A 288,358-nucleotide genomic window follows, 5' to 3' on the forward strand; every position below is an offset into this window, starting at 1 on the left:
TTTGGGATTGGTTTGGTTGGTTTGGATTGGTTTGGTTGGTTTGGATTGGTTTGGATTGGTTTGGGTTGGTTTGGTTTGATATGGTTGGATTTGGATTGGTTTGGATTGGTTTGGATTGGATTTGGATTGGTTTGGTTGGTTTGGTTTGGATTGGTTTGGATTGGTTTGGATTGGTTGGATTGGTTTGGATTGGTTTGGATTGGTTTGGATTGGTTTGGATTGGTTTGGATTGGTTTGGTTGGTTTGGTTGGTTTGGTTGGTTTGGATTGGTTTGGTTGGTTTGGATTGGTTTGGTTGGTTTGGATTGGTTTGGTTGGTTTGGATTGGTTTGGATTGGTTTGGTTGGTTTGGTTGGTTTGGATTGGTTTGGATTGGTTTGGATTGGTTTGGATTGGTTTGGATTGGTTTGGTTGGTTTGGATTGGTTTGGATTGGTTTGGATTGGTTTGGTTGGTTTGGATTGGTTTGGATTGGTTTGGATTGGTTAGGTTGGTTTGGATTGGTTTGGATTGGTTTGGATTGGTTTGGTTGGTTTGGATTGGTTTGGATTGGTTTGGATTGGTTTGGATTGGTTTGGATTGGTTTGGATTGGTTTGGATTGGTTTGGATTGGTTTGGATTGGTTTGGATTGGTTTGGATTGGTTTGGATTGGTTTGGATTGGTTTGGTTGGTTTGGATTGGTTTGGTTGGTTTGGATTGGTTTGGATTGGTTTGGATTGGTTTGGTTGGTTTAGTTGGTTTGGTTGGTTTGGTTGGTTGGATTGGTTTGGATTGGATTGGGATTGGTTTGGTTGGTTGGATTGGTTTGGATTGGTTTGGATTGGTTTGGATTGGTTTGGATTGGTTTGGATTGGTTTGGTTGGTTTGGTTGGTTTGGATTGGTTTGGTTTGATGTGGATTGGATATGGATTGGTTTGGATTGGTTTGGATTAGGTTTGGATTGGTTTGGATTGGTTTGGTTGGATTGGTTTGGTTGTATGTGGATTGGTTGGATTGGTTTGGATTGGTTTGGATTGGTTTGGATTGGTTTGGATTGGTTTGGATTGGTTTGGATTGGTTTGGATTGGTTTGGATTGGTTTGGTTGGTTTGGATTGGTTTGGATTGGTTTGGATTGGTTTGGATTGGTTTGGTTGGTTTGGATTGGTTTGGATTGGTTTGGTTGGTTTGGATTGGTTTGGATTGGTTTGGTTGGATTGGGATTGGTTTGGATTGGTTTGGATTGGTTTGGATTGGTTTGGATTGGTTTTGGATTGGTTTGGATTGGTTTGGATTGGTTTGGATTGGTTTGGATTGGACTTGGATTGGTTTGGATTGGTTTGGATTGGTTTGGATTGGTTTGGATTGGTTTGGATTGGTTTGGTTGGTTTGGTTGGTTTGGATTGGTTTGGATTGGTTTGGATTGGTTTGGATTGGTTTGGATTGGTTTGGATTGGTTTGGATTGGTTTGGGTTGGTTTGGATTGGTTTGGTTGGTTTGGATTGGTTTGGTTGGTTTGGATTGGTTTGGTTGGTTTGGATTGGTTTGGATTGGTTTGGATTGGTTTGGATTGGTTTGGATTGGTTTGGATTGGTTTGGTTGGTTTGGATTGGTTTGGATTGGTTTGGATTGGTTTGGATTGGTTTGGTTGGTTTGGATTGGTTTGGTTGGTTTGGATTGGTTTGGATTGGTTTGGATTGGTTTGGATTGGTTTGGATTGGTTTGGTTGGTTTGGATTGGTTTGGATTGGTTTGGATTGGTTTGGATTGGTTTGGATTGGTTTGGATTGGTTTGGATTGGTTTGGATTGGTTTGGATTGGTTTGGATTGGTTTGGATTGGTTTGGATTGGTTTGGATTGGTTTGGATTGGTTTGGTTGGTTTGGATTGGTTTGGATTGGTTTGGATTGGTTTGGATTGGTTTGGATTGGTTTGGATTGGTTTGGATTGGTTTGGTTGGTTTGGTTGGTTTGGATTGGTTTGGGTTGGTTTGGATTGGTTTGGTTGGTTTGGATTGGTTTGGATTGGTTTGGATTGGTTTGGATTGGTTTGGATTGGTTTGGATTGGTTTGGATTGGTTTGGATTGGTTTGGATTGGTTTGGATTGGTTTGGTTTGATGTGGATTGGATATAGATTGGTTTGGATTGGTTTGGATTGGTTTGGATTGGTTTGGATTGGTTTGGATTGTATATGGTTGGTTTGGATTGGTTTGGATTGGTTTGGATTGGTTTGGATTGGTTTTGGATTGCGTTTGGATTGGTTTGGATTGGTTTGGATTGGTTTGGATTGGTTTGGATTGGTTTGGATTGGTTTGGATTGGTTTGGATTGGTTTGGATTGGTTTGGTTGGTTTGGGATTGGATTGGTTTGGATTGGTTTGGATTGGTTTGGATTGGTTTGGATTGGTTTGGATTGGATTGGATTGGTTTGGATTGGTTTGGTTGGTTTGGATTGGTTTGGATTGGTTTGGATTGGTTTGGATTGGATTTGGATTGGTTTGGATTGGATTGGTTTGGTTTGGGATTGGTTTGGATTGGTTTGGATTGGTTTGGTTTGGTTTGGATTGGTTTGGATTGGTTTGGATTGGTTTGGTTGGTTTGGATTGGTTTGGATTGGTTTGGATTGGTTTGGATTGGTTTGGATTGGTTTGGTTGGTTTGGATTGGTTTGGATTGGTTTGGATTGGTTTGGTTGGTTTGGATTGGTTTGGATTGGTTTGGTTGGTTGGATTGGTTTGGTTGGATTTGGATTGGTTTGGGATTGGTTGGGTTGGTTTGGTTGGTTTGGATTGGTTTGGATTGGTTTGGATTGGTTTGGTTGGATTTGGATTGGATTTGGATTGGATTTGGATTGGATTTGGATTGGATTTGGATTGGATATGGATTGGATATGGATTGGATATGGATTGGATATGGATTGGATATGGATTGGATATGGATTGGATATGGATTGGATATGGATTGGATATGGATTGGATATGGATTGGATATGGATTGGATATGGATTGGATATGGATTGGATTTGGATTGGATTTGGATTGGATTTGGATTGGATTTGGATTGGATTTGGATTGAATTTGGATTGGATTTGAATTGGATTTGGATTGGATTAGATTTGGAATAAATGTGGATTGGTTTTAGATTCGATTTGGATTGGATTTTAATTAGATTTGGATTGAATTTGTTTTGGACATGGATTGGATTTGGATTGGGCTTGGATTGGATTTAGATTGGTTTTGGATTGGATTCTGATTGGATTTTGATTGGATTTGGATTGGATTTGAATTAAAATTGGATTGGATTTGGATTGGCTTTTGATTGGATTTTGATTTGGGTTTGGATTTGATTTGGATTGAAATTGGATTAGATTTGGATAGAATTTAGACTGGATACGAATATCAATATTGAAAAGTTACCTAAATAAACATTTCGTTATGTACTCAATTGGATCTGAAAATTGTCTCATCTCTAACAGGAGTCAAGCTTCTACAGATTTGGAAAATGCCATTTATAGACAATTTCAGCATAATATGTTTTAGTTAAAGTTTAGTTTTAGTATAAACTTCAAATCGAATACGCCAGCTTATGCAGCAACCAATTCGATGGCGATAAAATACGTTCACCAATTGGCGAATAAAAGTCGGCTTCCCAGCAAATACTAAAAGCCTAGAAAAAAATTCTTAAATTTATCTACCGTTACTTCTTGTTTCCTATGTACGACGTCAATGAAAGTATTGAATGTGAGCCACATGTTGCTTCTGTATCACTTCCTGCAACAGGCAACAGGTGTATAATTTCGACAAGCTAGACAAGTAGCAATTAAACTCCAATTGTTAATCGATTCTCCTGGGCGATGACTATGACTTCTCGAAAGAAAGCAAGAAATGAATTTGCAATGCTCATCATATATCCATGTTGCTACTATAACTAGAATAGGTCAGAAACAAAATTATGTTCAATTATTCTCAAGCAACATATCCCACTTGTGAACACAGAAAGTCTCTTTAACCCCAATTTAGCTGCAGTTTAGAACTTGAAATAGCCGCAAAAAGCAGGCACTCCAAAATTAGCTCAACCACTCGTGCCAGGTCTAATGCTAGCTGAAGTACAAACCCACCACCCCAAACATCCTGCTGGTGGTTGTACCCAGAAAGTGAATCATCACAGCAGCACATGCAGTTGGCCTCTGTTCCGCCCCAAGGCGATCGAAACTTCCGAAATGGGCACAAAATTTTCGTTTACCCCCGGTGTTGCTGAACATCGGTCCCTGCCGAGGAGCTCCGTGCATGGAAACACTTGCGTCCAGTGCGCTTCAACAACACGAAAGACGAGATGGGGTGTGGTTTACGAACCGGAAAAATCACTCGAGTGGATGGATATTCTGCTAGAGCTGACTACTGTGCGTTGAAGGGGGAGCTAGGTGTTCCGGCTAGCTCCTCCGACCGGGACCGGAGGAGAAGACCGAAAGTGGTATGCTTGCTCTCTTCCCAGCCCGAAATGTGATTATGGCCATTTGGCGACAACTGATGCGAAAGCGCTAGAGGTGAAGCTTTTGTTCGCCGCATTTGGCCCGTGCTGGCTGAATTCAACTGCACATGGCGCAGTCTGTCTACAGTTATACACTTTCCTCTGGTTTTTGCATGCTATTTCTATTCCAACCACGTGACGTCCAAGTGCCTCAAATGTCAATTTAATGCAAGAATAATTGTAATTAAATTAAACACTTATCTCTTCGTGCTCCCTGTTGAGGACATCATATTGTTTAAATACTTATTTTTTCCGGAATTTAAGATCGAGTTGTAGTACAAATTTGCTGAATGTTACCGTTTCCAATATATGGTGATACGGTCCGTATTTGGATCCAAAACATGCTTCCGAATATAAGGATTCAAACTCCTACGAATCGGTTTGTTCACTGTTCGGGTGTGTCACAGTGACCTGATCTATTTTGTAGCATCATCCGAATCTTTAGTGTAAAAGTGCATGTCGATTTCTGGAACAGATAAATTACAACTATCATCACAACTGGAGGAAAGAGAATTCCTATCTCACTTTAAAGGAAATAATCATGAAAAACAAATTTATTCAATACAAGCTGTCCCGTCATACTCCGTCTCGCCAAAAATTGATCTTTTTTTCAACATTTGTGTTTCATTTGTATAGGGACCCCCTTCTTTAGTGCGGGTATGGGTCTACAAACCATCATAGATATATTTCTAACTTTTCAAACCAACTACATGCCAAATTTGGTTCCATTTGCTTGATTAATTCTCGAGTTATGCAGAAATTTGTGTTTCATTTGTATGGAAGCTCCCTCTTCCAGAGAGGGGAGAGGTCTCGAAACATCTTAAGAGCATTCCTTGGTACTCTGTATACAAATTTTCACGCCGACCGGTTCAGCAGTTTCCGAGTTTATAAGGGTCAGACAGACAGAAATTCATTTTATGTATATAGATAAGGAGCTCCAGATAGACACCTTTACGTGGTGTGTTACGGGGTAAGATCTATCACGGTCACATTGCCAGCTACAGGCAAATCCTGACCCAACAAATACCTTCCCAATATCCAACTCCGTGATGGATGATCTACGATGAATTACATCCCCGCAACTTCGACGTCGTGGCGCTGCAGGAGATTTGCTGGACAGGACAGAAAGTGTGGAAAAGCGGGCATCGAGCGGCTACCTTCTACCAAAGCTGTGGCACCACCAATGAGCTGGGAACCGGCTTCATAGTGCTGGGTAAGATGCGCCAACGCGTGATTGGGTGGCAGCCAATCAACGCAAGGATGTGCAAGCTGAGGATTAAAGGCCGTTTCTTCAACTATAGCATCATCAACGTGCACTACCCAAACGAAGGGAGACCCGACGACGAGGAAGAAGCGTTCTACGCACAGCTGGAGCATACATACGATGGATTCCCACTGCGGGACGTCAAAATCGTCATCGGTGACATGAACGCACAGGTAGGAAAGGAGGAAATGTATAGACCGGTCATCGGACCGGATAGTCTACACACCGTATCGAATGACAACGGCCAACGATGCATAAACTTCGCAGCCTCCCGCGGAATGGTAGTCCGAAGCACCTTCTTTCCCCGCAAAAATATCCACAAGGCCACATGGAGATCACCTAACCAAGAAACGGAAAACCAAATCGACCACGTTCTAATCGACGGTAAATTCTTCTCCGACATCACGAACGTCCGCACTTACCGCAGTGCGAATATTGAATCCGACCACTACCTCGTTGCAGTATGCCTGCGCTCAAAACTCTCGACGGTGTACAACACGCGTCGAAGTCGGACGCCGCGGCTTAACATTGGGCGGCTACAAGATGGTAGACTAGCCCAAGAATACGCGCAGCAGCTGGAAGTGGCACTTCCAACGGAAGAGCAGCTAGGCGCAGCGTCTCTTGAAGATGGCTGGAGAGATATTCGATCCACCATTGGTAGCACCGCAACCGCTGCACTTGGCACGGTGCCCCCGGATCAGAGAAACGACTGGTATGACGGCGAATGTGAGCAGTTAGTGGAAGAGAAGAATGCAGCATGGGCGAGATTGCTGCAACACCGTACGAGGGCGAACGAGGCACGATATAAACAGGCGCGGAACAGACAAAACTCGATTTTCCGGAGGAAAAAGCGCCAGCAGGAAGATCGAGACCGTGAAGAAACGGAGCAACTGTACCGCGCTAATAACACACGAAAGTTCTATGAGAAGTTAAACCGTTCACGTAAGGGCCACGTGCCACAGCCTGATATGTGTAAGGACATAAACGGGAACCTTCTTACGAACGAGCGTGAGGTGATCCAAAGGTGGCGGCAGCACTACGAAGAACACCTGAATGGCGATGTGGCAGACGAAGATGGCGGTATGGTGATGGACCTGGGAGAACGCGCGCAGGACATAATTCTACCGGCTCCGGATCTCCAGGAAATCCAGGAGGAGATTGGCCGGCTGAAGAACAACAAACCCCTGGGGTTGACCAACTACCAGGAGAGCTATTTAAACACGGTGGTGAGGCACTGGCTAGAGCGCTGCACTGGGTCATTACCAATATTTGGGAGGAGGAAGTTTTGTCGCAGAAGTGGATGGAAGGTGTCGTGTGTCCCAACTACAAAAGGACGATAAGCTGGATTGTAGCAACTACCGCGCAATCACATTGCTGAACGCCGCCTACAAGGTACTCTCCCAAATTTTATGCCGTCGACTAGCACCAACTGCAAGGGAGTTCGTGGGGCAGTACCAGGCGGGTTTTATGGGCGAACGCTCCACCACGGACCAGGTGTTCGCCATTCGCCAAGTACTGCAGAAATGCCGCGAATACAACGTGCCCACACATCATCTATTCATCGACTTCAAAGCCGCATATGATACAATCGATCGGGACCAGCTATGGCAGCTAATGCACGAACACGGTTTTCCGGATAAACTGACACGGTTGATCAAAGCGACGATGGATCGGGTGATGTGCGTAGTTCGAGTTTCAGGGGCATTCTCGAGTCCCTTCGAAACCCGCAGAGGGTTACGGCAAGGTGATGGTCTTTCGTGTTTGCTATTCAACATCGCTTTGGAAGGTACGAAGAGCAGGGATTAACACGAGTGGTACAATTTTCAATAAGTCCGTCCAGCTATTTGGTTTCGCCGACGACATAGATATTATGGCACGTAACTTTGAGAAGATGGAGGAAGCCTACATCAGACTGAAGAGGGAAGCTAAGCGGATCGGACTAGTCATCAACACGTCGAAGACGAAGTACATGATAGGAAGAGGTTCAAGAGAAGACAATGTGAGCCACCCACCGCGAGTTTGCATCGGTGGTGACGAAATCGAGGTGGTAGAAGGGGGCAAGGTGGATCGATCAGGTGGAAGATGACTTGCGGACCCTCCGTAGACTGCGTGGTTGGCGACGTGTAGCCATGGACCGAGCCGAATGGAGAAGACTCTTATATACCGCACAGGCCACTTCGGCCTTAGTCTGATTAAATAATAATAATATCCAACTCCGTTGTACTTATGAGGGTGTCGCTGAGTCGAGAGCCTCTCTTCAAGTGTCACACCAACATTTCCTTCCCATCCCCTGGTTGCGGTACAGATAGGCGTAGTCAGGAATAGTAATCCTCGGGCTTTTGTAATTTTCGTCTTAGATTGAAATCAAGGACTTCACATACCTTGATTTCTGAGCAATATGGACAGAGATATCAAAATTAACATGAGTATTACTAGTCAAGGGCTGCAAAATGGTGGGTTGACATCAAGGAAGGAGCGCCCAACAGAGCTCTGGTCCACACAAGTCCCTATCTCACGCTTCCACGGGTCGTCCGATGACAAAAGACCGCCAGCTAAAGGTTGTGTACTTGGCTGGTAGTGCAGCCTGGGCACTGTTGTCCTTCTGACATCAGCTAAGGTACGAAGGTACGCCTCGAGCGTCTGTTCACCAGGAGGTGCGGCTCAAACAGCGTCTGCCTGGTACCCAGCGGCTGATTAAAGAAATGCTTTATCGCGTCAGCTATAGCTAAGGTGGCAGCCCCATCATCGCGATGTAGGTAACGCGACCCCGGTAAGGTAGCTTACTGAAGCCTCTCAAATACCACGAAAAATGGAGATAGAAGAAAAAGAGAACATTATATGACTATGATTGGAAACCAGATCCGGAGAACGTGAATTCCGAGCCGTGGACCCCACGACCAACACTGCATTCAAGTATAACATCTATCACAGCGGCGGCGGAAAAGCAGAGCATGGAGTTGGTTTCGTAGTGATGGGCAAGCAGATGAAGCGAGTGATGCGGTGGAAACCCATTAGCGAACGAATCTGTGTGTTGAGGATACGGGGCAAATTCTTCAATTACAGCCTAATCAACGTTTACACACCGACAAACGATAAATCCGACGACGCAAAGGACACGTTTTATGAATGTCTTGATAAAGCCTATGGAGAGTGCCCAAAGCAGGACGTGAAAATTGTTATCGGAGACGCTAACGCTCAGGTCGGTAGAGAGGACTTTTTAATCGGTATGGAGAGCCTTCACTCCGCTACCAATGACAACGGCCTACGGCTAGTAAATTTTGCTGCTGCCAGAGGGATGGCCATCAGTAGCACCTACTTTGCACGAAAGAACATCCGAAAGCACACTTGGAGACACCCAAATGGTGAAACTTGCAACCAGATAGATCATGTTCTGGTGGATGGGCGCCATTTCTCGGATGTTATCGATGTGCGGACATTCAGAGGTCCGAACATTGACTCTGATCACTACCTCGTTGTCAGTAAAATTCGATCACGGTTGTCAACTGTATCGAACGAAAGATCACAGCGAACGATGCGTTACAATATCCAGCTATTGTCGGCGGAAGGAGTATCGCAGGAAGAAAAAAGAGTACGAAGAACAAGTTATTAGTGAGGCGCAGGAAAAAATGGAGCAGAACGATATGCGGAGGTTTTATGAGTCTGTCAATGGCGTGCGTAGAAAGGTAAAACTGAAGTGGCTGCCAGGTGGAAGCAACACTTCGAGACTTTGTTGAATGGAGGAAGTGACGGTGAACAGAATAAATATTAGCGACGATGGACAAGCTGTGGAGTCACCTACACTAGATGAGGTTAAAAAAGCTGTTAAAGAGCTGAAAAACAATAACGCAGCTGGGAAGGATCAGCTCCCGGCTGAACTTCTCAAACATGGTAGTGAGCAGCTTTATGAAGTTCTGCACCATAGTATGTCGAAAATATGGGTAGACGAGGAAATGCCTGCTAGCTGCTTGGACGGTCTCATTTGCCCTCTCTTTAAGAAAGGGCACATACTGGAGTGCGCCAATTACCGAGCAATAACCCTCCTTAATTCGGCGTACAAAATTATGTCCCATATTCTGTTCAACAGATTGAGACCGCTTGAGCAGTCCTTCGTCGGCGAATACCAAGCAGGTTTTCGTGAGGGCCGATCAACGACGGATCAAATGTTTACTCTGAGACAAATTCTTGATAAATTCCGGGAGTACAACTTGCAGACACATCATCTGCAGTGAAACGGAATGAATTATGGCAAATTATGCTTGAACATGGTTTTCCGGCGAAACTGATACGGCTGATTCGTATAACGTTGGACGGATCGAAATCAAGTGTAAGGGTTGCGGATGAAATATCGACGTCAATTGTTACCTTAGATGGAATAAAGCAGGGTGATGCACTCTCGAATCTACTGTTCAATATAGCGCTCGAGGGAGCGATTAAGAGAGCTGGTGTGCAAAGAAGCGGTACCATTATCACAAAATCGCATATGCTCCTGGGATTTGCGGACGATATTGATATTATCGGAATTGATCGCCGTGCCGTGGAAGAGGCTTTTGTGCCTTTTAAGAGGGAGACAGCGAGGATTGGACTCACGATCAATACCAGCAAAACGAAGTATATGGTCGCTGGCAGTCAACGTGGGTTCATTAGTGGTGGTGGTAGCGAAATTGTGCTGGATGGTGAAAAATTTGAAGTGGTAGAAGAATTTGTGTATTTTGGAACATTAGTGACGTGCGATAATGCTGTTACCCGCGAGGTGAAAAGGCGTATTGCAGCTGCAAATAGGGCTTATTTCGGACTTCGTAACCAGCTTAAGTTCCGTAGTCTGCAAACGAAAACAAAACTCGCGCTGTATACTACCATACTATATGCCATGAGACATGGACGTTAAAGGAGGCTGATCGGAGAGCTCTCGGAGTGTTTGAGCGTAAGGTGCTACGGACAATACTCGGCGGAAAACAGGAGAACGGTATCTGGCGGCGTCGCATGAATCACGAATTGTACCAGGTGTATAAAGGGCTGGATATTATTAAGCTTATACAACACGGCAGACTACGGTGGGCTGGTCACGTTGTTTGTATGCCGGAAGAACGTCAAGCGAAGATAATATTTAGTAGAGAACCCGGAAGAGGCCGCAGGCTTCGTGGAAGGCCGCGTGCACGATGGCTTTTTGCAGTTGAAGAGAAATTGAGGGCGCTCAATGTTCAGGGCGACTGGAAGCGATTTTTCCCAGGATCGAGTCCAGTGGAGAAGGATACTCCATTCGGCGTAGGTTCATCGAAAAGCTGTAGCCCATCAAGTATCAAGTAAGTATTACTAGTCAAATCAACGATGTCTAACGTACAATGCTTCATCATTTATTTTCATATTTTTGTATATTTGTTTCCTCACCTTTTCATATTTATATATTTTATATTAATTTAATTTCATAATTTCATTATTTCATATTTTCATGTACTCATATTGTCAAATTTTCATATTTAATATCTTCATTTTTTTATGATTTTATAATTTCATAATGTTGTATTCTTATAGGGGAGGCTTGGTAGACTTGATCCCCTTTTCTGGTTTCCGATGTATCACAGCCAAAAATAAATAAACATACGCGATTTCCACACAGACTCTCTAAAAAATATAGTATTTAACTTTACTGATGTATGACAGTCCTTAAATTATTGTTGTTATTGATACACAATCGATTTTTTGGAGTGCTGTCAAAAATCAACTTTTTAAATTCTTCGGAGACGAGCCAGCCTCGGGCTGCAAGTCTCCTAAATAAAGACAAAAAAAAAACTTTTTAAATTTTCGGGGAAATTGATCCCTCTTCAAGAACTTGCTTTGATAAAATTAGAAATACGCAGAATTTTCGAATTGCTGTGCGTATACATGAACGATTTTTGTTATTGATTTCGACAGCACATGCAATTTTAAAATTTGGGGAGGCTTGATCCCCTTTTTATGATATCTACGCAATAAATAATTTTTCCTGCCAACCCTTCATCAAATCTGTCAAATCTACACAAAATTAGAAGCCAGAGAACAGATTTATATTTTTTTCAATTTTTTCGCCAAATTTTTGTATGGGTGACTAATGTCCCCATATTGAGGCAATAACTTCAAATTCGAATATCCTAAAACTTTGATGGAATGTTGACATTTTCATCAGTACAAATCATTAAGCACATCTATGGCTTTGTGTTGTGAAAAAACGAAAGCATTTGGTCATTGTTATGAAAAGTTATTCAAATTTTGCGTGCCAAATAAAAAAATCTTTAGGAAGGTCAAAACATACAAACCGCCCTGCAGAATAAATAAGGTTGTCAATCCAAAAAATAACTCACCACATAAAGGTCATTAGTCTAGAGGATCTATACTAAAAAATACGCTAGAAAAAAACTACTTTAGTTCCCGATAAAACAGGGGGTGATCAAGTCTCCCCGGGGATCAAGTCTACCCACCTTCCCCTAAACGTTACATAGAATGACAAGCAGTGGAAAAAATGCATCTTGAACATACCTTCGGAAAACCCGGAACATCTACGATGGCCAAGGAACAATCTTAGGTTTTGCAAGGGGGCAGTATATTAGAAAAGCGTTTGGTTCTGATGGTCCTGATTTTATCAAAATCAGATTATTGTACGCAAAGTTATGATGATTTGAATTTCGACATAATTTTACCTATCTCAACCTTTTTGTCTAACCCCTGTAAAAGTGTTGTGGGCAGCAGGGTCTATATCCAAGGGCTTGATGATCCCTCCCCAGGCCATCTGCGAGTTGTGGGGCTTGCCTAGGATGTGGTGGGGTTTGACAGTGGGCCCTGTTAAATTCCTATAAAAAGCTGCATGTATCTGCAAGTAGGCCCCACCAAAGCGAACATGTGTCGCTCAAAGCGCACAAGCCCAAGTCCTGGTGTCAGGTGGGACACAAAACAGACCTGACACGACGGCCCTCCGATGAGACAGGAGGTTGGCGCAGGCCTGGAAAACCAATAATTACGAACAATATAAGAGATAAGATAATACGACTCGATATAATCGGCAAAGACCTACGCGACGAATAAAGTATCGCGATTGGAAGCTTGGAATATTGAACTGCAAGTCACGAGGTTTCGCAGGTTGCGACAGGAAAACTTCGACGTCGTGGCGCTGCAGAAGATTTGCTGGACAGGACAGAAAGTGTGGAAAAGCGGGCATCGAGCGGCTACCTTCAACCAAAGCTGTGGCACCACCGGCTTCATAGTGCTGGATAAGATGCGCCAACGTGTGATTGGGTGGCAGCCAATCAACGCAAGGATGTGCAAGCTGAGGATAAAAGACCATTTCTTCAACTATTTATCAACATCATCAACATGCACTGCCCACACGAAGGGAGACCCGACGACGAGAACGAAGCGTTCTACGCACAGCTGGAGCAGACATACGATCATCGGCGACATGAACGCTCAGGCAGGAAGGGAGGAAATGTATAGGCTGGTCATCGGACCGGATAGTCTGCACACCGTATCAAATGATAACGGCCAACGATGCATAAACTTCGCAGCCTCCCGCGGAATGGTTGTCACGAACATACGCACTTACCGCAGTGCGAATATTGAATCCGACCACTACCTCGTTGCAGTATGCCTGCGCTCAAAACTCTCGACGGTATACAACACGCGTCGACGTCTAGCCCAAGGATACGCGCAGCAGCTGGAAGTGGCACTCCCAACGGAAGATCAGCTAGGCGCAGCGTCTCTTGAAGATGGCTGGTAGCAGCCATTGGTAGCACCGCAACCGCTGCACTTGCACTTGACACGGTGCCCCCGGATCAGAGAAACGACTGGTATGACGGCGAATGTGAACAGTTAGTGGAAGAGAAGAATGCAGCATGGGCGAGATTGCTGCAACACCGCACGAGGGCGAACGAGGCACGATATAAAGAAGCGCGGAACAGACAAAACTCGATTTTCCGGAGGAAAGAGCGCCAGCAGGAAGATCGAGACCGTGAAGATACGGAGCAACTGTATCGCGCTAATAACTCACGAAAGTTCTATGAGAAGTTGAACCGTTCACGTAAGGGTCTCGTGCCACAGACCGATATGAGTAAGGACATAAACGGGAAAGAGCGTGAGGTGATCCAATGGTGGCGGCAGCACTACGAAGAACACCTGAATGGCGATGTGGCAGATGAAGATGGCGGTATGGTGATGAACCTGGGAGAACGCGTGCACGACGTAATTTTACCGGCTCCGGATCTCCAGGAGATCCAGGAGGAGATTGGCCGGCTGAATAACAACAAAACCCCCTGGGGTTGACCAACTACCAGGAGAACTATTTAAACACGGTGGTGAGGCACTGGCTAGAGCGCTGCACTGGGTCATTATCAAGATTTGGGAGGAGGAAGTTTTGACGCAGGAGTGGATGAAAGGTGTCGTGTTTATCGTTTTACCGTTTGTGTCGTTTTACTGTAAAACGTTGTAGTCAGATAGACTTATTGAAAATATACATGGCACTAAAAACGTGAAAAAATTAATGAAATATTTGTATAAATGCTCAAAACCATTCCATGAAACATAAAATTACTCAAACTGAGTTTTTATTATTGTGCGCAGAAATAGGAACCATATGGCAATTTACAAATCAATTACAGTATCCCCCCGCTTATCCGGACCTCGCTAGTCCGACGACTCGTTAGTCCGGATCTCGCTAATTCGGAATTTCCAGGATTAAAAAGTATCAACACCCATTTAAACACATTATGCTGTCAGTTTTCAAATTTGTGCTGTGATTTTGTTTTGATTCATTTGTATGGATTTGACAGTCGGATTAACGAGAGAAACCCCGATAGTCCGGCCATACATTTGTCGGATCAGCGGGGGTATACTGTAATAGGATATGTTCTTGGTAAATTTAATTCAAATTTTCATGATTCATAGATTTCCGCAGATTATAGTTACACATTTACATTACATTATAGTTACACATTATACATACAGATATTTATAAATTTTCAGGATTTTCGGCTTTCAGTCACATGAAAATGTTGATAATTTCAAATCATTGCCAACGTTTCGATCCGGGGGTTGGCAATGATTTGAAATTATCAACATTTTCATGTGATTGAAAACCGAAAATCCTGAAAATTAACAACTAATCCCGTCGAAATCCCCCAAAAAAAGATATTTATCTTGTATCTTGTAATCTTGTAATATCAACGCACCCTCTGACCATAGCCTATCTGCGTTGTATTTAAATACCGCTGAGCGATACGTCTACTGGGCAACACGTCCGGTGTGCAGTGCACTAAGATCTCCTTAGATGCAACCGGACCGAGATCTTACTTAAGGCTCCGAATTGTCCGTTTCGTTGTGATATGTTGCCATAAAATAGAAATATATGCACTTGCTTTTCTAATCTACGGGAATATTTAAATTTACTAATGATATTGATTAGTGACAAGTAAATTCATTCATCGATCAGATTAGAACGAGCTCAGTGCAATTAAAATATAAACGCAATACTTATCTGCAATTCACAGAAGATGTTGGGATTGTCCTTGAAGTAATCACGTTGTGAACACAGACTTCCTGTATTGACGGTGGTTGTTATGAATACGGAACTATAAGATTTTCTTCATCACTGGTCGTCTGGAAAGAGGTAGATAAAAGAATTGGGCCGCTTTCACTCGCCGGCCCGCAAAACATTAGTAAGTAATTAATCTTAATACAAAGACAAAAATACAGTTCTAATAATTCTGTCTTATTAATGGATATCACACATGCCCATCTGATACTCAACTTAACCAAAAACATATCCTCAATACTTAATAAAACGATAACTGTATATAGTTTCTATTATTGTCCATATATACCTGCTATTCAATCAAGGATTCCAAATCGGATAAATTAATTCAGTTCCTAACTAAAAGCTTATCCTCAACGCTTTGGCTGTCAATAGTCTCCACAATATGAACCTTGAAGGTTATAACTTTGTTCAATCCTACATCTGTTTATATTAAAACTCAATCCTAACTGCCCCGAAACCGCTTTCAACACTTAACTGCCCCGAGCACAGCCACTACATGCGACCCACAGGACCCCAATCGAGGACGGCCTACACTATATCGTTGTGAGCTTACACCCTCTCCTGGGCTGAGCAACGCTGAAAAACATGCTCTAACGTTTGATGCCTAAAAATAAAAATAATTAAACTAATTACATTAAATCTTACACTTTTGATCGAACCCGGCTGACATTCGCGTTAAACAATGTGTTCCATGAGTGCTGATCACTCATGATAACGCCTGAATCGGCGAATAAAATTCAGTTTAACGCAGAGTTTAAACCCTCTCTTGCGCTAAGTAATGCTGAAAACCTAACTTCTAGGAATTTGATCCGTAGAAACAAATTATACTGAAATTGGTGCGTGGCAAAATAAGTTATACTATTAGCTAATTTAGTTAAACCCTGACTACCCCACATTATACTGGCCCGTTTGGAGTCATCCAGTGGCACTTGGTCTTAGCATTCGTTTTCTTTTTAAATTCTAAAACAATTCTCCACGCTTACCCCCATATTAGTAATATGTAGAACGAATGCTTGACTATTACTATACTAAGTATAGTAAAAGACCGGAAGTAATAATTGGGCCAGCCACCACCATGACTCAAAAGTTGTACGAAGTGTACAAAACGCAGTCATCAGGGGCTGTCCATATACCACGTGAACAGTTTAGGGAACGTCCACGGTTCATACAAATTTTTGAAAATTTGTATGATCAATTGTCCACGCTGGGGGAGGGGGGTATCTAAAACTGATCAAAACATGTCCACGTGGTATATGGACAGCCTCTCCGTAGGCTGATAAAATACGGCAGATTACAGTGGGCCGGACAAGTAGTGCGTATGCCGGAAGAGAGGCAAGCAAAAGTGATGTCTAGCAGAGAACCTGGAAGATGATATACGGAATAGACCCCGCACTTGCTGGCTGTGTACAATCAAGGCGGCTGGCTCAAGTATGACTGTTACACGGTTTAGCCCCGAACAATATGAAATGTACGATCATCATAGGTTAGGTAGTTAATTAATGATTCTGCATATTGATAGTTTACTTTAGGAGACTAATTCAACCCTGCACCGAAATGGGACGCACAAGAAAGCAAAGTGAAATAATGAAGTGGGTAATTCTTTCTTCGCATGCAGCGTTAGTGCAACTGCAACACAAGCTACAAATACAACGAGGGATTGATTATAAATTTCAACACATGTATCATAGCGTTTATTCGAATTCAATGCATTTCTTTACAAGCTACAGCTACTAAGCGCGATAAAGCTTTGTGCTATGGAGCATACAGTGCTCCCCTGACAGCAATTGCTGTTTAGTTTACTTATTGCATACGCATAAACAGTTCAACGTTTAAGAAAGGATTTCAGTTCAAAATTACGATGAAAAAATTCGGCGGCTTTACTTGCTCTCCGAGAGTTCATTGGCAAGGTGCACGAAGTTGTTGATGCGTTTGTCTGCGTCCTGTCTTGCCGCCATGTTCGTAAGTGTGCGAGCGTCACGCTCCATCGTATCAATGATACTTTGCAGCTCATCCACGAAATTAAACTGCGAGCAGAGCGTTTTTAACTCTTCGCAGCATTTCTTAATATCTCCTTCCTTTGAGTCGAGGGCGCGTTTCAGCGATCCGATGTCAGAATTCAGGTTACTGATCTTTCTCCGAAGAACGATTTTCTTGTTCGAGTGCTGGTCGTACAGGGCCTTCACATCATGGAGGATATCGTCGACGGTTTTTGACTTTTTTACCGGCTTCTTCCTATCGTGATAATGTGTTGAATGTGGACATTCACACTGTCCACATCGAGACCCACTCATGCACGAACAACCCTTGAAGATTTCTGCCCCTTGTGTTTGCGTGTAATTCAGACCGCATTTTTCATGACAAACTTTTGAGTGCGTCATGCAAATTGTGCTGTGATAATCAGCGTCCTCAAGCTCCGTGTAATCCACCTGCTTCGTTTGTTTGAAGTTCGAATACTTTTGTATGTCGCTGGCGACATCTTTCTCAGCGCTCTGAGCGCAGTTTAGCTCATCTTGCATTTTCTGGAGTTTCTTCACTTCCAGCAAGATTCCATGCAGTTCTGCCTTGATTTTATTTCTTTTCAGCCGCATGTCCTTGAATGCATGGGTTACTTTGTAGCCCAGCTGTCTGATCTTTTTCGTCAAGGCTTCCATCGCCCTCATGGATTTCTTCCAGTGAGCTTCCACATCCTCTCTCAATTCATCGTCATCCTTCCACTGCTCCACCGGCATACACAGAGCGGAATTGTTCATATAGAATACGTTATCCTTCGGTACTACCCACGGTTCCAACTGCTTCAATTCGAAGTTTGCTGTGGCTTTTGTGCAGTTAGTTAGCACAACAAGCAGGTTTTTCAGCAGTACATCCGGTACAGATCCCTTCAACAAAGTCAACGTATTACGCAAGTTTACGGTGGCTCTTGCCACCGTTCCATTGATAACAATCACGATAGCAGACAGCGTTCCCCTATTCTCAGCAGCCGTCATTATTTTCATGATGTGCTCATCATCCTTTGTGGTCCCTTCAGTGTCGCTCAGCCCAGGGGTGTCAATGAAGTTGAAACAATCATTTGATTTGGTAAACTCGTAGTCGATACAATCGCGAGTTTTGCTGGTAGTTGTATCCTGGAGATCCTGCTCAGAATATTTACAACCCTCTGTTGCTTCGTGATACTTGGTGGGAATAGCGATTTTAAGCTTCTTCAGCGATCCACCACGGAAGTAATTGGTCAAGTAATTCACCAGGGTCGATTTCCCTGAACCAGTCTCTCCGAATAGCAAAATGTTGTACTGCTGTTGATTAGATTTCCGTTTCTTTTTCATCTTCAATTGCCATAGCTTCTGTAGTAGATGCTCCTCTTCTTCTTTTATTTTCGTATCATCGTCATCTTCTTGTTCGTTCTCCAGCGTTTGTTTGGCTTCCTTCTCTTGCTTCGTGTCTTCATTTTCCTGCTTTATGTCTTGTTCCTCCTGCTCCGTGTCTTCTTCCTGCTCTTCGGCTTCAACCCCCTTCTCGGGCTCATCTTCATATATTGGTCGCGCTTTGAACATCTTGCGGAGGTTTACGATTTATCTGTACAGGAAAAAATAAATAAGGGGATGTTTTCAGAAAACTTAGACCGATTGAAAAAAATTGCAATTTGTTTTTATTTTTTCTTAACAAGGATATTCTGTTGGAGCTACTGGAGCTGTTATTGGTTGCCACTTGAGGTGCTAATGACGTAGCGCAGGAGAGGGGATTCTTTTGAAGAAGAAGAAGCAGAAAGATGATAATCGAATGAATCTCCACGGGAGAAGTTTTTAAAACTCTTCTCAAAAATTCTAAAAGCAATTTAATTAGTGGCGTTTCCCTAACCTCAATCTACCTGTGCACTGGACTTAAATTTAAGGAATTTTCGTGCGAAAATGCATAGAATAACTAGATTTCGTCTTGTTTAAACGACTCTGATCATTTTATTTTCCATTCGGGCTTTAGAAATATCAAAATTTTTATTTTTTTGTATCAGTGCACAGGAAAAAGTGAGGTTACGCGACGCCACTGAATTTAACCCGTTAAATCCCAAGGTGTCTCACAATCAGGGTTGCCACATTTAAATCTGTATTTTTTCTTCAGGAAATCTTTATATCTGTATTTCAAGTCAAAAAATCTGTATTGTGAATCTGTATCCAGTAAAGCTTAACCAAAATATTTTTTAAGCAATATTAGCTTTGAAAAAAAAGATGTAGCTGATCATTTCAACAAAAATGGAAGTTCGTCAAGTCAATATTCTGCATTTTTTAAAAATATTTCGACATATCGGTAATAAAGAAATACAATCAACAATGTTTGCTTTTTCTAGGATTGGGATTCGACATTTTTTTTAATGAAAGCTGGCAAGAGTCCGTTTTTAACTATTGTAGCCATATATACAAATAATAAATAATTATTTCTCGAAATAACTAGATTTGATTCTTCTGCTAGAGCTTTCTCTGAGACATGTGTTCAAATACAGTCTGAATTTGGTCATGTTACAGAATCGTTGATCTGCATAAACAGTTATTGAAGAATAAAACCTGCCATTGTCAACCTGTTAGTTAACATGAGAATAATGAGATCAGATTGGAGTAGAATATAATTAACAAGCCTCAAATCTCATTGAAAATATGTATTTACTAATAGCAAAAAGACATTTATAATTATTTTCAGTACTGAACTCTTAAAAAAATCTGTAAAATCTGTAATATTGCTAAAAATCTGTATATCTGTATATACAGATTCTTGGTCACCGCTCTATCTAAAAAATTTGTAAAATACAGAATAATCTGTATATGTGGCAACCCTGCTCACAATCGGATTTTTGTCTTTTTTATGTTTTTAATAGTAATATTCCACTAAAATAGAACGTAATAAACCTAAAAATTGAAATTCTATGGTGCCGTTCCAAAAAAATTCTTCAATTTGTGTCATCAATATCCAAATGCCATGACAAGCAGTGTTTTGTCAAAACCTTAAAAATATTCATGCTATTAGATCCGTAAGATTATGAGAATTACCGAATGCATGTTAAAAGTCACAATGAAATGATATATCAGGACCAACTTTTGAAAAGACGTAACAGCCAAAATGTAATAATTCTTGTTGTTCATCTGTATATATATAGTTAGAAATACATAAGAGAAGAACTGGAATTTTCACATTTTGTCTGTTACGCTATTCTGGACTAACATTTGAAAAGGGCGTAACAACCAAAATTTATTCTTCCAGATTTATTCTCTACATGTATGCTATATACACAGACAAAGAATTGGAAAGAAATTATTTTGACTGTTACGTCCTTTTCAAATATTGGTCGAGTATTTTCAAGTATTGGTCTAAACATTAGGGGTCATGCGAAAACTACGATATGCTATAGGGTAAAACGACCTATTATGGAGGGGTTAAGCACCGTGTCGAAACAAAATTGATTACAAAAATTCTTCGAAAATTACCTGTTGGTCGACTTCCACATTGCAGTAGTTGAATAGGGTGCTCGTTAACTCTAGTTTCGTAAATATTACGTCAATTGTGCTAGATTTATGTTGTTTTGTCACAATAAAAACAAACTACCGCAATAATAGGACGCAGTTGCCTATCGTTGCGATATTTTTTGAAGGTCAGTCCTATTGTTGCGGTATTGCATGTAATTCTTATGGAGAGCGATACCGCAACAATAGGACCTTAGCATTACCGCAATAATAGGCTCAAAGGATTCAAATTTTTAACGAAAAATGATGATTTTTCATCGTTTTGAACGGAATTTTGTCAAACAAAAGCTGTTCTAGTCGTTAATCCGGAGAGTTTCAGCGTACCCACAATTATTTGCAATGGTATTATATCCAAAATGGACTTCTTTAACACTACCGCAACATTAGAGCATACCACAACGATAGGACGTTTTACCCTATTTAGTTATACAAATATTGTAATTCCTTTACAATCTTATATGTTTTCTATAGGAATGCAATGAGTCTGCCAAGCTTAGGAAATATGAAACCAGAAACCAATAATTGAATCATAATTTTTGGAAGGGCTTATTCATAAATCACGTATAAACATATCAAGTTTTCGAGTAACCAATCTGTTTTTGCGTCGTAGTTTTTTAGCGATGGTATTCAATTTTTTTCTGAAACTCCTTTAGCTTCATATTATTACGTATGTTATGGAATGGATCGGATAAATTCAAAAATAATATTTATTTCTTATGTAGTATTTGCAGTGTTTTCTAAAATGTCACTATGGTTTGATAGAAAAAAATATTACATTAGGAGACACACGCATACATACATGAGGAAAGGGTTGATCCTTAGGTCTGTTTTCTCACTCTTTTTTTTTTTCTTCGTTGACATTACATCCCCACTAATAAATTTGCCGCCTTACAACTTAGTTTTTTTTTTGAGCACTTACAAACTAAATTAGCGACCTCTGAGAGGTTTATAACTAAGTTACTATTTCTGCATTTGCATATCACGACGATACTGATACACGATGATACTCCCTGGGCAGGGAAATCGAGAAAATTTTGCTAACTGTGAATACGTTACGTTCATTGATCCGAAGGGTATACCATGGAGTTCTTAGATGACCTACTAATTTGGAAATGATGATAACAATTCAGCGTGTTTTCATAGGCCAGAATGGGACTTTCCCGCTCGAAGTTACAACTGCGACGATTACTATTGCGCTCGTTGATCCGTAGATCTGTACTCCAAGAAGTTCTATCATACATCCTGAAATTGATGACAAACATCCTAGCGTGTTTCCATTGACCAGAATGTAGCTATTTTATAGGAAGCTGCCCATGAGACCATCGTCATTACACTGGTTGATCCGTAAGTCTTCACCCCAAGGAATTTTTGGACGACCTGCAAGTCCCGAAAGTTACGATAAACCATCCAGAGTGTTTTCATTGACCAGAATCAGACTATTTCACTCGTCATTACGCTGGTTGATCCGTATGTCTGTACAGCAAAGAGTTCTTGCACGCCCCTAATTTTTGATGATTATGATAAACACTTCAGCGTGTTTCCCTAGACCAGAAAGTGTCAGGCCATTAGGCCGAAAACCATTTGACCGAAGGTCATTAGGCCGAATGGCCTTTAGGCCGAATAAGTAAAAAGAAACAAAAGTGAAAAATGAGAAGTTCTTTCTTCACCTTACCACTTCTTTCTTCTCCCTTCTTGCATCTTGCATTATTTCTTCATTCTTCTTCTTTCCTTGTTCTTCCTTTTTCCTCTTCCTTCGTTCTTTTTTCTTCTTTTCCACACTCTTCTTCTTTCTACTTTCTTCATATTTTTTCCTTCTTTCTTTTTCTTTCTTTGTTGTTTCTTCTTTCCTTTGTCTTGTTTCTTCCTTTCGCCATCTTCCTTCTCAATTATTCCTTATTTCTTCCTCCTTCTTTCTTCTTCATTTTTCATTCTTCGCTTTTTTCTCCCTTCTGCCTTCTTCCTTATTCAGCCTTCTACCTTCTTCCTTACTTCAATCTTCCTTCTTCTTTCTTCCTCCTTCATTCAGCCTTCTTCCTTCCACCTTCTTCCTTTTTCATTCTGCCTTCTCCCTTCTTCTTTATTTCTTCTTCCTTTCTTCTTATTCATTCGTTTTTCCTTCCTTCCTTCTTTTTTGATCCTTCCCTCAGCCTTCTTCCTTCTTCATTCTTCCTTCTTCCTCGTTCCCTTATACTTCTTCCTTCTTCCATCTTTCTTTTTCCTTCTTCCTTCTTCTTTGTTTATTTTTCCATCTTCCTTATTTCTTCTTCCTTCTTCTTTCTTCTTTCTTTGTTCTTCCCTTTTCCTTCTACCTTCATTCTTCTTCCCTTTTCCTTCTACCTTCTTTCTTCCGTTTTCTTCTTTCTTTCTTCCGTTTCTTCCTTCTTTATCCCGTCTTCATTCTTTCTTTCTTCTTTATTCTTCCTTCTTCTTTCTTCCTTCCTTCTTTCTTCTTTCGTCTTCCTTCTTCTTTCTTCCTTCTTCCTTCTTCCTTTTACATTTTTCTTCTTCCTTCTTTCTTTCTTCTTTCTTCTTCCCTCTTCATCTACTTTCTTTATTCTTCCTTCTTCTTTCTTCCGTTTTTTTCCTTCTTTCTCCCGTCTTCCTTCTTCCCTTTCTTTCTACCTTCTTCCATCTTCCTTCTTTCTTCCTCCTTTCTCCTTTTTTCTTCTTCCGTTCTACTTCTTTCTCATTTCGCACTACTCACTTCTTACTCACCATTTCTCATTCGACCCAAAGACCATTCGGCCTAATGGCATTTGGCCTAACGACTTTCGGCCTAATGACCCAGCATCGACCAGAATAAGGCTATTCCGCTTATAGTTACATATGCGACGTTTATCGTTACGCTGGTTGATCCGTAGGTCTGTACTCAAGGAGTCTCGAACCACCACGGAAACGTTTCTTGTCTTCGAAATCCTCCACATGCCAATTGATTAGCTCTCGAGTTATGCTGAAATTTCTGGGAGCCCCTTCTTCTAGAGAGGAAGGGATCTCGAACCCTCACAGAGACGTTTCATAGCTTCAAAAACCTTCACATGTCAAATTTGGTCCATTTGCTTCATTAGTTCTCGGGTGTTACAAGAATATCTGTTTTATTTGTATAGGTGCCCTCCTCTCTTCCAGAGGGGGAGGGATCTCAAACTACCAAAGAAACATTTATTGTCTTCAAAAACTTCTCCAAACCAAATTTGATCCCATTTACTTGATTCATTCTCGAGTTATGCTAAAATTTATGTTTCTTTTGTATAGAAACCCCTCCTTCCCGAGGGGGCAGAGATCCCAAATTGCCATAGATTCATTCTCGAATTATGAAAAAATCCGATCCTTTTGTATGGGGCCCTTGCTTTCAGAGGGGGGGGTCTCGAACTATCACAGAAACGTTCATTGTCTTCAGACAACTCCACAAAGTAAATTTGATTCTATTTGTCTGATTCATTCTCGAGTTATGAACTAAAATTCTGATTACTTTGTATGAGAGCCCCCAGAGTGAGGAGGGGTTTCAAACTACCACAGAAACGTTTCTTGTCTTCAAAAACTTTTACATGCCGTATTTGATTCCATTTGCCTGATTAGTTCTCGAGTTATACAGAAATTTCCATTTCATTTGTATGGCACATCCCCCTTCCAGAGAGAACTACCATAGAAACGTTTCCTGTCTTCGAAAACCTCCACATGCCAAATTTGGTACCCTTTGCTTGATTAGCTCTCGAGTTATGCAGAGATTTCTATGGTAGCCCCTCCTTCCAGAGAGGGGAGGGGTCTCAAACCACCACAGAAACTTTTTTTTGTCTTAGAAAACCTCTACTTGCGAATTTGGTCCTATTTTCTTGGTTAGTTCTCGAGTTATGCAGAAATTCGTGTTTCATTTGTATAGGAACCCCTCCTTCCTGAGGGGGAGGGGCCTCAGAATATGATAAGAACCTTCCCTGCCCTCAAACACCCCTGCCTTCAAATTTTCATGCCGTTCGGTTATGTATTTTCGAGTCTATAAGAGTCAGAGACAAACAAGTTTTTTTTTAGTCATTGGATGTGCGCCACCTGGTGAGAAAATTCCGAAGTGAAATGCCCATCAGGTCAACCGTATGGATCTAGTAATCCACTTACTGAAGACCGTATCTCGAAATATGGTGTTAAACCCGAGAAATATGCAGTGCAAGTACTGTCCTATATACAGGACGCTGGGACTTTAACGCATCTGTCCTATTTTTAGGACGCTGGGATAATATGAGTTAAATATATACCTTCTTAACGTGTTCGGATCAATATGACCCGAATCGCACTTTCAAATTGTAATAACTTTTTAACGCAACAATGTGAAGGTCTGAAACTTTTTGACTTTTCTTATTTCGTGAAAAACTATATGTTCCGGAACGTTGACCTACTTTGTACGACGTTCCTAAAGGGCTAAAAAAACTCACACTTACGGTGTTTGGGTCATATTGACCCGGATTTGACTTAGCAATATCTCAGGCATTTTTCAGTCAGATTCACATGTTACATGCAGGGTTGTTACGACTACGCGGATTTCGCGATTTTCGCGGATTTCGCGGATTTACATAACGATTTTAGGGTTTCGCGCGGATTTGGCGCGAATTTAGTTCTAGGTGGAAATTTAATAAATAAAATGCTAAATTTAAGGAAGTTTATTTGAAAATTAGTTTGTTGCCTATCTATAGATGGGCTTTATTTTCATTAGCAAATGTTGTTGAGAACAAATTTACGTTTCAAGGTTAATATTAACATTATTTTTCGGATATGTCCAAGTCCTTATTTAATGGCATGCATTACACTCTCAAGCATTATTTAAACAAATGTTATGAGGAGAGATACGCCACTTGTTGTCATTTTTAATCTATTCTAAAACACGATGCACACAAATCATGTCTATTGAAGGACATGAACACCCATTTTCATCTTGTCTGTTTCTTTGTAATTCCAAGATGTTTGTCAGTTTCGGATTGGTTGTTTCTTTTACGATAAACCACTCAGCATGATATATTATATCATTCTTCAAAAGTCGTCAGGAATTTTTTCATAATATTGGAACATTTTATATATCCTTTATAACATTCATATAGAACAAATAAGGGTTTGTACAACAATTGAAAACATAAAATTTGTCTGTGATTTAATGCAGCTGCCTCATTTTAATAAATTCTTCCGCAGAAAATCGATCAAAATTAGAAAATGGTTCTCAAAAGTTATTTCTGGCGGGTATTTTATGATATTTTCAGTTAACTCCGATTTTACAGGATTACCAACAGAAAACGAAGAAACCTAAAGAAGTTTCCACAAGGACCCTATGACAGCGGTTCTCAACCTGGGGTACATGTACCCCTGGGGGTACCTTCGATGGCCCTAGGGGGTACCTCGAGTGAAAATGCATAATGGCGTACGTATTACAATTCCAATCGGATCTTATTGATAAAGTTTTGATTATAAGTAGTGATTATTTTATCGATCGGTAAATCGAAGGTAACGAATTGTTGGCAGTGGCTAATTTTCTAACCGCCGCTTCCACATCCAGGCGCTACCGTATATGCGTAAATAGCCAGCATGAGTTAACCGCCAAAAATTTGTATGGCGAAGGACATCTAACGCGGGTTTTCTCAAAATTAGGAACTTTTTATAAAAAACTATTTGATACCGGTTATGAAGGATGGTGTTCGCTACTACGCCTACCAAATATTTTTTCGATTAAGGTACTTAATTTTGAGAAATCGAACTATAGATGCCTTTAGCCATACTGATTTCAGAAAGTTAACTCATAGTGTGCCACTGCACAATGGGGAAATCCGATTTCAAAGGTGGAAAAAATTGATAACTTTCTTCACGAACAACTTACAGAAGAGATCAAGAGCTTATTCAAAAGGGAATTTTGCAAAGAATTCAGTGAGTGCTGTTTCATGGACGTGGAACGCTTCTGTATGTAGTTATCGAGCTCGTTTTGCCCTAATGCCCCATATATCGCGAGTTTCCAAACTATTTGTCATTTTATCTTAACGACATTGTTCTAAAATTGTGTTTATCTCTTCACTGTGGATCCACAGAAGCGCACTAAATATATTTTGTTGGTAAAAGTTGGAAATTTAAGGGATTTTGGGGTCAAATAAGCATCAAAGTGCATTTTATGTGCAATTTTCATGTATTCTGTAAAAAATAGTAATATTTACAGATAAGTGTTGATTTTATTGTCTCAAAATGTTGAACAGATATTGACAAACGTTTGCCGAACAAAAATTAATGAAATAAATCGTTTCACAGATGTTTTATTTGGTTATTTATTGAGTAAAAAACGATTTTTAAAAACTTTTGAATAGCACCGATGCCAAACATTTCCAAACCATACCCGATCGCACAACTAGAAAAGAATAGTCATATGTTATGAGTCTTGATGTGATCATAGATAGGAGGTGATGGGAGATACACTTTTTTTTTACCTTTTTGACCAAATTCCCCTATGAAGCTATATAACTCAATGATTTTGAGCAAGGAAATGATGTTGTATTGTTAATTTAATTGATATTTTCCAATGATATAATTAAAATAACAAATAATCATATAATTCATTAAAAATATTGAATTATAGGGGATTTAGGGGTCATACAGCTCATTTAATGTAATTTTTTATTCAAAATAGCATAACATTTTTCACAGACGACGCACATAGAAGATAAAGGGCTTATTCAAGAGGGAGTTTTCCAAGATATTCAGTGAGACATCTTTTATAGACGTGAGACACTTCTGTATGTAGTTATTAAGCTAGTTTTGCCCCAGTGTCCCATACATCACAGTTTATCAAATTTTTCGTGCTTTTATCTTCCAAGTATTGTACTAAAGATGTGTTCTCCTCTTCATTATAGATCAATAGAAAAGCACTATACATGCTTTGTTGGTAAAAGTTGAAAATTTAAAGGATTTTGGGGTCAAATAAGTATTAAATTGCACTTTACGTGAATTTTTCATTTTTCAATTACTAATGAAGTAAATCATTTCGCAAGTGTTTTGTTTTGTGATTTATTGGGTAAACCCCGATTTTTTAAATGCCATACCAAACCATACCCGTTTGCACAACTAGATAACAACTAGATTTTTAAATACATAATTAATGATTTTTTTCACTTATTTGTCCCAAAATGTCTTAAAAATCCATTTTTAATGTAATATATGGATATTTGTTTTTTTTATGGTATCAATTTCTGTTAAAAAAAATTATGACAATAATATAAAATATTATCTGTAAATATCTGAATAATCAATAGGTTGTAGATTTCGCCAAAATTGACCATATGTAGAGCTACATCAATGCTTACAAGTTTTTAAATCACCGAAAATTAACCCTAAATGATCATTCAACGTAATATAGTGCAAATGACTTTTTGGGTATTATTATTTTTTACAGAGTACATGAAAAATTCACATAGATGCAGTTTGATGATTATTTGACCCCAAAATCCCTTAAATTTCCAACTTTTTCCAACAAAATATGTATAGTGCTTTTCTATTGATCTATAATGAAGAGGAGAACACATCTTTAGTACAATACTTGGAAGATAAAAGCACGAAAAATTTGATAAACTGTGATGTATGGGACATTGGGGCAAAACAAGCTTAATAACTACACACAGAAGTGTCTCACGTCTATAAAAGATCTCACTGAATTTCTTGGAAAGCTCCCTCTTGAATAAGCCCTTTATCTTCTATGTGCGTCGTCTGTGAAAAATGTTATGCTATTTTGAATAAAAAATTACATTAAATGAGCTGTATGACCCCTAAATCCCCTATAATTCAATATTTTTAATGAATTATATGATTATTTGTTATTTTAATTATATCATTGGAAAAAATCAATTAAATTAACAATACTTCATCATTTCCTTGCTCAAAATCATTGAGTTATATTGCTTCATAGGGGAATTTGGGCAAAAAGGTAAAAAAAAGTGTATCTCCCATCACCTCCTATCTATGATCACATCAAGACTCTTAACATATGACTATTCTTGTTTAGTTGTGCGATCGGGTATGGTTTGGAAATGTTTGGCATCGGCGCTATTCAAAAGTTTTTAAAAATCGTTTTTTACTCAATAAATAACCAAATAAAACATCTGTGAAACGATTTATTTCATTAATTTTTGTTCGGCAACACTGTTCTGTTCAACACTTTGAGACAATAATATCAACACTTATCTGTAAATATTACTATTTTTTTACAGAATACATTAAAATTGCACATAAAATACACTTTGATGCTTATTTGACCCCAAAATCCCTTAAATTTCAAATTTTTGCAAACAAAATATATTTAGTTCTCTTCTGTGGATCCACAGTGAAGAGATAAACACAATTTTAGAACAATGTCTTAAAGATAAAATGACAAATAGTTTGGAAACTCGCGATATATGGGGCATTAGGGCAAAACGAGCTCGATAACTACATACAGAAGCGTTCCACGTCCATGAAACAGCACTCACTGAATTCTTTGCAAAATTCCCTTTCGAATAAGCTCTTGATCTCTTCTGTAAGTTATTCGTGAAGAAAGTTATCAATTTTTTCCACCTTTGCAATCGAATTTCCCCATTGTGCACTGTAAGCATGCTCAAAGCAGGCAATTCATTGAACCCTGCTTTCCTCAACTAGAACAGCAATGAAATCTACCTGATCTATACAAAATGTTGAATAATATATTAGAAACATGCTTTTGAACTAAAATCTAGAATCTAAAGGTTTGGAAACCTTCGTTTGAGAGGCACGGCCTTTTTTTAGAATGAGAGGCCTTTTTGCCTTTCTCGTATACAAAGTATACGTAAAGGCTATAGGATCACTCCAAAACCGAACTTTTGATAGAAGGCTCGGAGACCCATAGTGTTATATACCAATCGACTCAGTTCGACGAATTGAGGTGATGTCTGTATGTGTGTATGTATGTGTGTGTGTGTGTGTGTGTACAAAAATGTGAGACACACTTTTTGGTACTTAGCATTATTCGATTTGCTCGCAACAAGTTGCAGTCGACGCGGATTGTGGTCTAGTTGTTTCCTATTGAAAATTGGCCCGATCGGTCATTGCGTTCCAAAGTTATTGAAAAAACATTGTTTTTCTGCCAAGGGTCCCCCCTTGGGAAAAAAAATTCAAAAACGATTTTTTTTTTTCAAATATTGCAGCAATGCATTCAAATGACCGCAAATGCATATGAATTGATGGAAAAAGTAAAATCTATCCCCCTAAAGTGCTATTTTGACCTCTCTTATGACGAATTTCGCGCCAACCCTTCTATGGGCTGGCAGCACCATCTCAGAATCGAATGAAACTTGGTGGGCATAAAGATATGGTATTTCTAAGCCACTCTGCATACTTAGTTTTTCAAAAATTGTCAAGAGTAACATTTGATGAGGGCCTAATTTTTTTCATGGATTTTTATAAATCGATGTAACTCTAAAATGACAAGACCTACAAAAAGTGTTGTATGGCGGACTGTCGTGAAATTCCCAAGTTTTTGGAAGAATATCCAAAAATAAAATACCGATTTCCACACTGATAAAAATTAGTTTTAAAAATTAAAATCGATATTACAAAAAAATCTCATTTCAGAAATTGATGAAATTTTTTCTGCAGATTGGTATTTTAATTATCTAACTTTTCTGGGAATAATGTTCCTGTGACATATTTAAGGAAAAAAAGTTTTTCTAACAAAAACTTTTTTCATGTCCATATTGAGTGAAAATTTATCAGCGTGTTTTATGCCTACTGCGCCAATTATAGGTTCAGCAGCCTATCATCAACCAACGACACATTTTGGACGTATAAAAATTTGTTTGGGAAGCAATTTAGCATAATCTAACATAATTGTGGACCAACATTTGAAAATGGTTTATGTTTAATTTGACTTTTTGTATCGAAGTAACTTAAAAACAATTACAAAAAAATAATTACTTTGAAAACGGGCAATGTTGCCGAAATGAAACTGAAGTGAAATTTAATTGTAATAGTGGAAAAGAAGATGTTGTTTTTCAGCAAAGGCTAACCACTGAACGGTGTAATTTAGAAACCGTTATAAAGCTTGTAGATGATTTTGTATCGTATTTTATTCCAAAAATTGATAAACTTATAACTTATGACATTATTTGCAAACAGCAATACACTTGTACTGTTAGATCTCTCTGAAAATTATTCATTCATTATCCACAATGCTGCTCAAGATTGGAATAATTCCCAGGCAACAATACATCCATTCGAAGTTTACTTTAAAAGAAACGGTTAATCAGAAAACGTTAGCTTTATTAATCAGAAGTAATGACCCATGACACAAAAGCTGTTCACTTATTCATTTTAAAATTAATTGACTTTTTGAAACAGTCGATCGATTTTACAAAAATTACTTTTGTGTCTTGGTGAGCTGCAGCACATTATAAAAATAAAAGGAACTTTGCAAGTCTGTATAATTTAAATTAAAAACATGGCTTAGAAGCAGAATGGCACTTTTTACAACATCGCACGGAAAAGGCCCTTGCGAAGCTATTGGTGGCACTCTCAAACGAATGGCAAAACGAGAAACTCTTGCCAAAGATTATGGAAATACTATCAAGACTCCTCGGGAGTTGTACGAATGGGCGAATGGACACGTTTTCAATCAAACAAAAATATCACTATATTACATTTCTTTTATATCACGAATGAGAAATACCGCCATCGGGGGTGGCAATGGGTCTGGGGGTGAGAATGGGTCATCGCTCTCACCGCGAGCATGGAGGGCGTAAAGCAAAATCGTTCTAAAAGGTCTCTTATATTTTTGTCTTCTTGTCCTCAGATACATCCATTCTACAAGCATTCTAAGTAGTTGAAACAGTGACCCATTGTCGTCCCCATTTGACCCATTGTCACCCCCGACGACGGTACTCAACAAGAGTTTGATGAACTTTTCAAAAAAGCAAAAACTATAATTGGCACACAAAAGCTTCATTCTTTTATACCAATCGCTCATAATAAAATCCTGGCTAAAAAATACTCCAACTCAGATGAAGACCCAAAAGTCTTTGAATTGTTCGACTAAGTTTATAAATTAATGAGTATTCAAGTAGAAATAAGAATTAAATGTAGTAATTGCTTCCTAAACAATTTTTTACACTTCCAAAATGTGTCGTTGGTTGATGATAGGCTGCTGAACCTATAATTGGCGCTGTAGGCATAAAACACGCTGATAAATTTTCACTCAATATGGACATGAAAAAAGTTTTTGTTAGAAAAACTTTTTTTCCTTAAATATGTCACAGGAACATTATTCCTAGAAAAGTTAGATAATTAAAATACCTACCTGCAAAAAAATTTCATCGATTTCTGATATGAGGTTTTTTTGTAATATCGATTTTAATTTTTAAAACTAATTTTTTTCAGTGTAGAAATCGGTATTTCATTTTTGGATATTTTCCAAAAACGTCTGGGAATTTCACGACAGTCCGCCATACAACACTTTTTGTAGGTCTTTTCATTTTAGAGTTACATCGATTTCTAAAAAATCCATGAAAAAAATTAGGCCCTCATCAAATGTTACTCTTGACAATTTTTGAAAAACTAAGTATGCAGAGTAGCTTAGAAATACCATATCTTTATGCCCACCAAGTTTCATTCAATTCTGAGATGGTGCTGCCAACCGCTGGTCGAGTTGGCGCGAAATTCGTCTTATGTGTTTTTATTATTTTTTTAATGCGCGAGAAAGGCACCACCAACGCTAGGTGGATTGATCTGGGTTTTTTAGAAAAACTTTATTGCTTCGTTGCAAGAGATTTAGAAGCAACTTTCTACGCTTCTCGGAAGTCTTCTTCAGAACAGCACGAATGCCTCCTTTCAAGATGTTCAGAAGTCTTCTTTCGAAAGGCCTGTGCTGTGTCTGTGTCTATCTTGTTTCAAAAAGCTCGGAAGGATCCTTTCAAGAGGTTCGGAAGCCTTCTTTTTAAAAAGCTCGGAAGCTTCCTTTCAAGAGGCTCGGAAGCCTCCTTTCAAGAGGCTCGGAAGCCTCCTTTCAGGAGGCTCGGAAGCCTCCTTTCAAGAGGCTCGGAAGCCTCCTTTCAGGAGGCTCGGAAGCCTCCTTTCAAGAGGCTCGGAAGCCTCCTTTCAAGAGGCTCGGAAGCCTCCTTTCAAGAGGCTCGGAAGCCTCCTTTCAAGAGTCTCGGAAGCCTCCTTTCAGGAGGCTCAGAGCCTCCTTTCAAGAGGCTCGAAGCCTCCTTTCAAGAGTCTCGAAGCCTCCTTTCAGGAGGCTCAGGCCTCCTTTCAAGAGTCTCAGAAGCCTCCTTTCAAGAGGTCAGGCCTCCTTTCAAGAGGCTCAGGAAGCCAACTTTCAAGAGGCTCAGAGCCTCCTTTCAAGAGGCTCAGAGCCTCCTTTCAAGAGGCCTCAGAAGCCCCCTTCAAGAGGCTCAAGCCTCCTCAAGAGGCTCAAGCCTCCTTTCAAGAGGCTCAGAGCCTCCTTTCAAGAGGCCCAAGCCTCCTTCAAGAGGCCTCAGAGCCTCCTTCAAGAGGCCTGGAAGCCTCCTTTCAAGAGGCTCGGAAGCCTCCTTTCAAGAGGCCTGGAAGCCTCCTTTCAAGAGGCCTGGAAGCCTCCTTTCAAGAGGCTCAGAAGCCTCCTTTCAAGAGGCCTCCAGCCTCCTTTCAAGAGCTCAGAAGCCTCCTTCAAGAGGCTCAGAGCCAACTTTCAAGAGGCCTCAGGCCTCCTTCAAGAGGCCTCAGAGCCTCCTTTCAAGAGGCTCAGGAAGCCTCCTTTCAAGAGGCTCAGGCCTCCTTTCAAGAGGCTCAAGCCTCCTTTCAAGAGGCCTCAGCCCCCCTTCAAGAGGCTCAAGCCTCCCTTCAAGAGGCCTGGAAGCCTCCTTTCAAGAGGCCTCAGAAGCCTCCTTTCAAGAGGCTCCAAGCCTCCTTTCAAGAGGCTTGGAAGCCTCCTTTCAAGAGGCTCAGCCTCCTTTCAAGAGGCTCGAAGCCTCCTTTCAAGAGGCTCCAGCCTCCTTTCAAGAGGCCTGGAAGCCTCCTTTCAAGAGGCCTCGAAGCCCCTTCAAGAGGCTCAGAAGCCTCCTTTCAAGAGGCTCAGGCCTCCTTCAAGAGGCTCAGGCCTCCTTTCAAGAGGCTCAGGAAGCCTCCTTTCAAGAGGGTCAAGCCTCCTTTCAAGAGGCTCAGAAGCCTCCTTTCAAGAGGCTCAGAAGCCTCCTTTCAAGAGGCTCAGAAGCCTCCTTTCAAGAGGCCTCAGAACCTCCTTTCAAGAGGCCTCAGAAGCCCCTTCAAGAGGCTCAGAAGCCTCCTTTCAAGAGGCTCAAGCCTCCTTTCAAGAGGCCTCAAGCCTCCTTTCAAGAGGCTCAAGCCTCCTTTCAAGAGGCTCAGAAGCCAACTTTCAAGAGGCTCAGGAAGCCTCCTTTCAAGAGGCTCAGGAGCCTCCTTTCAAGAGGCTCAGAAGCCTCCTTTCAAGAGGCCTCAAGCCCCTTCAAGAGGCCTCAGGAAGCCTCCTTTCAAGAGGCTCAGAGCCTCCTTTCAAGAGGCTCAAGCCTCCTTTCAAGAGGCCTGGAAGCCTCCTTTCAAGAGGCCTGGAAGCCTCCTTTCAAGAGGCTCAGCCTCTTTCAAGAGGCTCAGAAGCCTCCTTTCAAGAGGCCTCGAGCCTCCTTTCAAGAGGCCTGGAAGCCTCCTTTCAAGAGGCCTGGAAGCCCCCCTTCAAGAGGCTCAGGCCTCCTTCAAGAGGCTCAGGAAGCCTCCTTTCAAGAGGCTCAGAAGCCTCCTTTCAAGAGGCTCAGAGCCTCCTTTCAAGAGGCTCAAGCCTCCTTCAAGAGGCCTGGAAGCCTCCTTTCAAGAGGCCTGGAAGCCTCCTTTCAAGAGGCCTCAGCCTCCCTTCAAGAGGCCTCAGCCTCCTTTCAAGAGGCTCAAACCTCCTTCCAAGAGGCTCCAGCCTCCTCTCAAGAGGCTCAGCCTCCTTTCAAGAGGCTCAGGAAGCCTCCTTCAAGAGGCCTCAGAGCCAACTTTCAAGAGGCTCAGAAGCCTCCTTTCAAGAGGCTCAGGAGCCTCCTTTCAAGAGGCCTGGAAGCCTCCTTTCAAGAGGCTCAGAAGCCCCCTTCAAGAGGCTCGGAAGCCTCCTTTCAAGAGGCTCAGAGCCTCCTTTCAAGAGGCTCCAGGCCTCCTTTCAAGAGGCTCAGAAGCCTCCTTTCAAGAGGCTCAGAGGCCTCCTTTCAAGAGGCTCAGGAAGCCTCCTTTCAAGAGGCTCAGAAGCCTCCTTTCAAGAGCTCAAGCCTCTTTTCAAGAGGCCTCAGAAGCCTCCTTTCAAGAGGCTCAGAAGCCTCCTTTCAAGAGGCTCAGGAAGCCTCCTTTCAAGAGGCTCAGAAGCCTCCTTTCAAGAGGTCAGCCTCCTTTCAAGAGGGCTCAAGCCTCCTTTCAAGAGGCCTCAGCCTCCTTTCAAGAGGCTCAGAAGCCTCCTTTCAAGAGGCTCAAGCCTCCTTTCAAGAGGCTCAGAGCCTCCTTTCAAGAGGCCTGGAAGCCTCCTTTCAAGAGGCCTCCTTTCAAGAGGCTCAGCCAACTTTCAAGAGGCCTGAAGCCTCCCTTTCAAGAGGCTCCAGGCCTCCTTTCAAGAGGCTCTGAAGCCTCCTTTCAAGAGGCTCTGAAGCCTCCTTTCAAGAGGCCTCAAGCCCCCCTTCAAGAGGCTCTGGAAGCCTCCTTTCAAGAGGCTTCGAAGCCTCCTTTCAAGAGGCTCGGAAGCCTCCTTTCAAGCGGCTCGGAAGCCTCCTTGCAAGCGGCTCGGAAGCCGCCTTTGAAGAGGCTGGGAAGCCTTCTTTGGAGAGGCTTGGAAGCCTCCTTTCAAGAGGCTCGGAAGCCTCCCTTCAAGAGGCTCGGAAGCCTCCTTTCAAGAGGCTCGGAAGCCTCCTTTCAAGCGGCTCGGAAACCTCCTTGCAAGCGGCTCGGAAGCCGCCTTTGAAGAGGCTGGGAAGCCTTCTTTGGAGAGGCTTGGAAGCCTCCTTTCAAGAGGCTCGGAAGCCTCCTTTCAAGAGGCTCGGAAGTCTCCTTTCAAGAGGCTCGGAAGCCTCATTTCAAGAGGCTCGGAAACCTCCTTTCAAGAGGCTAAGAAGCCTTTCATCAAGAGCTGCGGAAGCCTACTTTCGAGAGATTCAGAAGCTCCCTTCAAGAGGTTCGGAAGCCTCGCTTCAAAGGGCTCGGAATTATTTTTACAAAAGGCTTGAAAGCCTACTTTCAAGAGGGGGTACCTCAATTAATGTAAAAGTTTGAAGGGGTACCTCTCAAGAAAAAGGTTGAGAACCGCTGCCCTATGATGATCCTTGTATAAATTCCTTGCAAATAATTTTCCACAGCGTAAAGGCTACTCTACACCTCAGGAAAATTTTCCGCCGGATTTTGGTCCCCGTGCATTTTAAATGGGACCGGGATTTTTATTTTCCGTGCTCAAATCCCGAAAACATCGCATGTGCAAAAACACATGGCGAAAAAATCCGCGGATCAAATTCCCGAGCTGTAAGGTGGGCTTAAAAAGGATTTCTGCAGCATTAAAAACCCGAAAAATTATAAGAATATTTTTGGAGGAATTCCCTGGAGGGGTGACCGCAGGAATGACTATAGGGGAAATGTGGGTAAGCCCGGCACTGTGGGTAAGCCCGTCACCCCCAGATTTTTACCTGTAAACACTATTTAATTTTGTAATAACCACACGTCGTGTTAGTTTTTAACAGATTTGCCATTTCGAAATATATGGCAACACAGTAGTAACTGTAAATGTCAAGAAAATAAACAAAATAAGTTGAAGCATCGCCAAAGCGGTAATGGATATAATTTTTCCCTTATAAATGTTAAGCTTTGAATCACTAAATACGTTAAAAATATTAAGTTATTCGTACACATATTCTCGTCTGTACTATTGACTACTGGCTGAGTGGATTTAAAGGTAAGTTTGTTTGAAAATTAAATAATTATGGTGCTTGTGACACAAAATGAGCTGTTGGGGCATGCCCGTCATTCATTGCGTGGGGTAAGCCCGGCAGCCGAATTTCAAAACCGGATGTTTTTTAACGAAAGGAACATTTTTAGATGGTTCGGAACTACAAAAGGAAAACCAACCGTGGAAAGTGGAACCAGGAACACCTTAGCCAGGCAAAGGATGCAGTAGCCAGTGGTATGTCTGTGAAGCGTGCGGCCAAGACGTTCGGCATTCCGAGGAGTACGCTGCAGGATCATGTTCACGGTAAGGTGTCGAAGTCCCGACTGGGACCGCGAGAAGCAGTTTTCTCTCCGGCACAAGAAGAGGAACTGGTGCAGCACTTGTTTGACCTGGAAAGCCGGTTCTATGGTATTAACCAGGATGATGTACGCAAGCTGGCTTTCGAGCTTGCCGAAATGAACAAAATTGATCATCCGTTCAACAAAGCCAAGAAAATGGCAGGGCGCGAATGGCTTACTGGATTTTTGAAGCGAAATCCGAAACTTACATTCCGGAAAGGAGAACCAACGTCAGCTGCTAGAGCCAGGGGCTTCAACAAAGTTTCTGTTCATGCTTTCTTCGATATATATGAAGCTGCCCTTGGAACGAAGAAGTTTCGTCCAGAGCGCATCTACAATGCTGATGAAACCGGAATTTCTACGGTTTGTAAAGCTCATAAATCTATCCTAAAGGTAAAGCAATCACTGCTTATTCTTACTAATAGTTGTTTAACATTTCAGGTGCCCCCAAATAAGAAGAAAATTGCTGCTTTAAAGGGAAAGAAGCAGGTGGGCATAATCTCTTCGGCGGAACGGGGAGAAACAACTACCGTTGCAATGACAATGTCAGCGAGCGGCCATCATCTTCCACCATTTGTCATATTCCCTCGAACTCGGATGCATGATGGTCTTAAGCACGGAGCACCAACAGGAACAAAATTTGCATGTAATCCGTCGGGATACATGAACGCCGAAACATTTGATATTTTTTTTGATCACTTCCTCGCTAACGCCCATCCTTCGTCGTCTGATCCTATTCTGCTTCTGGTGGATGGCCACTCATCGCATACCAAGAACTTGGTACTGACCGAGAAAGCTCGTAAGAATAATGTGACTATTCTTTCTCTCCCGCCTCATTGCAGTAACAAACTGCAGCCGCTTGATGTTTCGTTTATGGCTCCGTTCAAAGCTTTTTATTCTAATGCCGCCGAAGTGTTCCTACGATCTAATCCTGGACACGTTATTAGTCAGTATGACACCATGAAGCTTATGGGATCCGCTTTTGAAAAAGCTGCTACCATGTCGAATGCAGTCAACGGCTTCAAAAAATGTGGATTGTGGCCATGTGACCGATCCGTGTTTGATGATAGTTCTTTTGCACCGTCGCTGGTTACGGACCAAGAGTTGTCAACTGCACAAACGCAACCGGTTCCAGATACGCAGAATGCTGGAACAAAATCAGTTCTAGATGCGGAGATTGTTAAGGATTCCCTGACGATATCTGGAACTGTTGACGAAAGAATGGATAATGGTCAACAGTCGGCTGAGTCATCCTTCACGATTTCACCACGTAATATTATGCCTCTTCCTAAAATGACTAGTGCACGTGTCACAAAAAGGAAACGCCGAACAGAAAAAGCTGAAGATTTAACTTCAGATAATTATCGCCAAAGCCTTATTGAGGCCAAAGCATCGAAAGATATTTCGTCAATCAAGAAAGGCAAGCGAGCAGTCTCCAAGCGAACTCTGAAACGGCAGAAGCTCAACAGTGAATTGGACGATTCCTTATGTGACCGATGTGGAGATTGCTTCTCGGACTCTGCAAACGGTGAGGGATGGACCAACTGTATTTCGTGTAAAAACTGGATCCACAAGCAATGCTCCGAAAATGAAGATTTGAATTGCATTAACTGTACTCAATAAGGGTTTATTTTTTGTATCCCTGTCTCAAGTGCTTATAATTTGCTTGTGATGAGTTACTCTGTCGCCACTGCATACGCGCAGCATCTCGAGGCAGCGTTGCCGGAAGAGGGTGAGCTCGATGGGGCCCCTCTTGAGGACTGCTGGAGTACAGTTAAAGCAGCCATTAACGACGCAGCGGAGAACAACGTCGGGTATATGGGTCGAAGTCGACGGAACGATTGGTTCGACGAAGAGTGCAGACAGATTCTGGAGGAGAAGGACGCAGCGCGGGCGGTCGCGCTGCAGCAAGGTACCCGGCAGAACGTGGAACGTTATAGACGGAAGCGGAGACAGCAGACCCGCCTTTTTCAGGAGAAGAAACGCCGCCTGGAAGAAGCGGAGTGCGAGGAGATGGAACAGCTGTGCCATTCTCAAGATACACGCAAGTTCTATCAGAAGCTCAACGCATCCCGCAAAGGCTTCGTGCCGCGAGCCGAAATGTGCCGGGATAAGGATGGGAGCATCTTGACGGACGAACGTGTGGTGATCGAAAGGTGGAAGCAGCACTACGAGGAACATCTGAATGGCGCTGAGAGTACAGGCAGTGAAAGTCAAGGCAGCGGAGGAGATGACTACGTCAGTTCAGCGGACGATGGAAGCCAACCAGCCCCCACCTTGAGGGAAGTTAAGGATGCCATTCAACAGCTAAAGACCAATAAAGCAGCTGGTAAGGATGGTATAGGAGCTGAGCTCATCAAGATGGGCCCGGAAAAGCTGGCCACTTGCCTGCACATACTGATAGTCAGAATCTGGGAAACCGAACAGCTACCGGAGGAGTGGAAGGAAGGGGTTTTATGCCCCATCTACAAGAAAGGCGACAAACTGGAGTGTGAGAACTTTCGAGCGATCACCATCCTTAATGCCGCCTACAAAGTGATATCTCAGATCATCTTCCGTCGTCTGTCACCATTAGTGAACGAGTTCGTGGGAAGTTATCAAGCCGGCTTCGTTGACGGCCGCTCGACAACGGACCAGATCTTTACTGTACGGCAAATCCTGCAAAAATGCCGTGAATACCAGGTCCCAACGCACCATCTGTTCGTTGATTTCAAGGCGGCATACGACAGTATAGACCGCGTAGAGCTATGGAAAATTATGTACGAGAACAGCTTCCCTGCGAAGCTTACCAGACTGATCAAAGCAACGGTGGATGGTGTGCAAAACTGTGTGAAGATTTCGGGCGAACACTCCAGTTCGTTCGAATCGCGCCGGGGACTAAGACAAGGTGATGGACTTTCGTGCCTGTTGTTCAACATTGCGCTAGAAGGTGTCATGCGGAGAGCCGGGTGTAACAGCCGGGTACGATTTTCAACAGATCCAGTCAATTTATTTGCTTCGCGGATGACATGGACATTGTCGGCCGAACATTTGCAAAGGTGGCAGAACTGTACACCCGCCTGAAACGTGAAGCAACAAAAGTTGGACTGGTGGTGAATGCGTCAAAGACAAAGTACATGCTTGTGGGCGGAACCGAGCGCGACAGGGCCCGCCTGGGAAGCAGTGTTACGATAGACGGGGATACCTTTGAGGTGGTCGAGGAATTCGTTTACCTCGGATCCTTGCTAACGGCTGACAACAACGTTAGTCGTGAAATACGAAGGCGCATCATCTGTGGAAGTCGGGCCTATTACGGGCTCCAGAAGAAACTGCGGCCAAAAAAGATTCACCACCGCACCAAATGTGTCATGTACAAGACGTTAATAAGACCGGTAGCCTTCTACGGACATGAAACATGGACAATGCTTGGACAAGGAGGAATCGCAAGCACTCGGAGTTTTTGAGAGACGTTTGCTTAGGACCATTTTTGGCGATGTGCAAGAAAACGGTGTGTGGCGGCGAAGGATGAACCAAGAGCTCGCCCAACTCTACGGCGAACCCAGTATCCAGAAGGTAGCTAAAGCCGGAAGGGTACGATGGGCAGGACATGTTGCAAGAATGCCGGACAGCAACCCTGCAAAGATGGTGTTCGCTTCCGATCCGGCAGGTACGAGACGGCGTGGAGCGCAGCGAGCGAGATGGGCAGACCAGGTGAAGAACGACTTGGCGAGCGTGGGGCGTATCCGAGGATGGAGAGATGCGGCCTCGAACCGTGCATTGTGGCGTCAAATTGTTGATTCAGTGTTATCTGTTTAGATGTTAACTAAATAAATGAAATGAGTTACTCTCTAACCACGTGGCAAACCATCTTCATGAATTAAACTCTTTTTTTTTGACGTAGGACTTACGTCTCTCTTTACTATACCGGGTGTCATTTCAAAATATTCAAATCGACCGCGTTACGCTGTGTTGAAAGATTTTAAACGTTAATAGCGTTCGTCTCAGTGGACGAATTTCTGCGGTAAGCCCCTCAATCGACAGATTTCAAGTATGTCTTCCATGTCCATGCTTGATAAGACCCGAAAAACTTGTTTCAATAGGCATGAAACTGTTTTCAATGAATTGAGATCAAGGGAACCTATAAATATGGGTACCGCATAATTCTTGCATCATTCCATTACCACGTTCTGATTGGTGCAGACACCAGCGAATAAGCAGCCGCTGGGTCTGCCGAGAAGCCATAAAATAGCGCAACGCGATTTTTTCCTTTCATTCTGACCGGGACAAGCGAAGCAACCGCATCATCGATTGAACAGCACTCACACCTTTTAGCAGGGAATGAAGTCTGCACCGACCGCTTTTTCGGCTCGACACCATCGAAGCGACCATCATCAGCCGAAACCTAGCCAGTACATCAGCAGTCCACCCTACAGACCCGACAAAGCAGCAAAGTTGAGCAGATACCGGCAGCAGCAGCAGAGTCGAGCCGAGACCGGCCGGCAACGGTGCTGAGCCGAGACAGGCTAAGAAAAGCCACATGATGCAGCATGTATGAGCTTGAGCTTGAGCTTGAGCTTGAGCTTGATTGACTGCTCGTAGTTGCTACTCCATTATGACCAGATCAGCTGTTCTTGCACAGGGAACCAACAGATGTTTGCTTGGGACTAGCACACATCTTCAATGTACAAGTACTGGTGATCTCATTTGTTAGGTCATACTGGCGCCTGCCACGTCAGAATGCAAGTCAATGTAGGGAAGGGGAGGAAATGATGATGCAATCACTCGCCCGCTGCAAGCCGAATATACCTCTGCACTTGCCACGAGTTCATGCGGAATTTGTAGGAATTTCTGGGTTAGGTTGGAGGCAGAGGTCCCTCTTGGTTAACGAGCTGCCAATGTGATAGATAGGAGAAGGTAGCTGCTGGAATTTCTAATAGGATGTAGGAAACGAGCTCTATAGTTCATTTCCAATTCTAGCAGATTATTGCGCTAGAATACTTAAGTTGAAGGTTTAGGAATATAAATGGAAACAAGTCTATTTCCAGTTCTAGCGATTGCTAGAACATGAGAAATATAGAGAAAGATACAAAGTAGGAGAATGGAACGGACCTGGGATTGAACCCACGACCTCCTGCGTATATGGCAGAAGCAGTAGCCATATGACTACCAAGCCCGCTACCACATGATGCAGCATGTATGTCCAAAAAACAAACGGTTCTTCAGAGAGCCAATAATAGAGATCAATATCAATGCTTTCAATACCCTTCGGGATAGAAATTGTACTTGGGTGCCAAATCCAATATTCTAGAGATAAAATTTTATGCGTGATTTTCATGAATAGCGTCAAAACTAACAGTGGATAATTTTTCTGATTTCCGCGAAGTGGACGAAGGACTTCGCTTGACCATGCCTTTAAAGATTCATAAGATGTCCAAATCTCTCACATAATCTTATAAAAAAACACCGATAACAGCTCAAACATTAATAAACTATCAATCGATTTTTCATTAAATGTTGGATTTTTTGGCATTGATAAAAAAAATATGTAGATAAACATTGTTTGATACTGACCGCACCAGGGTTGTAAATATTCCGCAGCACTGGATGGAGGTGATGTTTTTTATATCATTTTTTTATTTTCTTCCTGCTTTGAAATCAACCTCACATTCCCGGAGAGGCAGAAAAGTAAACAACAGAACTCACATCACCCACAGCGCCGCGAAGATGAAATTTACCACAGCAAAATGTTGAATGTGTACCAGCAAATTGAAAAAATTCACCACGCGTTTAAATGGGCCACTCACAGTCATACGGTAAGGCGCGAACTGAGCAGCATGTCAGAGCGACTTGTGAGTGGCTGAATGCGAAATTGAATAGTCGGTGTTGGAAATGATTTTTCGGCTGCACCCAGTCGCACTCACCACGGCGGCGATGAAGGCGACAGTAGATTTTACTGAGATCCATGTTTTTCACTGCATTGACTGTGAAATATTTCTACCCTGGACCGCACACAAAGCGAACGTGACTGAATGATCGTCCCATGTTTATTTATTTATCATCAGACTAAGGCCGGAGTGGCCTGTGCTGCACATAAAAGACTTCTCCATTCAGCTCGGTTCATGGCTGCACTTCGCCAACCACGCAGTCTGCGGAGGGTCCGCAAGTCGTCCTCCACCTGATCGATCCACCTTGCCCGCTGTGCACCTCGCCTTCTTGTTCCCGTCGGATCGTTGTCGAGAACCATTTTCACCGGATTACTGTCCGACATTCTGGCTACGTGCCCGGCCCACCGCAGTCTTCCGATTTTCGCGGTGTGAACGATGGATGGTTCTCCCAACAGCTGATGCAACTCGTGGTTCATTCGCCTCCTCCACGTACCGTCCGCCATCTGCAACCCACCATAGATGGTACGCAACACTTTCCTTTCGAAAACTCCCAGTGCGCGTTGGTCCTCCACGAGCATCGTCCAGGTCTCGTGTCCGTAGAGAACTACCGGTCTTATAAGCGTTTTGTAGATAGTCAGTTTGGTACGGCGGCGAACGTCTTACGGAGTCCAAAGTACGTACGGTTTCCAGCCACTATGCGTCTCCGAATTTCTCTGCTGGTATCGTTATCGGCGGTCACCAGTGAGCCCAAGTACACGAATTCTTCAACCACCTCGATTTCGTTACCACCGATAGAAACTCGTGGTGGGTGACTTACATTGACCTCTCTTGAGCCTCTTCCTATCATGTACTTCGTCTTCGACGTGTTGATGACTAGTCCAATCCGTTTAGCTTCGCTTTTCAGTCTGATGTAGGCTTCCTCCATCCTCTCAAAATTACGTGCCATGATATCAATGTCGTCGGCGAAACCAAATAACTGGACGGACTTCATGAAAATCGTACCACTCGTGTCAATCTCTGCCCTTTCGTACTACTCCCTCCAAAGCGATGTTGAATAGCAGACACGAAAGACCATCACCTTGCCGTAACCCTCTACGGGTTTCGAAGGGACTCGAGAATGCCCCTGAAACTCGAACTACGCACATTACCCGATCCATCGTCGCCTTGATCAACCGTATCAGTTTATCCGGAAATCCGTTTTCGTGCATTAGCTGCCATAGCTGGTCCCGATCGATTGTATCATATGCGGCTTTGAAGTCGATAAATAGATGATGTGTGGGCACGTTGTATTCGCGGCATTTCTGCAATACCTGACGTATGGCGAACACCTGGTCTGTGGTAGAGCGTTCACCCATAAATCCCGCCTGGTACTGCCCCACGAACTCTCTTGCAATTGGTGTTAGTCGACGGCATACAATTTGAGAGAGTACCTTGTAGGCGGCGTTCAGCAATGTGATTGCGCGGTAGTTGCTACAATCCAGCTTACCGCCCTTTTTGTAGATGGGACACACGACACCTTCCATCCACTCCTGCGGCAGAACCTCATCCTCCCAAACCTTGGTAATCACCCAATGCAGCGCTCTAGTCAGTGCTTCACCACCGTGTTTAAACAGCTCTCCTGGTAGCTGGTCAACTCCAGGGGCTTTGTTGTTTTTCAGCCGGCCGATCTCCTCCTGGATTTCCTGGAGATTCGGAGCCGGAAGTCGCATGTCCTGCGCGCGTGCTCCTAGGTTCATTACCATACCGCCACCGTTGTCTGCCATATCGCCATTCAGGTGCTCTTCGTAGTGCTGCCGCCACCTTTGGATCACCTCACGCTCGTTCGTAAGAAGGTTCCCGTTTATGTCCTTACACATATCGGGCTGTGGCACGTGGCCCTTACGTGAACATCCGGAAAATCGAGTTTTGTCTGTTCCGCGCCCGTTTGTATCGTGCCTCGTTCGCCCTCGTGCGGTGTTGCAGCAATCTCGCCCATGCTGCATTCTTCTCCTCAACTAACTGCTCACATTCGCCGTCATACCAGTCGTTTATCTGATCCGGAGCCACCGTGCCTAGTGCAGCGGTTGCGGTGCTTCCAATGGCGGATCGAATATCTCTCCAGCCATCTTCAAGAGATGCTGCGCCTAGCTGCTCTTCCGTTGGGAGTGCCACTTCCAGCTGCTGCGCGTAGTCTTGAGCTAGTCTACCGTCTTGTAGCCGCCCAATGTTAAGCCGCGGCGGACGACTCCGACGCGTGTTGATCACCGTCGAGAGTTTTGAGCGCAGACATACTGCGACGAGGTAGTGGTCGGATTCAATATTCGCACTGCGGTAAGTGCGTACGTTCGTGATATCGGAGAAGAATTTGCCGTCGATTAGAACGTGGTCGATTTGGTTTTCCGTTACTTGATTAGGTGATTTCCATGTGGCCTTGTGGATATTCTTGCGGGGAAGAAAGTGCTTCGGACTACCATTCCGCGGGAGGCTGCAAAGTTTATGCATCGTTGGCCGTTGTCGTTCGATACGGTATGCAGACTATCCGGTCCGATGACCGGTCTATACATTTCCTCCCTTCCTACCTGAGCGTTCATGTCACCGATGACGATTTTGACGTCCCGCAGTGGGCATCCATCGTATGTCTGCTCCAGCTGCGCATAGAACGCTTCTTTCTCGTCGTTGGATCTCCCTTCGTGTGGGCAGTGCACGTTGATGATGCTATAGTTGAAGAAACAGCCTTTTATCCTCAGCTTGCACATCCTTGCGTTGATTGGCTGCCAAACACGCGTTGGCGCATCTTGCTCAGCACTATGAAGCCGGTTTCCAGCTCGTTAGTGGAGCCACAGCTTCGGTTAAAGATAGCCTATCGATGCCCGTTTTTCTACACTTTCTGTCCTGTCCAGCAGATTTCCTGCAGCGCTACGACGTCAAAGTTGCGGTGATGTAATTCATCGTAGATTATCCTATCGCAACCTGCGAAGCCTAGCGACTTGCAGTTCCATGTTCCAAGCTTCCAATCGTGATCCTTTATTCGTCGCCTAGGTCGTTGCCGATTGTATCGAGTCGTATTATCTTCTATGTCGTTCGTAATAGTTGTTTTAAAGGCGGCTTATTGGGCCTGCGCAAACCTCCTGTCTCGTCGGAGGGCCGTCGTGTCAGGGCTGTTTAGCGTCCCACCTAACACCAGGACTTGGGCTTGTGCGCTTTGAGCGGCACACGGTCGCTTTGGCGGAGCCTACTTGCGGATACATGCAGCTTTTTATAGAGGTTTAACAGGGCCCACTGTCAAACCCCACCACATCCTAGGCAGGCGCCACAACTCGCAGATGGCAGATCGTCCCATGTTACCAATTCTAAATCTTATCACCCGAAATTCCATGTCCGGGTGTTTCCTTCTTTCTGCTACTAACAATGTTGTCTCAGAAAAGAACACGTATTTCCCACCTGAACTGCAATTCTAAGCTCGCTTGCCCGGCTTATTGGCCTGTATCCAGCGAAAAGTCCCGTTAGGAAATAGATGCCAGCAGCGAGCAACAAGCGTAAAAAAGAAGAAGCCTTTCTCGAACGCGTTGATGATGATGACGCTTTGGCTGACAAAGAAGCGGGATACAAGACACTAGCTGATTGGCCCACCCAGTGGCGTAGCCACGGGGGTGGTTTTGGGTATAACCCGCCAACCCGCACGTTTCCCGGGGAAATAAGATAGGTGGTTTTAGCGCCACTCCTTTCGGAGACCACCTTCCAGATATAGGGCTGCCCGGCCGCTGAGACCCCCAGGGAATGGGTCTAGTTACTCCCGTTTTCAGAGAGGGAACGAATCGGGTGACGTAAGACTGGGGGTGAAGACAATGTAGGGGAAAAGGGGAAGGGAAATCGATTTACAAGCGTAGGAATTAGGCGATTACGAAACAATACTTACGCCCGTTTATCATCACTGGATGACCTGAACAACCCTGCGAATCCTGCTAGAAACGAATAGGGAGAAATCGTGGTTGTTTCGGGGAACCGCCCCAGAAAAATATAATGAATAATAAAATAAATTAACGACCGATTAACATGCTAAACTTTAACCAACTTTATTCTCGCATTGCATTCGGGATAGACTTTTACGAACAACGGTTCGCCTGCATTTATGCTACCAGCATTAACAAAACAACATATCACTACAAATGTTCAGAACAGATTCATTTCCACATACATATATTTCTCTTCATGTTTCCATTCTCCTCTCTGCCTAGGCCTACTGTTTGCTTTCCCTTACTCTCTCTTTCTCTATCTAACCTCTGTCTTCATTCGGAGCGTGTGTTGAGTTCTATGCGTGCAGTGTGTTCATTCCGGGTCGGTTTAGGTGTGTAGCTCCAGAAGCGTGGCTGTCAGCGCAAGCGCGGGGACTAAGGACAGCCACGTAAAAGTTTCGATTGGCACGCTACTTACTGTTAGTTCTTCGGTAGCGGCGGGAACTGAGCCATGCGCATGGACTTATCTAATCATGCATGATTACTTACGGTTTTCTTTGCGTACGCTTGGGGTGGAGGGAAATCGAAAATCAATCGGTCGTTCATTCGATGAGCACCGTTGATTGAAGCTCGCGTCGCTGACGTTGACGCAGATGATATTCCCTCCGGTCTGTGGGCTTCACGCGGCGGCGATGAACGGGTACGGTCGTCGCAGTGATGAATAATATGTGGTTGGCGCAATTCGATGATGAACGCGGATGACTGCAACCTCTGCCTAGGGCGCGATGAAACGTACGCAAGCCCTCTTCCGGTCGACGTACTTCCGGGAAAACCCTCGTAGCTGACGGTGGGGTCAGAAGCGATCGTTGACTTTGGGGTGCGATGTGTGGGGTTTCGCAGTATGCCACAAACCTAATTAAACACGTGGTGTCGTTCGACGACATGATTAGCACACACACATAATGCACACAATATTAACCGACAAATTACCTGCACAATTTATACACACGCACAAAACTAGTAGCTACACGGAACAACTTAGCACTCGTATTTAGCTAACTCAACTAATTTTGGGAAAGACTTTATTAAAAATCGATTAAATTAAAGCATGCTAATATGTTAATCACCTTTAAACACACATCACGGCGCGACACTTAAAAATCCGATCACTCCTGCCTCTTCCACTAGCCAGAACGAAGTGATCGATCGTCAATTTTCCTCAGATCAAGGTGCGCATTATTAATTAGTCTCGTTATCATAACCTTCGGAAATCCGGAGCGGAAATCCGAAGGTTGAATAATTCCCACGCTCATGAAACGATCAAGGTTAAAAGGAGGGGGATTTGTCTTCGCCGAAAGGCTTACATCAAACGGCTCGCTAGATCTGAGAGAGCGGACCCATTCGGGATAAGTTCAATATCCCCTGAATGCATTCCTCCGGGGGTCAATGCACAGCAGCAAGCGCGCAAATTTCATATCTGCTGCTATCACTTTTCCCTTTTTGGGCGGTTACAGCATGTGCGAGTTGGCTAGGGTAGGAACTCATTTAAATGATTGCTTGTGGGACGCTACTCGTGAATATGAAACAAGATTCATGCAGTGGGTGAACTTTCCAGTACTAGACTGGTTCAAACTAATCTAATAATACGGATAATTTATACTGAAGATAATAATACGAATACATTTAACGAACGGACATGCTCGTTACAACCCCCCAAAGACAAAATTTTAGGAAGAAAATTTTTTTTTCGAAAAAAAAAATGTTCAGAAAACCCCCCCCCAGAACAATTTTTTGGCTACGCCACTGGGCCCACCAATTGGGAAGCAGAGAAGATTCAATATAAGGTATAAAAGAAAAGTGCATTCGCTCGCAGAGCATTCAGTCTTTTTTATACCATCACTAGAAATTCGCGGTTATTTGAAAAGATCGTTTTCTTACTTTTTGCACTTAGCCGAAGCAAACAGCCTTTTTCAAGGCTCTAAGAGTTAAAAATAATGTTCTCCTTCAGTCGCTATCGCACGGATTAGAAGGCTCTTCAGTAGAAGGGCTGAGATACAGTCTACATCCCCTGCTGAGCCAACTTGTGGTTTATTTCAGGCAGTCCTTCAGTGGGAAGTGGGAAGATTTTTCGCAGGTTATTTGTGGAAAATTTACTTGAACTCACGACAAAATACCCAAATGAATTACAAAATAATTTCCCAGGGGAATTTTTATAAGAAATATTCGGAGGAATTCTCACAGATACATTGGAGCGACTTCTGCACTTCAGCAGATTCAAGGGCAGTTGGGTTTCTGCAAACATTTCCATGAAAATTTCCGGGAGAATTTCCAGATGATGACCCGCAGAAATTTCTGGGATGAATCTGCGCACGAAAGATGAATTTCTACAGGAGTTCTCGGAGTTTTTAAATGAAATTCCAGTAAGAATGGTCAAAACAATCTCTGCATGAACTGTTAGAAAAGCTTGTTACAAGAATTGAAGAAGAAATAACGGACTAATTTCTGTTGGAGTTTACGCAAATTATTCTGCCGTACTTCCAAAGAAATTTCTAAAAATTGATGCTGACTTAAAAATCAACGGAGAGCAACTAGGTTAGATTTTGTATTATTTGTTTCTTGATATGAATTCAAATATTTGTTTTACAGAAGTTTTATTCAAATAACGGAGCTTTATTGTCTAATTCCTTGATATCTACGCAAGTTTGTCTTGTGATTAATAACTACAACAAAGCTGCATAATTAATTACTTCAAAAGAAATTGCGGTTCTGGTAGATTTTTTAATATTTGCTACGTTTATTTTTAATCAATTATGATCAAATCTGGCCTTAACATTCATTTGTATATCAACGTACCTTGTGCCGAATTTTATAAAGTTCTATCAACATAAAAAACGAACAGTGGGTAATGTCTGTGACATAACCGCTAAGTGGACGTAGGACTTGACTTGACCATGCTTTTAAGATACATAATATGTCCAAATTTCTCATATCAACTATTTTGGATAAATAATCGGCGTTGCATACCATTCCTTGGCAAAATCTTCTCATCAAACCGACACAGAAATCAAATCTACCTCGAACAAAAATCATCAAAAAAAAATCAGGAAGTATCTGTCCGGTCACAAAATATTAGCCTCGACAGTGGCAACCTTCCCACTGAAGGACTGCCTGAAATAAACCACAAGTTGGCTCAGCAGGGGATGTAGACTGTATCTCAGCCCTTCCACTAAAGGGCCTTCTAATCCGTGCGATAGCGACTGAAGGAGAACATTATTTTTAACTCTTAGAGCCTTGAAAAAGGCTGTTTGCTTCGGCTGCAAAAAGTAAGAAAACGATCTTTTCAAATAACCGCGAATTTCTAGTGACGGTATAAAAAAGACTGAATGCTCTGCGAGCGAATGCACTTTTCTTTTATACTACTTAATTTTGAATCTTCTCTGCTTCCCAATTGGTGGGCCAATCAGCTAGTGTCTTGTATCCCGCTTCTTTGTCAGCCAAAGCGTCATCATCATCAACGCGTTCGAGAAGGGCTTCTTCTTTTTTACGCTTGTTGCTCGCTGCTGGCGTCTATTTCCTAACGGGACTTTTCGCTAGATAGCGAGCGAGAATTGCAGTTCAGGTGGGAAGTACGTGTTCTTTTCTGAGACAACATTGTTAGTAGTAGAAGGAAGGAAACACCCGGACATGGGATTTCGGGTGATAAGATTCAGAATTCATAACATGGGACGATCATTCAGTCACGTTTGCTTTGTGTGCGGTCAGTATCAAACAATGTTTTTCTACATATTTTTTTATCAATGCCAGTATTGCATTGATCAATGCATAGATATTTAACGTGTATTTGCTTAGAATTTAGTTTTGGGTCGCGCGGATTTGGCGCAGAATGGATTTTCATATCGCGCGGAAATGGCGTGGATTTGATTTTAGTCGGCACAGATTTGGCGCGGAAAATATTTCAGGATCTTCGTAACAACCCTGCAATTTATATCCCGAAGGGAATTGAAAGCTTTGATATTTATCTCTATCATTGGCTCTCTGAAGAACCGTTTGTTTTTTGGACATACATGCTGCATCATGTGGCTTTTCTTCAGCCTGTCTCGGCTCATCACCGATGCCGGGCGGTCTCGGCTCGACTCTGCTGCTGCTGCCGGTATCTGCTCAGCATTGCTGCTTTGTCGGGTCTGTAGGGTGGACTGCTGCTGTACTGGCTAGGTTTCGGCTGATGATGGTGGCTTCGATGACTTCATTCCCTGCTAAAAGGTGTGAGTGCTGTTCAATCGATGATGCGGTTGCTTCGATTGTCCCGGTCAGAATGAAAGGAAAAAAAATCACGTTGCGCTATTTTATGCCTTCTCGTCATACCCAGCAGCAGCTCATTCGCAGCTTCTGAATGAGGAAATTATTTAACTCTTATAGCCTTGAAAAAGGCTGTTTGTTTCGGCTTGGTCCAACTACATAATAAGAAGGACTGAATGCTCTGTAAGCGAATGCACTTTTCTTTTATACTTAATTTTGAATCGTCTCGATGCTTCCCGATTGGTCGGCCAATCAGTGAGCGTCTTGTATCCCGTTCCTTTGTCAGCCAAAGCGTCATCATCATCAACGCGTTCGAGAAGGGCTTCTTCTTTTTTACGCTTGTTGCTCGCTGCTGGCGTCTATTTCTTAACGGGACTTTTCGCACGGTACAGGCCACAAGCCAGGCAATCGAGCTAAGAATTGCTGTTCAGGTGGGAAGTGCGGAAAATTTAGGATTGGTAGCTTGGGAGAACATTCAGTCACGTTCGCTTTGTGCGCCAACACTATCCAACAATGTTTTTCTATATAAATCGATTGATAGCTTTTCATTTTGAGATATCTTTTTTAAATTGCTCACGAAAACTGTTATATAATAATGTTTGAGCTGTTATCATCGATTTATTTATCTAAATTAGATTATGTGAGAAATTTGGACATATTTAGTGTCTTTAAGGGCATGATCAAGTCTAGTTTTTCGTCCACTTCGCGGTCATAGTTCTTGTTATGTCACGGTTATAAAAAATCTTGAAAATCTGCTATTCGCGTATAACATTTTATCTCTAGAATATTGGATTTGACACCCAAGTACATTTTCTAAGGCGGAGGGTATTTAAAACTTTGATATTGATATATATCAGTGGCTCTCAGAAGAACCGTTTGCTTCAAAGAAATACATTTTCTCTCTCCATCTGTTGCGCCACGTTACAGCGGACTGTAAGGCTGATACTGGGTGCTCCTGGGTGGAGCGCAAAACCAAAGCTGTCTTCATGCAGCGTATCCACTTGACGTGTGCTGTTTCTTCAATGGAATGGAACCAGCGGGATGCGAATTGCCTTAATGCAGCATGCGGACGAACCAGTGACGAATGCCACACAATTGCGAACATTATTATTAACTCTCTTGGCCCTGATAAGGGCCGAAAATTAACTCCTTTCGGGGAACTGGTTGACCGAGGGGGTTTCTTTACTCAAAACAAAAACACACACACACGCGATTTCTTCAATGTCGGCCGGTCTCGGCTCAACACTGATGCCGGTTGGCCTCAGCTCTTCATTGATGCCGGCTAGTTTCGGCTCGACTCTGCTGCTGCTGCCGGTTCTCCTCGGCATTACTGCGGTGTCGGGTCTGTAGAATGGGCTGCTTCTGGAACATTTTCTGCGGCTGTACTGGCATGCTTTGGCTGATGGTGGCCTCGGCGCTGCCGGGCCGAAAAGCGGATGATGCGGACGATGCTGTTTTGCAAAAAGTTGCGAGTGCTGTCGAATCGATGCTGCTGTGGCTTTGCTTGTCCCGGTTAGAATGAAAGAAAAAAAATCGTTTTGCGCTATTTTATGTCTTCTCAGCAGACCCAGCGGCAGCTCATTCGCTGGTGTCTGCACCCATCAGAATCAAGCGAACAAATGACGCGAGGAACAAGCGGCACCCATATTTATAGGTTTCAGTGCAGTCAATGTTTTGCTTCGAAAACAGTTTTAGGCATATTGAAACAAGTTTTTCGGGTCATATCAAGTATGAATATGAAAGGCATACTTAAGATCTGTCGATTAAGGGGTTTTCCGAAGAGATCCGTTCACTGGGACAAACGCTATTATCATTCAAAATCTTTCAACACAGTGTAACGCGGTCGATTTAGAAATATTGAAATGACACCCGGTATAGTGAAGAGAGACGTAAGTCCTACGTCAAAAAAAACCCTGACAATAACGGAACAAAACATGCCAAAGCCATCATCTAATCCAAAAAGCGGTGCTGATGCAAATAGTTTTGATTGTTTAGTTCTTGATCCATTAGATTCAGTACTTCTAGTGGTGAATAAGGCCATTTAGAAGGGTTGTAATACTTACTACGGTTTTATTAGTCCTATTAGGTGCTTGATACAAACATATATTGCAGTTTAAAATCATATTTGAAATCAGTAATATTGTAAAAAAAGAACTTGAAGAGAAGACGTTCAATAAATTGTTAGCATTAGCATTAGCATTGAGCATTTCGCACAAATTCGTAGGTGGTACAAGCCAAGACTATTGTATGAGAGTAGTATCACTTTCATCCGTTACCACACACTCAGGCAAATGAACAGACGAAATACAAAACCGTCTAAGACGAATTAAGTACTGTCCATTTAATTCCACCAGTTAATTTTCATTATCTTTGCAGATACGTATTTCGACCACAACTGTGTGGTCGTCTTCAGTGTCTTGTACTTGACTCGACTTGAAGAAAACAATCGCAACTTACACTATTTATACTACGCTAGGTACCTAATCTAATCTTATTTGCCTACTTTATTTACCTATACAGTAAATTACTTTATTGTTTAGGTAGAAACTTGAAGAGCCAAGAGCTGCCATTTCCCTGATCCTTATTCAACAGCGCTGTTTGTACCTGTCGGTGGATTTCCAAACTCTCAGCTACATCGAGTTTCCAAGAGACATTTCTTAAGATTTTAATATTTGATGCCGTAATTGGGTGATTTTCCTTATACACATGCTCTGCTACCTTAGATCTAAATTCGTAATGTAATCCCTTATCGTTTTCTCTTTTCGCCTTACTCACTTCCGCCATATGTTCCTTGAACCTTATATCTAATGATCTTTTGTTTGGCCTACATAGATTTTTTCACATTGGGAACAACTTATCTTATAAACGCCTGCCTTATTCAACATTTCTACTTTATCCTTCGTTGAACCCAATAGAGACTTGAGTTGGTTGCTTCTACTGGAGAATACTAGATCGATGCCGAATTTCCTTAGTCGAGGGCGTAGCTGGTTGGTGATGTGTTTATCATATGGGACCGAAACTCTTTTCAGCGGCTCCTCTATCGGTGTCAGCGTTGTATGTCCATTTCGTCGTAGGGTCCTTTCCTTCTTGTTGATGATCGCTCGTATAGTCCTCTCCTGGTATCCGTTGATCTTCGCTGTTTCCAAGATGTATTGTAGTTCCTATTGTAGTTCATCAACACCCAGGAGTTCGCCCAGAAGCTGTTGGAATCAGGACACATCGAAGAAGAGGACATAATGGTATCATTCGACGTAGCGGCATTGTTCCCTAGCGTTCCAGTGAAAGATGCTCTGAATCTTCTAGAGGATTGGCTGCTAACACAAAGGACGGAAACAACATGGCGAGGAAAGGTGAAGATGTACCTAAATCTGGCAAGGCTATGCATGACGGAGAACTACTTCACATTTCGTGGCAACTACTACAAACAGACGAAAGGAGCACCGATGGGAAATCCGCTATCACCGTTTGTGTGCGAACTGTTCATGGCGAATCTGGAGAACAACCTACAAGAACAAGGAATACTACCCGACACGTCGACGACATCTTCAGCATCATCAACCGAAAGGATCTACCCAGGATTTTGGAAGCGATAAACAACGTGCATAAGGACATCAAATTTACCTTCGAAGAGGAAAAAGAAGGTACACTACCTTTCTTGGATCTACTAGTCATCAGGGAAGCAAATACAACATTGAGCCTCGAAATCTACAGGAAGCCCACGAACACCATGAGAGTCATCCCATATACATCGAACCATTCGTACCAACATAAAATGGCAGCATTTCATCACATGATCCACAGGATGCAGACGATACCCCTGAGCGAAGAAGGAAAAACGGAGGAACTACAATACATCTTGGAAACAGCGAAGATCAACGGATACCAGGAGAGGACTATACGAGCGATCATCAACAAGAAGGAAAGGACCCTACGACGAAATGGACATTAGACTGGCCCAGGAAACAAAAAGTTGTCTAATTCCACGGGGCACCCCCCAGGATTGTGTCTTTGGGTGAGTAAATCAATCTCTGAAAATTTCAGCTTAATCGCTTGTTGCATAAGGTGGCGCATTTGATTTGAAGTTTGTATGGGGAGTTCAGCCAAAATGTATAGAAAAATACACCTCCGTCACTCATTCGATCTGGAAATTGGTTCTGATTGCTCGATTGACCTCAGAATTGCAAAAACGGCAGTTGGTATGCTACAGAAAAATTTCACAGAATATTGTATGATGATTAAATGAACTTTTATATAGGTTTCGGCTGATGCGATTCGATCAAAAAACCCAAAAATACACAAATCAGCTCCTAATACATCAGCCGAAAATTATATAAAAGTTCATTTAATCATCACGCAATGTTCTGTGAAATTGTTCTGTAGCATACCAACTGCCGTTTTTGCAATTCTGAGGTCAATCGAGCAATCAGAACCAATTTTCAGATCGAATTAGTGACGGAGGTGTATTTTCCTATACATTTTCGCTGAAATCCCCATACAAACTTCAAATCAAATGCGCCAGCTTATGCAACAAGCGATTGAGCTGAAATTTTCAGAGATTGATTTTCTCACCCAAAGACACAATTCTGGGGGGTGCCCCGTGGAATTCGACAACTTTTTTTTCTCCCCATAGTAATCTGGGCCAGTCTAATGGACATACAACGCTGACACCGATAGAGGAGCCGCTGAAAAGAGTTTCGGTCCCATATGATAAACACATCACCAACCAGCTACGCCCTCGACTAAGGAAATTCGGCATCGATCTAGTATTCTCCAGTAGAAGCAACCAACTCAAGTCTCTATTGGGTTCAACGAAGGATAAAGTAGAAATGTTGAATAAGGCAGGCGTTTATAAGATAAGTTGTTCCCAATGTGAAAAAATCTATGTAGGCCAAACAAAAAGATCATTAGATATAAAGTTCAAGGAACATATAGCGGAAGTGAGTAAGGCGAAAAGAGACAACGATAAGGGATTACATTACAAATTTAGATCTAAGGTAGCAGAGCATGTGTATAAGGAAAATCACCCAATTACGGCATCAAATATTAAAATCTTAAGAAATGTCTCTCCCCCATGGAAACTCGATGTAGCTGAGAGTTTGGAAATCCACCGACAGGTACAAACAGCGCTGTTGAATAAAGATCAGAGAAATGGCAGCTCTTGGCTCTTCAAGTTTCTACCTAAACAATAAAGTAATTTACTGTATAGGTAAATAAAGTAGGCAAATAAGATTAGATTAGGTACCTAGCGTAGTATTTCATTCGTAGTATTCCACTAAACGAGCTTCATATATTTTTCTCCACACGAAATACATAAGGCAGAAATTATGAACCTACAAGATTGTTGAAAATCGTTGAAACATAAGTCTCTCATGCTTTTCATCCTGAGCTCTTCAAATTTCATTATTGGGACGTACGTCGTTCATTAGTTGCATGTAAAGAATTTCATAAGACACCTTTTGGTATTTTGTTCAAAGTTGATTTGAAGGAAATCATATGGCACTTTATGAACGCCATCATGCTCATTTTAAAGTTCGGAATTTGAAAAATCGGAAGGGAAAAGTTTCAGTCAAGAGAATCATGGTCTCACACATTGTAATTTTTTTCAAGTCTAGCGGTTGTGTTTTACATCGAGGGTGTTGAAGTGTTTTCAAGTGTCAATGGTGAATAATAAGTGTTCAACAGCAAATTAATAATTGCACTATTAACATGTGCGGGGGAATAGTTTTAATTCGAATAAGATTAGTAACTTTTTCTAGATTCGAAGACAGTTAAAAACGCGTTCTACACCTCTTGTTTATTCATTCATACTCCCTCGATGTCCTCGACACAACCGAAAGACGAATTGAAAATCACATATGCATAATCATGAATGAACCAATCAGTTTAATTATTTTCTGACATTTAGCACATGGTCATAATTCGAGAAAATTTTCATTATGCTCGAATTAGGAATTCATAATGCAACATTATGAGTCGATTAATATGTAGGAAAATGCATTATGAATTACCGTCAAACGGGATGACTTGCAACAGCGGGGTGACTTGCAACACTTGGGTTTGCCACAAGTTTTTGTTTTTTTTACAATAAAATATGCCCAAACATCGAACTTTTCTTCACGCATCCCTAGGTTACATTATATTTGTTGTGCCTAGTTGGTATTTAGGTGAAAATATCAGAGGGGGGACAACGGATTTTTTTTCATATGGAGTTTGGCAAGTATGACAGTACCCTCTTATTTGGCGCATAAATTTATACTCCAATGTCAAAATGCTCATATACTATCATAAATTGTGGTGGTATTTGTAAAAATTTGTATTGTTTACCGTTTTTACAAGAGAGAGTGGTGTCGAAAGCACATATTAAATTAAAGATTGAAACGAACAAAAATACACCAAATCCGTAAAAATGTAGTGTTTTCACTTTATTCCTTACGCGAAATATGCAGATAAATAATTATGTTGGTAGAAGAAACTCTGTGTTGAGCAGAAACAGTTGTTTCTTGCATTATTCAAACTTTGTGCGTTTCAGAACATTCTCACTCACTACAGTGTTTATTTTTCATAGACTACGGCGTAGTATTAGTGCCGTCGGCATTCGCTCGATTGGAGGCAACAAATATTTGACAGCTTAGCACCCGCCTGGAAAATATTACTCACTGTTGTTTTTTTGTATTATTTTGTGAAACATTTTCGTTAATTGAAAGTCGAACGTCGTAAATCGTAAGTTCGTGTAGCAAATTGAAAATAATTTCACCAAAATCGATCCCCTCTCCCGTTACAGTACCTAATAAGGTATGTAATTCCGCAAAAACTATAAAATAATAAAATTGTTTGATTTTGAAATATCAACTTTTTTGAAATTTGTCCCTCTGCGGGGTGATTTGCAACAGCTGATACACGATAGTTTTATTTATCAAAAACTGCTGATTCAGTTTTTAAACATTTTTTTTCAAACTAGCATTGATTTTATGTTACATAATTTCTTTACTAGCCGCCAAACTACAAAAAACCTGTAGGAAGTCGCATGATTTCTAATTTTTCAAAGAAAACTTTGATGAAGACAGCGGTAGAAGTTAAAAAACAAATTGTTTATCTGGGAAGCCGCTTGGCGGTATGATTTGTCCCCAACAACAATTTTACATTATCTTAATACAGAAAACAGTAAAACTAAGACTTACGGTGGTCAAACAGTGTTGAATCCCCAAGAAGATCCAACACTTGTGGATGGTTTGCTGCTTGCTGCGGAAATGCCTTTTCAAAATAATGATCTTAACATAATTGTGGTAAATTGGATGATGGGGAATGAAAGGAAAACCGTTTTAAAAACAACTATCCAGGGAATGACTGGTGGTGCACACCATTCTTAAGCCGACATAGAGCACTTTCAAACCGATGACTTAAAAATATCAATCGATGCGTTGAAATCGTAAAAAAAGGCGGAATGAGGGGAGAGGGGATCCCTCAAGTAAGGCCCCTGCATTGACAGTGATGAAGAATGACCCAGGATGAAAAATCACTATGATTAAGTTGTTCTAAAACATGTTATGATTGAATTCGATGATGTGTTGCAAGTCACCCCGCAGTAGGGGTGGCTTGCAACACCCATTATTTTGATATTATTTTCATATTTTTATTATTGTTGCATATCTGATTATATGTCTAATCACTAATATTAGGACCCATTAAAAGTATCATGTACTAGTAGAATGAATAAATCATTTTAATTCAGAATTATTGAGCGAGAAACTTGAAAAGTGTTGCAAGTCACCCCGTTTGACGGTAATTAAGATGTTTCATAGGAATTACGAAATTCATAAGGCGTGATTATGGCCTCTACACACTTCTTTTGCAATTCATAAGGAAGGGTTATGGATTGATTAATGTCCACCGTACAGCGTACATAATGCTTCATTGGAATTTCATAAAAATGCCTTAAGAAAATGTTATGTTTTGTATTGACCATGAAAATTTAATTCATAATGAATCCTTTTGAATTTTAAACTCATAACTTGTGGCAAATTTTCAAAAGGCATAATTATGATATTCGATAGGCAATTGCCCTGAGTGCAGATATTGATTTGGGACTAATGGAAGCAATACACTCTCCAATAGTCAAGATCTGTCCTGGCCACGTTCTTGCGAATGCGGAGGAAGGGGAAGGATGGTTTGTTGGACAACTACTTAAGAAAGATGCAGAGAACTCTACGACCTCGCATAGGTGCCACGGGAGGTTTTGGGATTGTGTGGAGGAAGGTTATTACAGTTGGAATCGTTTTGGTAGAACGTGAAACACGGAAATAAGATAGAAATTCAAAGTAGCAGAAGCGGTAGCCACTAGATCACCGAGCTCGTCGAGAAGACGCGCAATAAATTGTTATACAAAAATTGACATTTAACGTGTATTTGCTTAGAATTTCGATCTGGATCGCGCGGATTTGGCGCGGAAAATATTTCAGGATCTCCGTAACAACCCGGCATGTTTATATACCAAAATAATCGTCAGCATTTTCCGAAACTGACTAATTGTTGATCGGCCACACCTACGTCCTGTAATCATCGGAGGAAGGATCGTCAGTTGGCCATTTTTATATGGACGAAAACTGCACACGAATAACGCGAATACGATTATTTATTTATTTAAAATCAGACTAAGGCCGGAGTGGCCTGTGCTGCACATAAAAGACTTCTCCATTCAGCTCGATTCATGGCTGCACTTCGCCAACCACGCAGTCTGCGGAGGGTCCGCAAGTCGTCCTCCACCTGATCGATCCACCTTGCCCGCTGTGCACCTCGCCTTCTTGTTCCCGTCGGATCGTTGTCGAGAACCATTTTCACCGGATTACTGTCCGACATTCTGGCTACGTGCCCGGTCCACCGCAGTCTTCCGATTTTCGCGGTGTGAACGATGGATGGTTCTCCCAACAGCTGATGCAACTCGTGGTTCATTCGCCTCCTCCACGTACCGTCCGCCATCTGCAACCCACCATAGATGGTACGCAACACTTTCCTTTCGAAAACTCCCAGTGCGCGTTGGTCCTCCACGAGCATCGTCCAGGTCTCGTGTCCGTAGAGAACTACCGGTCTTATAAGCGTTTTGTAGATAGTCAGTTTGGTACGGCGGCGAACTCCATTCGATCGAAGCGTCTTGCGGAGTCCAAAGTACGTACGATTTCCAGCCACTATGCGTCTCCGAATTTCTCTGCTGGTATCGTTATCGGCGGTCACCAGTGAGCCCAAGTACACGAATTCTTCAACCACTTCGATTTCGTCAGCACCGATAGAAACTCGTGGTGGGTGGCTCACATTGACCTCTCTTGAGCCTCTTCCTATCATGTACTTCGTCTTCGACGTGTTGATGACTAGTCCAATCCGTTTAGCTTCGCTTTTCAATCTGATGTAGGCTTCCTCCATCCTCTCAAAGTTACGTGCCATGATATCAATGTCGTCGGCGAAACCAAATAACTGGACGGACTTCGTGAAAATCGTACCACTCGTGTCAATCCCTGCCCTTCGTATTACTCCCTCCAAAGCGATGTTGAATAGCAGACACGAAAGACCATCACCTTGCCGTAACCCTCAACGGGTTTCGAAGGGACTCGAGAATGTCCCTGAAACTCGAACTACGCACATCACCCGATCCATCGTCGCCTTGATCAACCGTATCAGTTTATCCGGAAAACCGTTTTCGTGCATTAGCTGCCATAGCTGGTCCCGATCGATTGTATCATATGCGGCTTTGAAGTCGATAAATAGATGATGTGTGGGCACGTTGTATTCGCGGCATTTCTGCAATGCCTGACGTATGGCGAACACCTGGTCTGTGGTAGAGCGTTCACCCATAAATCCCGCCTGGTACTGCCCCACGAACTCTCTTGCAATTGGTGTTAGTCGACGGCATAAAATTTGGGAGAGTACCTTGTAGGCGGCGTTCAGCAATGTGATTGCGCGGTAGTTGCTACAATCCAGCTTATCGCCCTTTTTTAGATGGGACACACGACACTTTCCATCCACTCCTGCGGCAGAACCTCATCCTCCCAAACCTTGGTAATCACCCAGTGCAGCGCTCTAGCCAGTGCTTCACCACCGTGTTTAAACAGCTCTCCTGGTAGTTGGTCAACTCCAGGGGCTTTGTTGTTTTTCAGCCGGCCGATCTCCTCCTGGATTTCCTGGAGATTCGGAGCCGGAAGTCGCATGTCCTGCGCGCGTGCTCCTAGGTTCATTACCATACCGCCACCGTTGTCTGCCATATCGCCATTCAGGTGCTCTTCGTAGTGCTGCCGCCACCTTTGGATCACCTCACGCTCGTTCGTAAGAAGGTTCCCGTTTATGTCCTTACACATATCGGGCTGTGGCACGTGGCCCTTACGTGAACATCCGGAAAATCGAGTTTTGTCTGTTCCGCGCCCGTTTGTATCGTGCCTCGTTCGCCCTCGTGCGGTGTTGCAGCAATCTCGCCCATGCTGCATTCTTCTCCTCAACTAACTGCTCACATTCGCCGTCATACCAGTCGTTTCTCTGATCCGGAGCCACCGTGCCTAGTGCAGCGGTTGCGGTGCTTCCAAAGGCGGATCGAATATCTCTCCAGCCATCTTCAAGAGACGCTGCGCCTAGCTGCTTTTCCGTTAGGACTGCCACTTTCAGCTGCTGCGCGTAGTCTTGAGCTACACTACCGTCTTGTAGCCGCCCAATGTTAAGCCGCGGCGGACGACTCCGACGCGTGTTGATCACCGTCGAGAGTTTTGAGCGCAGACATACTGCGACGAGGTAGTGGTCGGATTCAATATTCGCACTGCGGTAAGTGCGTACGTTCGTAATGTCGGAGAAGAATTTACCGTCGATTAGAACGTGGTCGATTTGGTTTTCCGTTACTTGATTAGGTGATTTCCATGTGGCCTTGTGGATATTCTTACGGGGGAAGAAAGTGCTTCGGACTACCATTCCGCGGGAGGCTGCAAAGTTTATGCATCGTTGGCCGTTGTCGTTCGATACGGTATGCAGACTATCCGGTCCGATGACCGGTCTATACATTTCCTCCCTTCCTACCTGAGCGTTCATGTCACCGATGACGATTTTGACGTCCCGCAGTGGGCATCCATCGTATGTCTGCTCCAGCTGCGCATAGAACGCTTCTTTCTCGTCGTCGGATCTCCCTTCGTGTGGGCAGTGCACGTTGATGATGCTATAGTTGAAGAAACGGCCGTTATCCTCAGCTTGCACATCCTTGCGTTGATTGGCTGCCACCCAATCACGCGTTGGCGCATCTTTCCCAGCACTATGAAGCCGGTTCCCAGCTCGTTGGTGGTGCCACAGCTTTGGTAGAAGGTAGCCGCTCGATGCCCGCTTTTCCACACTTTCTGTCCTGTCCAGCAGATTTCCTGCAGCGCTACGACATCGAAGTTGCGGGGATGTAATTCATCGAAGATTATCCTATCGCAACCTGCGAAGCCTAGCGACTTGCAGTTCCATGTTCCAAGCTTCCAATCGTGATCCTTTATTCGTCGCCTAGGTCGTTGCCGATTGTATCGAGTCGTATTATCTTCTATGTCGTTCGTAATAGTTGTTTTTAAAGGCGGCTTATTGGGCCTGCGCAAACCTCCTGTCTCGTCGGAGGGCCGTCGTGTCAGGGCTGTTTAGCGTCCCACCTAACACCAGGACTTGGGCTTGTGCGCTTTGAGCGGCACACGGTCGCTTTGGCGGAGCCTACTTGCGGATACATGCAGCTTTTTTATAGAGGTTTAACAGGGCCCACTGTCAAACCCCACCACATCCTAGGCAGGCGCCACAACTCGCAGATGGCCTGGGGAGGGATCGTCAAGCCCTTGGACATAGTCCCTGCTGCCCGAAACGCGAATACGAAAACCGTGTAAAAAAAAACCTAGGTGTATGTGCAAACCGGATGTTCTATAAGCTCTCCAAAACATTCTGGAGTTCAGAACGAATTGGTCCACCAAGACAACTGGGCTCGATGCAAAGCCAATAAAGGTCGGACTCGATTATCCGGAGTATCGATTTTTTTTCACTCCGGATAATCGAATCACCAGAAAAAAAATTAAATCTGCAATTAAATAACGAAAAACTTATGTTTTATTCTACTCGCAGTGGTGTAGTAAGAAATTATTTAGGAAAAACCCTAAATAATCCAACTAGCGGTATTGGTGACTTTCTGGTGTATTATGGAAAAATAATGTTGTCATAATTTTTGAGTCCATAGTCCGATACAGGCAATTTTCTATATAAACTTATAAGACAGGATTTCCATTTGAATGCAACTTTGTTGGTTGAGAATATGTGCAAAAAAATGGCTAGACTTTTTTTATGATGGTTTACTGGCGGGACTCTGAATAGAGTAGAAACCTCTGCACCAGGCCTTTGATGATACCGTTGCATAATTCCTTTCGAAGCAGTTTGCCAGCCGTACACGGAACATGTCGTCCAAGAAGACGCTGTTGCAACCAGTGATGGTTTCACTCGGACCACTCATGAGTGGACCTGAATCATTTTCTCTGCTGAGAGCAAATGTGACTGCAGTCGTTCCGAATGAATCCTGCCTATACTCTAGGAGAAGAATGAATTCTGTCATCAAAAGAAAAAGTAGAATCATTAAAAAAAAATCACAGCGAGGTATGGAATGCAGCTTTTAAAATATTTTTTAAAATTTCAAAATGATATTTATTTACAAATAATTTATAGCATGAGGTTAGAATTTTGATTATCTATGTTATGCATATATTAATTCGATTGTTAATGACAATGAAGTTTTTTCTTGAAATGATTCCGGAGATGGTACTTTTTTAATGTTTATTCAATTTCTAATCCCGCCTAATAAATCATTTTCAAAAAAATCTCTGTTTGTAATTTTTAAAATTATTTTCAATTCCATTGGCTATACCTTGCCGTGTTAAATTTCAGTGATTCTACTTTTCCTCTGATGACAGCGTTCATCCACATCTCCTCGCGTATGAGTAAACATGCTACGATCGCGGGTATGTGGTAATTGCTGGCAGTTGGCAGCAAACATTGGATGTTCATTATCGTTTCTTGATTCGACCTACACGCCCGTTTCAAATCACTCAGAGACTGAGTGAAATTGTACTGCCGTCTCTTTTTTTCCCACGGAAATGTTACTCAATTTTACTTTTTACGAAAATTGAGTAACATTTCCGTGGAAAAAAAGAGACCGCAATACAATTTCACCCAGTCTCTGAGTGATTTGAAACGGGCGTGGAGCGTTCAGTCTCGGTACATTCGATAGGATCATATTATGAAAATGTGATTCGACGCTCACTCATATTGTTTGACAAAGGAAGAGAGGTACCTAACGCAACAAGATTTTTGCTTCCATCGGCTTTGAAGCGTACATTGCTTGAATTGGATACGAAATGGATGTATGAAAATTGGCTTACTTAGCAATCGTATGACTTCAAAATGATCAAATCCAAACATTGGCGCATGTTTTAACTTGTTTCCTCGCAATTTTGGAGATGCACATTTCGTTTTAGTGCATTAGCATGCATATTGTGAGTAAGCATGTGGCGTGATACTTTTTCAATGACATTTTTGGTTTCAGTCGCATATAGAATATTGAATAAATATTTATATGAACGCTTTTCAAATTGGCAATTCTCATTTAAAATTTCCTAACTACACCCAGGTTTTTTTTTACACGGTTTGGTTTTAGTCGTTTAAGACCTTCAGCTTCAATGAAACAATGAGTCAACCCCACGAAAAAATTCACAAAAAATCAAAGAAAATTCAGGGGGTATTTAAAAAGCTGTGAAAGTTGAGGTTAACCGAGAAATTAATGAATTCCAACCGTGTAAAAAAAACCTGGGTGTATGTCCATGGCACAATTTGCTTTTTACTAAATTCTCGATGATATATCGGCAGACCGACAGACAATAAATCGAAGCGTGCTTATGGGGACTCTAGATGCGACGTGTGTCATACGGGGAATTGTGACTCTTATCGATGGGCAACATTTTTTCGCGATACAAATGGCAAGTGCTTCCAAAGCATTCACGATCTCCTTCTACCAAATGACAGGTAATTAAAAAAAAAGGTTGATTTCACAAAGTCAATGATTTTATAAAAGAATAGTTATTTAAAAAATAATTGCCAAATGGAGGATAACTTTATATACATTTTATCAATAAAGATTACAATGGGATCGCTTTTTAGGGTCGATTATATTTTTTCATTTATATTTTTTCACGGATTTTTGGATTTACGAGGATTTAGGAATGTTTGATTGATTCTTTCCTCAAGTTTTTGATGCGGTTTCCCAAAAATATCGGGTAACACGCAAAAACGTATCCCCGCGTAACAATCAACTGCAATGTATAGCAGAATATTATTTTCTAAATCTCCACATATGGGAAATCAGTTAAAAATACGCCTATTGGGAAGATGATCCACCACATTTCCTAAGTTAATATTGTACATATTGTGCAAATTCCCAAACAGTTAAGAAAAGTTTGTACACCCAAAAAAACAAATCTGACAATTATTGTATAAGTTCGTGGCATACAGTGACCCGCAACGAAAAAAATCCACCTGCATTAGAACCAAAGCATCTGGCCGGAGCTAATAATTATTTTCAGATGGGTAAATTTTTTAATGTAGAACAATAAATAATGTATTTATGCAATACATAAAGCTTGTTTGAGTTGATTTATTCAAAAATTCATAGTTTTACAGTATTTTGAAAGAAAAATAACAAAAAAATAGATGACACGAAAAAAAATCCACTTTGGAAATTCATATTATTAAAAATGATTCAAACGAGAAATGATGTTCGTCAGTACCCAGTATGACCACCATGAGCTTCGATCACCTTTTGAAGACGTCTTGGCATGCTTTCCACCAAATTCTTTAGGTGTTGTGGGTCAATGTTGCTCCAGGCTCTCGATAAAGCTGAGTAGTACGTGTCTTTGTTTGTAACACCAGTTTTATCCACCTTGTTATCTAGAATTGCCCAGAGATTTTCAATGGGGTTCAAGTCTGGACTTTGAGCAGGCCATTCCAACAGCTTCATCCGCTTAGATTTGAAGAAAACCTTAGTTTTCTTGGCTGTATGCTTCGGATCGTTATCCTGCTGGAAAATGTAGTCCTTACCAACTTTGGTTTTTACCACTGATTCCCGCAGGTTTTCACTAATGATGTCAATGTAGGCATCGGCATTCATTATGCCGTGGATTCGGACCAAATTCCCCACTCCAGCCCATGCGAAGCAGCCCCATACCATGATGTTACCACCACCATGTTTAACAGTGGGCTGAAGATGTCGATCCTGTAGGGCTTCATCCGGTTTTCTCCACACTCTCACACGTCGCTTTTGGTTGAAGATCTCAAACTTCGATTCATCAGTCCACAAAACATGCTTCCAGAACTCAATCGACTTGTTGATGTGCTTTTTAGCGAATTCGAGTCGTGCTTTTTTGTTCTTGGGACTGATGAATGGTAGTTTTTTTGCGAATTTGCTCTTCAACCCGTGTTCACTGATTCTGCGGCTGATGGTACGATCCGACACCGAAAGCTGAAGGTTTTCCTTGATCGATCGGATAGTTGTTCTGGGGTTTTTCTTTATTTCCCGAATGATCCTTGCATCGGTGCGTTCATCCGTTTTTCTCACACCTCCTCTGCCTGTTCTGTCGGCCACGGATCCGAGTTCCTGATACTTTGCCCAAATTTCCTGAACTGCACCACGGCTTATGTTAAACTTTGCAGCAGTTTTCCGTTGCGATACGTTGTTCTGGCAGTCTTTTACTACCAATTTTCGGACAGAAATCGAAATTTGTTTCCCTGCCATGGTCAATTTGTAGTGATACAGTATTCCAGCACTGTTACAGTGTGATGCTTTACTTGAAATGTAAACAAACAGCAGGTGGTTGATGTTGACACATGACAAAACAAATATCGAGGGGTGTGTCAATGTTTCGAGATGTTCATGCGCATAAGTACAGAGTGGATTTTTTTCAATGTCATGCTTATTTTGTCACATTTTATTTCAAATGCAAAGGAATTGGAATATACCACGAAAATTTGGATTCAATACATGAGATTAGAATAATACTAAGTTAATCTTTTGAATAAGGGGTTTTATCCATTTATTATATGCGCATTTCCATAAAACTGCACAATACATAGGTTAAAGGAAGAGGTGGATTTTTTTCGATGCGGGTCACTGTATACAATTCTGTAAGCTTTTTATACAGAATATAATACAAATCTGTAAGATTTCAATACAACAATTGTATAAAAATCTTCCAAAAATTGTATATGCCACATTATTATACAGTTTCTGTAAGGTTCTTATGCAGAACTGTATTGAAATCTGCCATCCGCTGGTTGGGTGATATTCGATTCGTACGCTGTGGAAATTGATGGTAGTTATTATGCCATATCTTGGGCCATGTACAAAGTTTTGAAAGTGGTGATGTTTGACAGGGATTTTCCGAATAAGTAGTTGAATAGGATCCCGGCATTCGACACCAGGGCTGGTTGCGACCGATGCAGCTAAAAAAAGTGACTTTAGTGACCAAAACTGACGAAAAAAGGGACCAAATAGTGACTTTCAGTTGCAGAAAAAGTGACCAAATAGTGACTATCAGTTTCAGTTGCAAGTTCGACGAAATTAAGCGTTTTTGGGTCGAATGAGGATCATCTTTCACTCACCACTCTTTTGCCTTAGAACGAACTCAGAAGAGAATTGAAAATCGTACACGCTAACTTTTATCTACTCAGAAAAACTGTATTGGCCTTCCTTTTAATCCAACGGAAATTTTATTAAATATCAGTCAAAAATAGTACTCAAAACTATGAGTAGGGTAACGGTACCAATAGTGGAGGTATTAGTAGATCCACAAAAGAAAATATTTTTAAAAAATTGATAATTATGGGAAATTTACAGCTTTGATATCTTAGTCAACAGATAAACTAATAAATTTGCTAACAAAAATGAGATAGATGTCATTTAACATCAATAATTACCAAATTTTGCTTGCACCACTATGGGTACACTGTTCCTTTAGTGGCGGTAAAAATTAATTTTAGTTCCTATAGTGGTGCTATCCATTGGTTTCTTATGAGACTCGCCGCTATTGGTACAGTTGCACCACTATAGGTGCAAGGGAGTCAATTTTGTTAAGAAAAATCATTGTTTTCAATAGTTTTTCAAGCGAAATCTTAAGGTAAGTTGCATTTAACAAGATATTCAAAGCACGATGCATCAACTGAAACCATCGTAAAGTCTATAAATATGATAAATCTCATTAAAACCCCACTACCTCCACTATTGGTGCTACCTCCACTAAGGGTACGGTTACCCTAGTCCTCCGAGAAAACCAAATTTTTACGCCATTGGAAGTGAGCGAAACATGGTTATCACTCATAAGACCTGTTTTCTTTTCTGAAAAATGATTTCTGCGTGAAGGAGCATTCCCTTCACGTGAGAATTAAGTTCACTGGATTAGCTGAATACCTATTTAAGAAAGATGCACGATTTATCATAGGTGCCACGGAAGTTATTGGAATTTTCAGTGCAAAAAAAACAACAGTACGGATCGTTTGGGTAGAAAACGGAACAAAAATTATGAAGATCCAGTACAACGAGCCTGGGATTGAACGCTCAACCTTCTGCTTATACTGCAGGACTATGCTCTCTGAACTATTTGAATATTTTTTTCTCCAAAATACGCAGATTTCCCTACTTGCTGTACGTATTCATGAACGATTTTTGCTATGGGTTTCGATAGTGCATGCAATCTTCAAAATTGGGGAGACTTGATTCTCTCTCTATAACATCTACTCAATAAATATTTTTTTTAGAGCAAACCCTTCATCACATCAAAAATATAGCCGCTTGAGAACAAATTTATATTTTCTTGAATTTGTTTGCCAATTTTCTCAAGTCTCAGAATCAAGTCTCCTCATATTGTGACAACAACTCAAAATCCAATTATCCTGAAATTGTGGTGAAATGTTGGCATTTTTATCAGTGAAGATCATTTAGCATATTGACGGCTTGTGCTGTAAAAAAATGATAGCATTTTGTCAATATTAGGGGAAGTTGTTCAAATTTTGCTTAAAAAAACATCTTTAGGAGGGACAAACACAGTAAATAATAGAGTAAGACTAGAATAAGACTGTCAATCAAAAAATAATTCGCCACATAACGATCATTTGTCTAGAGGATCTATAATAAAAGTATACTCTAACAATACTGCTATAGTTCTGGTAAAACAGCGGAGAATCAAGTATCCCAAGGGGTCAAGTCTCCCAAGGAATCAAATCTTCCCACCTTCTCCTACTGTATAAAGTTTGAGCTTTAAAACAAAATCGGAATTGGCAGATCTCCTGCTTGCATGACTGTATACCGATTTATAAATTGTGACGTAAAACACCTTCATTTAGCTACTGGTGAAATGCCAGTAAAAGCTGCGAGTTAAACGGCTGACGAAGTTTCAGCGCGATCATGTTTTAAGATCCGTAATTTTATTTCCGCCATGATCAAAGCATCATCCGATGGGTACATAAAGTTTTATAGAAAAAAAATCTTAGTCAATAGTTTCAAAATAGTTGAAAATAGTGACTTTTTGCGAGAAAAAGTGACTTTAGTGACTTGAGGTCGAAAAAAGGGACTTTTTAGTGACTTGCCCGAAAAAAGAGTCACTAAAAAGTGACCCGCTACCAGGCCTGTACTTTATAAATAGGATCGTATCTTTCCCTTCCTGCAATTTCGAACCAGTTTTGATGATGAAATAATGACGTGGGCGCTTCACCTAAAATTCAAATGAACAATCGCTCACTTTGAGCGATTGATTGTGTATCCTCGCGATGGATGAACAACTAAAGAACCATAAAAAGTTTTACTCACAGCCAGGGTTTGCAGAAATCGCTCTCAACAGATAAAGAACAACGATAAAAGAAAGGCAAAAACTGTTCCAAATAATAACAAGCCATGATAACAAATTTATCAAACTTGTATACAAGTGTAAAAAAAATCGGATGGGCAACTCCCACAGAAATGTGATGATTCTAGCTTTGTTTTCGCTCATTTTGTGTTGTTAACTGCACAGCTGTGTAGAACAAGTTGAAATGCATAATCAAAACCAATGCTCCCCGCGTCTGGAGCTTTTTAAAATAAATTTATCATGAGATATACACCTTTATTCTTGTTTACGGACGAACGATACTTTCGAACGAATGCGATTCGTTCGAACCGTTTCCCCATTTGAGTTTGCTGGCGTAAACGAGAATGCGCTTCAACTTTCGATCGAAAGCGCGTTCGTACGTAAACAAGAATATGGGTGATAGCCTTCCGAATCAGTTCTTTATCATGGCAGCTTGCGAAAAAAGTCTCTCCCGGTATGCTACACATCGTATACAGAGATGATAAGTGAGAGACTCTCATTCTCTTTTAGATTCAATCCCTGCTCACATCACAACTAATCGTTCACCATAACGACCACCAACGACAAACCTGTCCCAATTCCAAACACCTGTTCATGTTCTAGTCCACTTTATCGTGCTATGAGTATATATTTATCTGTTTAAACAAAAAGTACATTTTTGGAAAATAACTGAGAATTTGAGAGGTAATGCTCAATATTCGGTATAAATACATACATACATACATTAAACAATTAATATTCTTTTCAAAGCAATGTTGTCAAACATAATTGGTTTTTGATTCACGGTCTTTTTTCGTTTCCTTCTCTATTATTCGATTGATAAATCCACACGAAAATAATAACCATTATATACACACTTTTTCACATGGTTTACGTAACAGTTTTTCGTTAAAAGGCTTATGTGCACTGGACCACCCCCTAATAGTAGCAACATCTAGCGCTCAGAACGATTACCAAAATGTTTTGTTCTGCGTTGTGCGAACGAGTAAATTAATTTACAAATACAGAACGATCACGCGAACTTCGAAATATTTTGTTCTGCTTTGTATAGGTGAATAAATTAATTAGCAAATGAAATATTCCAAGTCCAAGCCGAACACACTGGCCAATCCAGGTAAAGCTTTTTACAGTATATGTCTGTCCGAAGCAACTAGAGATACTGCACCTGTCCTCAAGCGAATGCAAATTTTCCAGAGCAATATCACCATTCTCGACATAACGACCTCTGGTGCTTATGCTGTGCAAACTGATATGATTCCCCCGCTCGTCGTCAGCCACGATAATAGAACGGATTCTGATGCATCCGTACTTCAATTAAAACTGTCCCAAACGCGACCTCTATCATCTGACGGTAGGGCACTTTCATTCGATTCATCATCTAAGGACTCAAGATACTAGCACATCAAACTGGCTGGTCCAGGTAAAGCTTATAGTATATGTCCTTCCGAAGTGAATAAAGATGCTGCGCCCTCCCTCAATCGAGTACAACTATTGCAGAACGACCTTGACGTTACAACCTCCGAAGCTTCTGTTGCGCAAACCGATTCGTTTTCTCCGCTTGTTGTCAGCCACGGTGACACAACGACTTTTGATGAATTCGTTGTACAAATCTATCAACCCTCTCAGCGACCCTCGTCATATGTGACCCGATCTGATTCATCATCTCAGCGACCCCAGGATTTAGGATACCAGCACATCGAACTGGCTGGTCCAGGTAAAGCTTTTAGTATATGTCCTTCCGAAGTAAATAGAGATGCTGCTCCCGCTCTCAATCGACTGCAATTATTTCAGAGCGATAACGTCAGCCCTGAATCTGCTACTTCTGGTGTACCTAGTACTCAAAACAACCAGTCTACCTCGCGGCCACTTTCATCTGGCTCATCGTGTATTAATGCTAATCAGCCGAGTTGCAACGAAAAACTACTCATTTACTATCAGAATGTTCGGGGATTGCGGTCAAAAATTGATGATTTTTATCTGGCTATTACTGAAACGTGTTACGATGTTATTATCCTAACAGAAACATGGCTCGATGACAAGATATTCTCTGCGCAACTTTTCGGGAACAGGTACACTGTGTTCAGGAATGATCGAAATGAGTTGAACAGCTGCAAGTCCCGAGGTGGTGGAGTACTCATTGCTATCTCTGCTGGTTTAAGGTTCAAATGTCATACATCAAATCGACTTCTTTGTCTTGCTGTTCGCTTCTTTTTTTTGCGGAGAGCCTACTCATTCGCTCAGATCTGATTTTGTACAAAGTACACAAACATTTCAAAAGGTATCAAACTCTATATATTTCCACAAAATAATAACATCCTTTTCGATACCTGTACAGCGCACAGATTATAGTGATACGCATAAACAACCTCAAACATGCATCTAAGATTGATTTGTTGTGCATCCTTCTCCTAATTACACAATTTCCTACATGCATTTTACATGAATGTAAAATAATGATGTAGTTGACTACCTTCTCAAATGTTCGTCTAGATTCAATGGATTGTTTACATGACCATATGATCGGTCTTCTCTCTGTGTACATGAAAAGTGATGCCGTTTTAGCATTACATTATTATTTTAGCATTACATTACATTATCAACACTTGAATTATGAAAAAATAAATAACCTGCGTTGCTTATGAATGCTTGCGGTTTTATAGTTCTAGCTCACATCTAATATTTAGTGTCAATATATAGCATGAAAAGCATCATTTTCATAGATTATTGCTTGATGTTTACGTACATATTCGAGAAAACAGGCATAACATATAGAACAAATCAACACGCAACACTGAACGATGATTTTCGAGTATCTGCAAAGTATAAGAGAGCGTGAGAGTAAATCGATGGTTTCCCCTCCTGGAAAAATATTTTTTCAACTTTGCAATATTTTCTGCAAAAGGCAGTTTTTTCAAATAATATTACGAAATTCATCCAAATGAAGCATCCCACGGATGTATTGATGTCACCACTATAAGTTGATGTAGTTTTAAAACAAGAGTGCTCCCCGATCCAGCTGAGGAATGCATTTTCTCCTCAGTGGGCGGATTTTTTCCTGGGGGTGGTACAAGCACGTGGCTGTTTTCTTGTCAATGACTGGATTACGGTAATTTGGGCCTTAAACTGTTGTCTTGACCATACTCCTGTTGACAGATCTCTGGAACAGCTTTGGGTATTACTCAGATTGTCAAAGCAAAAAATAAGCATTGGTGTCGTTTATCTGCCTCCTAACCGTAAGAATGATATGCCAAGTATTTCCAGACACATCGAGTGCATGCAATCCATTCAAAACAATCTTGGAACACAGGATCATGCTATTCTATTTGGCGATTACAATCAGTCTGCACTCGTTTGGGACCAAGACATGACACGAAATCGTCTGTATATTAACCGAACAGAATCACACATATCGAATCAATGCGCCGCACTTCTTGATGGTTTTAGTCTCAATGGTTTGAATCAAATCAACGGAATTGTGAATAGAAATGGAAGAATTCTCGATCTCACACTAATAAGTGATTCTTTATTGCAACAATGTGAACTACTCGAATGTATCGAACCGTTGATTCCTCTTGATCTTGATCATCCTGCTCTTACCGTTAAACTCACAATAGAAGAAATACCAGTTTTTGAAGATATGCCAAGTGGATCTGATCTAAATTTCCATAAAACAAATTTCAACGGATTGAACGAAGCACTTCGCCAAATTAATTGGGACGTTTTGGAAGCAATTCCCAACGTAGATGACGCTGTTAGTCTTTTCACACAACTGATTACTAGCACCTTGTCGGACTATGTTCCAGTCCATAGGCCCACTCCCAAGCCTCCCTGGTGTAATGCTCGCTTAAGGAAACTTAAACGCATTAGGTCGAATTATTTACGGAAGTTTTGCAGAACTCGATGTCCATATGCCAAGCAACAATTCACCCATGCGAGCAACAACTACCGGATTTACAATAAGTTGTTTTATCAAAGGTACACTTTAAGGACTCAAGAAAATCTTCAGCGAAATCCTAAACAATTCTGGACGTTTGTCAACTCCAAACGCAAAGAAAATGGCTTTCTCGGAAACGATAATGCTAGCACGTCTGCCGAAAAATGTGAGCTGTTTGCAGTACATTTTAACCTTTTGTCTGTGCTCTGGGGTCAATATGACCCCAGGCCACTTTGAGTGGCTGCCATTTTTTTAAATTTTCAACCGATTCTCCTAATTTTTGGTAGTTTGGTAAAACTCGCCGAGATCTGTTTCCTAGGTGCAAATTCACTTCAAAAATCTTGAAAATATGCGCTACAGTGTACTATTTTCAAAAAACTTACGTTGTCTGTGCTCTGGGGTCAAATTGACCCCAAATTGAAATTGCTATAACTTTTTTAATGCTTGGCCAATTTTGGATTTTTGGTGCTGTTTCGAAAGATAATTTAATCATCTTTCAGGTCGTTACCAAAGATTGACTATAGGTGGGCGGGTACATCGCGGGGAGGGGTTTTCGTTAAAAGGGTACAAAAATAGTGATTTTTCATACTTATTTTACTTATATCTGAAAATCCTACCCATTTTGAACTGCACCTTTTTTAAAAAGGTTATGCAGGAAGGCATGTGCTCTGGCATGAGGCGTTGATAAGTTTAGAACTCGGCCGCCAGGTGGTGGTATATTTGAATTCATTAATTTAGACTACTCAAGTAATTCCGATATATGGAATTTTCCTCATTGTAAATATTCTTATCGCACAAATTTGAAATTTGTAAAGATGACGTCTTTAATAAAGTTCGTCTGGTGGGGATGGACTGTCATGTGACGGAATGAATAATTAGGAAATTTACAAATAGACGGCGCTAGCGGACTTGCAATATTCTTGCATATATGAAATATTGCTTTAGCTTGAGATCAGTCATACCTACACTCAAGTTGTATTCGGCAACATTGTTCAGGATGTCTAGCACTACAAAGCGGTGCTCAATATAATGAGTACGTATTCCAATTTTTGAATTTGTGCGATAAGAATATTTACACTGAGGAGAATTATATATATCGGAATATCTTAAGTAGTCCAAAATAATGAATTCAAATATACCACCACCTGGCGGCCGAGTTCTAAACTTATCAACGCCTCATGCCAGAGCACATGCCTTCCTGCATAACCTTTTTAAAAAAGGTGCAGTTCAAAATGGGTAGGATTTTCGGATCTAAGTAAAATAATCATGAAAAATCACTGGTTTTATACCCTTGTTCACTAAAACCGCCCACCAATAGTCAATCTTTGGAAACGACCTGAAAGATGATTAAATTATCTTTCGAAACAGCCCCAAAAATCCAAAATTGGCTTAGTATTAAAAAAGTTATAGCAATTTTAATTTGGGGTCAATTTGACCCCAGAGCACAGACAACGTAAGTTTTTTTTAGCACAGACAGAAGGTTAAACGTGCTTTCAATGATTTCATCGCATCAAATGACGAAGTTGAAGAAGCTTGCATCGATGTACCTTATAACACATGCATGCTAAGGAATACACTAATCGATCATCAACAGATTGAGACGGCCATTGATAAATTGAAGTTTTCGACTGCCGCTGGCCCTGACGGAATTCCATCATGCATTCTGAAAAAATGTGCAAGTAACCTAGTCCGTCCTTTGTAGCAATTTTGTTCAATAATTCCCTACGCCAGCGCACATTCCCATCTGACTGGAAAATTTCTGTTATGTTTCCAGTATTCAAAAAGGGGGACAAACAGAATGTTGAAAACTATCGTGGAATAACATCGTTATGCGCTAGCTCTAAAGTCTTTGAGATCATTATCTACGAGCTACTGTTTGCATGCTGTAAAAACTATATCTCCTCAGATCTACATGGTTTCTTCCCCAAGAAATCAGTGTCCACAAACCTCATGCATTTTTCCTCTTTCTGTATAGGGTAAAGTGACCAATAGTGGACCCCCAACCAATAGTGGACCCTCCAGCCATTTTTGCATAAATACTGCACAATGTCAACATTTTACTATGAAATTCTACCGGGAGAACCTACCTTACAGTCCTATGATTTGATTACATGCGTTGGAAATGCTATGGAAAGTCAAATTAGATGATTTTTTACAATTTTATAAAAAATAAACACGAGAGTGTCCATTATAGGAATATTTTGGGGGGTCCATAATAGGGAAGAAGAACATCTCGAAACGGGACATGAAAATCAAATGAAGTGTCGACTATAGGGAAGCAATTTCCTATTATGGACCCCCAGGGGGTCTACTATAGGGCGAATTCAGTTAGACTTTAAAATGTTAATTTCAACGAATAACGTCGTGTAGTTGGGTGTTTTATGTATGTATCGTGAAGAGGGGATGCAGAGCTTGTTGTTAGATATCAAGCAGAGTTAATATTTTGAAAATTTCTAAGCCGTATGACAGGAAGAGCAAAATTTCGCTACTATGGGGTCCACTATTGGGCATTTTACCCTACAAAATATTGATGCAGGCAGAGGCGTCGCGTCCGCATGTGCAACCTGTGCACTGCACAGGTAGCAATTTTGTCCTCAACATTTAAACTCTCAATAGATTTCTTGTCATTCTTATATAAATACTTGGATCATGTGCATTTATCATATGTTTAGTACAAATTTAACGATTGAGTATAAATACATAATCGTAAAATAGGCACGGAATTTTTACAGGCGACATGTGATATGAGGCAAACGAAATGCTACGATGGGGGCGCGTTATATTTCACTCCACGATACCGAAACGACGACGCACCGCCACATGTTGTCCAACACGTGCACTTTCAGCAGAGAACGGTTTGCCATGCATCATACACGCCTTATTTTGTATGTGTAGGTCATCCGCTCTAACCGCAATCGGCGATGTATAGGTAGCCAAAGCGTCCATCGTTTGCAGTGCACGGTTTGGTGCCGATGCAGAAAAGCACATCGGTTTAGTGCCTACGCCTACCGAGTAGGTAACCCATACCGCTTCAAACAGCGCATGCGCGTTTGGTTGAAGAGCGCGCAATCGGAACAAAATAGAAAAAGAAAAGAGGCGGTGATTAAATGAATTTTCTGCTCTCTCAAAGCGTTCCATGGCGAAAGTTCGATTTTGAAAAAGCACATTGGATCACAAGCGTTTTAACATTTCATATTGATTGGGATTATGGCTTATGATGAATTTTTTCGTCAAATCCAATATCCTAAAGCTATTCGTATACCATGTGGACAACTTGGCGGGTAGAGGGGTAGAAAAAATGTCAATGGTCAACACAAATTAATGAAAAATTGCATGATCAGATGTGTACGTTGATGGAGGGAAGTACACATCTAAAAATGTTCGACAACTGTCCACGTGGTATGAAAACAGCCCCTCGGGGGAAAAAATCATCTAAGTAATAAACTAAAATAGAATAATTAATATTTGAGTAACGTTTAGATTACAGATATGTTCCGATTTTATCACGTTTCGATTTTATCACGCTCCGATTTCGTCAACAAAATTATTCAGTTTTTATCAACAAGAAAATTCAATCATTTTTTTAGGGATTTAGCCTTTAAAATAAAATAACTTGGGTTAGTTTCTGGTTAAATGTTGTATTTATAATATTTCAAGCACTAACGGTAATAAGACCGTAACTAACAAGAGAGGATTCTTTTCACCGACTTCCCCTCATCGAAATAAAAATGATAAGATGCGGGTTTGTTTGCCCTTTATTACTTCAGGACGAAGGATTACATTGTTATGTAGCGTTCTGATATAACTGAAAAATCGTTGAAATACTTTTTCGGATGCTCTAGGCCGTCCAAACTATTCTGGAGTACATATCCTCGAATGCATCAAGAAATATGTCTACAAAAAATTGTCCTAAGCTGAGATATATGCCCAAAAATATTTATGTGATCATAAGACATAAATAAATCGCCTCCTTTGAGCGTGTTTACAGCGGCACACTAGGAGTTAACTTTCTCAAATCAGTATGGCGAAAGGCTTATACCGATTTTGTCACTGTTCCGATTTTATCAACTGAAACTCACGGAGCGTGTTGATAAAAACGGAACATATCTGTATAAGCTTCATTGTAGAGAGCCCATTTTTCTGATATGTATGACATGCTAATAAAAATGTGTATAACATGTCTAATCATTCTTAATATATTTCAATTTTATGAACACATAATTATTAAGACTTGTCTCATTCTACGAAATAACTTGAATTAAAATTAAAAGATACCGTTTCATTGAATAGACGTCTTATATCATGTAATAATGAAAAGCATTATGATTCCCCAGATTAGTTTGTTTTCCAATTAAACGCACTTTCACTTTAAGTTTATTTTGAGCTGAATTCGATAAATTAAATGTAGCTTAGAAGCAGATAGACGAAACATATGAGAAACACGGTTGAAGATAGATCGTTCATATTGGATGTGTCATTTCAGGTCCCTTTTTCAGATCAGGTTTTTTTTTTCAAAATATTCAACTTTGATACGGGAAGCACGAACAATTATCAACTCGTCATAATTTACATTACTGAATGCTTAACTTTTTTCTACAACAAATATAATTTAAAAAAAAAGTATCACCGGCGCGTGCTTACTCATAATTTTAATGCTGATACATTGACAGCTACATAAAACAACTGAAAACCGAAATACACGGTGCACAGGTCGAAGAATTGACCACGCGACGCCTCTGGATGCAGGTTCTCAAATCGATGCTATATATTCTTCTTCTTCTTATTGGCATTACATCCCAACACTGGGACAGAGCCGCCTCGCAGCTTAGTGTTCATTAAGCACTTCCACAGTTATTAACTGCGAGGTTTCAAAGCCAAGTTACCATTTTTGCATTCGTATATCATGAGGCTAACACGATGATACTTTGATGCCCAGGGAAGTCGAGACAATTTCCAATCCGAAAATTGCCTAGACCGGCACCGGGAATCGAACCCAGCCACCCTCAGCATGGTCTGGCTTTGTAGCCGTGCGTCTTACCACACGGCTAAGGAGGGCCCCGATGCTATATATACTGATCTCAAATCAGCATTTGACCGAGTAGATCACAAGATATTACTTGCAAAACTGGACAAGCTGGGAATTTCTTCTAATCTTGTTGACTGGATGGAATCCTACCTTACTAACCGTAAACTGAGCATGAGCATGAGCATGAGCATGATTGACCGCCCACGGTTGCTCCTCCGTTATTGCCAGGTCAGCTGTAATTACACAGAGAACCAACAGATGAAGTTTGGGACTAACATCATCCTCAATGTGTAAGAACTGGTGACCCAAAAATAAGCAATACCAGCGCCGGCCGTGTCCGAATGCAGGTCAATTGAGGAATGGGTAGGAGAATGTTGACATGATTCTCGCTTTGATAGAAGCCGACGAGTCATCTGCACTTCCACGAGAAATCACTGGGATATTGGATATATGGGGTAGGGAGTGTGGCAGGGTTTGTTTTGGTAAACAGTATGCCGTGTATAGCGTGTAGTTTGATCGAAATTTAAGGCCGCACAAAGCAGAACAAAATTTCGGTGACCGGCTGATCGTTCTGCTTACCGCATAAAGCAGAACAAAGTTTCGATGACCGGCCGATCGTTCTGCTTCCTGAAGAAAACATGTCTGGACGCGATCTAAACTTTAACTTTCTAATTAATTTACACACCCGCACTACGCAGAACAAAATTTCGGTGACCGGCCGATCGTTCTGCTTACCGCACAAAGCAAAACACAATTTTGATGACCGGCTGATCGTTCTGCTTAATGAAGAAAACATGGACAAAACACAAACAAACCTGCACTGATTGTTTCACTTTCTTATTAATTTACCCACCCGCACAACAGAACCGGGCATGTAGATAATCGCGCGATCATTGTATATCCAATACAAAGCACAAAAAATCTGATTGTTTCATTTTTTAATATTTTTTCCTCACCAGCACTGCAGAATCGGACATTTCGATAACCACGCGGTTGTTCTGCGTACAATACAAAAAAGCTTGCATTCGCATGTTACATCGAAAAAGTTTCCGGAAAAAAAAATAAATGAATAAAAGAGTGGAGATCATGTGTGTCATGTTTCTCCTATTATATGATGTGAATAATTGTTTATTTTTGCTTATTTATTAAAATAATTCAACTGACAATAAGTGTTTATAATGTGAATAATAAAAATATAACAAAAAGACATGCACATGTTCTGAAAATATTATTCAATGATAAATACAACAAGTACAAATTTTGAAAACGAGTTATTAATATTGAACTTGAGAACATTTTTTTTTAAATAAAAAAAAACATTTTAATTTAAGCAAGATATAGTGATCAATTTCAAATAACTATGCTTCTGAACTGGTGACAGAAATATAAAGTTTAGCTTTTCATCAGAGGTTGCAGAAAAAAGTGTATTTAATTTCTCAATGAATAAGCCAAATGAACAAGACAGTTGATACAGAATCCAATTTCGGTGAAAATTGAAAATTCCTGGGGGTTCCGGGTCTCTTATTAATTTATATTTCATTGACAATCTGATAGAGGAACTATAAATTAAAAGGTGTTCCCGAATAAACAGGTCCAATAGAATTACAATATAAATTATTGCAACAATACGATAAATTTAATTGTAATTACAATAAACTCTATTGCTGCCCACAATAGAATAACAATCAAGAATATTGTTTTCCACCATAAATCCTATTGTAAATAGGAGTTGTTGGTTACCGTAACAATAAAAAAAAATCGTTTTTTTCTCGAATAAATTTTTGCCGCTACAATAGAATTTATTACAACTCTATTGTCAACATTTTTCTGTCAATAGAATTTATTGTACGTTTATTGGAACAACAATAAGAGTATTTACCAGGGCTGACAATAGTCATTCTCGTCGTATGAAGAAAGCGAAAAAAATTTAGTCTTCGTCATAACATTGCACGACGCAACACCTATTCGTTTTCTTCGCGCCGCATGCGTACCACGGCGATAGTCGCGCAGCCAAAAGTTATGACGATTTTCGTCGTCACTTCTTCACACAATTGATTGCACGTCATTATAGACGGACTGGTTAAAAACATAATAGCGTCTCAAAAAAACAAATAGTAGTAAATTCGGTAACATAAATGTATCGATAACATTCATAACGCTTTCATCGTTGCTTCAAATTCATTATTACAAAGAATTAGTAAAAATCTTCGCGTGGCCGCTCCCGCTTGAAGAATGACGGTATGAAGTCTTCGTTCTTCGATGTCGTCAGGACGATTTGGTTACACGACGAAAGCTAACGTCGTGCGCGTCATTGACGATGTGTAGAGTGGCAATGAAGACAATGCAACTCGTCGCTACTGTGCCATTTCGTGCAATGACGATGACGATTGTCAACCCTGGTATTTACAATGTACTATGTACAATGTATTTTCTATTCGGGTTGCCTTTCTTTCACGTTGACCATAAAATTATTCTCATTGGTTTTCAGATATCTGACGAAATTTACAGATTGTATAACATCATAACTATTTGTACAATATTTTACTGATCTTCTGTGAATTCGAATTATGTTTACTTTTTTATTTTTATTTTTTTTTTCGAGAGTTGACCGGTTGTAGTCTTAATAGACTGGTATCTCGGCTGGGCTATCCATGTGATACACAATACTAGCAGACGACTCAAGCTATGTGTTTCACTAGGTCACTGCGGTCTGGGTTCGTATTGTGATCATACCGATACATTTCCCTTCCCGCAGTCTGTCAGTTTAAAAAACAAATAATAATAATAATGAAAGCTCATCACGCGCATGAATGTTTTCCGAATAATTAACATGTAAAGTTGATTTAATGTTTTCTTGGGTGGTTTATTTAATGTTGACAACGGGTGGTACTGATGCCATCTCCAAGTAAAGGCCGTTCTACAGCGATTAACGCAACGGCACATCTTGACAGTAATTCTGTATTCTCTGTCAAAATGCGTCACCACCGCAGCCGAGCCATAACACTTTGATGTAATGTGATGGGATCATACTAGTGGACTTTGTTTCAACATGGAGTAATTCAAATGGTATCGTAAATATACAATAAATTAATTTAAGTACTATTGCAATAAATCGACATATTAATCTGAGAGCTTCCATTATTTTGGCGGTTGATCAAGATTATGGCGTCATATCCTTTACAGTACTGTCTGATATCATAAATTTCAGTAGTCAAATGGTCATGTTCTATTCCGCTCTTCATAATTCAAGTCTTTAAAGTCTGGTCCAAGATTCAGTTATCAATGGTATGGTAATGCTTCATTGCGTCTATTTCTTAGCTAAATGAATGAATTTTACGATTATGAAGCATTGATTTATATGAATAACATCATTAAAAATATGTACAACTCGTTGGATCTTTTGGTCACATAAAATACAATTATGTTGATGTGTATATGGTATAGGTATACACGATACACCTCGTTAAATTTGAATTGCTGACTATATTTCAAATAAACACCTTTCATGAAAACTTATTTTGAAACTAAAATATCGTATTACAATTTGATGAATATCAATAATCGTCCAAAGTTTTGAAAATTATCTAGTGAAAGCAGTCGAAACTGAATCGAAAAGCCAAAATTGGCCACAGTTTAGAACCGTTCACCAAACAATCTTAAAAAAATTGAGCCTGTTATTTTAACAACTAGATATTTTGAACCATGTTCCAAGAAAACGCCTAATACTATCTTTGTGGACTTATGACGGCCTTGCATAGCATCATCATCGTCTCGGAACTAGAATCAGTCAGTGAAGATTTCAAACCATTTCGTGAGCTTCCATTCGATGATGGGCTCAAAAAGACATTGATTGATCCTCCTCACTACCTTAGGTGGTCAAACTATTAGTCATGTAGAGAAAAGGATAGTGGATGAGAGCATCATATGGTCTATTCTCATGTACATAGGTGGCTAAGGTCTCAGTTAAACGTGACTCTATCTCTTGTTTTACCGTCTAGCGCTGATCATGAGTTCATTCCCTATCGGTCATTTACTGTGTTATAAGGTAGTCAACTAATTTTATTTGTCTTTCAGAATACACTTAGTCACGTCTCCTATGTCCTTCAATCTTTCTTTACATTGGAGTATGTATTATTTTTTCCTAACCCAAAAAAATGAAGAGCGAAACAGGTTTGTTTATATGTTGATGCGTTGACAAAGATTACTGAGAAGAAATAACGAATACAATCACCGTATATAATGCAAAATTAGTAAATCTACAGTATCTACTTTCACTACTTACTGTATACTGAACTATGAACTACAATTGGTGCAATGGATGATCGTTTGCTTCCCAGTCTTTTGTGTTAGTATTTTGTTAGTTAAGACTGGTACTAGACCCGGAACCTCCGCAGCATATACTCAAGAAGATGTTGTTAGATCATGCGACACCTTCTCTAAGTATTTGCATGGAGGTATGATATATCAAGTGTTTAATTATTTTCTATGGGTCTGTCTCATTTGGAGAATTAAACTGAAATTAAACTTAAAAGTGACATTTAAATAATTATCAAATAACCCTGCTCGCAGAGCAAGATTACTTTTGACAGATATCGAATCATTTTGCATCGATGTCTTATTGGAATTGCTGGGTAGCACCAGCCATTCTTATGACTGGGTTATTTGCTAATTGTCGAACTGTCACTTTTAAGTTTAATTCTCCAAATGAGACAGAGCCTATATATTGGCAAAAAATACTCGACGCGTTTCTGTTAAATTGAAATGTTACCGGGATTAAAATACGTACTTCAGTACTGCTTATACTGTAACCTTACTCGGATGCAATTAAATTCATCTCGTTTTCGTCTAACGGTAATGTGGTCAGTACTAATAATACTAGCAATGTGTACTATAAAAGAACAAATTATTTCACAATTTTAACAATATGCAGACACTTGACTTATCAACGTTGACCCCATCATCCGTGGACAGGGAAATTATGTTTACTTTTTTATCTATTGATATTATGAATATTTCCAACATTACTAATTTTTCATTCATTGTGGAATATCAGAATTTTTTGTTTCGTCGGAGAAGGTTAAATTTGTTCGATTCGATAGTTTACCAGCATATATTGTGGAAAAATACTAAACTACACATATTAAACAAATAAATTGTACAAAATAAATCGAGCAAAATCGTTAGTGTCGCAGAACAACTATATATTGCTCACTAATATAAAAAACAAATTTAAATTGCGAAATTATTTTAAAATTTTATCAGGCCGATACAAATATTTAGAAACTGTTTTGTCTCCCTCTCGGATTTTTTTGCCAAAAAATAATATTTTGAGGGGGCCACAAAATAAAATTCGGGTAATTTTGAGGATTTTCAAAACATTCTTTAACAAATCCGAATAGTTTTATATATTTTTTTTTGCATTTTAATGTTTATTTTTTATTAAGGTCAAGGGGGGGGGGGGGGCTTTCAAAGACCAGTAGGACAAAATGTTGAATAAATATTTGTAACGGCCTTATTAAAAAATTATAGACAGTAAGAGACGAGCCAGCCGAGGGCTATACTGTCACAATCCGAAAAAGCGACGCATGTGCCAAATTGCAACATACATACATGTTTTCCATTTTTCTGTTAAATAACTCGATGAGTACTACTGGATAACACCATTTTTTGCAAAATAGCACACACGTCACTTCATATAAAAAAAAACCCAAATTAATCCACCTAGCGTGACGATGCTTTTCTCGATTAAATCAAGATATACTGAAGGTGGTAACGTCGTTTTTTCCCATTCCTATCTACCAAAATGTTGGCAATTTTGTTTTTCTGTAAAATAAGCATAATACATTATGTTATAATAAAGTTTTGACGATCGACACCCCCACCCCCTTTCGCCAAGGCCCCGATGCCATTTTTGAACGATTCCTAAATATAAATAGAAGGCAAACAAAACCGCATACATAATATAATATGGAAATAAGGAGATGTATAAAACGAAAACTATATTCAAATTTGCCCTTGAAATCACCCAAACTTCACCATAACTCCACACCACACACCACCCAAACCAAACAGCATGTTGAAGCATCAATGAAACCCCTTTTTTTTCCCTTCCAATGTATGACACAAAACAAACGCAAACACCACCATGGCCACGAGCGTACGAACCAGCAGTTAATCGTGTCTTTATCGAGTGCAATTTATGTTGCCAACGATGAAGCTTACAACTGTGTTAGTGCGAATGCTCCGATAAAGTATAATGCCAATAAACATCATCGAGTCGGCTCTACACTTAAGGCTCTATAAACCGTAATCAATCCGATAATGACGATGATTTTATTCGTATCTAATACTAATACACTAATACTAATACAGTTTTGAACTAAATTCAATATTTTGGGGCTATTTGCCGACTTACCTCCATCATTGCATATTCATCACATTTTCATATTAATTTTCACTTATCCAAACTAACAATTGTTGAGGAATTGTTAGAAAAACGCTGAAAACTGCATTTTTCCTAGGCCGACATTCGTATTTTTATCGAACGCATACTAATTCCGAACGTTCGGAGCAAACACATACACACTCACTTGATTTTTCACTTGATCTTTTTTCCATTGTTTCCTTGATTTGATCACTCCCAATGAAAATAAATACTAAGGTATGGAAATCCATATATTGTGTGCGTGCCTTTCGTGTATGGCGAAAAATCTTTTACTACTACATTTGAACGAGCTCCCATAAGAAGCCGTGCAAATATGTACGTCACTATTTGCTGTTTACATTTTCCTTCATCTACTAATACACTGGCATTTGGTCTTCTTCCTCACCTTCTATCTATTCTCATTGGATCACTCCTAAAACATATTCACTAACCGACTTTCACATTTTTCTTCAACCTTGACTACCAATTAACTCACTTCACGTCCAAAATCTGTTGAAAACTGCTTTTCAAAAATCGAAGTGAGAGACAAATTTGATGACCGTATTGTGAATGCAATAAAATGCGGAAGACTTAAAATCAATAGCGCAATATGTGAAATAATGAGTTCAAAATCTACGCGGTGCAACTTCATTCAATCCGAACAATACAACGAATACGCCAGCCAACACGCAAACAAAGGTCTGCATACACAAGAAAATAATCATCTCTTCACCGTTGCCAGATTTATTTTTTGGAAAAAAATCATTACCGTTTGTCAGATTGAACAAATTAACCAGAAATAAATTTTTAAACATGTTATGTACGCTTCTGTAACATTCCAAGTGGTGTAGAAATTTTTTAAACCGATAAATAGCCATATATTTGATACACCGTGAACATGTGTTATGATAAGCTATCAGTACACTGTTTGTCATAATGACAAATATTTGTCAAGTCAGCCTGATATCCATGTCGATTTCTGGTCAGTCTGATAGATATCCGGATAAACTTGACACATATTTGTCATCATATTTCAAACAGTGTACTGAGGGCTATATAAAATGAACATTTCGTCGAGTCTGGCAACATTATGCATCAGCTGGCATATTTTTAACACCCCACCCCAGTTGTGAAGAACATTTATTTATTGCTGCTGCACTTTTCCGTACCAATTGTCTCACTATTACAAACAAGCGATACAGTCATTAGTTTTCAAAACATTGTGATGGAGTCTTGAGCCTTAAAAGCGCGTACGTTGTTCGTCGATTAGTTTTCGTGTTCAACACGTTCCACATTGCAAGCTTTGAAAAGCTTTGCTCGTTGCGTTAGCGTTATCGATATTGCCGTAGCGAGGATTCTAACCCATCGAGCGAACGTAATTTATATTAGCATGGTAGCTGCTCAACGCTCGTAGTCCCGATTATATGGGAAAACATGGAAAACTGCCTAAACCATTTTCCTTGTCCGCTGCGAACGCATTAATCAATCTTGATGAAATTAAATAGCATGTAATTAGAAGAGTGGCTCTGCGGAATGCAACTTGTTGCGATAAAATCAGTTGAGTCTAAGTACATGAAAATCGTGTGAGTTTTTGAGGTTGAAAAAGTGACCATACATAGGGGGGAAATGCTTATCTAATCTTCCGGTCAATGTCATCATATAGTGCATATACTCCTGTATATATACGATTGTGATGCATCACCAGTGCTACGATGTGCACGTATTACCTGGCAAACTGCATTGATTGTCTGCCTTTTCAGAATTCCCAATAACATTCCGTTGAAATATCACAAATGATGGTAATTGTTTGTGGAAAGGGCGGTGCTAAAATGATAAGCGGGAACAATGCCTAATTTCATTTAAATCTTTTAGTATCATCAGTGATTAGCACACGTTATTATTTTATGTGGGGGGCAAGCATGGAACATATTTTTCAACGTGGGTGTCAGGCGGCAGACCCATGCTCGACCAAAATAGTAAAATTCAGCTAGAATATTTTAATTTTGTTTGATTGTTTGCTATTGAATTTTATATCAGAAATCGCGAAAATACTTGAAATAAAACTTTGTAAAAAGTTTAGTATAATTATCTTTAAAAGGCATGGTTTGATTTTTGTATTCGATGAACCTAGAAGAATCGTTTTGCTCACTGAGCAGAAAGTACAAATTTGGTAAATTTAGATTTGTTCAACGGATATTTGTTGATAGATTGAGGTTAAGAAATCGTCTGTAAATTATTTAAAGAATAAACTGTAAATAAAATTGATATTAGCATACTCTTTCGACAGCCGGCTGGCAAGAGTTTAAATAAAACAGGTAAACAACATAGTCTGTGGGTCGAATTGCCAGCTTGAGGCAAACCTCCATGACCTACCTTACCCTACCAAACCACCAACCCGTAGAACTTATGAGGGCGTCGCCAAGTCGGTGGCCTCTCGTTAAGTAAATTCTACGTCAACATTTCCTTTCCTATCCCTAGTTACGGTAAAGATGGGCGTGGCCGGGAGTAGTAATCCTCATGTTTATGCCATTGTTATCTTAGATTGGAATCAAGGGTAACTCCCCACCTTGATTTCCGATAGCAATCTCGATAACAGGGCTGGTTGCGACCGATGCAGCTAAAAAAAGTGACTTTAGTGACCAAAACTGACGAAAAAAGGGACCAAATAGTGACTTTCAGTTGCAGAAAAAGTGACCAAATAGTGACTATCAGTTTCAGTTGCAAGTTCGACGAAATTAAGCGTTTTTGGGTCGAATGAGGATCATCTTTCACTCACCACTCTTTTGCCTTAGAACGAACTCAGAAGAGAATTGAAAATCGTACACGCTAACTTTTATCTACTCAGAAAAATTGTATTGGCCTTCCTTTTAATCCAACGGAAATTTTATTAAATATCAGTCAAAAATAGTACTCAAAACTATGAGTAGTCCTCCGAGAAAACCAAATTTTTACGCCATTGAAGTGAGCGAAACATGGTTATCACTCATAAGACCTGTTTTCTTTTCTGAAAATGATTTCTGCGTGAAGGAGCATTCCCTTCACGTGAGAATCAGTGAAAATTAAGTTCACTGGATTAGCTGAATACCTATTTAAGAAAGATGCACGATTTAGCATAGGTGCCACGGAAGTTATTGGAATTTTCAGTGCAAAAAAACAACAGTACGGATCTTTTGGGTTGAAAACGGAACCAAAATTATGAAGATCCAGTACTACGAGCCTGGGATTGAACGCTCAACCTCCTGCTTATACTGCAGGACTATGCTCTCTGAACTATTTAAATATTTTTCTTCCAAAATACGCAGATTCCCCAACTTGCTGTACGTATTCATGAACGATTTTTGCTATGGAATTCGATAGTGCATGCAATCTTCAAAATTGGGGAGACTTGATTCTCTCTCTATAACATCTACTCAATAAATATTTTTTTTAGAGCAAACCCTTCATCACATCAAAAATATAGCCGCTTGAGAACAAATTTATATTTTCTTGAATTTGTTTGCCAATTTTCTTAAGTCTCAGAATCAAGTCTCCTCATATTGTGACAACAACTCAAAATCCAATTATCCTGAAATTGTGGTGAAATGTTGGCATTTTATCAGTGAAGATCATTTAGCATATTGACGGCTTGTGCTGTAAAAAATGATAGCATTTTGTCAATATTAGGGAAGTTGTTCAAATTTTGCTTAAAAAAACATCTTTAGGAGGACAAACACAGTAAATAATAGAGTAAGACTAGAATAAGACTGTCAATCAAAAATAATTCGCCACATAACGATCATTTGTCTAGAGGATCTATAATAAAAGTATACTCTAACAATACTGCTATAGTTCTCGGTAAAACAGCGGAGAATCAAGTATCCCAAGGGGTCAAGTCTCCCAAGGAATCAAATCTTCCCACCTTCTCCTACTGTATAAAGTTTGAGCTTTAAAACAAAATCGGAATTGGCAGATCTCCTGCTTGCATGACTGTATACCGATTTATAAATTGTGACGTAAAACACCTTCATTTAGCTACTGGTGAAATGCCAGTAAAAGCTGCGAGTTAAACGGCTGACGAAGTTTCAGCGCGATCATGTTTTAAGATCCGTAATTTTATTTCCGCCATGATCAAAGCATCATCCGATGGGTACATAAAGTTTTATAGAAAAAAAAATCTTAGTCAATAGTTTCAAAATAGTTGAAAATAGTGACTTTTTGCGAGAAAAAGTGACTTTAGTGACTTGAGGTCGAAAAAAGGGACTTTTTAGTGACTTGCCCGAAAAAAGTGACCAAGTCACTAAAAAGTGACCCGCTACCAGGCCTGCGATAAGGATTCCATAAGAAACATGAGTATGACTAGTGTCCAATCTACGAAGTATTGTTGAATTATTAAATTGTTCATTTTTAGTTATTATCATTTACTCGGGTTATAAGCAGATATTCTTTCGTGTTCTTTATTTATTTAGATTCTCTTTTGTGGGCATCCAAGCCCAAACTTGGCAACGTAGCTTAACTTACAGGAAGCCGAGCACAATCCGATGTTTGATGAACAATCACTAATGTAACTTGTTCCCCGATAGTTAGTACGTAAATCATGACCAATCATTGTAACCTACTGCAGTACCGAATTCTGATGAATAAATAGTTTCTAAGAATTCCTGTGTACATGTTTTTGATCTCCGAGTGGTAAAGTTTACCTTCGGAGCTTTCTGAGAAAGGTTTTCGTTTTTCATTTGGTTGAAGGACGTCAGACTTCGTCTGACTTTTCCTTGTCCACTTTGGCGGCTGACATATACTTGGAGGAAGTATTTCCTAAAGTATAGTTTCGGCATTCCATCTCTACCAACCTGCCCTCAGGTGGTAAATCCTCCCACTGAGATTAAATTCTAATAGGTTATGGGCCCAGCAGGATCCAATAAGATTCCTAGAAGTAAAATCACAACGATTTTTATTTTATTGGATTTGTTTGCTTTTTATCGAGATGGATAAAGTAAGGCGTGTGGTGGTTCCGGTGTTTAAGGGAGATGAGAAATCATTTCCATTTTGGCTGAAGCGCATGGAACACCATCTTATTCAAGAAGAGTTGTTTTACACTCTTGAAAGAACTCCGCCTAATGAAAGTTACGCCGTGCCGGTGGCGGATGCCACGGCTGAGGCTTCCAGAAAAGCAAAAATGAAAAATCGTTTAAAAGATGATGGCGCAGCTATGAATGAGCTGTTTATGGCCATTGGGGATGAGGCTATGGCTCACGTGTTCGAGTGCAAATATGCTAAGGACATCATTGATCAACTCAAACACATATATCAACCGAAAGGAACCGTCGCGATGCTTGGGCTGCGCTCTCGCCTATATACATTGAAAAGCGAAGCTCACGCATCGCTTACGGAACTGTTTTGCCAACACAACGAATTAATCCGCCAGCTCGAGTCAATGGGTGAAGTCATTACGCATAGTGATAAAATAAGTACCTTACTAGTTGCCATGCCGAACAAGTACGACCAAGTTGTCACCGCCCTATCGGTTCTCCAAAAGGCGGAGCTGGACAAAATGTCGCTGGAAGCATTGAAAAGGATCTTCCTGGATGCGGAGGCGAAGCAAGCTGGACCAGCACCGAACAGCAAACAGGTGGCTATGATTGGAGGTCGGAACAATTACCATCAACAGCAGCAGCAGCACGGGCGAAACAAAATGAAGCAACTGACTTGCTTCGAGTGTGGCAAGGTGGGACACAAGAAAAAGTCATGCTTTGTCTTGCGTCGGAAGAAATCTCGAGAACAGCGGCAAGCGAATGGATCTGGATCCGAGGACAGGGTGGCGTTGTTGGCTCGCGGAGAGGGGTCGTTCATGGTACGGGTACCATTGACTCGCTCCACAGATGCCACCTCCAATCGCCAACAGGAAGGAAAACTGAAGAAAATGAATTCGAAGGCGAAAGAAGACTTCTCACGTGACCAGCGTGTAATGATGCTGCCCATGGAAGAATTCCCAGTGAAAGTGCCAACCAAATTTCCTTGCTGCCTGGATAGCGGAGCGTCAGAACATATGCTACGGGAAATGGCTGCGTTCTCAGAATAATGGGAGTGCGAAGAGGTCAAAATTGAAACGGCCCAGGCAGGGGCCAGTATTGTGGGAATGAAAAGGGGTAATGTTTCCTTGAAGAGCCAAGTTGGGCTGAATAAAATGATCTTGGATTTGTATAACATTCTTTTTATTCCTGAATTGCATTGCAATTTGTTATCTGTTTCCCGTATAGAGTCCTCCGGAAAATCGGTTAACTTTGCCAATGGTTATGTTGTAATTCGCAATGAAGTCGGGAAGGTGATCGCAAAAGGGGTGAGGGTTGGTGGACTCTACCAACTTGATGTGGACCTTATTGATTTGTGCGATAAAGCTTGTATAAGAAAAACAAACATCGGTTTGAATGTGTGGCAAAAACGGTTTGGACATCTAGGGGATGCAAATTTATTGAAGCTTGCTAAGAACAAAATGGTTGAAGGGTTGGATTTCCAACCGTCTTCATTGGCAAGTGGTTCTATAATTTGCAAACCATGCGTTGAAGCGAAACAATCCAGAGATCCTTTCAATGGAGGCAATAGGCCAAGGTCAAAACGACCTCTGGAACTTGTGCACTCTGATGTTTGCGGACAAATGCCAGAAATGACGTATGATGGTTACAGGTACTTTGTAAGTTTTATCGATGATTACACGCACTTCGTGATGGTGTATCTGATAAAAACCAAAAATGAAGTTCTGCAAAAATTTAAGGAATTTGAAGCCTATGCTACTTCTCATTTCTCTACCCGAATTTCAAAATTTCGATCGGACAATGGAGGAGAGTATTTTGGAAACGATTTCATGTCCTTTTGTCGCGATAAAGGTATTTTGATGATTCCAACTGTTCCGTATACGCCTCAACAAAACGGTGTGAGTGAGCGTATGAACCGTACTCTCATGGAAAAGGTAAGAAGTATGTTATACGACAGTGGTGCTCCTACTCAATTGTGGGGTGAAGCTCTTTATGTTTCAACATATCTAGCAAACAGAAGTCCAACCGTTTCTTTGACGGAAGCTAAAACGCCGTACGAAATGTGGTTTGGGTCTGTTCCAAAGGTGAGCAATCTTAGGATTTTTGGGTGTACTTCTTATGCACATGTCGTCAAAGAACGTCGTACAAAGTTGGATAAGAAGAGTGATACATTGGCGTTCGTTGGTTATGCTCCTAATGGATATCGTCTTTGGGATAATCTCAAAAAGAAAATTATCGTTTCGAGAGATGTTGTATTTGATGAATCTAAGTCATTTTTCATCAGTTGTGATCGAATGGGGACTCAAGATAACCTAATCGAAGACAACGTGGCAGATTTGCCGGTTGTGGAGGTTTTTGAGACGTGTGACCAAACTGACATGAACTCGATCTCAGATAACGATAATAATAGTGTTACATCATCAGAAGAGTTTGAGGAAGCCATATCCGATCATGTGGCACGGCAAATGCTGGGTAAAGCGTACCATTGGTACTTCGCGTACCTGAAGGAATAAAATAGACCCCATCTCGCGGTCCTTAGCCTCTTACCCAGCAACTCCTATCCCTACCTCCCGCGGTGCTGGCCGGGATACGAGCAACCTTAGGGAAGATAAGGTAACCAACCCCGGTGGGAACTATGGTCGTATTCTGACAGGGAAGGTGTGGGGTTTGCTCCTCTCCGGAGGTGCAAATCTTATTGAGCGTCTGTTCTCCATGTCAGGATCGGCTCACAACAGCGTCTGTTCTCCATGTTAGGGGCGGCTGATCATCGTCCGAGTGCCAGCGAGGGACTCTAAAGTGAAACTGTGCACCATGGTCCACCGGAAATAAGGAGGAATGGTCCTCCGGAAATTTAGGGGTTTGGTGTCAGGCCCTGCAAGCCAGCCTTTAAAAATCATAAGCAACGAACAATCAACAAGAGAGTACGGACCGGAACCATCGGCGAAGACCACTGCGACGAAAAGGGACTAGCGATTGGAAACTCGGTTCGTGGAACTGCAAATCTCTCAACTTCATCGGGAGCACACGCATACTCGCCGATGTGCTCAAGGACCGTGGATTCGGCATCGTAGCGCTGCAGGAGGTTTGTTGGAAGGGATCAATGGTGCGAACGTTTAGAGGTAATCATACCATCTACCAGAGCTGCGGCAGCACACACGAGCTGGGAACAGCTTTCATAGTGATGGGCGACATGCAAAGGCGCGTGATCGGGTGGTGGCCGATCAACGAGAGAATGTGCAGGTTGAGGATCAAAGGCCGGTTCTTCAACTTCAGCATAATCAACGTCCATAGCCCACACTCCGGAAGCACTGATGATGATAAGGACGCATTCTACGCGCAGCTGGAACGTGAGTACGACAGCTGCCCAAGCCACGACGTCAAAATCATCATAGGAGATTTGAACGCTCAGGTTGGCCAAGAGGAGGAGTTTAGACCGACTATTGGAAAGTTCAGCGCTCACCGGCTGACGAACGAAAACGGCCTACGACTAATTGATTTCGCCGCCTCCAAGAATATGGCCATTCGCAGCACCTACTTCCAACACAGCCTCCCGTATCGGTACACCTGGAGATCGCCACTGCAGACAGAATCACAAATCGACCACGTTCTGATTGATGGACGGCACTTCTCCGACATTATCGACGTCAGGACTTATCGTGGCGCTAACATCGACTCTGACCACTATCTGGTGATGGTTAAACTGCGCCCAAAACTATCCGTCATCAACAATGTTCGGTACCGACGACCGCCGCGGTACGACCTAGAGCGACTGAAGCAACCTGATGTCGCCACTGCATACGCGCAGCATCTCGAGGCAGCGTTGCCGGAAGAGGGTGAGCTCGATGGGGCCCCTCTTGAGGACTGCTGGAATACAGTCAAAGCAGCCATTAACGACGCAGCGGAGAACAACGTCGGGTATATGGGTCGAAGTCGACGGAACGATTGGTTCGACGAAGAGTGCAGACAGATTCTGGAGGAGAAGGACGCAGCGCGGGCGGTCGCGCTGCAGCAAGGTACCCGGCAGAACGTGGAACGTTATAGACGGAAGCGGAGACAGCAGACCCGCCTTTTCAGGAGAAGAAACGCCACCTGGAAGAAGCGGAGTGCGAGGAGATGGAACAGCTGTGCCGTTCTCAAGAAACACGCAAGTTCTACCAGAAGCTCAACGCATCCCGCAAAGGCTTCGTGCCGCGAGCCGAAATGTGCCGGGATAAGGATGGGAGCATCTTGACGGACGAACGTGTGGTGATCGAAAGGTGGAAGCAGCACTACGAGGAACATCTGAATGGCGCTGAGAGTACAGGCAATGAAAGTCAAGGCAGCGGAGGAGATGACTACGTCAGTTCAGCGGACGATGGAAGCCAACCAGCCCCCACCTTGAGGGAAGTTAAGGATGCCATTCAACAGCTAAAGACCAATAAAGCAGCTGGTAAGGATGGTATCGGAGCTGAGCTCATCAAGATGGGCCCGGAAAAGCTGGCCACTTGCCTGCACAAACTGATAGTCAGAATCTGGGAAAACGAACAGCTACCGGAGGAGTGGAAGGAAGGGGTTATATGCCCCATCTACAAGAAAGGTGACAAACTGGAGTGTGAGAACTTTCGAGCGATCACCATCCTTAATGCCGCCTACAAAGTGATATCCCAGATCATCTTCCGTCGTCTGTCACCATTAGTGAACGAGTTCGTGGGAAGTTATCAAGCCGGCTTCGTTGACGGCCGCTCGACAACGGACCAGATCTTTACTGTACGGCAAATCCTTCAAAATGCCGTGAATACCAGGTCCCAACGCACCATCTGTTCGTTGATTTCAAGGCGGCATACGACAGTATAGACCGCGTAGAGCTATGGAAAATTATGGACGAGAACAGCTTCCCTGGAAAGCTTACCAGACTGATCAAAGCAACGGTGGATGGTGTGCAAAACTGTGTGAAGATCTCGGTCGAACACGCCAGATCGTTCGAATCGCGCCGGGGACTAAGACAAGGTGATGGACTTTCGTGCCTGTTGTTCAACATTGCGCTAGAAGGTGTCATGCGGAGAGCCGGGTGTAACAGCCGGGGAACGATTTTCAACAGATCCAGTCAATTTATTTGCTTCGCGGATGACATGGACATTGTCGGCCGAACATTTGCAAAGGTGGCAGAACTGTACACCCGCCTGAAACGTGAAGCAACAAAAGTTGGACTGGTGGTGAATGCGTCAAAGACAAAGTACATGCTTGTGGGTGGAACCGAGCGCGACAGGGTCCGCCTGGGAAGCAGTGTTACGATAGACGGGGATACCTTCGAGGTGGTCGAGGAATTCGTCTACCTCGGATCCTTGCTAACGGCTGACAACAACGTTAGTCGTGAAATACGAAGGCGCATCATCTGTGGAAGTCGGGCCTACTACGGGCTCCAGAAGAAACTGCGGTCGAAAAAGATTCGCCACCGCACCAAATGTGTCATGTACAAGACGTTAATAAGACCGGTAGTCCTCTACGGACATGAAACATGGACAATGCTCGAGGAGGACTTGCAAGCACTCGGAGTATTCGAGAGACGGGTGCTTAGGACCATCTTTGGCGGTGTACAAGAAGACGGTGTGTGGCGGCGAAGAATGAACCATGAGCTCGCCCAGCTCTACGGCGAACCCAGTATCCAGAAGGTAGCTAAAGCCGGAAGGGTACGATGGGCAGGGCATGTTGCAAGAATGCCGGACAGCAACCCTGCAAAGATGGTGTTCGCTTCCGATCCGGCAGGTACGAGACGACGTGGAGCGCAGCGAGCGAGATGGGCAGACCAGGTGCAGAACGACTTGGCGAGCGTGGGGCGTATTCGAGGATGGAGAGATGCGGCCTCGAACCGTGTATTGTGGCGTCAAATTGTTGATTCAGTGTTATCTGTATAGATGTAGACTAAATAAATGAAAAAAATGAATGAATGAATATCCGATCATGAACCAGAGCAAGATGAAAATGTAGATGAAGTGGCGTTACGTCGGAGTCAAAGAATCTCAAGAGCTCCCGGCTGGTTGAATGAATATGAGACTAATTTTCTGGCGTCTGATTTTGTTGATAATGTTCCACAAAATGTTAATGAACTCAAGAAACGTGACGATTGGCTAAAATGGAAGGCAGCTATCGATGAGGAGTTGCAATCCTTATCTGAGAACAACACATGGACATTAGTTGGCGCTATTCCAAAAGGAAGAAAAGCCATTCATTCAATGTGGGTGTTCACGATAAAGGTTAATGACAATTCGCATCGATATAAAGCTCGACTTGTGGCAAAAGGTTGCTCGCAACGTCCCGGCATGGATTTTTGTGAAACCTTTTCGCCAGTTGCCAAAATGACTAGCGTTCGTACACTTTTGTCCATCGCTGTACAGAATAAATGGCTCATCCATCAAATGGATGTTAAAACCGCCTTTTTAAATGGTTCCCTTGATGAAAAAATTTACATGAGATTACCAAACTTGGGCAATGCAGGTTATAAAGTATGTAAACTGAACAAAACTATTTATGATTTTGAACAAGCAAGAAGAAGTTGGAATCTCAAGCATAATGAAGAAAAGGAAAACATGGGTTCCAAAAGGCTTGGAAGCGATTCTTGTGTTTATGTATGCAAAAACAGAAAAATCATAATAGTGTTGTATTTTGATGACATTTTAATTTTTGGGGAAGATATGGCAAATATTTGTTGGGTTAAAACGGAGCTTTCGAAGCGTTTCAAAATGAAGGATCTGAATGAGGTTAATAATTTCCTCGGATTGGATATTCATTATGACGCAGATGCTGGAGAAATGACATTATCTCAAGAGTCATATATTGGCAAAGTATTGCAAAGATTTAATATGAATGACTGTAACCCTGTTGCCATCCCTATGGATCCAAATGCAAAGTGGAGAAAAACACTTATTCCAACAAAAGCACCCTTTAAGGAATTGCTCGGATGTCTTCAATACCTGGCCTTAATTTCCAGGCCTGATATAACGATTTCAGTTGGTATTCTTAGTCAATTTCAGAGCGAACCTGGAGAAGAACATTGGGCGGGACTGAAACGGATTCTCCGATATCTTAAAGGAACAAAGAAGATGCAGATCGTGTACGAAAGGTCGATCGAATCAACGCCATTGATCGGGTACGCGGATGCGGATTTTGCCAACGATGAAGATGAACGAAAGTCGAATTCCGGATGCTTGTTCATGGTGTATGGAAACGTTGTGTCCTGGAGCAGCAAACGCCAGCAGATCGTGACACTTTCATCGACGGAAGCGGAACTTGTTTCCCTTTGCAACGCGTCAAAAGAAGGGATATGGTTGTCTCATTTATTGAGTGAGATTGGAGTTTCTTCAACTCCATTCACTATATTTGAAGATAACATACCCTGCATCAAGATCGCGGAGGAACCCAGAGAACATCAGAGGACGAAGCATATAGATGTGAAGTTTATGTACATTCGTGAGCTGATTAAGGAGAAGAGACTTGTTGTTAAATATGTACCAACTAACGATCAAATTGCTGATTATTTTACGAAGCCTCTTACAAGAGCTAAATTTGATAGATTTACAAAAATGATAAAAATGCAAAACTGAGGGGAAGTGTTGAATTATTAAATTGTTCATTTTTAGTTATTATCATTTACTCGGGTTATAAGCAGATATTCTTTCGTGTTCTTTATTTATTTAGATTCTCTTTTGTGGGCATCCAAGCCCAAACTTGGCAACGTAGCTTAACTTACAGGAAGCCGAGCACAATCCGATGTTTGATGAACAATCACTAATGTAACTTGTTCCCCGATAGTTAGTACGTAAATCATGACCAATCATTGTAACCTAATGCAGTACCGAATTCTGATGAATAAATAGTTTCTAAGAATTCCTGTGTACATGTTTTTGATCTCCGAGTGGTAAAGTTTACCTTCGGAGCTTTCTGAGAAAGGTTTTCGTTTTTCATTTGGTTGAAGGACGTCAGACTTCGTCTGACTTTTCCTTGTCCACTTTGGCGGCTGACATATACTTGGAGGAAGTATTTCCTAAAGTATAGTTTCGGCATTCCATCTCTACCAACCTGCCCTCAGGTGGTAAATCCTCCCACTGAGATTAAATTCTAATAAGTATACCGTAACAACGCTAACGCTAACGCTAACGCTATGAAAAAGTGACCATACAGACACACAAACATACACACACACATACATACACACACACAGACATCAGGGGCAGCAGGGACTTTGTCCAAGGGCTTGACGACCCCTCCCCATGGCCACTGCGAGTTAGACCAGGACCATCGTCCCTAACCCCTAATCCCAAGGCGTCAAGCGACCCGTGCCGAGGGGATGCATGGCCAGGGGGGTGAAATAATAAGCTAGGCCTTTAACGGAGCCTGTGGGGTACCTGGGCACCCTCCACAGTAATTGTCCCTTACCGCGTTATGCTGGGCTCTGGCGTGGTGGACCTCTTCTCCCGAGCAACTCGTGGGACCAAAATGGAAAACCAAGTCAATTCTTCAATTAGTGGAAGTAGTGTAGGCGGCAACCCCTTCGCAAGAGGTGGGTTGTTCAGGTCTCCGCCTAGGAGGCCAGAGACAATAGTCGGCAGCTCAGTGCGCAGCGCCAGCGTGGGTCACTCAACCTTCCTCTCGGCTATAAAAACGCCGGAAGAGGTTATTGCCGGCCCATGGCTTGTGAAGGCGATGAACCGCAAACGCGATGGGCTTTCGGCCTTCGAGGTGGCGACGGAACAGCTGGACGCCATCATCGACTTTGCGTCATCGAAGCATAATATCAGCAAAGACCTCAAGAGGAGCTTGCAGAAACTTCGAAAGTCGATGCTGGACGCCAAGCTGGAGAGGGCGGTCGGGACGGCCAAGTGTAAACCCGTGAAATCGGTGGAGTCGAGGTCTACCCAGACTGAGGCCCAAGGATTCGCGAACTCGGGCAAGGTCGAGTCGACCGAAGGCGTGCCAGCTAAGACGGTGGTGCCAAAGTCTACCCAGACTGAGGCTCAAGTATTTGCGGGTACGTCGGGGGTGACTGCTCCAACGGAGCAGACACAAAAACGGGGAGACAGTCTCCAGGGGATGAGCTCCTGGGGCCGCTCCAAAACGCGGAGGGTTACTACCCCGAACAAGGGTAGTGGGGCTGGGAAGCTGAACCCCGGTCAGGTACCTCCAAAACTGGGGGAGGAAGGACCTGGAAAGGTCCGTCCACTCAGGCAAGACGGTGGTAAGGGGTTACGGCAGGCTGAAAGTTCTCAGCCGCACCAGACCAGGGAAATAGAGGGAATGACGCCTCCTGGACCCTGGTCAAGAACAAGAGGAAACCGAAGACGTCAAGGGCCGAAAAGAAGGCCCAGGCGAATGAGGGTAGCAAGAAGTCTAGGGTAGGCGCCAATCGCTCCAGGGCGATGCCCTAGTCATCACGGCGGACGAGGCTAAGTACTCGGATGTTTTGAAGGCGATGAGGAGTGACGTCAAGCTCGGTGAACTCGGCGCCGACGTACGTCGAATAAGACGTACCCGGATGGGCGAGATGATACTCGAGCTGAAGCGGGGCGTCTCGCAAAAGGGCGCCGCCTACAAGAAGTTGGCGGAGGAGGTCCTAGGCGAGACGGTCAAGGTGAGGGCACTCACGACGGAGGTGAATCTAAGGGTTAAAGACCTGGACGAGATCACTGAAGTCGAAGAGCTCGTCACGGCACTGCGGCGACAGTGTGAAGTGGAGACGCCCACCGCAGCCGTTCGGCTACGGAAAGGTCCGGCAGGGACGCAGGTAGCATTGGTTCGGCTATCTGCAGCGGACAGCGGTAGTAAAGTTAGGGAGCGTCAAGGTGGGATAGTCGGTGTGCCCTGTGCGCATATACGAGCAACCCGAAGTTTGCTTCAAGTGCCTGGATCCGGGGCACAAGCAATGGGACTGCAAAGCCCCTGACAGAAGCAATCTCTGCCGACGCTGCGGATTGGATTGCTGCACGAACCCTCCCAATTGTTTGATTTGTTCCAGCAAAGCTGTGAACAGCAAGCACCCCATGGGGGGTTTGATGTGCCCGGCGTTTAAGCGTGCTGCAAAATCAAAGTGCAGGTAAAGCAACTGGCTTGCTCGGCTTCGCCCGAGTGTTTGGTGTGCGCAGGTTTAGAGGAAACGGCGGAACACGTGTTGTTCGTGTGCTCACGTTTTCGCGCAATGCGTGACCACATGCTTGCCACATGTGGTCTGGACACTACCCCGGACAACCTAGTTCGGAGGATGTGTAAAGACGAAGTTGGCTGGAACGCCGTTTTATCGGCTATCGCCCAAATCGTCTCGGAGCTACACAGAAGGTGGCGCGTGGACTCAAGGATGGCTAGTTCAGGCGCAAATAAGAGGTGGTCCAAGGGATCGGAGTCGGCTTCATGGGTCATACCGGTGGTCATGCTCTGTGGTCGAACTCGATGCTTTTATCGAACAAGTGGACGCGCGAAGAACAACATGGTATCGTCGCTTTCGCGGCGTCGGTCAACCGGGCGGGTTCCGAGCCCGAGGACGGAAAGGGGTCCTCGTCAAGGCTGGGGCAGGCGTAGGCCTCGCGTCGGCAAGTCCCTCTGTGTGCTGGCGAATAGGCCCTATCGCAGAAAGGTCAATTTAGGGTGCACGCGGCATCATCATTCTTGATACCAGTCGTGCAGAGGGAAGCAGGCGCGAAGTCGACCCTGCCCACCTTCCGAGGACATAGGGCGTGGTAAGGCCACCTGGAAAGCCGGCAATGCGCTGGCACGATACCATGGTGTTCTTCTGAAAAAGCGAGTCACGATGTTCGATGCTGCAAGGACACGCAGCTAACCTCGAGGGTGCGTCATGCACTGGCCCCCCTTTGAAGCATTACTTTCTGGTTGTACCGAAGGGACGATGGGCTTGGCGGCAATGGAAACGGTTTAGCTGGTCGGGGATGCAGCCCTGCCTCCCTCATTAGAGGTGGCCCCTAACCCAGCACTTCCTGGTCAACCCAGGATGTCTGTTGAGCAGATTCCCCCTCCATTGTTTAGGAAGAAAAAAAAACACACACACACAGACATCACCTCGATTCATCAAACTGAGTCGAATGGTATAAGAAATTTTACTATCAGATGTTCCTGTAAAAAGTTCGTTTTCAGAGTGAAATGATAGCCTTTCGGTACAACTTTGTTGTACGAGAAAGGCAAAAAGCGCATATGTTATCAGTAAAAACTAAAATGAAAGAGGCACGTATGACGGGAAGCCAAAAAACATATTTTTCGTTACTGTTATACTTGTTGTAATTTGACTTATTCGTTAGAAGAGGTACTTAGATTAAACTCTTAGAATTATTATCTGATCGCGATTCAAAGCTACTCATAGTTTAACGGGGATTACGTTCTCATTTTTCAGGATTATGTGTTTTTATACGGTTTAGTAGAAGTGGAACAAAAACGTTTAAAGTATATATTGCCGTAGTTGATTTATGGCTCACGTATAAAATCTGGAACCACTAAAATTGTCACACAATTCTACACAAGATTAGTTCTTTTCTTCAATAACATGCACATATTTTTTGAAAAATATCATTGAGGATAGGAGCACCAAAAATGCACCAAAAACAGACTGAAAACCCTCTACACTTCAAATAGTTATTAGAGATATTTTAACCATTTTTTATTCGGTGGTCAACAAATATTTACTGGCTTCAGGTGTCCAAGAAAATGAAGTGGCACAAGCGGTGCATTTCATAGAGATGAAAGGAAGTTTCAATATGAATAGAACTAGGAAAATGATTCGCGTCACGCTAGGATCTGGAGGGAATATTTTGTGGAACTAAACCACCGACGAAACTAAACTACACATCCATAAAATATCTGTAAAGTTACTTTTTGAAGCAGCGCCGTTTTTGAGTTGTTCATAGTGAAATCGCATTTTCCTCTCCAGTTCTCTCAAAGAAGTGCGTTGTAGTAGATGCTTTGGTGTTGTTAATGGAATGGCCTCCAAAGACCACCGTGTTGCACTATTTCCATTATGACAAAATTTAGCTTTTATTTACTCTTTTACATTTCTTTGTAAGTTATGGCACTTGAAACTAAGGATGAAAAATTTTCGCGTCCAATTCCAATCGCGACCTACTTCGACCTCCCTACCTTACTAACCGTAAGCTGAGCGTTAAAATCGGTAATCATTCATCGGAATTTTTCTCGAATAAGTCCGGCGTTCCTCGAGGAGGCAACCTAGTTCAACTGCTAATGTCAATCTATATCAACGAACTGTCCAGGGTATTGCCCCAGGCTATCGGTCATTCTATGCAGATGACGTGAAAATAATCTTCATTGTGGTCAACAGTATTCAAAACTGCCATCTGCTACAAGAACTGGTCAATGTTTTCGTTGAATGGTGCTCCAAAAACAAACTGACTCTTAGTATTTCAAAATTCAACGTCATAACATTTCACCGGAAACTACGGCCAATTCTACATAACTATACCATCTTGAATCAGCATCTTGAGCGCACTGATCATATTCGTGACCTGGGAGTCATCCTCGATCCAGCTTTTTCATACCGACTCCACTATGAAAGCATTATATCGAAGGCCAACAGGCAGCTGGGTTTTATTTTCAAACTCACTAGCGAATTTCGTGATCCTCTATGTCTCCGGTCATTATACTGTGCACTAGTGCACTCTATATTGGAATCGTGCTCCGTTATTTGGTGTCCATATCAGGCGTCGTGGATTTTGAGATTTGAGGCTATTCAAAGAAAGTTTGTCAGACAAGCACTTCGGAATCTTCCTTGGCGTGATCCGCAGAATCTACCGCCCTACGAAGATCGTTGCAGGCTACTGGCGCTGAGCCCGCAACATCCTGACGTACCCTGATGACTACAACAGTAAAACTACGAATCTTAGTTTTAAGTTTTATTGTATGTACCACAAATTGTAATGTTTTTAGAAAAGAAATGAGGTTTTTACGCCTGTTTGAGCATGACATGTGTTGATGGTCTACTCAAAATGGCTTTTCCTCATCTTAAGGCTTCATTAAGCATACGCAGATGAAGTTATTAGAAATAAAATGAAAATGAAAATAAAATTAAAATTAGTGCGCGTCCGATCGAGTTTCTTCTAATAAGCAGCACGATCACGCGATCATTGAGATATTTGGCTCTGCGTTGTGCGGGTAATTAAATTAATTAACAAATAAAAATTAAGTGCGTGCTCTATCGTGTTTGTATTAGTACGCAGAGCGATCGTGCGATCTTCGAAATATTTTGTTCTGCTCTGTGCGGTTGTTAAGTCGAATAATCAGTGCGCGTTCGATTGTATTATTATTTAAAGTGATTTAAACTTCATCAAACTACACGCTTCACACGGCAAACCGTTTACCAAAACGAACCCTGCTACAATACCTACCCCATGTATCCAACATTCCAGTGATTTCTCGTGGAAGTGCAGATGACTCGTCGGTTTCCATCAAAGCGAATATCACGACAACATTCTCTTACCCTTTCCTTAATTGACCTGCATTCGGACACGGCCGGCGCTGGTATTGCTTAATATTTGGGTCACCAGTTCTTACACATTGAGGATGTTGTTAGTCCCAAACATCATCTGTTGGTTCTCTGTGTAATTACAGCTGACCTGGCACTAACGGAGGAGCTCATATCTTGGGCCATGTACAATATCTGATAGGTTGAATTTTTGAATAAACATGTCAAAAATACGCATTTTGAATGCTATTTTAATTAAATTTAGAAGGGATTGTTTAGGGACGTACATATATTGGCCGTCATTCTTCTGTGTGGTTTTATTACATTAACAGATTTACCGTGATGGGCATGCAGCGCCTGCGGGGCGTAGGTAGTGCAAACGAAACACAGCACCTAATATTTTGCTGTCTATATATCCGATTCATATGGGGAGATAACATGCCTGATTGCAATCAAATGAGTGAAATAGGACTCGCCCGCCGAAAATTATCGAGCAGCGATTCAACTTGGACGAATTTCTGTGCTCCTCCTATCAGCAGTGAGAGAATCGGGAACCGGCTGAAGCCGCTATTAGGTTCTGCAGCGTCTGTACCTAACCTCAAACTGATGACAGATTAGTACACTCTAAATAATCATCACGTCATATTCACGTGAAAAATCACGTAACTGATCTGTCTTGAACAAACGACGATTGTTACGTGACGTTAGTAATGTTCACCTGAAATTCACGTAACTTTCACTAAAATTCTTGGTGAATATGTTTGTATGTACTCGTAGACAATTTAAATGAGATTGTGTTAGTGTTATTGCAGCTTCGACATTTGTGGAAAACCAGCATTGTAAACAATCTTCACGTCAGATTTACCTGAAAACAAATATGGTTCTCATCCACCATACTTTTCACGTGAGAGTGACTTGACACTCACGTAAGAAAGAATGACACATAACCTAAACATAATTAGGCTTCGCCGAGGTAAGAGATATTTCAGGTGCCACTAGGCGGGGATTTTCCGAACCTGCATGTTTCCCCTTTGGAAAAAAATATCAACGGATGTCGGGTGAAATTTATCCGATTCGGTGAAAAGTGATATGGAAAAAGATAAAGCGACATGAAGCCTAGAACTACAGTATAAAATTTCTATTCCAGATTTCAGTCTTCAAGGGTGAACTTTTTGATTGATTTAACAGTGGAATAAGTAGCAATTTTCGAGAAAGACACTAATTTCATTTCTTAACAAATCTGATAAATTTCATTCGACATTCGTCAGTAAGTTTGATTTGTTCTCCAGCAGTGTTTTTGCGGTAACTCCGAAGCGCAATGGCCAAATGAAAGTACTCCCTGTCTAAAAATAAAAACATCATTCTGCATCAAACGCATTTCAACGCATTAAGCACAAAGCGGAAAGGTCTCCTTTTTACGGCTGTTGGCAGTCACTATTGTATTTTGCATAGATTTGAAAAAAAAAAACAATTTTTCAAAACATTTCTAACCATGTAGTGGTTACCTGATGTCATGTAGCTTTCACTAAAAGTTCACGTAACTAGTACGTAGAAATCACGTAAGATTCACCTGATCAAACACGTAACTACTTTCAAACTTCACGTCATTAGTACTGGAAAATCCAGTCAAATTCACCTGATAAATCACGTAACTCAACGAAGCTAAATTTTGTTCAGGTTACATGCCATTCGGGTCACTCTTACGTGAAAAGTATGGTGGATGAGAACCAGGGGGGGAGTAAGCCTGTCATCCACGAACAAATCAAGCCTACCTAAGATGTATTATCCGGGCCTCGCCGCTTGGGAGAGGCGGGCCACCCTGGGCCACCCCGCTCGGCAAGTGTAACATTTTTCGAAATGGAATCTTGTAGGATATTGGTTAACCTACACTACTGCTGACTAACGAAAAAAATGTGGGATTGTTTATTTACATTTGCTTCATACTACATGCAGAGGAGGCGCGATGCACCGCATATTACCCCCCTGATGAGAACCGCATTTGTTTTCAGGTAAATATGACGTGAGGATTTTTCAGAGTGTAGTACTTCGCGTTGGACTCGGAGGCAGCCAACCAATCACGAACTCGAACCTTGTCGGAGTCCTCGTCGGAGTCAGTGGACAGTACTACTGAACTGTCAAAAAAGTTCATTTGACGAGGACCGAATTCATTCGTGACGTCATGCTGCAGAACCTAATTCAATAGAGTAAAGGAAGAAATGAACATGCTTGCAGTCGGGTTCACTCAAATTCATCAAATTGAGATCGCATGTGTTGATCCGAATACCACAACTACAGACGAGTGCGTGTCAAGTGGCGAGAGAATAAATGCTTTTTGCCGATTCTCTCGGGAATCAACCATCACTGGTTGCAACTGAATCAGAGGGAATTACGTTCATAAATAGTCAGAGAGGTCTCATGCTAACTAACATCGCACGCTATGTTTAAAGGCAACTATTATGCAAAGTTAATGCACCTCGGATGTTAAGCCGTTAGGTCATAGTTTTTGACCTCTAGTTTAAGGATCCATGTCGATTTAAATATTTCATCGGTGAAAATTTGACTTTTTTACCATTTAAGGGGATATTTTTAATCAAAAAATCTATACTGATTTTTTAAATTTTTTTGAAGCAAGTTATGTAAAATCCAGGAACCAAATTTTCATATAAAAACAATTTTCATAGGATGAAAGAAGCAGAAGTTATACTAAAAATATTGTTGATACCGAACATATATTTCATTTTTCGATAGCGAATTCTTGTGTAACTGCATATCTCATACGAGTTTATCAAAAAAAACAGCAACCCTGCACCACTTGTTACCATAGAAACAGAATTTAACGCTGGAAAAAAAATCCACACAAATCTGAAGTCTGGACATCAGAGGTCAACGGAACTCATGACGCTCAACTTGGTTTCACTGGGCGTTACTGCCGAAGTTTTTTAGTTAAACGGGGTGTTTTGAAAGGAACATATTGCAATGGTTATTACAAGGTATTAGAGCGTCTAACACAGGTAGTTCATTGCTGTTTTAGTGTAACATTGTTGGACTTCTATTCAAACGCCTTACGCACACTTATTCTCAACTCTCTTGTTCGGTAATTTTTTTTTACGGTTCTGCACCGCAAACCATAAAAATTACCGAGATAATCAACAATTCCATTAGAAATTACTGATTTCCAGTAATTATTTTCATAAATAACCGTCTACAATAATTTTGATTGCTGAGTTTTCGGTAATTCTTGATGTTTACTGTCTTTGCACCAAAAGTCGGTAAAATTAATTACTGACTTTTCGGCATACACAATGTTTTACTGAGTTTTCTTCAAAAAAAGAATGACAGCTTAAATCAAATCACTTTCAGCGCGATTTCAAGTTTTTGACGCAGCATCACGACGCATACTTTACCCAACGCTACTGGAACAAGCAAATTGACTCGATTTGAGATTTTTCATCTGCTTCTCATTGTTTGACCACGTTTGCCCACAAAGCTGAAAATGTTAGGTGCCTGGAAGAACTGGAAAATTGCCTCGAATTTGGAGAAGAGTTGTTCATTATCCCGGGGTTCCAGCTGGGGCCCAGAACTTAAGGTGAAGCGTTGTGACACTCAAATTGCAATGTGATTGTGTCATAAAAATCATCAACCACGGATTTGTAGTGGTGAACACTTCCAATACCATTTTAGTAAGCATACACGTGGGATTTATTTTTTGTTAACATCCGACAACAGTAAACATTGCACGCATTCGGAAGAATTCAGCCCAATTTAGAAGCAGTATTAATCAATACGGTCTAAGCATGGGATTAACCAGGCTATAGACATCCCTATCTAACTCCCTTAGCCTAAAAATAGCCACCATGTCCCGGGCACAGTGTGCAGATAGACCGCTGTCAGTTGCATGAGATGTCAACAATCGTCAACAACACAAATGATTGTAGCTTGATAATTAAAAATATCCACAACAATAAAAGAGCAGGATTTATTTTTAAATTCTGCTCAAGCTTTTCACGGTGAAATAAAAGACAAATTGTTGTTCTCCATGTAAGTAAAATCAAAATTGATCATGTAGATAAGTTTTGAATCAATTAAACTCATTAGTCATATTTAATGAATATTCCCGATTAAAGTTGCATATTGAAGAAAGCTGAATTTGGATGTTTTATGGTGTTAAGCTTTTTTAGATTTGACGATTGTTTGACTGTGTTGGTAAGCCGCAAGGCAGCCATTCTGAATGACATGTCATGAAGCCTTAAAACTAGTTTACGTCGGTACGATCAATGACCAATTGAAAAAAATGGTAAGTGCGACGACAACATTTTTTTAACAGGAAAGAAACAATAATTTTTTTGATCGAATATACGTAATAATCTGGAATTTTAAAATTGAAAAATTTGGAAGCTGAAAAGAAAACGAATTGAATATTATTCTAGGAAAGAAACAATTATTTCGTTACGTTGCCCGAGGCTTCGCCCAATCCGCAACCATATAGGTATACGTATCCCTATAAGGGTTTTCCATAGATTTCAATTTTTGTATAATTTCGGATCATAAAATTGAAAATATTTATCACTGAAAACCCAGCAAACAAAAAGTAAACAAAAATTTTACCGAACAATTCAGTAATAACAAGTACTGACTTTGTTCGGTACTTTTTGACAATCCATGAGCATTTTGGACTACCGAGTTTTCAGTAATTGTAAAAATTACCGACTTTAGTCAGCTGTTCAAAAACTCAGTAAAATTTTACTGAGTTCGGTAATCGAAAGTTACTGTGCGAGCTTTTTGTTACAGTTGGATAGCAGCAGGGCTACCAGTCACCGGAAAATTTCTTATTTTGAAATTCCATGTTCTTGAATTGAGCGCATCACAGGGAGACCTTACAAAGTATACGGAGCAAACAATGGAAGCCATCCACATAAATTTCTATACTATCTACCAAAACTACAAAATGCTGTTACATACATAAACTGTTATCCACGGTGGTAGCATATAAAGGTGGTCACATAATACAGACGTCCATTGAGGTTCAATCAAGTTTGAAATACAGAACATAAATATAAATACTACTTTGAACTAGTCCGTAGTTTTAATTTTTTGTTGATTTGAAATGTTAAAGAGTGCTATTATGTTCAACCACTCTGACACATGCCGCCTCGGAGCTTAGTGTTCATTTAGCACTTCCATAGCTATTAACTGCGAGGTTTCTAGTTCAAGCTACCATTTTCGCATTCGTGTATCATGAGGCTACGATGATACTTTATGCCCAGGGAAGGCGAGAATATTTCCTAGACAAGGCCGGGAATGAAACCCAGCCACTTTTAGTATGGTCTTGCCGTGTAGCAGTGCATTTTACCGCACGGCTGAGGATGACTACAGATCCATTCATAATAAACCGTAACAACATTTAAGACTGGCAGTAATTTTAATATATCTTCTGCTATTTTCATCATATGTAAAATGTTCTTATATGAAAATATTTCTTAAAACATCAGGAAAAAAAAGTAGTGGTTGGATTTTAAAAATCAGAAAAGGTTTTTAGGTTAAAACTATTACCTTAAAAATAGTAAAAAAGTAAAAATTTCACCGATGAAATATTCTAATCGACGCAGATCCTTAACCAGGTGGTAGCATCAAAGGAGTTCTTGGTAACCAGCTTACTTGGCAACCGTTGGTAACTGTTAGGAAGAAAACAACTAACTATGAAAAATGATTCCATTCCATGATTGGCTCTTGTAAAGAACAGTCGCAAACAGCATAAATAAACGTTATTGGAATATAACATGTCAGTTTTATGCTATTTATACGTCTATTGTCATTGTACGCGCTCAAAATCGACCGAAGCAATTTATCACATGGAACATGTTGCCCAATGCTTCATCGTAGAAACTGAGCCGGGGGCAGCAGGGACTATGTCCAAGGGCTTGACGATCCTTCCCCAGGCCATCTGCGAGTTGTGGCGCCTGCCAAGGATGTGGTGGGGTTTGACAGTGTGCCCTGTTAAACCTCTATAAAAAGCTGCATGAATCCGCAAGTAGGCTCCGCCAAAGCGACAGTGTGCCGCTCAAAGCGCACAAGCCCAAGTCCTGGTGTTAGGTGGGACGCTAAACAGCCCTGACACGACGGCCCTCCGACGAGACAGGAGGTTTGCGCAGGCCCAATAAGCCGCCTTTAAAAACAACTATTACGAACGACATAGAAGATAATACGACTCGATACAATCGGCAACGACCTAGGCGACGAACAAAGGATCACGATTGGAAGCTTGGAACATGGAACTGCAAGTCGCTAGGCTTCGCAGGTTGCGACAGGATAATCTACGATGAACTACATCCCCGCAACTTCGATGTCGTAGCGCTGCAGGAAATCTGCTGGACAGGACAGAAAGTGTGGAAAAGCGGGCATCGAGCGGCTACCTTCTACCAAAGCTGTGGCACCACCAACGAGCTGGGAACCGGCTTCATAGTGCTGGGAAAGATGCGCCAACGCGTGATTGGGTGGCAGCCAATCAACGTAAGGATGTGCAAGCTGAGGATAAAAGGCCGTTTCTTCAACTGTAGCATCATCAACGTGCACTGCCCACACGAAGGGAGATCCGACGACGAGAAAAAAGCGTTCTATGCGCAGCTGGAGCAGACATACGATGAATGCCCACTGCGGGACGTCAAAATCGTCATCGGTGACATGAATGCTCAGGTAGGAAGGGAGGAAATGTATAGACCGGTCATCGGACCGGATAGTCTGCATACCGTATCGAACGACAACGGCCAACGATGCATAAACTTTGCAGCCTCCCGCGGAATGGTAGTCCGAAGCACTTTCTTCCCCCACAAGGCCACATGGAAATCACCTAATCAAGTAACGGAAAACCAAATCGACCACGTTCTAATCGACGGTAAATTCTTCTCCGACATCACGAACGTACGCACTTACTGCAGTTCGAATATTTAATCCGACCACTACCTCGTTGCAGTATGCCTGCGCTCAAAACTCTCGACGGTGATCAACACGCGTCGGAGTCGTCCGCCGCGGCTAAACATTGGGCGGCTACAACACGGTAGGCTAGCCCAAGACTACGCGCAGCAGCTGGAAGTGGCACTCCCAACGGAAGAGCAGCTAGGCGCAGCATCTCTTGAAGATGGTTGGAGAGATATTCGATCCGCCATTGGAAGCACCGCAACCGCTGCACTAGGCCTGGTGGGTCCGGATCAGAGAAACAACTGGTATGACGGCGAATGTGAGCAGTTAGTTGAGGAGAAGAATGCAGCATGGGCGAGATTGCTGCAACACCGCACGAGGGCGAACGAGGCACGATACAAACGGGCGCGGAACAGACAAAACTCGATTTTTCGGAGGAAAAAGCGCCAGCAGGAAGATTGAAACCGTGATAAGACGGAGGAGCTGTACCGCGCTAATAATGCACGAAAGTTCTATGAGAAGTTAAACCGTTCACGTAAGCGCCATGTCCCACAGCCCGATATGTAAGGACATAAACGGGAACCTTCTTACAAACGAGCGTGAGGTGATCCAAAGGTGGCGGCAGCACTACGAAGAGCACCTGAATGGCGGAAAAAGGGCGATAAGCTGGATTGTAGCAACTACCGCGCAATCACATTGCTGAACGCCGCCAACAAGGTACTCTCCCAAATTTTATGCCGCCGACTAACACCAATTGCAAGAGAGTTCGTGGGGCAGTACCAGGCGGGATTTATGGGTGAACGCTCTACCACAGACCAGGTGTTCGCCATACGTCAGGTATTGCAGAAATGTCGCGAATACAACGTGCCCACACATCATCTATTTATCGACTTCAAAGCCGCATATGATACAATCGATCGGAACCAGCTATGGCAGCTAATGCACGAAAACGGATTTCCGGATAAACTGATACGGTTGATCAAGGCGACGATGGATCGGGTGATGTGCGTAGTTTGAGTTTCAGGGGCATTCTCGAGTCCCTTCGAAACGCGTAGAGGGTTACAGCAAGGTGATGGTCTTTCGTGTCTGCTATTCAACATCGCTTTGGAGGGAGTAATACGAAGGGCAGGTATTGACACGAGTGGTACGATTTTCACGAAGTCCGTCCGGTTATTTGGTTTCGCCGACGACATAGATATCATGGCACGTAACTTTGAGAGGATGGGGAAAGCCTACATCAGACTGAAAAGCGAAGCTAAACGGATTGGACTAGTCATCAATACGACGAAGACGAAGTACATGATAGGAAGAGGCTCAAGAGAGGTCAATGTAAGCCACCCACCACGAGTTTCTATCGCTGGTGACGAAATCGAGGTGGTTGAAGAATTCGTGTACATACTTGGGCTCACTGGTAACCACCGATAACAATACTAGCAGAGAAATTCGGAGACGCAACATGGCAGTAAATCGTACGTACTTTGGACTCCGCAAAACGCTTCGATCGAATAGAGTTCGCCGCCGTACCAAACTGACTATCTACAAAACGCTTATAAGACCGGTAGTTCTCTACGGGGACCTGGACGATGCTCGTGGAGGACCAACGCGCACTGGGAATTTTTGAAAGGAAAGTGTTGCGTACCATCTATGGTGGGGTGCAGATGGCGGACGGTACGTGGAGGAGGCGAATGAACCACGAGTTGCATCAGCTGTTTGGAGAACCATCCATCGTCCACACCGCGAAAATCGGAAGACTGCGGTGGGCCGGCACGTAGCCAGAATGTCGGACAGTAATCCGGTGAAAATGGTTCTCGACAACGATCCGACGGGAACAAGAAGGCGAGGTGCACAGCGGGCAAGGTGGATCGATCAGGTGGAGGACGATTTGCGGACCCTCCGCAGACTGCGTGATTGGTGAAGTGCAGCCATGGACCGAGCTGAATGGAGAAGACTTTTATGTGCAGCACAGGCCACTCCGGCCTTAGTCTAATTATTAAAAAAAAAGAAACTGACCCGGAAGTTTTTTTTTATCAAGTATAAGGAAGTGTTCAATCCCCGATTTATAAAAAATGACAAGTTAATATTGTACGTGGATTTCCCTATTGGACCCGACCGTTCGAAATAGTCGCTCCTTGAACGGTCGTTGAAATCGCCGTTTTCACCTTCACACCCATCTTCATAGTAAAATCTGTCAAAACTGGCATGTCTGCCACGTGCTTTTTGCTGTTTCCCTCGGACTTCTCTTTCTTTTTCCGATGTTTTGACATCTGTGTTGATAGACAAGGTTATCTACCAAACATTTATTGAGTTTGGCAAACCTTGCTGGAAAAGGGAACGTTTGAAATAGGCAAGTGAACTGACCTTCGAATCCATTGGTCAAGTAAATCTACAACTTTTGAAGCAGTTTTCCAACCGTACAAGGATCATGTCGTCCATTAAGACACTGTTGAACCGGCTCAAAAGACATTAAATTTACAACTCCTATAGATACTCTCTCCCATTATTTTTTTTTTTTTTTTTTTCTTTATTTAGGAGACTTTCAGCCCGAGACTGGTTCATCTCCGGCATCTCTCCCATTATCTCATTCCTAATCATATAGATTTTTTTAAATCTTTCGTTTATTTTGGAGGCTCAATTGCCGAATCATATAGATTGATCTGTACGATGTCATTCTTGTCTTTATGGTCGGAAGGTATGAAGTATGCGTTCCTTGAATTACTTTGTTTGCCTAAGTTATTGGTTCATCCTGTGTCAATACTATCAAACACACTTACATTATGTCTTGTAAAAAGTGGAAACTGTTCGTGCATTTAGTCTATTTTTTGTTATTCCTTTGTCAAGGTATTACTATTATTATGTTTAGCTTGATCGTTTTCAAACTAACTGTGCTATCATGTACTAATGATCAGTTATGAGTCAGCTTTAGGATTCACTTTTCGGTGGCAAAGTAAAGCTTCATCACGCCTATTCCCTACTACAGCAACCGTTCGCTAACTGGGCTAAAACACCAGCCCAGTTAACGAACGCCGCTTTTTAACTGGGCTGACGAGGGAATTCGCGATGCATTGTTGTGATTTTGTTTTACATGAAGCTTAAAGAATATACCATTCAGAATCCCCTCGTCAGCTAGTCTTTGTTGTTGTTTTTTGACGGATAACTGCTTTTTAACTGGACTTTGGCCCAGTTAGCGAACGCCCAGTTAAAAAACAGTCCAGTTAAAAAGCGCCCAGTTAGCGAACTGTTGCTGTACTAGTAAAAATTATAGTAAATGAAGCCGTCATAAGATTGTTCATATGCCATCATTATGATGTGTGGTATTTTTTTATTATTGCTCTTCGAAGTGAGGCATAACAAAATAAAACTGGCACCACGTTCCTAGTTTTGAAAAACCTCTACTCAGTGAATCCAGCAGCAATCCCTAGGAATGTCTTGAATACTTTGTTTTTCAATAAATGCCTAGCTAGCTAAATGTAAGCGTGGCTACGACTCATCGTCACAGGGAACGCATCAGAAAAGTATTGCCGAAAAGAAGAGAACTCACATCATTATCACTGATGAAAAAGGCCTCTGCCTGACTGCACTTCCATTCAAGGCTCCAAGACACGAAATCCGTTGGATCACATGCAAATGCCGTAAATTAGTGCGTCAATGCCAGATATGTAACGCGGCACCAAACAAAAATAGTTTTGTATATCTTTGGTTTCCATATCACTCATATCAGTGCAAATGGCGTAAGCCGACCCACCGCGGCATGGTAACATATCCGAGGGGAAGGCAAAAAAATGGCTAGACTATTTACGCGCTTTTTGCACAAAAAATAGTATTCAAGTCAATATTTCTAAACCCAAACTTTGATCTAGTCAATGCTTTACGAAATATATTTCTGCAATATAATTTAATTCCTTTAGAAAACCTCCAATTGTAAGGACATTGGTGCTGCTAACGCATTTCGACTTGTTTTACACATGATTCTCAATTTGCTCTTTTTTTACATTTCTATCAGGTGACGAGCATTTCTTTAAGTCATTTTGTGATCGAAAAAGCCTTATGTTTCTCGTCTATCGTCATTAATAATCAATTAAGAGCGAAATCCGCAATCCTTATTATGCCCCCAAACACATCCTTCTATGATGGCGCGGTTACGTTTTCATTTGTCGAATGAGCGACTGTTTTATAAATTTTGGAACCACAGTGGATTGATATTATGGCAAATTTGAAGATTTTGTCTCAAATGGAACAGCTCAATTGACAAACGACTAAGTGATTGCATGGAAGAAAACCCAGATTAATCCACCTAGCGGTGATGGCGCCTTTCTCGCGGAAAAAGGTAATAAATGTAGATTTTACGCTTACACCTCGATGATGTACAAGAAATGCAAAACAGTTACACCGTCTAATGTTATGATAGAAAATTTACACTAGTAGACGACAGATGGCGCTGCCAAAAGTTTCTCGAATTTCCTATGTTCGAATTTTGACTTTCGGACAATTTCATAGTACTATGAAACTCAACGAAGAGCATACTTACGCCTAAATGCATGCAACACCAGCATCTTTATAGTACGATGAAACTCTTAATGGAAGCAAGCCACAGATAAACTTCAAAAATATTCATAGATGCAAGGCATTTTTCATAACACATTATTGTTCTATGTGACTATGTCTCATCACTATTTTAATATTATCTATTTTTTGCAATTTGCAATTATTATGAAATTCAATAGTGATCAACAGCGTTTTAGTCTCTGTCGGATGCAACTTGTTGCAAGAAAATCGATTAAGAGTTTCTATGTGAAAATTTGGCTAATGTTTTTTATGGCATTTTGTGCACACACACACACACACACACACACACACACACACACACACACACACGCACACACGGACAGACAGACATTTGTTCAGCTCATCGAGCTGAGTCGAATGGTATATAACACTATGGGTCTCCGGGACTTCTATCAAAAGTTCGAATTTGGAGTGAAATGATAGCCTTTCGGTACAACTTAGTTGTACGAGAAAGGCAAAAAGAGACGAAACAGACTACCATAGGAAAGTTCTTGAAGCGAGGAGTTTGTGGATATGTTCTAGAGCATAGCTTCCCAAAGTTGGGAGGTCGCGACCATAAGATTTACACAGGCTGGGGGGTCGCGACCCACCAGTTTGGGAAACCATGTTCTAGAGAAAATAATTGATTCATGGAATTAAGACTAAACATATAAAACACCCCTACTTCAGTCCTTCCCATTCCAGCTACTTTCATGTTTCTTCAAATAATCCTATTTTGTATGAATATATAATAGTAAAATATTAATTTGAACTCATGAATATGATATACAAGCTTACATTCAAATTTTAATATACAAAACAACCCCTTGTTCAACCCCCTGCCATATCTTCGATACGTCCCATGTTGTTAAACCAGCTGAATTCATACCCGGACATAATCGAATAGTTGTGGATTGTCGAGCGCCAAATAGGGGAACGGTTCGCCACTTCATCTCATAGCTCCTATTTCCATCCCATCAAAAACAAAAGAATGGAAAGGAATTTGGTTTGTTTATTATTTTTGTGATTTTTTTCAGCAGTGAGCACGCATGTTGACAAAAAGAAGCGACGAATTTGGTGCCGTATTTCTTTGTTTAGCGATGAGATTGATATATGTACAGTGAGATTGAGATCGGAACAGTTCCCCTACATCCGAAACGATTGTTGCACAGCCAGACAAAATTTGATGCCGTCGGAATGCTTTTCCCAACATGTTTGCGACTTGTTTTTGTTTTAACAGGTTACCTTTCAAGTGAACATGAGAACTTCAGCTGTAAAAAATTTAGATAATCGATCAATTACCAAAGTCCAAAACTAGATGATGAAAAATAAAACTAAAAATGAAGTGTGAAAATTGTGAAGTGATTACTGAAAAACTTGAATTTACAACATAAACGATAGTTTTAATAAAAGAAAAATTTTAATACCAATTGACGAGCCAATTGAAAAGCATTTTAAAACGAAACACATGGATTTAAATCTTACGGAAGAATGTCCAACCAAAATTTCCCCGGAAATAGGCAATTAACTTTGATCGAACTGAACCTAAGTTGCGTGCTCTTGCCTACGCAATGCGGTCGGGTCTGAGCTTGACGACCGACTGGCAAATAGCTTACACAACCTCACTTGATCAGTACAGTTGCTGATGAAGAATGTGTAAAGCCGCCAGACATTCTAAATACTCACGCTCCTCTAATGTGGACGTGTACTATACACATGTGGAAGTATTGGCTTGAGAAATGGATTGCGAATGATTTGACTATGCGTCCAATTTGGGAATCTCGAGCTCGTTCAGTAGTCGCTAGGTTGCGAAGGCCGACGGAGGTCCTTCGTAGCTTAGTTAAAAGCACCAGTCTAGCGTACTGTAGGAACATGGGTTCGAGTCCCATCGAAGGGAAAGTGGTTACCTCCAATACATTTTCTAAATCAATATCTTCCACATAACGTACATATTCACATATGAGTTTTCATAACATTGTAAATTAACGAAATAGTAGTTTTGCTGAATAGAATAAAATGTGAGCAACGATTGTATAAAGAGACAAATAATGTTCGCCAAGTACCGACATATGATTATTTAGTAAAGTCTAACTAACATTACTACATGTATGATCATAAACAAATACATATATATTTTCTACTTTCTACGGATAAGCGTTGGTTTCAGGGTCTTGTTAGTATTAGAGTTATGTTAGTTAGACCCCTACTCAGCCCTGTCGGCACCTCCAAATTAACTAATAGGCAGTTGTTGTTAGATCTTGCGACACTGTTACCATTAGTTAACTTAGAGGCGTGGTATCTCAAGTGTCTGGTATAACTGTTGCCATTATCTAAGCGAGATGGGATGAAAGTTTCTCTACGGAGTTTATATTCAGAACATTATGATAACGTCATTCTCCTAAACGCGATATCTAAAATAAAAAAAACACTACATATTTAAATTTTTAGCTTTCATTTTGACACTTGAAATATCATCGTCAAGCCCCTTATCCATGGACAGAGTAATTTGCTAACGTCCTTATATCTAGAATTTTATTTTGTTCAATTTTCACTTAAATCTAAATCCGCGCCAATTCCGCGCGAAGTCCTAAAAACGTTATGTAAATCCGCGAAAATCGCGAAATCCGCGGCAAAGTGAAGCTTCATCACGCATATTCCCTATCTATTGGGCTGTGAACCATTCCACCGATTCGTTCAACCTTTAGTTAAAATTTGGCAGTTCGTTAATTAATTGGTTAATGTTATTTTCCTATCGTGGTTAACATTTTACTCCGAAACCGATTCATTTGAGTTTTCACGAGACGTTTAAAATCAGCTGATTTTATCGTCAATTGACAGTTCTTCTATGAATGTGACAGCTTCGGGTTTGCGGGCCTGTTCAGCGGTTGTAAACAAGTGCAGTCTCGGCAGTGTCACATGAAAAGGCCTATAAAATATTTTATGAGACGTTTCGCGGCGGTCCGATTATTTTCATTCAATGTTTTATTTGGTATGATTATGTGAGAACATTCCGTTTGGTCCAAACACAAATAAAAAAGTTTTCTAACGCTTTACTTTTAATTCATGTTTTCTTCAGCACTTTATGCTTAAAATACAATGGCATGAATGATCTAGCAACACGTATTGGAAATCGTATGTTAAGCTTTGCTCTTAAGCTCTAGAAACCGAAAAGTAAAATAGGTAGTATTGATGATCCGACCCATTGAATATTCACGCAAAATAACCAAACAAACGGGCTCCCACTAATTGTCAAAGTAGATAAACGCGAAAAATAGCTGTTTCGATCTGTCTCATACAAATTCTATGACACGGCCCCGAAGGGATCAGTACAAAAGGCCGAATCACAAAAGGCCGAACCACAGAAGGCCGAATCACAAAAGGCCGAAAATGTTCTAGCATACCACAAAAGGCCGAACCACGAAAGGCCGAATGATACAAAAGGCCGAATCATTACAAAAAGTTTCAATCTTTCAATTAAGAGAACTTGGAATATTGACAAATTTACGTTTACTTATATTATGCTGCCCTATTAAGAAAAACTTGTCCACGTGTTTTGCAACTACTAGCAGCGATCTTAATCAATCTTATTCAGTTGAGGTATTTAACGTCAGTTCAACGTCGAAGCTCAATCTTTCAATTGAAAGAAGTTGTATGACGGTGTTTACAGAGTCAATTTGATTCCTTATATATTGCATAATAGATCAATCTTCATTGCAGTAATGAAAGCATGAACATACGGATAAATATTGTCACTTTAAAGTAACGGAGTAATCCAAGAGCTCTCTTTTTTCTTCCTTTGCTGACGTAGTAATCATTATCAGTAGTATTGGGAAAAGTTAAATTCCCAAATCTAATGCAAGAGCCCGAGTTAAATTCCACCGGATTCATGGCTCACATAATCGAATTGCCGATTTGCATCAATGTAGGAGTTGTGCGCTTCATGATGCATGGTTGAGTATTGTGCTAATGATGCGCACTACTCATGATCTAATTGCGACATCAGAAGCTAAACAAAATAGACTTTTTTCAATTATTATGCTTTTGACCAAAAGCTGTATAACTTGCAGTAACGCGGTGTTCCTCAATGCATATCATTTTCTCCCAATTTAAAAGAAACTGACTTCACAAAACTTCACTGAGAAATCACAAAATAATCCGCTCATTCTAAATTATATTAAGTACTAGTTGACCAGGCAGACGTTGTCCTGCATAGTAGGCGAGAATGTGCGTTCCGAACTGCCCATGCAAAGTTCATATAGGAATCACAATTTTAGTTTTTTACGATTTGCTCAACTTTACTCGTAATTTTCGTATTAGGAAATATCATATAAACCCGTCGGAAACTATAACGAATGTTTCTGCTGAAGAAATGAAAAAAATCCATCCAGCCGTTTTCGAGTTATGCGGATACGAACACAGACCATTTCATTTTTAGATTTGAATAAAAAAAAGTCTGAATAAAATCGGCAGACCAACAAAGTGGACCGGAGCGAGCGCGCGCGCTCCGGTCCACTTTGTTGGTCTGCCGATTTTATTCGGCCTTTTGTGGTTTCGGCCTTTTGTGATTCGGCCTTATGTGATTTCGGCCTTTTGTGGTTTCGGCCTTTTGTGCATTCGGCCTTTTTTGCTTTCGGCCTTTTGTAATTCGGCCATTCGTGATTCGGCCTTTTGTGATTCGGCCTTTCGTAGTAGACCCGCCCCGAATGTCACTAACCAGAACGCCAGTACCCCGAAAGGCTTCTTCTTCTTATTGGCATTACATTCCCACACTGGTACAGAGCCGCCTCGCAGCTTAGTGTTCCTTAAGCACTTCCACAGTTATTAACTGCAAGGTTTCTAAGCCAGTTTACCATTTTTGCATTCATATATCATGAGGCTAACACGATGATACTTTTATGCCCAGGGAAGTCGAGACAATTTTCAATCCGAAAATTGCCTAGACCGGCACCGGGAATCAAACCCAGCCACCCTCAGCATGGTATTGCTTTGTAGAAAGGCTATTGCCCCGAATAACCCATTACCCCGAGTGGTCACTCCCAGAATTATCATTACCCCTAATTCAAAAAATGAAAAAAAAAATGTACTCGCTTTATTACTTTAATAGATTGCGTTTCAAAAATTAAGTTGAAAATAGAAACTAATCAGTCAAAAATAACAATTAAAAATATAGAAAGTTTGAGTCATTTACTCACCCGTCGTATTTCGGGCTACCGCGTTGTTTAAAAGATGGGAACATTTACTTTTTCGGTTCATCCTGGCCCAATGCGTGCTTTAAAAGAAGTTATTTACTCTTCCACCTTATTCCAGGCAAATGCTTGCTTTAAAAGAAGACATTTCAAGACAAAATTTTCAAAACGGCTTATCTGCTTTTGTAAACAAAGATTCAAGCGACGATTTGACTAATCTGATAGCTCTCCCACGCAAACCAACACCATCAATAGGTAGGTGAAGGTTTCCGCTACCTGTTAATGGTGTTGGTTTGCGTGGGAGAGCTATCAGATTCGTCTAATCGTCCTTTGAATCTCTGTTTACAAAAGCAGATAAGTCGTTTTGAAAATTTTGTCTTGATTTACACTTTCGCATTATTCCATGCAAGTGCGTGCTTTAAAAGAAGGTGTCATTTACTCTTTCGCATTAGTTCGGGCAAATGAGTGCTTTAAAATGAGGAGGCGTTTACTGTTTCGCATTCAGAGCCCCGCACCAAATGCATGAAAAACCAAATGCGTGAACGGTACCCGTTATTTCTTGTCGAAATTGCTTATAGAATATTTCCCAGGTACTCAGAAGTCGTTCGTAATAAACTACAGACGGTGAAAGTTATTTCATGAAAATCAATGTGGTTTGTGGAATTATTTACGAAAATAAATCAAATGACAAAAAATTTTGGGGTGGCAAAATCGGGTCGAAAACGTGATAAAATCGGGGGTAGACAAAATCGTGGAGTGACAAAATCGAGTCAACACTGTATTCGCTCTTTTGCATTACTCCGGACAAGCAGGTGCTTTAAAAAAGGCGTCATTTACTGTTTCTCATTAGTTCGCGCAATTGCGTGCTTTAAAAGAAGAAGGAATTCACTCTCTTCCATTATTCTGGATGAGAACGCTTTACAAGAAGGTGACATTTACTCCCCTATCCTTGCTCTCATATTATTCCGGGCAAGTGCTAAACTTGAAAGAAAAAGGTAATGTACTCACGCCCTGTCCCGGGTAAGTGCGTGTATTGTATTTAGCGCATTTATATTAAATATTAGTGGCTGAAAATATTTATATCAGTTCCATAGACAGGACATGTATTGAAAAAAAAAAAAGAAATAATTGCTTATACTGAAAGTCACATCACGTTTTTACACATTTCCCGTGAAGGTCGTGAAGCCAGATTTGCTTTCATTCTCTCGGCCAATCTCTATCTAAACACTGTCTCTAGCAAGGTCTCTGGTTCTCGCTCTTTCGCATTATCCCGAGCGCTCCAGGATAATTTTCCAGCGCTTAGGATAATTTTTAAGCATATGCAAAAGTAATAGTTTAAATTATTGCGTAATATATTTATGTTTTTCGGGCTAATGGCCTTTCTGGGTAGTGGAGTATTCGGGGTAGTGGAATATTCGGGATAGTGACCTTTCAGGGTACTGGCGTTCGGGTTAGTGTCATAGAACCCTCATAAAATACCTTATTGCAATTGCTGGGGAATGGTGGTATCTGCATTTTGATCATAATCTGTCCATGTGATATGATATGGACGATCCCCTTTCAACCCTTCATAAGGCAGACGAATTTAAACAATAAATTAACACTAAATTAATGATTTCGTGTGTGTTACTTCTACGTGAAGTTAAACGATTTACAATGATATGGAAATGCTAATATCATCTTCCAAATTCGGACGTACATGTTCATGATAGCATTAGAGGCGAAAGTACAGAATTGATAGTTCCGTTAGGATACGGCAGGCATGAAGAATGTTTTATAGAAGTCGATTTGAAAGCGAGCGGAGGGCAATATTTGGGATGGCATTTATCGCACGACCTTCCTTCTGCCAAGCTCCCGTAGAAAGGGAGAGTAAAGAAGATCAGTGTGGAAGCTGATATATCTCCACTGGCAAAAGGAAGGTGGTTTGACTTGCTCATATGCCATCGCGTGCGGAAGGATTTGCTATCGACGAGTACTGTCTCCAAATTTCTAATATGACATCAGCATTTAGTCGAATAGGATTTTTATTGCACATAGAGATGTCGTAAAATCCCGATTAATCGATTAGTTACTAATCGATTACTCTTGATTCTTGTCGATTATTGAATCGATTAATCATTGTATAGTAATCGATTCAAAATCAATCGATTATCACAACGATGAATCGATTAATCGAAATAATCAATTAATTTTCGACATCCTTATGATGTCGTAAAATTCTGATTAATCGAATAGTAACTAATCGATTACTCACGATTCCTCTCGATTATTTAATCGATTAATCGTTGGGTAATAATCGATTCAAAATTAATCGATTAAGTAATCGATTAATTTGTGACATCTCTAATTGCACAGTTCTGTTTTCTCATTGCGTCCGTCTCGTCGCAACCAACTTGGCTGCCTCGGAGAGAACAAAGCAGAGAAAGGCACTGCTTTGTTCTCTCCGAGGCAGCCAAGTTGGTTGCGACGAGACGGACGCAATGAGAAAACAGAACTCAAGCATAATTTTTCATAACGACGTATGTAACAAATATGAGGATTCGAGAAATCCTTTGCTGAAAGTTGGCAAAACTTTTTCTAAAACTGTTTTAAAACTAAATCTTTTTTCAATACTTTTTCCGCTGGCATGCATCATTACATGACACGTAATAAGCGTGCTTCACAGCAAAGCTCAGTTCATTCAAATTCACTGTGAAAAACGATAAAATTATACATACACCGGTATGCTACACGTACGTCGGTGTACATTGGTCGGTTTTCCATAGTTGCACGATTGACGCAACTGCAGTTTTGTTTTGTTTTGCTTTTTTTGTTACATAGGTCGCTCTCAGTTCCCATATGTTAAAGCGACGTATGTAACAGTGAGACTTCAAAAATAGAAATTTTTACATACGTCGATTCGCAAAAAGATCGAATTAAAGAATTTTAAGATCTGAAATCAGTAAAATCGATACGTATTATATAAAGCCGCGTGTGATTGTCACGTTGTATTAAAAACCCCGTTTTGTTTACTTTTGTTACATACGTCGTTATGAAAAATTTTGCTTGAACTGTGCAATAAAAATCCTATTCGACTAAATCTCGCGTGATTTTTGAAAACGTCGTAAGTCCAAATGAGAGACTCTCTTTCATTACGCTCTCTTTTGCTAATATCAAGGCTAGTTTAAAATTTGTTTCAATATTTTCACCTCAGCACACTAGATAAAGCTATTTTCTTCAGATCGGTACTGGAAAATCCAATGTAAATGTTAGTATGGTTTTGTAATAATCGAAAGAGAAAGTAAACAAAGAGAGCCTCTCTTTTGGACTTACGACGTTTTCAAAAATCACGCGAGAAATGCTGATGTCATATTAGAAATTTGAAGACAGTACTCGTCGATAGCAAATCCTTCCGCACGCGATGGCATATGAGCAAGTCAAACCACCTTCCTTTTGCCAGTGGAGATATATCAGCTTCCACACTGATATTCTTCCCTCCTCCTTCATGCGGGAGCTTGGCAGAAGGAAGGTCGTGCGATAAATGCCATCACAAATATTGCCCTCCGCTCGCTTTCAAATCGACTTCTATAAAAACATTCTTCATGCCTGCCGTATCCTAACGGAACTATCAATTCTATACTTTCGCCTCTAATGCTATCATGAACATGTACGTCCGAATTTGGAAGATGATATTAGCATTTCCATATCATAATAAATTAACAAACAAAAAACAACAAAAAGACACAATGTTTACATGGTATCAAACTCAAAATGTATATTTGTAATACTATATTGCCATCAACAAAGTATATGTTTTTCTGTTTATTAACAAGAGCTCTACTTATTATTTCTTATGTAGAAACCGCCAAATGTTGAATGACTAAAATTCTTGCCTATTGTTGAACGCCCATAAGAAATGCACGTGCGTTAAACAATAGGCGAAGAAATTATCCGTTCAACATTTGGCGAATTGCCCTAGTAGCTATATTTGCTATCTAGTATTTAAATAACACCCAAGATGAATTTGAGCCATGAAACAAAATTGAAATGTCAATTTGAAAACAGTTTTTTAGTTATAATTCGTAAAAAAAACGACAAAGATATATTTTTATTGGTATTAAGGCCGTTACAAATATTTAACTTAAATTCTAGATTGCTTTGAGAATAGGTCGTATGTGCAAAAGAGAGGCTCTCTTTGTTCACGCTCTCTTTCGCTTGTACATAAGCTAATTTTGCATATTTTGCCAAATTTTCACTTCAGAACGCTAGACAAAGCTATAATCTTTAGATATCTGCCAAGAAATCTGAAGTAAACTTTATTATAGATCTGTAATAATCGAAAGAGAATGGGGGCAAAGAGAGACTCTCTTTTGCAAATACGACCTATTCTCAAAGCACTCTAGAATTATGTCCGACTGGACTCCGAAAGGTCAAGGGGGGGGGGGATAATAAAAAATAAATATTAAAATGGAAAAAATCAATAAAACTCCCAGGATTTGTTGAAGAATGTTTTGAAAATCCTCAAAATCATCCAAAATTTTTGTTGTTGCCCCCTCAAAATATAATTTTTGGGCAAAAAAGGGTTATTTATTTTTATCCTAAACACCCATAGGATCCTGGCCACCCTATTTCCCTCTCTGACCCAAGGGGTCGTACTCTAATTACGTAAGCACTTATGGGGGGAGCGGGGGTTTCCCATTTTCTTACGATCCATATAAAAAATGATTTGTATGGGAAACATTTCGCATGGCGGGAGGGGGAGGGGGTTGAAAAGCCCAGAAAAAGCGCTTAGTGTACGGCCCCTAATCACACTTTAATGAAAAAGCGAAAAAAGCAACAATGTTGCTTTTCGGAATTTAAATAAAATATGACTAATACACAGTACAATTAAATGCTTTTAAAACCTGGCGATATTGTTCATAAGCAATCTCAGATAAGCAATACAAGTTAAAATTTAGTTAAATATCTTACTCACCAGCCGAATCCTGAGCCCTGTGCCAATTAGATGCAAAATCGGAACTTCGACGATCAAAATTTGATCCAATGAAAAAGTTTTCGCGAGCACCAGAATTTGCGTAAAAAACGACGGCACAACGGCAATTTACTATTTAATTACGGAATGCTACGCGGACATCGAAACGCGCACCACATAAGAAAAAATGTACAGGCAGACCGGAAACGAACCAACGTACGTCTTCACCCTTCATCGGTTTGAAAACTCTTCATGACGGCGCACATATATAGTTATCTCTTTTGCACTAACGAACTTCTGGCAACGCAAAAAAAGCAAAAAAGACGTCGAAACGAAAAGAAAAATGTAAAGCGATTTGTCTCGCGCAAGGAAGTGGAGGAAGAAGGTAGGCTTTTCAGTTTTTAAACATTACGCCTACCCAAATACACATAGACACGGAGAATTTTGTTGACCCATTAAGACGATCCCCACCAGTGCGTAAATAAAGCCAAAATAGCAACCTCCATCATGACGCGAACTCGCACCGGTCGTTGGTAAACGGGTTTGGGAAATGTAAACTCAACCTTCGGTGAATAGCGAGTTGGCAAATTTGGCGACCCGCTCCAACCGTTGCCAAACCATCACACGGAAATATAGAGTAACGCATAAATAAAAAAAGTGCCGCCTTCTGAAAAATTGTTCGGGTACTCATCATCAAAACTATAGATAGTGGAATATATAGATGAGCGAAGATAAATCCTCTGTCTCCAAACGAACTGTCAAACGTGTCTCCAAACGAGCATGACGTCACGATTTCAATGGAAACGTTAAGGGCTGTGACGTCATATGCGCGTGTGCACGGGCAAAAAAATCGACTCAGCCATGCTTTCGCTCATCTATAGATTCTACTATCTATAATCAAAACCATTGTGATGGAGGTCAGTTTAGTTTGGATTTCAACTGATTGGCGGCGCTAGTGCATATGAAATAAATAAGCTGATAGGTTAGATATCTCGAAATCTGGAATTTTTAGAATATTGGCGTTTTCTACAAAGTTGTTCGGGTGGTCAAAACCATCATGATGAAAACAAGTTTAATTTGAAATACAACCGCTTGGCGGCGCTAGTGAATTGGAAATAACCTAAAAGGTTAGATATTTCGATAGTTGAAATCTTAAGAACATTGCCGTCTTCAACAAAGTTGTTCGGATGATTAAAACCATCATGACGAAAGCAAGTTTAGTTAATAATACAACCGCTTGGCGGCGCTAGTGAATTGGAAATAACCTGATAGGTCAGGTATCTCAAAATATGTAATTTTTAGAATATTGCCGCCTTCTACAAAGTTATTCGGGTGATTAAGATATAACCGCTTGGTGGCGCTAGTGTATTGCGCTGTTCACACTAAATCGAACAACACAGTTTGAAAGTGTGACGGTTCCAAACTGTGCTCAAAAGTGTGACGGCGTCGATTTCAATGGGCTTTGACATCGATAAATGTCAGACGAAAGCAAACGGTGTGAGAACCACGTGCTTTTGTTTTGAACATTTTCTTCTGACATGTTCGCATTTTGCAGCTTCTCGCATTTTCTCTTTCTAAATGATGGCCAAGGTTGCCAGTTGTGCAGTTTAAATAATTATTTGCTCCAAAAATATTTTTATTTGGTGGGATTCGAGAAAAAATAATTCGGCAACTGTGCAGACGCAATAAAAAAGTGTGATTATCGAACTGCATCCGAGACTGCATCGATAATCCATATTTCAAGTCAAACTGCAATATAAGAAATAACCTGCTAGGTTAGATATTTCAAAAACTGATTTTTTTAGAATATTGCCGTATTCCACAAAGTTGTTCGGGTGGTGCAAACCGTCATGATGCAAGCAAGTTTAGTTTTAAACACAATCGCTCGCGGCGCTAGTGTATAAGAAATAAACTGATAGGTTAAATATCTCAAAATCTAGAATTTTCAGAATATTGCCGTATTCTACAAAGTTACTTGCCATAAGACGTACAATTCCATTTAATTCCACCACTTGGTTGTACCTTTGACAGGTACTTCGACTTCTACAGTAAGGCTATCTTCAGTGTCTCGTACTTGACTCGATTCGACTCAACTCGAGCGCCAACGAGTATTGCGGTTTCAAACTAAACTTCTGGTTTTGACTACCCTTTTAAATCTTACATAATAACCAACCTAACAGATAATTGGGATAACTTTGTAGAAGATGGCCACTTTCTAACTCTAACGGATTTAGAAATATTTAACCTAACAGGTTATTTCTCATACATTAGCGCCGCTATGCGTATGAATTCCAAACTAAACTAGTCTCCATCATAAATATTATGGCTACCCGAAGAACTATGTAGAAGACAAAATCTTTCTAAGTCTTATAGATCTCGAGATATCCACCCCACTAAATTATTGCATAAGCTAGCGCCAGCTAGCAGATGTGTGTCTAGCTAATCTGATAATCACAAAATGCATTACGCACATACTTATATTACAAAAGTTGGAGCGCGTTCTGAAAGATTTGAAAATAAATAATATTTTTTTCCTGATTTTATTTATTTCCGTGTTTGCCTCAATAGCAACCGGATATTCACCACCGGTGCGAAGCATATTGCATTTCAGCAACCTTGATAGAAACAACCGGTGCGAAAACAAGTGCATAAATAAAATATGAACGCATTTCGTTCCTATACTAGACACTCATTTGGATACACATCGGTGGGGATCGTCTAATGGGTACTTTTATGTGCTATCTCAGTCGGTGATGTGCTATAAGCCATTTTACGAGACAGGTTCGAACAGCTGATCGAAATTTTGAGTGGAGGGCTCGGTCTTTGTTTTGGTAAATTTGCATGCAAACCATCATCATTTCGTCATCATCATCATCAATTCATTCCATTTTCGCAAATGTTCCTTTCAAAACGTAAATATTAGTGTTAGGTCTCCTGTCATATGAGCTTTTTATAAAATAGCTTATACAGCGCACTAAAGAGGCTGCACTCATAACAAAGAGATGAAGTGTCAAAATTGGAACAGCGCATTTGCTGTCAAATCGGTTGTTCCAATCGAGCACAAGGTTGTTAAAGGTAGGAGTATTGCGTCTCTTTGTTTTTAATCCAGGCTCGTTACAGCGCACTACTTCCGAAATTAGGTTTAACGTATGGATTGTGAGGAAAATCCAATTTCAATAGCGGCTATAATTCGGTTTTCTACTGAATTTATAATATCGAGTTTCTGCGTGGAGGGCACACGCCTGTTTTATTTTACTCACGACTGAGTAAAATTATCCAGTATTTTGTGCTCGATAATGGCGGCCTTGTGAGTTCCTTTTTGACATTCACGAGGTAGAAAATATTTACAAATTTTGATCAATGTAGGCTTTGATTCATAAAAAATATTAGCACTCATATAGGCACTCAAATAAACGTCAAGTATTTTCCATAACTACTTTATAATTTTATCAGCTGCATTCATACATTATATTTCTATTTTTTAGGAATGTAAGGTGCCACGGATCATTTTAATGGATTTCTAAACATTCATTTTCGAACCTGGAATCAACATTCCTGCTCTGATTTGAACTTTGGATTTTATTTTATTCAAAACTGTAAGGATTTAATGTGTTCGTTATGTGCTCCTTGTTTTACACGTGAAAAAATTTAATGTTGTTTATTATTAATTTTTCTAATACTTTTTTGCCAAAGACGGCGCTTAATGACATGTATAAGAAAAAACTTATACATCGAATTAGTCACATACATTCGGAAACTTATACTTTTCATTAACTTATGAATGTTATTAGCTTTTTGATATGGGATCATTCATTAGGTGGCATAATGAAGAGTATAAGTATTTTCGAATGTTTTTTTGCCATAACATATAAGGTTATTTTTTACGTGTAGGAGCATGTTCTACACCAAAACAGCAAGATCAAGACCTTCCCACAACGCTCCAAAGCTGTAATTATTGTCTGAATGCTAAGTCAAGCGTCTGATTCTAATGCCTATGTTAGATGCATCTGTTCTTTAAAGAGAATAACTATTTTGTATTTGTGTTGCCTTAACGATTTAGAAGTTATCAGTAAATCGTTTGATGATGAATGGTAGGGCCAACTTTTGGGGAGGAAGGTGGAGTCCGGGGGCCCATGGCTCGGGCCCTGGCTTCCACAAAACTTTATGTACAAAAATATTTTTTTTGCTCTTTCAGAGCTCCTGAGAAAAAAAAAACTGTTAGTCGCGGAGCTCCCTTCCAGCTAAATGCGGCCTTGGTGACTAATATCTATAAGTTTCTAATGATGGAAAAAGCTTGTTGCGTCATTTGCTAGAAATTAAATTTAAAAGACAACGAAAAAAAAATCTCAAAGATGCATCTGTTTAATAAAGGCGTAAACGAAATAAAGTACGATTCTAGTCAGATCTCCTCGTGTTCAAAAAATTGTTGATATTTCCAGATTGAATTATAAGTCCTCCTTACTATGCTAAACTTCCATATTTTTCAATCATTGCCTTACCCAGCACCTTCAGTAGCTGAATTATGTAGATTAAATTAAACATTTTTTGGCCAAGGAAATCCTTGGTATAACTTTCATCAATTTCAATTTACAACTAAATTGAACGACTGAAGTCAGAGCAGTAGTGCCACGAATCCATTGCAACGATCCACTTAAATAAGTATTGCTTGAGTTTCTGGAAAAAGAATTGAAGTATTAGGATAAATTTAGGTGAGAAAATTATAAAGTTGTTTCGGAAAATATTTGACGTTTGTTTGAGTGCCTATGAGTGTCAATATTTTCGAAGAATTAAAGCCTACATTGATTAAAATAAGTAAATATTTTCTACCTCCTGAATGTCAAAAAGGAACTCACAAGGCCGCCATTATCGAGCGCAAAATACTGGATTGTAATTTGTAGCCTCACACCTTGGGAATTTGGCCGGCGAATTTTTTTCCCTATGTATCTTTACATATGCGATGTTTTTGGGATTTTGGGCACGGAAAATCGAAATCCCGGCCTTATTTTAAATGCACGGGGACCAAACTCCGGCGGAAAATTTTCCCAAGGTGTAAAGGCTGCCTTACGGCCACCTTACACCTCGGGAAAATTTTCCGCCGGATTTTGGTCCCCGTGCATTTTAAATGGGGCCGGGATTTTGATTTTCCGTGCCCAAATCGAAAACATCGCATATGTAAAATGCATGGGGAAAAATTCCGCGGACCAAATTCCCGAGGTGTGAGGCTACCTTTAATTTTTTCCGCCGGATTTTGGCCCCCGTGCATTTTAAATGGGGCCGGGATTTTGATTTTCCGTGCCCAAATCCCGAAAACATCGCATATGTAAAAATGCATGGGGAAAAATTCCGCGGACCAAATTCCCGAGGTGTGAGGCTACCTTTACACCTCGGGAAAATTTTCCGCCGGATTTTGGTCCCCGTGCATTTTAAATGGGGCCGGGATTTTGATTTTCGCCGAGCACTCAGCGCAAGACTCGGCGACAAGGGGAAAGTTATAAAGTTGGTAACCCTGATTTTTGACAATTAATGTAGATTGTTTGGGTGAGTGCACCGATGTAAAAAAATAGAGCTTTTAGCTGAATTTTTCATTGTCAAATGCAAGTTTTGACAGTATTATTAATGTATGAGTGAAAAACATGTATAAAAGGTCTATCGGGGAAGCAGTCGCTGGAGACAAAATGTCATTGTCTTCAACGACGAAACGAAAAGTTTCAATGCAAAAAGCAATACAGTGATCGTTCGCTAATTGGGGCACGACCTCGCTAATTGGGGCGTTTTGACAAGCGTCAATGTTGTTTACTTTTTGCATTGAACAAAGGAAAATTTTACGCGCCAGAAAATATCGATCCCGCCAAACACGGAAACCAAACGTCAACGCGTTTTTGGCATCACATTCTGACGTTTAGCTGCTTTTTAATTGGGTTTCGCCCCAATTAGCGAACCCCCAACTAAAAAGCGCCCCAACTAGAAAAACCCCAATTAGCGAACGTTCACTGTATTTACATGGGGAAAAAATCCGCGAACCAAATTCCCGAGGTGTGAGGCTACCTTAAGGCTGCCTCACACCTCGGGAAAATTTTCCAGCGGATTTTGAGCCCCGTGTATTTTAAATGGGGCCGGGATTTTGATTTTCCGTGTCCAAATTCCGAAAACATCGCATATGCAAAAATGCATGGGGAAAAAATCCGCGAACCAAATTCCCGAGGTGTGAGGCTACCTTAAAGGTAGCTACCTTAAAGGTAGCCTTACACCTCGGGAAAATTGTCCGCCGGAATTTGGTCCCCGTGTATTTTAAAGGGGGCCGGAATTTTTATTTTCCGTGCCCAAATTCCGAAAACATCGCATATGCAAAAACACATGGGGAAAAAATCCGCGGACCAAATTCCCGAGGTGTGAGGCTACCTTTAAGGCTGCCTTACACCTCGGGAAAATTTTCCGCCGGAATTTGGTCCCCGTGTATTTTAAAGGGGGCCGGGATTTTGATTTTCCGTGTCCAAATCCCGAAAACATCGCATATGCAAAAATACATGGGGAAAAAATCCGCGAACCAAATTCCCGAGGTGTGAGGCTACCTTACCCGCTCAGAAAGATCTTCTAGAAGTCTACCGTGATAAATAAATTATGCAAAAAGAACACTCTTTCACTTGCAAATAATTGTCACCTAACCTTGAACATTACAAAACTTTATACCCGGGAGCTTCCACTGCGCCAATTGTAGTGACGCTGATCGGCGAAATCGACCTATTTGGTTGCGTTGCGTTGCGTTGTAACGGAGTATTTCGTAGATTGCATACTGATAGCTGTCATGTATATTCTTTAACTTTCTTACCCCAACTGCTTATGGATTACTATTTGGGAATTAATAGCAATTATAGATAGTAGAATCTATAGATAGTGGAATATATAGATGAGCGAAGATAAATCCTCTGTCTCCAAACGAACTGTCAAACGTGTCTCCAAACGAGCATGACGTCACGATTTCAATGGAAACGTTAAGGGCTGTGACGTCATATGCGCGTGTGCACGGGCAAAAAAATCGACTCAGCCATGCTTTCGCTCATCTATAGATTCTACTATCTATAGTAGGCAATGGTAGTTTTCATGCTTTATCATTTTGGACCTCCAATTGGGTTGCTATTATAGATAGTGGAATATATAGATGAGCGAAGATAAATCCTCTGTCTCCAAACGAACTGTCAAACGTGTCTCCAAACGAGCATGACGTCACGATGTCAATGGAAACGTTAAGGGCTGTGACGTCATATGCGCGTGTACACGGGCAAAAAAATCGACTCAGCCATGCTTTCGCTCATCTATAGATTCTACTATCTATAGTACAGTTCTACTCACAAAGTCGAACGGAAACATGTTTTTTTAGACAGACTCATCATGCCTTCTTTTTCTACATCATACTCATCCTGAATTTCACATTTCAATGTTGGTGCGTTTCGAATTTTTATTCGATTTCGAATTTTTATTCGATAGTTTCACCCTTTCATACCGTCAGCATCATAGTAAATTTTGTATCTCATAATTCCTGTCACCAAGATGATGATGATGACGAAGATGCACTGTTAAGACATGTTTACTCATTTTATTATTTTATTTACCTCAGACTTAATTCTTCTACACCTAGCATCGTTTATTTTGGATGGAATTTCTCAATATTGTAATAAAATCGTTTTCTTGTATACTACTATAGTATTATTGGTTTTACATGAAAGTTTCTAGATTATACAATGACAATGTTAGATTATTGATCAACACTTCGGAAATACACCTTTATATCGGATGAAATCACCGCTAAATTAAGAGTAGGTGGCGCATATTTCCCCTATTGGCACGTTAACATTTTAGCATGCAATAAATCTGAAAGTAGTAAAAGACGTTATTTTAATATGATCCTGTTGCAAGTCATAGTAACAATGAAATTTCAATCAATAGCTTCACATAGTCGCCGAAAGTTGATTGGCAATGTGTACAATATTGTTAATTCTAGCCTCGGCATCTTGTCTGGCTTGCATGTTGGTCAAAGTTCTGGCATCTCGTTCCATAGTATCTATTACACTTCGTAGCTCATCAACAAAATTGAAATATGAACAAAGAGTCTTGAGTTCTTCGCAACATTTCTTGATTCCAGCTTCCTTATTATCTAGAGCGTTTTTTAGCGAATCGATATCCGAGCTCAGGCTATTGATTTTCTTCTGCAATTGAGCCTTCTTATTCGTATGTTTATCATGCAGTGCTTTCACATCGTGAAGAATGTCTTCTACGGTTTTCGTTTTTTTGACAGGTTTTTTCATATCATGGTAATGCGTAGAATGATCACATTCACAAACACGACAGTTGGCACCACTCATGCATGCGCAGCCTTTGAAAATATTGTCTCCTTGTGTGGAGGTGAATGAAAGACCACACCCCTCATGACACACTGTGGTATGTTTCATACAAATAGTGCTATGATAAGGGGCTGCTTCCAGCTCGACATAATCAACTTGTCTGGTCTGCTTATAATTTTCATATTTTTTTATGTCGGTCGTAATATCCTTTTCGGCAGTTTGTGCGCAAATAAGCTGATCTTGCATGCGTTGCAACTTTTTTACTTCAAGAAGAATTCCATGCAATTCAGCTTTGATCTTATTTCTTTTCAGTCGCATATCTTTGAATGCGGAAGTAGTTTTATTTCCAAGCTTTTTAATTTTCTGTGTTATTTTTTCAATTGTTTTCATAGATTTTTTCCAATGCTCCATAAGCTCATCCATCATTTCTACGTCTTCTCTCCATTCGTGTACTGATTTAACAAGTGCAGAATTATTCATGTGAAACACATTATCATTGGGCACTTTCCATGGATTCAGTTGCTTCAAATTAAAGCTGGCTGATGATTTGGAGCAGTTGGTCAAAACAACTACAAGGTTTTTGAGAAGAACATCAGGAACCGAACTCTTCAACAAAGTTAATGTGTTGCGAAGATTCACTGTTGCCCTCGACATTGTTCCATTAACGACAATAATAATGGCAGATAGGGTTCCTTTACTTTCAGCAGCGGCCATGATCTTCATGATGTGTTCATCGTCTTTGGCTGTCCCTTCTGTGTCACTAAGCCCTGGTGTATCGATGAAGTTGTAGCATGCAACATCCGTTGTGAAGGTATAAGTGATACATTCACTAGTTTTACTCTTCGTTTCATCATGGAGATCCTTTTCGGAATATTTCCATCCTTCTGTGGCTTGGTGATGCTTGGTGGGAATAGCAATTCTCAACTTGTGGATTGACCCACCAAGGAAATAGTTGGTTATATAATTGATAAGCGTAGATTTTCCTGCGCCAGTTTCCCCAAACAGCAGAATGTTGTATTGTTGGAGAGGTGCCCCGCGCCGTTGTTGTTTTTTTATTTCAAACGAACGTGGCTGTTGTTGAGCCCAAAATTGTTCATTTGGCTTCTGTTGTTCTGAATATTGTTGATGCTGCTGTTCTGATTCTAGATATCTTTGTTGTTGTAGATCCTGTTGTTTTGGATATTGAGTTTGGTGTTCCGGATATTCTGTTTGTTGTTCTGAATATTCATGTTTTTGCGCCTGCTGTGGGTGGTCTTGGTCTGGATATTTTTGTACTTGTGCCCTCTGTTTTCGTAGTTTTAGTTGCTCCAGTTGTTTCAATAGTTGCTGTTCCTGTTCATCAAGATGCTCTTCTAGTGAACTTGGATCATGCTCGATATCCTCATGTTCAACTCGTCGATGGGAATTACATTCGTCGATTTGTGATTCTTGATGTTCTCTAAGCATTGGTTGGTCCAGTTCATTTCGATCCTCTACCGTCTTTTTCTGAGGATGACTGTCACCTAATGTACGTGTTTTGAACATGCTAGTAACGTCTGGAAAAATAAATAGAAAACCGAAATATTATAAACTGTATCAGGTATACATTTGTATGTTCTTGTATGATGGTTGGTAGGTGTTCTTTAAATATGAGTTATTATCATAAACTTTTGTAATTTTAATACAGCCAGACATAGAAAACTGTTTATGTATTGGTATCATTTGTGTATATTATTCCGTAAAAAAAGTCACCCATGCATACCATTTCAAGAGACATATTCGATCAGCTGATTAAAATTGTACCATAAACTGATTGGACAGCTCCTTCTGTTTTAGTAAAATTGCATTGCAAGCCATCACCCGAGCAGCACACTTGTCATTAGGGTCTTGCCGACATTTCTCACCAACACGAACGCACGGCTTGTGGTTGCAAACAATCCCATTTGATTTTTCCGTGACAGTTGTTCGTGGTTGCAAACAAACTGAGTAAAAGTGTGAGTGAAATGTGCGTTTGCGTACACGCTCGCAGAAAGCCTAATGGATAAGGAACTGTGATTGAACGATCCCTTGCCATGAGCAAAGCACTTCTGTACAAAATCAACCTTTCAAAGCGCTATTGCGCCAAGTCTTTTCCCACACGCAATCCAACGTGGTACCGCATGAGCCATGCGCCTCCTCCTGTTTGTTCACGCTATCCGATACCGTCTAGCTGTTTGTCGTTGTCGGGCACTCTCTCCGGTGAACGAAGCTAACGTAGCATACACACTAGTCAAGCAGTTTCACCAGTATTGACTCCACCTCTCGTTTATGGCCCGTTTACATATGAGCTAGTTCTAGCGGACAATGCACTGTCCGACAATATTAGCGCGAAATTAGCACAATGTAAACAGGAATTGTCATCTGCTAATAGTGTTTACATTATGCTAATATCGCGCTACTATCCAGCATTTTACGTGCGGTAATGGCCGCCACAATTTAACTCACTTTTTGGTAGGATGCATTCGATTTGACGTTTGGCTTGTGTCGTATGACGCAGCAGCGATCATCATCATCATGAACATTGGCGTAAATAAGGGGGGGCCGGGGGGGGGGGGCTGGCCCCCTCCAGACCTACTTGTGGCCCCCTCAGAAAATTTTGAAAAGTAATTCCAACTTAGTTAGTTTTAATTTCATTTACATATTTCTTACATATTTCTTAATTTTGATTAAGAATTCTATAAACATATTTTTTGTTGCGTTTATCACATCTATGACCATTTGTTCAGCAAAGCATCGAAATATTTAAGTTGGACCCCCGGGAACATTTTCTCGATTTTTAAGCTAAAATCAATGCCGCTTCTAATTCAGTTGCTAGCTTAAAATAATAAATTTGTTCTGCATTTGTTTGACTAGTTTCCTGGTCGCAGAAACATAAAAACATAATTTGTATTAAGATATAAATATTTCTGTTCTATTAAACTACCATCCGCTTCAAAAAAAAACTGAAATGAGCACATGTACACAAATCCGGTCAATGAAATTTCGAACGACCATTCTTTCGAAAATCTTCGAGTTAATCGCAAGGTATGCCGCAAAACAGCTGATCAAATTCCTATGGAGCGTTTTGCTCTCGCTATATAATTTTGGCACAGAAAGATATAAAATTATAAAACTTAAGAATCTTTGTTACAATGACAGAAAAATCAAAAACGCATTCCATTGAAAGTATTAGAACAAAACTTAGGCAACCTTCGCACTCACAACAGAGATTGCATTAAAGAAATATTTTTATAATCCTCAAAAGATCTTGTTCCACTTAATTTTTTGGCGATTTCATAAGGATCATCGGAAAACTCTTTTGTGCCTGCTTTAGTTTAGTAGAATTTGTTTTTTAGGATAAAAAAATAGATTTAGAAACCAGTTCGTATCAGAAAACATTTCTTTTGCAGCACAATTCAGATCGATTTGGTTGCTTCTCAAGTCTCTTTGATTTTTGCAGAGAAATCTCTCACCTATTCAGAAAACCATAATAAAGCCTCTTCCTAACGTCAGTAACTACAAAAACCCTATGTTATTCTGGAATTGGATTTATGACTCATAATTGTATGACTCATGGAATTTATGACTCATAAAAAACACTTTAGGATTTCAAATTTGTGTTCATCGGTACTTAACTATTTCAGCACATAGCATACATTTTGGAATTGCATGAATACATTGATTATGACAAAATTTCGTGGAATTTATTCAACATCTTAAGAGTTTCAAAAATTTCAAGTTTAAAACAAAATCGAGATCTTTATGCATTAAGTAATCATGGAAATGCTTGAAAACTTTCAGAAATATACTCATATCAAATTTCATTTGACAGATAATTCGAAGAAGATTCTTGAATCTTAGATAACACACTTATCCACATTTAGTAACATGGAGAAGACAAGTTGACACAGACACAGCGTTTTGAAGCAATCACAGCATCATTGGAAATCAATTGTATTATTCGCGATTTTTTTTATGTTAGTTCTAGGACGAATGAGCGATAAACTTAGTCAAACAATTTCTATTGCAATCCATGCGCACAGTGCTTTAAATCGCCTTTGAAAATTACATCCCACCAGCTGGTGCCATGGCACCCCTAGACCGAGGCTCTAGTTACGCCTATGATCATGAATTCGTCATTATGATGATTAAAACTTATCGTTTTTGTGTCATACGACACAAGCCAGACTTCAAATTGTTTCCACCCTACCAAAAACTGAGTTGGATTGTGGCGGCCATTAGCGCTCGTAAAATGCTGGATTGTCGGATAGTGCATTGTCCGCTAGAACTAGCGAATATGTAAACGGGCCATTAGTCAAGCATCCTCCAAGCACCATCACCAGCGGTGCGAACGCTCAATTTATCCGACCAATAATATCAAACACGAACACCCGAAGCTCCAACTTGAACACCAACCATCAACAAATATAAGGGGGTTTGTGCGACATCACAGAAGCGTTCTATGCACAGCTGGAGCAGACATACGATGGATGCCCACTGCGGGACGTCAAAATCGTCATCGGCGACATGAACGCTCAGGTAGGAAGGGAAGAAATGTATAGACCGCTCATCAGACCGGATAGTCTGCATACCGTATAGAACGACAACGGCCAACGATACATAAACTTTGCAGTCTCCCGCGGAATGGTAGTCCGAAGCACTTTCTTCCCCCGCAAGGCCACATGGAAATCACCTAATCAAGTAACGGAAAACCAAATCGACCACGTTCTAATCGACGGAAAATTCTTCTCCGCCATCACGAACGTCCGCACTTACCGCAGTGCGAAGATTGAATCCGGCCACTACCTCGTTGCAGTATGTTTGCGCTCAAAACTCTCGACGGTGTACACCACGCGTCGGAGTCGTCCGCCGCGACTAAACATTGGGCGATTACAAGACGGTAGACTAGCCCAAGACTATGCGTAGCAGCTGAAAGTGGCACTCCCAACGGAAGAGCAACTAGGCGCAGCGTCTCTTGAAGATGGCTACCTTTCCAGCCATCTTCAAGAGACGCCATTGGAAGCACCGCAACCGCTGCACTAGGCACGGTGCTCCTGGGATCAAGGAAACGACTGGTATGAGGGCGAATGTGAGCAGTTTGTTGAGGAGAAGAATGCAGCATGCGCGAGATTGCTGCAACACCGCACAGGGGCGAACTAGGCACGATACAAACGGGCGAGGAACAGACAAAACTCGATTTTCCGGAGAAAAAAGCGCCAGCAGGAAGAACGAGACCGTGAAGAGACGGAGCCGCTAATAACGCACGAAAGTTCTATGAGAAACTAAACCGTTCACGTAAGGGTATCGTGCCGCAGACCGATATATGTAAGGACATAAACGGGAACCTCTTTACAAACGAGCGTGAGGTGATCTAAAGGTGGCTGCAGCACTACGATTCATTCATTTATTTAGTATACGTCTAAACAGATAACACTGAATCAACAATTTGACGCCACAATGAACGGTTCGAGGCCGCATCTCTCCATCCTCGGATACGCCCCACGCTCGCCAAGTCGTTTTGCACCTGGTCTGCCCATCTCGCTCGCTGCGCTCCACGCCGTCTCGTACCTGCCGGATCGGAAGCGAACACCATCTTTGCAGGGTTGCTGTCCGGCATTCTTGCAACATGTCCTACTCATCGTACCCTTCCGGCTCTTGCTACCTTCTGGATACTGGGTTCGCCGTAGAGTTGGGCGAGCTCATGATTCATTCTTCGCCGCCACACACCGTCTTCTTGCACACCGCCAAAGATGGTCCTAAGCACCCGTCTCTCGAATACTCCGAGTGCTTGCAAGTCCTCCTCGAGCATTGTCCATGTTTCATGTGCGTAGAGGACAACCGGTCTTATAAGCGTCTTGTACATGACACACATTTGGTGCGGTGGCGAATCTTTTTCGACCGCAGTTTCTTCTGGAGCCCGTAGTAGGTCCGACTTCCACAGATGATGCGCCTTCGTATTTCACGACTAACGTTGTTGTCAGCCGTTAGCAAGGATCCGAGGTAGACGAATTCCTCGACCACCTCGAAGGTATCCCCGTCTATCGTAACACTGTTTCCCCGGCGGGCCCTGTCGCGCTCGGTTCCGCCCACAAGCATGTACTTTGTCTTTGACGCACCAGTCCAACTTTTGTTGCTTCACATTTCAGGCGGGTGTACAGTTCTGCCACCTTTGCAAATATTCGGCCGACAATGTCCACAATGCAGCACTACGAAGAGCACCTGAATGGCGATGAGTCAGACTACGGTGGCGGTATGATAATGAACCTAGGAGCACGCGCGCAGGACATGCGACTTCCGGCTCCGAATCTCTAGGGAATCCAGGAGGAGATCGGCGGGCTAAAAACAACAAAGCCCCTGGAGTTGACCAACTACCAGGAGAGCTATTCAAACACGGTGGTGAAGCACTGGATAGAGCGCTGCACTGGAGAATTACCAAGGTATGGGAGGATGAGGTTCTGCCGCAGGAGTTGATGGAAGGTGTCGTGTGTCCCATCTACAAAAAGGGTGATAAGCTGGATTGTAGGAACTGCCGCGCAATTACATTGTAAACGCCGCCTACAAGGTACTCTCCCAAATTTTATAAACGCCGCCTACAAGGAACTCTCCCAAATTTTATAACACCAATCGCAAGAGAGTTCTTGGGGCAGTACCAGGTGGGAATTAAGAGTGAACGCTCTACCACAGACCAGGTGTTCACCGTACGTCAGATATTGCAGAAATGCCGCGAATACAACACGCCCACACATCATATATTTATCGACTTCAAAGCCACATGTGATACAATCGATCGGGACCAGCTATGGCAGCTAATGCACGAAAACGGATTTCCGGATAAACTGGCAAGAGTTACGGCAAGGTGATGGTCTTTCGTGTCTGCTATTCAACATCGCTTTGGAAGGGATAATACGAAGGGTAGGGATCGACACGAGTGGCACGATTTTCACGAAGTCCGTCCAGTTATTTGGTTTCGCCGACGACATACATATTACGCAACTTTGAGAGGATGGAGGAAGCCTACATCAGACTGAAAAGCGAAGCTAAACGGATTGGACTAGTCATCAACACGTCGAAGACGAAGTACATGATTAGAAGAGGCTCAAGAGAGGACAATGTAATCCACCCACCCCGAGTTTGTATTGGTGGTGACGAAATCAAGGTGGTTGAAGAATTCGTGTACTTAAGCTCACTGGTGACCTCCGATAACGATACCAGCAGAGACATTCGGAGACGCATCATGGCAGGAAATCGTATGTACTTTGGACTCCGCAAAATGCTCCAATCGAATAGAGTTCGCCGCCGTACCAAACTGACAATCTACAAAACCCTTATTAGCCCGGTAGTCCTCTACGGACAAGAGACCTGGACGATGCTCGTGGAGGACCAACGCGCACTGGAAGGAAGATGCATAATATTTACACAGTTTGACTTTGGTTTAGCACTAGTCTAAATCCCAAAACACGTAGTTTTTCACTGTGTTATTTTACAGTTTTGCACCTGATTTACCAATACAACTGAGTTGCAACTGCCAATTTTATATGGGTGGAATAAACAAGTAGAAGAAAAAACAATCCACAAAAAAGACAATCGTAATAGACTTAGTACAAAATACATTAGAAATTTGTTTGGGAAATATTCATAAGATTAATTTAGGATTTTTCCAACGTGAATGTGTTTTAATGCAATCTGGAAATTGGAAGAAATTTAATATTTCTTTTTTAAACCTCTAAGAAAATACCGTTGGGAATCTTTATATACGGCCAGAAAAGTATCTTTCAGCATATTCCAAAAGAAATTCTTTCTGGAATATGTGGTGATAGCGATTAAGTTAAAAAATAAATAAAAAAAATTAAAGTCGAACAAGTATTTAAATGTACTGAAAAAGCTAAAAAAGAAGTACAAGGCACTTATTATAAATCTTTGCATATCACAAATTCTTTAACATGTGATGTAAGCAAGCTTTGAAAGCTCAGTGCATATTGCTGGCAATTCGCCAAAAAGTAGGCAATTATATTGCACCTAATGAACGTGAATGCATTCATGGTAAAATATGGCAACAAGGTATGAATTGCACGAATGGAGTGTTAACCCATCACTACCGGACCATGTCTCATATGTCTATAGATATGAGTAAATTGTTAGAAACAATTTGAATTTTTGGCCGATGTGTTTAGGCGCATCAACGGTGAGACCTGCACCTGGGCGGAGACTACCGTAGCGTAGTGCCCATTCCTGGACCAGGACCTACAGGAGTAGGTCCGAGCAGCGGTGGACCCATAGGAATAGGTCCGTGTTCCCGGTGGCAGTAGTAGGCAGCGGGTAAGCGGGTGGCACCGCCCCTGCTGGTCGAAATGCCGCCGGAGGAAGCAGTTCCCGATGACAATCAAGTCAGAGAGCGGGTAGAACTGCTCTCTACTTAGATTGTCGTTCGGTGGTAGCGGCAATCGCTCCGATTAGGAGCAGTGGTCGGATCGGTCACGACAGAATAGTTTCAAAGTTTATCTGGAATTTGTTCGATTTTTTTTCCATTGATTGTTTTGAGAGTTCTTCAAGGAATTATTTCGGGAGAAGTTCTTTATAAAATTTTTAAAGATTTTGTCCCAGAATTCTTCATGAAATTTCTTCAGAAATTCTTCCTAAAATCTTTTCTTGAACTATTCTATGTATCCTTGTTGAATTCTCCCAGAAACTCATTGGAGAATTCTTTCAGGCATTCTTTAATAAATTCTTCAAGAATAATTCCAGGCTATGTTATAAAATGTCATCGGTATGTCAATTGTCTATTTATTCAGAGCCTCATCCACTTCATAATGTTTATGAACCCATAATTTCCGAAAGAACTTTCGGAGGAGGTAGTGGAGTAATTGCAAGACAAATTCCGAGAGTTATTTTCGGGAAAATTCACTGGAAGGAATTTTTGGAAGATTTTTCGGAGGAATTTCAGAAGGAATATTTCCAAGTCGTGGTCCAGAAGTGCTTTCAGGAGGCTTCCTAGAAGAGTTTCAAAAGAAACTCATAGAAGACATTCGAAATCAGTTTTTGGAGGAATTGAATTTCAGAAGAATATGTTTGGAGGATTTGTAGAAGAAGCTGGAAGATTTGTGAGAAAACCCCGTCTAGAAATCTCAAGAGCATCTGCAATATTTTCAGAAAATAAACTTATGTAGGAATATCAAGCTTGAGCTTAACATTTTACCTCATTTTATTGTCTCAGTCAACTAATTGACAAATAGTTAACTTCCCAAAGAACACAACGTTTTTTAAGCCTCTTATTATTTAAAAAATCGAAAAAAAGCTGAAAAATAACTTTATTTGTGAAATAGCCTGATGTTGGTTCTAAATCGGTCAAATGTTCAGAAAAACCTAAAAAATAAGCCTTTGTCGATTTTTAGTTTTAAATTTTGAAAATCAAAAAACATTATTCTTCTTAGACTTCTTAAAAGATTAAAAACGAATTAAAAACGAACCCCGTTAATATGAATGATTAGAATGAAAATTCATACTTTAAGCTCTGACAGGAAATCTAATATTATTTTCAAAACATCGGAACATTCATAGTTTAAATTTTATTATATTTAATCTAAGTTTCCAGAAATACTGTTCATTTTGCTAAAAATAATATTGTTTCCGCAATTAGTATTTCATTACCATATATCAAGCTCTATCTGGTAAAAGGGCGAATGTCGCAAGAGAGAATTCTCTTCGTCGACTTCCCCTCTTTTTAATAAAAGTGACAAGCAGAGGATTTCTTTGCATTTTATTGTACGTGGATTTCCCTATTGGACCCGACCGTTCGAAATAGTCGCTCCTTGAACGGTCGTTGAAATCGCCGTTTTCACCTTCACACCCATCTTCATAGTAAAATCTGTCAAAACTGGCAAGTCTGCCACGTGCTTTTTGCTGTTTCCCTCGGACTTCTCTTTCTTTTTCCAATGTTTTGACATCTGTTTTGATAGACAAGGAGCAAAAAACAAGGTAATCTACCAAACATTTATTGAGTTTGGCAAACCTTGCTGGAAAGGGGAACGTTTAAAATAGGCAAGTGAACTGACCTTCGAATCCATTGGTCAAGTAAATCTACAATATCACCTCATAATGCAAGTTCGCATATTTTTCTATCGTTCTGAGGCGATGAACCCCAAAGAAATCAGCTGCTCAATCAAATCAAAAGAGGGGAAGTCGACGAAGAGAATTCTCTCTTGCGACATTCGCCCTTATTCCAGATAGAGCTTGATATACTAGAGTGAGGCGCAGTTGTATGGAAAATGCCGAATCACTTTGCTGAAGAAAATAGGTGGCTGTCACGTATACAAAAAAAATGTTAATACGCTTCGTAGATATGTATTGTTCAAATTGTGTGCGGAAAATCAACCTTTGGTTGTTAAAGGGCAAAACCATTCTTCCTTCTTGTCCGGATTTCTACATTCAGAAATGATTCCGAATAACTCCAATTAGCTCCCCAGCCCTATAAGTATAAGATCAATAGTTTTAAGATAACACTCAGTTAAATGATTGGTCCACGTAGTTCGGATGCCATGTATAGATGCCAGAAAAGTGTTTTTTAACATTTTTTTTTAAATTTTATTATTTTTTTAACTATTTTTATTTCCTAATTATCTAATACATGCATTCATCTCTTAGACTAGGTGTTCCGTGTTTTCTTAACACTATCATCCTTATTTGCTATGTTACTTTTTAGTTATTATTAATACATTTCAATTGCCTCTGGCAGTTAGAATTTTTCCTCTGGTTGAATTAAACCATGTAGGAATTACAATGTTTTCTACTTAAACTAAACTTAACCTAATGTATACTAAGGGTACAAGGAGCTAATCGTTGCAATAGAAGATTGCAACGATTTTTGTCTAAAATTGGAAATTATTTTGTTGGACATTTGTTGCAATGTCTCAATATTAGAAATTCTATGAAGTTCATTGGTACTATACCACGGAGGCAACTTCAGGATCATTTTCAGAATTTTATTTTGAATCCTCTGAAGTGCCTTCTTTCTGTTATTGCAGCAACTATTCCATATTGGCACAGCATACAACATGGCAGGTCTAAAAATTTGTTTGTAAATCAAAAGTTCGTTCTTAGGACAAAATTTTGATTTTCTGTTTATAAGTGGATAAAGACACTTAATATATTTGTTACATTTGGCTTGAAGGCCTTCAATGTGATTTTTAAAAGTTAATTTTTGATCTAGCAGAAGTCCTAAATATTTAGCTTCGCTAGACCAATTAATTGGAACCCCATTCATAGTGACAATATGTCTGCTAGAAGGTTTCAAATAAGAAGCTCTCGGCTTATGTGGGAAAATTATAAGCTGAGTTTTGGAAGCATTCGGGGAAATTTTCCATTTTAGCAAGTAAGTGGAGAAAATATCCAAACTTTTTTGCAATCTACTACAAATGACACGAAGGCTACGCCCTTTGGCTGAAAGACCCGTGTCATCTGCAAACAAAGATTTTTGACACCCTGGTGGTAAATCAGGTAAGTCAGAAGTAAAAATGTTATACAATATGGGCCCCAGTATGCTGCCTTGGGGAACACCAGCTCTAACAGGTAATCTATCAGATTTAGAATTCTGATAGTTTACCTGCAGTGAGCGATCTGATAAATAATTTTGAATTAGTTTAATAATGTACACAGGAAAATGAAAATTCATCAATTTTACAATCAAACCTTCATGCCAAACACTGTCAAATGCTTTCTCTATATCAAGAAGAGCAACTCCAGTCGAATATCCTTCAGATTTGTTGAGCCGAAATAAATTCGTAGCAAATAATAACTGATAAGTGGTTGAATGCCCATGGCGAAAACCAAATTGCTCATCAGCAAAAATAGAATTGTCATTAATATGAATCATCATTCTATTTAAAATAATCTTTTCAAACAGTTTGCTTATTGAAGAAAGCAAACTGATTGGGCGATAACTAGAAGCCTCAGCTGGATTTTTGTCCGGCTTCAAAATTGGAACAACTTTGGCGTTTTTTCATTTATCTGGAAAGTATGCCAATTGAAAACATTTGTTAAATAAATTAACCAAAAAGAATAGAGAGCTCTCAGGAAGTTTTATGATAAGTATGTAGAAAATACCATCATCACCCGGGGCTTTCATATTTTTAAATTTTCTAGTAAAAGATCTCACTTCATCCAAATTAGTTCCCAACGAAGGGTCAAAAACATTCTCTTGATTGAGAATGTCTTCGAAGCTCCGTGTAACCTGATCCTCAATTGGACTAGTGAGACCTAGACTAAAATTATGGGCACTCTCAAACTGCGGAGCAAGTTTTTGAGCCTTTTCGCCATTTGTTAAAAACAAGTTTGTCCATTGGGATATTGATTAGTATAATATCCCGCAGAACAATCTTCAAATAAAATTTTACCATTGGAATTGCTTTGAGCATTATTCCATGAACGGTGTTTGGCATTGAAGTCACCAATTACGAAGAATTTTGATTTGTTGCGAGTCAGAATTTGAAGATCAGCTTTCAACAAATTCTTTTGCTGCCCATTGCATTGAAAAGGCAAGTAGGCTGCAATGAAGGAAAATTGTCCAAAATTTGTTTCAACAGAAACTCCCAAGGTTTCAAAAACTTTGGTTTCAAACGAAGAAAATAATTTATGTTTGAAACGTCTATTGATGACAATGGCGACCCCACCACAGGCGCTGTCAAGACGATCATTTCTGTAGATAAAATAGTTTGGATCTCTTTTAATGGAGAGTCCTGGTTTTAAATACGTTTCAGTTATAATGGCAATATGCACATTATGAACTGTTAGGAAGTTGAACAATTCATCTTCCTTACCCTTTAGAGAGCGGGCATTCCAATTTAGAACTTTCACACAATTATTTGGATCCATTGAAACGGAGTCCGATAACAATTTTTTGTGTGTACTTTATACCAACCTGAACAGCTTCAGGAATGGTATTTGCTTTGAACATTGCATCAATCATGTGATGCAATTGTTCAGTTAAAAAATCAAAATCGGTAGCAGTCATGCTACCTGAATCGGCAACATGACCGTTATTTAATTTTGTCTACCAGCAGCGATGTTTGCATACGTAGGTACATTCGAAAAATTGGAATTTACTGAAGTGCTTGCTACCCGTTGGCGAGCGGCAACATTTGTTTGTGAATTGTGGTGGGTATGAACTGCTCGACCGGTAACTGGTTTCGAAGTTTGAGCGTTTGAAAAATTTCTACCCGTCGAATCTGGGATCCGATTGGAATTTCCCGTCATCAATTTTGCACGGGAATTCAAAACTTTTTTGCGTGAAGGGCCCCACAATTTGCGCACTTAAATTTATTGGAATCTTCTCTCACAGGACAGGCGTCCTTGGCGTGAGAAGTTCCACCACAAATCATGCATTTAGCATCCATGTGACAATGTTTGGTTCCATGACCCCACTTTTGGCACTTACGGCACTGGGTGGGGTTTTGGAAATTTCCCCCCGGCCTGCGGAAATGTTCCCATGTAACACGGACATGAGACATAATACAGGCCTTTTCCAAACTTTTCATATTATTTAGTTCACTTTTGTTAAAATGAACTAAATAAAATTCCTGAGAAATGCCCCTCTGGGAGTGGGATTTCTTTTTCATCTTAATTACTTGGACTGGTGAAAATCCAAGTAATTGAGAAATTTCAATTTTAATCTCATCCAGTGCAGCACATTCAAAGTTAATTGCCTATATGCCGGGTATTAAGCCACCCGTCTAGGACTTTTTCCGCCCCATAATCGGTAGGGAGAGCCTTCACTCCGCTACCAATGACAACGGCCTACGGCTAGTAAATTTTGCTGCTGCCAGAGGGATGGCCATCAGTAGCACCTACTTTGCACGAAAGAACATCCGAAAGCACACCTGGAGACACACAAATGGTGAAACTTGCAACCAGATAGACCATGTTCTGGTGGACGGGCGCCACTTCTCGGATGTTATCGATGTGCGGACATTCAGAGGTCCGAACATTGACTCTGATCACTACCTCGTTGTCAGTAAAATTCGATCACGGTTGTCAACTGTATCGAACGAAAGATCATAGCGAACGATGCGTTACAATATCCAGCGATTGTCGGCGGAAGGAGTATCGGCTGAGTACCGCCAGAAGCTCGACGAACGGATAAGTGCAATCAACGTTAGCGGCAACATCAACGATCTATGGGAGTCGATCCATGGAGCGGTGAGCACAACAGCACGAGAAGTGGTAGGCACTGCACAGAGGCGACCCAGGACGGGTTGGTTCGATGTGGAGTGTCAGAGAGTGACAGACGAGAAGAACGTTGCCAGAAGCCGGATGTTGGTGTCGGGTACCCGATCGAATAGAGATCGGTACAAGGAAGCAAGAGCAGCCGAAAAACGAACCCACCGCAGGAAGAAAAAAGAGTACGAAGAACAAGTTATTAGTGAGGCGCAGGAAAAAATGGAGCAGAACGATATGCGGAGGTTTTATGAGTCTGTCAATGGCGTGCGGAGAAAGACAGCGCCATCTCTCGTCATGTGCAACAACCAACAAGGGAATTTGCTGACAGATAAAACTGAAGTGGCTGCCAGGTGGAAGCAACATTTCGAGACTTTGTTGAATGGAAGTTGGAAATATTAGCGACGATGGACAAGCTGTGGAGTCACCTACACTAGATGAGGTTAAACAAGCTGTTAAAGAGCTGAAAAACAATAAGGCTGCGGGGAGGGACCAGCTCCCGGCTGAACTTCTCAAACATGGCAGTGAGCAGCTTTATGAAGTTCTGCACCATATTATGTCGAAAATATGGGAAGACGAGGAAATGCCTGCTAGCTGGTTGGACGGCCTCATTTGCCCTCTCTTTAAGAAAGGGCACAGACTGGAGTGCGCCTATTTCCAAGGAATAACCCTCCTTAATTCGGCGTACAAAATTATGTCCCGTATTCTGTTCAACAGATTGAGACCGCTTGAAGAGTCCTTCGTCGGCGAATACCAAGCAGGTTTTCGTGAGGGTCGATCAATCGACGGATCAAATGTTTACCCTGAGACAAATCCTTGATAAATTCCGGGAGTACAACTTGCAGACACATCATCTGTTTATTGATTTCAAGGCGGCGTACGATTCAGTGAAACGGAATGAATTATGGCAAATTATACTTGAACATGGTTTTCCGGCGAAACTGATACGGCTGATTCGTATAACGTTGGACGGATCGAAATCAAGTGTAAGGGTTGCGGATGAAATATTGACGTCATTCGTTACCTTAGATGGATTAAAGCAGGGTGATGCACTCTCGAATCTACTGTTCAATATAGCGCTCGAGGGAGCGATTAGGAGAGCTGGCGTGCAAAGAAGCGGTACCATTATCACAAGATCGCTTATGCTCCTGAGTTTTGCGGACGATATCGATATTATCGGAATTGATCGCCGTGCCGTGGAAGAGGCTTTTGTGGATTGGACTCACGATCAATACCAGCAAAACGAAGTATATGGTCGCTGGCAATCAACGTGGGTTCATTAGTGGTGGTGGTAGCGAAATAGTGCTGGATGGTGAAAAATTTGAAGTGGTAGAAGAATTTGTGTATCATGGAACATTAGTGACGTGCGATAATGATGTTACCCGCGAGGTGAAAAGGCGTATTGCAGCTGCAAATAGGGCTTATTACGGACTTCGTAACCAGCTTAAGTCCCGTAGTCTGCAAACGAAAACAAAACTCGCGCTGTATACTACTCTGATTCTTCCGGTGGCTTTATACGGCCATGAAACATGGACGTTAAAGGAGGCTGATCGGAGAGCTCTCGGAGTGTTTGAGCGTAAGGTGCTGCAGACAATACTCGGTGGTAAACAGGAGAACGGTATCTGGCGGCGTCGCATGAATCACGAATTGTACCAGGTGTATAAAGGGCTGGATATTATTAAGCTTATACAACACGGCAGACTACGGTGGACTGGTCACGTTGTTCGTATGCCGGAAGAACGTCAAGCGAAGATAATATTTAGTAGAGAACCCGGAAGAGGCCGCATGCTTCGTGGAAGGCCGCGTACACGATGGCTTTTTGCAGTTGAAGAGGATCTGGGGGCGCTCAATGTTCAGGGCGACTGGAAGCGATTGGCCCAGGATCGAGTCCAGTGGAGAAGGATACTCCATTCGGCGTAGGTTCATCGAAGAGCTGTAGCCCATCAAGTATTAAGTATCAAGTAAGTAAGTTATGAATGTTATTAGCTTTTTGGTATTTTACGTGTGGACATGACATCAAAAATTTCCAAAGGCAAGTACATCTATAGATATATCGCTTCACGGCTTACCGAACTATGCAATGCAACAAAATTTATTGGCAAGAATGATCATTAGTAAATTAGACTGTACAATTTTGGTACAGACTTATCGAATTAAAGTCCATTTTTCGTCATTGCAAAAAAAAAAAAATAATAACGTGTGCAACTCGTTGCAAAACTAGATTTTTCAACTTGCTGCACAAACCACTATTTTATTGTTATCGTTTTTTACAGATCATTTTTAAATATTCAGAATTATTCAGGAATGAATGATTCTTGATGTTCCGAAAAGAATAAAACGATTGAAAAATATGTGGTAAAGCTGATTTGAAAATATAGACTTACCTAATACGCAAAAAAATCGAAAATGAACTTAATCTGGAAGTTAGAATGTTTGTCCCTGCGATTTCTTTTTATTGACGTTGAGGTGTAAACGGATTTCAGGATATACTTGCCTAACAAAAGTTACCGGTTCCATTCAATCCACTAATGAAAATGGCTAAATTTTAATGCCTTTGGAATAGGCAGATAAAAAAGTCATTGAAACTAAACTGTATGAAAAAATCTCCCGTTGTCATTAACTGCTAAAAACCTTAAGCAATGTCGATCCATGCAAAATACATAACGGTTTAGATAGAATTATTTTAAAAGCAACACTAGTAACTAATTGAATTTGTTTGAATAATATTTTGTAGCTCTGTGGAAGAACCAATGAAATAACGGGACAAATTGAGGTTTTTCTAGATTACGACGGGACAACACAATAAGGTCTAAAAAACGGGACAGTGCCGTTTAATGCGGTACGTATGTATACGTCGATCGACTCGAGTAACACAAAAGTCGTTAGTTAGTTGCCGCAACTTATATGTGACCGAATTTAATCACATATAAGTTGCTGAAAACAAATCAGAAGAAAATGTGCTACTTGGGGACTATAATTTGGTGTTAGAAATGACTTAGCGAACAAGGCACTGGAGCGAAATAATGAAATTGAATTAGCTATTGTTTCTAAATAAACATAGTCTGAAAACACCATTCCATAATGGGATAACTTAATTTAATCAAAAGAAACATCCATAAATTACGCAACGCTTAGCTGGGAGGGGTTGCAAGATGTATGACGATCCATTCATTTTTTAAAGGATTCATACAAAAAGTGTAATATAGTGTGTTGAATAACTCCTTGCCATAATACCTTTCTATAATTATGAAAGAAATCTTAATGAAATATCAAATAAATGAAATTCCATTTCGTTGATGTCACAATATGACGCTAATTGAATCTGTTCCACCCTCCTTTGTTGGTTTAATAAGTTCTACTCAGTGAATTTTCAACACCAGAAGCTAATAATGCATTTTTGCTCATTTTATAGAGCAACCTTGCCTATTGGGACTGACGGCAGCGCGAACATGCTTTTTTACTTCACCCGGCAACTCATATAGGACGTCAATTTTAATATGTTTAACAAACCATTAAAACGCATTTTAGCAGAAAAAAGTTTGATTTTTCGAGTTAGAAATTTCATTTACTTTTAGATTAGTAACACTAAAGTTGAATTATTTGATTAAAAACATGTGTTGATGAAAAGCCTAACATGTAGGGGAACGGTTCGGCACTTCATCTAATAGCAAGGAAATCAAAGACTTAAGTTTCACAAGAAATGACACGAATGATGAAGCACATGTACTCACCGGTTTATATTGAAGAACACGTCAGCAAATCTTATATGCGTATGGAAAGAACTAACAGCGTATCCGTTTGAGTGCTTGCGTATCTATGATTTTTAAAATTGGGATTTAATTTAACTAAATCACTTGTTACACATTTTAAATAAATCGCAAATTTCTGTGAAATTTCACCGAAATATCAACAGCAGAACTGTTCAGTAAATAATTTTACTCCTATTACTTCCATTGCATAAATCAAAACAGGGTTTTCATTTTAAAACATTTTCTTCCATTTTAATTACACGAAACATTGCATAGAATGAGTAAATCAATTTATCGAATAATGATTTTTCGATATTTATCTCACTTTTTTCCACCAACCGGTGAAGTAATTACACAACAGTTCTGCTGTTAAGTTTGTATATATCTGTAAATGTGCAACATATTATATCTCTAGATTATTTTTTGTAATAATTTACAAATTTTACAAACCTTTCACAATGACTAAAATTGAATTTAAAATAAACTGAGCCAACAAAAATCCATGCACAACGAGCGGAAGCTGATTTGGCAATGAAAAAACTTCCCTATCAAACGTTGCACGATGCGGTACGAGCATCAATGTAAAGAAAGGTTTACACAGAGCAACCGAATTCGATTGAGAACGCGTGCCCCGTCATACGAACAAAAAACCATGAACGTAAGTATTAGCATTTAAATGTAAAAATTGCATTACAAATAGGTATTGATTGTAACTTTTATTTATTTATTGAAAACTAACGAAAAATTCCCAGCATTGCCTGATGGGTGTTTGTGTTGCAAATGTCATATACTGAACTATTCGCAGCACCGCACTCTAGATCAATTTTCGTGCTATTGTTTTGTTTCTCTCAACCACTGACCCAAAGTTGCATTCTACTGATTTTTTTAGATTTCCACGTTGAATTAACCAATTTTTGTACGTTAATTAAATTTGCAAAATGTCACTATTTACATGACAAAGTAACGAGGAAAGGTCAAAACATTACTAAATTCTAGTAGGTTAAACCTCCAATGTATGAAAAAAATCATTAAAATGCTATAATTAATCGGCATATAAACCTAGCATTACTATGCATGAAGTTCAGATCCACTAACTCAGCATTGGTCAGTTAAGTGTAAGCGGGTTGCGCCGTTGCTAGCTGGTCTGAGATCATTAGTCATACATCAGGAACCGACTTGCATTCTAGTAAAACGTGCACTGAGGCTGTGAATCAATTCACCGATTCGCTTAATGTTTGGTGAATATTTTACACTTTGATAGAACCTTAATTTAATTGGAAATAACTCAGATTCAGAGTTTAACGGTTCGATAAATATTTTTTGTCAGTTTGAATTTATTGTATCGTTTGTCAAACCTCAAATTAGTCAACTTTACAGTAACATTCTAACCAAACATAAAAAATTACAATCAAAGTGTCAATTTCAAATAAAAGATAAACGATCGAGTGAATTGATACGTTGGTTTGCCTTTTGGTTCGCGAATCATTTCCTCACAGTTTGAATACCATTTTAGCGATAAGCAGTGCATATTCTGCGCCACTTGTAAGGGTATGCGATAACACACTTTTTCCTAACGAAACGAAACGAAACGAAACCTAAAATTTCTATGTTGATTCGCAACGAAACGAAACGAAATATAGATCTACTTTCGAGATTCGAAACGATACGAAATCAGGGTCCATTAAATTCGAAATTTAACGAAACGAAACGAAATTTTATTTTTTTTTCCACGGAATTTTTATTAAATTGGTTTTACATTACGGAATTTCGATTTCACTTTTCAAAGCCATAACTGTTTTGCGATCAATAGAGTTATAATAAGTGAAGAAGTGGTCTGTTATAAATCGCCTCGTTCCCGTTTATATTCCATTGGCGATAAGGCAAACCATATGTCACTTAAGAATTATGTGATTATGCATATTGACTTATCAGCGTGGTTTTATGGTATTGAGCTAATTCGAAATTAAAAAATGAATGCACAGATTATATTTGTTATCCATTGGTATTAAGATTGACATATTTCGGCGATAGCAGTCTTAATAAGTAGCAAATACTTTGTTTCTTCTACATCCGGCGTATTGGTTAATTCATTTAACCTTCTTCATAGGGTTTGGAGTTTGTATTTTTGTTCGTGTGTGTAATGCAACAAACACCAACAAAAATACAAACTCCTAACCCTTTGAAGAAGGTTAAATAAATTAACCGAAACGTAGTATGTAAAAGCAACAAAGTATTTGCTACTTTTTAAGTTTGCTATCGCCGAAAGAAGTCAATCTTAATAGCAAAACTTCAGTCGTCAACCCCCCGATAATTGTTATCCGCTGTGCGTGTACGCAGATAGAGAATTGATAATAGCCTATACATTATTGCTCACTAGAAAAATACTGTAAACCTTTTAAAAGTGTACAAATATAAGTATTTCAAATTGTATTTCACAAATGTGACCGCAAAGTTTTAACGGCAGCAGTTTGCCAGATATGACATAATTTTTACTTTCTCGTACAAAAAGTTGTATCAAAAGGCTATCATCCCTTCCAAAATCAAACTTTTTATAGGAGACTCGGCCCATAGTCTTATATCAATTAGCTCGACGAACTGAGCTAGTGTCTGTTTGTCCTTGTATATGTGTTTGTGCATATGAGGAATAAAACAATTGTTGTCTGAAAGCAGTCATGTGTAAATAACTCAGCAATTTTAATGATATTCCAACCCGTTCTGGATTTTGTTTTTTTTTGCAAATTTCATGCAAAGATCTAGAAATGCCCACCACTTTGCATTATTCCGTACATATTGTGCGAATAGTCAAAGAAGAGCCTAACTTGATTAACTGTACAAATCGCAGTTGCTAATCATGATTGGCCGAAAAACAGCAAATATGCAAAGTAGAGTTATTCTAATTTTGACTTTTTCGCTCCTCTATGCTTAAACGATGATATTTGCTGTTTTATTAATCCTCCTAAATTTTTAGCTAATTTGGATGTAACTAGACTGAGCACGCGCATTTTGAAGTTTGTATAGGAATTACTATAGGAATCGCCACTTAAGTGAAAAACTGTTCCGTGTTGCGACCCATTAACTGTTCAAATGTAATCGACACGATGACTTTGTAGAATATTTCCTAAGCTAGAGGACAGTTGTTGTTGCGAAGCGATCTGACTTTTGTAAGCAAAGTTATAAAGGAAACAAAACTACTCATTATTGATAGTGATATTATTCTTTTACGTGTTAAATTAAATTTACCACGATTCTGCTCGCAAGACAAGCATAGAATCGTTTCACATCAAAGACGATCAGTTTCATTATAAAATTTTCTATGTTGGATGACTACGTTTCCTCATAGCTCATAGCGGAACGGTTTTTCACAAAAGTGATTTTTTTCATAGTAATTTTTATGTAAACTTGAAACTGCTCTTGTGACTGTCTAGTGACTTGTGCTCAGTCTAGTAGCATCCAAATTAGTTGAAGATTAAGGAAGAATAATAAAACAACAAATGTCATCGTTTGAGCATATAGAAGCGAAAAAGTCAAAATTTGAATCACTCTAATGGGCTCACCAATTGTAAATTTACTTTTGATAAAAAAAGAAAGTTATTCTCATTGCACTTGTTTCGGAGTTTCCAATACATGACCAATAATGATGCCGGTCACATCCTTATAGTCAATCTATCCCTTAGGGACTTCTTTACTCTTAAGCGGTGCTTACCCATGGCTTAAACCTGGTTTGAGGCCTAAGCGAAGTTAAAGAAATCGGTCTTTAATAGGTGGCGCTCAAAAAAGACTTCACAAGGGCCTTCGGAATCCACTTATCTGATTCATATCTGGTTACATTTACACAAATAGGATAGAATAGTTAAAGATACTTTTCGTTTTCTGTTAGATATTTTTAACATAATACTGAAAACATTTAGTAGGAGAAAAATAAATACGTATTTGTCGACTCATAAAGGGGTTATGGATTAAGCATCTCAAATAGCCATGCGAGCAAAGGCGTAGTATTGCCAATCCGGAGATGGCGAGATGTTTTCGGGTTGGAAACTTTCTCGATACCCTGGGCATAGTGTATCCATTGTTTTACCACACAAGATACATACTCATGCAATGGCGTAATTAATAACTGAGGAAGTGGTAATAGAATACTAAGTTGAAAAGCAGGCCAAGTTCCAGTTTGAATGTAAAACCATTGAAGAAGAAAAAGTAAGCGTTAAAAGAAAAATTTATATAACATAAAGTTTTGAAAGTAGCTTTATGATTTAGTTCAGCGGCGCAGCCAAAATTTTTGACGATACAAAGTATGGTTTAAGTTAAAATTTGTTTCGAAATTCCGCGGAATTTCGTTAAATTTTTTGAGAAGCTTGTTTTTTCTAGCGAAATTTTTCTAATTTTACGAAACGAAACGAAATCAAGAAATCAGATTTCGTCATGCTCAAATTCCGCGAAATTCCGCGGAATTTCGTTTCGAACCACCTCAAACGAAATTTTTCGAAATACCGCATATGCTTAGCCACTTGGCTATTTACATTGGTAGTTAAGTAGACGCTTATATTCAGATCAGCAGAAAGAGTCTGCAGCGCAGCGTCTGTATTTCACCAAGCTGATGAATTTCGCGCCACCTCGACCAGCGGTTGGCAGCACCATCTCAGAATCGAATGAAACTTGGAGGGCTTAAAGATATGGTATTTCTAAGCCACTCTGCATACTCAGTTTTTCAAAAATTGTCAAGAGTAACATTTGATAAGGATCTAATTTATTTCATTGTTTATTTAAAAAATCGATGAAACTCTAAAATGACAAGACCTACAAAATAGTGTTGTATGACGGACTGTCGTGAAATTCCCAGAAGTTTTTTGGAAAAATATCCAAAAAATAAAAAACTGATTTCTACACTGAAAAAAAAAGTTTTAAAAATTAAGATTGATATTACAAAAAAAACCCAGATTAATCCACCTAGCGGTGATGGTGCCTTTCTCGACCTTCGTAAGATGTGTTTACTTGAAGTTGAAAGTAGATGAGCTAGTAGCTAGGAGTAAAAAAGAAAAACTTCTTTGTCCGTTCTATGAAAATCGGATTATTTCAAGCAAAGATATTGTAGATCCAGTTGAAAACGCGAGATCTCGAGATCTTTTCCAATCTTTTTGATGTACATACCCCTGTTTTATTTTACCCAGTTATATATTTTAAGGATATCACATTTGGATGTTTGTTAAACTAAAGCTCTGACTACACAAAAAGAAAACGGAAATGTCATTCCCAACGAGCGAGCGGAGGGCAATATTTATTATGATATAAATCTCATGAGTCATGACCATCCTTCTGCCAAACTCCCGTATGAAGAGGGAGGGAAGTGTATCAGTGTGGAAGCATCCGATGGTTCGTTTTCGGAGAGAAATTATAGCCTTTCGGTACAACTTTGTAGCACAAGAAAGGCAAAAAGTATTTTGTCCATAATTTCTAAGGTAATAGTTCAAGCTGGCCAATTTTCAATAGAAAATAATAGAATAGGATTCCGCGTCCAATGCAATTTGTTGTGAGTAAATCGATTGAGGGTAAGTGCATTAAAAATGAGCTAGACTTTTATACGCGCTTTTTTATAACATAAAGTATTTTGGCCATAATTTTTGTGCCCATAGTCCGATCTTCCAAATTTTCAATATAAAACAATACGACAGGATCCCGCGTCGAATGGAACTTGTTGCAAGTAAACCGGTTGAGGATAAGTACCAAAAAAGTGAGCTAAACTTTTCGCACTTTTGGTGCACGTTGATTGGTATATAACACTATGGGTCTCCAGGCCTTCTGTAAATGTTTGGTTTTGGAGCGAACATATAGCCTTTTCGTATACTTTGTAGACAAAAGGCAAAAATGGTGTTTCGGCCATAACTTCCGATCCCATATTTCGATCTGGCCAATGTTCAATAGGACATATTGAGACAGGATTATGCGTCGAATGCAACTTGTTGCGAGCAAATAATCTGAAGATAAATGCCTAAAAATAAGTGACATTTTTTACGCGATTTTTCGTAAAAGTTTGCATTTTAGCCATAACTGGCAAATTTTCAATAGGAAACAATGGGACAGGAATCTGCGTCGAATGCAACTTGTTGCGTGTAAATCGATCAAGGTTACACACTTAACTCAATTCACCGTATTCGGTAAATTTTACCGAAATCTCAACAGCAGAACTGTTCGGTAATTATTTTACAGATTTTTTGTAATTTTTTCCATTGTTCAACTGTCAAAATCATCGAAAATCAGTATAATTATTCACCGAACAGTTCTGCTGTTGAGATTTCGGTAAAATTTTACCGAATTCGGTGATTTATTTTAAGTGTGTAGGTGTCCGAAAAATAGGTGACATTTTTTTTGTGATTGTTCTATCAAAAAAAGGTAGTTTGGCCATAACTTCCGATCCCATAGTCCGACATGTTCAATTTCAAATAGGAAACAATGGGAAAGGATTCTGCATCGAATGCAATTTGTTGCGAGCAAATCGGTTGAAGATAAGTGCCTGAAAAATGAGTGACATTGTTTACGCGATTTTTACGTATAAATTTGTATTTTGGCCATAACTTCCAATTTTCAATAGGAAACAATGGAAAAGGATTCTGCGTCGAATGCAATTTGTTGCGAGCAAATCGGTTGAGGATAAGTGCCCAAAAAATGAGTGATATTTTTTACGCGATTTTTACGTATAAATTTGTATTTTGGCCATAACTTCCGATCCCATAGTCCGGCCTGACCAATTTTCAATAGGAAACAATGGGAAAGGATTCTGCGTCGAATGCAATTTGTTGCAAGCAAATCGGTTGAGGATAAGTGCCCGAAAAATGAGTAACATTTTTTGGGGCTGTCCATAAACCACGTAGACTCTTGAGGGGGAGGGAGGGGTTTCGAAAAAGTCTACGATAGTCTACGAAGGGGGACGGGGGGGTATACCAAAAGTCTACGTAGACCTTTTTTATTTATTTTTTTTCGAAAACGATATATACAGCAGCTTTGAGCGGAGTTCACTAGTTTGTTTTTTTTTAGGATTTTCCGTTTTTTTGCATGACTTGACCGAAATAATCTCTTGCGTTTCTCCATAAAAATGTTATGAATTTCACTGAAGTAAAAGTCTGAACTACGGCTTAAAACTATCAAGAATTTTACCAGGAAGTTCTTCTTTGTTGAGCAGAAAAAGACTCCTAAGTATTCTATAAAAAATTTCGAATTTTTTTCAACATCCTCACTTGGATTTTACTGCAGATTCTACTAGAATTTCTTTTAAGTTTCGGAACTTCTTTGCAAACTATGGAAATTATGTCGTATTTGAAGTACTTTCACGGATTTTTTTTTTGAATTTACAAAGGAAGCATTTTGGAATATCCCAGAAAAAGTCTTTAGAATGCCCAAAAGATATTCTTTGGAGCTTGTAAAGAGAATTCTCCGAAATTTCCGCTAGAAACCCTTCAGAATATTCACTGGAGATTTTCTGGAAAGTCCTCGAATTTTTTTCTTAATTTCGGAATTTTTCGGATTTTCCGCGAGGAATTCTTTGGACATATAAGCAAAATTATTCGAAATGCCCGTGGAAAATTCTTCGTAAATTTTTTCGGCTGTTATAATGCAAATTCTTTTGAACTATCGATGGAAAAATTTCAAAATTTCTAAATAAATTTTTGAAAACTTCCACGATAAACTATTTTAATTTCCCACCAAAAACAATTTGAGTTTCCACAAAAAAAATTGCAATTTCTGTAAAAAAGCCTTTCTAATTTTTATGAAAATTTATTTGAATTTATTCGAATTACGAGAAGTTCACAAAAATTTCAACTGAAAATTCTTTGGAATGCCCATAATATTTATTGAAATTTCCTAAAGAAATTGTTCCAAAATTGCAAGAGAAATTAAAAAATATCGTAGGAAACCATTCTAAATTTCCACGGGAAATATTTCGGAATGTCCGTTTAAACTTAAAACTACTTCGGGAAATAATTTTTAATTTTCACGGAAAATTACTCGGGGTTTTTTAACGGGGAAACTTTTGGAATTTAGAAGAAAAATCTTGGGATTTCAACAGATGATTATTCAGCGGGATATTGCATGGAATTTTCAAGAAAAGCATCGGAATTATCACGGAGAGTTCTTTGGAGTATTTCAAGGTTATCAATTAAGGATTTTTACGAAATTTCCACGCAAAACTTATTGGAATTGTCGGAATTTCAACTCGGAATTTCAACTCGAAATTTTTCCAAATTCTGAAAATTCTTCGTTTTTTCTAATTTTGAACCGGCGTTGAGAATGAGAGGTCAGATGCGTGACAGATTTTATCAGTGGCGCGCCGATGCAAAAGTGTCGGCCATGGTGGCGCACACCTCTAGGAGGAAATGAATTCAACAGTAATTAAATTAATTGGCTTTGAGATTTGATTTCAGAAGTTATAGACAGAGGATTAAATTTGATTTCGTTTCAATTTGATTTTCGTTTTGTTGGATTTTGTTCAGTTTGATTTTATTATGTTTGAAAAACGAACTTTGTTGTAATGTTTACATGGAAATATAATTGAATAGCTGAATTGCATAAAACGTGGTTGATTTCCATATTTTTCCAATCACATATGAGGTTTTGTAAATTTTGGAAAAGTCTACGTAGACTTCAAGGGGTGGAGGGAGGGGTTTCGGAAAAGTCTACAAAAGTCTACTAGGGAGGACGGGGGGGTTTGGAAAAGTGAAATTTCGGTCTACGTGGTTTGTGGACAGCCTTTTACGCGATTTTTACGAATAAATTTGTATTTTGGCCATAACTTCTGATCCCATAGTCCGACCTGGCCAATTTTCGATAGGAAACAATAGGAAAGGATTCTGCGTCGAATGCAATTTGTTGCGAGTAAATCGGTTGAGGATAAGTGCCCGAGAAATGAGTGACATTTTTTACGCGATTTTTACGTATAAATTTGTATTTTGGCCATAACTTCCGATCCCATAGTCCGACCTGGCCAATTTTCGATAGGAAACAATAGGAAAGGATTCTGCGTCGAATACAATTTGTTGCGAGCAAATCGGTTGAGGATAAGTGCCCGAAAATGAGTGACATTTTTTACGCGATTTTTACGTATAAATTTGTATTTTGGCCATAACTTCCGATCCCAAAGTCCGACCTGGCCAATTTTCAGTAGGAAACAATGGGAAAGGATTCTGCGTCGAATGCAATTTGTTGCGAGTAAATCGGTTGAAGATAAGTGCCTGAAAAATGAGTGACATTTTTTGCGTCGTTTTGTGCGCACACACACACACACACACACAAACACACACACACAGACATCACCTCAATTCGTCGAACTGAGTCGATTGGTATAGAACACTATGGGTCTCCGGGCCTTCTATAAAAAGTTTGTTTTGGAGCGATCATATAGCCTTTACCGTATACTTAGTATACGAGAAAGGCAAAAAACTCATCTCAGAAATCGATGAAATTTTTTTGAGGATAGGTATTTTAATTATCGAACTTTTCTGGGAATAATGTAACTGTGACATATTTAAGGGAAAAAAAGGTTTTCTAACAAAAACTTTTTTTCATATCCACATTGAGTGAACATTTATCAGCAGTCTTCAAGGAGCAACATGTGTGAGATGTTCACCTAAGTTTGTACACCCAATCAAACATTGCTTGCTATATTCGAACTTGCACATAGCAATCTGAACACGAGCCTGAACTCCGATACACCCAGGCGCAATGTACAATGTTCAAACATCGAGTTTAAACTTGGGTTCGAACATGTGCGCTTGCACACGAGAATGCTACGCTTGGGTAAATGAACGGATTGCTAGGGAAACTATTGTTGATTCTTCACGTTTCAAAGCCTTGTTATTCATATCTCGAATAAGAGAATTTAACCAAACTTCGATGAAGGTATGATTGAAAAATTGAAACATGTTAGTGCACATTTTTCGCACTTGCATAACGAAGCGTTTATAGAGGTGAGGTCTTGATTCAGGCCTTTCATTCAGGTTCGAATCTGCTCTGAGCGGAGCTTTTTGTTCTATTTTCAAGGTTCTGAAAGCAATTTTTCTTAGGATTTCGGGATTCTGCAACCTCCAAAAAACTGATTAGTTCATATTTCTAAAATTTTGCGATAAGATTTTTCTGACACGTTTATATGGGGATAATTCATTCTACTTACTTTGCGGTAGTACTTGATAAATATACTGAGAATCTGAAGCGAAGTTCTGGGTTGCATAGAGATTTCTTTATTCCAGGGAGAGGGTTTTCGAAATTTTGAAGAACCTTATGATCAACGGGGCTTTAATTCCAGTTTTTTAATTTTTTAGATTGTCATAATTGGAGATTTTATCTTTTATGAGAGCCATGTAGTTTATAATACTTTTATGTTTAAGGATTTGTGGGCTCATGTCTGACCTGGAGCTCCATCGTTTGTGAATTTTCTTTGTATTGCATAATGTCATCGGCGTATTATTTATACATAGCAATATAGAATACCAGGGATATAAAGAGAAAGAGCAAGTCTCTCAATTATCATCTCTGTATACATGTACGATATGGTTCGAAGGACCATTCTTCAAAGAATCTAAGATTCTAGTGGAAAGGATTCGCCATGGATGAGCTTAAGAGAAAGCTTGAGTTGCTAGAAAAGCAAAACAAGGCATGGCGGTCTGAACAGCACGAACGAGAAAAAAGAATCCAGCTGGATTATGAACGAAAAATTAAGAAACTGGATGATGATTACGAGGCAGCGGCAAGGAAAATTGATTTGGAATTTTGTGCACGAAAGAAGGCGATAATTACGAAATATGGCGGGCGAAGTGTCTGTGGAATAACACAAAATTCCACCGAAGAGAAAATCAAATCACATAATGATTTTGATAGTGCCTTTTACCCGAATAGACAAAATTCTGTTCAAGTTAATGCATCCGCGTCAACAATGCCCTCGTCGAAGCCGTTGTGTGTTACATCTGGCGATACGTTTGAAGCTGGTGGTGCGGATAGAATCGATTTGGTTGTCAAACTGAAGCCAAAATTTTCTATTGTGCCGGAGCCAAACATTGAAGATTGTGGTTATGTTCGTTTCTGATCTAATATTGAGAAGTATTGTTATTATTTGGGGAATAAATAAAAATAAACTTTGTTTGAGTTTTGTATTCTTTGTAACTAATATTCTCACATTATATTTCGAGTGTAAAATTAGTAGGAATGAAAATAAAAAGCACTCGTTACGAAATTTCACGAGATTCAGCATCTGATTGGAGCATGAATGTATGTAAACAATCGTAAAGTCATGTAGAGTCTAGCGCATTTGTGCTCCCTCATGCAGCGTGGAAAGAGAAATTCGAAGAGCGGGAAATGTTTGACAGCCAAGTAACTGCAAAATAATTTTGTTTATGGGAGAGATTTCAAAATATCCCTCTACTCGCTTGAACGCAGAAAAGCGGCTCTATCCGCAGCACCCAGGTTTGAAGCAGGAACGACGAGAGTAAGTTATTTGGAATCGACCAGCACAAACAATATCGATGCGTATGATCGTGGTGGTAAGAGATCGACCGATACAGCCAGTATTATCCATCCACGCACTGGAACGAAACAAAAACGAAGTGAATTTCAACTGTCGTGTGTAGCAATTATGGAACAATCTTCGAACAAATGCGACCAAGCGCCAGCAGTAGGACAAACTAACCGAACATCTGTTTGGATGCAGGCGCAGAAGATAGAAACGAAAAAGGCTTAGTTTCAAAATTTGGAATAGGTGTGACCTGGGAGGTGTGACATGCAATAGAGAGCAAGCAGGATTATCAGATTTGGAGCAATTGGAGTGGTAAATGAAAGGATTGGGATTGCATTATAGACCAGTTGGTTACTAGTTTCACGGGTGGGAGTGTTGAGAAGAGCTGGTAGGTTTTGCGAAACTGGTAACACTGGCAATGCCATATGCTTGCATACAGAAGCAATTAATTTAGATTGAAAAGAGTTGTGAGGAGTCAGTGGCGTGAATGCTGAATTGAAACTAGATTGTAAGTTTTTTCATGAATATGTTAAGTTTATAAATCAATAATAATGAATAAACTCTAGCTTTGAAGCTGTGTAAAATGAAGCACACTGCTGTCAAAAGAGTTTCATTCGCACCACACAAAAACCATCGCAACAGTATACATCCCGCATAGAAATAAATCGTACGCTGAACAGTTAGTATTATAAGTTTTCCATTACACTTTTAATCATCATCAACAGTATGATACATGTACAATCATATGATTAATACTTTTAATGACCTGGCCATATAAAATTATTGACGGATTATACATGTTGCAATAATGATTACTAGAATGGGAAATGAAAAATAATCTGAAGAGCACAAAATCATTCATGATATGATTTGGGTTGCTATTCACACATGAGGGCAGAAATTAGGTGAATTTTATTTTCAGTGTAATAGAGACATTTCTGCCAACGGCAGTTTTTGTCGGGCCGATTTGAACCAACGGCAATTAATTTTTTTTCCAAAGTCGGTGTTGAAAGAAAAATTACAAGTGAAAATACTTGTTTAAAGGGATTGAAATGCATGTAAGTGCGAAAAATTATTATATACAATAAAGAAGTAAATTTGATTCTGTTTCTGTTTAATTTTGTTTGTTCCTAGAAACATCCGTTTCCTTCCACTTCAAGAGGAAATCTCAAAACGGAGAGGAGATTCGGCGGAACCACAAAGATATGCATGTGAAGGTAAGAATCTTCTATTATGGATATTCTTCAATATGCAGTGTTCGACGCTTAGAATAATAAGAGTGATCTAATTACTGAATGGTTTTGCGACACATCGTTTCAGGATTCCGGAACTCCAAGTCTCGGATACACCATAAGTCTGGAACACAATTAGTCTGGCACTTGGTCTGGCACGACCAATCCAAATAATCTTTCAACCCGCTTTCAACTTCATTGGGCCGATGTCAGTTGCCATTTATGTTATTAATTTATTAAACATAAAATAAATAATTAATATTAGGGTAACCGGCGGTAATGTTGGCCCTGGATGTAACATTGGCTCATCACGCAAATTAATCAATATTTCAGCGATAATACGTCGATTTGTAGGGAGATATTAACCACTGCTTCTTTAGAAAAGTGTATCAAACATATATCTGCTTCATAACTCTAGACTTATACACTTCTTAAACTATTAAAAGCAATTATGTTGCGTGAAAAATCACTTTGACTCGGTTTTTTAGCAGCCATGTTTCGTTGACTTATGCAGGCTGGCTGTACTAGAGTTTTTCTTTTGCCCAATAAAAGAGTTTTCTGAATGAACATACCTGCTTTCGCACATCAGATGAATGGATACTAGGGCAGTTCAAATTTCAAAAATGTTCGAAAAGTTCAGCTCCCATATGTCAATTAGCATCTTTCTGGTAATATAGGAGTCCTGGCGAAATTTCAGGCAATTCGGTGGCCATTTAGGGGTGGCGCGAAGTCAATTTATGTTTATATGGAAATTTGTATGGGAAAAACTTAAAATTTATTCAAGTCTCCCTATAACTGTCGATTTGTGATGAATTCAAATAAACATTCCCGACATCCCTTTTTTGAATCTATATAAATGAGACCTCCGGATAACACATTAGTTATGAGTGGATTAAACGGTTCTAGTGACAGCGTGAATATGATATAAATGGCTAAAATGGTGTAATTAGCCTCAACGTAGCAGTGGAAATATAAATTAAAATTAATGAGTTATCCACTGGTTGAGCTCAAATAGATTCCAAAAATGGAGGTTGGGGATGTTTATTTGAATTCATCACATATAGACAGTTGTGAGCAGACTTGAATAAATTTTAAGTTTTTCCCATACAAATTTCCATATAAACATAAATTGACTTCGCGCCACCCCTAAATGGCCAACGAATTGCCTGAAATTTTGCCAGGACTCCTATATTACCAAAATGATGCTAATAGACACATGGGAGTTGGAATTTTCGAACATTTTTGAAATTTGAACAGCCCTTTGGATACCAACCACACTATGTCAGCTATCATTTTTATTTCACAATTTCTATTAGTATAGCCACATTATCAACCAAAACTTTTCTGGACAATACTGGGGGCACCCGTAGTCAAATGTTGGCATGCGCTTTCGATTTGTAGCACTACGTTAGTATAGGTGAAACTCTAAAATCAAAACATTCTCACCAATAACCCGTACTGGAGAAAATAACTGAAAGCTGCAGATAGAATATCCGATGCTTGCGATTGAGATGCTGATTTTTGTAAACACAGGTTGATCCACTCAGCGGTTAAGTTTCATTCACAAATTACATAACGCTAAAATCAACCCACACCAAGCCTCTAAGAATGCTTAATATATTGTACGATTCTGAAAAGTCCTTAACGCTCAGACATGTACCCTCCCACAACCTAAAACGTCATGTAGTTTGTGAATGGGCCTCATGATGCTTTTCTCGAAACACGATATAATCGCTTTCATTCGCAGAACATGCCAAGAATAATTGCCTACCTTACGGCTTTCAAACACGATTCAAGCGAAAGCGATTCAAGCATCAACCTTTTGGGTTCGATACATCATTTTCTTCAGAATTTCGCAAATAAATGATTCAATTAGTGTATGAATATCTTCTTTCGCACGAATCCTACAAACATTTTCTCATTTAATAATGGAAAGATACAATGGATCATATATTTCATTAGATAAACTTTCAACGTCATTTCATGTGAATAATTTCAAGTCAAATTACATCATAATTTTGATCTACAGTCAGTCTCAAAATTGAGCGTACAGTATGGATTAGTTGACTACATTCGAAAATTTCAAAGGAAATTAAATGGTTGGCTCGGTTGTTTTTAATGCATTTCAATATTCATCCCTTCCTTCAATGTATACGTACATAAAATGGTTGAAATTTTTTCTCTAAAGTTCATTTATTTGAAAATAATCTCAAAATACGCCTGTTAGATGTGACAAAATTGAGCGTACACCGAATTTTTTTCTATCAAATTTTTTATTATAAACACGATTAATGTATTTTAATATTGTTTTTTCATGATTATATTAATAATAATAAACCTGCTACTTAAACATTCAATGTTTTGAAATTAAACCATGTTTTGGTCAAAATGGCGAACAAGTGAGAGGTAAGAACATTACTATTTAACAATTCAATGCTGCTGGGATAAATAGATGCTTTAATTTGTATGTTTCACCGGCAGCGTATCTTATATATGATAGATAATCGAAATCGAGTGAGACATACGACTAATTTGGGAAAATTCAGTCGGTAAATGATGAAAACAGATGTAAATATACAGAGAAAACGACAAATGTTAGGAATGACATATTTCAAATTTAGTATGTCTTTAACTAAAATTTGTGTTAAAGCTCGATTATTGTCTCAGGTCTATCATTAAGAGTAATATTATTGAATCCGATCATTTACAGTCAAATTCTAAAAGTACAAGGTGCATGTTAAGGTACCGAACATAAAAACAGCTTTTCAACCCCGTAGAGCACTTCTAATTGAATATTGAAAAGATAGCCTTAAATCGTAATTTCATAATTAAATTTGGATTAAACTCCACGATCTGTTACCATAAGGGATACAATTGGATGATTTCCATGTGGCAAGTAAAAATAAACTTTTTTAAGAGTTCGGCAGCTTATTTAATGATATCTTGGTTAATTGAAATGATTCAACCAAATTTCCTCCTACGGTGACTGAGTCTTCAAATATAAAATGACATCTTATAATGTATCCGTGTGCTGCTCTTTTATTATTATTATTATTCATGAGTGTCCTGAGCTTATAAGCTACCTATACATCGACTTTTAAAAAAAGTTATACTTAATTTGAAATATGCCATTCCTAACATTTGTCGTTTTCTCTGTATGTTTACAACATTTACGGACTGAATTTTCCCAAATTTATCGTATGTCTCGCTCGATTTCGATTATCTATCATATATAAGACACGATGCCGGTGAAATCCATATCTTAAAGCATCTATTTTGCCCAGCAGCATTGAATTGTTAAATAGCATTGTTTATACATCTTACTTGTTCGCCATTTTGACCAAAACATGGTTTAATTTCAAAATATTGAATCTTTAAGTAGCGGATGTTTATTATTATAAATATAATCATGAAAAAACAATATTAAAATACATTAATCGTGTTTATAATAAGAAATTTGATAGAAAAAAATTCGGTGTACGCTCAATTTTGTCACATCTAACAGGCGTATTTTGAGATTATTTTCAAATAAATGAACTTTAAAGAAAAAATTTCAACCATTTTATGTACGCATACATTGAAGGAAGGGATGAATTTTGAAATGCATTAAAAACAACCGAGCCAACAATCAAATTTCCTTAGAAATTTTCTAATATATTCATCTAATCCATGCTGTACGCTCAATTTTGAGAGTGACTGTATACTATTGCTTGCAAAAAGTATTTTGATCTGTAACATGATTCCGAAAAAGTATTCTTTCAACTCGGGAAGTTGATACACGTGAGAGATTTGAGAGGATTCACAACAGCTGATCGATATAGGGAGGAGTGGAGTCAAACGCACGTAACAATCATGAAACTTCAATGCAGGCAGAGTTGAAAACAAGCATCCAATAATTGTATTTATGAATAATTGTGTAATAATATCAGGTAGTTGGCTCAGTTATAACTGTTTATGCACAGTACAAAGCAAGGAATTGCCTAGAATAAGTTTTATAATTGGCTTTCTTCAGTAGTGCATTTTGCATCATCCCCACCTAAATCATTGTTTACGTTTTGGAACAAAAGTTTCTTTGAGAGTATCGCGAGAGGGAGAGCAACACAACTGCCATGGTTTCAACTAGCAGTAAATCTCAAAATTATGCGGCAGCCAATAATTAACGTATGCAATTTGTTTGAAGGCACAACATGAGGGCTAGAACATGTAGCCTTTTTGCAATTGCAATTTTTAATACAGTTTTCATTTTTCTAAACTTCTTCACTAGCAAATATGGTAAATATTTGGGAAATAAATGATTCATATAATAGAATTTTCGTTAGCATGTCCTTTGTAAGCGTGCTATTGGGGGAATCAAAAACGCACTCTCACAATCCGTGTGGTAGTATTTTACATGCAACCAATTAGAATTCACGCTCAATCAGATGATTTGATTTTCTCTATTTATTGCATGCTGTCTTTATTCAACGCAAGCAAAATGACTGGTACAACAAACAGCAACCCATCTTTATCTTTCGTATGTTCGAAATCAACAATCACTCGTCCCAAGTGGGCTGAAAATGATCCACCTGATAGGGACAAGGATGCCGACATTTTGTCAATTTCTCTCGAGACTTTCGCTGGTTTAAATGAGATATTGCGGACATTCATCGCCGTTTTTCGCTATTTGGCGTCAACACCAAATGTAAGCAAGCCGGCTGATGGAATAATTCTGGTTGGAAATGCAATATATGAAGATTTATAACGATAAATGTTCTCAACCGTAGCATAATGGGCCAAGGTTTGAGCCGTTACCCCTATAAAGAAAAAAAATGTTGACTTATTTTAAAAACCGAAAACCAAATGAATATTCCCCGTACAATAGTTTGTGAAATAATATTATACATATTGTAATACAATAATCATAATATTGAAAGATTATTGCACAGCTTTTAATTTGGATTAACTGCTGAATCGTTGAAAAAATCATTCTATTTAAAGTCTTTCGTGAATATAATCATAATCGTAATAATCGCTATAGAAACAAAAAGTGAAGATAAACTAATGATTCATGGTAAAATTGCTTTACAAAAACAAAAGTTGATGTTTTTGAATGGTAACGATACTTAACAACCCATTCAGAGACTTATGTATTTTACCTCGTGTAGAACATAAACGCAAGGACACTTTAAATAATCATTACGTTGGAGGCTGCCGGTTGTCCTACCGGGAAAATGCACATAATATTCAGTTGTTATGAACATTCAGAAAAATATCTGAAGATTGTATCCACAATGTTGAGTAAACAAATTGTTGTAATATTGAGATATCGGACTAAGTGCAAACAACCTGACAAGGGCTGAAAAGTGGCATTTATAAAACTAAAACTATTCATGTGCCATTCCTAAAAAAATCCAAAGACAAGGATTCAAACACTAGTGCCCTGAGTGAACGCCAAACGAGTTACCACTAGGCCATCACCGCTGCTCAAGAAGAGAAACCACTTGACCAATATGAACAGATGAACAGCATGCTGTGTGTAAACTGATGTTTAAACTTCCATGTTCAAACCCTTGTGTTTGTACTTGGACGCACACTCGTGTTCAAACCGGATGCGATTTTGGTTCGTTGATGAACTCGGTTTGGATCTAGTATGCATGTTTGAGTGCGAACTTGCACACGGGAAAACTGCACTTGTTTGAACGCGGTTCATGTTTTCGTGAAGACTGCCTACAGCGCCAAATATAGGCTCAGCAGCCTATCATCAACCAACGACACATTTCGGATGAATAAACATTTGTTTAGGAAGCAATTTAGCATAATTAATGTGGACCAACATTTGAAAAGGGCGTATATTTTTCTAGATTTCTTATATCAATGTTACACACAAATGATCAGATTTACTAAATTGTGATGTTTGATAGTATGTGTACAATGTGGCGGTGAACAATTAGCACTAATACGAATAACTTGATCAGATATCATGCTCCGTAATGGTTTGTTATGAATAGTAGTACTATAAAAAAAGAATTCAGGGGTATGGGGATGTACTAGCTGTCCACAACAGGTGCAGTAAAACTTCATAAGGACACCCTTATTCGTATTGACTACTCAGGGGATAGAAGGTCAAGAAGAGCCACCATTGCCAACTAAAGCTTGAACCGGATACCTGGGACTCCCACAATATCCGCGGCAATAGCAGCAAACGATGCCCTGTACGTATTTAGTTTCCAAATAATATGATTCAATATGCACAAAAGTAAGTGCTGGAACGTGTCCACCGATTTAATTTAAGATTTTGATGTCCACAATCCATTCAGATCCGCATCAGACTACTGGTCATTAAAATCGTCTCGTAGTCGTCTCCGAGTGATGGATGTTGTTCTTTCTTGTTCCGCTTGTTTGGTATCAGTTCACCGCACGTGACGACGTTCATGCAAACCAGGTTCAATGTAGCAGCTAACTACGGGCTCCACATTCCTTCCGGGAATGATGTCATCGCTGGAGTCTCGCAACGTAGAACGAATGCATTTTGAATCTGATACATTTTCTTTCTTCGAAACTATGACACTACTCAAACTGAGAATTGGTTTCATACGCCATGCACAGCGATAACGCGATAATGTCTATACATATTACTATCGGGCCCTCCTTTCGTATTATATTGAAGAGTGAAGAATGGTGTCCATTTTCCTTATTTTAATGGACACTGATCATTATTTAGTTTGAAAAAAATCAACTGAAAACCAGTGAAAAAACAGAAGAGACGTCACAAAACACTACGGATCTCTTTGGTTGCTACGACTCATTTTTTCAAATTGTGATGTTTGATAGACTATTGTGAATTTGTCTAAACTTTAAAATCTGAAACATAAAAGAGCGTTTCTTTCACCGAGAAAATAAATCAATGAATGTTAAGATTAAAATGGGGCAGTGGGCAGCAGGGACTATGTCCAATGGCTTGACGATCCCTCCCCAGGCCATCTGCGAGTTGTGGCTTGCCTAGGATGTGGTGGGGTTTGACAGTGGGCCCTGTTAAATTCCTATAAAAAGCTGGATGTATCCGCAAGTAGGCCCCACCAAAGCGACCGTGTGCCGCTCAAAGCGCATAAGCCCAAGTCCTGGTGTTAGGTGGGACGCTAAACAGCCCTGACACGACGGCCCTCCGACGAGACAGGAGGTTTGCGCAGGCCCAATAAGCCGCCTGGAAAACCAATAATTACGAACAATATAAGAGATAATGCGACTCGATATAATCGGCAGAACACCTGAATGGCGATGTGGCAGACGAAGATGGCGGTATGGTGATGGACCTGGGAGAACGCGCGCAGGACATAATTTTACCGGCTCCGGATCTCCAGGAAATCCAGGAGGAGATTGGCCGGCTGAAGAACAACATGTTAAGTCTGCAAACCCTGCTTTGTGCCCCCACCGATAGTATATTTCTCGACTACGACTATGAACTCTGTAACTGTCAAACGTATCGAGCTTTCAACTTTGTACCTGAACACTCAACAGTAAATAAAGAACACGTTTTTGTTTTTGCTCCGTAAATGTTCCGGGTTTTATTGTCGTGTCCGTTGTCCGGACCATAATAACACTTTACAACAAAGCCCCTGGGGTTGACCAACTACCAGGAGAGCTATTTAAACACGGTGGTGAGGCACTGGCTAGAGCGCTGCACTGGGTCATTACCAAGATTTGGGAGGAGGAAGTTTTGCCGCAGGAGTGGATGGAAGGTGTCGTGTGTCCCATCTACAAAAAGGGCGATAAGCTGGATTGTAGCAACTACCGCGCAATCATATTGCTGAACGCCGCCTACAAGGTACTCTCTCAAATTTTATGCACCAATTGCAAGGGAGTTCGTGGGGCAGAACCATGCGGGTTTTATGGGCGAACGCTCTACCACGGACCAGGTGTTCGCCATTCGCTAAGTACTGCAGAAATGCCGCGAATACCACGTGCTCACACATCATCTATTCATCGACTTATTCTATTCAAGCCGCATATGATACAATCGATCGGGACCAGCTATGGCAGCCAATGCACGAACACGGATTTCCGGATAAACTGACACTGTGCGATGTGCGTAGTTCGAGTTTCAGGGGCATTCTCGAGTCCCTTCGAAACCCGCAGAGGGTTACGACAAAGTGATGGTCTTTCGTGTCTGCTATTTAACATCGCTTTGGAAGGGGTTATACGAAGAGCAGGGATACAGACACGAGTGATAAAATTTTCAATAAGTCCGACCAGCTATTTGGCTTCGCCGACGACATAGATATTATGGCACGTAACTTTGAGAAGATGGAGGAAGCCTACATCAGACTGAATAGGAAAGCCAAGCGGATCGGACTAGACATCTACACGTCGAAGACAAAATACATGATAGGAAGAGGCTCAAGAGAAGACAATGTGCGCCACCCACCGCGAATTTGCAGTGGTGGTTGTAAATATGCTAAAATTATAGTTCGTTATTTGCGCTCTGAATTGCTACGAGTGGTCGGAACGCGTCACTTGCACTGACGGGCTGCTGATGCCGGGTCGGGCGATGCCGGCTGGCGACATGGTTATCCTCGGCTTGCTCGCGATCGACATGCGACAGTCAGTGATACCAACAGAATAAAGCTGACTTTGTGTTGTATCCACATGGGTAAGAAAACTGATATAATAAGACTGGTATGCACATCACATCCTCCTCCTCTATAAAAAAAATATCCGCAGTGCAATTTATGGACATATGTGACATTATTATCAAATCTCGCTTAACTTTTCAAAAGGACCTAAGTAACATTTTTTTCATGAATTAATTTGAGTACTGCAATCAAAAGATTTCATGTTTTTCTGTTGATTGCGCTATTCAAATTAATTCATGAAAAAAATGTTACTTAGGTCCTTTTGAAAAGTTAAGCAAGAAATGTTTGAAAAAATCCCGCGAAGTGCAGTACATATTTACGCATCTCTTGCTACTTTTATTCTTTAATCATTGATTAATTAAATATTAGGATGTATAAATGCTTATTGAGGATCTTTTTGCGTTTCTAAATGCAACCCATTAATTAACCTTTAATCACAGACAAACAGACATAACACATTGAACATTCACTCATCAAATTCATCGTCGTTGGAACACTAACGACATCTGTTGATTTCAGTTAGTTAGGCAAATCACGAACCAGATGGCGGTAGTGAGCAAACTCGAGCAAATCCGATGCGCGCGCCACTAGTGATCGATTGGCCAACTAATGAATATTTGAACTGACCAGTAAATCAGTGAACGATCGGAATTTGACGAGTGTTATGTCTGTTTGTCTGTGCTTTAATCAACGAATTCGATATTTTATTTTCGTAATTCTCCATTGCTGTTCTTATTTCAGACCCATGCAATGTGTTGAACTTGAAAATTTCAGAGCATTCTTTGTCCAGACATCATTCCTTTTTAAGCTAGCCAGGCAACTAATGCCAGTTTTTCGCCAATTTACTTTACTTCTGACTGAACATGACAAGTACAGACACGTTTCATTAATTGATTGACAATCTCATCCCAACTAATGTATAAAACTCTTTAACAATTATCAGCTAGCAACCCTATAACCAGAGAACGACAAAGTGAAAAACTGTCGAAGTTTACTTATTGCGCATAAAAATGTCAACAAGCCGGGTTGCAACCGTTTTTGACATTTCGATTGGAAACAAGATGGCGGATCCACTTGCTTTTGAATCTAGTATTTCTTCTATCAGCCCTTTAATTCAAAGTTTTCGTGATACCCGATGAGAAAACAAAATCTGTTGACGTTTGGAATGTGAAACAAACTTTTGTCCGAAAGTATTTTGTATTCGGTCTACACAGCTAACTTTAAAAGCGGCTAAAGCACTTATTTAGCCAGAAATAGTCTTCTTCAGGGCCCTCCTTAGCCGTGCGGTAAGACGCGCGGCTACAAAGCAAGACCATGCTGAGGGTGGCTGGGTTCGATTCCCGGTGCCGGTCTAGGCAATTTTCGGATTGGAAATTATCTCGACTTCCCTGGGCATAAAAGTATCATCGTGTTAGCCTCATGATATTACGAATGCAAAAATGGTAACCTGGCTAAGAAACCTCGCAGTTAATAACTGTGGAAGTGCTTAATGAACACTAAGCTGCGAGGCGGCTCTGTCCCAGTGTGGGGATGTAATGCCAATAAGAAGAAGAAGAAGTCTTCTTCAGCTAAAAAACTAGCTTGTTCAACTCAAATTTCTTGTTGGGTACGGCTTAACCAGAGAACACCTAACTAACAAGAGATTAACGAGTGAATTTCAACAATATCTGAAGCTTCGATGTTTGTTTGTTTTGCGATGTTTTGCGCACAACGGACTTATTAACTACAAGTTGAACGTACCCGACCTCGCTCGGGTTTCAGGTATTATTTGGCATTCAATTGTCAATTGTTGAGCTTAATGCAGCGCCGTACTCTAGATCATTTTTGTGCTATCGTGTTGGGTTTTCTCCTGAATCGCCTCCCCTTATCAAATTGATCAACTCTTAGTATGTTCAAACACATTTGATCCCAAGACAAATTGATTAGTGATGACATCTTGCAAATCGGTCCATTCATTCGTGAGTTATGTTGCCTCAAAGGAAATGATAACTCATTTTTATTTTCGCTTGTTTCATCGCTTTTGTTTCTTTTTTTCTCGTTTCAGAGGGCGAGTAATGGCGCTTGAACCTAGGTTTATATGTACCCTAATGGACATAAGTATTTGTCATGTTTTTATAGTAATCTGTATTAATTTATATGAAACCGTCTTAGCTGATTCACTCCCTGACGTTTGAACAATAGGCGATGATTGAAGTAAACTAAGCGGTTGGTACGAGATGTCCCCGTTTTATGGCTTAATTGTGAAATCAAGCTTATAATTGATTTTCGCAGGTATTTACAACAATACTGCACAGTAGGGCTGGCCGCTTTTAGGTACTTTTTTCTAACCGTGTAGGTGACCTAACTGTCCCAGTTTTCCGCGAACCTTAAAGGCTACTTTACACCTCGGGAACATTTTCCGCCGGATTTAGATCCCCGTACATTTTAAATGGGGCCGGGATTTTGATTTCCGTGCGCAAATCCCGAAAACATCGCATATGTAAACATACATGGGGAAAAATCGCGGACCACATTCCCGGGGTGTGAGACTACCTTAAGGCCGGAGTGGCCTGTGCAATACATAAAAGTCTTCTCCATTCAGCTCGGTCCATGGCTCCACTTCGCCAACCACGCAGTCTGCAGAGGTTGCCCGCTGTGCACCTCGCCTTCTTGTTCCCGTCGGATCGTTGTCGAGAACCATTTTCACCGGATTACTGTTCGACATTATGGATACGTGCCTGGCCCACCGCAGTCTTCCGAATTTCGCGGTGTGAACGATGGATGGTTCTCCCAACAGCTGATACAACTCGTGGTCAGTGTTGGTAAAATCACTCATAAATCTCAATCAACGAGCCCTCCCGTGCGAACGAAATCGTCTGCGATTTTAAAAGAACGCATCACGCTTGAATTTTTCGTGCTAAAACGCATCGTGTCACTCATTTGCCAAAAAAAAATCATTTTGATTTAAAAACGCATTTGAAATCAATTTGAGGGGAAATTTATTGCTTATACATGGAGAGTATCCATTCCTCCACGAGCATCGTCCAGGTCTCGTGTCCGTAGAGAACTACCGGTCTAATAAGCGTGTTGTAGATAGTCAGTTTGGTACGGCGGCGAACTCTACTCGATCGGACCGTTTTGCGGAGTACAAAGTACGTACGATTTCCTGCCATGATGCGTCTCCGAATTTCTCTGCTGGTATCGTTATCGACAGTCACCAGTGAGCCCAAGTACACAAATTCTTCTACCACCTCGATTTCGTCACCACCGATGCAAACTCGCGGTGGGTGGCTCACATTGTCTTCTCTTGAACCTCTTCCTATCATGTACTTCGTCTTCGACGTGTTGATGACTAGTCCGATCCGCTTAGTTTCCCTCTTCTGCTTAGCTTCCCACTAACTGCTCACATCCCTAGCAGCATGCATGTTCCACACATGTTACTTCAACTCATATGTGACCAGATTCAGTCCCAATCATGTTGCTGTAACCATTTTTGTCTGACTTGTGCTGCTCGGGATTTGCCGTCATACCAATCGTTTCCCTGATCACTTCCCTGGGGTACCGTGCCAAGTGCAGCGGTTGTGATGCTGCCAATGGCGGATCGAATATCTCTCCAGCACGGAGTCAATATTCGAGAAACGCCCAACAATATACCCTTTGTCGTCAACAGAGTTTGTTACTGACAAACGAACAACGCAACAAGCCTTTATCAGAACCCGAACATAATATAACAAGAATCATTTACCTTGCATGCTCTGATATTTCCGAGAATACGACGCAATTCTGTTTCGCTTGCGCATCCAATAAAAATGATTCCCTGCTCTCCAGCCATATTCAAGAGAAGCTTCGCCTAGCTGCTCTTCCATTGGAAGTGCCACTTCCAGCTGCTGCGCGTATTCTTGAGCTAGTCTACCGTCTTGTAGTCGCCCAATGTTAAGCGGCTTTCGAATTCGAAGCGTGTTGTACACCATCGAGAGTTTTGAGCGCAGGCATACTGTAACGAGGTAGTGGTCGGATTCAATATTCGCACTGCGGTAAGTGCTATCGTTCGTGATACCGGAGAAGAATTTACCGTCGATTAGAACGTGGACGATTTGGTTTTCCGTTTCTTGATTAGGTGATTTCCATGTGGGACTTGGATTCTGAAATTTATACCGTGCGTGAAAGAATTAAAATTTTCAATAGTTTGATAATCAATTGGCACTTTGATGTTGCATGAAGAAGAAGAAGAAGCAGAAAGATTATAATCGAAAAAATCTCCACGGAAAAGCATACGAAGAAGTTTTAAAAAATCTTCTCAAAAATTCTAAAAGCAATTTAATTAAAAACGTTGAGCAGTACGGGGTTAGACTTTTCTTCTACTGTATAGTAAACACAATATTTCCATTCGAAATTTTATTTTGTGATATTACACTAAATACACCTTATACTGTGTAAAAGTCCAACCCCATAATGCTTACCGTTTTTAATTAAATTGCTTTTAGAATTTTTGAGAAGAGTTCTAAAAACTTCTTTGTATGCTTTTCCGTGGAGATTTTTTTCGATTATCATCTTTCTGCTTCTTCTTCTTCTTCTTCATGCAACATCAAAGCGCCAATAGCTTTAATACTTTTAAATCCTCCGTTACTTATATGAAAGAAGGGTTGTATATGTTATTTTACGGGTTCTTTCACATATGGAATAGGGAATGAGATACGATGTAATTTGTGCTGCAGTTGACACGATAAAGAGAGTGATCTCATCCTTACCATGTCTATTTATTCATTCTTTTGATTATTTACAATAGTTAGTATGTCTCAGTTGTTCGAGGTTCGAGGGCTACCACTACAATCTAATCTTTATTAAGAGCCGCATGCACCACAAATACAATAAGCAAATTGGTCAAAACTTTGCGAATTGATTGATATATAAATCTTAAAAATCCATCGAAAGATATAGGGACTATAAACACGATGCAGATCATAGGTTTGTTTTGCGAAGGCGTGTTGCCATGCATCATGATATATTTTATTTAAATATAAAAATCTAAGTTTCTATCGTATCTGAACAACTTTAAACATCATTAGCCACTCGGAAGAAGCACTTCCCCTATTAAAAGTTTATCGAAAAATTGGTGCTAGATGATAATATGTATACTGATAAAAAAAATCATAAAGTTTTCTCGCAAATGTCACACTTTTTTGGATTCCACACCGTTTTAAACCGTGACAAGCTCCACAGGGATAACGAGGGTTTTATTGGATGAAAAATGGTGTTCAATTATCTATTTAAATTAAATGCTATCCGCCCTTACCAGCCCGGGGGAATGGGCGAGACGGACAGCATACAACGACTTCCAGCAGAGCCCATGAGAATGACGCGGTGGTGGCTTAATTGGAGGTTCAGATCCGGTGCAGCGGTAACCACGCCAGGGCCCTGTTATTGCACCGTGGTCGGTCGACGACGACGTGACCAACGGGAGACCAAACAGAAGCCAAGAGCTAACAAGCATGTGCAATTAGTGCACTGGAGCTTATACATCCTTTCAGCGGGAGGAGGTGTCGGATCAGGATCAGGGTGGTAGAGTAGAACATTTTGGAATCGTTCTGAAAGTGGTTTATTTGTGGCGAAAATTTCGCAACAATATTTGCCAAAGTACACTGTTATTGGTATTAATGCATTTATGATGTTTTCGTTGAGCTTCATGATCTTAAATATTTTTTTCAAATGTAAATTTCATGGATAACAACCTACAATAATCATATGAAATTGAGAATCAATTGCAGTCTATATAAATAATGTTCCGATGATAATGTTTGATTTTTAGTATTTTTTTACTCACACAATCTTATAACAAATAAGAGCAGTTTTTGAAACAAAATAGTTTCATGTGATACGTTTATATGTATCATTAGAATTATTTTATTTTATAACTTTCAATCAAAAAGATAGAAAAACAAATTATTCGATGATTATTATTCTGCAAAAAAGTAATGAAGATATCTATTTGATGTTCAAATGTGTAGTGTCTAAGACTAGAAGACACATTTAGCAGCTTTTGCTTCCTAGAATTCTGTAACAAATAATGAAATTTTATTAAATATGCGTATTTGTGTGTGTAGCAATTTGCCGCTGGAGCATTGAAAAGGATTAAAATTTCAGCCGGACCGGACACCATAAATCAATTTATAGAAACGGAATTAATTAAAATCGCTTTTACGATTGAGAATTAATCACTGTTACCCCCATAGCTGGCAGGTTGTGCAGGTGCAAGCTTCACGCCCGTACCAAAGGAAATTAATCCAATTGCAGAGAGAGAGCAGCGCGTTTTCATTGCGATTTGCAATCGCTCTGACAGTGTGGAAATTCCCAAATTACATATCAGTGGTATTATTCATTTCTCATTTGACCTCTGCAGATGATTTCGCGATTGCCAGGGGTTTTTATTCTCATATATACTGTGTCCACGGAAATATCACAGGAAATGTGATGTTTCTGCCGTTCACGCGCAACAAAGTTGTACCAGGCAAAGCTTCTAATAGTAAAGTTGCGTATTTGCACTGATGCGTGTTTGCACTGATTCTAAATATATCTATATATTCTTATATATTCATTTAATTTATTTAGTCTACATCTAAACAGATAACACTGAATCAACAATTTGACGCCACAATACACGGCTCGAGGCCGCATTTCTCCATCCTCGAATACGCCCCACGCTCGCCAAGTCGTTTTGCACCTGGTCTGCCCATCTCGCTCGCTGCGCTCCACGCTGTCTAGTACCTTCCGGATCGGAAGCGAACACCATCTTTGCCGTGTTGCTGTCCGGCATTCTTGAAACATGTCCTGCCCATCGTACCCTTCCGGCTTTAGCTACCTTCTGGATACTGGGTTCGCCGTAGAGTTGGGCGAGCTCGTGATTCATTCTTCGCCGCCACACACCGTCTGCTTGCACACCGCCAAAGATGGTCCTAAGTACCCGTCTCTCGAATTCAGAGTGCTTGCAAATCCTCCTCGAGCATTGTCCATGTTTCATGTCCGTAGAGGACAACCGGTCTCATTAGCGTCTTGTACATGACACATTTGGTGCGGTGGCGAATCTTTTTTGACCGCAGTTTCTTCTGGAGCCCGTAGTAGACCCAACTTCCACAGATGATGCGCCTTCGTATTTCACGACTAACATTGTTATCAGCCGTTAGCAAGCATCCGAGGTAGACGAATTCCTCGACCACCTCGAAGGTATCCGCGATAGTGAATAGGATAGTGAATGAGCTGCTCTGGGTCGTCGGACGCGCAGGTTCAATAGCCGTAGACTTTCGAAATCGTGTGGGATTACACGGGAGGAATAACCGGGCTACGTATGACACCACGTGCCTCCTCTTGATGACAGCTTCAGTCCCTGAGGGCTCTACACCTTGGTGATTTGGACACCATTTAAAACGGGCCCTAACAGGTATATGCACTTTTAATTTAGAACTCCAGTATAGTCCTTATAGTAGATTAATTATACCTGATTCTGGTTTAAATACTTGCACCTTAACGCAAGTAAGTATATTTCACCACTTTCACACAATATAAACTTTAATTTTATGATTATTATGCAAAAAATTCACTGCCGTCTGTGTCGGTTAAAGTCTATTTTAGGAAAGAACTCTCTAAAGCTACGAATTTCTCTTTTGTCCACTTTTCTTAGTCTCCCCAATTCATCTCAACCTTGTCATTTTTCTACTTCTTCATCCACTGAACTGTACTTCGCCTTTATGGTTCCTCGTAGTATATCGTGTACTTAACTTAAGCCCTGGGGGTATAGTTTTATGGCATTTCCGTTTAAATTTAAATTTTAATTACACGGAAAATACATATATAAATAAGTGGCACGGCAAATGCTCCTCGTGGCGCTGGCCGGGATACGAGCAACCTTAGGGAAGAGCGGGTAACCAACCCCGGTGGGAACTATGGTCGTATGCTGACAAGGAAAGGGGGATTTGCTCCTCTCCGAAGGTGCAAATCTGATCGAACGTCTGTTCTCCATGTTAGGAGCGGCTCACAACAGCGTCTGCTCCCCGTGTTAGGGGCGGCTGATCATCGTCCGAGTGCCAGCGAGGGACTCTAAACTAAACTGTGCACACCATGTTGCATCGTCTCAGCATTGAGAAGGCAGCCCCTTCAACGCATTGTAGGTAGCGCAACCCTGGTAAGGTAACCTACCGAAGATTCTACAGTTACCAAGAAAGGCAAAAGTAGAGCAAACGGATTGATTCAACGGCAACAGACCCGGCAACGAATAAAGGACAACGATTGGAAAGTCGGATCTTGGAACGTGAGAACTTTGAATGAACCCGCACGTGTTGGGCTCCTGGCTCGTGAGCTGCAGAAGGTCGGCGTGAGTGTGGCAGCAATCCAGGAAATACGGTGGCCCAGAACTGGAGAACATGAATTCCGGGCGGTGGATCCCATAGCGAACATTTCATTCAAGTACCACATCTACTATAGCAGCGGTGACAGAGCAGAACGAAGAGTTGGCTTCATGGTGATCGGGAAGCAGATAAAGCGTGTTAACCGGTGGAAGACGATAGGCGACCGCATTTGCGTGTTGAGAATGAAGGGCAAATTCTTCAACTATAGCCTAATCAGCATCTATGCCCCAACGAACGATAAGCCTGATGACGTGAAGGATGAGTTCTATGAGAGCCTTGATAAGGCCTACGGAGAGTGCCCAACACACGATGTAAAGATTTTCATCGGGGATGCAAATGCGCAGATCGGAAGAGAAAGTTTCTTTCGCCCTGTCATTGGTACGGAAAGCCTTCATTATGCTACCAACGATAATGGTCTGCGACTTGTAACCTTTGCTGCTGCTAGAGGGATGGCAATAAGCAGTACCTACTTCGCACGTAAGGTTATCCGCTAACACACCTGGCAACATCCGAGTGGGAACACTTGCTCACAGATATACCACGTGCTGGTCGACGGATGACATTTTTCGGATGTGATAGACGTAAGGTCCTTCAGAGGTCGGAACATCGACTCGGATCACTATCTTGTAGTTGCAAAAATTCGATTCGACTTTCCAGCGTCACGAATTCACGAAACAACAGAACGATGCATTTCAATATCCAACGCTTGTCAGTTGAAGGAGTTGCTGAACAGTGGAGAAGCTGGACGAGCTGATCGGAGATGCCACCGGATCTGGCGACGTCACCAGATTGTGGGAAAATATCCACGAAGCTGTGACTACAACAGCGCAGGAAGTGTTAGGCACTGCACAGCGACGCCAACGAAATTGTTGGTTTGATGAGGAGTGCCAGCGAGTGACGGGCGAGAAAAATGTTGCTAGGAGTCGAATGCTAGTGGCTCGTACCCGTTCAAACAGAGAGCGGTATAGTGTAGCAAGGGCAGAAGAGAAACGAATTCACCGCAGAAAAAAAGGCAACACGAAGAGAGTGTGATAGCTGAAGCGCAGGATAACATGGATAGAAACGATATGCGGAGGTTTTACGCAAATGTCAATGGCGCGTGGCATAGGAATGCGGCAGTGACCGCCATGTGCAATGACCGAAAGGGGAATTTGCTGACAGACAAGACTATGGTGGCAGCCAGGTGGAAGGAGCACTTCGAAGATTTGTTGAACGGTGAAAATGAAGGTGTATTAAGGAACATGATGGACCTAGTCGGCGACAGTCAAACTGTGGAACTACCAACGCTGGACGAGGTTAAGAAGGCTCTAAACGAGCTGAAAACAGTAAAGCTGCTGGGAAGGACGAGATCCCGGTCGAGTTTAGGTCCTGCAACATGCAGACGGAAACGATATTTGCTCTATGCAAAACTCTGATTCTACCAGTGGCCCTTTATGGACATGAAGCATGGACATTAAAAGAGGCGGAGAGCTTTCGGGATTTTCGAGCGAAAAGTTTTGCGTACAATACACAGAGGGAACCTGCTAGAAAATGATGTGTGGCACAGACGCATGAATCATGAGCACCTCCGGCGTCGAGGGTGGTCCACCAGTTCCGGTGGAGGAAACTTCTGCACTGATAGTGCCCCGACTACCGGCGGCTATCGCAGGGGACGCTTTTGTGCATTGCACCGACTTCGGGTTGCAGAGGTAGTCCGACAGTTCCGGTGGTGGATGACGTCCGCACTGGTGGTGCCCTACATACACATAACCGAAGCACTTGCTTCTTCTTTCTTCTTTGTTCAGCACGTTGGCTGATCGGGTGCGAGGTCGGTCCGACGACACTTCCGGTTCACCAGCGCCCCGACGGCTCGAGGCCAAACACTGCTCACTGTGCTGTTTTTTCCTCCGAACCGCATCTACGCTGCAGCTCTGATAGTATTTGCGTCACGACTCGGCTTACCGCATTCTACGTGTCTTCTTCGTGACACATTCGCTCTGCGATGTTGTTCGCCCGTAGGGCAGGCATTCCTCTACGTACTTCCGCAAACCTCGGACAATCGAATAACACATGCTCTGGAGTCTCCTCTACGTTGATACATGCCGGGCAGAATGACGATGACGCATGGCCACACCGATGCAGATAGTGATACCTGCAAGATACCTATTCACCCACGTCGACACATTGGGTCCACCTTCCCTTATCCGCATTGTCTCACTCCTGCTGCCACTTCACCATAGAGTCCAGTCTCACCGTTCTTCTCACATTTATGGTATCTTTCCGTTGGTAACAGTCGATATCCTCTGCTAGGGTTATGCAGATTGGAATCATCCCTGTGATATCGCAAACTGCCTTCGACGAAATGGTTCTGTACGCACTCGCAACTCGAACGGCCATTAGACGAAACACGCTGTTTAACTTCCTGCGGTTACGTTTCGTCTTGAGCGCAGCTCCTCAGGCTGGAACTCCGTACCTCAGAATCAAGGATGATACTGCTGCCGAAAGACATCTACTGCTGCTTTACGGACCACCCACGTTCGGCATGATCCTTGCAAACGCATTGACCATTTTAGCCACCTTTTCGCAGGAATAGTCGACATGGGTGTTGAAATTCAACCGGTCTTCGATCATAACTCCTAAATGCCTCAAAGCCCGCACGGACGGTTTTATTGTGCCATCCTACGGAAACCTGCATCTGTTGGATCCTTCGGCAGTTGCTATCCAATATCACTTCCGTTTTATGGTGAGCAAGCTGCAGCTTGACTCCATTCATCCAGTTTTCAACTGCGTCGGTGGTGTCCGCAACCAGCATTTCTACTTCTTCCAGCGACTCTCCGGTTATCGTAAGGACGACATCGTCCGCGAATCCATATATCTTTACACCTTTTGGCAACTTCAGCATCAGCACCCGTTGAACATCACATTCCATAACGATGGGCCTAGTATGGACTCTTATGGAACGCCCGCCGTAATCCTGATCGACTTCTGCCCCGAGTTCGTGTTGTAAACCAGAATCCGGTTCAGGAAATAACTCCTAAGGATCTTACATAGGAAGCCGGAGATTCGCATTCCATGCAGCGCTGCGGCGATGGCCTCCCAGCGGGCACTATTGAACGCGTTTTTTACGTCAATCGTCACTACCGCGCAGAACCGACTGCCGCTCCTCTACTTCTTCTTGGACGCCCTCTCTGCATCTTCATATAAGCCAGTCTCACCCTTCGTGTACTGTGTAAGCCTATTGAGGATAGCCCTTTCCAGAAACTTCCCCGATGTATCCAGCAGACATATGGGCCTATACGATGCTGGATTTCCCAATGGATTCCCTGGTTTCGGCAGCAGCACCAGTTTCTGGATCTTCCACGTATCCGGAACATTACCATCTACTAAACACTTCTGCAGCACCATCCTGAACAGGTCCGGGAACGCCAAAATCGCGGATTTTAGAGCCACATTTGGAATTCCATCCGAACCCGGACCTTTCTACTTCAAACCTTTCGCCACTGATAATAGCTCGTCATTGGAGACTTGCATACCTGCAGCGGATACTCGGTCTTCATCTTCGTACGGCGTACGCGGCCACGTCGTAGAACCATGCTGCGGGAAAAGGCCGTCCACGATGATTCTCAGCTTGTCCGGACACATTTCGGCTGGCGTCGTAGGACCCCTGATCTTGTTTGTCACGGCTCGATAAGCATTACCCCAAGGATCAGCGTCAGCTTCTCGGCACAACTCCTTGAAGCAGTTGGACTTGCTGATTTGGATCGCCCGTTTGAAAACCGCTCTAGCTTCACGGAAAACTATCTTTCGCTCCTCTCTGACCATTTCAGACCTTGCCCTCTGAAAGTGTCTCCTAGCTCTGAGACAGGCAGCGTGAAGGTTGGCAAGATTTTCGTTCCACCAGTAACTTGGCCGCCGGCTATTCATTGGCTCCAATTTCCTCGGCATCGTCGCATCACAAGCCCTCGCTAGCGTTTCCGTCAGCTGGTCTGCGTCAAGGTTTGTAGCGTCGCTGTCTGCTCGATAAAAAGATCCTTATCGAAGTCCTTCGTATTCCATCTTCGCCAACTAGACCTCATCTCTCGTCGTACCGTCGGCGTTCGTGTTCCAACACTATATCGGATCGCCTGGTGATCGCTATGGGTATGGTCTTCGCAAACTCTCGCCATCGACCTACCCCCGAACAACTTGACATTTAGCCTTAGTTTCGCGTACCCACTTGGAAATCGCAGATGGCGTTTCGAAACATAAACAATGGGTCCATACTACGCCACCGTTACACTTTTTCTCCATGAAAGTCATGTTTTTTGTTTCGTCATTTGTTTTCTCCAAATAACAGACAGGATCCTCATTTGAATAGGGCAGATTTTTAATTGCGAAGTAAATATAAGAAAATAAAATGAACAAAGAGGAAAACAAATAATGTTTCTATTATTTGTTCGTTTACTTATTATGCTCAAGTGCATTAAGCGCAACGGAGCCAAAACCATTATTCATTGTTTTACAGTTTTTCTGCTTGGTGCTCAAATAAGGATTAGATAATTAAGAGTATTGTAAAACTGACTTTTTATAATTTATAATACTAATACTTATTTAGACGATTTTCACACGTTTTGAGTTACTAATCTAATGCGAGATGATAAATAGTAAAATAAATTTGCTTTTCTTTAGGTTTCCTCAGCGTTTTATGCATGTAATTAGTATTATATTTAGGAGCTGCTGTCAGTAGTTCAAACCATGGTACGAACCAAAGTTATGTAATTATTAAGTTTTTTCAATGAAACTAAGCATAAATATGTGAACCCAGGATGTTTTTATAAAGATAATAAACTAAGTTTCCATGTGGTGGTGTTACTTTCTAAACCTACGTTTTCCGTGTCCATTCTTCCAACTTTCTTAATTGTGTCTCCATGATATCACCGTCGAGGTGACAAATGGTCAAATGGGGGTGAAAATGGGTCACTGTTTCAACTACATGGAATGCTAATAGAATAGATTTAATGTATCCGAGGACAAGAAAGTCCACACTAACAACCTTAAGGCGTTCATCTTAATACTCAGCTACGAAAGCCCCATTCTCCTTTGATTAATTCAAGTTTAGATTGATTTTCATTCACCATTTTTCTGCATTGCACATCAATTCCATTTTCGCCCTATTCGTGAAATGATTCGATTAATCTCCAGTTTGACAGAACCAATATTTAGGGGTACAGTGACATTGTACTGCATATGTCACGGGTTGCCATCGACGGACTGCAGAACGTGCCATCGATGATGGACTCCCTGCCATCTCTGCGAAATGTACTAACGGTACCTTCGTTGCCCAATTTTAAGGTTCCCCCAAACACACGCGACGCGACAGTCGCGACGCGATTCTATCGCTTGGCGACAGCGATTCTGTCGCCGTTGGTATGGAGGCGTAAATAGAACATTGCCTGCCTTGCCAGAACATTGCATTTGGTAATTATTTCAAAAGTTATGAGGAAAATGGTAGATTTTCGCTGATTTACGTATATTAAGCGTTGCTAATTTCCATACGGTAGGCTATTCTTTTTGGTATGTATCACACTATGGCAAAGGGTTACAACCATATCGAGAAAGGCATCAGGTGGATTAAACTTGGATTTTTCTGAAACGTTTGCCTTAATGGTTAATCAAAATCCCCATTCACTAAATGCTGTATGCAATTTTAAGTCAATCACAGAGAACAAATATATGTGGAATAAAATTGAAATACGCTGGAAACAAGTGTATTGCCTGCGACACTACTGTATAGAAAGTTATGTCACTGTTCATAAAATTTGATATACACCATAGCACTCGATGTTGCACCTTTTCTCGTTTGCCTTCCAGAAATAGCGCATACCGGATTTTCAAGGAATGACTCAATTTCAGATTGCCAGCATTTTATATGTTCTGTCGTCATTTGTTTCCTCAGCTGATTTCGCGTAATCTCGTTCATTCTGCAGTTCTCCGAAATGGGACTTATCAGTGATCAAAGAAACGCGTGAAGTTCAAATGATGGAAATGGAAATAAGAGGGTCGAATAACGCTATCGTTCGATTTTGGTTTCACTAGAAACGTTTATGTCAGAGCGATAGCGATACAGGGTTACGACATGATATTCCGCCTGTGGTCGAATTTTCGTCATTGTCTTTTTACGCTTGTTCTCTGCCGTTAGATCAATGGAAATGAAATGGTGTCGATCCAACGAAAAATGCTAAAGAAAAAACAGGTAGTATTCAAAAAGTTGTGGAAATTCAGGAGGGCCGAAAAATTGATAAAATTGGCCGCATAAAAAGCGACCCCAGTGCAAACCTCTACTAGATTAAACAGAATCACGGGTTCCAAGAATGATGATGATCAATTTGAATGATATGTCTTCAATCATACCACAGAGAACAGACATGCTCATACGTAGTTTTGTTGAAAACGTGTGTAAGGCTCCTTAGCGCCATCAACGCAGTCTGCCCAATATACAAACTCACCAAACAATGGCATTGGTATAAAATATATTTTAGGTACTAGATAAAGATTGTCGCTGTCGTCGCTGTCCGGAACATCTTTTGCTGGCGAGGATAGGGGAGCTAAATGTCATTGAAGGAAAATCCATACGATTTGACAGCTTGGTACCCAACATGTTCCGGACAGCAGAACAAAGGGAACCGAAGCGACAATCTTTATCTAGTAACTAAAATATCTTTTATTGGTATGCACTACGTAAACAAGGGGGTACCACCATCTAGTGGCGAATCGGAATGAACACTAGCCTTAAAAAGTCAAATACGGCACATGTTCATTAAAATTAAACAACAAAAAAGAACTCTAGCACCTCGCAACTGAGGTATAACGACAAAATTACCAGTACAAAGTTTTACACAACGCCAACGTCACGATGCAAGATGGACGTCTGTTATCTGTGATTTGATTATACAGGGTTGTGAGAATGTTATCAGCGATTGAATAAGAGCGTGTTGGAGGCATCTCGCACAAGGAAGGAACGATACTTGACAAATATAAATGATAAACATGAAAAATGTATACAAAAAAGACGGACTGATAAAGCGGTGCATAATTTCTGTGAGCTATTGTTTGGATAGATAACACCTAAAGTTGCACTTGATTGGTCTATTATAACCTAGGGTTGTTACAGACTACGACCGTAATGCTTCCTCATAAAGAAATAAGTAAAAATCAATTGCAAGGCTCGAGCAATATTAAAAATGAAAAACCCAACTTATTCATCGTATTTAGCCAAGACACCAACCCTATATGGTGCTAATATGATTCGATGTACCATTATCTTCATAACTTTTAAACTTAACGATCGATTGTTATCAAATTCAATAGTGAACAACTAGACTTTTCCCTCTATCGAATAGTTGTTGCGAAAGATCGGTTGATTTATTCAAACAGTTTTTATTCGACAATATTTGCGGAATTCTGATTATGTTTTCTTGTACGTCAAGTATGTCGAAGAAGCTTCTTCTTTTTTTTAACATCAACAATTAATAATAACTTCCAGCTACTTTGAACTAAAAACTGCAAACATTAGACAACATCTAATGCTGTCTAATGTTTGCATTTTTCAGTTTAAAGTAGCTCGAAGTTTCTCCCATCCTGCTCGTATTTTAACTATAAATGGAACCGAGCGGAATGGAAATAACTTCGAACAACATCAAGCTGCTCATTATAAATATAGGTCTAATATTCCTGTAGACCTCTGGGATGGAAAAAAATCTGACGCTTTCAAGATGACTGCTTCATCGTTCCCTTAAATAAAATCAAAAATTCGATTCTTCATTTTAGGACCCAATTTAGTCACTTGTTAGAAGAACTTTGATTCGACTTCGCCAATTCCTTATGAATGCGTGGTACAACATGATATTAGGCACGTAATCCGCCGTGTAGTAGAGATGATTAGATTCAGTTTTTTTAGATAAATGTTTTGTTGAAAATTTTATATAGTTTAATGAGATATCAGTTGCATATATATTTTGTCCAATACTGTATCCCTCACTCGGAAGAAATAAACTAGAGTAAAATGGGGTAAATTTACGCACTGGTTAAGGTGAAGGTGGGTTGAGTACCAAAACAAAGCTTTGAAAGTATTGGTACAATAAAAACTGTCATATACTGTAGTAGTATTGGTGTCGTATTTATAAAAAACGAGCGATGGGTAATGTTTTCAACATAACCGCGAGTAGACGTAGGACTTGTATAAAGGTAACGTATCTACATTTAACTCCTAACTTTTGGATCTATGGAGTTTGATTATATGTATTGATATTGAAACCGACAACTTCCATGTTGTGTAGAATTATTAGCAATTTGGTTATTCAAAACTTCTGGAAATAAAACTAATAATTAAATACATAATTAGAATTGCTTTGTTTCTTACTATTAAGCCCTTATTTACTCAAGAAAATGTAGAGCATTTATAGATCTCTTATTGATGATACATAGTATTTGAAGTTTAAAAATTCTATTTATAAAATTTTCAGACTTGGGCAAAATGTGCTATTTTAGGGGAACTGGCCCGTTTTCCAAACAAAGGAATACAGCACCAATTTCGTTGCTTCTTTTTGCTAACATGCGTGCTTACTGCTGAAAAAATTACAACAATAAGAAACAAGTAAAGGAGCAGTAACCCTACTAAAATAGAGTAGGTACTGCTAATACGCCAATGAAAAATTATTTAATGTTTTGATTCCAAACTCCGAGTCTACGTCAAGTTTAATCATACAATTTCTCAGAAAATGAAAAACAAATAATAAGATAAAGTTTATTTAAATATTCTTATGGAAATTATTTTTTGCGGACTGTTTTAAAACATTTAAATACATGTAATACAGCGCAATTTTCTAATCTAAAATATATTAACACTATTGCTGATTGTGCATCTTTGCTTTGATTGCCTTCTGCAAATAAATAAATAATTAGGGTATCTGTTCCCATATTAATAACAGCCCGTATATTAATCTCAACCGTCGATAAACCAAATAAAAAATCAATTTATTTACAATTTCTCACATCGTATGTACACAATAATGGATGGAACACATTCTTAAATGTTTGGAATATTATTCAAGATTTTATTTAAGTAATGTTTTAATTCACAAGAATCAAATTATTTAAAGATAAAATTATAATGCACTTTTATTTTCATTTTCCTACCTCTGAACTGATGGTTTGATGCACTGTTCGATTGCTACTAGCAGATTCATCTGTTTTCACGCCGTTATTTTCCACTCAATTTCAAGCTAAAATAATTCTATCCCTACAAAATTCACTTCACAGCACATAAAGCACATCACATTTTCACTATGAATATAATTATATTTTGAAAGCCAACGCGATTTCCTATAGTTTGATATAGGTTTATTTCGAACAACGCACACTGGGGCAGCCCTGGTTCAAACATGGAATAAACCTCTCAGCCATTAAAACGATGAAATTTACCATAGGTATCTTCAGCGAAGTTTCAATATACATTAATGCCGACATTTTGCTCAATATTCATCATTTTTAGCGATAATCGCATAAAAGTCCCAAACGCCAAATTGGCCAAACAGCGTTTTTAAAGTGTGATTTCTTCAGAAAAGTTGCTTATCACTTAATTTCGATGAACCTTGCTAAAAATTTCAAATTTCCAGAGCCTACTGTGATGATTTATTTGGTTATTTTGAAAAGATAGACCAAAAAATGAAATTTGATCTGTAATTGTACTTTTTCAACACTTTTACTATTGGATATTATTCAAAATCATAGATATTGGTAAAATACACGATTCGTGGCGTTGATCCAGTTTAAAAAAATGATTTTTGGCCATTAATCGTGGAAAAAAAGGCTGATTTAGGGTATTTTTCACATATGCCGATTATGCGATGGGGCAGAGACGGGCAGCTGTTTTAATCGGCAATGGACAGAAAAATTCATGCCCTTTCAAATAAACACTTTCCCAAAGACATGATATTCGATGATTTTTTTCAAAATTAATTTTACTGAATGCCAGTACTGATGTTATAAAAATACCTCCTAATGATTTTCGATTAGTTAGGAGTAGAGGCCTGAATAAGAGAAACGCGGATAGGAAATATGACTCTGCCAACACTGCATTCAATCTTCTTCACCAAAGAACAACACATGAAAAGGAAGAAATGCTTTATTTAGATAAAATCTAACAATCTGCTATTAAATGTGTCCACATCACATAACAATAGAATCCAATAAACAATGGAATTTCATTTCATGATCTATAAATGACTTGCATATATTATTGCAAACTAATGTAAAATACATTCAATTTTGTTTATTTAAAAATGGTATAAAATCGAATTTGGCCGTTTTCAGTATTTGAGCCAACATTTTGGCTGCTTGACAGGTCTCCTGCTCGATTGGCTGCTGTTTTTTGACGGTTCGATTGGCGGCACATACCTATCCGCGTTTCTCTTATTCAGGCCTCTATACGTAACGATATGATTGCAGTGATGCCGAATTCTTCAATGTTTTGTATTTGAGTTGAAATATAATTACAAAATTTCTGTTTTTGTTGCAGTTTTTCATCTTATCAGTTCAATTTTGTGTTTGTCATAATTTATTTTTACGCTAGCCATAAATCAACTATGGGAATCAAGTTTTGACACTAGCTGTGTACAATTCTTATGGCACAATTCTTGTTGCCTACACTCTGAGAAAAATCTATGCTAAATAGATTAGAAGTCATTCTATTTGGCTATTCACCTGGTTGACCCCGTCTAAGTTTAAATTCTGACAATACCGCATTAGTATAACTTTGAGTAATACGAGCTATAGTATAACTTTCAAGAAAACTAATAAAGTATATTAATTCCGTTTGCTCAGCGTTTGAAATATTTCAGTATTCTTATTTTTGTTTTATTTATGTTTGTCAAAAATAATTTCGAAATAAAATCAATAAATATGTTTTACTTTATTATTTTTTGAGCCGTATACAATATATATCGCTGCTTGCTTTAAAAAGCATTATAAATCACATCGTTAAGCTGGTATGAGGACGCTAGATGTAAAAGTATTCTAGAAAACACGATTCCGGGGATATCATGATGTTTCCACATTTTCTGCTAAGTTCTTTCCTGGCTGGAGTCCTGAGGATTGAGTAGGGTGAACGTTTCCGTAGATTTGCAATGGGTAGCGAGATGACTGGTGATGAAATACAAGTATGTGAGTTTATAGTCAATAAAGCCGGAAGGCTATTGTTACCTTTCATGGCGTAGCTGGAAACTCGTTGTTCATAATTGCCGAAATCTAGAACCAATAATTCAGCTTCTGGGATGGACTGCGTAGAAAAATGTATGGCGAAAGTATAACTTCTTCGGCTCCACATTTTCATTCGGTTTCAATAAAAGAGATTTCCATCCTTTTCCGTTAACTCCATCGGTCTTCTCATTATGCGTCCACTTCAGCTCCCAAAAGTGTAGCATATCTTGATGTAGCAATGAATTGATAATGTTCTTGTTGAACACCGGAAACTGAATATTCACGGGAAGTTGCCTAGCAGCTAAATAATTAAACAATATACAGATAACAAATTGGGTCTATTATTCTTCAATAAATATATCTTACCGCGTTAGAGATGCTTAAGATGAAGCAGTCGGAAAATGATAGAACACGATTTCTTCAAAGTTCAATATGGCGAAATTTTTTAATACTGTCAATAATAACAGCACCGAATACGAGCAAAGGTTAAGTTTTATTGTGCTTAGTATACTTTTGTAATCCTATCTCTGTTTAAATCGCAGGAATGTCAATTACGTTTACATTTTAATCTGACAACGATTATCTTTATTTCTGAGTGTAGGATACTTACTGAATTGTTTGCGAGGCGACAAAATTTTCACAGTTTATTTTGAAGAGTTTTCAAATATCAAGATGATAAAAGCAGCTGTTAAGTATATCTTTACGGTCGACGGTATATTATTGATATTGCCATGTACTTTCATGTTTTTCATTGTTTCAGATATAGACTTCAAGAATTAGACATGAAACTGTACTGACTACATAACCCACTAGCTAAAGGATTTGTAATCTCTGGGTTGTTTGGAGCTCACATCTCCAGAAGCGGTAGTTTAGTTGAGAAAAACAGATTAGGAATTACTAAACATGGTGGGGTAGATGGCCGATAGCGACGAAATCTAGCAGGACTCTATAGGAGGGACTAAAGGAAACGGAATTCAACAACTATGGCGGATGGCTGCGAAGGTACACGTGGCGGGCAGAGATGCAATGGGGGATTCCAGTTGGGATCAACTTGTGCATTCAACAATTCGGATCATCTATCGTATCTTCGACCTCTTCGCTCCGGCTGATGAGCCGTTTGTTGAGAAAAGCTTAAAAATAAAATAAAAAGACCCTTGGCTTGAACTTACCTTCAACAACACATTAGTTTTACCTATCTTGCATTTTAGTTGGTTTGTCGAAATGATTCGAATATATCAATATTTTTGAAATCATCGGTTGTTCATACACAAGAAAACTGATGTAACCATGAACATCTTATGCATAGATTACCAAACCGTAAGTCAAAACCGTCAGGAGGTGCGGAGTACTCTTTGACGAGTCAGGAAAACAAGTCTTGTTTCATGCTTTTGTCGTAGTTTTATTCATGAAGTTTGTAGGACAATTTAGCAATCCATCTCTTTTTGGTGTTTTGTTGGTTATTTGTTACTGTAATACGAGATAATTCTTCTATAACTGCGACAGGCGTGAGAAGCTGTCCCATGTTCAGGCTATCGTCAAGTTTAGGTTGGTGCTGTTGCTGCATTTCAATTTCTACATCCAGCACCTTCCGAGTGTTTTGTCGGGAATTCAGCTATTGGAGATGTGTAACGCTCCCTGTCAGCGACGATACGGCTGGATACTACCAGAATAAAAGTTGCATCTGATCTGGAACGACTATCGGAACTTTCTGTTGGGTTACAATCGAACAAGACAACTCACCTAGAAGTTGGGATGTGGCTGCTGACAGCGCTTACCACACTATAGACAAACGATTTCGCATCAGTTGACTGTGCAATGGATTTCTCATAGATAGTACGATACCATTCTAAAGCACCTCCGGAAGGATTAATGAAGAATGGAAACGGTTATCATCATATTAAGATTGATGGATCTCGGCTAATAGATTTAGTAGAACTTACATTTATAAAGGAATTGCTATGCCAATATAGTACACTTTTAAATTTCCTTTTTTGGATAATTACTCATCTATCATATTTTAGTCATAATGTCATAATCAAAACAAATCTAAAAACGGTACACAGACTACTATGATCAACGCTATAAAGCTTGTACACAGCATGTGTCAAAATTGAACTACCATAGTTGATACGTAGCTATAATAAAAAGCTGGATTGATATAGGTACAGGCATAGTATTAACTGTTTTTGAATGTTATTGAAATAGGTGCATGGCGATGATGATGTTTTTAAGCTAAATACTTCTATAATGTGATGAAAATTTCTTTTTTAAAGTTACCAAATTGTTTTCAAATAAAAATTCCATGAGCCGAACATAATTATTTTTATGTTTCTTGATTATTGGGTGAGAAATCAATGCATTTCATATGCGCATTGCCTTATTGGTATTGGTATAGGAACAGATACCCTATTTTAATCAAATTTTTATTTTCATCAGTGTAGTTTATTTGTTTTGCTGGGGAATCACAACCATGTTTTAAAGTAAGTGTCGTTTCGTACGCAGACCAAATCTCTCTAATTTTATTCTTCTTCATCCACCACCGCTGCCCTCGCTGCCTCAGCCATCATCGGCCTCTAGCCGTGAACTCCGAGCGATGCGATTGCATCCAGCACCACTGCATCCGACCATCATCAAGCACAGAATGACAAAAAAGTGCGTCCACTTCTTTCTTGCATATTCGCAGACCCACCGGCAGTTCTACCGCTGGTGACTGTATGCTATCGCTGTGTAGGTAAAAACAGCGAACGAACGAACGAAAAGCACGTCGGTACGCGCTGCTGTCACAAATTGTAATGACTTGCACACGGCAGGCACTGCTTCTTTTATACACGAAGAAAATCTTCCGATTGACCCGAAGGCCCGTGACATACCGCATTCTGATGTCCGTGTTAGGAATGCACGGGATTGGTTATATATGAAATTTTTACTGGCTTTGACAAGAATTGAAATTTTCAATAGCTTGTCGTTAATAATCTTAAGTTTCAATGAAATAGGCAGAATGGTGGAGAGTGTCCGAGTCGATTGATATATAAATCTTTAAAATCCATCGAAAGATAAAGGCGCTAGTAACGTTCAAAATCTTCCCTTCCAGCGTCGCTCTCGATTTCCAAAAATCTAAATGACACCCAGTATAGTAAAGAAAGACGTAAGTCCTACGTCAAAACAAAGAATATTAGTAGGGTGTTTCAAAAACGACTCAGCACCACCACGCTCACTCGATTCCGTGCCATGCTCCGAGTGTCCTCCAAAAACCGATTTGAACAAAAACTGGTTGAGCGCAAGCCGGTTCAAGTTTATATGAAAACTAGTATGGGAAACTGAACCTTTTATTACGCTGGCTAAAGTGCATCCCCTCCAAACGCTGGCGAAAAGAGATCCCGCATAGCTGAAAGCAACATTCCAGAGACTTCACTGAACGAAAACCGCATCGCAGGAAAGATCCATTGATTTCGTAACGCAAAAATAGCATTTAATACCCCACTCACCCCCATGTCACACTTTTGGTTTGAAGCATCTGTCCCTGGTGCGATAGTGTAGACTAGACTAGACTAGAAGTATCTGCCCCTGGTGCGATAGATATCACAGACAAATTCTGGGTACATATTTTGTTTAATTGCACGTTTCACTGATGCCTTCTGAGAAACCCAATTATCATACTAAAGATTCGCAACCTCGATTTAAATCGACTCCCAACTATTGGAACGACCATTCAATATGAATTGTCTATGGAGTAAAAGCTCTTGAATATTTCTTCCAGTCATATGGTCTTCCCCCTCGCCATCGCCCAATGACGAAGTGCCAGAATCAGAATACACCCAGGTTTTTTTTACGCGGTTGGAATTCATTAATTTCTCGGTTATCCCGAACTTTCAAAGCTTTTTAAATACCACCTGAATTTTCTTTGATTTTTTGTGAATTTTTTCGTGGTATTAACTCATTGTTTCATTGACGCTGAAGGTCCTAATCGACTAAAACCAAACCGTGTAAAAAAAAACCTGGGTGTAATGATAAATTTAAGCTCGCCATATCAACTGTCATACAAACCTGAAACGACCTGTGCACGGTAAGCTTCTATTCAAACCAGCCCAAACCATCGGATGACACCCAAATTATAAATCATATGCAAAATTATTTTTTGAACCACCCTACACAGAAAAAAATTCCATGGTAACAATTACTATTTTGTAGACTACGCAATGTTTTCAAAACAACCACAAATTTTCAGTTAAATTAACCATGCATTCGGACAAATTCACCACTGATTCAGTTCATGTAACAACATTCCACCAGGACCACAGTTGATTTTTACTGCGCGCTTGGTAAAATCTGAGTAAAATCGAGGGTAAAATGAAACGGGTTTGTTGTCTGCTGAAAATCGTCGGTGCGTATTCTTAAATTAACCCTCGGAATGGTAGTTTCGACCGCAACATTTTTTTGCGTGTAGTTATTAGTTTGCTGCTGCCGATGCCGTTTAATCGTTTTTTTTCGGGAAAAAATAGCAGTTTATATTAAGTTTTCGGTTTGAACAAGTGACTGATTTTGAAAAGTGATGTTTGATTTGCATTCAATCAACATTGATTTTTCCTTGATTTTTTCAGTGCCCTTTGAGAAGAAGTGAAGTGCAGTGATAAATCCACCAAATCGCGAACGGCTAATAAATTGGCACGAAACTGCTGATTTAGAATATTATTCGAACCGAAATACATTGGACTCTTTGGATAAACATGTTCATTATCACAGGAAGTGAATAAATATGCTGTGAACAGGTTAGTAATTTGAATATTAAACTTTTGTTCGAAGCTGTTCGATGAATTCGAATGTTGGTGGGAGAGGAGTGCGGGAGGTGTGGGGTTGACCCGTACAAGGTCCGGTGCCATATTGACTGCCATCGTGGTACTCTTCCAACTATGTCCTTAAGATTGCGCACTATTTAGATCAAGCAAAGTTAATTGCCTATTTCCGAGGATTAAACCACCCGACTTGAACTAGATAGCATATAAAAGTACCCAAATTGAGGGTAAATTGAGTTGCATGCATAATCGTCGGTCTTGGGCGATGTTCCTCCAGTTTCCCCGAACGTTCATGGTCCCCAGATCAGGTTCCACCGCGTGCAACCAGCGTGCTCGTGGCCTTCTACGAAGTCGCCGGCCCCTATCTGGTTCTCTGTTGAATATTGTTTTCGCTATTCTTTCTTCCGACATTCGCACTAATTGACCAGCCCACTGAAATCTTCTGTCAAAGAACTGTCAAAAATCGACTTTTCAAATATTCGGAGGAAATTGATATGTGCCCTCAGATTTTTTAAATATTTTTCCTTCAAAATATGTGGAATTTTCGAATTGCTGTGCGTATACATGAACGATTTTCTAATCTAATCTAATCTAATCGAACACAAACGCAGCCAGTACAAAGAAAGCATCCTGGAAAATCATTGAGTTAGATGACGCCCAATAATTTTTCTTGTCAATATTGAGGCTCACAGCATACCAGTGGTATGACATAAACTTCAAAGCGGCCAGGCCCACTGCGTTGTGTTTGCCGCAGAGATGATTCTTAGAGATGTATCGTGTTCAAGTATTCACTTCAACATGATACATATCATAAATCTACAGGGGTTGAAGAATGCGTGGACATACCGTACCATACGCACCGCGCTCTTTTTAAGTTCTTATTTTGGTAGTTGTATATAAATATGTGGTGAAATGAATAACATTATACATGACAGCGTATACATGAACGATTTTCGTTATTAAATTCGACAGTACATGGAATTTCAAAATTTGGGGAGACTTGATCCCCTTTCTATGATATCTACGCAATGAATAATTTTTCCTGCCAACTCTTCATCAAATCTGTCAAATCTACAAAAAAAAAATGAAGCCTAAGAACAGATTTATATTTTTTGAATTTTTTCGCAAAATTTTTGTGTGGGTGACTAATGGGGGATCAAGTGTCCCCATATTGAGGCAATAAATTTAAATCCGGGGCATCAGGGACTATGTCCAAGGGCTTGACGATCCCTCCCCAGGCCATCTGCGAGTTGTGGCGCCTGCCTAGGATGTGGTGGGGTTTGACAGTGGGCCCTGTTAAACCTCTATAAAAAGCTGCATGAATCCTCGAGTAGGCTCCGACAAAGCGACCGTGTGCCGCTCAAAGCGCACAAGCCCAAGTCCTGGTGTTAGGTGGGACGCTAAACAGCCCTGACACGACGGCCCTCCGACGAGACAGGAGGTTTGCGCAGGCCCAATAAGCCGCCTTTAAAAACAACTATTACGAACGACATAGAAGATAATACGACTCGATACAATCGGCAACGACCTAGGCGACGAATAAAGGATCACGATTGGAAGCTTGGAACATGGAACTGCAAGTCGCTAGGCTTCGCAGGTTGCGACAGGATAATCTACGATGAATTGAATCCCCGCAACTTCGATGTCGTAGCGCTGCAGGAAATCTGCTGGACAGGACAGAAAGTGTGGAAAAGCGGGCATCGAGCGGCTACCTTCTAACAAAGCTGTGGCACCACCAACGAGCTGGGAACTGGCTTCATAGTGCTGGGAAAGATGCGCCAACGCGTGATTGGGTGGCAGCCAATCAACGCAAGGATGTGCAAGCTGAGGATAAAAGGCCGTTTCTTCAACTATAGCATCATCAACGTGCACTGCCCACACGAAGGAAGATCCGACGACGAGAAAGAAGCGTTCTATGCGCAGCTGGAGCAGACATACGATGGATGCCCACTGCGGGACGTCAAAATCGTCATCGGTGACATGAACGCACAGGTAGGAAGGGAGGAAATGTATAGACTGGTTATCGGACCGGATAGTCTGCATACCGTATCGAACGACAACGGCCAACGATGCATAAACTTTGCAGCCTCCCGCGGAATGGCAGTCCGAAGCACTTTCTTCCCCCGTAAGAATATCCACAAGGCCACATGGAAATCACCTAATCAAGTAACGGAAAACCAAATCGACCACGTTCTAAACGACGGTAAATTCTTCTCCGACATCACGAACGTACGCACTTACCGCAGTGCGAATATTGAATCCGACCACTACCTCGTTGCAGTATGCCTGCGCTCAAAACTCTCGATGGTGATCAACACGCGTCGAAGTCGTCCGCCGCGGCTAAACATTGGGCGGCTACAAGACGGTAGACTAGCCCAAGAATACGCGCAGCAGCTGGAAGTGGCACTCCCAACGGAAGAGCAGCTAGGCGCAGCATCTCTTTAGAGAGGGCTGGAGAGATATTCGATCCGCCATTGGAAGCACCGCAACCGCTGCACTAGGCACGGTGGCTCCGGATCAGAGAAACGACTGGTATGACGGCGAATGTGAGCAGTTAGTTGAGGAGAAGAATGCAGCATGGGCGAGATTGCTGCAACACCGCACGAAGGCGAACGAGGCACGATACAAACGGGCGCGGAACAGACAAAACTCGATTTTCCGGAGGAAAAAGCGCCAGCAGGAAGATCGAGACCGTGAAGAGACGGAGCTACTGTACCGCGCTAATAACGCACGAAAGTTCTATGAGAAGTTGAACCGTTCACGTAAGGGCCACGTGCCACAGCCCGATATGTGTAAGGATATAAACGGGAACCTTCTTACAAACGAGCGTGAGGTGAACCAAAGGTGGCGGCAGCACTACGAAGAGCACCTGAATGGCGATATGGCAGACAACGGTGGCGGTATGGTAATGAACCTAGGAGCACGCGCGCAGGACATGCGACTTCCAGCTCCGAATCTCCAGGAAATCTAGGAGGAGATCGGCCGGCTGAAAAACAACAAAGCCCCTGGGGTTGACCAACTACCAGGAGAGCTGTTTAAACACGGTGGTGAGGCACTAGCTAGAGCGCTGCACTGGGTGATTACCAGGGTTTGGGAGGATGAGGTCCTGCCGCAGGAGTGGATGGAAGGTGTCGTATGTCCCATCTACAAAAAGGGCGATAAGCTGGATTGTAGCAACTACCGCGCAATCACATTGCTGAACGCCGCCCTACAAGGTACTCTCCCAAATTTAATGCCGCCGACTAACACCAATTGCAAGAAAGTTCGTGGGGCAGTACCAGGCGGGATTTATAGGTGAACGCTCTACCACAGACCAGGTGTTCGCCATACGTCAGGTATTGCAGAAATGCCGCGAATACAACGTGCCCACACATTATCTATTTATCGACTTCAAAGCCGCATATGATACAATCGATCGGGACCAGCTATGGCAGTTAATGCACGAAAACGGATTTCCGGATAAACTGATACGGTTGATCAAGGTGACGATGGATCGGGTGATGTGCGTAGTTCGAGTTTCAGGGGCATTCTCGAGTCCCTTCGAAACGCGTAGAGGGTTACGGCAAGGTGATGGTCTTTCGTGTCTGCTATTCAACATCGCTTTGGAGGGGCTAATACGAAGGTCAGGGATCGACACGAGTGGTACGATTTTCACGAAGTCCGTCCAGTTATTTGGTTTCACCGACGACATAGATATTATGGCACGTAACTTTGAGAGGATAAAGGAAGCCTACATCAGACTGAAAAGCGAAGCTAAACGGATTGGACTAGTCATCAACACGTCGAAGACGAAGTACATGATAGGAAGAGGCTCAAGAGAGGTCAATGTAAGCCACCCACCACGAGTTTCTATCGGTGGTGACGAAATCGAGGTGGTTGAAGAATTCGTGTACTTGGGCTCACTGGTGACCGCCGATAACGATACCAGCAGAGAAATTCGGAGGCGCATAGTGGCTGAAAATCGTACGTACTTTGGACTCCGTAAGACGCTCCGATCGAATAGAGTTCGCCACCGTACCAAACTGACTATCTACAAAACGCTTATAAGACCGGTAGTTCTCTACGGACACGAGACCTGGACGATTTTGAGTTTTTTGATTGGGAGTTTTTGAAAGGAAAGTGTTGCGTACCATCTATGGTGGGGTGCAGATGGCGGACGGTACGTCGAGGAGACGAATGAACCACGAGTTGCATCAGCAGTTGGGAGAACCATCCATCGTTCACACCGCGAAAATCGGAAGACTGCGGTGGGCCGCGCACGTAGCCAGAATGTCGAACAGTAATCCGGTGAAAATGGTTCTCGACAACGATTCGATGGGAACAAGAAGGCGAGGTGCACAGCGGGCAAGGTGGATCGATCAGGTGGAGGACGATTTGCGGACCCTCCGCAGACTACGTGGTTGGTGAAGTGCAGCCATGAACCGAGCTGAATGGAGAAGACTTTTATGTGCAGCACAGGCCACTCCGGCCTTAATCTGATAATAAATAAATAAATTTAAATCCAAATATTTTCAAACTTTGGTGGAATGTTGACATTTTCATCAGTACAGATCATTAAGCATATTTATGGCTTTGTGCTGTTAAAAAACGAAAGCATTTGGTCATTGTTATGAAAAGTTGTTCAAATTTTGCGTGGCCAATGAAAAAATCTTTAGGAAGGTCAAGACAGGTTGTCAAGGTTGTCAATCCAAAAAATAACTCACCACATAAAGGTCATTTGTCTAGAGGATTTATACTAAAAAATTCGCTGAAACAAAACTACTTGAATTCTCGATAAAACATGTTTTCACCGTTCAATAAGTCTTCGAAGTGCTCCTCCCACCTGGCTGCCACCATAGGGGCAAGCCAGAGTAAACGCGACGTGCGATGCAACGCGACGCGACAGTGCAATTTAACAGCCTGTTGATAATGATTGTTATTCTTTTACGTGAGTCGCATCGCTCGTTGCGTTTACTCTGGCTTGCCTCATAGTCTTGCCTGTCAGCAAATTACCCTTTCGGTCACTATACATGGTGAGCACTGACGCAGTCTCAAGCCACGCGCCATTGACAGTTGCGTAAAACCTCCGCATACCGTTTCTATCCACGTTCTCCTGTGCTTCAGCTATCATACCCTCTTCATTTGCCTTTTTTCTGCAGTGGATTCGTTTCTCTCCTGTCCACAGCCCGACAGTCCATAATAGCTCGGCAAAATGCATTAATTACAATTTAATGCTGTCAGATTTTCATCTCGTTTTATGTATGCCAAAGAAGGTAATTAAAAGTCTCATGAAGTTTCTTGCACAACGTAAGTATGCCATCACAAGATAATAAGGCTAATCTATTAGAAAACGTAACTTTCTCTCTAGTTGTAATAGATGAAAGAAACTTTGTTGAAACTGTTACACTGATTTCAGGAGCAACATTTCAAAAATAATTATAAATGTCAGATACCAAAATTATTTCCAAATAGCACTTTTCTCTGAACTATTTTTGTAAATTTCAATTGAATTTCCTAAATGATATTTATGATTCTGGAAAAAATGATCATTGCACACAGAAAAGTGCAATCGAACGAACAATCAAAATGTGCAGGTTTTGTTTTTCAATATTTAAACAAATCCAATTGTACGAAATCATCCGAAAGCATCCACAACATCCACTTAATCTCATCGACAGGGTGGTTGATTCTGGTTACGTATGGACAATTAGCAGTAAAACCTAAATCCAATTCTAATGATTGGCCACTAGACTGGCCCAGATTACTATGGGGAGAAAAAAATGTTGTCGAATTCCACGGGGCACCCCCCAGAATTGTGTCTTTGGGTGAGAAAATCAATCTCTAAAAATTTCAGCTCAATCGCTTGTTGCATAAGCTGGCGCAATTGATTTGAAGTTTGTATGGGGATTTCAGCCAAAATGTATAGGAAAATACACCTCCGTCACTCATTCGATCTGGAAATTGGTTTTGATTGCTCGATTGACCTCAGAATTGCAAAAACGACAGTTGGTATGCTACAGAACAATTTCACAGAACATTGCATGATGATTAAATGAATTTTTATATAATTTTCGGCTGGTTTATTAGGAGCTGATTTGTGTATTTTTGGGTTTTTTGATCGAATCGCATCAGCCGAAACCTATATAAAAGCTCATTTAATCATCATACAATGTTTTGTGAAATTGTTCTGTAGCATACCAACTGCCGTTTTTGCAATTCTGAGGTCAATCGAGCAATCAGAACCAATTTCCAGATCGAATGAGTGACGGAGGTGTATTTTCCTATACATTTTGGCTGAAATCCCCATACAAACTTCAAATCAAATGCGCCAGCTTATGCAACAAGCGATTGAGCTGAAATTTTCAGAGATTGATTTTTTCACCCAAAGACACAATCCTGGGGGGTGCCCCGTGAAATTAGACAACTTTTTGTTTCCTGGGCCAGTCTATTGGCCACAGCCAACAAAGCTATACGATTCGCGTCTGTACCAATTGTGCAGCACGGTTTCAGAGGTAATTGGGTAATTGCACCCTACAACCAACGGTGCAGATCCGGCGGATGGAGTTCACATCAACAACTGACAGTATTGAACTGCGAAAGAGGGTGGAAATGGTTATAATGGGCCACAATATAGCTGCCTAATGCGAAAATGATCACCCAAACAACATATAAACCAAGACACATTGTTGTATAGTTATCCTGACAGTTATTCATTTGTTTACGTAGTTAATGCAATTTTTTATAATTTCCAATAAGGTTGATAATTATTGGTTTAGTTTCTTTCAACTCGTAGATGCAGAACCTGCTTTCCACTGGTATTTTAATGTATATAGACCAGTAAGAACACATTGTTTCATTGCAATAAACGTTCATTCGAATTATTACCGACATTAGACGGAAATAATTGCTAACCAACCAACAATAATCAAACGACACTAAATAAAACATAATCGTAATGTCAATTCTTCAAGAAAAAAATATGACAAGTAAGAAAGATAGTATTGATCAAGTAGTTGATAGAGTAAATGAAAGAATGAATGTCTAACTAGTTTAAAATAATGATGGAAGATAAATTGAAATAATATTACAATTGAGTTGACGTAAGCTAAAATTATTAATTTTGTCTTGATGAAATAAAACCGTGCTAAAAGATAATCTAGTGTACATTAATCAATACCATTTCTACCGACGAGGGTAGCAAATTGGCAAATAATGGGATTGGGCAGATTGTGCTTCTATCGCCCTCTTGTATGTCCGCTGGTAAAATTAATATCAATGTGCGAGTTCGAAAATGTCCCGTTGATTGTTGACAATCAGGCGGATTACATACCTCCGCGTATGATTGCTGTTGGATATGTTTTCGCTACCATATTTGCTCAGCTGATGGCAACGCATTTGAGACGGATCAAATATTCGAGCAGATTATATGTCCCGAGCATGGAGCTAACTCATAATTTATCATAAATTTATTTGACCTATTTCAATTCTTCGTTTGATCAGTATTTGTGGAGGCGCTTGGTAGTTCATTTCCTCTTCATCAATGCACATAGGTGCACCTGATCGAACCGAAAGAACTGTATCAATCACACACAATAATTGAGTTTTCTAAGTGCTTGGCTGAAAATGTATCAACTGATTGGGTTTCCACAATCGCCCATCTACTTGTTGAGCACACACATTGCTCAGTAAGTATGTGGAAACAATATACACAGCTGGCTGCGAACGGAACCGGAACCTTCGGAAGTGAACTTCCCCGCTAATCCTGGCTAATGGTTTCTCAACATTTGTCTGTTGGCAGTCTATATATGAGGCAGTCGGTTAACGATGGAGACAAAGACGATTAGAGTGCCATTTCAGTGACAATCCTTGAGCTGACGACAAGTGCTGCGGTAACGAGCTGATGTGGTTTAGCAACCACAAACACCATTATTTCTTTAACGAATCTTGGCGGTTTAGGTAAGAAAGTTTAGGATGAGTATTGTTTAATTTAGAAAGTTAGTTGAATTTGTGGTAAAATTTCTAGTTTTTTTTTTTGGACGGCGCAAATAAAAACAGCATTGACTTCTATGCATGACACAGCTTACAAAAAACGTTTTCTGTGTGTCGTGTAGGTATGCATGAAATGCAGTGAAACGTTATGAATGTGGATAAGGCATTTCAAATATGTTAGAATTAAAAAAAAATATTTGGTACAAGTTATGCACTAATATGCACTTTTTACTACCAGGGTAACCGTACCATCAAAGGAGGTAGCACCAATAGTATGGAGGTAGTGGGGTTTTAATGAGATTGTGCATAACTATAGTTTTTACGATGATACGTGGCATTATAAATATGCTTATTGATTTTTTCAAAGTATTTTCAGTACATTCAAAGTGAATTCCCTATATGCCGACACATTTCATCAGTACCCGCTAAGCTGCGGAGGACGACGGAGGTCCTTCGTAGCTTAGTAGGGAAAGCACCTGTCTAGCGTACTGGTCGTGGGTCGTGGGTTCAAAGCCTACAGAAGGGGCGGTTACCCTTTAATACCTTTCCGAACTTAATCTATCCCATGTTGTGGATATGCATAATCGAGTTTCAGACATAGTAAAGTATTTTCTTTTGTGGACCTTTTAATACCTCCGCTATTGGAACCGTTACCCTACTATGTAGTAGCAGATATGTTGTTGAAACAACTGTCAAATTAACTAAATTTCCCCTTATACACTTTACGCCATACAAAGTTGAACATTAAAAGATCCTTAATAATCCTTTTTCATTTTTGACTTTCGGAGTAATAACGATGATGCTCGATTGGTGTCTGACTATTGAATTCTTTATTTCGGTCTCTCACTTTAGTTTTTAACAATGATAGATTCCTAAAGTCTAGCTCTGTTGGCTAGGCGTCGGGGCGTTACTTTTGCAACCATTAAGTATGCAGTCTCCTAATTGGTTCGTTAGCGTCGGTTTAACTCGATCAGTTTTGTGAGAGTGAGCAAAGGAATAGACTGTGAGAGTAAGAGAAAATATAGAATGTGAGAGTAGATATGGTGAGTTACTGTATGTTTTGGTTTATGTCAATCAGAACGTGAGAATCAAAGAATGTGTGTATTGTGGGTCAATGGGTATAGCATTGATCGCTATGTGAGAATGGATCAATCATGGTAACTCATTTTGCACTCACCGCATCAAAACAACGGCGGCACTGCATATTTCTATTGTCGGCGTAGCACCAACTTAGAATTCGGAAGTCCGGACTTCCGAACCGAACTTTCTTCCGAAGTTTTATCTGTCAAACTAATGGATGCGTTGTTTAGCGCATCTTTAGGGGAATCCAGCGCACTACTTCCGAAGTTGGGAAAGTTGCCTGTATCTGGAGAAAAATCCAACTTCGGTATAAAAAGCGGTATAAATTTATTCCGGATACACAATATTCATGTGTGTTTGACAGAACATGTCTACGGTGGCGCAATCTGTTCATTTCATAGCGGCAGTTTTTGCTTATTGATTGGTCCATTAGAACGGAAAGAAAAATCGTTGAGTAATGTCAACACGGGTAACTGAGTTGGTATGGCTTAAGTGGTGTTGAAAGACACGGGTTGCATGTTCATTGCTTTGCTTGTGGGAAATGGTTTGGAATAGAGTCATGGAAATAAATTATGCACTCTACTGGTAAGGATGTTTACACTTGAAGGGTTTTGAAATGTTACCGAGTAAGATGGTTTGGAAATCGTCATTTGTCACTTGGATCTAGTGTGTCATATTGAATGTAAAAGTTTTCTATGGAAATCTAATGATGTGTTAAGAATAGTTAATTGCGTATAGCACAACATTTTTCTGGCATAAGTGACATATGCTCAAAGCAGAGAACCTTGACAAATAAAAAACCCAGATCAATACACCTAGCGTTCACGGACAGCAAACTGTTTACAAAGAATTAAAAAGTAGGATTGTTGTTTTTATCTGTTTACATTTAATTGAATATAGGACAAAAATTATTGTTTTAACATGATTTGGTAACATAATATCAATAACGAAGAATTATTGTTTCAACAGTACTGTTGGAAATGAGCTTTTGAGAAAGCTCAAATTATGTCACTTCACACATTTGAAAACATCCTCAGTGGGTATTTACTTGTGGATTTTTTTTAACATGATTTCTTTGATATAAAATTGCACTAACCGTTCAATGGTTGTAACGTTTGTAATGCATTTTAGACGTCAGTGCTAATTTTGGACAAGGCGAGTGAATTAAGCAAGTCGCTTGAATTGAACGCTCAAACGCCTTTTTCAGCTAACTTGAATTCAAAGAATGTTTAACATGTTTACTTTTTTGCCAGTCAATTGAAATCAATTGAGTTGATTAATAATTAGTAGAGGGTGGTGGGTTCGAGTCCCATCGAAGGGAAAGTGGTTACCTCCAATACATTTTTCAAATCAATATCTTCCACATAATGTACATATTCAGATATGAGTTTTCACAACATTGTAAATTAATGTCCAAGTCGGATGGTTTCATCCCCGGAATATAGGAAATTAATCGTGCTTATATAGCGCATGCATGACATATGCCAAAATGTCCATATCTGTTATCTGTCAAAAGTTACGTCGGGATGCCTTCACCTGACCAGTGCTGGCAACCGACCTCCTTCCCTTATGAATTAATTTAAAAATTGCGTACCTCCGACTTTTTGAATCGATTTGTATGATTCTTTTTCAGAAGAACCGAATAGGTTTTTAGATTGTGACTCAAATTTAAGTCAAGAAAATTATTTTAACTCTAAGACTAAGACTTAAGTGGCCTGTGCGGTACATAAGAGTCTTCTCAATTCGGCTCGGTTCATGGCTACACGTCGCCAACCACGCAGTCTACGGAGGGTCCGCAAGTCATCTTCACCTGATCGATCCACCATGCCCGCTGCGCACCTCGCCTTCTTATGCCCGTCGGATCACTGTCGGGAACCATTTTCACCGGGTTACTGTCCGACATTCTGGCTACGTGCCCGGCCCACCGCAGTCGTCCGCTTTTCGCGCTGTGCAGGGATATGGTGCGACACGAAACTCTTTGCGTGCAGCACGCGATGTTAGGAGCAAAGCCTATTCAGATCCAGAGAGGCGAGTAAGTGCGGATCTTGCTCGGGGTTCTCAAAGAGTAGTGCACAGAGTAGCACTCTAACTGCACTTGTTCGGTTCTGATTTGGCATGATTTTCGAGATCTAAACGGTGATTATTACACGCGTGTTTTGTAGAAAGATGGTTGATCGGCGTATTATTTGTTCGACATTTAGCAATATCAATAAATAAGATAGAGAAAATTTATCTACTATGGGAAATATGTAAAAGTTGAAAGATAATAGTTTTTTTTCTCATATGACATCTTTAAATACATTTCAATTATTTTTATATCAGATCTTATATCTATGAAGATAGGTGAATTGATTTTTGGTATTCATTCGCCACAAAAACATTTGAAAATATTCCAAGGGAAACGCTTTTTCAAGTTTCCAAGAATCTCTTTGTGTGAATAATATTGAAAATAAATCAACATTGTTACACTTCCCAAGCAACCAATAGTTCGGATATTGCTTAAAAGCCGAACTGTGAAGTTCACATCTGGTTCAATATAGGTTCTATGAAACTTTTGTGCTGTTTAAGAGTATACTATAGATACAAACAGAACCCAATTCTAAATAAAGTTCCATTGCGGGCTGTAAAGAACTGCAAAGTGCGAACTAAGTTTTTGACTATCATTGATTTCAACTTTATAGTTCTTCGTAAGTTACTGCGGAATTTGTTATGAACTTTCCATTCAAAGTTCAATCGAAGTTTTAATTGTTCCATTAATCAGCGCGTAAAGCTACGACAAAGTTAGATCGAACCTATTGGAGACCCAAAAGTACAAAACAGAATGTAATAGGTACTTTGGATCGACTTTAAAGTGTCGTACAAGTTTATTTGGAAGAAACTAGAGAAACGTCAATATTTTTGTTCTCATTTTTATCACAATTTTAAAATGGATTTCTCGAAATCAATTAAAAAAGCGGGTTATTTTACTATCATCGTAGAAAACTCTTAGCTAAATGGGAATCCGAAAACAAAGCTGCTGTGGTACAAGGTAATATAAAGAGTTCGGTTATATATATATGTATATATATGTATGTTAATTTGTTGCTTTCTAGAAAACCAACAACCTACTTCATCTAGAAATGTAAATTCCGATGAAGGTAATAAAAATCTTCCCTGCGAACCATTTTCTTTTGAAGAATACGAAATCGAAGATGCCGATAGCGATATTGAAGATCTTTTTGAAAACGTCGACGATTCATCCGATGATTCATATTCATCCTTTGGAAACGATGTATTGGAAGGAATGGATTTGAATGAATGTCTCAGGTACTGGGCTCTCAAAACTAATCAGTCACACGAATCCATAAATTTGATTATGGAAATAATAAGGAAAAAAACCAACGGACAAAAGTTGCCCTGTTCCGCAAGAACTTTATTGAGAACATCTCGAAAGGCAACTTCAGAGATAATCAACATCGCTGGAGGACAATTTTGGTACAATGGTATCAAACAATGCCTAAGTGAAATTTTCAGGTGAAAGATAAACATTTTATCTTTGCATCAAGTACATAATTTTGTTTCACAGCTCTACTGGACAGTCACTGAACATCTCGATCAACATAAATATTGACGGACTTCCACTTTATAAAAGCAGCAAATTACAATTTTGGCCTATCTTATTCAACATTTCGGAAATGCCAGAAATTACACCGATGACAATTGCTATTTTTTACGGCAAAACCAAGCCAAGTAGCCTGGATGATTTCCTGAAACTCTTGGTCGAAGATCTAATCGATGTTCTAAGTAATGGTGTATCAATTAACAACTACAAAATCAACGTTGCACTTAGATGTTTTATTTGCGATTCACCCGCACGTGCGTTTTTAAAAGGTTTGATTCGTATCACTGAGCTTTCTTAATCACGAATATATCATATAATTTTAGGTGTTGCAAGTTTCAACTCAAAAAACGGATGCCTTAAGTGCGAAGGTGAAGGTGAATATTCACATGAATCACGAACTGTTGTATTCACTTCGATCAATAGTACAAAACGAACAGATCAAAAGTTCCGGCAAAAGGCATACAACCATCATCAAAAGGCTATAACACCGTTGCTTGAAGTCCCTAATCTAGATCTGATCGAAGACATAATCGTCGGGGATCGATTGCATTTAATTGACCTTGGTGTTATGAAACGTTTGCTTCTTGGATGGAGAGACGGAACCTTAGGTTACGAGACAAAATTATCAACCCAACAAACTGTTGAAATATCGCAGATGTTGAATGGTATACACCTGCCGTCAGAAATCCACCGTAAATTACGTGGGTTAGACCATTTATCATTTTGGAAAGGGTCTGAATTCAGTAGTTTTTTGCATTATGCCAGTATAGTAGTACTCAAGGAATTTCTCCCAACTGACAATTATCAACACTTTCTACTTCTGTTCTGTTCTGTCACAATGTTGTCCACAAATCATTATAAGTCAAACTGGCACGTTGCTAGAAAAATGTTGGATAAATTTGTCTTACAATACATGGAATTGTATGGTGAACAATTTTTGACCAGCAATGTGCACAATCTCCAACATATTGTAGATGAAGTTGAACGATTCGGACCCTTATCTACGATTTCAGCGTATCCCTTTGAAAACGCACTGCAACGGATTAAGCACCTTCTACGAAGTGGATGGAAAAGTCTAGAGCAAGCGGTTAATAGGCTGTCGGAGATTAATTCTGAGGAGTATTATACCACCCAGAAAGCTAGAACGCGGCTGCCGAACTATCCGTGTGTAAAAACCTGCGGGAGCAAAAAAGTTATTCACGTGAAGGAAGATTTTTTCTTAAGTGACTCCGACAAAAACGCGTGGTTTCTCACAAATGAAAATCATATAGTACGCTTTGATCAGGTTTCGGAATCTCCTGACCTGAAAATCAACGGAAAGGTTTTAACATCGAAAACTGATTTTTTTACATATCCCATAGTTTCATCTTTTCTGTATATATATCTTGGAAGTAAACGCAACTTGTGTAGTGTTAATTCAACTTTCAGCTGTTGTGATATTAAGTGCAAATTAGTAGCCATTGAGTATCGAGATAACTACGTATTTATTCCATTGATACACACATTAACTAAATGAAACAATATGTATTAATACCAGCCAATGTAATTTAATTCAAATTAAAACATAAAATAAACGTAACTTGAATCCATTTCGTAGTAAAACATCTGATCGAATAAGAATTATTAATATTATTACATGTTGTAATTGATATGGTTTATATGGTCTCGTTTCTACATATCACTCACTAAAATCGTTTGGTCCACTCGTGTCGGAACGGATATCGGTACAATCCAATGCATCTGATGAATCAATGGCCGATTCATCAAGCTCTTCCAATTCAGGCTTACTGTGATTATTGTCACAATCATCCACGTAATTGTCACAATCATTCAATGGATTTGGTAGAGGTTCGTCCGAACCGCCATCATGTTCAAGTTTCACTTGATGTACAGCTTCCTTCCGTTGCTTTACTCTTCTCACGTGTCTAGTTCCTCGGCGCATACCGGTAGCGGTCAAACGTTTGAGTGAGTTCTTGAGCTTCCGCATGAAAAAGTTGGCCAGCTTCAGTTGGGTAACAATTTCAGAATCGTCACTCCCTAGCTGTTGAAATAACTGTAGAATATTCCGGTTCGGCATTATAGCTATTTTTGGCCCCTTTCGGCTAGCTCCTGTCCAGGTACACTTAGTTTGAAACTCTTTGCTGAAAAGCATGTCGAGTACACCTAGCATACGGTTATCCGCACAGTCACCGCTTACGTTTAGTCGCAACCATTTAATCTGAAAAGAAGTTAAAAATTATACATAAACCTAAACAATTACGTGTTCACTAAATGCGTTACCAATGCCAGGAGTTTAACAATACCACAGACAAAACTCTTGGAACATTAGGCAATAAATTCCATCGGCACCTGTTGGTAACTCTGACTGTTTTGTCCGTTTGTCTGTGATAATACTTTTGTTACAAGAGTAGTGAATTTTGTCTAACACTTACCATTGATGATTTGTAATCGTCGTCAGTCAGTTTGTTCTCCAAATCAGACAACTGTTGTTCGTGTTCAATAGGATCAAATCGGAACAACGGTTGCTCCTCAATGTCCGTCACTTGGCAACCAAATCTCCGTATAGCGTTCAAAATGTATTCATTTTGTGTGGAGATACTCGCTGTTCGTTTCTCCAGTAGATCCAATCGATTATTGATTTGATGAAGCAGCTTTATAATTTCGCTCAGATTATCCTCTCTTGGATTATCCGGTTGAGTGATCGTCGGTACAGCATGGTACGCCACATACTGGACAGATTGGACATTGTCTTCGGAGTTCACCGCAACTACAGTTGGTACGGCTGAATCAGTCCCAGGAGGGAAGGACTGCTGAACGATTTGAACTTTCTCTGGAATCATTGACTCGGCAACAGGAACAAATCGTGTAGATGACGGAGCCAGTGTTGTTGTTTTAGGAGGAATTTTGTTCTCAAAACTTTCTCTTACCTCAACAACGATAGGGGTGGCTGCAGGTGTTACCTACTTGTGTTATTTGCGAGCTAGGTGTATTTTCAAGAACTAACATGTTTTGAAAGTCTTCGGGTTCCTGACGTTTGTTGATTTTGCGTCGTGCTAGCTGACCAACGTCGGAAGATGATTCTACGGACAATTCACCCAGAAAGCGTTAGGCTTCCGTCAAAGATGACATAGGATTTCTTTTCACTGTACATTTAAACTTCAACCATGATTTTTTTGGCAAGCTGTTTTCGTCACGGAGAAGCTTTTCTTGTTCTAGCACACTCTTTACGTTAGGCCAGAGCACGATTTGTCCACTTCTTGAGCTGCGCAGCCATTTAGAGTAGAGTGGGGAAAGAGTGCGCGTGGGGTAAGAGTACGTTTTCGATTTTTTGAAGTAATAAAAAAAGATAAACTAGCAGCACTGCATCAGTTTGACAGGTATTCTGGCCAACTATTATCATGTGCAATTGTAAACGATTTGAATAAACAACAAGGGAGATATGGAGTTAGATAACTTTTTGGTCATTTTGCTAAAAATAATTGGATTTCCGCAACTAGTATTTCATTACCATATATACGTTCAATCAGGTGAACATTATACCATTTCGATAACCTATTGTATAGAGTACTTTATGGTACAGAACACCAATCCGGTTGGTTTTCCAAGAAGTCAAAACCATTACTTAAATAATTTTTGGGACTGTGGGGTAAAAGTACGCAGGAATCGGTGGGGCAAGAGTACGCATATGAATTTTCAAGTTATGATGTCAAACCCGTATCTCCGGCCGAAATAAGACTTCTTCCAAAGCGTAAAGATTCACAACTAAGAAAAAAGGGACATAATTCGAAATTATCGCAAGTTTTTAGGATAAGTTGAAGTAATTCGGTGTTAGAAAGGACTTAGCGAACAAAGCACTGAAGCGAAATAATGAAATTGTATTAGGACTTGCTGTACACCTAAACATAGTACGAAAACACAACTTCATCTAAATGATAATTTCATTTAATCAAAAAGAACATTAAAAAATTACGCAACGTTTAGCTGGGGAGGTTGTGAGATGTGTGACGATCCATATAATTTTTAGAGGATTCATACAAATAGTGTAAGATAGGGGGGAGGGGTGATGAAATAGCCAAATTTTACATGACATGATTGGTGGACTTTCTTTAAGGAAAATCCCTTTGTATACGCCACGCGAAACGTGATATATATTTTTACCTCTGTAGTTTTTTGTATATATAAAAAACAATGGTTTTTCGTATGAAAGAGCACATTTCTAGGATCCCCTCCCCCTTTTAGAGTTACGTAATCTTTAAACATTCCCTAATATATGCTCATTAAACATCAATTAAATGTTATTAACTCTTATTTGTGTTAATATATACTTAAAGCACATGATTGGATAAATGCGTACTCTTACTCCACCCGATGCGCACTTTTACCCCACCGGTGGGGTAAGAGTGCGTTTTTCACTTGTCTTGCAATAAGGGTTCTGCTAAAACGAATCTCAATAATTTCAGTATTTTTTCCACTAGGTAACATAAAGGAAGAGTATATGAATCATCGACACTGATTTGATATGCAGAAGCTTGCTTCATACGGGCCACATGATCGATTGAAAACTAAGTGCGTACTCTTGCCCCACTCTACTCTATCCGGCACGACAGAAAGTTCCTTGCACCCTCGCGAATTGCGAGTTTCTACGATGACAAATGGCATTCTGCGATTAAAAAAATTATTGTCGTTAAGAATATCCATTGCAATGTACGTTTTGATTACAAACCTTGACGATTTTCTGGAGTAAAACAGCTCAAATGTTAAATTAAACCACAATTTAACAATTGATGCGGAACGAACAGGCAAACACACAAATTTGCAAAGCAAAACAAATTGAAATGTCAAACGAAGTTCCCAAGTAGCTCCGCAGGAACTAATAAAGTTCGGTTAAGGTCTTAAAAGAACTCGTTGGAGACTTTGAAGTTCTTTGAAAGTTCCAAAGATCAATTCAAGCATTTATAGAAGAATTCAACACTTTGAACAAAATCAGCCATTTCTCACTTCATCAATATGGTGCTGTGGTATTGGACCCAGTTGCAACGCAGAGGATATAACCTCAAGACTCGTGGTAGGTATATACAATTATATTAAATACAAACTAATAAAACTAATTACAATTTATGTACAGCTGCAACATACACCACATTGAATTATGAACGTATGTAACAAATGACAAGTTGTCATATTTTTTCCATTAAATTCATTCAAAGTTTTTTTTTTTTTTTTTTTTTGTCTTTATTAAGGAGACTTTCAGCCCGAGGCTGGCTCGTCTCCGAAAAATCATTCAAAGTTGTTTTTAAAGCTGAATAGCTTTCTTTACAGTTCTTTAAGCCAACTTCTTTAGAACTTTCAAGTTTTCATTGGATTCTTATAAGATGCTGTTGGACGCTTAAACATAGTTAATGAACTTGACAGTTCGGTTAATTACTTAAAAATTCAGCTGCATAGAATTCTCTTCACGATTATTCATGTGGCTGATTAAGCCTAATAAAACCCTATTATTCGAACTTTTGGTTGCTTGGGTTAACTTAATTTTTACTTGTCATAAGACGAGTTAATACAATCCCATTGAATTCCACCACTTAATTGTATCTTGACAGATACGTATTTCGACCTCAACAGTAAGGCCGTCTTCAGTGTCTCGTACTTGACTCGACTTACCTAAATTACTTACCTAAATCCTAAACAAACTACGTAAAAACTACTTTAACGAAAACTGGTGCTTTTCAAAACATCACGTAATATGGGACCAAAATCCGCATATAAAAATCCGATTGTAAATAACCCCAATGTATTTTTAATTATTTAGCAGAGCTTTATCATATTGATCAGCTATTTCAGCATTGATCATTTTAACGATAACTTTTATGCTACTGTGCGAGAAAAAAAATATTGAGACAATATTTTAATGACTATTAAGGTTCCCCCAAACACACGCGATGCGACAGTCGCGACGCGATTCTATCGCTTGGCGATAGCGATTCTGTCGCCGTTGGTATGGAAGCGTAAATAGAACATTGCCTGCAGCGACCCAACGATAGAATCGCGGCGACTAGTTGTCGCCGTCGCGGCGATGAAATCGCTTAGGTCTGGGGGAGCCTTTAAAACACATTTTTCAAATGTAAGAGAGTTTTAAGCATTTCAAACATACTCTTTTTATCAATGGTCAATTTAATTTGATTTTTTATTTCTACCAACGGCACTTCCGAACGCACTTTATGTAGAGTGGAAGATATTGTCAACAAATACAATAACTGTAACAAATAATTTGCAAATATAAATCGCACTGCAGTGATTTGAAAACTGAAAACAGAAATTCCTAAGCTACATTTATCTCTGATCGCGTAAATGGATTTTTAATTGCAGTCATTTATGATTTTTGGATTATTTTCTAAGAAGAAACTGCATAAATGAATTCCAATTATCTGCAAATACAAAACTTTAAGCGGTTTAAAGCAAACAAATAAACAACAATATTGCTTGGCGGGCATTTATTATCATTTGAATTTTCTCGATGAATTTGGAATGCACAATGTGCACTAGCCGTGCAGCTTTTGACTCGCACGCAGCAGCGAGCGCCCGTGCACCTTCGGCTCCATAGCTTGCAAAATTTGAGAGACGCGCACCCGAAGGTAGGTATTGAAGTATTGAAGTCATTCCAATTTTTTAATTGCCACCCGTTAATATGCACGGCGATCAATGAATCAAAGTCTATTAAATTCTGTCCACCACAACCAGCACAGTGTATGAAAGGTTGTTGGATGAAAGATCTGAAAAAGAACTTCAATCTACCTGTTCGAAACAAAGAAGAATATGCCTCTGGGGCCGTACACATATTAGGTAAGCACATATGAGGGGAGGGGGGGTCGGTCAATATCTTACGCTCCATATAAATAAAAAAACATTTGTATGAAAAAAAATTTACATGGGGGAGGGAGGGTCGAAAAACCCAGAAATATTGCTTACGTAATATGTGTACGACCCCCTCTGAACTAAAATCTCAAATTTAAATGTTCGGAAATCTTAATTTGAGAGGCATGCAGGCTTTTTTTAAAAGCGCGGTTGCTTCGTTGCAAGAGGCTGGAAATCGCCTTCTACGCGTGTCGAAAGCCTTCGCTCATGCTGCTCCTAAACCTCCTTTCAAATGGTTTGAAAGTCTCCGATCAAGGGACTTGGAAACTTCTTTTCAAGAGGCTCGGATGCTTTCTTTCTAGAGGCTCAAATGCCTCCTTTCAAGAGGCTCTGAAGCTTCGCCTTTTTTCAAGACTCTTGAAAGCCTTTTTTCAAACAAGAGGCGCGGAAACTTATTTTCAAGAGGCTTGGATGCTTCTTTCAAGAGGCTCGGAAGCCTCCTTTCAAGAGGCTCGGAAGCCTCCTTTCAAGAGGCTCGGAAGCCTCCTTTCAAGAGGCTCGGAAGCCTCCTTTCAAGAGGCTCGGAAGCCTCCTTTCAAGAGGCTAAGAAGCCTCCTTTCAAGAGGCTCGAATGCCTCCTTTCAAGAGGCTCGAATGCCTCCTTTCAAGAGGCTCGGAAGCCTCCTTTCAAGAGGCTCGGAAGCCTCCTTTCAAGAGGCTCGGAAGCCTCCTTTCAAGAGGCCTGGAAGCCTCCTATCAAGAGGCTCAGAAGCCTCCTTTCAAGAGGCCCAGCCTCCTTCAAGAGGCCCGGAAGCCTCCTTCAAGAGGCCTGGAAGCCTCCTTCAAGAGGCTCAGCCTCCTTCAAGAGGCTCGGAAGCCTCCTTTCAAGAGGCCCAGCCTCCTTCAAGAGGCCTGGAAGCCTCCTTCAAGAGGCCCGGAAGCCTCCTTTCAAGAGGCTCAGAGCCTCCTTTCAAGAGGCCTGGAAGCCTCCTTCAAGAGGCCTGGAAGCCTCCTTCAAGAGGCTCAGCCTCCTTCAAGAGGCCTGGAAGCCTCTTCAAGAGGCCCAGCCTCCTTTCAAGAGGCCTCAGAGCCTCCTTCAAGAGGCCCAGCCTCCTTCAAGAGGCCTGGAAGCCTCCTTCAAGAGGCCTGGAAGCCTCCTTTCAAGAGGCCTGGAAGCCTCCTTCAAGAGGCCTGGAAGCCTCCTTCAAGAGGCCTGGAAGCCTCCTTTCAAGAGGCCTCGGAAGCCTCCTTCAAGAGGCCTGGAAGCCTCCTTTCAAGAGGCCTCGGAAGCCTCCTTCAAGAGGCCCGGAAGCCTCCTTTCAAGAGGCCTGGAAGCCTCCTTCAAGAGGCCTGGAAGCCTTCTTTCAAGAGGCCTCGGGAGCCTCCTTTCAAGAGGCTCGGAAGCCTCCTTCAAGAGGCCTGGAAGCCTCCTTTCAAGGGGCTCGGAAGCCTCCTTTTAAGAGGCCTGGGAGCCTCCTTTCAAGAAGCCTAGAAGCCTCCTTTCAAGAGGCTTGGAAGTATCCTTTCAAGAGGCACGGAAGCCTCCTTTCAAGAGGCTCGGAAGTCTCCTTTCAAGAGGCTCGGAAGCCTCCTTTCAAGAGACTCGGAAGCCTCCTTTCAAAAGGCTCGGAACCCTAGCAGCACACATGTCCCACATAGGTTACTGCAACTCTTATGTGACCAGATTTAGTCACAACCAAGTTGCTGCAACCATTTTTGTCAGACTTGTGTTGCTCGGGAAGCCTCCTTTCAAGAGGCTCGGAAGCCTCCTTTCAAAAGGCTCGGAAGCCTCCTTTCAAGAGGCTCGGAAGCCTCCTTTCAAGAGGCTCGGAAGCCTCCTTTCAAGAGGCTCGGAAGCCTCCTTTCAAGAGGCTCGGAAGCCTCCTTTCAAGAGGCTCGGAAGCCTCCTTTCAAGAGGCTCGGAAGCCTCCTTTCAAGAGGCTCGGAAGCCTCCTTTCAAGAGGCTCGAAAGCCTTTTTTCAAGAGGCTCGGAAGGCTCCTTTCAAGAGGCTCGGAGTCCTCTTGCAAGAGGCTCGGAAGCCCCTTTCAAGAGTCTCGGAAGCCTCCTTTCAAGAGGCTCGTCGGAAGCCTCCTTTCAAGAGGCTTGTCGGAAGCCTCCTTTCAAGAGGCTCGGAAGCTTCCTTTCAAGAGGCTCGGAGGCCTCCTTTCAAGAGGCTCGTCGGATAAATTTCTTTTAGAAAGCTCCAAATGCGGAGAGCACTGGCTCTGATGATGCATTTCAACTTGTTCTACACAGCTGTGCAGTAACCAACACGAAATGAGCGAAAACAAAGCGAGAATCACCATTTTTCTGTGGGGCTGCCTATCCGATTTTGTTTTTTCGCACTTGTATACAAGTTTGATAAATTTGTTATCATGGCTTGTTATGATTCGGAACAGTTTTTGCCTCTCTTTTATCGTTGTTCGTTATCTATTGAGAGCGATTTCTGCAAACCCTGCCCCATGTAGTCCGTAATTCGTCCTTTGCAGTGGTGGTCTAAGCATTCCGCTATTGCGGAGTGTCCTTGGTCGAACATTCAAATCTATCTGCTCCAGAATACCTTCGCAGTCGATTCGTCCCTGTAGTATATCGGCGATCGTCATCGCCCGGGTGGTATCTCTCGTAGCACGAAGAAGTTCCAGATCGATCAACTGGCATCGGCTCTCATACCTCGGTAGGCAAAACGGATACCTCCATGGAAACTTCCGAAGTGCAAATCGCAGGAACCGACGTTGGACCGATTCGATAGGTTCGGCGCCATTGTTGTACGTTGGGCTCCAAACTGCAGAGCAGTACTCAAGGGTAGAACGCACAAGAGAACAGTAGATGGCTTTCAAGCAATAAATGTCGGAAAAATTCTTGGCAATCCTAAATATTAGTCCCAATGTCCTAGAAGCTTTATCGACAGCGTACGAGATGTGCTGCTTAAATGTTAGCTCTGAGTCCAGGACTACACCAAGGTCCTTGATGTGATTCGTGCGTGTCGTGTCAAGTAGATTGTAGTCGAAAATTATCGGTTGTTTCTTTTGAGTGAACGTTATGACGGAGCACTTGTCTGGGTTCACAACCATACGGTTTAGAGAACACCAGCTGGCAAAATGAGTGACCTGCCGTTGTAAATTAAGACAGTTAGTAGATGAACTAATTTGGAGAGACAGTCGAGTGCTTTCGATGACTAGATGGACGTCATTGAAGTAGAGCAGGAATATTAGTGGCCCAACATGGCTTCCTTGCGGTATTCCAGGTGTTGCTTGGAAACTATTCGATTCGCAGTCATCTAAAGTCACCATCAGTTGTCGGCCAGTCATGTATGAGCGGATCCAGCACAATAAATCACTACCGATGCCTTACCTGTCGATTTTGGCAACAGCGATAGCATGGTTCAACTTGTCAAATGCGGCAGACAGATCGGTGTAGATAACATCGGTTTGCATCCTTCTGAGCATGCTGTTGGTGATGTACGAAGTAAGGCATAGCAAATTGCTAGTGGTAGAACGACCGGCGGTAAAGCCGTGTTGGTCGGGGCTGAGATGTTGCTTGCAGTGCGAATGTAATGGTTCCATGACAATGAGTTCGAACAGCTTAGAAACTGCGCTCAATGACGTGATTCCTCGGTAATTGTCTACGTTGCGTTTGCTACCTTTCTTGTGCACCGGGAACATGTGAGCGATTTTCCAGCAAGATGGAAATATTCCACTTGACAGTGACAAATGAAAAATACTATGAAGAGGGTCAAGCGGGTAGTAATGACATGGCACGTGGCCCTTACGTGAACGGTTTAACTTCTCAAATAACTTTCGTGTGTTATTAGCGGGGTACAGCTGCTTCGTCTCTTCACGGTCTCGATTTTCCTGCTGGCACTTTTTCCTTCGGAACATCGAGTTTTGTCGGTTCGGCGCCCGTTTATATCGTGCCTCGTTAGCCCTCGTGCGGTGTTGCAGCAATCTCGCCCATGCTGCATTCTTCTCCTCAACTAACTGCTCACATACACTGTTATACTTAGTCATTTCTCTGATATGAGGGTATGAGCAATAAATAAATATATAATTTTCCAAAAATATTGCAAAATTTCAATAAACAATTAAGAATTTTCCGCAAAACAAAAAAAAATAGCACAAATTAGCAAAAATTGCAGAAGAAAAGAAAAAAATTTCATTAAAAAATTAAAATGCTCCACGAAAAAACCATAATTTCCATAAATAAATCAATACATATTAGCAATAAACAATTACAAAATTAATATTTTTGGAAATTGTTTTTTTCTCAATTTTTTATGGAGATTTTGCATTAAACTGGAACAATTTTTTTTTGTCACATTGAAAATTTAAAAATGAAGGGAGTGAAAAATAAAAAATAAATTATTAAATTGATAAAATTGATAAACTCATAATTTTTCTTAAACAATTTTCCATTAAAGTCCTCAACTTTATTATTTTTTCGGTAAAAATTTGACATCCCCTCTCAAATAATTAAATTTGACCACGAAATTTGGAGGGGGCGGAGACAGAAGAAGATGTAGTAACATTTGTTCTGGCCTTATTTGTGGACATTTTATATTTATTTATTGCTGATTTTTTATTGGCAATTTTCAATTTTTTATGGGCAATTTCTAATTTGCCTAGGAGATCGTCAGTTGCATTCTAGCAAAAATTCCGCTTGAGGTCCTTCTTAAATATTTTAACAACAGCCACTACACCTGATGGTATAAATGCAATATTTCCATTATCAGGCGACAGGTGGTGTTGCTGTGTGTTTGTATCAATGTAATTTTGCATATACACTAGTGACATCTGCTGATCGATATCGTAAGCTTTCAATGTTCCTTCCACACACACGAGGTGGAGAACAGTCTTGAAAAAATTGAAAGTATACAGCTAGAATTTAGTATGGAGGTACAATGAAATCTCTTTTATTGTTTAGAACTGTAAAACAAGTCGTGGGAACAAAAAATCTAAAAATTATTTGTTGCTTTTTGACCTAGGTTTCATATTGATGCGATGCGTAGTTAATGAGAACGGATGATTTGTCCATACAAGGAAATTTATTTTACTTTAAATGTTGTGGCGCCATCTCGTTCAAACAGCACCTTTGTCTTTGCCTTATTAAGGGACCGACTGTTTACTTCGATGACATTTACTTCCAGGGTGCAGCAGCCGTAAAAAGTGTAGACAACAACCTTCCGTGCATCATGTTTACGGTACTCGTCACTGAGTGGCGATACCGGCGTTTCTATCTGTGTTGTTAAGCCTGCTACTCTATGTTCTGAGATTTTCACATTTTCCACCATGAGCTCATGGAAGAATGGTAGTAGGAAATCGATAAAATGTATGGGAAAATCAAGTATTTTGCAAATTTATGGAAAATGGAAGTGTTTTAGAAGAAAGAAGTGATAAGGAATGAAGTATGAGGTGAAAAGATTATCTCCTGCACTTAGTTTGCACTGATTAGTAGTTTTATAGTGATGAAATTTCCATTTTACTACCACTGAAAAAACGCCATCTCTTGCATTAATCGTTTTGACTGGTACCTTATTGCCTATTTCCGGGGATTAAACCACCCGCACGCCCGTTTCAAATCACTCAGAGACTGAGTGAAATTGTATTGCCGTCTCTTTTTTTCTCACAGAAATCTTTGAGTAGTTCCATTTTTTACGAAAATTGAGTAAGATTTCCGTGAGAAAAAAAGAGACGGCAATACAATTTCACTCAGTCTCTGAGTGATTTGAAACGGGCGTGCGACTTGTACATTAATTTACAATGTTGTGAAAGCTCATATGTGAATATGTACGTTATGTGGAAGATATTGATTTGGAAAATGTATTGGAGGTAACCACTTTCCCTTTCGTTGAAGTCTTGGACAATCAAAACGAAATTTTTAGGTTTTCCCGATGAGTCAAAATAGAGTCGAAACGTCGGGAAAAATCTAAGACCTTCGTTTTGATTTTCCAAGACTGGAACGCCTGTAATTCATCTCATGGCTTCGATATTCATCCCATCTAAAACAAAGCAATGGAAAGCAATTTGATTTGCTTCTTATTTTTGTGATTTTTTCATCAGCATGTTGACAAAAAGTAGCGACAAAATTGGTGCTGTATTTCTTTGTTTCGTGATGAGATAAATATATGCTCAGTGAGATGGAGATTGGAACAGTTCCCCTGCGAATCGGTTCAGAAACGCCGGAGATATGCAATTTATAAGTCATTTTTTACCCCTCTCATCAGACGTATACTGGATAAGAGTTTAATTAATCCGTTTCCGATTCAAATTGATGTTCACCGAACGATTCTCACTAAATTACAAAATCAATTAAACAACCCTGCGGAGCGTATGTACGGTTTAATATAGCAAATTAATTCTCTTCATCGCTATCACCACCATCGTGCATTGTCCATTTTGACTTCCCAGCTGCTTATTCCTTTTAATCTTCTGTAATCGTATCATCGTATAACAGATAAGCTAACGGTTGGCGCTTAGTGCTGGGCACCAGATAGGTACTTTCCAATATCCGGATCAATTATTTTTAATTACTGTTCGAGTAAGCCAACAACACGTTGCGGCCGCCAAGCAGTACAATCCCCCGGCAATCGATAGAATGCTGCCAAAATTGGAAAACCCACCACTACTACCCAGCCAATCTTTCGTAATCCACGGTAATGCTCTTTTTTGTGCCTTGCTTGTAATAGTAGAACATCCAGATGGACAGTGCCAAAGAATGGTACACGCTGGTTCCGGTTGGAATCAATTACCGTTGGTTTGTAGCGTTTTTCCACCAACAGTGACAAGGAAAACAGTGCGTGAGCTTCAGGCAGCCTAGGGTGTGAAGGCAAAGATTTACCATATCAAACATGGCGGGTTCGTTTTTCACTCTTTCGTGCTGAAAATTCATTGGGCTTGCCACACAATAAACAATTTCTTGTACTGGCGTAGGCTTCCAAATTTCTAATTTATTAATTGAGAGTCGGCAATTTGCTTAAGCCATAGGCAATAAGTTTCTATCTCGAATAAGAAAAGCAGTGGGATACCATGAGGACCTCGTAGGCGTAGCTAAGTTGTAAAATAGCTTCGTCTAGCTAGCATAAATAGCTTATATTATCTTCTAATCTTTTGTGCACACACATACACTGTTCGGTTCCACAAGCTGAGCTGATTGGTATTTAACACCGTTCTCCCGATAAATAGTTTGTTTTCAGAATGAAACGATAGACTTTCGGTAAAACTATGTTGTAAAACGGAAAACCTACCATGATTACGGTGGAACTTTTAAAAATAAGTAATATTGCAATCATTGGTTTCAAAGTATAATTTATCCATAAGAATCCAACCACCAGATCAAATACTTCTAACTACGCTAGTGAGCTCAAAAGAAATCTCTACTTCCCCCCTTATACAATGTAACAAGGATCTCTCTCCATCACGTTGGTAAAGAATACAATAAAAGTAACAATAGAACGTGCACAATATTGCTTCGCACAGTAAGCTGAAGTGGAGTGGATGGTTCTGCACTTTTCTAGGATTTGTCTAAAAACGTGATACTATGTACAGCTATAAATTTTACCTCTGTCAACAGGAAGTGCCTTCCATCTCCATCAGTGCCATGTTGCTGTCTGTTCTTCCTACTCAACAGGCCGTCATTGGCGACCTCCCGGAAAATTTCCTCGGGCGGCACAAAATTGAAATTTATATCGTAATAAAGTGTCACAATCGAGTTTGAAAGCGAATACAACAGAAGAAATGGAAGGAGCTACGTGAAATGGAGTGCTACTTCTGGCTTTCCGCAAATAAATACGACCAAAGAAAAGGATTGCCAACCAACGCTTGTACTGTACCCAGTTGTGTCGGATATTCTATTCGTTTGATCTTTCTGGGTTGTCATGACGTGATACGGTTGTCGTGAACCGGGATAACCGAGTAAGACAAAAGAGAGTGGCTACGAGTTTACAAAAGGTCCATCGCTAGTTGCTGGCAGATGCCGTCGACAGATAAAAGTATTATGTATGGCGGATAAATATGAAAGACATTAAACCGTCTAAGACGAATTAAGTACTGTCCATTTAATTCCACTAGTTAATTTTCGTTATCTTTGCAGATACGTATTTCGTACTCGACTCGACTTAAGTCGAGTCGAGTACAAGACACTGAAGACGACCACACAGTTGTGGTCGAAATACGTATCTGCAAAGATAACGAAAATTAACTAGTGGAATTAAATGGACAGTACTTAATTCGTCTTAGACGGTTTAATACATTCCACTAAAAGAGCTTAATATATTTTTCTGATGAAAGACATTATTGACCTTCGGGGGTATAGTGTGAAAATGAATATCAAGCTGAAATCAATAAAACTTTCGTCGATTCGAACATTAAGAAGCTTCCAATGTCCATGACTCAAATTTAGTCTGCCATCTTTAGTAAATATTTTTACATGTTTTATGTCATGGTGTTTCAGGCAATTTCTTAACACAGGTTTCGCAATGAGCAAAATTCTGAATATTTTGTAGTTGCTACTTCGTGATTGATCAGGAACATTGCAATTGCACAGGCGATTAATAATGGTTGAAAGCATGGGATTTGCTCTCCAACATCAATGTGCACAGTCCGAGAGCTCTATAGACTATAGCTATAGCTATACCTAAAGTATTTTAATGAATCACCCACTTTAAGGGTGCTTACCGCACTGAAATCAGTTTGGCGAGTGGCATCTAAGATTAAATTTCTCGAAATTAAACAGCTTAATTGAAAAAGTATTTGGCAAGCGTAGTAGCGAACACCTTCCTGCATAACTGGTACCAAATATATATCAGTTCCTCTATTTGAGAAAACCCGCGTTAGATGACTTTCGCCATACAAATTTCTGGAGCTTAACTCATGATGGGTATTTGCGCATATACGTTAGCGCCTGGATGCTGGCAGCGGCGGATAAGAAACCAACCACTACTCATAATTATTCAATGGTCAACAAAGGCGCTGGTCACGTCCTCACAGTCTATCGGGAATGGGAAGGAACTGATGATGCAATCACTCGCCCATTGCAAGTCAAGAACATCTCTGCACTCGTCATGAGTTCATGCGAAGTTTATGGAAATTTGGAGGTCAGGATCTATGGCAGTAGTCCGTCTTGTTTAACGGCTTGCCAATGTGATAGTAATGAATGGTTGGTGGTATATTCTAACAATTCAAACACCTGACGGGACAGGAAGTGAACAAGATGAAAAAAAATGTGAATGATAGAAAAAAAGTAAAGTTTGGGATAAAAGGCTCTTGGCCCTTTGTCAGGCAGTGGCAACTATATTGCCATCAACAAATTATATGGTTTTCTGTTTATTAACAAGAGCTCTACTTCCTATGTTTCCATGTAGTGGCTATTTTCCCGGGTAGAGGTGAATAACAAATAAATAACATGAGAATAACAAATTTTGCTGAGATATCAAATTTTGTTATCCTTGTGTTATGCATAAATAACATAAAATAGCATCCTAAAAACAAGTTTTGTTATAATAGTAAAATTTGTTATATGTTCTTGTAACAGGCACGGCAAATGCTGGGCAAAGCGTACCATTGGTACTTCGCGTACCTGAAGGAATAAAATAGACCCCATCTCGCGGTCCTTAGCCTCTTACTCGCAACTCCTATCCCTACCTCCTCGTGGTGCTGGCCGAGATACGAGCAACCTAAGAGAAGATCGCGTAACCACCCCGGTGGGAACTATGGTCCTATGCTGACAGGGAAGGGGGATTTGCTCCTCTCCGGAAATGCAAATCTTACTGAGCGTCTGTTCTCCATGTCAGGATCGGCTCACAACAGCGTCTGTTCTCCATGTTAGGGGCGACTGATCATCGTCCGAGTGCCAGCGAGGAATTCTAAGTGAAACTGTGCACCATGGTCCACCGGGAATAAGGAGGAATGGTCCTCCGGAAATTTAGGGGGTTTGGTGTCACGCCCTGCAAGCCAGCCTTTAAAAAACATACGCAACAAACAATCAACAAGAGAGTACGGACCGGAACCATCGGCGAAGACCACTGCGACGAAAAGGGACTAGCGATTGGAAACTCGGTTCGTGGAACTGGAAATCTCTCAACTTCATCGGGAGCACACGCATACTCGCCGATGTACTCAAGGGCCGTGGATTCGGCATCGTAGCGCTGCAGGAGGTTTGTTGGAAGGGATCAATGGTGCGAACGTTTAGAAGTAATCATACCATAGTCCATAGGCCCAAGTAGTGATTTACCCTAAATAAAATGTGAAGCTTTTGAATAACTCTTGGGCTGCCCTTCAGCACAAACGGCATTGAAGTAGTTTGGACTTATGTCGCAAACAAAATTGTATATCATTCCACGTCGAGCATCCGTGCGAGACGGTTGTAAGTCCGCGTACGATCTGCTTCTCATTCGGTTTTTTTTCCTGAAGTACAGGTAGCGGGTTTTCTTCCGAAAGTGTTTTGAAGCATAGTGCTTGAGTGGAAGTGGTGCTTAGCTGTAGCAGTTAAGTAGTCATTTCGTTGGTTTGCTTTGCAGTTTATTCGGCGTCCATCGCAGGCGCAGGCATCATCGTCCCACACCGACAGTCATCATCCATCGTGCGTCTCCACCAACACAGACGCTGCCGTCCTGCCACCATCCATCCACCCTGTTGCAGTGTTGGGTGCGGCGAGAACACCAACAATAGCGTGGTTCGCTTCGACCGCACCACCGGCGAGTGCCCATCGAGCTAGTGTGTGCTGCCAGAACTGTTAGCCGGCGACACAGCAGTGTGAATGCAAGTATTTAATTGAGCTCCCTCTCATTGTTCCCTTTTCTTCTCCATCTTATTGGAATAGTTTTTTCTTTCTTTTTTACTCGTCTTTCCCTCTGTCCCAAATCATTATTTTGTTTGTGTGTGTGTTTTTTTCTGCCCTTGTGATAATTGTTTAGTTTTAAAATAGATTGTGCCTCGCTGCAGCGGCGCATTTCGTGTCCGCAATGCGCGAAGGCGAAGTTGGCGGGGGTACTACGTATTCCATGTCAGATGTTTCGTTGCATTCGGGTGTTCCAAACTAAAACGAAATTTCTTTGTTTTCAATGGCTTAACGAGGAAGAGAATAAAAGAGCCAGCGACCCTAAAAAAAAGTCTAGAAAACAGCCTCAAAGTGAGCCCCAATCCAACATGGTCAAATTCAAAGCGGGCGGAAATACTCAAAAACGTTCAACTTTTCTGGTTTCACATCGGGATGATCGAGAGTTTCCACCGCTTCCAGGAACATCTAAAATCCCAGATGCCCCATTTTTTGCGATTTCTCAGCCAGAAAAAGAGCATACAGAGCGAGCAGAAGAACTCCCGAGCGCTCCAATGTTCACACTTTCTGGCATCGTGGAGCTCATCCTCAACTTCTTTGATGCTTCCGACCCCGTGAAGAACATGGTCAAAACTGTTCTTCCTATTCTGACTCCTCTCCTGAAGCAGCTGGCTTCAAAAATGCCCCTCCTCGAGTCATTTGTATCCTTCGATGGCTAACTTAGTCAATAAGGGTAACATGATTTCGATTCTACAGTGGAACTGTCGAAGTATTCTTCCAAAATTAGATATTTTTAAATTTTTAGTTAACAAATTACAATGCGATGCTATTGCTTTATGTGAAACATGGCTAACACCAGATGTGAACTTTCATTTTCCTGATTTCAACATAATCCGCCGCGATCGCGATGGAGAGGTGCTTATAGGGATAAAAAAAGCAATCTTCGATCTTGCGCCGATGTCTGGCACCGAAACTGTCGCATGTCAGGTGACTATTCGAGGAAAACACCTCAGTATCGCCTCGATATATCTTCCTGGGGGGAACTGTACGATGACAACCGTTCATCAATGATATACGACTCTGCGACGACTTCAATATGTCAATTTTGAATACAGGAGAAGTTACACGAGTGGCTCCTCCAGCAAGAGATAGTCGTCTAGATCTTTCCATTTGTTCGAGCTCATTATCGTTGGGCTGTACTTGGAAGGTGGTCCAAGATCCCCATGGTAGTGATCATTTGCCGATCGAAGTCTCGATTTCCAATGGACGTAATCAATCTGTTTCTGTCGACCTCTCATATGACCTCACAAAGCACATCGATTGGGGATCATATGCGGGGACCATCATTGATGGCGTAATGTCGATAGAAACACTTCCCCCGCGAGAAGAGTACGAGTTTCTATTCCAGTTGATTCTTGGCAGCGCTCTTCAGGCACAACGTCGGCCAGTGCTAGGAGCTTCGGTTCATAGGACACCACACAGTCCGTGGTGGGATGTCGAGTGTGCACAACTTTATCGCAAGACATCCGCCGCGTTCAAAGAATTTCAGAAACGCGGCTCGATCGTACTTCACAAACGGTACATTGCGCTCGAGATCCAGTTCAAGAAACTGGTCAAAGTGAAGAAGCGCGGATATTGGCGCACTTTTGTTGAAGGTTTATCGCGCGAGACTTCAATGAAAACCCTGTGGACCGTCGGGAGAAGAATGCGCAACGCGTCGTCCGTAAACGAAGATCGTGAAAGCTCGTCGCGGTGGATACTCGACTTCGCAAAGAAAGTTTGTCCGGATTCGGTACCGGTGAGGCATGAGCTACGTGATGCTTTTGCTGACAGGGATGACATGGATTGCCCCTTTTCGATGATTGAATTCTCACTTGCTCTCTTTTCACGTAACAATTCCGCTCCAGGGATGGATCGAATCAGGTTCAATTTGCTAAAAAAAAACCTCCCAGACGTCACGAAGAGGCGCTTATTGAGCTTGTTCAACCAGTTACTGGAGTGCAACACAGTTCCGGGTGATTGGAGGCAAGTGAGGGTGATAGCCATCCAGAAGCCCGGAAAACCTGCGTCGGATTATAATTCGTATCGCCCAATCGCGATGCTGTCCTGTCTTCGGAAGTTGTTAGAGAAGATGATTCTCTTCCGGCTAGAAAAATGGGTTGAATCGAATAGTTTTTTGTCAGATACACAATTTGGTTTCCGCAGGGGCAAGAGAACGAACGACTGTCTTCCGTTGCTTTCTTCAGAAATTCAGCTTACTTTCGCTAAAAAAGAGCAAATGGGCTCAGTGTTTTTGGACATTGGGAGCTTTTGATTCAGTTTGCGTTTATGTCCTGTGGACTGTCGTGTGGACTTTCACCAATTTTAAACAATTATTTGTACAATTTGTTGTCAGAGAAGCGTATGAGTTTTTCTCATGGTGATTCGGCAACTTCACGAATTAGCTACATGGGTCTCCGCCAGGGCCCATGTTTGAGCCCCCTACTTTACTATTTTTACGTCAGAGACATTGATGAATGTCTCATGCCAAATTGCTCGTTGAGACAGCTTGCAGATGATTGTGTTGTATCCATTTCGGGGCCAACAGCGGTTGATCTGCATGGACCATTGCAAGATACTTTGGACAATTTGTCTGCTTGGGCTGGGTATCGAATTCTCCCCGGAGAAAACTAAGATGGTTGTCTTTTCAAAAAAACATAAGCCGGCTAAGTTCTTCAACTGATGGGTAAGACAATCACTCATAGCATGTCTTCTAAATACCTCGGGGTCTAGTTCGACTCAAAATGCACCTTCTGGACGCACATTGTGTATCTGACACAAAAATGCCAGAAACGGGTCAACTTCATGCGATCAATAACCGGAACATGGTGGGGTGCGCACCCCGAAGATCTTACCACGTTGTACCGAACAACCATTCTGTCGGTCCTCGAATACGGTAGTTTCTGTTTTCAGTCCACGGCTAAACACACATGCTGAAGCTTCAACGGATTCAGTACCGTTGTCTCCGCATCGCGTTAGGTTGTATGAATTCGACTCATACGATGAGCCTGGAAGTACTTGCGGGAGTACTGCCGTTGACAGATCGTTTCGCGGAATTATCCCTCCGGTTCCTCATCCGCTGTGAGGTTCTCAATTTATTGGTCATTGACAACTTCGAGAAGCTGCTCGAACAAAACCCTCAATCTCGATTCATGAGTATTTACCACTGGTATATGACGCTGGAGGTAAGCCCATCTTCGGTTGACACCAATCGTGCTAACTTCTTAGACTCTGACAGTTCCTCTGTTACTTTTGATCTGTCCATGAAGCAGGAGGTTCATGGAATACCAGACTTCCTTCGTGCGGAGGTCATACCTCCATTGTTTGCAAGCATATACGGCACGCCAGCGAGGAGAGAAGCTTTTACACAGATGGGTCAAAAATGGATGACTCCACTGGTTTCGGTGTTTTCAATGTTTTTCATAGCGCCTACTTCAAGCTCAAAGAGCCTAGTTCCGTGTATACTGCTAAGCTAGCAGCTGTATACTATTCACTCGAACAAATTGCATCACTACCTCCTGGCCACTTCTTCATCTTCACCGACAGTCTATGTTCATTGGAGGCTGTTCGGGCAATGAAACCGGTTAAGCACTCAGCGTATCTTCTCAATGGGATACGAAAAGCTTTGAGTGCCTTATCACAACGGTCTTACACAATCACCATGGCTTGATTCCCTTCTCATTGCTCGATCCCGGGAAATGAGAAAGCGGACTCTTTGGCTAAGGTGGGCGCTATGGAAGGTGATATTTACGACCGGAAAATCACCTTCGATGAATTTTTCACATTAGTTCGTCAGGAAACCTTGAACAGCTGGCAACATAAATGGACAAATGGGGAGTTGGGTAGATGGCTGTATTCAATTCGCCCGCAGGTATCGAAGCGTCCATAATTCAAAAAATTGAATATGGGACGAGACTTCATTCGAACCATGTGTCGTCTAATGTCCAATCACTACACTTTAAACGCACACCTTTTCAGAGTGGGACTCTCGGAAAACGATCTCTGTATTTTCGGAGAGGATTATCAGGACATCGATCATGTCGTGTGGGCGTGCGAGGAGCATCGTGGCCCCAGATCTACGCTAACTGAACATCTCCGGGTCCGAGAAAAACAACCAAAGCCTATTAGGGAAGTGTTGTCGGGCCTTGATCTTAAGTACATGTCCCTGGTCCACCAATATTTGAAAGTTGCTGATGTTAGACTGTAATCATTGTTTGCCCATTCCCTTGTCTGTCGAACCCCATTACGAATGTCTTCTTCTTATTGTACATTTCAATGTTTGTCGTTAATCCCTTCCGTATGTCTTCTTCTCGTCGTTGTCTCCCAAAAAAAAGTTTGTTTGTCCCGTTACAGATGTGAAACATCGCGAGGAATGTCAACTTTGTGAACATCAGCATTCCGGCTCCGTAACGCTTCACGACAAATGAGCCTTCCAAATAAACGAAAGATTAAAAAAAATGTATATCCGGGAGCCATCTCCCGGTGCTGAGGTAGTGCTTGATGGGGATCTGTTTGAAGTTGATGGAGAATTTGTTTACCTTGGAACGCTTGTGACATGTAGCATGACGTTTCCCGTGAATTGAAAAGACGTATTGCTGCTGCGAATAGGGCCTATTACGGATTACGTAACCAGCTTAGGTCCCGCAACATGCAGACGGAAACGAAATTTGCTCTATACAAAACTCTGATTCTACCAGTGGCCCTTAATGGACATGAAGCATGGACATTAAAAGAGGCGGACCGGAGAGCTTTCGGGGTTTTCGAGCGAAAAGTGCTGCGTACAATACTCGGAGGGAAACTAGAAAATGGTGTGTGGCGCAGACGCATGAATCATGACCTGCATCAAGTATATGTAAGTGTTGGTTATGTTATGTGATGAGTGTTGCCGAGAAATTCGTGGAATTTTAGTGTTATGCGTGAATTGTTTGTGAATGGCAGGTAAAACTCGTCTTTATGTGTAGGTTTTCCATGTACAGTAGCGACTGCAGTAGAGCAGGGCGTGATTAGCCTCCACCACCCTAGAAGACCGCAGCCAACCACTCACCATAGTCCTCCAACCCAACACCAGAGGGCCAGAAGCACCATCGTCGAGCAGCCATGAAGGGGTGGCGTAATTGGGTTGATGGAATGATGCGAGGTGACTGACCTGAAAAAGGAGGTCATGACCCTAGAATGCAGGAAACAAGCCTGAAACCGTCACTTATCCAACGCAATTCGAAGTGAACGGAATAAAGTTTTAAAGCTAGCGAAAGCACCAAATTAGAAGAAGTTGAAGTGAGAGAGTTTGTGGAAGAAGACCAGGCGTAGAGGACGTCAGAACCCCGCCGTTTTTATGGTTTAATCCTTGGTTAAACCACATCGAGAACCGCCATCGTACCCAGGTTCCATTGACGGCCTGATTCGGCATTGTTCCGCCGATAGCCGTTCGGCCATCTTATTGGTCGTTTTGGACCGCGGCAAGGAGCGAGGGAGATCCCCAAGCCACCCCAGCGTTACCACCGGTAAGCCGCAGCGAGCCGAGTCGTCGGCAACAGAAGGAGGAAGTTGTCAGCCACCGACGCTACGTAGGCCGTTGAAGGGCGAAGGAAGTACCAAAGAGGAAGAAAGCCGCCGTCGCCGGCGTGAATGCCCTTGCATCGAAGATTAAAGACAAGGAAGGACGAAAGGAGAGCTAGACAGAAGACGAGGAAGGACAGGAGTTGAAGAAGGAAGAAGTGAAGTGGTGGAGTGCTGCCAGGAAGAGGGGCCCCGAGGAAGACAGGTTAGCTAGACTTAAGTAAGTGAAAGAGTGGAGGAAATAAAGTGTCGCATTTTTTTTTTTTTTTTTTTTTTTTTTTTTTTACTAATTTTATTTGCTAATTATCTAATACATGCATTCATCTCTTAGACTAGGTGTTCCGTGTTTTCTTAACACTATCATCCTTATTTGCTATGTTACTTTTTAGTTATTATTAATACATTTCAATTGCCTCTGGCAGTTAGAATTTTCCTCTGGTTGAATTGAACCATGTAGGAATTACAATGTTTTCAACTTAAACTAAACTTAACCTAATTTATACTAAGGGTATAAGGAGCTAATCGTTGCAATAGAAGATTGCAACGATTTTTGTTTAAAATTAGAAATTATTTTGTTGGACATTTGTTGCAATGTCTCAATATTAGAAATTCTATGAAGTTCATTGGTACTATACCACGGAGGCAACTTCAGAATCATTTTCAAAATTTTATTTTGAATCCTCTGGAGTGCCTTCTTTCTGGTATTGCAGCAACTAGCCCATATTGGCACAGCATACAACATGGCAGGTCTAAAATTTGTTTGTAAATCAAAAGTTTGTTCTTAAGACAAAGTTTTGATTTTCTGTTTATAAGTGGATATAGGCACTTAATATATTTGTTACATTTGGCTTGAAGGCCTTCAATGTGATTTTTAAAAGTTAATTTTGATCTAGCAGAAGTCCTAAGTATTTAGCTTCGCTAGACCAATTAATTGGAACCCCATTCATAGTGACAATATGTCTGCTAGAAGGTTTCAAATAAGAAGCTCTCGGCTTATGTGGGAAAATTATAAGCTGAGTTTTGGAAGCATTCGGGGAAATTTTCCATTTTTGCAAGTAAGTGGAGAAAATATCCAAACTTTTTGCAATCTACTACAATGACACGAAGGCTTCGCCCTTTGGCTGAAAAAGCCCGTGTCATCTGCAAACAAAGATTTTTGACACCCTGGTGGTAAATCAGGTAAGTCAGAAGTAAAATGTTATACAAAATGGGCCCCAGTATGCTGCCTTGGGGACACTAGTTCTTACAGGTAATCTATCAGATTTAGTATTCTGATAGTTTACCTGCAGTGAGCGATCTGATAAATAATTTTGGATCAGTTTAATGATGTACAGAGGAAAATTAAAATTCATCAATTTTACAATCAAACCTTCATGCCAAACACTGTCAAATGCTTTCTCTATATCAAGAAGAGCAACTCCAGTCGAATATCCTTCAGATTTGTTGAGCCGAATTAAGTTCGTTACTCTTAATAACTGATGAGTGGTTGAATGCCCATGGCGAAAACCAAATTGCTCATCAGCGAAAATAGAATTGTCATTAATATGAACCATCATTCTATTTAAAATAATCTTTTCAAACAGTTTGCTTATTGAAGAAAGCAAACTGATTGATAACTAGAAGCCTCAGCTGGATTTTTGTCCGGCTTCAAAATAGGAACAACTTTGGCATTTTTCCATTTATCTGGGAAGTATGCCAATTGAAAACATTTGTTAAATAAATTAACCAAAAAGGATAAAGAGCTCTCAGGAAGTTTTTTGATAAGTATGTAGAAAATACCATCATCACCCGGGGCTTTCATATTTTTAAATTTTCTAGTAATAGATCTCACTTCATCCAAATTAGTTCCCAACGAAGGGTCGAAAACATTCTCTTGATTGAGAATGTCTTCGAAGCTCCGTGTAACCTGATCCTCAATTGGACTAGTGAGACCTAGACTAAAATTATGGGCACTCTCGAACTGCTGAGCTAGTTTTTGAGCCTTTTCGCCATTTGTTAATAAAATTTTATTTCCCTCTTTAAGCGCTGGAATTGGCTTTTGAGGTTTTTTAAGAATTTTCGTTAATTTCCAAAAGGGTTTCGAACTGGGATCCAACTTCGAGACATTATTCTCAAAGTTGGTATTTCTCAGAATAGCGAAACGTTTTACCCTTCTTACACCCTAAGAAGGGTATAAAGATCGCTTGAAAAACCGACTTTTTATCCGAGGCTCGGAGACCCAAGTCGTATATACCAATCAACTCAGCTCGACGAACTGAGCACATGTATGTATGTGTGTGTGTGTGCGTGTGTGCGTGTATGTGTGTGCGCTACAAAATCTCACATCAAGATCTCAGCCGTCCGTGGACCGATTTGCACGATTTTAACACTAAACGAAAGCTATGACTTTGTCATTGTACGAGTTCAATTTTTTGCAATCGGACATTTGGTTCCAGAGATATGTGAGAAATACGAACATGAAGTGCATTTTCAGAAAACTAACATAATAATGTCACATGAATATCTCAGCCGTCTGTAAACCAATTTGCATGATTTTATCTTTAAACGAAAGCTATGACTTTGCCATTGAACCCATTGTATTTTGTTTTTGCAATTAGACATTGGGTTCCGGAGATATCTCTGAAATACGAACATAAAGCATTAGACGTATCAACTTCACACATTGGTAAAATATGTCCCATCAAGATCTCAGTCGTCCTTGGACCGATTTGTACGATTTTATCTTTAAACGAAAGCTATGTTTTTGTCATTGGACCCATTCATTTTCTTCTGCAATTGGAAATTCGGTTTCAGAGATATCTGTGAAATACGAATATGAGACATATTTTCAGACTACTAATGAAGAATTGTCACACCAATATCTCAGCCGTCTATGACCCGATTTGAACTCTTTTGGGCTTAAACAGAAGCTGTTATATTGCCATTTAAGGTGGCAAATCAAATCTGCAGTCTTTTTGTATTTTTTTAAAATTGGTAAATTTCCAGAAATATCCCTTTTTACCCTTCTTACACTCTAAGAAGGGTATAAAGATCGCTTGAAAAACTGACTTTTATCCGAGGCTCGGAGACCCAAGTCGTATATACCAATCAACTCAGCTCGACGAACTGAGCACATGTATGTATGTGTGTGTGTGTGTGCGTGTGTGCGTATGTGTGTGCGTTACAAAATCTCACATCAAGATCTCAGCCGTCCGTGGACCGATTTGCACGATTTTAACACTAAACGAAAGCTATGACTTTGTCATTGTACGAGTTCAATTTGTTTTGCAATCGGACATTTGGTTCCAGAGATATGTGAGAAATACGAACATGAAGTGCATTTTCAGAAAACTAACATAATAATGTCACATGAATATCTCAGCCGTCTGTAAACCAATTTGCATGATTTTATCTTTAAACGAAAGCTATGACTTTGCCATTGAACCCATTGTATTTTGTTTTTGCAATTAGACATTGGGTTCCGGAGATATCTCTGAAATACGAACATAAAGCATTAGACGTATCAACTTCACACATTGGTAAAATATGTCCCAACAAGATCTCAATCGTCCTTGGACCGATTTGTGCGATTTTATCTTTAAACGAAAGCTATGTTTTTGTCATTGGACTCATTATTTTTTTCTGCAATCGGAAATTCGGTTTCAGAGATATCTGTGAAATACGAATATGAGACATATTTTCAGACTACTAATGAAAATTGTCACACCAATATCTCAGCCGTCTATGACCCGATTTGAACTCTTTCGGGCTTAAACAGAAGCTGTAATATTGCCATTTAAGGCGGCAAATCAAATCTGCAGCCTTTTGTATTTTATTGTTAAATTTTCAGAAATATCCCTTTTTACCCTTCTTACACCCTAAGAAGGGTATAAAGATCGCTTGAAAAACCGACTTTTTATCCGAGGCTCGGAGACCCAAGTCGTATATACCAATCAACTCAGCTCGATGAACTGAGCACATGTATGTATGTGTGTGTGTGTGTGCGTGTGTGCGTGTGTGCGTATGTGTGTGCGTTACAAAATCTCACATCAAGATCTCAGCCGTCCGTGGACCGATTTGCACGATTTTAACACTAAACGAAAGCTATGACTTTGTCATTGTACGAGTTCAATTTTTTGCAATCGGACATTTGGTTCCAGAGATATGTGAGAAATACGAACATGAAGTGCATTTTCAGAAAACTAACATAATAATGTCACATGAATATCTCAGCCGTCTGTAAACCAATTTGCATGATTTTATCTTTAAACGAAAGCTATGACTTTGCCATTGAACCCATTGTATTTTGTTTTTGCAATTAGACATTGGGTTCCGGAGATATCTCTGAAATACGAACATAAAGCATTAGACGTATCAACTTCACACATTGGTAAAATATGTCCCATCAAGATCTCAGTCGTCCTTGGACCGATTTGTACGATTTTATCTTTAAACGAAAGCTATGTTTTTGTCATTGGACCCATTCATTTTCTTCTGCAATTGGAAATTCGGTTTCAGAGATATCTGTGAAATACGAATATGAGACATATTTTCAGACTACTAATGAAGAATTGTCACACCAATATCTCAGCCGTCTATGACCCGATTTGAACTCTTTTGGGCTTAAACAGAAGCTGTTATATTGCCATTTAAGGTGGCAAATCAAATCTGCAGTCTTTTTGTATTTTTTAAAAATTGTTAAATTTTCAGAAATATCCCTTTTTACCCTTCTTACACTCTAAGAAGGGTATAAAGATCGCTTGAAAAACCGACTTTTTATCCGAGGCTCGGAGACCCAAGTCGTATATACCAATCAACTCAGCTCGACGAACTGAGCACATGTATGTATGTGTGTGTGTGTGTGTGCGTGTGTGCGTATGTGTGTGCGTTACAAAAATCTCACATCAAGATCTCAGCCGTCCGTGGACCGATTTGCACGATTTTAACACTAAACGAAAGCTATGACTTTGTCATTGTACGAGTTCAATTTTTTTTGCAATCGGACATTTGGTTCCAGAGATATGTGAGAAATACGAACATGAAGTGCATTTTCAGAAAACTAACATAATAATGTCACATGAATATCTCAGCCGTCTGTAAACCAATTTGCATGATTTTATCTTTAAACGAAAGCTATGACTTTGCCATTGAACCCATTGTATTTTGTTTTTGCAATTAGACATTGGGTTCCGGAGATATCTCTGAAATACGAACATAAAGCATTAGACGTATCAACTTCACACATTGGTAAAATATGTCCCAACAAGATCTCAATCGTCCTTGGACCGATTTGTGCGATTTTATCTTTAAACGAAAGCTATGTTTTTGTCATTGGACTCATTATTTTTTTTCTGCAATCGGAAATTCGGTTTCAGAGATATCTGTGAAATACGAATATGAGACATATTTTCAGACTACTAATGAAAATTGTCACACCAATATCTCAGCCGTCTATGACCCGATTTGAACTCTTTCGGGCTTAAACAGAAGCTGTAATATTGCCATTTAAGGCGGCAAATCAAATCTGCAGCCTTTTGTATTTTTTAAAAATTGTTAAATTTTCAGAAATATCCCTTTACCCTTCTTACACCCTAAGAAGGGTATAAAGATCGCTTGAAAACCGACTTTTATCCGAGGCTCGGAGACCCAAGTCGTATATACCAATCAACTCAGCTCGATGAACTGAGCACATGTATGTATGTGTGTGTGTGTGTGCGTGTGTGCGTATGTGTGTGCGTTACAAAAATCTCACATCAAGATCTCAGCCGTCCGTGGACCGATTTGCACGATTTTAACACTAAACGAAAGCTATGACTTTGTCATTGTACGAGTTCAATTTGTTTTGCAATCGGACATTTGGTTCCAGAGATATGTGAGAAATACGAACATGAAGTGCATTTTCAGAAAACTAACAAAATAATGTCACATGAATATCTCAGCCGTCTGTAAACCAATTTGCATGATTTTATCTTTAAACGAAAGCTATGACTTTGCCATTGAACCCATTGTATTTTGTTTTTGCAATTAGACATTGGGTTCCGGAGATATCTCTGAAATACGAACATAAAGCATTAGACGTATCAACTTCACACATTGGTAAAATATGTCCCATCAAGATCTCAGTCGTCCTTGGACCGATTTGTACGATTTTATCTTTAAACGAAAGCTATGTTTTTGTCATTGGACCCATTCATTTTCTTCTGCAATTGGAAATTCGGTTTCAGAGATATCTGTGAAATACGAATATGAGACATATTTTCAGACTACTAATGAAGAATTGTCACACCAATATCTCAGCCGTCTATGACCCGATTTGAACTCTTTGGGCTTAAACAGAAGCTGTTATATTGCCATTTAAGGCGGCAAATCAAATCTGCAGTCTTTTTATATTTTTTAAAATTGTTAAATTTCCAGAAATATCCCTTTTTACCCTTCTTACACCCTAAGAAGGGTATAAAGATCGCTTGAAAAACCGACTTTTTATCCGAGGCTCGGAGACCCAAGTCGTATATACCAATCAACTCAGCTCGACGAACTGAGCACATGTATGTATGTGTGTGTGTGTGCGTGTGTGCGTGTGTGCGTATGTGTGTGCGTTACAAAAATCTCACATCAAGATCTCAGCCGTCCGTGGACCGATTTGCACGATTTTAACACTAAACGAAAGCTATGACTTTGTCATTGTACGAGTTCAATTTTTTTTGCAATCGGACATTTGGTTCCAGAGATATGTGAGAAATACGAACATGAAGTGCATTTTCAGAAAACTAACATAATAATGTCACATGAATATCTCAGCCGTCTGTAAACCAATTTGCATGATTTTATCTTTAAACGAAAGCTATGACTTTGCCATTGAACCCATTGTATTTTGTTTTTGCAATTAGACATTGGGTTCCGGAGATATCTCTGAAATACGAACATAAAGCATTAGACGTATCAACTTCACACATTGGTAAAATATGTCCCAACAAGATCTCAATCGTCCTTGGACCGATTTGTGCGATTTTATCTTTAAACGAAAGCTATGTTTTTGTCATTGGACTCATTATTTTTTTTCTGCAATCGGAAATTCGGTTTCAGAGATATCTGTGAAATACGAATATGAGACATATTTTCAGACTACTAATGAAAAATTGTCACACCAATATCTCAGCCGTCTATGACCCGATTTGAACTCTTTCGGGCTTAAACAGAAGCTGTAATATTGCCATTTAAGGCGGCAAATCAAATCTGCAGCCTTTTTGTATTTTTTAAAAATTGTTAAATTTTCAGAAATATCCCTTTTTACCCTTCTTACACCCTAAGAAGGGTATAAAGATCGCTTGAAAAACCGACTTTTTATCCGAGGCTCGGAGACCCAAGTCGTATATACCAATCAACTCAGCTCGACGAACTGAGCACATGTATGTATGTGTGTGTGTGTGTGCGTGTGTGCGTATGTGTGTGCGTTACAAAAATCTCACATCAAGATCTCAGCCGTCCGTGGACCGATTTGCACGATTTTAACACTAAACGAAAGCTATGACTTTGTCATTGTACGAGTTCAATTTTTTGCAATCGGACATTTGGTTCCAGAGATATGTGAGAAATACGAACATGAAGTGCATTTTCAGAAAACTAACATAATAATGTCACATGAATATCTCAGCCGTCTGTAAACCAATTTGCATGATTTTATCTTTAAACGAAAGCTATGACTTTGCCATTGAACCCATTGTATTTTATTTTGCAATTAGACATTGGGTTCCGGAGATATCTCTGAAATACGAACATAAAGCATTAGACGTATCAACTTCACACATTGGTAAAATATGTCCCAACAAGATCTCAATCGTCCTTGGACCGATTTGTGCGATTTTATCTTTAAACGAAAGCTATGTTTTTGTCATTGGACTCATTTTTTTTTTCTGCAATCGGAAATTCGGTTTCAGAGATATCTGTGAAATACGAATATGAGACATATTTTCAGACTACTAATGAAAAATTGTCACACCAATATCTCAGCCGTCTATGACCCGATTTGAACTCTTTCGGGCTTAAACAGAAGCTGTAATATTGCCATTTAAGGCGGCAAATCAAATCTGCAGCCTTTTTGTATTTTTTAAAAATTGTTAAATTTTCAGAAATATCCCTTTTTACCCTTCTTACACCCTAAGAAGCGTATAAAGATCGCTTGAAAAACCGACTTTTTATCCGAGGCTCGGAGACCCAAGTCGTATATACCAATCAACTCAGCTCGATGAACTGAGCACATGTATGTATGTGTGTGTGTGTGCGTGTGTGCGTGTGTGCGTATGTGTGTGCGTTACAAAAATCTCACATCAAGATCTCAGCCGTCCGTGGACCGATTTGCACGATTTTAACACTAAACGAAAGCTATGACTTTGTCATTGTACGAGTTCAATTTTTTTGCAATCGGACATTTGGTTCCAGAGATATGTGAGAAATACGAACATGAAGTGCATTTTCAGAAAACTAACATAATAATGTCACATGAATATCTCAGCCGTCTGTAAACCAATTTGCATGATTTTATCTTTAAACGAAAGCTATGACTTTGCCATTGAACCCATTGTATTTTGTTTTTGCAATTAGACATTGGGTTCCGGAGATATCTCTGAAATACGAACATAAAGCATTAGACGTATCAACTTCACACATTGGTAAAATATGTCCCAACAAGATCTCAATCGTCCTTGGACCGATTTGTGCGATTTTATCTTTAAACGAAAGCTATGTTTTTGTCATTGGACTCATTAATTTTTTTCTGCAATCGGAAATTCGGTTTCAGAGATATCTGTGAAATACGAATATGAGACATATTTTCAGACTACTAATGAAAAATTGTCACACCAATATCTCAGCCGTCTATGACCCGATTTGAACTCTTTCGGGCTTAAACAGAAGCTGTAATATTGCCATTTAAGGCGGCAAATCAAATCTGCAGCCTTTTTTACCCTTCTTACACCCTAAGAAGGGTATAAAGATCGCTTGAAAAACCGACTTTTTATCCGAGGCTCGGAGACCCAAGTCGTATATACCAATCAACTCAGCTCGACGAACTGAGCACATGTATGTATGTGTGTGTGTGTGTGCGTGTGTGCGTGTGTGCGTATGTGTGTGCGTTACAAAAATCTCACATCAAGATCTCAGCCGTCCGTGGACCGATTTGCACGATTTTAACACTAAACGAAAGCTATGACTTTGTCATTGTACGAGTTCAATTTTTTTGCAATCGGACATTTGGTTCCAGAGATATGTGAGAAATACGAACATGAAGTGCATTTTCAGAAAACTAACATAATAATGTCACATGAATATCTCAGCCGTCTGTAAACCAATTTGCATGATTTTATCTTTAAACGAAAGCTATGACTTTGCCATTGAACCCATTGTATTTTGTTTTTGCAATTAGACATTGGGTTCCGGAGATATCTCTGAAATACGAACATAAAGCATTAGACGTATCAACTTCACACATTGGTAAAATATGTCCCAACAAGATCTCAATCGTCCTTGGACCGATTTGTGCGATTTTATCTTTAAACGAAAGCTATGTTTTTGTCATTGGACTCATTTTTTTTTTCTGCAATCGGAAATTCGGTTTCAGAGATATCTGTGAAATACGAATATGAGACATATTTTCAGACTACTAATGAAAAATTGTCACACCAATATCTCAGCCGTCTATGACCCGATTTGAACTCTTTCGGGCTTAAACAGAAGCTGTAATATTGCCATTTAAGGCGGCAAATCAAATCTGCAGCCTTTTGTATTTTTTAAAATTGTTAAATTTTCAGAAATATCCCTTTTACCCTTCTTACACCCTAAGAAGGGTATAAAGATCGCTTGAAAACCGACTTTTATCCGAGGCTCGGTGACCCAAGTCGTATATACCAATCAACTCAGCTCGATAAACTGAGCAAATGTCTGTATGTGTGTGTGCGAGTGCGTGTGTGGGTGTGTGCGTATGTGTGTGCGTTACAAAATCTCACATCAAGATCTCAGCCGTCCGTGGACCGATTTGCACGATTTTAACACTAAACGAAAGCTATGACTTTGTCATTGTACGAGTTCAATTTGTTTTGCAATCGGACATTTGGTTCCAGAGATATGTGAGAAATACGAACATGAAGTGCATTTTCAGAAAACTAACAAAATAATGTCACATGAATATCTCAGCCGTCTGTAAACCAATTTGCATGATTTTATCTTTAAACGAAAGCTATGACTTTGCCATTGAACCCATTGTATTTTGTTTTTGCAATTAGACATTGGGTTCCGGAGATATCTCTGAAATACGAACATAAAGCATTAGACGTATCAACTTCACACATTGGTAAAATATGTCCCATCAAGATCTCAGTTGTCCTTGGACCGATTTGTACGATTTTATCTTTAAACGAAAGCTATGTTTTTGTCATTGGACCCATTCATTTTCTTCTGCAATTGGAAATTCGGTTTCAGAGATATCTGTGAAATACGAATATGAGACATATTTTCAGACTACTAATGAAGAATTGTCACACCAATATCTCAGCCGTCTATGACCCGATTTGAACTCTTTTGGGCTTAAACAGAAGCTGTAATATTGCCATTTAAGGTGGCAAATCAAATCTGCAGTCTTTTTGTATTTTTTAAAAATTGTTAAATTTCCAGAAATATCCCTTTTTTACCCTTCTTACACCCTAAGAAGGGTATAAAGATCGCTTGAAAAACCGACTTTTTATCCGAGGCTCGGAGACCCAAGTCGTATATACCAATCAACTCAGCTCGACAAACTGAGCAAATGTCTGTCTGTCCGTGTGTGTGTCCGTGTGTGTGTGCGTATGTGTGTGCGTTACAAAAATCTCACATCAAGATCTCAGCCGTCCGTGGACCGATTTGCACGATTTTAACACTAAACGAAAGCTATGACTTTGTCATTGTACGAGTTCAATTTTTTTTGCAATCGGACATTTGGTTCCAGAGATATGTGAGAAATACGAACATGAAGTGCATTTTCAGAAAACTAACATAATAATGTCACATGAATATCTCAGCCGTCTGTAAACCAATTTGCATGATTTTATCTTTAAACGAAAGCTATGACTTTGCCATTGAACCCATTGTATTTTTTTTTGCAATTAGACATTGGGTTCCGGAGATATCTCTGAAATACGAACATAAAGCATTAGACGTATCAACTTCACACATTGGTAAAATATGTCCCAACAAGATCTCAATCGTCCTTGGACCGATTTGTGCGATTTTATCTTTAAACAAAAGCTATGTTTTTGTCATTGGACTCATTATTTTTTTTTCTGCAATCGGAAATTCGGTTTCAGAGATATCTGTGAAATACGAATATGAGACATATTTTCAGACTACTAATGAAAAATTGTCACACCAATATCTCAGCCGTCTATGACCCGATTTGAACTCTTTCGGGCTTAAACAGAAGCTGTAATATTGCCATTTAAGGCGGCAAATCAAATCTGCAGCCTTTTGTATTTTTTAAAAATTGTTAAATTTTCAGAAATATCCTTTTACCCTTCTTACACCCTAAGAAGCGTATAAAGATCGCTTGAAAACCGACTTTTTATCCGAGGCTCGGAGACCCAAGTCGTATATACCAATCAACTCAGCTCGATGAACTGAGCACATGTATGTATGTGTGTGTGTGTGTGCGTGTGTGCGTGTGTGCGTATGTGTGTGCGTTACAAAATCTCACATCAAGATCTCAGCCGTCCGTGGACCGATTTGCACGATTTTAACACTAAACGAAAGCTATGACTTTGTCATTGTACGAGTTCAATTTGTTTTGCAATCGGACATTTGGTTCCAGAGATATGTGAGAAATACGAACATGAAGTGCATTTTCAGAAAACTAACAAAATAATGTCACATGAATATCTCAGCCGTCTGTAAACCAATTTGCATGATTTTATCTTTAAACGAAAGCTATGACTTTGCCATTGAACCCATTGTATTTTGTTTTTGCAATTAGACATTGGGTTCCGGAGATATCTCTGAAATACGAACATAAAGCATTAGACGTATCAACTTCACACATTGGTAAAATATGTCCCATCAAGATCTCAGTCGTCCTTGGACCGATTTGTACGATTTTATCTTTAAACGAAAGCTATGTTTTTGTCATTGGACCCATTCATTTTCTTCTGCAATTGGAAATTCGGTTTCAGAGATATCTGTGAAATACGAATATGAGACATATTTTCAGACTACTAATGAAGAATTGTCACACCAATATCTCAGCCGTCTATGACCCGATTTGAACTCTTTTGGGCTTAAACAGAAGCTGTAATATTGCCATTTAAGGTGGCAAATCAAATCTGCAGTCTTTTTGTATTTTTTAAAAATTGTTAAATTTCCAGAAATATCCCTTTTTACCCTTCTTACACCCTAAGAAGGGTATAAAGATCGCTTGAAAAACCGACTTTTTATCCGAGGCTCGGAGACCCAAGTCGTATATACCAATCAACTCAGCTCGACGAACTGAGCACATGTATGTATGTGTGTGTGTGTGTGTGTGTGCGTGTGTGCGTGTGTGCGTATGTGTGTGCGTTACAAAAATCTCACATCAAGATCTCAGCCGTCCGTGGACCGATTTGCACGATTTTAACACTAAACGAAAGCTATGACTTTGTCATTGTACGAGTTCAATTTTTTTTGCAATCGGACATTTGGTTCCAGAGATATGTGAGAAATACGAACATGAAGTGCATTTTCAGAAAACTAACATAATAATGTCACATGAATATCTCAGCCGTCTGTAAACCAATTTGCATGATTTTATCTTTAAACGAAAGCTATGACTTTGCCATTGAACCCATTGTATTTTGTTTTTGCAATTAGACATTGGGTTCCGGAGATATCTCTGAAATACGAACATAAAGCATTAGACGTATCAACTTCACACATTGGTAAAATATGTCCCAACAAGATCTCAATCGTCCTTGGACCGATTTGTGCGATTTTATCTTTAAACGAAAGCTATGTTTTTGTCATTGGACTCATTATTTTTTTTCTGCAATCGGAAATTCGGTTTCAGAGATATCTGTGAAATACGAATATGAGACATATTTTCAGACTACTAATGAAAAATTGTCACACCAATATCTCAGCCGTCTATGACCCGATTTGAACTCTTTCGGGCTTAAACAGAAGCTGTAATATTGCCATTTAAGGCGGCAAATCAAATCTGCAGCCTTTTGTATTTTATTGTTAAATTTTCAGAAATATCCCTTTTTACCCTTCTTACACCCTAAGAAGGGTATAAAGATCGCTTGAAAAACCGACTTTTATCCGAGGCTCGGAGACCCAAGTCGTATATACCAATCAACTCAGCTCGATGAACTGAGCACATGTATGTATGTGTGTGTGTGTGCGTGTGTGCGTGTGTGCGTATGTGTGTGCGTTACAAAATCTCACATCAAGATCTCAGCCGTCCGCGTACCGATTTGCACGATTTTAACACTAAACGAAAGCTATGACTTTGTCATTGTACGAGTTCAATTTGTTTTGCAATCGGACATTTGGTTCCAGAGATATGTGAGAAATACGAACATGAAGTGCATTTTCAGAAAACTAACAAAATAATGTCACATGAATATCTCAGCCGTCTGTAAACCAATTTGCATGATTTTATCTTTAAACGAAAGCTATGACTTTGCCATTGAACCCATTGTATTTTGTTTTTGCAATTAGACATTGGGTTCCGGAGATATCTCTGAAATACGAACATAAAGCATTAGACGTATCAACTTCACACATTGGTAAAATATGTCCCATCAAGATCTCAGTCGTCCTTGGACCGATTTGTACGATTTTATCTTTAAACGAAAGCTATGTTTTTGTCATTGGACCCATTCATTTTCTTCTGCAATTGGAAATTCGGTTTCAGAGATATCTGTGAAATACGAATATGAGACATATTTTCAGACTACTAATGAAGAATTGTCACACCAATATCTCAGCCGTCTATGACCCGATTTGAACTCTTTTGGGCTTAAACAGAAGCTGTAATATTGCCATTTAAGGCGGCAAATCAAATCTGCAGCCTTTTTGTATTTTTTAAAAATTGTTAAATTTTCAGAAATATCCCTTTTTACCCTTCTTACACCCTAAGAAGGGTATAAAGATCGCTTGAAAAACCGACTTTTTATCCGAGGCTCGGAGACCCAAGTCGTATATACCAATCAACTCAGCTCGATGAACTGAGCACATGTATGTATGTGTGTGTGTGTGTGCGTGTGTGCGTGTGTGCGTATGTGTGTGCGTTACAAAAATCTCACATCAAGATCTCAGCCGTCCGTGGACCGATTTGCACGATTTTAACACTAAACGAAAGCTATGACTTTGTCATTGTACGAGTTCAATTTTTTTTGCAATCGGACATTTGGTTCCAGAGATATGTGAGAAATACGAACATGAAGTGCATTTTCAGAAAACTAACATAATAATGTCACATGAATATCTCAGCCGTCTGTAAACCAATTTGCATGATTTTATCTTTAAACGAAAGCTATGACTTTGCCATTGAACCCATTGTATTTTGTTTTTGCAATTAGACATTGGGTTCCGGAGATATCTCTGAAATACGAACATAAAGCATTAGACGTATCAACTTCACACATTGGTAAAATATGTCCCAACAAGATCTCAATCGTCCTTGGACCGATTTGTGCGATTTTATCTTTAAACGAAAGCTATGTTTTGTCATTGGACTCATTATTTTTTCTGCAATCGGAAATTCGGTTTCAGAGATATCTGTGAAATACGAATATGAGACATATTTTCAGACTACTAATGAAAAATTGTCACACCAATATCTCATCCGTCTATGACCCGATTTGAACTCTTTCGGGCTTAAACAGAAGCTGTAATATTGCCATTTAAGGCGGCAAATCAAATCTGCAGCCTTTTGTATTTTTAAAAATTGTTATATTTTAAGAAATATCCTTTTTTTACCCTTCTTACACCCTAAGAAGGGTATAAAGATCGCTTGAAAAACCGACTTTTTATCCGAGGCTCGGAGACCCAAGTCGTATATACCAATCAACTCAGCTCGACGAACTGAGCACATGTAGGTATGTGTATTTGTGTGTGTGTGTGCGTGTGTGCGTATGTGTGTGCGTTACAAGAATCTCACATCAAGATCTCAGCCGTCCGTGGACCGATTTGCACGATTTTAACACTAAACGAAAGCTATGACTTTGTCATTGTACGAGTTCAATTTGTTTTGCAATCGGACATTTGGTTCCAGAGATATGTGAGAAATACGAACATGAAGTGCATTTTCAGAAAACTAACAAAATAATGTCACATGAATATCTCAGCCGTCTGTAAACCAATTTGCATGATTTTATCTTTAAACGAAAGCTATGACTTTGCCATTGAACCCATTGTATTTTGTTTTTGCAATTAGACATTGGGTTCCGGAGATATCTCTGAAATACGAACATAAAGCATTAGACGTATCAACTTCACACATTGGTAAAATATGTCCCATCAAGATCTCAGTCGTCCTTGGACCGATTTGTACGATTTTATCTTTAAACGAAAGCTATGTTTTTTCATTGGACCCATTCATTTTCTTCTGCAATTGGAAATTCGGTTTCAGAGATATCTGTGAAATACGAATATGAGACATATTTTCAGACTACTAATGAAGAATTGTCACACCAATATCTCAGCCGTCTATGACCCGATTTGAACCCTTTTGGGCTTAAACAGAAGCTGTTATATTGCCATTTAAGGCGGCAAATCAAATCTGCAGTCTTTTTGTATTTTTTAAAAATTGTTAAATTTCCAGAAATATCCCTTTTTACCCTTCTTACACCCTAAGAAGGGTATAAAGATCGCTTGAAAAACCGACTTTTTATCCGAGGCTCGGAGACCCAAGTCGTATATACCAATCAACTCAGCTCGACGAACTGAGCACATGTATGTATGTGTGTGTGTGTGTGTGTGTGCGTGTGTGCGTATGTGTGTGCGTTACAAAAATCTCACATCAAGATCTCAGCCGTCCGTGGACCGATTTGCACGATTTTAACACTAAACGAAAGCTATGACTTTGTCATTGTACGAGTTCAATTTTTTTGCAATCGGACATTTGGTTCCAGAGATATGTGAGAAATACGAACATGAAGTGCATTTTCAGAAAACTAACATAATAATGTCACATGAATATCTCAGCCGTCTGTAAACCAATTTGCATGATTTTATCTTTTAACGAAAGCTATGACTTTGCCATTGAACCCATTGTATTTTGTTTTTGCAATTAGACATTGGGTTCCGGAGATATCTCTGAAATACGAACATAAAGCATTAGACGTATCAACTTCACACATTGGTAAAATATGTCCCAACAAGATCTCAATCGTCCTTGGACCGATTTGTGCGATTTTATCTTTAAACGAAAGCTATGTCATTGGACTCATTATTTTTTTTCTGCAATCGGAAATTCGGTTTCAGAGATATCTGTGAAATACGAATATGAGACATATTTTCAGACTACTAATGAAAAATTGTCACACCAATATCTCAGCCGTCTATGACCCGATTTGAACTCTTTCGGGCTTAAACAGAAGCTGTAATATTGCCATTTAAGGCGGCAAATCAAATCTGCAGCCTTTTTTTTTTTTTAAAAATTGTTAAATTTTCAGAAATATCCCTTTTACCCTTCTTACACCCTAAGAAGGGTATAAAGATCGCTTTAAAAACCGACTTTTTATCCGAGGCTCGGAGACCCAAGTCGTATATACCAATCAACTCAGCTCGACGAACTGAGCACATGTATGTATGTGTGTGTGTGTGTGCGTGTGTGCGTGTGTGCGTATGTGTGTGCGTTACAAAAATCTCACATCAAGATCTCAGCCGTCCGTGGACCGATTTGCACGATTTTAACACTAAACGAAAGCTATGACTTTGTCATTGTACGAGTTCAATTTGTTTTGCAATCGGACATTTGGTTCCAGAGATATGTGAGAAATACGAACATGAAGTGCATTTTCAGAAAACTAACAAAATAATGTCACATGAATATCTCAGCCGTCTGTAAACCAATTTGCATGATTTTATCTTTAAACGAAAGCTATGACTTTGCCATTGAACCCATTGTATTTTGTTTTTGCAATTAGACATTGGGTTCCGGAGATATCTCTGAAATACGAACATAAAGCATTAGACGTATCAACTTCACACATTGGTAAAATATGTCCCATCAAGATCTCAGTCGTCCTTGGACCGATTTGTACGATTTTATCTTTAAACGAGAGCTATGTTTTGTCATTGGACCCATTCATTTTTTTCTGCAATTGGAAATTCGGTTTCAGAGATATCTGTGAAATACGAATATGAGACATATTTTCAGACTACTAATGAAGAATTGTCACACCAATATCTCAGCCGTCTATGACCCGATTTGAACTCTTTTGGGCTTAAACAGAAGCTGTAATATTGCCATTTAAGGCGGCAAATCAAATCTGCAGTCTTTTTGTATTTTTTAAAAATTGTTAAATTTCCAGAAATATCCCTTTTTTACCCTTCTTACACCCTAAGAAGGGTATAAAGATCGCTTGAAAAACCGACTTTTTATCCGAGGCTCGGAGACCCAAGTCGTATATACCAATCAACTCAGCTCGACGAACTGAGCACATGTATGTATGTGTGTGTGTGTGTGCGTGTGTGCGTGTGTGCGTATGTGTGTGCGTTACAAAAATCTCACATCAAGATCTCAGCCGTCCGTGGACCGATTTGCACGATTTTAACACTAAACGAAAGCTATGACTTTGTCATTGTACGAGTTCAATTTTTTTGCAATCGGACATTTGGTTCCAGAGATATGTGAGAAATACGAACATGAAGTGCATTTTCAGAAAACTAACATAATAATGTCACATGAATATCTCAGCCGTCTGTAAACCAATTTGCATGATTTTATCTTTAAACGAAAGCTATGACTTTGCCATTGAACCCATTGTATTTTGTTTTTGCAATTAGACATTGGGTTCCGGAGATATCTCTGAAATACGAACATAAAGCATTAGACGTATCAACTTCACACATTGGTAAAATATGTCCCAACAAGATCTCAATCGTCCTTGGACCGATTTGTGCGATTTTATCTTTAAACGAAAGCTATGTTTTGTCATTGGACTCATTATTTTTTTCTGCAATCGGAAATTCGGTTTCAGAGATATCTGTGAAATACGAATATGAGACATATTTTCAGACTACTAATGAAAATTTGTCACACCAATATCTCAGCCGTCTATGACCCGATTTGAACTCTTTCGGGCTTAAACAGAAGCTGTAATATTGCCATTTAAGGCGGCAAATCAAATCTGCAGCCTTTTTGTATTTTTTAAAAATTGTTCAATTTTCAGAAATATCCTTTTTTACCCTTCTTACACCCTAAGAAGGGTATAAAGATCGCTTGAAAAACCGACTTTTTATCCGAGGCTCGGAGACCCAAGTCGTATATACCAATCAACTCAGCTCGATGAACTGAGCACATGTATGTATGTGTGTGTGTGTGTGTGCGTGTGTGCGTGTGTGCGTATGTGTGTGCGTTACAAAAATCTCACATCAAGATCTCAGCCGTCCGTGGACCGATTTGCACGATTTTAACACTAAACGAAAGCTATGACTTTGTCATTGTACGAGTTCAATTTGTTTTGCAATCGGACATTTGGTTCCAGAGATATGTGAGAAATACGAACATGAAGTGCATTTTCAGAAAACTAACAAAATAATGTCACATGAATATCTCAGCCGTCTGTAAACCAATTTGCATGATTTTATCTTTAAACGAAAGCTATGACTTTGCCATTGAACCCATTGTATTTTGTTTTTGCAATTAGACATTGGGTTCCGGAGATATCTCTGAAATACGAACATAAAGCATTAGACGTATCAACTTCACACATTGGTAAAATATGTCCCATCAAGATCTCAGTCGTCCTTGGACCGATTTGTACGATTTTATCTTTAAACGAAAGCTATGTTTTGTCATTGGACCCATTCATTTTCTTCTGCAATTGGAAATTCGGTTTCAAAGATATCTGTGAAATACGAATATGAGACATATTTTCAGACTACTAATGAAAAATTGTCACACCAATATCTCAGCCGTCTATGATCCGATTTGAACTCTTTTGGGCTTAAACAGAAGCTGTTATATTGCCATTTAAGGTGGCAAATCAAATCTGCAGTCTTTTGTATTTTTTAAAATTGTTAAATTTCCAGAAATATCCTTTTACCCTTCTTACACCCTAAGAAGGGTATAAAGATCGCTTGAAAACCGACTTTTTATCCGAGGCTCGGAGACCCAAGTCGTATATACCAATCAACTCAGCTCGACGAACTGAGCACATGTATGTATGTGTGTGTGTGTGCGTGTGTGCGTGTGTGCGTATGTGTGCGTTACAAAAATCTCACATCAAGATCTCAGCCGTCCGTGGACCGATTTGCACGATTTTAACACTAAACGAAAGCTATGACTTTGTCATTGTACGAGTTCAATTTTTTTGCAATCGGACATTTGGTTCCAGAGATATGTGAGAAATACGAACATGAAGTGCATTTTCAGAAAACTAACATAATAATGTCACATGAATATCTCAGCCGTCTGTAAACCAATTTGCATGATTTTATCTTTAAACGAAAGCTATGACTTTGCCATTGAACCCATTGTATTTTGTTTTTGCAATTAGACATTGGGTTCCGGAGATATCTCTGAAATACGAACATAAAGCATTAGACGTATCAACTTCACACATTGGTAAAATATGTCCCAACAAGATCTCAATCGTCCTTGGACCGATTTGTGCGATTTTATCTTTAAACGAAAGCTATGACTTTGTCATTGGACTCATTATTTTTTTTCTGCAATCGGAAATTCGGTTTCAGAGATATCTGTGAAATACGAATATGAGACATATTTTCAGACTACTAATGAAAAATTGTCACACCAATATCTCAGCCGTCTATGACCCGATTTGAACTCTTTCGGGCTTAAACAGAAGCTGTAATATTGCCATTTAAGGCGGCAAATCAAATCTGCAGCCTTTTGTATTTTTAAAATTGTTAAATTTTCAGAAATATCCCTTTTTACCCTTCTTACACCCTAAGAAGGGTATAAAGATCGCTTGAAAAACCGACTTTTTATCCGAGGCTCGGAGACCCAAGTCGTATATACCAATCAACTCAGCTCGATGAACTGAGCACATGTATGTATGTGTGTGTGTGTGCGTGTGTGCGTGTGTGCGTATGTGTGTGCGTTACAAAAATCTCACATCAAGATCTCAGCCGTCCGTGGACCGATTTGCACGATTTTAACACTAAACGAAAGCTATGACTTTGTCATTGTACGAGTTCAATTTTTTTTGCAATCGGACATTTGGTTCCAGAGATATGTGAGAAATACGAACATGAAGTGCATTTTCAGAAAACTAACAAAATAATGTCACATGAATATCTCAGCCGTCTGTAAACCAATTTGCATGATTTTATCTTTAAACGAAAGCTATGACTTTGCCATTGAACCCATTGTATTTTGTTTTTGCAATTAGACATTGGGTTCCGGAGATATCTCTGAAATACGAACATAAAGCATTAGACGTATCAACTTCACACATTGGTAAAATATGTCCCATCAAGATCTCAGTCGTCCTTGGACCGATTTGTACGATTTTATCTTTAAACGAAAGCTATGTTTTTGTCATTGGACCCATTCATTTTCTTCTGCAATTGGAAATTCGGTTTCAGAGATATCTGTGAAATACGAATATGAGACATATTTTCAGACTACTAATGAAGAATTGTCACACCAATATCTCAGCCGTCTATGACCCAATTTGAACTCTTTTGGGCTTAAACAGAAGCTCTAATATTGCCATTTAAGGTGGCAAATCAAATCTGCAGTCTTTTTGTATTTTTTTAAAATTGTTAAATTTCCAGAAATATCCCTTTTTTTTTTATTTTGAAATCGATAAAAGCATGATGATATCAGTTATTTTATACTCAATTGAAGGTCATATGCATAGAAATTGTAATATGCACTGGGCACACACTACCATTCAAAAGTGTAAGAAGGGTTGCGTTCACTGTAGGTGGATTAAGTCGGGTTTTTTAATTTCATTTTGCAAATCTCGCCAAATAACTTTCAACGCGGGATCGCGAGTTCTTTGGTATTGCCTTCTTCTCACATTTTTAAGACGGATCAGTAGCTGAAGATCGTCGTCAATAATAATGGAGTTGAATTTAACTTCACATTTCGGAATTGCAATGCCTCTGGCTTCGACAATTAAATTTGTCAAAGATACTAGAGCATTATCAATATCACTTTTGGTATCGAGAGGAATATCAACATCAAAATTCCTATCCATATACGTTTGAGAAATCCCAATCAGCTCTATGATAATTAAAAGTAGAGCTGATTGGATTATAAATGGCTTCTTGTGAGATTTCAAATGTCACAGGAAGGTGATCAGAGTCAAAGTCAGCATGAGTTACCAATCGGCCACACAGCTGACTTGAATCCGTTAAAACTAAATCAATTGTAGAAGGATTTCGACTGGAAGAAAAACAAGTTGGTCCATTGGGATATTGAATAGTATAATATCCCGCAGAACAATCTTCAAATAAAATTTTACCATTGGAATTGCTTTGAGCATTATTCCATGAACGGTGTTTGGCATTGAAGTCACCAATTACGAAGAATTTTGATTTGTTGCGAGTCAGAATTTGAAGATCAGCTTTCAACAAATTCTTTTGCTGCCCATTGCATTGAAAAGGCAAATAGGCTGCAATGAAGGAAAATTGACCAAAATTTGTTTCAACAGAAACTCCCAAGGTTTCAAAAACTTTGGTTTCAAACGAAGAAAATAATTTATGTTTGATACGTCTATTAATGACAATGGCGACCCCACCACAGGCGCTGTCAAGACGATCATTTCTGTAGATAAAATAATTTGGATCTCTTTTAATGGAGAATCCTGGTTTTAAATAAGTTTCTGTAATAATGGCAATATGCACATTATGAACTTTTAGGAAGTTGAATAATTCATCTTCCTTACCCTTTAGAGAGCGGGCATTCCAATTTAGAACTTTCACACAATTATTTGGATCCATTAAAACGGAGTCCGATAACAATTTTTTGTGTGTACTTTATACCAACCTGAACAGCTTCAGGAATGGTATTTGCTTTGAACATTGCATCAATCATGTGATGCAATTGTTCAGTTAAAAAATCAAAATCGGAAGCAGTCATGCTACCTGAATCGGCAACATGATCGTTATTTTCCGTTGGGACATGGGTATAAACCTCATTTTGAGAAGAGAAATTTTGTCTACCAGCAGCGATGTTTGCATACGTAGGTACATTGGAAAAATTGGAATTTACTGAAGTGCTTGCTACCCGTTGACGAGCGGCAAAATTTGTTTGTGAATTGTGGTGGGTATGAATTGCTCGACCGGTAACCGGTTTCGGAATTTGAGCGTTTCTACCCGTCGAATCTGTGATCCGATTGGAATTTCCCGTCATCAATTTTGCACGGGAATTCAAAACTTTTTTGCGTGAAGGGCATTCCCAGAAATTGGATTTATGATTGCCCCCACAATTAGCACATTTAAATTTATTGGAATCTTCTCTCACAGGACATGCGTCCTTGGCGTGAGAGGTTCCACTACAAATCATGCATTTAGCATCCATGTGACAATGTTTGGTTCCATGACCCCACTTTTGGCACTTACGGCACTGGGTGGGGTTTTGGAAATTTCCCCCAGGCCTGCGGAAATGTTCCCATGTAACACGGACATGAGACATAATACAGGCCTTTTCCAAACTTTTCATATTATTTAGTTCACTTTTGTTAAAATGAACTAAATAAAATTCTTGAGAAATGCCCCTCTGGGAAGTACCGGAGTGGGATTTCTTTTTCATCTTAATTACTTGGACTGGTGAAAATCCAAGTAATTGAGAAATTTCAATTTTAATCTCATCCAGTGATTTATCATCACTGGGGAGACCTTTCAAGACGACTTTGAACAATCGCTCAGTTTTGTCGTCGTATGTGAAGAATTTATGGCGCTTCTCAGTTAAATACTGAAGAAGACGTTTGCGATCGTCAAAGGATCCCGGCAAAACGCGGCAGTCACCCTTCCTAGCAATCTGAAATGAAACCTTGATCAAAATCTCATTCCGAAAGCCAAAAAACTCGGTGACAGATTCCACAATTGGTGAAATCCTTTGCTTTTCGCATGAATCGAATCACCTGGGCTAGAGGTATATTCGATTTGCTCAATTTCATCATTAATCAAATCGAACTGATTGCTCAGTTCGATTGGAGAAGAATTATTTCCGATATTAGAGTTAGAAGGAATATCTGAATTCTCCAGCTTCCTTCTATTTTTCCGCGCTTTGGCAGGACGGTCTTGAAACCTTGTTTCTTTGAAGGAAGGGGAGAATTCAGAGACTCCCCCTTCCTCTTGTTTTTATTAATGCTCATGGCTGAGCGTGGAGACGTGACCTTCTAAGAGGTTTTTTCCCAGAACGGTGTCCCTGCAGGATTACCACCGCTTGTCGGAATTTTACTTCCGCAAACGGGTCCAACGTAAAACGAAGGCACGGGTCCTTGCAAAGATCGTAACGGGATCAGTGGGTACAAATAGCGCTAAGAAGCACCGTTGAAATTAAAATAGCTTCGGGTAGTAATAAAAACTTCCTTCCGCAAAGAGAGAAAGAACCGCACAGCACGAAAGCACGATGCGGTCTGATAAAGTGTCGCATTGTGAAGCTCTGTGGTTTTCCCTACATTTTGATTGCGAGAGTTCCCTGCCCGCGAGTAGCTTGAGGTGAGCGTGCCGACCCTGAGGCCATTGGTTCAGGGAGTCTCAGCATAGCTCAGGCCATACTTACCCAATTATTACATATACAAAGAAGAAAATATTGTGAATCGTATAAAATACGGCAGACTTCAGTGGGCTGGTCACTTAGTGCGAATGTCGGAAGAAAGAATAGCGAAAACAATATTCAACAGAGAACCATAAAGGGGCCGGCGACTTCGTGGAAGGCCACGAACACGCTGGGTGCACACGGTGGAATCGGACCTGGGGACCCTGAACGTTCGGGGAAACTGGAGGAACATCGCCCAAGACCGACGATTATGGAGCTCTACAATACGCCAGGCATAGGTGTATCGACGCTGTAGCCAACCAGGTGTCCAGGTAGGTATAATTATAGCAAATTTGAGTTAATAATTAAGATCTAGAAATAAAGTTCATAAACACATTAAAGGTTTTTATCCCACAAATTGAGACCAAGAAATTGATATCTCATTACCAGCACTTCACACCAAAGCATGAAATATTGGATAAAGTACTCCGTGTGCGAATCGGACATAGGAAGCTATCCATCCGCCGGAAAGTACGTGTGCTGGGTGATAAAATAACGCTGACCTATACCATAAAGCTAACGCCGTGCAACAGCCTACAACCGACCGCCGCCGCCAGAGTATCGTCTCCCCCGAACGATAAGATCGTAAATTATCACTCTATACCACCCATTTGATCTCATATTTCTTCAACAGCCGCCACACACCATTTATATCCATACGTGCGAGACGTGTGTAAGGAAAGCGCCTTGTTCGCACCATCAGACAATAAGTAGGGTGTTTCTAGCCTGTGAGCAATCTGAGGAATTATGAACGGCAGTAAGATTTAACATGGGAGCTTCAATTAGTTTCCCTCAACGCATATTGCCGCTAAAAGCGAATTGTTTTACCCCTTCTGTCCTGCAAAGTGTTGGCTATCATATTGGTATTGATTGGACAACCCTAACTGTGCGCTCACATACGAGAAGGTAGTCAACAGTTAGACAAACAGATATTTCCCTATTGCTGATTTAAACTGAGGAGGAATGTTGACCAATTCAATCAACAACATATACCTTGTTACGAACTATGTATTAAGCACTTCTCCATACTGTCTCAGAGGAGACCACATTCCTCTATCTGAAAACCATCGGGACAGTAGCTAGTCAAGAATTTCGAAACGTTCGGAAACTTCCGTTCAATTCTCACCCGGGCAAGAGAAATATGAGCCACCTCGAACGGTGACCGATGATGTGGATCGCAGCTGCGTTCCGAATATGGGTTTCAAATAACCATTGCTATAGCTGGGACGGCTTCAGCTGACTGGTGAGCAAATTTATGGGCCAAGCAGGCAAAGATACGATCCACGAGGAACCAACTCATAGAGTTCAATAGAAGCATGGGAAATATAGATACACCCAACCCGAGAGTGCAGGATATATGGTAACAAATCTGAAAAAAGAAAGTTTAGGTATACATAGGTGTAAAGGTTGGTACTTTCGCTTGAAGTGAGAATAAAACATGCGTTTGTGTCCACAGTCTAAGAACTTCTGATCTCGTATATTGGGTGCCTATTTCGTTACATGTTATGCCTTCTAGCTTACTCTCTTCTCTCTCGACTCTCATAATATTCATTCGAGGTAACTGTCCCTGTAACTGATCTTTATAAATCTTATATTTGCTTCAGATAACTTTCTACTGTTGGAATAAAGAGGTCAATGATTGGCCTCAATGAATTCGGAATACTGAACAAGTTTAAAAAAAAACGGTCCACAAGGTCCTTAATAGTGGTCAAATTGCCGAGGGTCCACGGTATATGCACAACACGAACATGGAGGCGCATGGTTGCAAACGAATAGAGAACCAATGACTTATCGACGTCGATATCTAGAAAAGGTATAGGTTTTGCATGTTCACGAAACACCATAAGAGAGCATCCATAAATTGCGTAACGCCAAGAGGAGGAGGGGGTTGCACAAAGTATGACAATCCATACAAAAAATGTACTTAATTCATATAAAAACTTTGACATTGGGGGGAGGAGGTGTTGAAAATCGTTTATTTTTGCGTTAGGTAATTATTGGATCTTCCTTAAATAAACTTCTCTAATGCAATGATCTGGAAAGAAACATTCTCTAAACGACCTGCATAAAGATCTGATGCAACTTTAATCGTGCGTAAAATACCGCCTGTGTTTTATGTTGGGTGTAAATCAACGATGTTTGGCGGACTCAACATTGAAAAGTATATGGCATCAGGAAGGAATCGGTAAAAAGATAGACATGCACGTCGATTCTTATTTCGCCCGCTTGCAAATCAAATATGATCAACAATCGTGAACGAGATCGAATTTGGAAACTTCTGCAGAGAGGATGTAATTTGAATATTAAACAATATATAGATCTATAATGAAAAACCAACATCGGAACAGGAATGACATGACTAAATTTTGCTGAATTTGCATTTGTAAGTGTTCACATAATGTGTTCTCTGCGTCGGATAATAAATGAAATATTTTGATGGACATGACATCAAAATCAACTGAAGGAAAGTTCATCAACGCTTTATGGTTTGTCGAGTTATAGAATGTGGCACGATAAATAACATGGACTCTGATTGTTCTCTGCCATCAACCAAGAGACTTTTGGAGTTTGAGTAAAATGCCTTCAGCGTGTTACAATAGATTCACCCATCAGCGTATCGGCGAGCAGCAAGCCATGATTTTTCCTCCTCGAGTCAGACCTCCACGGCGTGCATACGCATCCACGGAGAGTCGCAGTCATAACTTCGTTTCGGCCATTTAGGGTCACACATTTTGGCGATCCTGCCAGTCTATTTTTTGGATCCTGTCGCTGATTTCATGAGGTGAGCAGTTAAATTGTGACAAGTGACATATTTAAGTTTGCAAAATCACAAGGCGCGTCTCGAAGACCGTCGAAAAGTGGTTTGTGGTTTGCTAAATCACAAGACGCGTCTCGAAGACCATTGGAAAATGGTTTGTGGTTTGCTAAATCACAAGACGCGTCTCGAAGACCGCCGGAAAATGGTTTATGGTTTGCTAAATCACAAGACGCGTCTCGAAGACCGTCGGAAAATGGTTTGTGGTTTGCTAAACCACAAGACGCGTCTCGAAGACCGTCGGAAAATGATTTGTGGTTTGCTAAACCACAAGACGCGTCTCGAAGACTACAAGGTGCGTATGGAACACCAACGGAAAATGGTTTACGATCTAGAAAATTTCAAAGTCCTGCGAGCATTGATTTTGATCAAAACAAATTTAGATTACATGAAGCCACTTGGCGACGTACATGAGACTACCAGTGGAGCTATTATATAACGAAAAATAACGCTAATATATAACGAGAGAAATGGAGAAATATTCAATGCTGTGTAACCGCTTGGTTACAAATTTTTGTTTAGGTTTATTGTTGTTTGTATCGGAACCTTCACGTTTCTCGTGTAAAAACAGCAGAGCTACCACAGAAGCGTTAGGGTTGTACCGCTGTCTACACATGAAGGTGCTACCAAATATCCAACATGGCATCATGATTCTGCAAATGTCATGTTTGATGAAAAATGCGAATTAGCGGATTCTCAAAGGAGGAATTTTATCTCGGGCCGTAGGGCCTAACCAAAAAGGAGATTTCCCCTCTCGGCCGTCCAAGGTGGCTAAGCCACGGCCGGCCGATTGCGCCTACGAGGGAAGACGCCTGCCCACCATCGTCCAGCAACGCCCGCTGGCCCCGTCGGACAAAGATTGTCCGTTCACCGCTCGCCTCGCTATTCCGGCGAGATTTCTGGTCGCACAGCTGGACAGGAGTCGCTGTGTCGGCCATTCTGCTCCCGTCACAAACAGCAGCAGCGGTATGTACCGGTACCAACAGTTAAATTAGGTTACACATAACAAATTAACACATAATTTTATTACACAGAACAACACGCACACACCACAATTAGGAACAAATAAAAATTTTACAAGTAAAGTGAAAGTTCCCGGTATTAGTTTTTGTTTACCGCGAAAAACCCTTGATTACCCAGTAGTTAGCCGACCCTGGGATTGCCGGAGAGTCTCTTGTGTCCTGGTCTGGCCTGGCTATAGATTGTTGACGATTCAGGAAACTCTAGTTTCAGCTGTACTGTTCTAAACTGTTCGGAAAGCCAAATATATTATCTAGAAATTTATCTTGGAATGTACTGGCTTAGCAGCCATAGCGGGATATCCTGTAGGAGTAGATATCTTGGAATTTGAAAAATTAATAAGGTTGCCGGATTTTACAAAGCTATTCGGAAGTTCGAATATATTATGCGTAAGATTAGTTTGGAGTTATTGGCTGTTATTGGAGTTATTGGCTAGCAATGCAATACTGCTTGATGGCAAATGGTTGATGTTGTACTATACGCGAAACTAAAAGTTGGATTAAATGTACGGATTTGGATTGGATTTGAATTGGATTTGGATTGGATTTGGATTGGATTTGGATTGGATTTGGATTGGATTTGGATTGGATTTGGATTGGATTTGAATTGGATTTGGATTGGATTTGGATTGGATTTGGATTGGATTTGGATTGGATTTGGATTGGATTTGGATTGGATTTGGATTGGATTTAGATTGGATTTGGAAAAATGATGTTGGGTAGAGTGCCGCTTAGAGGGGGGAGGGGGCTTTGCCCGCAGTGTGACATCCATACATTTTTTTTATGTTTCATACAAAAAGTGTGACATAGGGGGGGAGCGGGTTGAAAATGGCCAATTTTTGCTTTACGTAATTAATGGATCTTCCCCAATGTACCGCGGATGACAGGCGTTTCACCCTCCTGGCAGCAACATGATGGCAAGAATGATCATGTGAAGTAAATTAAACTGTATACTTTTGGTGCAGATTTATCATATCAAAACCCATTTTTCATCATTGCAAAAAGCAACTTACAACTCGTGCTGAAAAATCGTCTTTTTGCTACTAGTTGCACAAACTAATATTTTTATATGCAAAATGCGTTTCAAAAACTCTCTCATTATGCTCCTTTGGCACAGATATATTCCATCTAGGAGAGGCGGAGCAACTCCAATGTTCAATAACCATTTATAGGACTAATCGTACATACATCGGTGTAAGCGATTCATAATCGACTTTCTATAAACAAATTAGTGTGTTATTTGAAAGACGAGTTCCTCTTTAATCAGAAAAATTCAAAGTTAGAGATACACAGGATTTTGTTTTTACACGTTTTTTTTCTCTCGTGTTTTTGATCGTGTGACTTCAATTTAACACCAAACTCTTCGCAACATGTTTCAAAAAATCCAGGATAAATAAAAAAATCACATGATAATTGATATGCGTTAAACATTTAGGATGAGTGCAAAATTGAGAAAATATAAATCGTGTAAAAACAAAATCTAGTATACTGTGATTTTTTTTAAAATTTTGGAACACGTGTAATAAATAAAAAAAATAAAAAGCACACAATTTTTAGTTTTTATTCTTTCAAAAATGGACGCATTTAGGCTTGATTATGTGAACACAATTTAACATCATTTTTTTTTTTAATTTTTTGCAGCGAAATTGCCATAGCATCATTCCGTAAAGGAATATATGATGACCCGATTTTTAGCATGTTCAAATTTTGTCTGCTCCTGAGTGTGTCTACACCCGATTATACATATGACAGTTTTGATATAATTTTTCACGATTCAATTTTGCCACATTTATTTCTCATAAAAAAATACTGAAAACAACTAATGATTTTCATCGACTGTTGCTTCTAATGAATTATTTCAAGAGTTTATAAGTCTAAAGAATAATAAGAATTATTCCAAATGTTTTGGAAGTCTATTCTTTTTCTTCTATGGCTCTACATTCCTACTGGAACTTGGCCTGCTTTTCAACTTAGTATTCTATTAGCATTTCCTCAGTCATTAATTGAAAGCTTTTCTATGCCCGCCAATGTATGAGTATGTACCTTGTGTGGCAAGTACAATGGATACACTAACCCTGGGCATAATCGAGAATATTTTCAACCGGAAAACATCCTAGACCGGACTGAGAATCAAACTCGCCATCTGCGGATTGGCAATCCTATGCCTTTGCTCGCAAGGCTACTGGAGACCCCAACATGAAGGTCAATATAATTAATTCTTTCATATTTGTGCAATTTTGATCTATCTAAAGTACTTTTCTGGATACGTTTTATAATGAGCGAGAAAGGCATCATCACTGCTAGGTGGATTAATCTGGGTTTTGTTAAATATATCCTCCCAACCTTCTATTCTTCTATTCTTTCTGTGCTTTTATCGTTCTAAACTCTTCTAGATTTCAACATATTGATTAATCTTCACTTTGAGTTCCAATCAACAATCACGTTCGTAAATTCAATAATGATCGCTTTCACTCTATGCTGTTAACACATTATACCTTCCACGGTTCACAAAAATATGTGAATTCGCGAGAACATTGATAGACGATAGCGAAACCCACCGAATCATCGACGTGGCTTCCGGCTCCCGTAGGGAGCTTCACTCAGCACTGCCACAGCAAAAACCCAAAAGTTGTTACTTAACGTTTACTTTCCGATAAAAAAAAAGAAAGCCAACATGTTTTGGGAGTTGCTCTCCGACGGAAAGGGTTTCCGCTCAACACAGAAATCACATCTCCGACAAAGTCAAATAACCGAGTCTACATGGGTGGAGTGGCTGTGGGCGCTGATAAATATGTATTAGCCTTCCGTGATTTGGAAGTTAGCAGCAAATCGGAAATGAGACATAAAACTGGTCCAGATGGGATTCCGCGCGATGTATCGGTTCCGCTTGGGAAGCCAAGCCGCTACCGAGATTCATGCTAGAGAACACACATATGTACGCTTGCAGGTGGAATTATTCATGGACTCCTGCCAGAATGCCGAACGTCGATAGAAAAGCGGCACGGAAAGGTCGGACCTTCATTCCGTTTCTGACAGCATGGTTACTTTTTTTCGGGACGGCATTATGGCTTTCATCAATTTTATACGATACCTTCCACCCGCCTATAATTGCAAGCTTAAAAGCGTTCTGATCCTTTTTAACATCAAGGACCTACATTTTCGGAGCGGAAAGTAGTTGTTCCATTCATATTAGAACGATAGCTTTGTGTGTCGAATAGACGCACACCAATCTGAACATTCTTCTATTTATTTGTTAATTTATGTTTCGACGATCAAAAGAATCTGTTAAACACTACACTTTTGCTTTTCACGATGAATTTAGGAAAAAAAAATACAAAACATAAATTACAACATTACTTCAAATGTACGATGAGTAAAGTAATTTAATGTTGTTCATGGGCAACTGCTCATCAAAAGATAATTAAAACCATGTGCGCAATAAAGCGATTTTACGACCCCATAGTCATCAGCCCAACGCAATGAAGACAGCCAGCAATATCACATCATCGTTGTGGGGGGAACAGTACATCCTTTCCGAGTCTTCATCCTGCCTGGCAGAAAAGCACCTACCTCCGTAGACGTTATCACGTATATATGACACGTGCGCATTTCGCCGTCGACAACGACGACTACTGATGCCTAAGATTGTTCCATTGTAGGTGGAAGGCAATTTCTCGTTTTTCCAGGTTAATGACAGGAAAAAAGGCATGGAACATTGGGAACAACGGGCGGGAAAATTGGAAATTAAGTGAAATGGTAATGACGTCCGTTTGCAGTTGCTGGTGATGGCAGATTAAAAACGCATCGGAGGTAATTTCCTTCAGTCTTATAGCAGATGGCACATTAACAACCAAGGGAAATGGAGATAAGATGTCATTTATGAAGGGTAATGTTGATGGCGCTAGCACGTTAGCAGAAGATTACCGACAATGACGGTTGCCCATGAGGATATTTTGTAGGAGAATATAGAAATTTGTCACGATGATTCCACAGGTGTTTCGAAAGTGTTGATCGATAGAAAAAATACCTCATATGAAACATATTTCTGTAGTGGAAGATTTTCAAACTTCAAAGATTTCTTAAAGAAAATTCCAAAGAAATTCCTTGTGAAATTCTGATAACGCTAATATCGAAATGAAAATAAAGTATAGTTGTTGTTTTCAGTCACCTAGCATTTTATTAACGATTGATATGCTCTAACCAAGACTCACACAGACAAAAAGGGGATTAAAACAAAGTTCGGTTTCATTTCTTTTCCTAAATTATCTGATTAGTTGAAGATCGTAGAAAGGCTACTGTTTTGTGAACATTCAGAATAGTAAACAATATTCTAAATGTTCACAAAACAGTAGCCATTCTACGATCTTCAACTAATCAGATAAATAACAATATACTGAACAGTTTCAAACACGTGTCGGTTTCCTATTCCAATAGCTACATCCACGCGGTTGCACGAGCATTTCGATCCCCTATGTAGTCGAGCACGCTTGAAAACCTAGATTAAATGGAACGAAAAATCGATTTGAAAGGAGTGCACTTAACATTACCCACTATGGAGCTGGTGCTACACCGGAACCTAACATAAGGGAATGGGTGGGGATCTATTGTAGTATGTGGGGAGCAACCATTGTGTTAAACTGCCAGTCAAGAAGTAATCCTTTTTAGTGCGTTATGCCTTTCCGGGTTGGAAGTGTATTTTCCGGAATACGGGAATAAATACAAAAGAGCACACACACCATGTTTTTCGAGTAGCGAAGCGAGTTGCTGCTGCAGCAGAAAACAAGCAAAACAATGTGCAATAAATTCTGTATCGGACATTAGAGCGCAATGACACCGAGCGGAAGCATTTATGCAATGGAATATTCAACAATACCTACAAGCTACAACTAACTGCATTTGCGCCAAGACGTCAGCAACATTGCCAGCAAATGAATGCTGAATCGAAAGCGTGTATAACAGCGACGGGGATATCAACAGCAAATTGCTCACTTTAGCTTCGCTAGAGTCACAAAATTTTAGAACAAACCAAGCAAACATCCTTTGGTACAGCTCCACCGAAAAAAGGCCCGTTTGAGTTGGAGGATGGAGATTTTTCAAGTCGGCCCTTTGCACCACCGGGGGTGTACAGGATCCATAAGTAAGTAAAATAAAACCAAAATGTTACTAGGGTGATCTTACCCCTAGGATAGAGAGATTGTGTAGCAAATTTGGTTGAAATGAATCCAGGGATTCCACACCCACAGCCTTCCCGTTTTGCCAGCCACCCGCCCACCGTATAATGGACGCCTTAGTACTGAGAATATTAGTTCCGAAATTGGTTGAAATCGGTCCAGGGATTTGAAAGTTACACTGAATTGTTTGTTTGTTGACTGTAGGACAAAAGATTAACAGAACGACGAATGAACAAATTTAAAAAATCTTTGGTGCAATCTTCCTAATCGAAACAAAATGTTGAATGACGTGTTAAGAATATGCTTCTGAACTAAAATTTGGAGTCTACACGTTCGGAAGCCTCCATTTGAGTGACATGAAGGCTTTTCTCCGAAAAGCTCAGTTGCTTCGTTGCAAGAGGATTGGAAGCATCCTTGTACGCTTCTCGAAAGCATCCATCCAAGCAGCTCGGAGGACTCCTTCTTTCAAGGGGCCCGGAAGCCTCCTTACAAGAGGCCCAGAAGCCTCTTTTCAAGAGGCCCGGAACCCTCCTTCCAAGAGGCCTGGAAGCCTCCTTCCAAGAGGCCTGGAAGCCTCCTTCCAAGAGGCCTGGAAGCCTCCTTCCAAGAGGCCTGGAAGCCTCCTTCCAAGAGGCCTGGAAGCCTCCTTCCAAGAGGCCTGGAAGCCTCCTTCCAAGAGGCCTGGAAGCCTCCTTCCAAGAGGCCTGGAAGCCTCCTTCCAAGAGGCCTGGAAGCCTCCTTCCAAGAGGCCTGGAAGCCTCCTTCCAAGAGGCCTGGAAGCCTCCTTCCAAGAGGCCTGGAAGCCTCCTGTCAAGAGGCCTGGAAGCCTCCTTCCAAGAGGTCTGGAAGCCTCCTTCCAAGAGGTCTGGAAGCCTCCTTCCAAGAGGCCTGGAACCCTTCTTCCAAGAGGCCTGGAAGCCTCCTTCCAAGAAGCTTAGAAGCCTCAATCCAAGAGGCTTGGAAGCCTCCTTCCAAGAGGCTTGGAAGCCTCCTTCCAAGAGGCTTGGAAGCCTCCTTCCAAGAGGCCCGGAAGCCTCCTTCTGAGAGGCCCGGAAGCCTCCTTCCAAAAGGCCCAGAAGCCTCCTTCCAAGAGGCCTGGAAGCCTCCTTTCAAGAGGCCCGGAAGCCTCCTTCCAAGAGGCCTGGAAGCCTCCTTTCAAGAGGCCCGGAAGCCTCCTTCCAAGAGGCCTGGAAGCCTCCTTCCAAGAGCACGGAAGCAACCTTCCAAAAGGCCCGGAAGCCTGCTTCCAAAAGGCCCGGAAGCCTGCTTCCAAAAGGCCCGGAAGCCTCCTTCCAAAAGGCCTGGAAGCCTCCTTCCAAGAGGCCTGGAAGCCTCCTTCCAAGAGGGCCGGAAGCCTCCTTCCAAGAGGATCGAAAGCCTCCTTTCAAGAGGCCCGGAAGCCTCCTTCCAAGAGGCCCGGAATCCTCTTTCCAAGAAGCTCCTTTCAAGAGGCCTGGAAGCCTCCTTTCAAGAGGCGTGGAAGCCTCCTTCCAAGAGGCCTGGAAGCCTCCTTCCAAGAGGCCTGGAAGCCTCCTTCCAAGAGGCCTGGAAGCCTCCTTCCAAGAGGCCTGGAAGCCTCCTTCCAAGAGGCCTGGAAGCCTCCTTCCAAGAGGCCTGGAAGCCTCCTTCCAAGAGGCCTGGAAGCCTTCTTCCAAGAGGCCTGGAAGCCTCCTTCCAAGAGGCCTGGAAGCCTCCTTCCAAGAGGCCTGGAAGCCTCCTTCCAAGAGGCCTGGAAGCCTCCTTCCAAGAGGCCTGGAAGCCTCCTTCCAAGAGGCCTGGAAGCCTCCTTCCAAGAGGCCTGGAAGCCTCCTTCCAAGAGGCCTGGAAGCCTCCTTCCAAGAGGCCTGGAAGCCTCCTTCCAAGAGGCCTGGAAGCCTCCTTCCAAGAGGCCTGGAAGCCTCCTTCCAAGAGGCCTGGAAGCCTCCTTCCAAGAGGCCTGGAAGCCTCCTTCCAAGAGGCCTGGAAGCCTCCTTCCAAGAGGCCTGGAAGCCTCCTTCCAAGAGGCCTGGAAGCCTCCTTCCAAGAGGCCTGGAAGCCTCCTTCCAAGAGGCCTGGAAGCCTCCTTCCAAGAGGCCTGGAAGCCTCCTTCCAAGAGGCCTGGAAGCCTCCTTCCAAGAGGCCTGGAAGTCTCATTTCAAGAGGCCCGGAAATCTCCTTTCAAGAGGCCTGGAAGCCTCCTTTCAAGAGGCCTGGAAGCCTCCTTCCAAGAGGCCTGGAAGCCTCCTTTCAAGAGGCCCGGAAGCCTTCTCTAAGAGGCCTGGAAGCCTCCTTTCAAGAGGCCTGGAAGCCTCCTTTCAACAGGCCCGGAAGCCTCCTTTCAAGAGGCCCGGAAGCCTTCTCTAAGAGACCCGGAAGCCTCCTTTCAAGAGGCCCGGAAGCCTCCTTTCAAGAGGCCCGGAAGCCTCCTTTCAAGAGGCCCGGAAGCCTCCTTTCAAGAGGCCCAGAAGCCTAATTTCAAGAGGCCTGGAAGCCTTCTTTAAAGATGCCTGAACGCCTCCTTTGACAACGAGGTAGTGATCAGAGTCAATGTTCGGACCTCTGAATGTCCGCACATCGATAACATCCGAGAAATGGCGCCCATCCACCAGAACATGGTCTATCTGGTTGCAAGTTTCACCATTTGGGTGTCTCCAGGTGTGCTTTCGGATGTTCTTTCGTGCAAAGTAGGTGCTACTGATGGCCATCCCTCTGGCAGCAGCAAAATTTACTAGCCGAAGACCGTTGTCATTGGTAGCGGAGTGAAGGCACTCCCTACCGATTATGGGACGGAAAAAGTCCTCTCTACCGACCTGAGCGTTAGCGTCTCCGATAACAGTTTTCACACATTCTTTGGGCACTCTTCATAGGTTTTATCAAGACATTCATAAAACGTGTCCTTCACGTCGTCGGATTTATCGTTTGTCGGTGCGTAAACGTTGATTAGGCTGTAATTGAAGAATTTGCCCCATATCCTCAACACACAGATTCGTTCGCTAATGGGTTTCCACCGCATCACTCGCTTCATCTGCTTGCCCATCACTACGAAACCAGCCCCATGCTCTGCTTTTCCACCGCCGCTGTGATAGATGTTATACTTTAATGCAGTGTTGGTCGTGGGGTCCACGGCTCGGAATTCACGTTCTCTGGATCTGGGCCATCGGACTTCTTGAATAGCAGCCACGTTCACTCCAACCTTCTGCAGTTCGCGAGCCAGAAGGCTCACTCGTCCAGGTTCATTTAGGGTCCTGACATTCCAGGTACCGAGTTTCCAATAATAGTCCATATTTCGTTGCCGGGTCGGTTGCCAAAAATAACGTTCTCTTTTTCTTCTATCTCCATTTTTCGTGGTATTTGAGAGGCTTCGGTAAGCTACCTTACCGGGGTCGCGTTACCTACATCGCGCTGGTGGGGCTGCCACCTTAGGTATAGCTGACGCGATACAGCATTTCGTTGATCAGCCGCTGGGTACCAGGCAGACGCTGTTTGAGCCGCACCTCCTGGTGAACAGACGCTCGAACGCTCCGCTTGTCGGCGGAAGGAGTATCGGCTGAGTACCGCCAGAAGCTCGACGAACGGATAAGTGCAATCAACGTTAGCGACAACATCAACGATCTGTGGGAGTCGATCCATGGAGCGGTGAGCACAACAGCACGAGAAGTGGTAGCCACTGCACTGAGGCGACCCGGGATGGGTTGGTTCGATGTAGAGTGTCAGAGAGTGACAGACGAGAAGAACGTTGCCAGAAGCCGGATGTTGGTGTCGGGTACACGATCGAATAGAGATCGGTACAAGGAAGCAAGAGCAGCCGAAAAACGAACCCACCGCAGGAAGAACAAAGAGTACGAAGAACAAGTTATTGGAAAGGCGCAGGAAAAAATGGAGCAGAACGATATGCGGAGGCTTTATGAGTCTGTCAATGGCGTGTGGAGAAAGATAGCGCCATCGCCCGTCATGCGCAACGACCAAGAAGGGAATTTGCTGACAGATAAAACCGAAGTGGCTGCCAGGTGAAGCAACACAACACAGGCTGAACTTCTCAAACATGGCAGTAAGCAGCTTCTGCACCATATTATGTCGAAAATATGGGAAGACGAGGAAATGCCTGCTATCTGGTTGGATGGCCTCATTTGCCCTTTATTCAAGAAAGGGCACAGACTGGAGTGCGCCAATTACCGAGGAATAACACTCCTCAATTCGGCGTACAAAATTATGTCCCGTATTCTGTTCAACAGATTGAGACCGCTTGAAGAGTCCTTCATCGGCAAATACCAAGCAGGTTTTCGTGAGGGCCGATCAACGACGCATCAAATGTTTACCCTGAGACAAATCCTTGATAAATTCCGGGAGTACAACTTGCAGACACATCATCTGTTTATTGATTTCAAGGCGGCGTACGATTCAGTGATACGGAATGAATTATGGCAAATTATGCTTGAACATGGTTTTCCGGCGAAACTGATACGGCTGATTCGTTCGTATAACGTTGGACGGATCGAAATCAAGTGTAAGGGTTGCGGATGAAATATCGACGTCATTTGTTACCTTAGATGGATTAAAGCAGGGTGATGCACTCTCGAATCTACTATTCAATATAGCGCTCGAGGGAGCGATTAGGAGAGCTGTTGTGCAAAGAGGCGGTACCATTATCACAATCGCATATGGGATTTGCGGACGATATCGATATTATCGGAATTGATCGCCGTGCCGTGGAAGAGGCTTTTGTGCCTTTTAAGAAGGAGACAGCGAAGATTGGACTTACGATCAATACCAGCAAAACGAAGTACATGGTCGCTGGCAATCAACGTGGGTTCATTAGTGGTGGTGGTAGCGAAATTGTGCTGGATGGTGAAAAATTTGAAGTGGTAGAAGAATTTGTGTATCTTGGAACATTAGTGACGTGCGATAATGATGTTACCCGCGAGGTGAAAAGGCGTATTGCAGCTGCAAATATGGCTTATTACGGAATTCGTAATCAGCTTAAGTCCCGTAGTCTGCAAACGAAAACAAAACGCGCGCTGTATACTACTCTGATTCTTCCGGTGGCTTTATACGGCCATGAGACATGGACGTTAAAGGAGGCTGATCGAAGAGCTTTCGGAGTTTTTGAGCGTAAGGTACTGCGGACAATACTCGGCGGTAAACAGGAGAACAGTATCTGGCGGCGTCGCATGAATCACGAATTATACCAGGTGTATAAAGGACTGGATATTATTAGGCTTATACTACACGGCAGACAGTGGGCTGGTCACGTTGTTCGTATGCCGGATGAACGTCAAGCGAAGATAATATTTAGTAGAGAACTCGGAAGAGGCCGCAGCCTTCGTGGAAGGCCGCGTACACGATGGCTTTTTGCAGTTGAGGAGGACCTGTGGGCGCTCAATGATCAGGGCGACTGGAAACGATTGGCCCAGGATCGAGTCCAGTGGAGAAGGATACTCCATTCGGCGTAGGTTCATCGAAGAGCTGTAACCTATCAAGTAAGAAAGCCTCCTTTGAAGAGGCCTGGAAGCCTCCTTTCAAGAGGCCGGGAAGCCTCCTTTCAAGAGGCCCGGAAGCCTCCTTCTAAGAGGCCCGGAAGCCTCCTTTCAAGAGGCCAGGTTTGACCATTTGTTAAGTGTGATATAGTTCTAGATTATCCTGATACATACCACTGATGTTTAGACCGGAATAGCTGACACAGCGACTCCTGGCCAGAATAGCGAGGCAAGCGGCTATGTGGACGGGCATTAATGGACGATGGTGGAATTAAATGGGATAGTACCAACTCGTGTTATGCCAAGAGAACACATTCCACTAAGAGGATCAAATTAATTTTATAAAACAGATATTATTTTGAAGTTTCACAGTAAGGCTAGGAGGCCAGCACGAAAGATATACCCAGCAAGTTGAGAAAATCTCCCACTCTGACTAACCCACTCGTTTTTTCTGCTTTTATTTTAAACAGATTTGCTCGCATAAAGTTGCATTCCATGCGTTTTCCCATCTGCATTCCGGAAGGTCAGGAGAAATTCCTCAGGATTTTTAGAAGAATTTCTCATCGAAAATCAGAATAATTTCTAACTAAGAATCAGAAGAATTTCTCATAGCAATTTGAAGATTTTCTAATAAATACACAGAAGCAATCCGGAAAATGCATCTTGGGAATTTGCTGTGAATAAGTCCGTCGATTTATCCAACTTAAATTTATTCTATTCTGTTTTTTTTTCGAGTGATGCCAAAATTATCATTGTTTTTCATTTTAATTGGAACACACGTTTTCGTTCTCAGGGTGATCTGTTTCTTGTGTGCTATGTACGCGTTCCTGTTAGACACCAATATGGAAAATATCAGCCCAGTTTATCTGTACTACGGAATGGGAGCACAAACAAATGAACATTACATTCAAAAATATTTTATTGTCTGTTGAATTTGAAAATATTCGCTTATATAATATATTATATTCCTTTTTACAATGCTAGATTTATACAAATATTTATCAAAAATATTGAAGCTAACTAAAACCGCTTCATTTAACATAGTTTCGCATCAAACACTCTTATTCCGAAACAGAACTCAGCTCTATCTGTAATTTATTGTCTCCCTTTTTGAAAACTGACAAGTCAATAACAAAGGTATTGCCATTCTTGATCACTTCAGGAATCCCTCATCGACAAATACATATTGGACAGGTTTTTGTGAAGCCCGTAAGATTTTAAACTTGTGCATGATTCTAGAAAAAAAATCAGGAGCATTCCTTCATAACGATTAAAAAAACAGAATTGAGCTGTGGCAGATAATGTCTCAACATGGTTTTCCGGAAAACTCAGCAAGAATTAATGTATTTGGATTGGATTGGATTAATGTATTTCCAATTTGTATTCTTCTTGAAGCGCTAAATTTCCATGATGATAGTCATAGTACACTACTACAGTTGTTCGAAGGAGATCAATCTTGAATGTCTGTTTTCCATGGTTTAGGTATATTCAACAACAGGCTGTCATTTTTTTTTTTCATTTCTAACAAGTCATTTGCATTTTCAGAACCGGACGAATATTTACGTTGTATATGGTCTTTTCGTCATCTGCTATGTCATCCACGCTGAGCATGAAATACAATTTCCGACACGTAGATTTTTTTTTACTGGAACTAGAAACAGCGAAACAGTGTGCACTTACGTTTTACACCATGTAAAAACAAGTGAAACAAGCGTGAAGGCGGACGTGCACCACAGGTATTGATGAAAACCTACTACTCACTCACCTACTACTCAACAGTTGCCGTGTACTGTTGTAGATACTTCACTTCGGGCTTGGTTGCGTCGTCCATCCACAGCAGCTACTGTCCTTACAGTATGTATTTGGAAAAAGTGGGGAATTGGACCTACTCGATTGGTCCGAACTTAATGATTATTCAGCAAACAGCCGTTAACGTTTCGTAGTCCTATTAGGTAGCATTGGAGTCTCCTACTGTCCTACAACACACGGAATGCGGGAGTACTGTAGGAATCCACGTTGCAAAAATGTTATAGCTTTTCGGTTTAAATCTTATGCCATAGTTAGACAATTCAAGCAAATCTTCTTCTTCTTCTATGGCTCTACATTCCAACTGGAACTTGGCCTGCTTTTCAACTTAGTATTCTATTAGCATTTCCTCAGTTATTAATTGAAAGCTTTTCTATGCCCGCCATTGCCTGAGTATGTATCGTGTGTGGCAAGTACAATGGATACACTATGCCCAGGGCGCCGAGAAAGTTTACGACCCGAAAACATCCTAGACCGGACCGAGAATCGAACTCGCCATCTCCGGATTGGCAATTCTACGCCTTTGCTCGCAAGGCTACTGGAGACCCCCAATTCAAGCAAATATTATTATCAATTCAGTAGAAAACCGAAATGGGCGACTAGCGGAGTTGGATTTATAATTAAATCAAAAACTCTGAGTAGTGAAACAGTTTCCCACAAATATGTAAGAAACTATTCTTTAAAAATTCACAAGCTTCATAACAAATCCAGTCGTTCATATTTCGCACTATTTTAGCTGCAACATGCTGTAGAAATAGCTAGAGATGCACCGACAATAACGAACAACACAAAAATTGCAGCGGAAATTCAATTCCATTAGACAATTTCCTTCCGCACTTCCACACGGTTGTGCCAACCGTCAACGCTTTGCCAGGGTGCATTAAACATGAGTCGCAAATTTACACATCGTTTCAGGGAATCATCGTTGCAGCGATTTTTTTATCCATGGAGAGATTGTTGTTATCATGCCCTACTGGAACTTGCCCTGCTATTAAACTTAGTGTGCTATTAGTAATTACACAGTTATTTTTTTTTTAGTTCTTTATTAAGGTGTTTTTAACACAGTTATTAATTAAAATTTTATTAATAAATTTATTAATTGAAATGCCTTATATGCTTACCATTGCAAGGATTTATATTTTGTGGAGTCATGCACTCGTCATCTTCGGATTTGCAATCATACGCCTTTGCTCGTAAGACTCATTGGAAGCCCTAGAGATCAAACTTTCTGATCGGTCTTTATGTACTTCAACGGTAACATGCGTAACTGCGAAGGAACCCCAGCAGCTTCCAACATGTGTTACTTTTTGCTGACAGGGATTGCAGTTTACTGTAGAAGTGGAATTCAGTTTAATAGTCTGATGATTTACTATTCCAAATGCTCTGTTCCTTTTCTTCAATTGACTTAAATCCCAGATTATACAGTTTAACATTGACCATTGTTGACAACTTTGTTGAAAAATTCGCACATTATGGATCACAAAATATATAATTTTTAAACCTTAAACTTACCATTAAGAGAAGTTTTAATGAAAATATGATCATGTTACTTTATCCGCATAAAAGTTGTATACAAATAGGATATCAAGTCACGAATATTGAGGGGACTCTTACTTACATAAGAAAATTATTTACAGCTTTTTAGTGTGTGTGTGTGTGTGTGTGTGTGTCTTCAAATAGCATAAGAAAAGTTGGTACGTCCCTGCGTGAAGTTTACCAATACATCCCGGGCCATAAGTTTGGGTTCACCTTTTCAGAAATATGACAAAGTGTTTTACACATATTTCATAAGTCTCATGTCCAATTTGTGGTCTTCATGGCTCATTCGAAAGATAATGAGTAGGTCTTGAGCATGAGATTTTTAACCAAAGTTGCACTTTTTGTCTAAAATTAACATAACCTTTTAAACCTAAATTCTTCGAAAGCGAGCCGACAAAATTTTAACCCTTTCAGGCCCACATTTTTCTAAGCGATATTACGCAGTAAATTTGATATGTTCCATTTGCTTTCGTGATTTATAATGGAGAACTGACAAAACAATTTGAAAAATATTTTTTCGGGATGTACTAGATATATTTTTTCGGGATGTACTAGATCATCCAAACTGTTCTTGAGTCCGGAATTTGCGATCTACAGTTACAATGCGAGCTTTTTTCGTCACTCTTAGCTTGGATATGTATTCAATCATGTCCATGACATATTCTTAAAGATCAAAATACATGGTCAGATGGTTTTTGGGAAATCCTGGGTCATCCAAACTGTCCTTGAGTACAGAACTTGCGATCTACTGCCACGAAACTAGATTTTTTCGCCACTAGAAGCTTGGATATGTATTCAAACACGTCCTAACATACTCCAGAAGACCATGAGACATGGTAAGATGGTTTTTGGATATCATGGGTCATCCAAACTATCCTTGAAGTCAGAACTTGCAATCTACAGCCACAACTCTATCTTTTTTCGTCGCTTCAAGCATGGATATATATTCAACTATGTCCATAACATATTCCAGAAGACCAGAAGACAAGTTAAGATGGTTTTGGGACATCCTGGATTATCCAAACCGTCCTTGAGTTTAGAATTTGCTATCTAAAGCCACCACTTTAGCTTTTTTCACATAGTAGTACATTTTCCAGCTGACCGTAAGCATTTTAAAAAATCCATATGTGTAACTATAACGCTGCACGGTGTAAAAAAAATTGATTATTATCGAAGTTTCATGTACCTCTGATTTTTTTTTTTCACAGAAAGTTAAGCAAGGTTATTAAAAATGAGGCACGGGGTGTTTTAAAATATTTCATCGGCGATTTTTTGAAAAAAGTGATTTTTATTGTATTCTTCTCCAATATTCGGTATAATATAGTCAATTGATAACTCAGCAATGAATGAATCATAGTAATTAATCCTCAAAATTGGAATAATACACATTTGTAGTTTTTCTGTATAGAGGATCAATATTTACGCGGATCTAAAATGATAAGTGTGTGTTTTTTTTTTGTTTTTTTTTTGCGTGAATTACAATCTTTTTTCAGCAATTATCATCTATCTCCGGCATCTATCCTGTTCTATATTAAATATAATATATGTGCAATTCTATCTTCCCAATTTTGCGCTAGATGACCAGCCCACTGAAGTGCGCCGCATTTTATAAGATTTATAACATTTTCTTTTTTAAACATATGATACAGCTCGTAACTCATCCGTATGCGCCACACGCTTTTTTCTGGCCTCTCACTGAGTATTGTACGCAACACCTTTCAATCGTAACATTCGAAAGCCAAGCTTAGTCCTAGAACTATTACGTAAGCCGAAGGTAACGTTATTCGTAGTAGAAATGCTTCACAGGAAACGTCATAATAGGCCTCTCCAAGCATTTGGAAAGTAAACATTTCTTCAACACCTTCAAACACATCTCTTCAAGCATGAACATCATCTTAGCAGAGCTAATGCATATGCTCCTGGGTTTTGCAGATGAAATCGAGCTCATTGGAAACGATCGCAAAGGAATGGTGTATTCTTTTGTCTTACTGAAGATTGAAACGGTAAGAATAGACATAACCATGCACTCTACAAATACGAAGTAGATTGTTACGGATAGAAATATAATGAGAAAATATGTAGCAGATCTGATTGGAGGTGTTGAGAAAATTATTTACTTGAGAATTCTCGTGAATTGGGATAGTGATCCCATCCTAGTAATATCGTTATACTTAAAATGGTTTCATAACACACTATAAGAGTAAATCGCTATCGCTCCGTAAAGTTGAAACACACGTATTGCTGCTGCGAAAATGATCTTCTCTCAGACGTAAGTAACCAGTTTACTGCTTATAAAAGCATGAATAACCCCCGCGTGTAGCAGAAGCTTAGCTTCCGTAACATACATACAGAAATAAAATTCGCTCCATATAAAACTTTAGTTCATCTGGTAGCCATTTTCGAACATGAAGCCTGAAAATTATGAGAAGGTTTTGTGGTTTTCAATCAAAATTTGATGTATATCACAGAAACTATGAGACAGTGTATCAAGAGGAAAATATTATGAATCCTTTAAAATATGGTAGACTAACAATGGGCTGGCTATCTAGTACGAATGTTGGAAGAAAAAGATGCAAATATAACATTGAGCTGACAACATCAACGATCTATGGGAGTCGATCCATGGAGCGGTGAGCACAACAACACGAGAAGTGGTAGGCACTGCACAGAGGCGACCCAGGACGGGTTGGTTCGATGTGGAGTGTCAGAGAATGACAGACAAGAAGAACGTTGCCAAAAGCCGAATGTTGGTGTCGGGTACCCGATCGAATAGAGATCGATACAAGGAAGCAAGAGCAGCCGAAAAACGAACGCAGGAAGAAAAACCCGACTTAATCCACCTACAGTGAACGCAACCCTTCTTACACTTTTGAATGGTAGTGTGTGCCCAGTGCATATTACAATTTCTATGCATATGACCTTCAATTGAGTATAAAATAACTGATATCATCATGCTTTTATCGATTTCAAAATAAAAAAAAAAGGGATATTTCTGGAAATTTAACAATTTTAAAAAATATAAAAAGACTGCAGATTTGATTTGCCACCTTAAATGGCAATATAACAGCTTCTGTTTAAGCCCAAAAGAGTTCAAATTGGGTCATAGACGGCTGAGATATTGGTGTGACAATTCTTCATTAGTAGTCTGAAAATATGTCTCATATTCGTATTTCACAGATATCTCTGAAACCGAATTTCCAATTGCAGAAGAAAATGAATGGGTCCAATGACAAAAACATAGCTTTCGTTTAAAGATAAAATCGTACAAATCGGTCCAAGGACGACTGAGATCTTGATGGGACATATTTTACCAATGTGTGAAGTTGATACGTCTAATGCTTTATGTTCGTATTTCAGAGATATCTCCGGAACCCAATGTCTAATTGCAAAAACAAAATACAATGGGTTCAATGGCAAAGTCATAGCTTTCGTTTAAAGATAAAATCATGCAAATTGGTTTACAGACGGCTGAGATATTCATGTGACATTATTTTGTTAGTTTTCTGAAAATGCACTTCATGTTCGTATTTCTCACATATCTCTGGAACCAAATGTCCGATTGCAAAAAAAATTGAACTCGTACAATGACAAAGTCATAGCTTTCGTTTAGTGTTAAAATCGTGCAAATCGGTCCACGGACGGCTGAGATCTTGATGTGAGATTTTTGTAACGCACACACATACGCACACACGCACACACGCACACACACACACACATACATACATGTGCTCCAGTTCATCGAGCTGAGTTGATTGGTATATACGACTTGGGTCTCCGAGCCTCGGATAAAAAGTCGGTTTTCAAGCGATCTTTATACCCTTCTTAGGGTGTAAGAAGGGTAAAAGGATATTTCTGAAAATTTAACAATTTTAAAAAATACAAAAGGCTGCAGATTTGATTTGCCGCCTTAAATGGCAATATTACAGCTTCTGTTTAAGCCCGAAAGAGTTCAAATCAGGTCATAGACGGCTGAGATATTGGTGTGACAATTTTTCATTAGTAGTCTGAAAATATGTCTCATATTCGTATTTCACAGATATCTCTGAAACCGAATTTCCGATTGCAGAAAAAAAATAATGAGTCCAATGACAAAAACATAGCTTTCGTTTAAAGATAAAATCGCACAAATCGGTCCAAGGACGATTGAGATCTTGTTGGGACATATTTTACCAATGTGTGAAGTTGATACGTCTAATGCTTTATGTTCGTATTTCAGAGATATCTCCGGAACCCAATGTCTAATTGCAAAATAAAATACAATGGGTTCAATGGCAAAGTCATAGCTTTCGTTTAAAGATAAAATCATGCAAATTGGTTTACAGACGGCTGAGATATTCATGTGACATTATTATGTTAGTTTTCTGAAAATGCACTTCATGTTCGTATTTCTCACATATCTCTGGAACCAAATGTCCGATTGCAATTGAACTCGTACAATGACAAAGTCATAGCTTTCGTTTAGTGTTAAAATCGTGCAAATCGGTCCACGGACGGCTGAGATCTTGATGTGAGATTTTTGTAACGCACACACATACGCACACACGCACACACGCACACACACACACATACATACATGTGCTCAGTTCGTCGAGCTGAGTTGATTGGTATATACGACTTGGGTCTCCGAGCCTCGGATAAAAAGTCGGTTTTTCAAGCGATCTTTATACCCTTCTTAGGGTGTAAGAAGGGTAAAAAGGGATATTTCTGGAAATTTAACAATTTTAAAAAAATACAAAAAGACTGCAGATTTGATTTGCCACCTTAAATGGCAATATAACAGCTTCTGTTTAAGCCCAAAAGAGTTCAAATCAGGTCATCGACGGCTGAGATATTGGTGTGACAATTCTTCATTAGTAGTCTGAAAATATGTCTCATATTCGTATTTCACAGATATCTCTGAAACCGAATTTCCAATTGCAGAAGAAAATGAATGGGTCCAATGACAAAAACATAGCTTTCGTTTAAAGATAAAATCGTACAAATCGGTCCAAGGACGACTGAGATCTTGATGGGACATATTTTACCAATGTGTGAAGTTGATACGTCTAATGCTTTATGTTCGTATTTCAGAGATATCTCCGGAACCCAATGTCTAATTGCAAAAACAAAATACAATGGGTTCAATGGCAAAGTCATAGCTTTCGTTTAAAGATAAAATCATGCAAATTGGTTTACAGACGGCTGAGATATTCATGTGACATTATTTTGTTAGTTTTCTGAAAATGCACTTCATGTTCGTATTTCTCACATATCTCTGGAACCAAATGTCCGATTGCAAAACAAATTGAACTCGTACAATGACAAAGTCATAGCTTTCGTTTAGTGTTAAAATCGTGCAAATCGGTCCACGGACGGCTGAGATCTTGATGTGAGATTTTGTAACGCACACACATACGCACACACGCACACACGCACACACACACATACATACATGTGCTCAGTTCATCGAGCTGAGTTGATTGGTATATACGACTTGGGTCTCCGAGCCTCGGATAAAAAGTCGGTTTTCAAGCGATCTTTATACGCTTCTTAGGGTGTAAGAAGGGTAAAAGGGATATTTCTGAAAATTTAACAATTTTAAAAAATACAAAAGGGCTGCAGATTTGATTTGCCGCCTTAAATGGCAATATTACAGCTTCTGTTTAAGCCCGAAAGAGTTCAAATCGGGTCATAGACGGCTGAGATATTGGTGTGACAATTTTTCATTAGTAGTCTGAAAATATGTCTCATATTCGTATTTCACAGATATCTCTGAAACCGAATTTCCGATTGCAGAAAAAATAATGAGTCCAATGACAAAACATAGCTTTCGTTTAAAGATAAAATCGCACAAATCGGTCCAAGGACGATTGAGATCTTGTTGGGACATATTTTACCAATGTGTGAAGTTGATACGTCTAATGCTTTATGTTCGTATTTCAGAGATATCTCCGGAACCCAATGTCTAATTGCAAAACAAAATACAATGGGTTCAATGGCAAAGTCATAGCTTTCGTTTAAAGATAAAATCATGCAAATTGGTTTACAGACGGCTGAGATATTCATGTGACATTATTATGTTAGTTTTCTGAAAATGCACTTCATGTTCGTATTTCTCACATATCTCTGGAACCAAATGTCCGATTGCAAAAAAATGAACTCGTACAATGACAAAGTCATAGCTTTCGTTTAGTGTTAAAATCGTGCAAATCGGTCCACGGACGGCTGAGATCTTGATGTGAGATTTTTGTAACGCACACACATACGCACACACGCACACACACACACACATACATACATGTGCTCAGTTCGTCGAGCTGAGTTGATTGGTATATACGACTTGGGTCTCCGAGCCTCGGATAAAAAGTCGGTTTTTCAAGCGATCTTTATACCCTTCTTAGGGTGTAAGAAGGGTAAAAAAGGGATATTTCTGGAAATTTAACAATTTTAAAAAAATACAAAAAGACTGCAGATTTGATTTGCCGCCTTAAATGGCAATATAACAGCTTCTGTTTAAGCCCAAAAGAGTTCAAATCGGGTCATAGACGGCTGAGATATTGGTGTGACAATTCTTCATTAGTAGTCTGAAAATATGTCTCATATTCGTATTTCACAGATATCTCTGAAACCGAATTTCCAATTGCAGAAGAAAATGAATGGGTCCAATGACAAAAACATAGCTTTCGTTTAAAGATAAAATCGTACAAATCGGTCCAAGGACGACTGAGATCTTGATGGGACATATTTTACCAATGTGTGAAGTTGATACGTCTAATGCTTTATGTTCGTATTTCAGAGATATCTCCGGAACCCAATGTCTAATTGCAAAACAAAATACAATGGGTTCAATGGCAAAGTCATAGCTTTCGTTTAAAGATAAAATCATGCAAATTGGTTTACAGACGGCTGAGATATTCATGTGACATTATTTTGTTAGTTTTCTGAAAATGCACTTCATGTTCGTATTTCTCACATATCTCTGGAACCAAATGTCCGATTGCAAAACAAATTGAACTCGTACAATGACAAAGTCATAGCTTTCGTTTAGTGTTAAAATCGTGCAAATCGGTCCACGGACGGCTGAGATCTTGATGTGAGATTTTTGTAACGCACACATACGCACACACGCACACACGCACACACACACACACACATACATACATGTGCTCAGTTCATCGAGCTGAGTTGATTGGTATATACGACTTGGGTCTCCGAGCCTCGGATAAAAAGTCGGTTTTTCAAGCGATCTTTATACCCTTCTTAGGATGTAAGAAGGGTAAAAAGGGATATTTCTGAAAATTTAACAATTTAAAAAAAAATACAAAAAGGCTGCAGATTTGATTTGCCGCCTTAAATGGCAATATTACAGCTTCTGTTTAAGCCCGAAAGAGTTCAAATCGGGTCATAGACGGCTGAGATATTGGTGTGACAATTTTTCATTAGTAGTCTGAAAATATGTCTCATATTCGTATTTCACAGATATCTCTGAAACCGAATTTCCGATTGCAGAAAAAAATTAATGAGTCCAATGACAAAAACATAGCTTTCGTTTAAAGATAAAATCGCACAAATCGGTCCAAGGACGATTGAGATCTTGTTGGGACATATTTTACCAATGTGTGAAGTTGATACGTCTAATGCTTTATGTTCGTATTTCAGAGATATCTCCGGAACCCAATGTCTAATTGCAAAAACAAAATACAATGGGTTCAATGGCAAAGTCATAGCTTTCGTTTAAAGATAAAATCATGCAAATTGGTTTACAGACGGCTGAGATATTCATGTGACATTATTATGTTAGTTTTCTGAAAATGCACTTCATGTTCGTATTTCTCACATATCTCTGGAACCAAATGTCCGATTGCAAAAAAAATTGAACTCGTACAATGACAAAGTCATAGCTTTCGTTTAGTGTTAAAATCGTGCAAATCGGTCCACGGACGGCTGAGATCTTGATGTGAGATTTTTGTAACGCACACACATACGCACACACGCACACACGCACACACACACACACATACATACATGTGCTCAGTTCGTCGAGCTGAGTTGATTGGTATATACGACTTGGGTCTCCGAGCCTCGGATAAAAAGTCGGTTTTTCAAGCGATCTTTATACCCTTCTTAGGGTGTAAGAAGGGTAAAAAGGGATATTTCTGGAAATTTAACAATTTTAAAAAAATACAAAAAGACTGCAGATTTGATTTGCCACCTTAAATGGCAATATAACAGCTTCTGTTTAAGCCCAAAAGAGTTCAAATCGGGTCATAGACGGCTGAGATATTGGTGTGACAATTCTTCATTAGTAGTCTGAAAATATGTCTCATATTCGTATTTCACAGATATCTCTGAAACCGAATTTCCAATTGCAGAAGAAAATGAATGGGTCCAATGAAAAAAACATAGCTTTCGTTTAAAGATAAAATCGTACAAATCGGTCCAAGGACGACTGAGATCTTGATGGGACATATTTTACCAATGTGTGAAGTTGATACGTCTAATGCTTTATGTTCGTATTTCAGAGATATCTCCGGAACCCAATGTCTAATTGCAAAAACAAAATACAATGGGTTCAATGGCAAAGTCATAGCTTTCGTTTAAAGATAAAATCATGCAAATTGGTTTACAGACGGCTGAGATATTCATGTGACATTATTTTGTTAGTTTTCTGAAAATGCACTTCATGTTCGTATTTCTCACATATCTCTGGAACCAAATGTCCGATTGCAAAACAAATTGAACTCGTACAATGACAAAGTCATAGCTTTCGTTTAGTGTTAAAATCGTGCAAATCGGTCCACGGACGGCTGAGATCTTGATGTGAGATTTTGTAACGCACACACATACGCACACACGCACACACGCACACACACACACACATACATACATGTGCTCAGTTCGTCGAGCTGAGTTGATTGGTATATACGACTTGGGTCTCCGAGCCTCAGATAAAAAGTCGGTTTTTCAAGCGATCTTTATACCCTTCTTAGGATGTAAGAAGGGTAAAAAAGGGATATTTCTGAAAATTTAACAATTTTTAAAAAATACAAAAAGGCTGCAGATTTGATTTGCCGCCTTAAATGGCAATATTACAGCTTCTGTTTAAGCCCGAAAGAGTTCAAATCGGGTCATAGACGGCTGAGATATTGGTGTGACAATTTTTCATTAGTAGTCTGAAAATATGTCTCATATTCGTATTTCACAGATATCTCTGAAACCGAATTTCCGATTGCAGAAAAAAAAATAATGAGTCCAATGACAAAAACATAGCTTTCGTTTAAAGATAAAATCGCACAAATCGGTCCAAGGACGATTGAGATCTTGTTGGGACATATTTTACCAATGTGTGAAGTTGATACGTCTAATGCTTTATGTTCGTATTTCAGAGATATCTCCGGAACCCAATGTCTAATTGCAAAAACAAAATACAATGGGTTCAATGGCAAAGTCATAGCTTTCGTTTAAAGATAAAATCATGCAAATTGGTTTACAGACGGCTGAGATATTCATGTGACATTATTATGTTAGTTTTCTGAAAATGCACTTCATGTTCGTATTTCTCACATATCTCTGGAACCAAATGTCCGATTGCAAAACAAATTGAACTCGTACAATGACAAAGTCATAGCTTTCGTTTAGTGTTAAAATCGTGCAAATCGGTCCACGGACGGCTGAGATCTTGATGTGAGATTTTTGTAACGCACACACATACGCACACACGCACACACGCACACACACACACACATACACTACCCGCCAAAAGTATGGAAGCGCAAAAATAAGTATTGCAACACCTGCTTTGAATATTGCAACACTCCGAAAAGTTTAGCATCACTCCGGAACTAACATATTCGTGAAGATTTATCGTCGGATCCTTTACATTTAGAATGGTGGAACCTTCTACAAAATTTATCACGGCGATAAGTGCATTTCGAAAGAGGACAACTTAGCTCTTTTTAGTGCCCTGGCCACCAGGTATACCGCGGATTATCCGGATTCTGAACCACGTGTGAAGTCACCGCTTAATACATCTATTCATTCTAGCGACATGCCAAATGTTCATCATCTTTCGTAATCGCAATATGACAGAATAATCAATGCTGATCGACGCTTGCTTAACCCTTGGCGTCCTCCCAATGGTCCTCCGGGAGTTTCGGAACATCCGGTAAAGTGGTTAAATTTTGAAATTCGTCACAGAAAGCTGCGACTTTTTCAAAGCCGATTGTGGCAGAATTATCAGAGCAAAATCAATGCAAGCATCACTCATTGACCCCACATGGCCTCCCAGTGGTTCTCCGCAAATTCCGGAACATCCGATGAAGTGGTCAATTTTTAAAATTCGCTCCAGGAAGCTGCGACTTTTTCTAAACGGTTTGAGGGAGCATTGCCAGAGAAAAATGGCCAAGTGGCCTCGTATTGTTCCTCCGGAAGATCCGGGCCATCCGGTGAAGTGGCCAATTCTTGAATCACGTCCTAAAAAGCTGCGACTTTTTCTAAGCCGATTGTGACAAAGTTGTAGAAATTCCTCCGGAAGTCCTTCTAGGAATTCTTGCGAAAGACTTTCCAGGAATTCCTTCGGAAGACCTTCCAGGAATTCCAGGAATTCATTCGGAAGTTCCTCCAGGAACTCCTTCGGAAGTTCCTCCAGGAATTCCTTCGGACGTTCCTCCAGGAATTCCTTCGGAAGTTCCTCCAGGAATTCCTTCGAAAGTTCCTCCAGGAATTCCTTCGGAAGTTCCTCCAGGAATTCCTTCGGAAGTTCCTCCAGGAATTCCTTCGGAAGTTCCTCCAGGAATTCCTTCGGAAGTTCCTCCAGGAATTCCTTCGGAAGTTCCTCCAGGAATTCCTTCGGAAGTTCCTCCAGGAATTCCTTCGGAAGTTCCTCCAGGAATTCCTTCGGAAGTTCCTCCAGGAATTCCTTCGGAAGTTCCTCCAGGAATTCCTTCGGAAGTTCCTCCAGGAATTCCTTCGGAAGTTCCTCCAGGAATTCATTCGGAAGTTCCTCCAGGAATTCCTTCGGAAGTTCCTCCAGGAATTCCTTCGGAAGTTCCTCCAGGAATTCCTTCGGAAGTTCCTCCAGGAATTCCTTCGGAAGTTCCTCCAGGAATTCCTTCGAAAGTTCCTCCAGGAATTCCTTCGGAAGTTCCTCCAGGAATTCCTTCGAAAGTTCCTCCAGGAATTCCTTCGGAAGTTCCTCCAGGAATTCCTTCGGAAGCTCTTCCAGAAATTCCTCAGGAAGCTCCTCCAGAAATTCATTCGGAAGTTCCTCCAGAAATTCTTTCCAGGAATTTTTCCGGAAGATCCTTCACCTTCCAGGACTGCTTCCGAAAGTTTCTCCAGGAATTCCTCAAGAAGTTCCTCTAGGAATTCCTCAAGAAGTTCCTCTAGGAATTCCTCCAGAAGTCCCTCCGAATTCCTCCGGAAAATTCCTTAAGAAGTTCCTCCATGAACTACTCAAGAATTTCCTCCAGGAATACCTCCGGGAGTTTCGGAAGTTTCTCCAGGAATTCCTCCAAATGTTTTTCCGTCCGTTCTTCCAAGAAATCCCCATGAAATTTTTTGCAGGAATTCCTCCGGAAATTCCACTGGAGTCCGAAAATTCCACTAGGACCTACTCCAGAAATCCCAAAATCTCTACATAAATTACTTTGAGAACTATACAGAAATTTCCTCTGAATTCGTTTCTAAATACACATGGAATTCTTTTAAGCCCACCTATCTCCGATCTCCGATATTTTTCCTGAAATTTCGCATTCCGCATTCCGCCAGAAAACCGTTTGGAAATTTTTAGAAGTTCTTTCAGGAATTCCCAGAAATCACCCAGAAAACCGTTCACGATTTATTTTCAGGAAATACTCGTGCAATATTATAAAGAAATTAACCTGAAAATACTCCCAGAAATGCTCCCACTTTTGCTTCCACAAGGAGGCTTGTATTCCACAAGGAATTCTGCCAAAAATGACTAGGAATTTCTGCGGAAATTACGTGGAGAATTGTTCAGATATCCCTTTATAGATTCGTTTCGAAATTCCCCAAAAATTTCTCAAGGTGTTCTCAAGAAAAATCCAGGAATAGCTCCGGAAATTTCCTTCCCGAAAGATTTGACGATAGAATTTTTATGCGAATATCTGAAGGAGTTCCTAAAAGAATTCATAACGAAATTCCTGAAGGATTTTTTTAACAACGTTCTTAAGAAATTCTCGAAGATATTCCTGATTTGAATCTGAAGAAATTTTTACAAAATTGTTTGAAATAATTTTGGGTGATTCCGATTTATAAACTATATCGGAAATGAGATTATGTTCTGCATCAATAGAAGTGGAAAAATGTCATATGAACATGGTGGAAAATATGTATTTCTGACAGGAGTTAGACGAAACTGGAAAACTGAACTTGACTTTACTGTTAATGCTCTTTTGGAAAAAAAGTTCGAAATCCATAATCCTACTGCCTACAATAGCCATCGGCGTTGTAAAAAATATTTGGACGTGGTAAATTTTCATACAATTCATTTTGATGGTGGCGGCGCACAGGTCTATTCCTGAGGACCACTCAGTGAAATTTTGCTTTCATATTGCTACATCTAACTTACGAGGGAGGATTACTAAGACGAATTTTAAAAAATGGACCACTTCACCGAATGTTCCAGAACTTCTAGAGGACCATCCGAGGAGAACGACTGGTTGTTATATTGAATTAGCTCTGACATTTTTACAACAAGCGATTTTCAGAATGTTGCAGCTTTCTGAGTTGAATTACAGAAATTTACCACTTCTCCGGATATTCTAAAGCTCCCGGAGGATTACTAGGTGGCCACCAGGCGTCAATGGGAGATGCTCGCATTGATTTAACTCTGGCATTACTATTACAGTCAAACCTCTATGAGTTGATGTTCTATGACTCGATATCGACTCATGGAGGCAAAATATGCCATATTGAAAAAATATTGTGGGTTACTGTGATGGTCCCTTCAAACAGATTTTCAATGATTCTCTATTCCACGTCTCGATATTTAAACGAGTCTTCATTATCGACTCATTGAGGTTTGCCTGTACAAACGGTATAGGAAAAATCGCAGTTTTCTGGGATGCATTATAAAACCATTAAATATGACCACTTCACTGGATTATCCACTGGTCAATGAGTGGTGCTTGCATTGATTTTGCTCTCACAATGCTATCACAGACGTTTTAGAAAAACTCGCAGCTTGCTGGGACGTAATTTAAAAATTGACCACTTTACCGGATGTTCCGGATCTTCCGGAAGAACACTGGGAAACCACTTAAGGT

General features: G+C 40.5%; 2 protein-coding genes, 2 long non-coding RNA genes and 1 pseudogene across 5 annotated transcripts; all 5 read right to left on the minus strand.

The window, feature by feature from the left end:
* Positions 1–16,976: 16,976 nt before the first annotated feature.
* Positions 16,977–125,761, minus strand: LOC134226282 (uncharacterized). Its single transcript, XM_062706953.1, has 2 exons — positions 125,488–125,761; positions 16,977–18,889 (listed from the first exon to the last, which is right to left on the minus strand). Exon 2 carries the CDS (start codon positions 18,865–18,867, stop codon positions 17,197–17,199), a length of 1,671 nt encoding a protein of 556 aa, XP_062562937.1. The 5' UTR covers positions 18,868–18,889; positions 125,488–125,761; the 3' UTR covers positions 16,977–17,196.
* LOC134227527 (uncharacterized) lies at positions 47,404–48,035 on the minus strand. Its single transcript, XR_009983691.1, has 3 exons — positions 47,980–48,035; positions 47,843–47,916; positions 47,404–47,764 (listed from the first exon to the last, which is right to left on the minus strand). It is a non-coding gene; the product is annotated as an uncharacterized LOC134227527 (long non-coding RNA).
* Positions 125,762–133,178: 7,417 nt separating the features above from the next.
* Positions 133,179–152,331, minus strand: LOC134220053 (uncharacterized). 2 transcript variants are annotated; one of them, XM_062698995.1, is made up of 3 exons: positions 152,222–152,331; positions 151,754–151,836; positions 133,179–135,355 (listed from the first exon to the last, which is right to left on the minus strand). In XM_062698995.1, exon 3 carries the CDS (start codon positions 135,342–135,344, stop codon positions 133,428–133,430), a length of 1,917 nt encoding a protein of 638 aa, XP_062554979.1. In that variant the 5' UTR covers positions 135,345–135,355; positions 151,754–151,836; positions 152,222–152,331; the 3' UTR covers positions 133,179–133,427. The 2 variants fall into 2 exon arrangements, with proteins under 2 accessions (XP_062554979.1, XP_062554980.1); XM_062698996.1 differs by lacking the exon at positions 152,222–152,331 and adding an exon at positions 152,097–152,207.
* A 39,819-nt stretch (positions 152,332–192,150) lies between these two features.
* LOC134224825 (uncharacterized) lies at positions 192,151–193,230 on the minus strand. Its single transcript, XR_009983077.1, has 3 exons — positions 193,059–193,230; positions 192,696–192,993; positions 192,151–192,635 (listed from the first exon to the last, which is right to left on the minus strand). It is a non-coding gene; the product is annotated as an uncharacterized LOC134224825 (long non-coding RNA).
* Positions 193,231–211,762: 18,532 nt separating this feature from the next.
* On the minus strand, positions 211,763–214,952 carry LOC134224621 (uncharacterized; annotated as a pseudogene).
* Positions 214,953–288,358: the final 73,406 nt, after the last annotated feature.

The sequence above is a fragment of the Armigeres subalbatus genome, chromosome 3 (genome assembly GCF_024139115.2).
Source record: "Armigeres subalbatus isolate Guangzhou_Male chromosome 3, GZ_Asu_2, whole genome shotgun sequence".
Taxonomy (NCBI): domain Eukaryota; kingdom Metazoa; phylum Arthropoda; class Insecta; order Diptera; family Culicidae; genus Armigeres; species Armigeres subalbatus.

Bases quoted from the DNA above. Each gene is read 5' to 3' on its own strand.
- LOC134226282 (XM_062706953.1), bottom strand. From the start codon at position 18,867: ATGTTCAAAGCGCGACCAATATATGAAGATGAGCCCGAGAAGGGGGTT.
- LOC134220053 (XM_062698995.1), bottom strand. From the start codon at position 135,344: ATGTTCAAAACACGTACATTAGGTGACAGTCATCCTCAGAAAAAGACG.